Source organism: Heloderma suspectum, chromosome 1 (genome assembly GCF_057233095.1).
Source record: "Heloderma suspectum isolate Gila_16-S chromosome 1, 16-S_ref, whole genome shotgun sequence".
Classification (NCBI taxonomy): domain Eukaryota; kingdom Metazoa; phylum Chordata; class Lepidosauria; order Squamata; family Helodermatidae; genus Heloderma; species Heloderma suspectum.
This window is the reverse complement of record NC_139458.1, coordinates 335,468,198-335,711,990: the sequence shown is the minus strand read 5'-3', so window position 1 is coordinate 335,711,990 and position 243,793 is coordinate 335,468,198. Positions and strand designations below refer to the sequence as shown.

Here is a 243,793-nt window from a genome sequence, read left to right as displayed (position 1 = left end):
TGGTCATATTAATTGACTTCTTTATACCTGCCTTTCATGGCTTCTAACAGCAGGGTTTGATACTGGGTGAGGCGCTCTAGCCCAACTTGTGTTTTGGGATTCCAGCGAGGGGGGGATTTATTTACAAGGAGACTTTATTGGGTAACTTACAGCACACAGGCGTACTTAATGGCTGGATCAGACAGCTTCTCTGAACCACGAGCTATTGGGCTAAATGGGTTTTTATACCATACATGTTACCCATGAGGCAGCACAACACTAGCAAGCATTTTTAGCATAGGCTAGAAGTGTTTGGTTCTCAGGCACAGCTTCCTGTAAACAACTTCGCTTCCCAAAGTGCTTGATAACACTTTTATTTATTAGTATGGGAAGACAAATTTTTTCTTTCTTTTGCTTTCTTTTTCTTTGCTGATCTGCCTGTATTGCAGATCATGTTTCAAACTTTTTATATAAAACTTTCTGCTCTATGCACCAGCCTTGTCTCTTTATTTGTCTTTTTCAAGTTAAACTCACTCACTTAAACCTTTCTGCCTTACACTAGTCCCAATGACACACATTTGGGATAGGCTCTTCTTCTCCTTCTAGTTACATTTTCTTTATTTTAAAGAACTATTACATTATTGTGGCTACTTTACCCCAGGTAATAAGCTCCAGGCACAATCAGCTGCTTTTAATTTATCATGGGGGCAACTATGGCCACGCTTCTTTTTTATAAATGTTTTTTCTTTGCCTCTTGCCTTTTCTTTCTTTTTTTTTTTCCTCTCTTCTCTATCTGTCTGCTACTTTCTCTATTCCTTCTTTTCTACTTGCTTTTGTCTTTCTTTCCTTGTCATCCATTGGGAACCACACTCAGTTTTATTTGGAGTTGCAACTAACACTAATCTGCAAATATCACATATATTTTATGATATTTAAGAAATCATAAAATATATACAACAAACTTTTTCTGCAATTTAACACAATGAATGGAAAACACTTCTTGCATGGTAAGGCATGATGGAGCAGATCCAGCAATTATACTGCTCTTCTGGCTGAAAGCTCAGGGCTCATTAAAATCAAGGGACGGGCATACCCACACACACAGAGTTCTAGGTCACCATTTTTGCATCGGCAACTCTATGCTGCATGAGTTCTGGCAGAAGGAAATCTAAAAGTCACAGATCAAACTCAGCCTGCTGTACACTGAGCTGACTACAAACATAGACACACGGTCCACAGCGATGAGAGTTCAAGTTTATCAAAAGCTTCATAGCACTGTCCATGGCAAGTCTTTGACAATTTAAAATTTTAGTTCATGTGCAGAGTGTCTCTAAAAAGCCTACATGATGATGGAGGCAAACAGTGAAGGCTCTGGGCAATGAAGATGCGATGTTTCCAGCAAAGGCTCTCTACTTTTGCATGAGTTTAAAAAGGGAAAGTGTGGCCCTACACCCCTTCTGACAGACAAGGGCCTTTAACTTTTTAGCAAGGCCTCTGTCTAAACAGAGCGGCACAGCTCAGCTCTCTAGCCGTGACACTTTAACCTGGGCAACTCCTCTGTAAATTTTATTTTACTTCTGTCAGGTTTTCTCACAGACATTTTAAAAACTTACTCTTTTTTTTTTCTTTTCTCCTGGTACACGAAAGCACTGAAACACTGAGTGCCGAAACTCAGGACGCTGGGGGGTGATGGGCATCGCCTTATACTTGCATTTTTCAAGCAGCCATTAATCTTCGGGGAGGCGGTGGGGTGATTTGCAGGACTTCAAAGGCAAGCTTCTCAGTTTGTTTGTATTTGTAAATCTCAAGCTCAAAACAGGACACGATGAGGTACAGGGCCACCAAATTCTTGCTTTGGCACGGGCAACAAATAACTCGGGTTAGCTTTCTTCGCTGGGGTCTCAAACAGGAAAACAGTCTTAATTTAAAGTTGTAACATCACTGACAGCGTCAGCCAGCCAGCTACACAGATCTCATTGTTTTTTAAGACAGTTGCTCCAATATCTTCTTTTCTTCTCAATCAGGTTGGGTCTCCCAGCTTACACAGTTTATTGCAGCTTTCAGGAGCATGGCAGTAGCATGATTTTGGCTTGGCCAGGAACATGCTGTCTGGTTTCTCGGTCTCTTTAGCACACACACTTAGGCAGTGTAACACTGGACACTCAAATTAGTGAGATTTCTTCATTGCAGGGAATCCCACGGCAAAAGCTTAATGGTTACGCTCTTCAGAAATCATATAGCTGATGGTCAGTAGCTACAGGCTCTATGCAATTTTAACACAGTTCAAAGCTAAACACGGTTACCTTGACAGAGATCTTCAACGTGGTCTTTCCGCTTTATTCTGCTTTGGAACAGTCTTATGGCACACTTTTCACTCGAAGAGGGGTCTAGCCTGTGCTCTGGGGGCTGATTCTTCACCTTTATTTTCTATTTTGCCTTCATCTTCTGGGTCTTCATTTTCAGTTTCCATTTCTTAGGGATTTCATCTCAATTAGGCGAGGTGATGATGTTGCACAACTCAGAACGTTGTGGGCAATTTTCCTGCCCCCCCCCCCCTCTCGGCGCGCTAGGCTAACAGCTACGTCTTCGGCCTTACACTCCCACGCTCCCACGCTTTGTTAAAAGCCAGACTGTCCTGCAACATTTTTCTAATTAACAGCCTCAGATCTTGTTTTTTTTCCTCTCAGCTCGACCTTGAGCTTTTTGCTGTTTTCTCTCTCTATTCTGAATCTTTTTAAAAAAACCTTTTTCCTTCTTTGTTTGACATACATCTCAAAGGGGTGCAAGGTTTGCTTCCCCCACCACCCATAGCCTCCCTCCTAAATTGAAGACAGACACAATTAGGGAATGGGAATTGGTCAGTGAGTAAGGGGTCTCACTGGCCGACACAAGAGGATTTTTCACACCACGCACTTTGCTACTGGCCTGGGCACCCGGACGGTCAACGGTATGCGTCAGAAACCGCAGTAGCCACTCACACAATCATCAATCTCTCCACTACATCCATATGTCCCTGCCACCCACTTTTCCCACTTTTTACCAGAGCGGAAAACGGCTTCCCCAGCTTCCTCAGCTTCCTACTGAGTACTGGCGTGCTAGGTACTGGCGCCCACTCGGGGGTGTGATCAGGCCCCCCTTCTACCCGCAAGGAGTAGGTTCTTTTGTATACGTATACCACCAACACTGACCTTCTTCATAAGGCGGGGCCCTCTTTTTTTCTGCCCAGTGGCCTTTCTCCCTAAAGGCGGGGCCCTCTTTTTCCCATATACTTGCCTTTCTCCTGAAGGCTTCTAATGTGGGTTTCAACTCAATTGCAGCTGCGATACAGGCAGGGCTCAAGTTCCTTCCTCCGCTTCTCAAGGTTCTCTTGCCGCTCGCTGCCGTTTGGGCGATCCCGGTGCAGGCTTTCTCCCATTCACTCGACAAAAAGGTCGGTGGCGCCAAGAAAGGGAGGCATGCGCCGAGCTCGTCCTCCCGGTGCGGCGATCAAGAGCAGGCAACTGCCACCTGTCTGGCTCAGAGCCTGCCACATCCGAGTCACGGCACCATTTATGTTGCAGAACCCAGAGTCAGAGAGACCACGGAGTGAAGGAAAAAGAGATTCTTTATTTAACGCGCGGGCTTAAGGCTGGAATCATTTCCAAAGAGCCAGAAGCCCCGATTTACATTAGCACATTGGTTTTATAGACATTGTGACATATATGAAATGGCTCCTCCTCTCCCTCCCGCATGGGGTTGCAATCCTCAACATTTTTCCTCCTAGCACCATTGTTTATAATACAAGAACTGGGTTATAGGGTAGCCATGATAAGGAGAGAACAGCAGAGAACAAGATATACAATTGTATGACCTTTGACAAGATAAGGAATTCCTGTGTCTCGTCAGCTTACAACAATATATTCAAGGGAGAAAGAGCTCAGCAAGAACATGAAGCATGAGACTGCATGAGGCTACTTAGTCTGACCCCCGATATGGCTGCTACAATACCACATGATGAATGTATTTATATTTTAATTTGTACCCTCACTAATGTTTAGGGCTGCTAGTGTTATTGAAAAGCAAACTAGAATATTAAATATTAAACATCCCTGTTCAGCCACAGTCACCACTGAAAGTTTGTCCAGATAAAAGGAACTTGCATAACTTTCAGAATATTCTCAGATTTGGGCTTTCAAGGACCTCTGGGGGAAAAGAAAAACAAAGGTAGCTGTACTGGTCCATAAAAAAAAATAATAATCCAAAATCCACAGCGGGGCAATACATTTATTAGGTACAAGTACAACTAATGTTCCACAGAAATGTGCAGGAGTTCTCTAGAACTCTTCATCAGGCTAGGTGGTACGAAAAACAGGGGCTGGGGAAAAGAAAGAGCAAAGTTCAAAAATTTGGCCAGACGTTGCAGCCGTGAAGCCTGCAGTTTAAATAGACCCAGTCCCAAAATGGAGATTTGCAGACTGAAGGAATTTTATACCTTTAGGTGTGCAGGTATCGGATTATACCTAGCAATGCATTCTGGTATAGAGGCGCAGTGGCTGATCTCCATTTCTCAAAACCCGCAGGCCATCTGTAACTCAGGTTGATGAATTCTGGAGAACTCGAAAGCTTTCATTTTTTTGTGAAATTTCAGCTGGTCCTATTAAAGCCTTTGCCCAACTGTGGATTTTAGAGGAAAAGTGTATCGCTGCTACGGAGCCACCACAAAGGGCATGTATCTTTATAACCTTTATTTTATAATTTTCATTATTTATTATATATTTTATTATTTATTACACAGTTTGTATTGTTTTCCATAAAGAATTCCTTGCCCAAACCAGCGTACATGTAAGCCAATTAGTGCCCCGTTGTTGTCTCTTGTTTCTCCAGCGTCTCTGGTTAACACGAGCGACACCGTGCGCCGAGGTAAGCGGGGCCGCCTGGGCGCGAAGGCGCGGTACTTCGGAACACCAGCCAGCAGCTTAGAGGCCGCGGCTAGACTGAGCGAGAGGGGGGGAGCCTGGCGAGCGGCCGCGGCTGCGATTGATGGGCGGAGAGCAAACCCAAGAGGGAATAGGTGGGGCCGAGAGCTGTCGGCAGCCCGTGATTGGCTGAGAGGAGCGGCTAGGCCACGACTGGGGCGGGGTCCCAGGCGGAGGCCGCTTCGGGCTGGGGTTGCGCTGACGGCTCCGGCCAGGGAATTTCAATTTCGAATGAGACTGAGGGAGACGGTGGCGCGGCGGCGGCGAGACGGGGAGGTTGTGGGGAGGAGGAGAGGACGAAGGAGAGCCGGAGGAGGAAAAAAGCCACCCGCGCGGTAGGGAGCCCTGCGGGCGAAGTCCGCGTAGGACTTCTGTTTTGGCGGGCTTCGCTGTCTTGAGGGAAGTGCGAGGCGGCGGCTGCGGGGTGCGTCGACAACGGCGTCGGGAGCGGAGCCTCTTCTCTTCCCTTCCGCCGTGTGGGGCGGGGAGCGACGGACGGGGCACCGAGGGAGTGTGGGGAGGAGCGGGGGGACTCGAGGCTCATACTGCGGAGCGGCGCTGGGCTTCCCCTTCTCCTCCCCCTCCCCCCGGCGCCCGAAGCGGGTGGGTGTCCGGTTGCTCGATCCTCCCGGGCGGCGGCGAATGTCTCCTCCCGGCCGCGCGCTCCTGTTTGTTTCTCAGTCCCGGGGGAGAAAGGAGGAGCGGCGAAGACAGACCCCTCCTCGGCCTCCCCTCCCGCTTGCCCGCCCCCTCCGGGCCTGACTGGTGATGTGCTTCGAGCTGGATGCGTCGCCGCCGCCGCCTCGCAGGGCGGAAAGGGCGGCGGGGGTGGGGGGAGAGTGTCAAGCCATCGACCGCGGCAGGGTAGGGAGGAGAGGCGTGGGCAGGACCAGTTTCTGAGGAAGATGCACGTCCGCTCGGGCTGCTGCCGGCCTCGGGAAACCGGCTTCCCTCCTGCGGTGTGGGTGGAAGGGACCGTGGCCGAGGGAGGGAGGGAGGGAGGGAGACGACGCAGCACGCATCCTGCCCTGGCGTGTTGCACCCCGTCCAGTGTGGGGGTGGGATTGGGGTATGTGCGGTGGCGAGAACGGCTTTCCCCTTCGCACTGAGGCTGGGACAGGCGGTTTTAAACCTCCCTCCCTCTGCGAAAATTCGCCTCTGCTGTCGGCAAGCCTCTTCTGTCGTCGGCTCATTTGAGCCGCTCCACCTTTTGTTCAAATTTCCCTCGTTTACGCCCTCCCACGCGCCCACGGCGTCGAATGTGTGCCGTGGGGGCGAGTGCGGGAATGAGCGGCCGCAGCCTCCAGAGGTTGATCCGCAGCGTGTCTCAAGATGACTCGTTATTGTGAGAAGCTCCTGCAGGTTGCCAGAGGCTATGAACTGCATCATTAGATATGAGTCTATAGCCTCGGCCGTGTTTGTTGTAATGGGACGTAGCCGTGGTGGTGTTTAGAAAAATTACCTATTTCAATCCAAATGCACAGTAGAGCATGGCTTTATTAGGGTCAACTGCCGTCACAAAGTAGTGAACGGGCTTTCGAGTTCTTCAGAACTCTTCTTCAGGCTGGATGTTAAGTGGAGGGACAGAAAAGGGGAGGGGGAGATGGTCCTGATGGAAAAGCTTAAGATGGAGTGAAGGCGGTATTATGCACACTTAACTAGATTAGAATGTACTAGGTGCCAAACGGGTTGTATCAAAGCTACTGGGCCAAAAAAACAACCATGCCTGCCGCCCTTTGAATTTTTTTTTTTTTAAGCTATCAGTTATTCAGCTCTGCCTTCAGTAAACATACAGGCTTATACACTTTATATTAGGAAAATTGACCACTACCTTCCGGTGATGCACTGGGTAAAGAATCAACTGAAGACAAATAGGATGGGTTTGGAGGGCACATAATCCCCCAAAGCTAAGTCCCATCTTCAGCTGATGCAAGTTAACCTTCCTCCCTGTCCTTGGAGACTAAATTTAGTATTCTCCAAAATACAAAAAATGTAGGTAGCCATGTTACTTTATTAGAAAAAATCCCCAAACCACAAATTCACTCCAGAAGTAACATTTACAACTGTAGCAAGTTTTTTTTATTTGAATAGAATTATTAAGACATTTGGATTCTTTGCTGTAACATCAGATTTCTGTTGCAGGGGTAGGTAACTTGTGGCCCTCAAGATGTTGTGGACCACAACTCCTATCATCCCTTACCATTGGCGCTCCTGGATAGGGCTGATGGGAATTATATGCCAAACATCTGGAGGGCCACAGGTTGCCCAACCCAGAACTAGAGGGGGTGGGGGTTCTTGAAGCCTTCTTTGTTGCACATTTGAGTAAGGGGCAAAAGAATACTAATCTTCTCCAAGACAGTGGTGTTTGGGAAATGATAAAAGGCAGTGAAGAAAATACTTCAGCTTATCATAACCTGAGTATTGTTTCCATCCTCTTTGGGACTATAACTTAGCTACTATAGAAAGGGATCATTGGCAGTTCTACTCTGATGTGTCTGTCTGGTTCTGTGCAATGTCTAGGATAGTGTGATCCTGTTCCTGCTGTTGCTAGGGTAATACATAGCACAGGTGAGATGGGGAGGATGCCTCCCTGTATATGAGAAATGAGGGATATGATTAGCTTTATTCCCCCCACTCCTATTTCTTTTTTAATTTTAGTCATTACAAGCTAAGTAAATGTAGGCTTGTTTTTAATATGTTTCAGTGATGAGGGATCTTGGGATGCCTCATGGCATGAGGGGTTATAAGGAACAGAGGAGGTTATGGAGGCAGGGGCTTAGTTTGTTTTGCTCACCTTGTAACTTTGGTGTGCTGGAATGGTGTGGTTTGTAAGCAAGAGGGTTTGTTTGGGTTTGGCTGGGCAATGAAAGTGGGGAACAGTTGTAGAAAAGCTAGTGCTACCAACTTGAGGGTGATGGAAAGTTGGATGGTATATTTCTGTTACTTTGGCAAAGCTCCGCTGGGCTGCGGAAGGGGACTGTAGTTGGGATTGCTATTGCAAGGATTTATATGGGTGAAGTGCCCTTCTGTTAAGAGGTGAGGCTTTTTACACAGGGATGAATGGCCTTTCTTTTCAAGGAGTGGGGCTTCTGAGAATTGTGGACAGAGCAAGTTTCTCCACCGCCCCTTCCCCTCACAGTGTTTCACCCCTCATTAGCCGGTGCTCCTGTGCCATGTGTAATAGAATAATTGTTGAATGGATGGATATCTCTCTCTATGATTTATGCTTAAAGGTAGATATTTATTATTTATTATTGTTTAAAATACCAAAAATATCATAAATGAAGTGTGTGTTTATTTTCTGAACTTGAAAATAACTTATTTATACACAGTCCATTAAGTTCTGTTGCAAAAATATTAGAACTGAATTCACAAGACAGCCAAGGTTGGGTAGAGAATTAGCCATGTTTCTCTAGCTACTTAGTGTCAGTAGTATTACCATATTCTTGTGGGTGCGACATACAATTTAGCCATACTAATCACTTGATATTTCATTCATTTATTACATCTCTATACCACACAATAGCTAAAGCCCTCTGGGTGGTTCACAGCATGATAAAACACCATACAAAACCTTTAGTATTCAGAGATTTAAAACAGTTGTATTAAAAAAGCTAACATTTCTGAATTATATGCATTTCTAGATAACAGTAAATATGTTGTGTCCATGGTCTCATTGTTAACAAATTTTCCGAAGTAGTAGGCAAGTTATCTCTACCCATACTTGATCTTTATTTTTTATTTATTACATTTTTATACCGCCCAATATCCGAAGCTCTCTGGGTGGTCATCATTGTGTGTGTGCACTTTGGCAGTTTGGAAATTTGATCAAGGTTGTTGATCAATAGCTTCTGGACTGAACCGGGAACTCACTGGAAAGAGTACTGTAATCTTAACACAAATTGTTGCAAAATTGTTTGGGATGGGGACTAGAAAAGTGTTTTACTTGTCATGGTCACTACTCAGTGGTGGCCATGACAGCAATGCATACATACATACCTTTTGCAGCAGTGCTCTTTGTTTTGCTGGGATTTGTTTTTTCTTCAGGTATTGCTTAGTGCATCGCAGATACCGGCAAAACCAGTGTAACCAGAAATCATAGTGAAACAGAAAAAAATTGTCATGTGTACTTTAGATAATGACAGCTTTGCAACAACACTTCTACCAAGTTTCTGAAACATTATTGTCTGTATACAGTACAAGTGTGTGTCTATGTGTGCACATCCACTGTTGATGCATAGGGTCTTAATATATATTGTAGGAAGGGAAGATTTTCTAGAATTGACTTCAAACTAGATTTTTCTGGTGTTAGAGTTTCTTTCAAGATGTCCAACATAAAAATGTCTGCCAAGTGATATTTCCACGAAGGTCAACAAATGGCGTTGCTAGGTCACAGAGGAATCGCTGTAAATATTTCTAGTGACTGCCTGTTCCTGGATGCTCAGTAGAGAGTGAGACTTTTCCACTCCCCCAAGTTTTCAATGCACTGAACAGAACTCAAAGGAGAGAGGGAGTGTGCCAGGTGGGAGAAACAGATCTTCTCCTGCCACTGAGGCCTTTGATAAATGACCATAAATAAAGTCAGCCAAGGCCAGCCAAAAGTTGTGGACTTCTGCGCATCCACGAAGAATGGTTTTCTTGTATTGTGCCTTGAAAAGCTCAGCAGGTGTTAGCAAATTTTAAGGTGTGTGAGGAACCTTTCCTTTCCTCTGCGTGTGGTATGCGTGTATGCATGCAGTGTTTATGTTCCTGGAGGTAATTTCCTTTTTTCCTTCCCTGTCTGGCAGGGTAGTTGAAAGAGAATGACAGATATTATGTGCCTAGGGAGGACAAGGGAATGAATTTGTTTCTGGAGTTGAATTTCTGAAATGTTGGGACAAATGTGGTTTTTAAAAACTTTTAGTTTATTTTTATTGAAACACAATTTTTCTCCTACCATCTGAAGAAGGCTTGGTTCTTCCCATCCTGATGGAAACTACCTAAAAGAGCTTGTAGCCCTGACTTTCTATTACTTTTCAGTAGTATCTTTGTCAGACATGAGAGAAGTAAGTTATATCACTTGGTATTACATTTTTCATATTTAACCACAATACAATTTTAGAGCAATTTATGATTCCAGAAAAGGCTCATTTCGGAATTGCTCCTGCCTCATTCACAGAAATTTACAGAAGGTCCAGACATCATTGTCTTCCATATGTAGCCCTTCCATGTTTCCCCACTGCTGGTTCCATCTTTTTTTTGTTACCAGAGAAGATCCATTAAGGAGGAAGAGATGGAATAGCTGTTCAATGTGTTTTGATTAATAGTAAGATAAAAAGAAGAGAGAAAGAGATTAGCAGTGGTAGGAGGTGTCTGTTTGGAACATCTCCTGTCTTTGCTGTCAATAGTTCTGTTACACAATGCATATGTATAATAGGAACATCTGCAAATTTATAACTTTCTCACAGGCTTCTTTTAAAAATCTTGACCGGTTAGTTCTGTTAATGCCATTCTTCTGTTAGCAAAACCATGAGCAGAAACTAATGATTTAAAGTCAGCATGTTCCAGGCCAAAGCTCACTCTAATGGAGAATAAATTTGTCAATTTCTGGATAAAATAGCATTGGCTTAAAAAAATAAAGAAAAAGTTTTATATCACAGAACTCTTTCTTGCAGTTCATCATGTGTTTTTTTGTGAATTAAAATGAGAATATCACTACATTAAGTAGTATATGTGAGACAGATTCATCAGGTTTGTAGGACCGTAGGTTACTGATTTTTTAAAAAGCTGTTTCTTCATCTCTCTAACTTTCACATACATGGTTTCCATGCATAGTAAAAAATCTATTTACAGTCTCTAAATTCAAGCACATTCCCTAGGCAACATGTACCATGAAGAGGCTAATTTACCGTAAAATTCCCCAGCTGTTGTCTCTGTTTACAATAAGGCTTAGGTTAAGCATAAGACATGTGGTATATGCGGCAGTGTAGTGCTTCTGGAATGTGACCAAATGAATGTGACCTAGTGGCTCAACTTGAGGCACTGTCACTAGGCCCTACATTTCTGGCTGTGACTTCTCTGAAGCAAAAAACATTAACCTCTTATATGCTCTAAATGCTCTGCAGACCCCTGGAACACAGAACCATAAAAACTACAGTGTTTTAAGTTTTAAGTTTTAAGATGTGATGTAGCTCCCCCACAAATAATATAAGGTATCTCCTCCTTGTTGAAGTATGGATCCTTTTCCGCTTGAGGCCCTCATGATATAAATTCCTCAAGTGGTAATTTACAAGGCATTTAATCTTTCTAAAAGAAAGCAGTTAAGAATATCATTATTCAGATTCTCTGCTTGGTTGGAGTGGCTTTCTAGCATGGTAAACATGATGAAATTTATTAAAATTTCTACAGGGTTTCTGTTGCTAGTAGACAGAGTGCTTTTGAATGACCTCAGCAACTTTTTATTGGCTTAGTAAAATTTGTCTTTATAGGAAATAACTTAATTCAACCTGTGTCCTCTTGAGAATATAAAGCGTACTGTGCTGTAAGCATGCTTGATAAGACTGCAGTTGTGTGCACGCTTACCTGGGAGGAAGTTCTATTGAACTCAGAGGGAGTTATTATTTATTTTTTATTTGGAATACTTATATGCCACTTCTCAACAAAAAATTCTCAAAGCAGTGTATGTAGTGAAAAGGTGGCTTTCCAACATGTTTCAATAAAATTCTTTACAGTCTCAGCAGGCTGGGCTTTCACATGCAGATCATTCACTCTCAAGAAAGGAAAAGACTCCCTTGCCTTAAGCCTGAATTGATGGTATATGCAGATGCTGGGTGTCTGTAATCCCTCCCCTCCCCCAAGACCAAATTTGGGAATGGATCTGATAATGACCAGCCCAGGATGATAGGGCTGCTATCAATAGCGTTGCCCTTATTTTTGCCGTAGTCTACGTAATCTTTACGTAGACTACAGCGACCAGGAACACGAATGGCGGCTCCCTATGGGGGCCGCCATTAGCCGTACGTGCTTTTTTTTTTTTTTTTAAGTCACCCGTGATAGGCTACGTGACGATTTACGTAGCCTATCACGGCTGACTTTGCAAATCTAGCCGTGATAGGCTACGTTAATCGTCACGTAGCCTATCACGGGGGCGTTTTTTTTTTTTTTTTTTTACTTTTCTTGGAATGGCGGCGGCGGCAGCCGGTCAAAAGACCGGCTGCCGCCCCCGCCCCTGTTGAAGCCCTGCCGAACTGCCGCTGCGACCCGCCACTGGGAGCGACATTCGGGAAAGGTCCCATCCCGGGGGGGGGTGCGGAGAATTTCTCCCCGAAACTACTTCGGGGGGCCGAATACGTTGGCACTCGGCCCCCCGAAGTTTCGGCGAGAAATTCTCTGACACCCCTACTCTCTTCTCCTACTGCCGATGGAGGTTGCCAGGGACCCGGTGGTGCAAGCTGTGGCGCAAGAGAACCAGGCTCTTCGTGATCAAGTGGCTCAACTGACGACTGCAGTACAGAATCTGCAAGCTGTCAGGAGCCTATGCTCCAGGTTAGGCAGTTGGTCCCTGTTTGAAGGAGAATCACGGGAAGACCTTGAACTTATGGGCTAGGGAGAGTTCCTCCCTCTTTCCCTTGGGTCCTCAGGACGCGACCGTTGCTTGCGTGCCAAATGAGCGCTACGCCTCCTTTCCGCGCCCTCCAGCTGTCGTCTCTCCTGGCGTCGAGTGTCCAGCAAGCCCCCCTCCCGCGCACTCTTGCTGCCAGGGTCACTATCTCAGGAATGCTGGCAGGAGAAATTTGCCAGCTGCTGTGCCTGTGAGAGATAAGCGCGCTCCTCTCCCATGGATTGCTGTTCCTCCTCAGAATCAGAACTGCTCTGGGGTTCTATCGGCTCAGTTTCCACCCTGGCAGTCAGTTCAGGCTGTCTTGGCCTCAGAAAAGAGCAACCTTTTCCAGATGTACCTGTCACCCAGAACAGATATGGGAGCAGAGCAGGTAAGCATGTTTGGGGCAGCGCTGCTCCTGCCATACAGTTCTTCTCTCAGCTGACTTGATGGCTACTTCTGAGCAAAGGATTGAACTGTTTGTTCAACGTCACTTAAATTAGCTGCTTCGTGGTTGACTAAGCAATTTGAACCTAGGTCTTCTCAGTCCAAGTCCAATGTTATATCCTCTATTTACAACGTGTTTCATTGCCCTTTCCCTCTACACATTTATGATGCATGGAGATGTAATGTTGTTTTTTTTCATGGTTCTGAAGCCATTTGACCCTGAATGTGAGGCAGAAACATGTCACTTCAGGAAGCAAAGCGGTGGGTTTGCAGTTAAACCTTTGACTCTATATGCTATCCGAACTGCAGCATTGCAGTTGTCAGCATAGTGCTAAATGATCAGTAAGCTGTTCTTTTACTTCCTGTCAACAGTTTTGTTTCCTTTTACTTGCGTAAATAGCTTTTTTTCAAACACTTGAGAAATGTTGCTAATTGTGATTTTTCTTTCTTGTTCAGCAAGTGTTGAAAGTGATGGCAGTGTGTGTTTGTGGACAGTATGGATATGAGCTGCTGTGCATTTAAATACATTACTTAGTCCTTTCCCCTGCACCCTCAAGTGCCCTCTGAGACCTTCCAGAAAGTGTGGGAGGGGGTCCTGGGGGCTACAGGGGGAATCAGGCAAAATGTCCTCGCTTCTAGTAGGAGCCTTTCTGCGCAGAGAAGGAGTCCTTCCATTCACAGAAGAGACATTAGATAGCTCAGTTAACTATGAACCCGGAAATTTGGTATCCTCTCAAAACCTATGCCAACATTTTGTGCTTTTTATGTCACAAACCCTGAGTTTTGCGATGCCACCTGCAAGTGTGTATTGACATATACAATCTTGTTCCTAGTTAACACCCCAAACAGCACATTGTCATAATCCTCTCAAAACCTATGCCCAAATTTTGTGCTAGGTACCCCTTGAAACCTATGCCAGCGTTTTATGCTAGTTTTGTACTGTTTTGTGCCACAAGCCATAAGTTTTGAACTGTCACTATTGCCATAGGTTCACGGCCTGTGCTCATTGGATCTAAAACTATTTTAAAGGGTGTATCTACACTGTCATTTACTCACTACATAATTTGCCATTAGAACAGGATGGGCAGTCTTTTTGCCCCCAAGAGTATGTCAGTTGCGGGCTGAGGGCGGTATGTCAGTTACCCTAATGTTCAGTATGCATACTTAAATTCTGTAGTATTTAATCATTTATAACTGTACTCCATGTCTTAAGTCAATATAAAATATTTCCAAAGTGTATTATATGAAGTAGAATAATTGTGTAGGTTGTACTCAATTTGCACGTGTTTTTAGGCAATGAAGATAACCTCGTATTTGGGAGTAAAATATCACTGTATAACTGAGGATATCTTATGCATATTTTAAAATAGTTTCCTATGGCACTCGATCTTAGTTTCTGAGATGACATATAGCAAAAATTTATACAAGAAATAAAACAATAAAGATGAAACAGCAGTAAAAACAATACATAATAATATCATAAACAGAGATGATCATATTATGCAGCAGCATACATCAAAAGCTTAAAATGTGTCAGAGCCGGTAAGAAAACACCTAAAAGATTCTAGACTCCGTTAAAAGCTTGAATAAAGAGCCAAGCTTTTAACTGGAACCTAATTGCCATCAAGGAAGACTCTGAATGGACAAGGGAAGAAAACTGCATCGCAACCAACTACTGTCAGCTTTTTTTCCACTCATGTTGCTTCTAAAGGCCGAGGCACTCTGAGCTGGGCCTTTGAAAATCTTCAGGTAGGCTGATATGGGAATTGGCTATATAGCTCTACTGTTCTCACATATAAGTGAGAACCAGAGAAAACAGGCTGCAATCCTGTACCCTAACTTAACAGAGAGCAGGTTTTTATTTTATTTATTTATTTATTGAATTTATTAATCGCCCATCTGGCCGGTCACCCAGCCACTCTGGGCGATGTACAACAATAGAAATCGTTTATACAATAAAATTCAACATTAAAAACATCACATTTCTAAAATTACCCTAGCCTACCCCAAATGCCTGCCTGAACAACCATGTTTTTAATGCATGGTGGAAGCTCATTAAAGAGGGGGCATGGCGGCGTTCCCTAGGGAGGGAGTTCCACAGAGTGGGGGCCACCACAGAGAAGGCCCTCTCCCTCATTCTCATTCTCATCCTCATCCTCACCCGCCTAGCTGTCCTGGCTGATGGGACAGAGAGAAGGCCATCCAAGGCTGATCTTGTTGAGCGGCCTATCTGGTGTTGCTGGAGGTGCTCCTTGAGATAGGCTGGGCCGGAACCGTGTAGGGTTTTAAAGGTCAAAACCAAGACCTTGAATTTGGCCTGGAAAACAACTGGTAGCCAGTGCAGCTCCTTCAGCACTGGAGTGATGTGATCTCGCCGGCGGTTGCCTTTAATCAGGCGAGCCACCGCGTTCTGTACCAGCTGCAGCTTCCAAACCGTCTTCAAGGGTAACCCCATGTATAACGCATTACAGTAGTCTAATCGAGAGGAGACCAGGGCATGTAATACCAATGGGAGCAGATGGTCGGGAAGGTAGGGGCGCAGCCGCCGTATCAGATGGAGTTGGTACAGTGCTGTCCAGCTCACAGCTGACACTTGAGCCTCCACGGACAGCTGGGAGTCTAAGATGACCCCCAAGCTGCGGACCTGGTCTTTCAAGGGTAGCCATACCCCATTCAACACCAGGTCAACATCCCCCAACCTCCTCCTGTCTCCCACCAAAAGTACCTCGGTCTTGTCAGGGTTCAGCTTCAGCTTGTTCCTCCCCATCCAGCCACTCACCGTCTCCAGACATTTGGAAAGGGATTCTATGGCCAACCTTGGTGAAGATTTGAATGAGAGGTAGAGCTGCGTGTCATCCGCATAATGATGACACCGCACCCCAAACCTCCTGATGACAGCCCTCAGCGGCTTCACATAGATGTTAAATAGCATTGGGGAGAGGATGGAACCCTGTGGCACCCCACAAGTGAGCGGCCATGGGTCAGAAACCTTCTCTCCCAGTGCTACCCTCTGGTACCTGCCAGAGAGGAAGGACCGGAACCACCGTAATACGGTGTCTCCAATGCCCAACCCCTCCAGGCGGTCTAGGAGGATACCATGGTCAACGGTATCAAAAGCTGCTGAGAGGTCGAGGAGAACAAGGAAGGAGCATTCACCCCTATCCAGAGCCCTCCTCATATCATCCACCAAGGCCGTTTCCGTCCCATGCCGAGGCCTGAAGCCCGACTGAAATGGATCTAGATAATCGGCTTTTTCCAATTGTGCCTTCAACTGCATCTCCACCACCCGCTCAATCACTTTGCCCAAAAAAGGCAGATTCGAGACTGGGCGAAAGTTGTTCAGAACTTGGGGATCCAAGGAGGGCTTTTTTAAAAGCAGTCTTATCACTGCCTCCTTGAGGGCTGATGGCATCACTCTCTCCTCAAGGGAGGCACTTATCACCACCCTGATCCCCTCACCCAGTCTCTCTCTGCAGCTCATAATAAGCCAAGATGGGCAAGGATCAAGTAAGCAGGTGGTTGGCCTTACAGATGAAAGCACCTTGTCCACTTCATCAGAAGGAAGAAGCTGGAACCAATCCCACAAAAGTGGTATGCCACAGACTGCCTCCTGCTCACTAACTGTATCCACAGCGCACGGAATAACACTCCTAATCTGATCAATTTTATCTGCAAAGTGCCTTGCCAAGGCCTCACAGGAGGCCTTAGAATGCTCCAGCGGTTCCGGAGCAACTGGACCCACCAGGCTCCGGACCGCTTGGAACAGCCTCTTGGGACAGCACTGTGCAGACGCGATAGAAGCAGCATAATGTTCCTTTTTTGCTGCTTTCACCGCCACGTGATAGGCTGAAGATTCAGCTCTAGCCCGTGTCTGATTGCCTTTGGAGCGAGACTTCCATGCCGATGCTCTAGCTGTCTCACCTCCTGCTTCAGAGCTCGTAACCGCGGATTGAACCATGGTGCAGTCCGAGCCCTGTTAAGGGGGAGAGGGCATTTCAGAGCCACCCGATCTAATGGCCCAGTGATTGTGGCATTCCAGCCACCCACCAGGGTCTCGACAGAGTGGCCGTTGGCATGCTCCAGAGAATCCCCAAGCGCGTTCAAGAATCCATTTGGATCCATAAGATGCCTGAGGCAGACCATTTTAATGGGTTCTCCACCATTGCGGAGGGGTTGTGGAACCGAGAAGTCCAACGCCACCAGATAGTGATCTGACCATGACAAGGGGGTGGTGGATATACCCCTGACTTCCAGATCACTCCCCGCTTCTCCAGAAACAAACACAAGGTCTAGTGCATGACTGGCTACATGGGTGGGCCCAGTTGGAATATGGTGCAGCTCCCAGGAAGCCAATGGTCTCCATGATTCCTGGAATGGCTCCTTTTAAGTCTTCAGTTTAACCTTTCTTTTTCCCTGCCAGGCTCCCTTGGTGTCTGATGTGCTATTGCTGTGCTGCAACTCCACATGTTTTTTGCTTTAAACTGAGGCTGTTCCATGCTTCATGTTAGTGTCTACAATCTCAGCCAGGTTCCCACACATGGTTTTTCTGCTTTTACTAAGAGCAGCCGTGGTACACTGGGAGGCGTTGGCTGCTGGGTACTGTAATGCAAGGTAGAGGAAGGTCTTGTAAGAACAGTCTGTGGAATTTCAGTATGGCAGAATCACATTAGGTGTGGTGGTGGCCTGCTGGGAGAAGAGAGGTTAACCGGAAACTTTATGGGGGAGGTGCACTTCATCTTGCTCTTCAGTCTCACAAGGTGTGGGACTGTGGCAAAAAAAGGGAAAATGTCATGTTAATCCTAAAGAGAAGTAGGAGTTGGTCACTAGAAAGCAGATGAAAAAGTTAAAGGGGGAAGAGTAAGCGTATCCTTCATTTTTTCATGTCTGATAATCCTAAGAAGCATTTGTGTATCGAAAATAATCCATTGCAGAAATATAAACTGTGTTAATTGCAGAACTTCTTGCAATCTGTTGTCCTGATTTACCTTAAAAATGCTGGATTTTGAAAGAAACACACACCTAGCTATACTGACTTGGGCAGTTCATTGCTAATCTTGGGACCAACCTGATCCCAGTGTCTGGGTTTCAACCCCTGATGTGCCACAATAGCATAGAGAGCTGGGGATGGGAGGGTCTGATTTTTGGAATAAAAGGAGCATGCAGGTAAGTGCAGAACACGCTTGTCTTTCTTCCATGCAGTGCCCTATTACTCACCTTTCCCTCACCTGTGTTCCAAAACTGGAAGTGAGCCTAGCTGGGAGAAGATTGCTTGGGAGGACAAGCTGCAGGGAAGTTAGCCCATGCCTGAGTTCAAGCTTGGCACCTTTCATCTGCAGATCAATTTGCTCTTTAGATTGACCCCCAAGTTATTTAATACATGATTGTATTTAATCTGGGATTAAACTCATGAATCCATCCCATCATGGCTAATATGGTTCTTCAATTTGTTCAGCTACCTTCTACCCACTGATTTCTGTCACCTTTTTCCAGTTGGAGAGTCTTCATTTTTTAGACTGTTGTATTCTATAGTTGTTATATTTTTATTGGTTCCCAGATATGATGGGATTAATGTTTTGCTTCTTTGGGAAATCTAGATTGGTGAAAATCTAACTAGTTTTCCTAAGGAGCTAACTACATGTTATACATCTGTGTAATCAATCCCATTTTATAAAAATGAAAAAGGGGGGGGGAGGGGATGCTAAATACTTACCCTACAAGCAGTTTTTGTTGTTGCTCAAAGTTACTCTGCAGGTTTCAAGATGGATGCTTATCCTTGCAATGTTTAGCAAGGCCTGATGCAGCCTTCCCCAACCTGGAACCCTTCGGATGTTTTGGATTTGAACTCCCATCAGCCTCAACCAGCACAGTCAATGGGCAGGAATGTTGGGAACTGAAGCCCCCAAACATCTAGAGGGCAGTAGGCTGGGGAAGCCTGGCCTATTACAAAGTGTGCTGGTCGCATTGGGGCTATTGCCATCTGGAGAGATTTTCAGTCAACAGAATTGGAAAAGCAGTTGCCATACTTTTGTTAGAGTGATTCTATGAGAGGAATATATATGTATCTTTTAAAAGATGCTATTTTCATATTTGAACTGAGAAGGCTGGCAAACATGAAAGATTAAATGAAATATCAATTCCTGTGCTTTCATAACTTTAAGAGGCAGAACAAATGCTGTTCTTTCATATATTAACTACACTGTTGATTGCAAAAATGTTAGTGCTCTTGCATGAATTCTGCTCCCTTCACACAGAAGCAAAGCATTATTTTCCATCAGTGGTTATCTATCTGTCCTTCCTCAATATCTTGAAAGGAAAGCTTTGAGATCAAAGTAATCTTAAGCATCTTGACTCTTTAAGGGTAATTTCTATCTGTTCCTCATGTGACTGTTATTTTGTCATGGCTTGAAAGAATGTCAGCAGTTTCTAAACTTAAAACTGAAGCACATGTCTGTAAGTTGCTTTGATTCGTCAAGTCAGCTGTCGGAGAGAACTATTTCATCATTAGATTGCTAGTTGTCTTGCTTGCATACACTGTGGAAAGTCTACTCCGTAACCTTATATATAAATAAATTCCAGGCTGATATTAATTTCTAACCTTGCAGGTTCCATATTAATCACATGGTGTAGCAGCCTGCACCATCTTGCCATATTCATTTGTCTAGGAGAGGAGGTGAATAAACCCATGCAATAGCATGTTGTCTTTTGTGAACACTGAGTAACCTACTTTTAGACTGCAATTCTGTGCACACTTACCTGGGAATAAATTCTCTTGAACTCAGTAGGGCTTACTTCTGAGTAAATATACAAAGGATTGCACTGTTAAATTGTTGAATTAATAGTGCTTGTGAGTCAGTGTTTATGTACCCTGTTATCTATGCACTTGAGATAATAGCTTAATTTCTTCTAGTTTCTAGTTAAGTGCACCCTTAAGAGATAAACGGGCAGATGAAACAAACCGTGTGGTAAAATGCCTCTGTGTGATCATTTTCATTCTTTCTGCCTCATCTCTGGATAAATGACTATGCAAGCAATGGAATAGTAACTGTTAAAAGTTCTTGCTGACAAAGTGTGTCCCTGTCAATGGTGAGCCAGGGGACACATGTATGCTCATTTTACAGGTAGATAGTTGCTCTGGTAGTATATGCAGTCCCTCCCTCATATTTCTGGTTTTATAGTGAGATAGATGCATGAATAATTAGTATCTGTCTCTTCCTTGATTTCCAGGTGCAGGCAACTTCGTGACCTGGTTCATATATCACAACAACCCACCGATTAAGCAAACTCTGGGTTGTTGTGAAAGAGTGGGAGTGAACAAATGTGCTGGCTCCCGACCGCTTACCCACTGCTTACCTGCTGTGCTAAATAACCTGGGGATGCTCTGCTCCTGAGTTGTTTAATGTGATGTGTGAACTGTGCATTGTGGGTTGCTGGGGAAGGGATAACCCAGACTTGAAACTCAATGCCTGGTTTGCACATCTCGCTAAACAACTGAGGGATGACGTATCTCTGTGTTGTTTAATGCAGTGGAAGCAGGTGAGTAGTTGGGAGCCAGCAAGTTTGCTTGCTCCTGAAAAACTCATGGTTTGTTTAATTGTGGGGTGTTTTGTTGTCCAAACTGGGCCTGTGAAGGTTACTGTTGTTTTGAGATAGAAGAACAGAAGGATGACAATGTATTCATATCAAGAGCATGATGAGTATGGACCTGTACTAGTACAGTAGCAGTGCTTTTATCTTGCTTTGAAGGGATAGGCACAAAGTAAGATGGTTAGTGTATGACATGTGGAGATAATAAGGATCAGAAAGGATCAGCTTGCTGTAGAAAAATGGGTAAGGCAGTTGTAGGGCTAAAGGGGTCATTCAGCTTGTGGATAGCAAGGACATAGTGAATTCAGAAATCTGGCTTCATATAGCTGGAAGTGTGTGGTTAGTGGGGGATGGGATGAAGGGGAAAATAGAAAACTCTTTGAAGTAACCTGAGCATAATATTTTATGCAGTTGATATGATACAACACAAGGCTCAATTTTTCTATTTTCTTTACCTATGTTTGAACATTTCAGTATGTTTGAACATTCCAGTAACAGAGAGCCAGTGTGGTGTAGTGGCAAAAGTGTTGGACTGGGAGCCGGGAGATCCGGGTTCTAGTCCCCACTTGGCCATGGAAGCTCACTGGGTGACTTTGGGCCAGTCACAGACTCTCAGCCCAACCCACCTCACAGGGTTGTTGTTGTGAGGATAAAATGGAGAGGAGGATGATAATGTAAGCCGCCTTGGGTTCCGTGCAAGAGGAAAAATGGCGGGGTATAAATGCAATAAATAAATAAATATACTAAAGCATTGGGGAGCTGTCTGAGCATTGGTGAGCTGTCCAGAACTTGTCTAGCTTTTGCTTATGTTTCCATATGAACTGTAAATAACTGTGATTGTGGCCTATTGGAGCCCTGCAGATAGGTAATATGGGCATGCAAATTTATTGTAAACAGAGAGAGCAAAACTACATGTTACCTTGACAAATGGGAGTTCCAGCTCCATATTTGTGAAGATAACACAAATACAGGGGGAGGAGAGGTACTTGTAAGGGAGAATCAGGCAGGAGAAAGAGATCCTTAACTCTTCCTACACTAGACTATTCTAGTAAGAGTTTGATACACAGAAACCTGACAGGGCATTCCTGATATAGGCAAGCCACCTATGGAACTTCCTCCTGTCATATACTGCTTTGCATGCAGAAGGTCCCAAGTTCAATCCCCAGCATCTCCAGATAGGGCTGCAGTCAGTGTCGACAATACTGAGCAAGAAAGACCAATGGTCTGACTTGGTATCAGGCAGCATCCTATGTTCTCATTTGTTTCCCCAAGCTTTGGATTAAATTTTCCTCTTTTGCTACGTTGTGTTATTTATTAGTTACTGTTCTCCCCGTTTGATCATGTTTTTGTCAATGTTATATTGTTTTACTGTACTTTATTGCTGGTATCCTGCTTTGGGATTATTTTATAATGAAAAGCAGGTAAGGAATTTCTGAAATAATAATAAATATTCTTCCCTGCAAACACCTTCCAAGAAAATTTCCCCACCAGCTTGGATTGCTTTTAATCTCACTCAGCTGGGGAAAAATGAGCTAAAAGCAGCAGCATAGGGAAATATTCACAGGGGCATTGGTGGGTATAGAAATGGCTAAGCACCCCATCCTTCAGACTAGCTATTCTCTTCAAATCCTAATTTCTTAGCAAAGATGCATAGAACTGGGCCATCAGAGTATTTTATTGTAAGTTGATTTTTTTTTTTTTTTACATTCTGGGGTTATGCTGGTCATTGCTTAGAAGCAGATCAAAGAAACTGAAAGACCACCTTTAATTGCTCTCAGTTATTGCATTTTGCCCCCTTTTTCTATTTTTCTGCCCCCTTTTATAGACTGTTGCTCCTGCAATCTCTAGGCCTAAATTACACCCCTAGAGTTTCTCCCTGGTTTTTGGCTTAAGTATTCTGTACAAATTTAAGGATTGTGGACCAGTAACTTACTACCATTCTGATTAGCCAGGGTTTGTAATGAACCTAACGCCATCCTTCTTTGATTTAAACTAGCCTATCTCAAACTGACGCCCTTCAGATGTTTTGGACTTCAGCTTCCATGAGCCCCTGCCAACACAAACAATTATCAGGAATGCTGGAAGTTGTAGTTCAAAACATCTGGAGGGTGACAGGTTGGGGAAGGGTGATTTAAACTTTTTGTCTTGATTTTTGCAAATCAATTTTCTTTAATACAGAAAGTGCATATATATGCTGTTTGCCTGTCCAATCTGTCTTCCTATGAGTAACTATTTTGCTTCTATCCAATTATATCTTAGTGTTCCAAGCACATTTTGAGATGCTTAGCCTCTTCTGATTTACTCCAAATTACGTTGCAGTATTCGTGGAGTTTGTTATTTTTTCTTTTTTGGTGTCCCACTCTTGGGGGGGGGGGTGTCCCGAGTATTGGTGCAGTAACACTTGAAAAATCAGAAGCCCCCTCCCCCAAATACTTAGAGCTCATGGGAGGACATGTAAAGCAGTACTTTATTTGCGCAAATCTTTGTTGGGGTTCAAGGCTTCTGCACTCAAAGATGGTGTGTGCAGAGAGTCCTGAGAGAAGCAATTTCTTTATGATGAACAAAAACTTCTAGCAACTCCATAGTGGATTTTTCATGGCCATGGCACATGACTGTGCTGCTTGTAAATCAAACATGCTTGAGTGCGCTGATGCTAAATTAAATGAGAAAATTAACTTTTGACAATTGACAGAAATGACAATTAAATTGGAAATTGCAAAACACGTTGTTACAGAAGAAAATGCCCTTCTTAAAGTTCTGCAGAAAGATAGGCAGAAAAATACCTTCAAAGAGTTCTTAAGACATCACATCACACATTTTGGTTTGGTTCAGTTGCTAATGTAAACCATATATGTAAAAAACACTAAACCCAGAGTTTAAAAAATACCTCTGGGTCGCTGTGACATGCGAACCGTCCCACTGACCTAAGAATAAAGTAAGCATGGACTTGTTTGGCAGCAACCAATTTATACTTAATTTGAGTTATATATCTTTTAATACATATTTTAAAATATTTTAATGATATTGTTCTTGCTTTGCTTCTGAGAAGAATGAACTACTGCTCCAATGTTTGTCCTTTGTTTTCAGAATGGTTTATCCATTCAGATTCCATCACACTCTTTCTGAGGCCTGTAGCCATAGGGTTTAGCAATGGGACCAAAGGTAAAAGCCATCCTACAATTCATCTTCTGTTAATAACGTGACGTAATTCATGCTGCCTTAATATTGCACGTAACATAAGAGAATTGAGAATCTGGGGCTGTGTTGTCATGGCCAAGATCCTTATGTAAGCCTGAAGGTCTTTTGACAACAAAAGCAAGAAAATGTACTCTTCTTCTCCTTTTGCTTTTCTTAATATCACCCCCTTTGGTGTGCTTCTATGTATGCGCTGTGTATGTGTCCTGGCCTATATGCAGTGGTACTAGCTAAACCACAAATTGCAGTTGCCAGGTTCCTTTCCCTCCGTGTCTCCAGCCAAGCAAGTCTCAGCCACCCTTTCCTGTGGGAAAGACAGGTGAGGAGCATTTTGGCTTGCGTGGTGCTGAGCAGTTTGGCTGCTTAGAGGCAAGAAGTGCTAGGCATCTCCTTTCCAAGCAATAAAGGAAGTGCCCTGACCGCTACTCCTCTGAGGAAGGAGACGAGGTCACTTGGCAGTTTGGCTGTTCAGAGGAGAAACATGCTGTGCGTCTCCCCTCCAAAGCAACCAAAGAACCCCCAGACTTCCTCCCAATCTTGGAGCTGGGGAGAAGAAGGGAGTCACAGTGCTGTTGCTGCTATCCCATCCTCCTCTGTGGATGGTGGGAGGAAGGCTGTGGCAAGCAAAAATGTAGAAGCCTGACTAAATGCACAGATATTTCATGGAAAGGAAATATGAGGCTTTTATGATGCATTGGATCTGGAATGATTCCAAAATCAAGTTTTTAAATTGTTGGAAAGGGCATTCCTAGGGCTTTATGACAAGCTGGAGCCTTTCAGATGTTTTAAACTGCAAGTCCCATAAGCCCCAGCCAGCATGGTCAGTAGTTGGGGATTATGGGAGTTGTGGTCCAAAACATCTTGAAGGCCCCAGGTTGCCTATCGCTGTTTTATGAGGAACTGAAACTAGAATCTTGCTTAGTGTGATAGAAGTCCATATGAGTTTAATAGATCAAATGTTATCTTTTGTTTGAGGACAAGCTTCCTAAAACTTGCTTGGCAGAATAACTGAATAATTTCCCTCCCAGTCTACATGGGTAAATGTCAGAAGATACATGGTTATAGTTTTTGTAATGATTTCCATGTGTGGGAGCTAGATGTCCCTAAACATAACAAGATCAGGTGTGTGATAGTGTTATTGAATGTGATTTGTCACCTGTGTCTAATTCTATGATAGACATGATGAACGTGATTAAATTGTTATTCATTGGATCTTTCCAAATTCTTCTTTTGAGGAAAGTTTTAACCTACGTTAACATGGAACAGATCTCATGAGCTCTTCTAGTTGAGTGATACTGTAATATCTCATTCAACCACCACTATTGTAGTAGAAGAGTCTGATCTGTTTTGCATGTCATGACTACCCTGGTTTTTTGAGTGTTTTTTGAGCTCTGGGATATTGTGAACAAGCATTCTGGCTCCCAACTGCCCAATTGCTCCCACTGAGCTAAACAACCCAGGGATGCTCTGTCCCTGGGTTGTTTAGCATGAGGGCCAAACGTGGAACTCTGGGTTGTTGTGGGAGACAACCATGGCTTAATCATGGGTTCCAACTCTGGCTTGTCTCTCCCTCAACAACCCGGAGTCCTGGGTTTGGACATCATGATAAACATTGTTTAGCTCCTCCTGTTTGTAGCAGGAGCATTCACTTGTTCATGACTACACAGGGGTTTTAAAAAACCCTGGGTAGTCGTGATGTCTGAACCAGGCCACTCCTTTTTATGGCTAGCATCAAAAGGCAGCAGGTTTAGTTCTCCATGCCTAAGGGAAAGTAAGGCTTACGTGTGTTTTAAATAGAAGCCCACCATGTCATGAGTGATGTGTTTCCTCTTCCGCAAGGAAATAGGCTCATTTGCACATGACAAATTTCAGTTTGCATAGGAAAATGTTCCTATGAAAACTAAGTTACTTTGCATGTGGTCATTTGCACAGGAAAATGTTCTAATGCTCTAGTGAGATCTAATTTAGCATGTTTATTTTACTTGGATTTAGTAAACAACTAAGCTAAACACAAGTACCCCCTGTTAATTTTGGCTCAATACACTACAAGTATTTGATTTGAAATGTTTAAGGGGAAATACTAAAGTACACTTACTGTAATTTAAATGTTATATTATGCAGAGATTTTTATGGGATTACTTCTAAAACTTGGAAGACAGCATGTACTTCCCTTACATTGTTTAAATTTAAGAAAAAAAATAAAGGTACTGGAAACTGTTGACAGACTAATTAATTTTAGCAACCCAAAGAACTGTGCATTATATGCTGACAGCCCCTCATCTATTTTAACCGAGTTCAGCTCTGTTCAGCTAAGGTTGCTGGGGCACCTTCAGTTTCACTGTCACTATTAGTTGTATTTCGACTGAGACTTAAATGTATTTCAGAGACATATATGCATTCTCTCACATACTTGCTAGATATTTGAAAAACATTTAATTATAACTTACAATATTAGGCGACCTAGATAGTTTTTATCTGCAGTTAGCCTCCATTCATTGTTACTAATGAACTTATGAAATGGAAAATTTTCCGCAGAAAAATGAATCGTTGGACATTTTCCGTTTCGAAAAATTTTCTGCCCCACATCGCTGCATGCCATATGTCCAATTGCTTTTGAATTGAAGGACTGCCAGATTGTGATGTGATACTGGATTCTGCTGTTCAAAGAAAAAACATTAAAAAATCCTGCCAAGTATGCCCAAGCCCTTGGGCATGTCTGACATAGCTCTTTGGAACCTGGTGTGCATGTTTCAGCTGTTCCATCTCTTGTTAAGCTGAACATTTTATTTTCATTTATTGGCGGGTTGAGCTCATTAGTTTAACCTGGGAAAATTGGACTGACTACTTGTTAATAGTAACATGGTGTGTCACTGGTTTGGCTATGGTTATGATAAAATGCTGTATATGGTTTCATAATATTCTTATTTAGGGATCCACCATTATACTTGCCATGATGGGTGTTCACCACCCTCTGGTGACTGTGGTAAGTCCCAGCCTTCCTGACTATCTTGGAACTGCAGGGATGGGCAAGGTCCAATGGGCAAGGATTGTCCCCACAGATGTGTTGTTTTACATTGTTTCTGAAACACTTCACATGGTAACTGGGAGAATGATGCCTGTGCCAGCCCCTCCCCTCCCTAGGGAAGCAGATGATTGTCCCTTGCCACATACTGAATGTTGGAGGTTGGGGACAAGACTCAACTCCATGAAGAAAGAGCAGTGCCTTGTTGCCCACAATTTTTTTGGCCAGCCAAAATGGATTGGTAGTTATTAGTAGTTATTCCCACTTTTGGTTTGTGTTAAGTCTACTGGAGATCTGACTTAAAAGTTTTAATGAAGTTTTTATTACTGATTTTATTGTTAAAGTTGCAATCCGAAACACACTTACTAGAGAGGAAGTTCTATTGAACTCAGAAGGAATGAGTAGGCATGCTTAAGATTGTACTTCAAACAAACTTGTTACTTAAGGGTGTGATGTTGCTAAATCATCACGAGTCTTAATATATACTAAACTTTGTGCCAATATTGTTAGCTCAGCAATAGTGTTTCTCTCAAAAAGTAGGGTCACGTATAGAACTAGTATTAAGGAACCAGCATAGTTGAGAGTGAGGTATGAGCCAGGAAGTTCCCAGTTCAAAGATCACCAGACCAATGAACTAACTCAATGGCCTTAGATAAATCTTCTTTCTCAGCCTTGTCTGTAATATGGGATAATACTGATCTATCTTACAGGGCTGTTCAGAAGGATTACTGAGTAGTGTATGTGGAGCACTTTGAGAACGTCAGTAAAGTTCTTTATAAAAACGACGATTGTATCAAGAATGATGACATGCACCTTAATTTGAACAGTAATGTAGGATGGACTGTCCCTCCCTTCCCTGTGGGATGGATCCTTATGAGTTTTTTTAAAACATTGTTTCTATTTATTTTTTAAATGTTTACTGTTTTAACCTTTATATTACTTGTAAGCTGCTTTGGAAGGATTTCTGTCCTGGAAGGTGGGATATAAATACTTGTAATAAATAAATAAATCTGAAATAGCTCTGGTACTAATGCCAGCAAGACCTTAACACAGTTGTCAATGGCTATAGTGCATGCTGGCTGGGATGACTGGAGTTGTATTTCAAGACATTTGGAGGGTCTCAGGTTGGGGAAGGCTGCTTTAGTGCATGTTGAATAGTTAAATAAGAATCTGCAATTTTCAATGCAGAATCATTAATGTTCTCCCTGATCAATATGATGTGGTGGTTCTGAAGTTTTCCCCACAATTCGGGAACATTTGACTCTAGCATCTAAAGGTTTTCCAATAGCAAAATGTTTAGTTTGCATATGAAATCACTGTCTTTTTGTTCACAAGTGGGATCCTGAACTAATAAACCAAGGACATAAGCCAAGCTTTTGATACAGTGGTGTAACAGCTGTCTAGCAATGAATACAGCTTCAGGCATGAATGATGTGATACTTAACTAATGAGTTTCTGAGTTCTTAAACAAACAAGATGAGGTAAAGATAATGTAAGGGAGAAAAGATCCTGAAATAGTTTTGTACATCTGTTTAGAGGAGGGGATTAATCATATTGGCATTTCTAGGCATCTTAAGTGCTGTAAGGGAGAGGGAATATGGGAGGGGGAATTTCTACAGCTTACTGTAGGTATAGGTATGTATGCTAGCCAGGCTGTCAGTCTGCGTGGATGTGCTTGTGTCACTCCCATGCTGATGGCTACATCCCTAAAGTTATACCAAAGTTGAAGTGTGGTATTAGGCGATATGAAAGCATGCATCCCCCATGCTAGTCCAGCCATGTAACTGAATATTAGGTTGCCCAAAGGAATAATTGTTGGTGGTAAAATATCAGTGAAACTGTGATGTGTGTACATAGACATCACTTTGAAAAGCATGGATGTCTTTTTTGTTCTTCTTGTTTATGGCTTATTGTAAATATATGTCAATCAATACTTTGGAGTCATTGTAAGAGTGGCAAGGCAGATAGTGCTGCTCGTGATATGGTAACTATAACAGAGGGTTTCTTTTTGGCCTCTTTGGAAGAGGAGTTTAGTTCACCAATGCATGTTTCTAACAAACTTGGATTTGACTTTGCAGTAGTTGATGTAATGCAGATATTGACTGAATTTGGCTCCCTCCACAGGAAAATGTTAAATCACTTTTTCTCAAGAGAATAAACTGTAAAGCTGCATCATAACTGTTGGAGTTCTGTGAATTCTGTTTACTGGAATAACTATTTTTTATTTCAAAAGTAATTCATACATGGCTATTAATTTCTTTTTTTTGCCTGACTGAAGGTGTGATTTTTGTAGACATTCTACCTACTGAACAGTCCAGTACTAAATGCTTTGCATTTAGATAAAATAAATCAAATCCATACAAATATAAAGAAGGTGTCTTTCAGTACGAGTTGTGGGGTTGGCATCATTCTAAAGATCTTCTACTTCTGTGTGACTACATATAGAGAAGCCTGCCTAGAGCCCTTGTTACTTTAGGTGCCAGGCAAAAACGTTTGTTTTTCCAGGTTTTTAAGAACTGCTACTACTAGCATTTTTAAATGTAGAGCAGTTTTGATTTCTTACAGCTTTGTTAACCACTTTGGAAACATACATTTATGTTGAAGGTTGGGATATAAATTACATAAGTGCAGTGTCCATGATCATTGACTACGCTAAAGCCTTTGATTGTGTGGATCACAACAAACTGTGGCAAATTCTTAAAGGGATGGGAGTACCAGACCACCTTACCTGTCTCCTGAGAAACCTGTACAAGGGTCAAGAAGCAACAGTAAGAACCAGACATGGAACAACCGATTGGTTCAAAATTGGGAAAGGAGTACGACAAGGCTGCATATTGTCACCCTGCTTATTTAACTTATATGCAGAGTACATCATGAGAAATGCCGGGTTGGATGAATCAGAGGTCGGAATTAAGATTGCTGGGAGAATTATCAACAACCTCCGATATGCAGACGATACCACCCTAATGGCAGAAAGCGAAGAGGATCTCAAGAGCCTCTTGTTGAGGGTGAAAGAGGAGAGTGCAAAAGCTGGTTTGAAACTCAACATTAAAAAAACGAAGATCATGGCATCTGGCCCCATCACTTCCTGGCATATAGAAGGGGAAGAAATGGAAGCAGTGACAGATTTTACTTTCTTGGGTTCCAAGATCACCGCAGACGGTGACTGTAGCCATGAAATTAAAAGACGCTTGCTCCTTGGGAGGAAAGCTATGGCCAACCTAGACAGCATAGGAAGAAGCAGAGACATCACCTTGCCGACAAAGGTCCGTCTAATCAAAGCTATGGTTTTCCCAGTAGTAATGTATGGCTGTGAGAGCTGGACTATAAGGAAGGCTGAGCGCCGAAGAATGGATGCTTTCGAACTGTGGTGCTGGAGAAGACTCTTACGAGTCCCCTGGACTGCAAGGAGGTCAAATCAGTCCATCCTAAAGGAAATCAACCCTGAGTGCTCATTGGAAGGACAGATACTGAAGCTGAAGCTCCAATATTTTGGCCACCTAATGCGAAGAGAAAACTCCCTGGAAAAGACCCTGATGCTGGGAAAGACTGAAGGCAAAAGGAGAAGGGGACGGCAGAGGATGAGATGGCTAGATAGCATCACGGATGCAATGAATATGAACTTGAGCACGCTCCGGGAGAGAGCGCAGGACAGGAAGGCCTGGCGTGCTATGGTCCATGGGGTCACGAAGAGTCGGACACGACTGAACGACTGAACAACAACAACAACAAAGTGTCCATGATCTTGTCTAGATTAAGGTTGTCTTTGTAGCATAACCTTATATTTCAGCACAGTTATTCTTAAGAGGTGTCCCACAGCCCATGGACTGCATCTAACATGTGAAGCCCTCCCTACCCCTTCCTGGAAATGATTTTTCTCTGAATGACTGGTTGTAGGCAAGTGCATCATAGGGGTAATGCAGCACTGTGTAGGCTAGGGGGAAATGGTCTTGTAAGCCATGCAGCCTTGCTTAATTTCATTGTTTGTGAAAGCTATAAACCTGGGTCGCGTGTCACAGTGGCAAATTGTGGATTATTTAACCCACAATTTGCAGGGATGCACGCTGCATGCAAGCCACTTCTGCTTTTGGTAAAGAATCTCAGATTGGAGGTTGTGTAGGGTGACATGTGAATCCGGAGTGCTGGGTTGTTCAGAGGCTGTAAAGGGGAGATATTGGCTCCCCCTGCTTTTCGCGGCTGCTTTTCAGAACACTTACTGCTGTGATGGTTCCTTGACAGTTGTTTAAAAAAAAAAAAAATGCAGAGATGTGTGCAAATATAATGGCTGGGAAGTAAATGGAGGGGAATTATGTGCACCTGCATTAACTGCTCCGTTAATGTTCTCTCCATTTACTTCGCAGCCATTAAATTTTTGTATATTTCCCAGTCCAAAAAACTGCAAATATTCCTGACAATTAAAAAAACAAAACAAAACCCTTTCGGAGGTGGCAGTACAGGACAGAGCAAATGGGGGTGCCAGCACTAACAGTACTTACACCTTCCCTCCCCCGATGGGCCCCCATTCCTTCCCTCATGTTCAGATGCCTTCTCAGGGTTTTTTTCTAGAACTGTCAGGAAATTGCAGTAGCTGCAGCAGGAAGTGCTCCAAAAAGCTGTGAAAAGTGGGGGGAGCCAATATTTCCCCTTTCTGGAGTAGCTGGAGACTTGGGAAGCGTTGAAAAGATGGAGGGCACTGAGAAGTGTAGTTCAGCACTTAAAAGCGACAGGATCATATTGCCAAGGGGGAGATAAGTCTCCCGCCCCCTTTTGGTGCACCTTCTTTTGCCACTCTCCCCCCCCCCTTTTCTGTGCTTTTCAATTGACAACTCAGCAGTTGGACCCTGGCGACTGGGTGCAAATTAGCCTATATGCAGTCCTGCCTTGTCAATTTCCTTGTATATTGCCTCCTCCTCCTCCTCTGGCTCCCTTTGACAGCTGAAACATACAAGGAAATTGACCAGGCAAGAGTACACATATCTAACAGCGCATTTGTGAAAGACTGACAATAATAAGTATAATTATAATCACGAACAAACTTGCACAATGTTCTGCAGCCGAAAAAATATGATCCCCAGTTGCGCATTTTTGAGGTTTTGAAAAACTTTTTAAAACCAGTGGCAAACAAAAAGGGGTAGCGATCAGAGTGGGGAGGGGGAGACAAAATGGGTTGTGCCACAAAGCACACTGGGATACCAGCTGGAGGACTGAGGGGGAAGGAGGGAGAGAACAAGCCACGTCTGTTGGGTGCATCATGGGTTGTTCTGCAAACAACCCGCACTGCATAGCTTATTCACAGGGCTTAGCATGACATGCGAATGTGGCCAGTCAAGATTCAGTGTGTTTGCTTTGACATCATCTCAGTGAGTTGGCAGGATTTAACACAACTCTAGCTCTCTTAAAACTTAGTTACGTAGCCTGAAATTATCACCAAAATAGAGTTTAAAATATGCATACTCCATTAAAAACAATACTGCTTCTGTAGCCCAACATGAAATGTCCATAGAAGATTGCAATTTTTAACCCCCTCCTCACTTGTCATGATTTGCTACCCTAGTACAGACCTGCCGATAAATGAAGGCCATAATACATTTTTTTAGTGCTAATGTCTAACTCCATTTACTACATATAATGAATTATTTTATTGACAGAAAAAATATCTCCAGAACTGGGCAATGGAAAGATTAAGGACTGATTCATGACCTTCCAGAATGGCATGGCTACGACTTCATATGGTTGCATCCTGTATTGGTCTGGTCACATATCAATAATTGAATTAACCAGTATACCCACCCACCTTGTCACAGCCCTCCCTCTTGTTTTGTGTTCATAAATGGCACATAATTAAATTGATGCTGCAGCTGTTACCTATGTACAGTCTACTTGTTGCTGTAGAAACTTAATAGTAGTTCTGAAGTAACATTTAGGATTGAATAACTTTATGGTAGGCTGTACATTTTTAACATGCTAATCATTAAAAAAAAAAACTGGAAAAAAGAAAACCTAAACCTCTTACTCATCCTTCTTCCTTTCTCTTCCTTCCCACAGTGGAATTCTAGTTGTCTTCAAACTTACAACCAGGGGAACTCCCTTTACATAAAGTACCCCATAAAGCTTATAATCAACTACTTGACTAACCAACTGTGGTAAGTAAAAATTGCTTACAGGCAGCCAGGAAAGTCCAGCTTTGCTAAAGCGATAGAACTGTGCATGGTGTACTCATTCTCCTTTTTTAGACCTTAAGTTAGTACTAATTAAGCTTTAAAAGAGCACAGTGCACTTCAGTCTCACATGTAGAAGCATTTTTTCAGTCTAAAGCTGGATAAAGAGAGTACTTCACCCACCCCTTGCCTTCACCCCTGGTCTCTCCATGGTATGCTTCACAGCTCTCTGCTGTGGCCACAAAAACAACCCATATTGGAGGCTGGGGAATGGAGAGGAGCAGCAGTGGGTAGGTGGGTACCCACCCCCAGAACCAGTTGCAACAGAATAAGGCTGTTCAGACTTTGCTACTTGTTATTTGTATTGACAATGTCTTTCCATAATCTTTGGTGTTAAAACTCCTTGTCAAAGTTTTAATATTCAGGCTTAGGGTTGATTTGTTACGTTCAAATAACCATGGGAACTTGATATGCAGGTATATTCTATGTGGAGTGAAAATAGCAGGTGGGAGGTGTGATTCTTGATCTAAGTGTAGAGGTAGGGATGTGTAAAAGTTTGTAAATATGGAGACAAACAAATATTAGTGATTAAAGTTTTTTCAAGAGTAGTATCAGTGCCTTTTTTTTTTTTTTAGTAGTCTAACAAATGTAGTAAATTCTGGGAACCACATCTAGACATATTTTCTGAGAGAGTGCCTAAAAATTTAGTTTCATTCGACTGTCCTGAACAGCTGGAATGAAACATATTTGGAAGGTTGACATTGCCTCATGAAAGGAGCTTGTGGAATCTAGAATGAGGGAAATACCAAAAACCAAATTGATTCCTTAGTCATTTCCCACTTCTTTCTGACCTTGAACTCTCTCTCCAGTTTGTTCAGTGTTTTTAGTTTTCAGTATTGCTATCAGTCACTGTTTTTAAAGTGGTTTTTGTTCTTGTTCACGTCTGCCTTATTTTCAGGGCTAAACAGTGGCAGCTAGTGAATTTTGGAGTTGGGTCGGTTGTGGTGGAGGTGCACTGTGTGCACATGGTCTTTATTTGCATACATAACATATGCCATTTTCTTGTACCTGTGCATGCTTTGGACATGACCTTATTCCTCTGCCGCAGGAGTGGGCAACTTGTGGCCATCCAGATGTTTTGGCCTATAACTCAGCCCTAGCCAGCATAGCCAATGGCCAGAGCATCTGGAGGACCACAAACTGCCCACCCTTGCTCCACCCAGTGAACAAACACAGCCATAACCACCTCATTTCAGGGCTCATATCTTCCAAATGACTAGTTGAAAACGTCATATGGGACTTCACTTGAATTGTGCCCAGAAACAGACCTGGACCTCCCATGAGGCAGGGTGAATTCCCTGCTGAGGCAGTGGGTTGTGCCTCTCCCCGCCCCTGCTGGGAGGGCTCCTGTGAGCACTGCTGCTTCACTGGCTCCACAGCACCAAGCAGGGCTCCTTGGAGGAGCAGCCCCCCCCACCCCATCTCTTGTTCTGAGCCCTCTCACAAAACAAGAAATCAAGACAGGCAGGTTATCTAGAGCCCCCTCCTTGCTTTGGGTGGGGGTTCAGAGCAAGAAATTGGTTGGGTGTGCTCTCTGGAGAGCCCGCCTACCCACCCAGTGGATCTCTCGCTCTGGGAGAGTCCCCCAAAGGAGAGATTGGGTGGGCAAGCAGCCTCTCTGGATTCTCCCAGAGCAAGGGATCTCACAGGCAGGTGGCCTCCCAAGAGGCTGCCTGCCTGATCTTTTGCTCTGGGAGAGTCCCCTGGAAAAGAGATCAGGCAGGTGGCCTCCCTGGAGAGGCATCCAGGCCCAAATACCATGCTTTGAGTGCTCCTTCCTGCAGCCTTGTCCCTGATAACCTGCAGCCTTGTCCCTGATAACTGTACCTTTTGGAAGTCAGGCAGGTGGCTGCCAAGGGTAGAGTCTTTTGTGTTGCAATGTCCAATCTGTGGAATACCCTTTCCAAACATTTGGCTGCTGTTGCTGCAATTTCTGTTTAGGCACCACTGTACTGTCCTGTTCTAAGATTTTGAGAGCAAATAGGGACTTGCCTCTATTTTGATGGATACTTACTACGGCTTTATCTGTTTTAGGCTGTTCTTGTTTGTTTTTGCATTGTTTTAGAAACGCCTAAGACCTTGAAATAAGTTTTTTTTGGGGGGGCATGAACATTGAGAGGCTGAGCAGATTAACTGCCTTGCTTGTTTGTAAAGACAATTTCTCTTGAGAAAATTGAATTATGTGAGGGATATAATGGTCTCTTCCTATGCAATTTTTTGCTGTTTTCCCCTGTATATTGTTGCAGCTGTGTTGATCCTTTTTGTTCATTATAGTGAAACTGTTCTGTTAAAGCAGTAGCCTCTGAAAGGAGATTTATCTGTAACATTGTTAATGTTGAAAGATAACCTTCCTGGACCCACAGCTGTTAGACTGACACTAATTTTTTTAAGAGAACATAGGAAGTGAAATATTTCCTTATTCCTATAAGCTAGAATACACATAGAATATTAGCACTACTTAAATAATTACTTGCTTTGAGTTTCTCAGAACAAATTATTGTACCTTATCATAAGAGCTTAAATATAGACCCTGCCCCAAACAGGGGCAGGTTTCTCCTTTTACTAGCTTTCCCCCCACATACAGAGTATTCTCTTGCTTTGTATGAGAGATAACAGGAAAACAGAGTGACCCATGTGCATTCTCCTGCTGCTGGAATGAAGTGAATTGGAACTAAGTTCTTTTCCACTGGGCATGCCTTTCTCAGCAAAGTCGGGGCTTGGGTGGGGCCAGTCTTGTTCATTAAACTGTACAAAGAGACTGATTTTTCATCAGTTGGCTGCATTGCTTTTAATGACAAGGAATTGCACAGCACTGGTTTGATATGCAGAACAAAAATAACATGTATGTAATTTTGGAGTGATTTCTTTAATTGCTGTTATAGACCTTAAATTGCTTATCAGTATACAAAAATTAACGTGCAAAAGTAAATGAGGTTTGAGTTGCTTTAGTTGAGTGGGAAAGGGTGAGTTGATTTCAGCCTGTTATAAAATAGAAAATATATATGTATGTGTCGATATAGATATGGATACTTTGGCTTGTGATCAATGTCATTTACATGATGGCACCAAACACTAAATTATGAGTTAGCTATGCTGTGAGTGAATATTGAATCAAGTAGTTCAGAAATTGCAGCTTAAGGAAAGTAATGGCTTTTAACTCTGAAACTGGATGTTTTATAGTTTAATGTTGCAAAAAAGACTGTATTTATAATTAGAATCTGAGACTGGCTATACACATCTTCAGTAATATGTAATAAACCTCTAACAGATGATATGCTTCTACAATAAAATGTACAGAATTATTTAATTTAATTCAGTTTAGACATAGCTGGCTTTGGTAGTTGCGATTCTGAATATGCAATAGGTGGAATCAGTAGGAGTTGTTAGAAAGTGTTGGTAGTCACAAATGCTTAAACAGGGGACATTGACATGTTGTCGTTTTGATGTTAATACTTTTCAGGAAATGTCTTTTTAAAACACTTTTGTGCAATGAAGTTAGGTGGAAAATTTTCCAGGAAAATTATCCAGTCCATTATTTTACATTTCATAAGTTCCTTAGTAAAAATGAATGTATACCAGTTGCAAATACAGTATTAGGCAAATTTGGCAGTTAGTTTTAAACTTATAATTAATATTTTCCAGGTGATTATCCCAAGAATACATATATTTCATTGAAATACATATATGTCTTAGAGTGAAATAGTGACAGCCAAACTGAAGGTGCCTCAACAACTTCAGTGGAAGAGAGTTGAACTCTTGTTGAAATAGATGAGCAGTTGTCAGCATTTTATGCACAGTTCTAAAATGTATTAGCGTTTCAACAGTTTTCAGTACCTTTGGTTTTTCTTAAATTTAAATACTGTAAGGGAAGTACATGCTATTGACTTCCAAATTTTACAAGTATTCTAATACAAATTTCTTCATAATATAACATTTAAATCACATTAAGTGTGCTTTAATTTTTTTCCTCAGACATTTCAGATCAAATACTTGTGGTATATTGGGACAAAAAATTAACATGGGTTAGTTTTTTTAGCTTTGTTTACTTAAATACAAGTAAAATAAAAATGCTAAATTAGATCTCTCTAGGGCAGGGGTGGGCAACATGTGGATCTCCAGTTATTTTGGCCTACGGCTCTAGCCAGTGGTTAGGGATGGTGGGAGCCTGTAGGCCAAAATATTTGGATGACCACAAGTTGCCCACCACTGCTCTGGGGCTTCAGAACATTTTCTGATGCAAATGGAAAATTTTCTGATACAAATGACCCCATGCAACCTAACCTAATTTGCACTGGAAAATTTTCCAATACAAACTGACAATTTTCCTATGGAAATATTCAAAATGTTTTAAAAAATTCAAAATTTTCCAGAAAACTCACACCACTGCTTTTGTGGCATTATCTTTATTTTTATTGTACTAATAGTATCAAATTACTGTTTCAAATATTTACTGTTTGTACCTGCCAGGCATCTTATTTTTATGCTTTCATTCTGTAACTAACTGTATTTAAATTTTAAAATACTTGCAAAGAAATATGTTCTTCTAGTCCTCTTCTGTAGGGTAGCAAGATTTTAATTACTGATATATTCACCTGTGGAAGGTGGTGGAAAATGTTTATGTATATAAAAATGGAAAATAATTTGTAGTTAGAGATACTAATAGCATATACATGGAATTTTGGTGGTTGGCAAAATACTTTTCTGAAAGTATCCAGATTATTGATTAATCTATTCCATCAAATTATCATTTTATTATAGGAGATAACCAGGCTTACAAAATTGGGTCATATGCTGCTGTTTGTGGCTTTCCCCAAGCTAAGGCAGAAATTACTTACTCCTGTTCCATTGATTTCAGTGCGTTTAGGTGCATCTAACTCTGCATATGATTGAGCTGTAAAAATATCATGCCTTTAAAGAATCTAAGTTAATATAGAACTTTTTCTTTTGAATAGTAACAGTTTTTTTTAAATGACACTCTTCAAATGATTTGTAAACTATGATAACTAAGTTGCCTGTATTCTTGTCCTGAATATTTTGTATTGTTGGAAGGGAAATACTGACTGTTATTACAGATTTAATTGCTGAAGCAAACATTATGGGCGGTATCCAGTGCTGCCACACTGCTTATGCCATTGATGTTGTGCTAGCATAAGTGACCTCTAGTGCAATGCCAATAGCATATGCTGGTGCGACAAGTTTTCTGGAAACCTATTGCACCAGCATACACTACAGATGTTGCACTGTTGGCATTGCACTAAAAGTCACTTATGCTAGTGCTACATCAATGGCGTAAGTGGAGCAGCACAGTTGGATACTGCCCCAAATACCCTTTTAGCATAATTTATCTCATTAATCCAGAGTTTGATAATTTCAAGGTGACTTTAAACCTAAAATATTTAGCTATTAAAGTTTTAGTTACCCAGTAGTTATTATACAGTTATTTTGTATAGAACAGATATGGGATCCTTTTCAAAAGTCCAGTCTCATGCCCTCTGGTAGCAGAATGCATACAATTTAATCTATATGGTGATTCCCCTCTTTAAAGCAATGCAAGCTAATTTTTGAGGGCAGTATCCAGTGCAGGCAGTCCGCCACCACTAAACAACTTGTGCTAGCAGAAATGAATGCTAGCACAACAGGAAACTAACACTTGCTAGCACAACCCTGGAAACTACCCCAAATTAGTGTTTCCAGAATGGAACAAGTCAGTGGAATTTCACTGACTCCCCATTCTGGAAGTACTAATTTGGGGTAGTTTTCAGTTGCGCTAGCAAGTTCTACCCCATTGTGCTAGCGTTCGTTTCCACTAGAACTGTAGCTGTATTCGATTCTGTCCTAAGCCTTTACATATTACATTAAAAACCCGTGTGTGTGTGTGTGTGTGTGTGTGTGTGTTCCCTAGATTTGAATAGCAAAGTTATATGTCTTACATTAAATAATTTCTGATCAGGGCAGCAGCTCTCAGAATGCTGTTTCTAGGGAACATTGGACTCCTGGGTAGCTAGCACAGTCAGACAATAGTACCCCAAATCCTTTGAATGTGGGCTTCATAGTTGCAAACATAGAGGGTAAATGTAGTCTTCATGGTCCAGGTTCTTAACTACACAAGACAGTGGGCCTATTTGCATGATCGCAGAGGAGGAAATAAGCCGCAGTGGCTTATTTTGCTTGCTGTGCATGCTGGGGGGATTTGTATCATTGTCCTTGGTGGCATGGCCTACTGTGTTGTGCGAACCCAGTAAGGATGGCTTGGTGCCATGGTTAGGAACCCCCGCCCCCAATCCTACAAATTCTCCTGGTATGCAACTGGTAAGCATGGTGGGGGCAATAAGCCACCATGGCCTATTTCTTCCTCCATGATCGTGTGACCCTGGTCTCTGATTCCGAGGCATGCACTTGTAAATTAATTCAGCTGAAATCCTTGGGCATACCTCCAAGTACATTTGTTCAGGATTACAATGTAAATTTGATATCTCCCAGACACTGAGCTACTATTGACTTTTCCTTTTTTGTTTTTTGGGTCGATGACAACTGGACTCCCAGCTCTAATTCTTGCATTCATACTGGGTATGATCCATAGAAGTAATTTATGTGCAAATAAGGGCACTGTATACCTAGCTAGACCTTCCATCCAGGCTTTCTCTGTGCAGCTCCTATTTCTGGAGTGGCAACCCTGTTTTTTTAACTGAAGAGCAGATTGTCTCTTTGAGAGAGGAATTTAACTGCAGAGACAACATCAAAGGAAATTCTGGCTGCTTAAGCAATGCAAGACTCTAGAATTGCTATAATTTGAAGGCAAACTATTTGTTAGCACTACTTTTATATGTGCTTTTGAAAAAAAAGTAGCAAATTTGGCACTTAGCAATGGGTAACTATTTCAAAGTAGGAGTCATTAAAATATGTAATGGGACTAATAGCAACTAAATGCTGGCACAGCATATTTTAATAATTAAATCCCTGCTTTAAACCATCCGATTACCTGAAGATTAAGCAAGCGGTTTTTAGTGGCTTATGGAATTTGATGCATTCTTGAAGTTTGTCCTAACAAATGAAAAAAATATTGTGATATGCCATGCTAAAACATTATTCTGAACTCAAATATAATATTACATTCATTATTGTAATGTCTTTATTTCAATAAGAATCTGGTAACCTTGTTCAGAAAGCCTGAACATAATTTTACCAACTATATTGACCTGGTTCACATGATTATTTAAGCCACAATGGGCTGCAGCATATGAAGGTGCCTGTGGGTGCCATTTTGCATCACCAATCCCCATTTTGAATATGCAACTTACGTTTGGAGGTTGTCATGTCATGTGAACTCCATGAGTGTGGTTAAGTGAGGGCTAAACAACTCTCACATAACTCATGGGGTCAGTTTGCATGACACAACAGCCCATTGTGGGTTAATTTACCTGCGAGGAATTCCATTGCATGCCGGCTGCCATTATGACTATGCAAGCCCCAGCTGGGGATTGTCATGGCTTGCTGTGTTGGTTGTTTAACCCTCAAATAGCCCCTGCCACCTGTATTCGGACAACACAACAAGCCACGGCAATCCAGGCTTGCATATTCATAATGGTGGATGGTATGTTCCCCGGTGCCCCGAAGATTAATTAACCCATGGTGGGCTGTCATGTCATCTGAACCAGGTCATGGTCTGTTTTAGGGTTATGTGAGGGTTATTAAATTGGCATGACTTCTGAAGATTCAGCTTCCGCTGGCAAAACAATAAGTTTCTTTTAGAAGTCACCATTGTGGTATTACTGAGGGTGGGACTTTGAGATATTTTTATGGAACCAAATGTATTTTTGCACTTTGAAGATTTTCGGGTCCCATTAGCTAGATATTCAGAATAAAAGAACAGTGTGGTTACATATCAGCATTATGGTCAGACCTATGTTATCCAAAAGAATTTCACAAAGTATATCATAGGGCAACAAATTAGCATGTGAATTTTTTTAAACCTGATTTAGGTCTACTTACTCTGTGTAAATAGAAGAGGAGCACTGTTGCCTTCATATCCTGCTTGTGGACTACCTGAAAGCAACAGGCTGGCCACTGTGGGAAACTGAATGCTGGATTTGATGGATCTTTGACCTGATTTACTTAATGGGTAAAAAAAGGTAAAGGTGTCCCCAACCAGTCGTGTCCGACTCTAGGGTGTGGTGCTCATCTCCATTTCTAAGCCGAAGAGCCAGCGCTGTCCGAAGACGCTTCCGTGGTCATGTGGCCGGCATGACTGAACACCGAGGTGCACGGAACGCTGTTACCTTTCCCGCCGAAGCGGTACCTATTTATCTACTTGCAATTTCTTGCTTTCGAACTGCTAGGTTGGCAGAAGCTGGGACTGAAGACGGGAGCTCACTCCGTCACGCAGCACTCGGGTCTCGAACTGCTGTCCTGCCGACCTTCCAGTCTGCAGTTCAGCGTCTTAACCACTAAGCCACCGCGGCCCAAAGGAAAGGTTCCTCCTGTGCAAGCACCGGGTCATTACTGACCCCTAGAGGGACGCCGCTTGTGCTAGAGTTTTTGTGGCAGACTATAGCGGGGTAGTTTGCCATTGCCTTCCCCAGTTGTGACTACCTTTTCCCCCAGAAAACTGGGTACTCATTCTACCGACCTCGCAAGGATGGAAGGCTGAGTCGACCTGAGCCGGCTACCTGGGACCCAGCTTCCGCTGGGATCGAACTCAGGCCGTGGGGAGAGCTTCGGTTGCTATTCAGCCGCCTACCATTCTGCACCACACGAGGCTACTTAATGGGGGGTGCCACCAAAACCAGCAGCCCTGTGTAATTTCCTTCTCTCTTTGTTATACATCTAAAAATACAAAATGTGTTATGTATCACTCTGGTGCAGTGATGGGGTGCAGAAATTTTTCCAGTGCTTTATTTTTTTGTGGAAAATTTTCCATTTCATAAATACATTAGTAACAGTAAATGGATACCAACTGAAAATACTGTTTTAGGCAAGCTTGGCAGTTTCAAAGTTGTAGATGAGTGATTGTCAGCCTATCACACACAGTTCTTTGGGTTGCTAAAATGTATTCGTGGGTCAACAGTTTTCAGTATCTTTTTTTCGTTGATAAATTTAAACAGTGTAAGGTAAATGCTATGGTCTTTACATTTTTACAAGTATTCTAATAAAATATCTCCATTATATAACTTTTAAATCATATTAAGCGTGCTTTAATTTTCCCCTTCAAATATTTCAATTCAAATGCTTGTGGTGTATTGAGACAAAAAATGGACATGGGGTACTTCTTTGTTAGCTCCCCCCCCCCAAATGCAAGTAAAATAAACATACTAAATTAGATCACTCTCTAGGGTTGCCATCCCCAACCTGGTGCCCTCCAGATGCACCAGGCTGAGGAGGGCTGCTCTAGGGCAGCAGAATTTTCTGATGCAAATTATTGTATGCAAATTAACCTAATTTTCCAGTTCACATTTTTTGGAAGACCTAAATCACTGTTGCTGTGCCAGCCAAACAGAATGCAGGCAAGGAAACACAGAATGCAATGACATAACAGCTCATGTTTTGTCAGGGAGGAGGGGCAGAATGAGTTGCAGGTCTACTGTTTTCAGAGGCAGCCCCAAATCTATAGTAACATCTAGTTCCAGCCTCAGTTGTATGACTTTGTGTGAACCAGATGACTTGTTAAACTTTTTAAAGGGAAGAATATAAACTGTAAATACTATATTGGGAGGGAAAATGAGCAAAGTAAAACAAATCACTAGCTAAATGGGAACTTAGTGTACACAACACATTAACGAACACTCTTGTCACATATCATTTCAGTTTAGTGGTAGAACAGTAAGAGACCAGTCTTTGGATTTCTGACACGTACACTTTTGCTGGGATTGTGGGCTCAAGTTTTTATGTTTTCTTAATAAATGCTAAGTTTGTTTTGTCTTTCTGGAAAATTTTGAATTTGCAAATTAATCAGTGATGTGGGACAGAAAATGTTTCCAGCGCCTTATTTTTTTGTGGAAATTTTTCCATATTGTAAGTTCATTAGTAACAATGACTGGATGCCGATTGCAAATACAATATGAGGCACGCTTGGCAGTTTCAGAGTTGCAATTAATGTTTATCAGACAGTTATTCCTAGCAAGTATGCAAGTGAATACATATATGTCATTGAAATACATGTATCTTTCAGCGTGAAATGAAACAAATAAGTAGTGAGAGCAAACTTAAAGGTGCCCCAACAGTGGAAGAGAGTTGAACTCTTGTTGAAATAGATGATGTTGTCAACACATCATGCTTTAGGTTGCTAAAATTTATTAGTGTGTCAATAGTTTCCAGTACCTTTGGTTTGGTTTTTCTTAGATTTAAACAATGTAAGGAAAGTACATGCTGTTGCGTTTCGATGTTTACAAGTATTCTAATATAAATGTTATATTATGTAGAGGTTTGTTTTAAACAAAATCTAACATAACATTTAAATCAAAATGAGGCTGCAATCCTATATATCCTTACTAGGCAGTGAATTCTATTGGAGTTAATGGGCCATACTTCTGAATAGACATGGATAGGATCACGCTGTAAGTGTGCTTTAATTTCCCCCTTTAAATATTTCAGGACTAATACTTATGGAGAGTAATGGGACAAAAATGTTAACATGGAGCACTTTTTAAAGCTTTGTTTACTAAATACAAGTAAAACAAACACACTAAATTAGATTACTTTGGTGGGCATCAGAGAACTTTCTGATGCAAATAATTCTATGCAAATTAGCCTAATTTCCAATTCATTAGTTGTACCCCAGTCATGAGTTTCCATTGAGCTGAGCAGTAGCCCCGAAGCACCACCCTCTGGAAACAACTGTCCAGGTAGGAACGGAGCCACTGCAAAGCAGTGCCCCCAACTTGGACAGTCGCTTCAGAAGGATACCATGATTGATGGTATTGAACACTGCCAAGAGATCAAGGAGCATCAACAGGGACACACTCCCTGTCTCTCTCCCTACACAGGTTATCATACAGAGCAGCCAGAGCAGTCTCAATACTAAAACCAGGCCTGAACTGAAATGGATCCAAAAAAATCAGTCTCAACCAAATGTGCCTGGATCTGGTCAGCGACCACCCCCTCGAAGACCTTGGGCAGGAAAGGGATCTGTGGAAGTATTCAGATCTTCCGGATCCAGCCCCACACTCTCATATCCATGCATATAGTTCAGACATCTGCATAGAAGGGGTTGCCTTGTGTACAGCTGTACATATAGATTCCTGCATGTGAGCTGGAATCCCAATAGCACCAGGTTCCAGCTCTTGTGGAGACCACTGCATGTACAGCTAGCTATATATGTGGAAGGTCCCTTTATGCAGGCATCCATGCTGTATGCAGTGATGTCTGGGGATGGGACTACATTGCATGTGTGACGTTTGGGTAGGGTTACACAGCACAGTCCTGTTCCCAGATCACATGCTCAACTGTAAGGTAAAATAAATACCTGAATCGGGTTACTGCAAGACTACAATTGTGAGCAACAGTATTAAGCTTGGAGTAGATACATGCAAAGAGTGACATTCTGTCACTCTTGTCTTACAGCTTTTGGGGGAAATTCTCTTAGTTCATGGAATGTTACTTTCAGTTCCAATAATGATAGACTCGCTTAAAAGTCTAATCTTTAAATTATTCCACTAAGACTGGCCCAGAGTTTGACACAAGATGATGAACACAATAAGTGTTTATCTTTTGGACGTCACTAACATTGCAATCCTATACATGTCTACTCCGAAGTAAGCCCCATTGAGTTCAGTAGGGCTTACCCCCAGATATCTGGGTATAGGATTGCAGCCTAAGAGAAGTAATGATGGGACTGAGAGATCATTCTGGTGTGGTCCAGATGGAAGGATGGAGTATTTTTTGCTTAAGTGCTGGTATTTTGGAAATACTGACAAGCTGGGAAAGTTTGAAGCTCTTGGTCACACAGATATTAGACATTGGTGTTTAGAAAAGTGAAATATATTCTGTTTGTGTGGGGTTGGCTGCTTGAATTTGTAAATTGGATATAGGATTCTCCTAGAACCAGGTAGAATGGAGGAGCTGCATGCTTTCTCTAAGGATTTTTGTAGAAAGTATTCTAAATTCTTACTAAAAGGTGCAGTAGGTCAAACTGTTTCAAACTTTAGTGGTTGATACAGCATAAGATAGTCCTTGTTTGGGGAAGAGGGGTGTTAGGTAGTTTGGCTAGGATCTAAAAAAGCCAACAAGTCTAAATAATGTTCTAAAATCAAGAAAATGTATTATATTTCTAGTGTATCCTGTGATCATGACGACTGAAGTTGGTTCAGAAACGGAAGTGAAAGAATCAGAGAAGCTGGGAACAAACACAACAAAGGAAAATGCTGGGGATGCACCGGAGAATAAAAAAGAACAGACATCTGAAATAGAAGAAGGTCCTCCTACCCCCCAGACTCCAGCTAGCCAAAGTAGCCCTAGTAGCTCAGGAGGAAAGGGTATTTCTCGCTTCATCCCCCCATGGCTTAAGAAACAAAAATCGTACAGCTTGGCAGAACCCAAAGGTGAAACGAAAAAACAGCCTCCAGCATCAGAAGAAGAGAGAGTAGAGGAGGACAGTGAATGTTCTTTTCCAGAAGAGGCAGCTCAGACTAAGGGAAAACTGGAGGATGTTACTGAGAATCAGCAAGAAGCTGTGGATGACAAAGAAGAGAAACTTGCTGTTAGTGCTGAGATGCAGGTATATTCTGGAAATAAAAGCAAATGAATGAAGACTTAGTGGCCTCAGTGGTTGGTGGTGGACAGCTACTGCTAGCTTGCGTATTATGCTTGCACATTACCAACAATCTGCCATTGGTGGTGAGGCATATTCTGATTCTTGCATTGCTCATCATGTGTGTTGGAATGAACTTGAAGCTCTGATCCTACTACTTTCACGTGTTCAAAATCATAGTATTGCCCCTTTTAAAATGAGGGCCTTGAAATAAATGAGAGATTAAAATGAAAGGGGAAAGTGGGAAACTAATACAGCTTGTAAATAGCCACACTCACCTGGTCTCCTGTGCCAATAAATAATCATGTCCAGTATAGCTGGCAGGCAAGTTTTTGTAAAGAAGAGAGTTAATTTTCTTCTTAGGCTGTTGATTGTGGCACAAATAAGTAATATAGATGTGGGAGGTTGGGTAGGCTAGTAAAACAGTCTAACAGGCTTAGTTTTTCTGGAATTCTAAAGGCTATAATTTTATGTTTGTCTTCTGGATTTATTAGGCATCAAAATATTATAGTGTGGGGTGGTTTTTGCAAATTATTTCTCAACTACGAAAAATATTTAAAAGCCCTTCTTCCCCATCTGCCAAGCCCTGGCTTGCAGAGCTGGGTACTGCAACTAGGAAAATAGGAGTAGGGATTTAGAATGTTGACTCCTGTTCCAGTTGTTTTTGTTCCCCTGTCAAAATTTTCTTTGACTGTAGACATTTAACAGGATTCTACTCCATTTCCTCCCTGGCCCTCCATTCTAGCCCATGTTGTCCTCTGGTGTGAAGAGTTTCCCTCTCTCACACACATGCTCTTTCCCCAAGTTCTCCGGCTTCCTGATTAATAGATCATCTTGTTCAAAACAAGCGAATGAAGGCTGCTAGCTAGGTCATCATGGAGGACAAGTCTACCAGTAGCGGTTTATTTTGCTGTTATGGTTCACCATATTCAGAGGGAACATACTTCTGAATACCATTTACTGGGGACAAATTCATGCCCTGCCAGGGGCATCTGGCTGGCTGTTCCTAGAAGCAGAATGCTAAATGGGCTAGAGTATAGATTTTGGTCTGATCCAGCAAGGCAATTCTTTCTTAATGAAGTAAGTGTGTTTAGTTGTATGAAACAGCTAATGAAAGGATTTCAGATTCTGAAAAGACTTTAGGATTTCATGGAGGAAGAGAGAGAGAGGAGCTTCAGCAATTGCTGAAAGTAGCAGCTCTTTTTTTAAAAAGACAAGCAACAAACATGAGGGCTTTGTTGCCCCCTCAAGTTTTAGTTAGATTTCAGTGCTTTCAGTTGCAAGCTTGAAGCGTAAAACCATGGCGTTTTTCACTGTATTCTGGAAAGTTGGCTTTATTGAATTGATTGGCTACATAAAAGGAAATTGATATTATAATGCAGTATTGCTCTACTTCAGTTGTCATTGAGCTCTTGAGCATCACATTTTATAGCATGCTTTAAACTCCATGTTTAAAGTCCATGTGTGGTGATCACCTAACTGCTTAAAACTATACATAGATGAATAAAGTATTAAAGTATTAAACATGTTGTGCTATGTTTACAAAAAATACACTGTTAGAAACCAACCTAATACTATTTTCCACATTCAGATGTTTTATTCTGCTTCCACAAAATGCTTATTTTTTTTAAAGAACAGCCCCTGAGTATGCCTATAAACCAAACTCTTGGGAAATGGCTTGCCTTACTAGCCTTAACTCTTGCAATTTACTTACAGCCTTCCTTGCAAATAAGTCCTCAACTTACTGGACTGTGTGCCTACATATGGATTTAAAAATATTTCAAAATCCTGTAATCCCATCCTGGTTAAAATTTAAAAAAACAAAACTCCTTACAAACGTTCCTTGATTACAGAATTATTTTAAGAAAAAGAAGCAGGGGGGATGTAGCAACTACAAAGGAGCCAATCGCTAATTTGAGCAAGGGTGTTTCAGGAGTTAGGCCTACCATATGTGTCCACTGCCAGATCTCGAACCCAGAAAATGTTAATAAAAACTTCTGAGCACATACAGTCTGCCTTTTCTGTAGAGTAACCATGATCAGCTATCGAGATCTGGAACACAGAGGTTTGAGGGGGAGGGATTGAAAACACTTGTAACAAATGTATTCTAGTCTACAGACTTTGTAAACTATGCCTATACTTTAATATAATGATTGCATTTCTAACATTGCCCCACACCAAATTCTCCAAAATAAGTTTGTAAATGGCTACTAGTCATTAGTCAAGACAGATATACATATATATGACCTCCAGTATTGGTGGCAGTATGCCTCTGTATGCCAGTACCTGGGGAAGGGTGCTGTCACACTCATGTCCTGCTTGTGGGTTTCTTATGGGCATCTGGTTGGCCACTGCAAATAGTGTGCTAAACTATATAGACCTTTGATGTGATCCAGCATGGCTCCTCTTACGTTCCTATGGAAGTGTCTAAACAATGGCCACGTTAGGACAATCCAATCCTGGCTTATATGTCTAACAAGTCAGGAAGCTGCTGTTAACCATAGCTTCCCATTATGTCTGAAGCAGGAAACTATGGCTAATGGGTTCCAAGCAAGCAGGTTTGGGAAACCAACTTTAAACTGTGGCTTCAAATCCTGGCTCGTTTAGAAGCTATTGGTCATAGTTTCCCAGTTTGGACGTAACAGGAAGCTATGGTTAATTGCAGCTTCCTGACTTCTGTGAAGGGAGAAGTGAGGTAGGAGCAAAGGGGCTGCATATGGACACAGAAAACTTGTGCATATCCTGCATTAAGCCAGGATCTGATATTCTGGCTCAGGCCATTGAGAGAGACATTTTTGCACCCCAAACATAGTAGGGAGCGGCAACTGAAATTCCTCTTACTCCTATGCATTCCTCTTACTCTCTCCTTGGTCCCCACCTTCAACCAGAAATCATGGGCTTGACCTCAGCACTTGTTTTCATTGCCAGAGCTTAGCCCAGGGGTGGGCAACATGCAGCCTATGGGCCACATGCAGCCTCCCCACAGCCCCCAGTGCAGCCTCCAACCCCCTATAAAATTTTGCAAACAAAATGGCATCTGGAGCTGCTATGGAGTGCCCAAATGGTCCAACATAGCTTGTTTGCATGCTAATTTTGAAATTTTGGGGATTTGGTAGCAGCTATGGAACCCCAAACAGGTTAAAATTAGTTTGCAAACGAGCTAGTTTTGACCGTCATAGCAGTTCTGGACACGGTTTTGTTTTTTAAAACATTTTTATCCCCACCCCCATTTTTTGTACATGGGGGGCCTGTGGGGGGGTTTACAGGGGGGCAAAAAAGGCCCCCAGACCTCCCAAAGTTGCCCACCTCTGGTTTACCGAAGAACTTGAAATAACAGGTGGCAGAGCACTGTGTTCAGCATGTTTTCCCATCGCTGCTAACCATAAGCAGTAACTGTAAGCAGCCCCCACTCTCAAAAGTCTAGCAAGCGCTTCAAAGCCCTAGACCAACTCTGTACAAAATTCCAGTTTCTTCTCCTTAGCAGGTTACAAGGGAACCTTGTAACCTCCTTCTTTGCTTACAAGGGAAATTACTTTATGGCTTTCACAGTGATTGATGTAGCCTCAGGGCAAGCAGGAGATATTAAATAAAAGGAGATAAGAGCAGATCCACTCTTGTTTCCAGTTAGTTGTGGATGATAAACAAATAGAAAGGTTTCACTTGTAAAATAAAGCAGGAGACTTCTGGTTGGGAAAGTGCTCTGCAAGATAAGCTGACTTGTCCTTAGTGAGCCATGTGCAGTAGGTTTTGCAGTAGGTTTGTTTAAAGGCTATAATGGTAGAGGCCTGTTGCAAATTGGAGGCGCTAGGTTAGCTCTGCTATTTCCCTGTGGGCAATTTGTACTTCTCTCCAGGCAAGGTGAATATGGGTATGCATGCATAACTGAAAAGGATTCATACAAGCACCAAAGCCTCCTCCCGGCTTCTGTATTTATTCCATGAATTGATGTACAGGTCTGCTTATTGTTGTGTGCAACTACGTAATAATGTACATAATGAGGCAAAAAGCAGTTTAGATCAGTGATGACCTGCCAATCTACCAACAGAGGATCCTTTTATTTGTATAGAAATATTAATCAAACTTGATTCTCAAAAAATTAAGCTGGAACTTGAAATGCCAAAATTACAGTAGCAATCATATAAAGAGAATACTGACTTTTTCTTCTAAATGTATCAGATAAGTGATCATGAATAATAATTCTTTATTGAGTTATATCACATTGTATTTCATTTGAGTATACAATTCTGTAGGTAATGCCTTTCTGTGTGTTAATATTCATTTTCTCATGCAGCCTGCTAAAGAAGAGAGTAAAGAAATTGTTTCTGAAGTGAAGGAAGATAATCAAGATGCAGAGGAAGGCAAAAGGGAGACCAAAGAAGTACAGACAGGTGAAATCCAAATGGAGAGAGCTGTTCAAAAAACTCCTAAGAGGATCAGAACTGTCCAGTGTAAAGTGGTGCTCTTGGATGGCACAGAATACGACTGTGACCTTGAGGTAAGTTAGTGACCCTTCTCTGTAGGAAGAAACCAACGGGTACACTCTATTTTTATTAAAATGGGAGCTAGCAAATGCATACTTGATGAATCCTATGTTTTCATACCATTATGGTATTCACATCACTGGTTAATGGCTAGTGAAGGGCCCCATTTTAAAGCCATGTCTTCAGCATGTTACAACTTGGCCCTAAAATATACTGTGAACAGTAATATAGATACCAAAACTGCAAGTGCAACAGTCTCCTGCAAATATATTATCCACTATTTTAACCATTTGCTTTATGGATCATTGAATTCACAACTGAAGTTAATTAGTATAGCATTTACACACAATATACCTTTGCCTCTATGCCTGATGTAGTCCGTCTCAGTAGCAGCTGTGCAGACCCATGTCAAGAACAAAGAACAGGAACAGTTGTGATCTCTTCTATGTAGATCAGTGAGCGTATTTTGGTTGTTACAAGTCCCTGCTTTGTGATCTTGCACTACTCCCTATTCACAAAAGTGAGAAAAGTGTCTTTTTTATTAAACTTTCATTGCATTTGGTGTGCACCTATAAAGATGTGTGTGTTCCTAATCTTGTATATGGCCCCCATAAGCTGAAGGCAGTCTTCAAAAATCTAAAGGCATCTCTACACCAGCCTAAAATCCTACATTTAAAACGGGGCTTTCTGCTTCCATTTTAAATGCAGAATCACAAGGACTCCCTTTACACGCACCTCCTTTCCCCCTTCCCTTCCCCCCTCCTTCCCCCTGTACCTGAGTCTTCCATTATCTTTCATTGATCTCGCTCCTTTTCTTGCTACTTTAACCCTTTTCATGGAGAAAACAAGCAGAACACAACGGGGTAGTTTAGTAGCTCATTATCTGTGATCTATTTAAAAATGGAACAAAGGGCATTTAGTGCAGGAGACACCCTGCAGGGTCACAGCATCATGTAAAGAGCCTGCAAACTTCCTTGAAGGAGCAATCTCAGTTGCAGGATAAAAGCTCCGTGTGAAGGAGCCCTAAGAAAGCAACTGTAAGCTTTCAGGCCTTGTTTGACCTTGTACACTTTTAAACACTTTATTGGCTAAAATTAATGATATGGGTTCTCTTGCAAATTTTGAATTGGTATTTTTTCTGCTGCCCTAAATCTATTGAAATCTCATTTAGCATGTTTGTTTTATTTATACTTCTTTTACCTTTGTTTACTAAATATGCCATGTTAATTTTCTGTAGTGTATATATAAATATCTCGAGTTTTTCCAGTAGCTAAAAGTTGTTACTGAAAAAAAAAATCAAAGCGTCCTTCATGTGGTTAAATACTGAAGTAACTTGAAAAAAGTTAATTACAACTTCGATTAACTTACGTTATATTCATTCATTTAGGGTTGGATCCAGAAAAAAGCCTGTGGAAGGGGGCTGGCAGAAGTTGACTTTCTCGTCCTTTTCTCTCCCCCCCCCCAAGCCTCCAAGGGTCCAGGGACCCTACAGAATGGGGTGGGTGATGGCATGGGAGGGCAGAGGGGAAAGAGGGATCCCTAAAAGTCAGGTGGAGGCTGATTGAATTACTTAATAATATGACAATATATTTCTAAAAATGGATAAACCTCCACCTGATATGACTGGATAAAAATAAATGTTTTTATTCTAACTTATAAGTCAATGTATGATTACATACATTCTCTTAGCATCGCCTTAAAGGTCTGTAGTTTTTTACTTTAGCTTTTTCCTGGATGGGTGAAACTTGTAATAAACCTACCTACAGTTGTTCAACAGCTTTGATCCCTGCTGATGTAAAAATGCAGTATATTTAGGAAATAGCTGAGAAACTGGAAAAACAAAGGTAAATAGGCAAAAGTTCCTGGTAAGCCTTGTAAACTTCCTTGCATTATGGTGGCTATCACCTGGGATTCTGCGGTCCAGTAACCATGAAAGGGCCAAGTTGCTCTCCTGATTTGATTTGTTTTAGCTGGTGTTTAAAATACTGTGTGTATTGATATAAATCTCGGTGATTTTAAATCATGATTTAAATCACCGAAGAAAAAAGACTGATTTAAATTATTGATTTGTTAAATTTCCCATTTTGAGATTCATGTATGTCCCAAAGAAACATGCATTCTAGCCATTCTAACAATTGAAACATACTGGTTTTCAACTAAATTGAGAATTTACGTAATCTAATGGCATAATTCAAAATCAGGAGTCAACACATTTTAAGATCAATCAAAAATTTGCTGGTATCAGGACCCCCTTCCCCCAAGGGGAAGGAATTTGTCTCTGATCTTGTTATGTCTGATATGTTGGGGGGAAATCTCCTGTCCCTCTCTCCAGCTCCAAGCTCCAATTTGGAGCTGGGGAGAGGAGGTGGAAAATCTCTGCTTCCCAGAACGCAAGCACAGAGCCATAACAAACCTCTGCCTTTGGTGGTGAAGGGTGTAAGAGTCCAAAGGAAGAGAAGCGTTTTGAGATCTGGACCAGTGAGGTGTAAGATGTTGCAAGTGTTTCTTCACAAGTTCTGATTTTATAAAAGACTGAAGATAAGGAGGCTGGCAGGATAAGAGAAAAACTGGTTGTTTTGTAAAACTGGACTATGTTGGGTTGCCAAACTTACTAGAAACATGTGGACACCTACAGAAGAGTTGTATAAAAGCCAAAGCCTTGGATTTAAAACTAGCTATACTAGATGTTTGCATTAAATAGAATACTATATTTGGCTAAAGATGTAAACCGTCGTTAAAAGGGACCATGACTATTTCAGCCATCCTGCAATATTCAATAATATAACGGGGTGGGGGTGGAATAGGGAGAGAATGTGATAAATTGGATCCTGACATACCTTGAGATGGTCATCTATATATTGGACTCTTCATACCTAACTTGATTTGTCCCTTCAGAGATCTCAAAACTTCAAAAGGGAAATCTGGTGTAAAACGCATGACGGAGTACATTCTAGTGCTTTGAAACATATTCGGGTTGTTCACCCGCTGTGGATGATTTAATCCACAGTGAGGATGCAGTATCTGCAGGTGTGTGCAGCTGCCATTTTGAACCTACTCGGGGTTGTCATATTGTGCAAACTCGGCTCATGAGTTATGCGAGGGTTAAACAACTTTAAACAACTCATTAAAGTTTGTTGTTTAACCCTTGCATAACCCAAGCTTGCCAGGTTCACAACACAAGAATATGCAAATGCAAGTTGCATATGCAAATTGGCACCTGCGGGTGCTGCAGCTTGTCATGGGCTGAATAACCTGCAACAAGCCACAGCATGTCATCTGAACCCTATCACTGACTTAAGAACATAAGAAGATCCGTGCTGGATCAGACCAAGGGTCCATCTTGTCTAGCATTCTGTTCACATAGTGCCCAACCAGCTGTCAACTGGAAACTCACAAGCAGGACACAAGTGCTACAGCACCCCATCCCCCCGGCCGCCAATGTCCCCCAGCAACTGATGTACGTAGGTATGCTGCCTCTGGTATGGGAGGTAGCACTACATCTTGTGGTAGCGAATTGCATAGTTTAACTATCTGCGTGTGTGAAGAAATACTTATTTTTATCTGTCCTGAATCTCCCACCAATCAGCTTCATGGGATGACCCCGGGTTCTAGTATTAAGAGAGAGGGAGAAAAAAGTATCCCTACCCACATTCTCCACACCATGCATAATTTTGTACACCTCTGTCATGTCTCCTCTTACCTTCCTTTTTTCAAGCTAAACAATCCCAGCTGTTGTAACCTTTCCTCATAGGGGAGTTGCTTCAGCCTCTTGATCATTTTAGTTGCCCTGCTCTGCACTTTTTCCAGCTCTACAATAACCTTTTTTTAGGTGTGGTGACCAGAACTGTACACAGTATTCTAAGTGTGGTCGCACTATAGATTTGTGTAATGGTGGTATGATATTGGCAGTTCTATTCTCAGTTCCCTTCCTAATTATGCCTAACATGGAGTTTGCCTTTTTTTTTTTTTACAGCGGCTGCACGCTGGGTTGACATTTTAATTGAACTGTCCACCACAAACCCAAGATCTTTCTTGGTTGGTCACCACTAGCTCAGATCATATTATACTGGGAAGTTGGGATTTTTTGCCCCAACATGCATCACTTTACATTTGCTTACATTAAACCATATTTGTCATTTGGATGCCCATTCTCCCAGTTTGGAGAGATCCTTTTTGAGCTCCTCACAATCCCTTTTTGTTCTGACCACCCTAAAGTATTTGTCATTAGCAAACTTGGCCTACTAATCCCAGATAGTTTATAAACAAGTTGAAAAGCATTGGTCCCAATACAGATCCCTGTGGGATCTCACTATTTACATCCCTCCAATGAAGAATTTACCATTTATTCCTATTCTGTGCTCAGTGGTCCTTAAACAGTTACTGATCCATAAGAGGACCTGTCCTCTTTTTCCATGACTGCTAAATTTGCTCATTTGGTGAGGGATGTTGTCAAAAGCCTTTTAGAAGTCCAAATAAATGTCTACTGGATCACCCCTGTCGACATATTTATTGACACTTTCAAGGAACTCTAAAAGGTTAGTGAGACAGGACTTACCTTTATGGAAGCCGTGTTGATTCTTTTTCAGCAGGGCTTGGCCTTCTATGTGCTTACTAATTTTATCTTTAATAACGCTTTCAACCAGTTTACCTGGAACAGATGTTAAGCTAACCGGCCTGTGATTTCCCAGCTCCCCCCTGGTTCCCTTTTAAAAATTGGTGTTACATTGTCCATCTTCCAGTTCTCTGGTGCAGAGGCTGATCTTAGGGACATGTTGCATATTTTGGTTAGAAGATCAGCAATTTAATATTTGAGTTCTTTGAGAACTCCAGGATGGAAACCATCGGGGCCCGGCGATTTGTTTTCAATTTATCAATAAGGTTGAGAACTTCCTCTTTTGTCACCAGTATTCGCCTCAGTTCCTCAGACTCTCTTCCTGAAAACATCAGTTCAGGAACAGGTATCTGTCCTATATCTTCTGCAATGAAGACCGATGAGAAGAATTCATTCAGCTTCTCTGCAATCTCTTTGTCCTCCTTTAGTACTCCTTTAACTCCATTGTCATCCAAGAGTCCAACTGCCTCCCTAACTGGTTTCCTGCTTCTGATATATTCTGTTCTTCATTGTTGGCCTTGATGTTGTTAGCGATATGGTCTTCAAAATGCTGCTGCTTTTTTTGCATCTCTTATTGTCTGCTTGTATTTCCTTTGTGCAAGCTTGTGTTCCCTTTTGTTTTCCTCATTAGCACAAGTCTTCCATTTTCTGAAGGAAGCCTTCTTTTCTCTAATATCTTCCTTGACACTGCTCATTAACTATGCTGGTAACCTCTTGGGCTTGGTGCTACCTTTCCTAACTTGTGGAATATATATTTAACTGAGCTTCAATTATTGAATAACCTCCAAGCATTTGGAAGGGATTTAACTCTCTTGATTTCCCCTTTCAGCCTCCTTTTTACCAGTTCCCTCATTTTAGAGATGATTCCCCTTTTGAAGTCAAATATGACTGTATTGGACTTCCTGGGCAATTTTCCACTTAAATAAGTATATATTAAATCTGATAACACTGTGGTCACTGATTCTAGTTGGTTCAACAACATTTACATCTTGTACTAGGTCCTGGGCAACACCACTTAGGATTAAATCTAGGGTAGCCTCCCCTCTGGTCAATTCCGTGACCAGCTGTTCTAGGGCACAGTTGTTTAGGGCATCAAGAAATTTGTCCTCTTTCTCATGACTGGAACTTGCATTTATCCAGTCAATGTGGGGGTAATTGAAGTCACCCATTATTACAACACTGTCTCGTTTGGAGACCTCCCTGCTTTCATTTTCCATCTCAAGGTCACCCTGAGCATTCTGGTCTGGGGGATGATAGCACATTCCTAGCACTAAATTAGTTTTGGATCCTGGTATTGTCACCCACAGCGCTTCTGTGGAAGAGCCTATCCCTTTTAGGTGTTCTGGTCTGCTTGACACTATGCTGTTTTTGACATACAGAGCAACACCTCCAGCGGTACGCCCTTCCCTGTCCTTCCTGTAGAGATGACCATATCACACTGGTTCTCTCTGTTCCACCCAGTTTCAGTAATGCCTACTATATCCAGGTTCTCCCTTAAAACCAAGTACTCCAACTCCTAGTGGTTCCACATGGACCTATGGCCTGATTGGAGTCCACCAGAAGAGCCTTCAGTGTGGTGGCCCTCTTTGGAACTCCCTGCCCCTGGAAGTCAGGCAGGTGCCAACTCTGCCACCTTTTTTATGTTTAGTGCCAGCAGTTCAGTTCCATTTTGGATCAAGTGGAGCCTGTCCCTCTTGTACAGGCCTGGCTTGTCCCAAAAAGTTCCCCACTGCCTAACAAATATGAACAACAACTCTCTGCACCACCATCTCATCCATACTTTGAGACTCCTCAGCTTCGCCTCTCTAGCTAGCCCTGTGCATGGAGCAGATAGCATTTCAGAGAAAGCCACCTTGGTGGTCCTAAATTTCAGCCTCCTACCTAGCAATCTAAATTTGGCTTCCAGGACCTCATGACTACATTTTCCCGCATCATTGGTACCAACATGGACCATGACAACTGACTCCACCCCGGCACTATCTACTGGGCTATCTAGACAGCACATGGTATCTGCAACCTTCGTACCAAGCAGGCAGATTTATCATGCGATTTACACACCCATCACAAACCCAGCTGTCTATGTGTCTAATGATCAAATCTCCCACTACTGTAAGCCTTCTTCCCCCCAGAGACACATCCTCGATGCAAGAGGATATTTACTCATTTTCCAAAGAATGGGTTCCTTCTACGGGATCATTTCCCTCTTCCCTGGAATGACACCCTCCTTGCCTGAGACCCCCATTCTCCATGACAGCAGAGGAGCTGTCACCTTGGGAGTGGGACACCACTAATAGGTCCCTGAAGGTCTCATCCACCAATCTCTCTGCCTCTCTTAGCTTCTCCAGGTCAGCAACCTTAGCTTCAAGGGAACAAACTTGTTCCCTAGGAGCCAGGTGGCACTCAGTGCAATACACTGGATAGCCCCCACAACCCTGCTGGCTTTCTACCTTCATAACTGGTTGTTGTTGTTATTGCTATTATTGGGTTTGTTTACCTGGAAAACTAAGTTGTTACTAGTAGAAGGTGGGGAGTTTATTTAAAATCCTAAAAGATGATGCTGTTAAAGTGCTGCACTCAATATGCCAACAAATCTGGAACACTCAACAGTGGCCACAAGACTGGAAAAGGTCAGTTTACATTCCAGTTCTAAAGAAGGGCAACGCCAAAGAGTGTTCAAACAACCATACAATTGCGCTCATTTCACATGCCAGCAAGGTGATGCTCAAAATCCTACAAGCTAGGCTTCAGCAGTATGCGAACCAAGAACTACCGGAAGTGCAAGCTGGGTTTAGAAGAGGCAGAGGAACTAGAGATCAAATCGCCAACATTCGCTGGATCATGGAGAAAGCAAGAGAATTCCAGAAAAACGTCTATTTCTGCTTCATTGACTACGCTAAAGCCTTTGATTGTGTGGATCACAACAAACTGTGGCAAATTCTTAAAGTGATGGGAGTACCAGACCACCTTACCTATCTTCTGAGAAACCTGTACGAGGGTCAAGAAGCAACAGTAAGAACCAGACATGGAACACCCGATTGGTTCAAAATTGGGAAAGGAGTACGACAAGGCTGCATATTGTTGCCCAGGTTATTTAACTTATATGCAGAGTACATCATGAGAAACGCCTTGGATGACTCACAGGTCGGAATTAAGGTTGCCGGGAGAATTATCAACAACCTCAGATACGCAGATGATACCACCCTAATGGCAGAAAGCGAAGAGGATTTAAAGAGCCTCTTGTTGAGGGTGAAAGTGGAGAGTGCAAAAGCTGGTTTGAAACTCAACATTAAAACAACTAAGATCATGGCATCTGGCCCCATCACTTCCTGGCATATAGAAGGGGAAGAAATGGAAGCAGTGCCAGATTTTATTTTCTTGGGCTCCAAGATCACCACAGACGGTGACTGTAGCCATGAAATTAAAAGACACTTGCTCCTTGGGAGGAAAGCTATGGCCAACCTAGACAGCATAGTAAGAAGCAGAGACATCACCTTGCCGACAAAGGTCCGTCTAATCAAAGCTATGGTTTTCCCAGTAGCAACGTATGGCTGTGAGAGCTGGACTATAAGGAAGGCTGAGCGCCGAAGAATTGATGCTTTCGAACTGTAGTGCTGGAGAAGACTCTTACGAGTCTGCTGTTGTCCCCAGGGGCACACTTTCTTATATGCATGCATTCAGATTGAATGTCTTCCTTTAGTATTGCTTCTCTACTGTGGCAGCAGGCCCATTCCTTGTCCTCTTTCCTCCAAAACAAAATCGATATTATGATTAATTCAACTTCTTGATGATCATGAACTGAAGAGCATATATGATCACAAGCCTGCCTTCTGCATCCTACCTAATACAGGAAATTGTCAAGGTTGCTCTTACTTCTTAGAAAATGACAGTTTTACAGCTAGTCTTTTCATTGAGTGGGCGGTATATCTTCCATTTTTGCTTAACTTTTTTCTCATAAAGTCCTTGAAGCCTTTCGCATTGTTGGTCATATAGATTGCCTGTATTGTACCTACTAGAGTAAGGGAGATGATCAGGTGTCTGCAAAACTGACAGGAGAGCAGTCTTAATAATATGAAGTAAACTGCTGCTTTGTCCCCTTGCAGCTGTGCCTCTTTGAAATTATCCTCCAGGACCATTGTTCTTGAAGAAAAACAATGCAGAAAACCAATTCACACTAGATATTGATGAAATGTAACCATTCACATTGGCAAAAGTTCTGCTTATGGGCTAGCTACTTAACACTTAACCATGCTTCATTGTTAAGTGTTAAACTGCCTTGGAGCAGGTTTAAAAATCATGGTTAAGAGCAAGTTCTAGTTGGCACTAACTGTAGTTAACAATGGTTCTGATGTAACCCTGAAATCATGGCTAAGACCCGTGGGTGGATGGTGGGGTGGGGGGAGATTCACATAGGTGATAGAGAGGCTGGGGGAAGGATAGTGTAGCTCTGATACGCTCTCAGTCACTTAACTATGGTTAAGAGAATAGGAGTGGTGTACTCTGAAATGGTGCAATTGTAAACCCCCTCTCTCTTTCTCAAATTAATTCTAACAGGATTTTATTTAATTTGTATAGAGTTTATTACTGCCAAAGACTCAATTTGGAAAAAGTGGTCTAAGTGTGGCTAAAATTGGAATTTGTGCTGGTTGAATATTAGCTTAACCAGCACTATTCTCTTCTAAGCTAGATGCTAAAAGCACAGGGACATTATTGTCAATCTATAACCCTTTTGTAGTTAGAAAAGCTTTTAATGTTCCCAGCTTGAGCCAGTGCTAATCAGTGAATGGTTGGCGGATTCTGTATGAGAAAAGCCTGAGGATGTGGATTTAGGAATGGATGAAAGAAAAATAAGAATATTGTGCACTACACAGTAACATCTTTTTTCTGTGCAGCTCTGCAGGTTAATAGTTGTTCCTGTTGTTATAAGGTACGCTATCTTAATCATAGTATAGTTCTGTAAACTAGCTTCTCATCTAAGTGATACAGGAAGAATCCTTGGTACTAACATGTATGCTTTATAACCTTGAGGAGAAATCTGAAGCTGAGAAGAACTGAAATAAAGCTGCATAAGGGGATAGGAGTAAATCAATTCACTCAAGTTGCCTTTGTCTCATGGCTCCAAGCAATATATCATGTTGGCTGAAGGAATTTCATGGGTTCAGGGATCCATTAGTTAATTACTCTTGGTGTAAGTTGCCAACACTGTTTGCTGCATACCTGCTATGACAGAGCTATATTAGATTTATAAAAAGAAAAAACTGAGCAAGTAAGTGAGGGTGTCACTAATCTTTTCAAATGCTTGTTTTTTGAATTTTTATTTTTTCAGCTAGGTTTAAAGTTCAGTAAGTTTCATATTAAGGAAGAACCCAGGTCTTCCAAATTCTGTCAGCTGCATCAAACAGGCTCTGTTGTGCAACTTTGTTTAAATTCCTTTATATTATAGTTGGTAGGTTCAACCAGATTTTTTTTAGCTGGATTTAGGGCTGGGATGATCTGGGGGGTTTCAGACCTATTTTTAACATTTAGTTGAAATTGCCCAATGTCCAAAAGGATTAATGTCTTTCTAGAGGCCTCTAGGCCTCGATGGACACCCAGTGATATCATGCAGGCAAAGGGGCCTCCATTCTTGTTCCTTTCCCAGTATGGATTGGAGCCTCTCTCCCCTGAGGGGTGGCAACGATCACAGGAAGAGCTTAATTCATGCTTGCAAGGATGCAGATGGGTCTGAAGCATGCCCATTGAGCCATTCCAGACGAACCTGATCTGGATGTATACTAAAGCGGACTGAGGAGAATTAATTTCTAACTAAAGTTTAATGCTGTTTCTATGCAGGAATCTGCCATTTTAGAAAAATTCAAAAAATATTCTCACTACATTTGATTTTAGCACACTAGTTTTTAATGAAGATACAGGATATTTTATAGAGTTCTTGAACTTATAGATGTTTATCACTGGTATTGCTACAATTTCTTACAGAAAGTAAGGTCCCTGTTCTTCCTGTGACATGGCATGGTGGGTATGATACAGCTGCATCACTGACTAAAACCTAGAAGGAAGCATCCTAACATTTGATTTTTCCGATTTTTGTAGTTTTATAACTGATGCCTCTACATCGGACAGTATGGATAGATACAGCAATGAATCGGGGAATACTGTCTTTAATCTAGCCCATATGCATGATATGGAGCAAGAGAATGTGTTCCCTTCCCATTCTGAAAACTCCAGAAGTCCATGTGGGGGTACAATGTTTGAATCATGTCTAGGTGAATAAAATACAGAATGCATAGGTCCAGATTGTGCAGTTGATATCCCTGCCTTTATTTGATAAAAACTTGAGAACAGGGCCTATGTGTGTTGGATTTTATGCATATAGATCCCATTTGAACATTATATTACCATGGGAGCTTTGTCCTTTCTTAGTTGTCAGGCAGGGAAGGACACAGAGGGAAGGTGTATTCTTGCTTCCTGGTAAGCAGAAAAGAGAAGCAAACTTTATACCAAGAACAGTCATTCCAAAGACATATGCCTTTTTGAACTATTCTAAGAATTATTTGTTTGCACCTGAAGAAGGCATTGGCTCAAATGTGTTAGGCTTATTATATCCTACAAAAAATTAAGCTTATTATATCCTACATCCAGCAGTGTTTGAGGCATTGCCTCTTTTTTTCCTGATTGCATTTATCTGGTGCCATACTTTTCCCCACTTCCTGCTCTTGCTTCCCACCACAATGGGCTGGATTGGGGACAAGGATGAACTAATCCAGATCTGGTTTGCTGGACATGTACTAGATGAGCTACTAGATGTGCTATCAAATACCCTGGAATGCATTGAAAAATACATTAGAGTCCTAAACTATCTTACCTTGAATTAGTCAAATGCTGCAGTTATATAAAGTAGTTGCTATGAGAACATAATTTGATCCCTTGCATAATAGTCAAGGACTTTGCTTGGAAAAATTGCCATTCCTTTCTCGTGAAAATTAACTAGAGAAATAGCAGTAGTGGAGACTAGTTAAACCCAATAATTAAACATTTTTGACCATGTTAATGTAGGTTGCTTGCATTATGTATATGATCTTATTTTAGAATTCACTTTTAAGACTGTAAATACTCTACTTAAAATACTGATGTGCTCCTGAAAGCTGGCTTCCTAAATCCTTTCCTATAAAGGATTTCTGTTTTTGTATAAAACAGAAATTGTTCTGTTTTATAGAATGGTCATTCATTTATTTATTTATTACATTTCTATACTGCCCAACAGCTGAAACTCTCTGGGTGGTTCACAACAATTGAAACCACAAAGTAAAAGACAATAAAATACATTATAAAACTTTAAAACTACAGTATAAAAATAACAATAACAAAATAGAATCTACTTTATCTCCCTATCAAAAGAAGCATTTTCACTTGCTATCAGTGATACCTGTTTGAAGACAATAGTCATGCATCTAACCGTTGTAACAGCATTTTAAAGGCTCCTGCTTTGGTCTTATCTGATGTCTGTCCCTTAGGTATAGCTTTAAGGTTGTTGTTTTTTTAAAAAAATGAGGTTGCTTCTATACAAACTTCAAATGAAATTGGTCATTTAAATAAGAAAAAATACACTGGACTTAAAATTATATTTTCTGTGTAGTTTGGGTTGGTCATTAATAATCAGTTGTGTATGTGGTTTTTTTACATGCAGGAAGTTGTGCTTCAAATGGTGAAGGGTTTCCAGTTGTTGTGTAGAATCTATTACCTAGATCTATTAATATAGACATGTTGCTATTCCACAAGCCACTTTAAAACGTTTGAAAATAAGAACTCGGGAAAAAGTACTATGGTTTAGGAGTGGCAATTTATGGTCACTGAACATCATTCTACCAACTCAGATCTTTGTCTTAATATAATCCTGTAGCTAAAAGAGAAGAAATAATTCATGTTGCTAGCTTGATTGCTCATATTGTAATATACATTCTTTGTGGTCTCTGTGCAGTCCTGCATACAGTTTCTGCACCTGCACAGAGCTCCATTTAGGAGATGTCTGTAGCGAGGTTAGAGGTTTTGGATGGAGCTCCACCCCCACCCTCTGATTACACTCCCGTCTTCCCATGCAGTTCACTTTTGACCACCAAAGTGGCAGCTAGAGAAAAAAGACACAACGAATGAGTTCTTTTTTTCCTATTCTTTTCTTTTATTTGTTCTTTCTACCTTCTCATGTTTTCTACACTGTTTACATTTTTATTTATTAGTGCTTGGACTTCGTTTTTTCTGGTGGTAGTCTTGGGCTTGTGGCTCAGAGACCATCCTTTCCCTGCGAGGGTTCTTCTTCAGCAGCAAATTATTGCCTCCGGTAATTGGAAGGGAATAACTTGGTCAGGTTCTGACATCATTGCCTCACCTTTACCGGATGAGTCAGAAGAAACAAAGCCTTGTAGTGTCATGCCCTTCTGTGGGAGAAGCGCTCCAAGCAGTGGACTATAGTTAAGCTGCCCATCATCGCTTCTCAATGCTCTTGTCCATGCTGGCTCCATTGAACAGCTTCCTAATGGAGCAGCAGGCTGTCATGCCTTTGGGCTCAGGCAATCCTTCAACTTCTTGGGGCATGTGCAGTAGCTCCTTGTAGGCAGCTAAGTCTTCGGCTTCTTTAGTAACAGGATCATCTGGGTTGGTATCAGGCTTCAGAGGTAGTTCTGAAGTGTTGTAGCCAGCCTGTTTCATCTTAGATTGCTACCAGTTTTGAGGTGGGCCAAATCTCTCCAAAGCAGGGATGTTCACTTTGGACTTAAGGCTCATCTGAGGTAAACATGCAACCTTTGTGACTGTATTCCATTCTTTTCTGTTTTCACTTCTCCCTGGGAAATACTGTAGATGCATTCATTCAAATGATTTGTACAAATCAAGGATGAGAAAAAGTGTGTAAAGCAAATTACTCTTCTGTTCATTGTGTTTTTGAAAACTTCATCATGGCCACTTTTAAATTTGGACACCTGCCAACAAATCTCCCTTTCCAACCTGGGGGAGTCATGTTGAAATTAGTGTATTGTTTAAACCAAGAAATAGTACTTCAGCTTGAACATTTACAATGGACAGTATTGTATGTACAGTTTCCTGTGTGCTTTCAGGGCAGATGAAACACAGGAGATTCAGAGGGTGTATGTGTAAGAGTATCAGGAATGTTGTGGGGCACTGGACACCCACAGAGGTACAGGAGCCATGCATGCACTTCCTCTATTGAGTAGATCAAAGGAGTTGCTGTGCCATCACCACCCAGCTGACAAACTATGAGAGTACCTTTTGAATTGGCTAATCCAGAGCTTTGGTGGGGAATATGGCCCAATCCTGAAGTGTCCCCACCTCCTAGAAAGGTCAGCAGATACCAACTGGATGACAAGTTTTGTTTTCAATGTTGTGCTCTGCTGTGCTGTATAGTTAGCTAGATTTGAATCTATCAAGAGGCAAGTAACCTCTATGAGCTTTTCTTTTAGCCAGACTAAAAGTGTGTGTGCCCCCCCACACTTTATTTTAACCCATCTGAGCCATGGAATCCTTTATATTTTTTGTATTGAGCCCTATAACTATCCTGGAGTTCAGACAGTAGTAATTTATTCTTTCTGCTGGGGCATCCCTCACACTGGTGGGTCTCACCTTTAGGAAGAACCCAGGGTCTGATTGGCTTTTGATATCATTCCTCCTGACTCTTTCCTAGTACAATTCTCCACTCTACTCTGGCACCTGCCCCACTTTTCTAGGTCCAGAGTCCCCTGCTTTCCTGTTGAACCACCTTGTTGCTACATTTGCTCATAGGTGTCTACTTGCCTTGCATACCCAGAAGAAAGTTTTACTCCATGGCAAAGAACCCCATTGTGTTCAGGTTCCACACATAACACAACACAACCTTCCAGCTCCATCCAACTATTCTGGTGCCTTGCAGGGGACTCTGACCTATGCAGGAGCTGTTGGTTCCAAGTCTAAGGGAGGGAGGTAGTCAAAAAGATAGCCCAGATCATGGGGAAGTGGCTGCTAAAGGTCTCAGACCATTGGGAACTCCATGGAGAAGCCCTAATTTGAAGGCTTTCCTTCCACATTATATTTTTAACCAAATTGTGGTGGCTCTGGGATCTCTAAAAACAAAGCCATTATCAGTCTCCTCATCATTCTTCATCTTTCTCTATCTCCCTAGGTAGGCCTACTAGAACTAGTATACTAACCTATGTGCTAGAGTATACCATGTGGGTGTACCAAGCCATTTTTCTCTTCTTTAATAAGTGTGCATGTGTGTTTTAAGAATGAAAAACTGTGAAAAAAAATTTTGTACTTCAGTGGGTGCGAGAGCTAATTTTCCCATTTTGGAAGTACCTAGATGCCATTTTAAGAGTCTAGTAGATAAATCTTATGTGTGCACCACAACTCCAGTTAAAGGCCCCCATAGACACGCATTTGTCATGCCACGTGTACTCACACCAGTTGCGTGTCCGTGTGATTGAGGACACGTGGCAGCACTTGAACCATGATAAAAAAACTAACATAGACTTGTTCAAATCTTCCCATCGCTTAGGGTTTAAGCAGCAGGTATTCTTGCCTCTGAGCAGTATTAGTAAGGGTCTGGTAATGTTAAAAGAAAAAGTTTCTTTGAGCTGCTGTTTTCTGCCAAGCCAATAGGTAAATAATTTGTTTTCTCATATATATCTATTAACTTTCAGTCTCCTACCTGGTTCCTTTCGACACACGTAGATACACACACACACACACACACACACCAAAGGCTGCATTTCCATCATTCTTGTAGAAGTAAATGATCATGTTATGGGAATTAATATGTTTTATGGTCAAATATTCTTAGAGCCATTTATATTTCAGTGTAATACAGGAATAATCTCTATAAATAAGTAGAAAATTCTTTCTTGAACTGCACCCTGAACTACACCCTGAAAAACTGCAAATTCTTCTAATTGAATTAAGATGTCTATAATTGAAATGATGTAGTTCTTGTGTAAAAAATGAGAGAAGCTTACTGTAAATCATTTTCAGGGCTTTAATCAATTGTGTGAATAATTAGCTAGCCTAAGAATGCCATATGATATAAAGAGCTGACTTAATACTAGCTCTGCGTCTAAAGGAAATGGTAATTATATTGGAGCCTTTCTACACAGGGCGCTGTTCTGATTAAACTTTTATGACAAAAAGCATTTAAAAGATGACTGCATGGCCATATTTTATGCACGTCTGAACAACTGAAGTGTATTGAAGTTGACATAAGTGTTTTAATGATTTCATACAGTTTGCTTAGATGAAGTAGATGAGTGCAGTTCCTACCCTAGGAAGAATTCAACATTCAACATTCAAACCATATGATCTGTGGTTTACTAAATTCCTGACCTTAAAATGTAGAAAAGTGCGTTTTGAACTATGAACAATGTTTTCCTAATCTTACTCAGTTTTAATAAAATGCTAGGACATGATCACAGCATTTGTGCATTGTATTTACACTTGTCAAAAACAAAGTCTAAATTCTGTTCAAAACAAGATTAATCCTTTGTTTGAAACCATTAAAGCAGTATGTAAGTTCTTTATAGTGATACTTGGTTAGAAAATCAAGCATCTAATGCTTACATTTTGAAGCAAAACTGATTATATTAGCTTTACCTCTCAGTCCAAACTCAAGACAGATTGCTGGTAGGTTTCTCCACCTATTATTTTTACAAAATGCAGTCTGAGTGGAAGACTGGCATATGTTGGAAAGGCTGGTACATCCTTTTCCATCCTGCAATTTCTCTGCTAAAATCACTCCCCTGCATATCTAGTCCAGCATGCTGGATTAGATAGCCTGATCTAGCAGGATTGCTGTTACTTAAGAATTGGATTACAAATTATGATCTAAATTGATCAAACTTCCTAAGCAGGCATGCATGCTATTGGGTTTCTGTAACAAGTTATATCAGTTGGTAAGTAAATAGAGCCTTTATACAACGTTGCACAACGGTCATGATGCCCATGTGCACTGGAGAATTATTGCTGAGAAAAAAGAAACAGATTTCTGAACACAAGGACACTAATCAGAATTATTTACTTGAACACTAAGCGCATAAAGTCCTGTGTGCTTGTTTTAAAATAAACCTGAACAGATGGGACTTACTTCTGAGTAAATATTAATAGGATTAGCTTGTAATTATCCAAAAAAATTCATAAGCAAGGGCTGATAGTTACTGGGCAAAATCGTATTTCTCAGTGAGCTGTGTAACGTAAATGTGTAGGCTGTTTGATGAGTAGAGTCTTCCCTATTCGTAATTGGAGAACTGCCAATGTAGCACAACTCAGGTAGTTGAAGGGCATAAAGCAAAGTGACAAGATCCTGTGTATGGACTCCATGGATGACTACCTGGTGGTTAAACAAAGGCCTCATATGAAACGTTGCTCCTCTGAGAACTTGTTAGACCTTGAGTTCTGTAGAAACTCCCAATAACAAATACAATACATGACATATCATTTTATAATGCCTGACCTCAGTCAGAAGACAGATCTTTTCCCCTCATGAGTCTGTTTTTACATTAAAATCCTCCTTCAGCTTAAATCTGTTTGCTAGATGAATATGATTTATTTAATAGAGATTGTAAGTATAGACTTATTTGTATTTAATTCAGATTTCTTTTTAAACTAGGTTATTTTAAAACTTGCTATAGTTGGAATTTATTTTTAAAAATCCAATTTAAATGGGAAATTATCATTACCCTCTGTGAAGAAAATTGCTCAGTAAAATCTCTCAGTAGTATCAAGCACAAATTAAGGAAGGGGTGTTTTTTTTGGTATTGTACCTGAATATAATTGCTGCAATTAATTTTGTTGATCCTCTTCTGTATCTGTCAGTATGTGTTAAATTCATTACTCCTTGTGTTTCAGCTGATGAAGTATAACATTGAAAGATCTAGCTAAAAATGTAATGCTGGAATATAAATTGAGCAGTTCAGTCCTGTATGAATGTGCTTTATTCCTTTTGAAAGAAATAAACAATGCATTTATTGTGCTTGGTAGTTACATTGCATACCTTTTTTCGCTCTTGTCCTTTGTATTTGTACAGTGTAGCTCACAACTACTGTGTAGTACATAGCTCACAGAGCATAGCAGCCTTGTTCAGTTGTGAGCTTTCTATCTCTGGCTGCTAGGCACAATAACTTTAGTGTCGCAAGAGCCTACACATAGGCAAGTTGATGGCATTTGGAATTGCAGTGGCGTCTACTGAAATCTGCAGGATAAGCAATTGCAAAAATGCCTTTCAGCTGCCAGGTTTCAAAAATGTCATGCTATGACTGCTTTGCTAAATGCCATAAATAGCAGAACAGGGATGTAGAACCTGCTTGATAGTGTAAGGCAGTGTGCTGCTGCTCTTAAATTGTGCCAATAAGAGACAGATGTAGGGCTCGCTTGAAAGTGCAAGGCAGCAGACCTCTTTAATTGCACCAGTAGCAGAGGCTATTCCAAAGTCAGAAAGGATACTCTGCCTTCTTATATGCTAAAAGTAACCTATTCTGAATGTCCATATTTTCTCTCTTGTCAGCTGCCACCCAGTGCAGCAAGTACAACATTTGAGTGCTTTTAATTATTGTCAGTAAAATTATATGGAAACTCCCAGTCTATGATTGCAGAAGAAAGAACAAACTACTGAAATGTTAGCTGTTTGCCTACTGTATAATTTTTGTTGCCACAAAACCATTTCAAGCTTGGTTTGAACATGTATACAGTCTACATGTAAAAACCAATAAACTCACAGATTGCAGTATGTGTTGACTCTGGAAATAGTGAAAATGAGAAATTAGATGGCTTTAGCGAAACAGATATTGTCACTAGATTGCTCCCATCAGTCTTAACTGTTATCTTCAGAACATTGGTAGTATGAGGCTGTTTTATTTTAATTGTTTGTTGGTAGGTGTTGGGGTATCTTCATACTGGTTGTTTTAATATTCTTTATTAAACTGAAAGTGTTCTTCTAATGCTTCTTGTAATCACTGTCTTCCTTTCATGGGTGCAAGACCTGTAGGAATACTCAGATGAGAGGAGAAATAGGAAATTCTTAAATGCAGAATTAACATGTTTCGTTGTAGGTTTTAAAAAAGGTTTCCTGTGAGCTCAAACGAAAATTTTACGCAACTAAAACAAACAAATCATAGGTATAACAAGGAAAAGAGTGAGCTTCTAAAATAAGCAGATTAGTACAAAATCTATCCATAGATGAAAATTTCAACCTAATACAATCTAAAATTTAGAATAGTATGGTACAAAACTGTGTTAACGGATGGATGAGTCAGCTCTTTTGAGTAGATATCTGTAATACCATATGGCAAACAGTGTTTTATGTCTACTACTGTACAGTTTCCAGCTCCTTTATATTCACAACAACCCTGTGATATGCCCTAGGCCATCCACATCTTTTGGATCAGATGGGTATTTGAACCTGGGTCTTCTGTATCCAAACCCCAAACTCTGTCTATGGAATCCACAACTGAAAGCAATTATATCGATTAGGTGTCTGTCTGTGTTTAAGTAGTATGGTTAATGATCTTTTATTCCTAGGTCAGTGCCTTGGGGCAAAGTTCAGTTTTGTCGCTCACCTGTATGATAAATAAACATTAAATGTATATGTTGAAGGTTAAAGAAGAAACCTACATTGCTCTGTTCTAACCATTAGGATTCCTTTCAGGTGACTCAGTGCTTGTAGAATAAGCAATATACACCCTGGCAACCTGGCCCACAGAAATGAATCAGGGCAACCAACATTAACCAAAACCAACAGGAACAAGTTAGGTACTTAGGTTAGTGCTGAGAAATCCATCTCATGGTAGTACCAGGTCATGGCGTACACATTTTTTGTGTCAGAAGACAGTCTGTTTGTCTTTATGCTCAAAATCAAGATTATCGAAACCTTTTGGTTCTTGTCTCAAAGTGTCACTTGAGTGGTTGCCAACTCATCCAAAACTGGAAGGACATTTGGGTCATAAGTGTTGTAGGAGCTTGAGGAAATAGTGGGAGAAGAGCAGATAAGAGTGAAATATGAATCCTCACAGTCATGTTCAAGATGAAAAACAAGGTGAAAACCCTTGACTTGAAGAAAAGATGGCAGTAGGGGTCCAAGTCCCATGGTCCTGATGTTGCCTTGACAAGATGCAGCCTTTTATATTAGCATTTATAGGAGCTTGGAATGACATGAATGCTGTGTTTATGTATACTGGTAATTCAGTGTATTGAAGCTTCTAACTTCAAATGACAGCGTCAGCCATGAATGAGTTAAAGATATGTGCTGACCCTTAGCAGTTTAACTGTGAGTTCCTGAGATTGATTAAACTTTTGGCTACCTTAAATACAAAACCTTGAACTGGAATAATTTGTCAATTAGATAAGAGACTTCAAACTCAAAGCTAGAAGTATTATTTTCTAGAAATTCTGTATGAATTGGGAATAATGGCCACTAGAGTCAGTTCAGATTTCCTCCTATCTTCAAAGTCCTCCTGTCTGCAATCCAGTTGGTGTGCTCATTTCTCCTTATTGTATTCCTCACACTGGGAGATGTCTGTTTCAATGCCTCTATTAATTACTTCCCATTCCTTCATTTGTGCCTTTTTATGCTCACTATTTCTGTACAAGAAATGTTTTTTATACAAGCCAGCACCATCTCCCTGTTCAAATCTTTTCCACAGTGGTATAGAACAGAGGAATTTAAAACAAAATACAATCAATGAAAATTTACACTCTTATATAGTTTTGGTTTCCCAGTCTATCTGGTTCTTCTGTTTTTTTAAAAAGATAAATTTTGAATTGTTTGGTCAGTCTGCCTTCATTTACAGTGCCTTGCATAAGTATTCACCACCACCACCACCCTTTGACTTTTCCACATTTGGTTGTGTTACAACCTAGAATTAAAATAGATTTAATTAGGTTTTCTTGTCACTGATTAACACAAAATAGTCCATAATATTGAAGTGGGGGGAAAATCTACGTATCTTACAAGATGATTTACAAATAAAAAACTGAAGTCTCAATTGCCTAAGTATTCACTCCCTTGGCTGTGATAACCTTAAATAAGCTCTGGTGCAACCAATTGCCTTCAGAAGTCATATAATTAGTTGAATGGAGTCCACCTGTGTACAATTCAAGTGTTGCCATGATCTCAGATTAAATGCACCTGTTTCTGGAAGGCCCCAGAGTTTGTTGAAGAGCATATCTAAATGAACAGCGTCACGAAGACCAGGGAGCTATCAAAACAAGTCCTGGGTAAAGTTCTGGAGAAGCACTAATCAGGGTGGGGTTATATATATAAAAAAATTATCCCAAGCTATCAACATGCCCTGGAACACCATTAAATCCATTATTACAAAATGTAAAGAATATGGCACAACCATGACTTTGCCTAGGGAAGGCTGTCCACCAAAACTAAGTGACTGGGTAAGGAGGGCATTAGTCAGAGAAGCAACCAAGAAGCCAGTGGTAACTCTAAAGGAACTGGAGAGATCCACAGCTGAGTTGGGAGAAACTGTCCATGGGACAACTATCACCTTGATGCTCCACAAAGCTGGGCTTTATGGAAGAGTGGTGAGAAGAAAGCCATTCCTAAAAAAAACAGACATATCAAATCCCTTTTGGATTTTGCCAGAAGGCATGTGGGAAACACAGCAAACATGTGGGAAGAGGTTTTCTGGTCTGATGAGACCAAAATTGAACTTTTTGGCCCTACTGTAAAAATCCTATGTATGGTGCAAAGTCAGCAGTGCTCATTGGCCTGAGAACACCATCCCTATGGTGAAGCATGGTGGTGGCAGCATCATGTTGTGGGCGTGCTTTTCATTATCAGGGACTGGGAAACTGGTCATGATTGAGGGAAAGATGGATGGAGCCAGATACAGGGCAATTGTAGAGAAAACCCTGTTTCATCTGCAAGGGACCTGGGACTAGGGCAGAGGTTTACCTTCCAGTGGGATAATGACCCTAAGCACACAACCAAAGTTACATTGGAGTGTTTTAAAAACAAGAACCTAAATGTCTTAGAATGGCCCAGTCAAAGCCCAGGCATCAATCCAATTGAAAATCTGTGGCAAGACTTGAAAATTTTTGTACAGCAGTGGTTCCCATCCAACCTGACAGAGAATGGGCTTCGAGATCCATATGTGCCAAGCTGATAGAGACTTACCCCCAAAGACTGTATTTGCTGTATTTGTTGCCAAAGGTGCTTCTACCAAGTATTGACTCAGGGGGGTATGATAAATATTTATGTAACCAACAAATGCCAGTTTGTTTTTGTTTAACTTTTGTGCTACAATAAAAATATTTTGTGCCTTCAAAGTGTTAAGGAAGTGTTAAGTATGTTGAGTAAATCAAATGGTAAAAATGCCGATTAAATCCATTTTAATTCCACACAACCAAATGTGGAAGAGTCAAAGCGGGGAGAATACTTATGCAAGTCACTGTAGTAGCAGAATATGTATTAAGCATTCTCTGTGTGCAACAAGAAAATATAAGGAACTGATAAAGAAGATGAGTGTTCTTTTCTTAGTTTGCGTATGTATGCTTCCTAACTCTACTATGTTTTATGGGCCAGGAGGTGAACCACCCCAAAATCTATTATAGGAATCTGTTACTTCTTCCCACTACTTGGTTTACTTTATGACATTTGTTTTGCTTCTTGGGGAAACTCTTCTTTTGAGGCTTCAAAGCACCAAATTTACTCACGAGGCTCTGTTCCTTTGTTTTCTTTTTAATCTGCTTGTCTTTAGCTCCATGCAGGCATTTGTCTGCGACACAAGTGCAGCTGAAATGGAGCCGGGGCCTGGGCATACATGCAAGCCCTGTCCCAGTGTCCCTTTGCATGCTGCTGTTTTTAGAGATCTTCAGATGTTTAGCCTGAAGGTCTGAAACAGACCTCCAAGAGCAGCCAGGTGAGCGGGGACATTGGGGGTGGGAGTCGTGTGTAGTTCATGTCCTGGTTTAGCCTTACTCATTTTGTAGGCAAGCACCTGCATAGGGCTTTTGTGTTGGGAAACAAGATCATCACAAACATCATGGTTCTTCACTTGAGGCAGCTCACTGCTATAATTTAGAGGCCCTTAGATTTGGTCACAATCCTAAAATGTCATGGTGACAATCAGTTAACTGTTTTTTAAAGCATTAATGTTGAACATTTGGGATACAATAGACCTGGTTCATACATCATGCTAAACCATGGTTTGGCATGACTTGCACGAGCTGGAACGAGCCCAAGTGAGCCTCAGACCACATGGTCTGCCTCTCCTCCCATATGGCCAGGAGGAGGATTTGGTAGCGTTTATTTTCAAATAAGCCAATTTCAAACTTTGGGTTACGAAGCTGATTTGTTAAACTAACCAGTGTTTTTTATAAACCATGATAACTTGTTTGCATGGTATCTTTTTAGCAGATTAAGTGAAAACAAAAGTGTATGCTGCCAAAATCCTCCTAGCTACACAGTAGGAAGAGTATGCAAGCTTGAGGCTTGCTTGAGCTTATTTCAGCTTGTGCATGTCACACTAAATCAGAGGTAGGCAACCTGGTGCCCTCCAGATGTTTTAGCATTGTGTGTAAGTGCCAATTGGTGTTCAGGACTTGAGCTAAAAACAGATACCACTTTAAAAGTATGTTCTGAGCATATGTGGAAAGATGGCCCCAAAGTGCTTTTAATTTAATAAATGATATATTAAAATTGTGAACTGAACAACATTTGAGGCTGTAGTGTTCACTTTGTATTTGAGGAAAGCGTCATGAGTTGCCAAGATTCATATTTCTAAGCCACAAAATGGAAAATTCAGCCATGTATCTAATACAATAGGGATTTTTCATGGGTATCTCATCTAGTCTTGAGTATTTTGCACAGTAATTTTTGACTTAGTTTTGTACTGGTTAAGCCATAGGACTGGCTTAACAAGTACACTCTGTCTTGACCCTGACAACCCATCAGTTTTTAAAACAATGGGTTGTCATTACATGTAAACAGCCCCATTATCTCTTTTACTGTTGTATTTTTAATTGTGTTTTTTAATGTATTTGTTTTTATGATTTTTGACTAGATTTACTTTAATCTTGGTTTCTTCTTATTGTTAGCCACCTTGAGCACCATTTTTGTGTGTGGGGGTGTGTGTGTGAAAAGGCGGGGTAGAAATGCTTGACTGCTTACTAACAGGATGGGTATAATAGTTCTTGTACTTGTTTTAAAGGTTTCATTATGGCATAGAATGCTGCTTACAAGGCACTATCCACTTAAGGGCGCAATCCTAACTAGATAGGTGGCTGTGTCCGAACCTAGAGACGACCACCTATCCAAAGCAAGGCAGGAGAAGCACAGGGGGGATCGTTCCCTCAGCGCCTCTCCTGCCCTGCTTTTTCTGCTAAACACCTGTTTTCAGCAGTCTAGCCACAGGGGGGGCCAAGCAGGAGAAGAGGCTGCTGTACGACACATAGGATGTGTTGTACATACAGATCTGCTCTCCCTGCCTTGGAACGCCCCCAGCCCTGCCCCTTTTCAGCTGCTCTGCACTCTTCTTCAGAGCGCGGAAGATGGAGCTTCTCCATGCTGCCTCCAAGGCAGTGCGGATGTTGGGGGAGGTCGGTTTTCTGGGAACTGACCTCGGAGCGTGGGCTCTGAGGTTGGTTCCCGGAAAACTGCATATCCTATGGCTGTCTAGCCACTGTCCAGCGGCCATAGGATTGCTCCGTCTAAGTAGCTGTTTATCAAATAAATACAAAGTATATGGTCTGACAATTGCCAAGTCTTTGTTTTAGTTTTGTTCTCATTCATAAAGAGATCACACTGGTGATCCGGCCACAACATAGTATTGGATTACATGTAATTGTATTAAATCATACCATTACTTCCCCACATTGTAAACATTCACTAGTTCCTACTCTTATTCAAATAACAAGCCATCTGTGAAGCAATCACTAAATCGACATTCCTGGTTCTTATATATTTACAACAGTAGTGCACGTTTTAAGGAATTGTGTTTAGTTTTTCATTTGTCCTGTTTAGGAGCATGTTTCAATGATCTGAAAACATCAAAACAAAAGTACAATTCTTTATCAGGGCTTTCCTATGTGATAGTTTTAGCTTTTGAGGCATCCAGGTGACAAAGTGGTGTGGTTTTTTAAAAAAAAAAACAGCAAATGGAAAATAAGGAATAACAAACATTAAGCAATTTTTGTTTGTGTTAGCATGTTTAATTCACAGAACTTTGTAAGAATATTTTATCATTCTTATTGTTTGAAATAAAAGTTCTAATCTTCCTTGGTTTTGTGTTTTTTTTTAATTCTAGAAAAAAGCTAAAGGCCAGGTGCTATTTGACAAGGTGTGTGAACATCTTAACTTACTGGAAAAGGACTATTTTGGTTTACTGTTTCAGGACCACTTAGACCAGAAGGTAAGTTTTCCTTTGTAGTTGAGATGGTTAAAAGAATGGTTGGTAACTTCTTTAATCAAATGGGAATTGCACTTGTTTCTTGTATTAAACCTTATATTTATTTTTTTGTCCTAGTTCAGAGCCCCAAACTCCTGCACAAAAAAAGAGATCTTGTGACTGTAAAGTTTGGCCCTAGTTGGTAATGCAGTTTTAATGGGTGTCATATTTTGAACTGAGCAAGGGCTAATGACATTGGCTTCATGGTCTACTTTTAGATGATCCTCACAGTGGCAAACCTCAGAATTGTGTGATCCCTTCTCCCCTTCTGCCTTTATCTCCACAGGTGTGAGGAGAAGATTAGAAGCTTCTATTTCTAGTTTGCAGCAAACCCTAACCCTTTTCTACTTGCATTTAAAGGGAGAAGAGGATGAGGGAGTATTCACACCCGAGGCTTTCTGCTTCTCTTTGGTGATCTGCCAAACCATGGTTTGGAAGATTGACCTGGTTCACATGAAATGAGAAGCCATTGTTGGTGATTTCCCCCGTGGGGCTTCTCGTTGTGGTGGCAGCTGCCATTTTGAATATTCAAGCTGCGGTGGGGGTGCATTGTAGTTTGTCATTATGTGAGAACCTGGCAAGGGTAGGTTGTTGGGGTGATTAACATTCCACCCAGAGCCCGTGGCCTGTTTTAGGGTTGTGGGTGGCTTATTAACCACCCCAACAACCTGCCCTCTCTGGGTTCACACATTATGACAAACTATTTACACCGCCACCACGGCTTGAATATTCAAAATGGCGGCTGCTGCAAGAAGAAGCTCCATGGAGGAGTTCACCCATGGTAGGTTCTCATTACTTGAAGAGTAATATCTCAGTGTGGCTACTGCCTCACTCCCATGGGAGCCATAATATAGGCAAAGACTCTTTAATCCAGGTTTCCCTAATACAAAATGCAACAGAAACTTCAGCAATGCCTCCCCTTATGCATGTCAGCTGCTTCTTTCTGTTTGCCTGTGTCTTGGCTCATGCATAGGACTGAACAGCTGAAGGTGAAAATGCTGATTGAAAAGCAGTTTGTGCTCTAGTTTTCATCTGCCTGTAAATCATATTTTAATAGCAGCTGTGGAAATGACATCTTCACAGTTAGGAACAACTAATTAGCGTGTGTTGCTCACACTTAGTACTTTGCTTGCTGTGTGAGGTTGTCCTATGCAGAGGTTGGGTTGTAGAGTCTAGTCCCAGAACCTTGAATAGATGAGTAAAAGCAGGGCAAGAGTTTTAATATTGGGGACAGATAGTGTAAGGACCAAATGTTGATAAGGTGTGGGTATGTGTGTGTAAACACATTTGTATATATTCACATATGCACACGTGTGCACACACACACACACACACACACACACTATGTAGAGGGTCAAAGCATCGACTGGTTAAACTGTGTGTGTGTGTGTGTGTGTGTGTGTGTGTGAGAGAGAGAGAGAGGGGGGGGGAGAGAGAGAGAGAGACAGAGACAGAGGAGCAGGGTGGAACTGCACTGCTTCAGCCCTGTAGTTTGTCAACAGCTAGGTTTTGAGGTAAGAGCTTCAGTTAAAAATTCAGTACAGGTCACGCTAAACCATTGCTAAGCTTTCTTAACCATGTTTTGTCATTATGTTTCAGTTAATCCAACATGGTTGTTAAGAATACCACAAAGCTGACTTTGAAGTTTGGGAAGGAGTTTACTAAAATGGATGTAATAAGCCTATTTGTATGCACACGGTCACTGCCTGTACATAAATGGGTGACTGGGTCATGGCCAGTGTATTTAGATGCCTGGCAGATCCAATTATTGTTTGCAATGAAATTAAACCTAAGAGACACCCACCACTGCCTTAAACAGCTGTTATTTTCTTAATTTTTGTTGTTGTTGAAAACATGGGATCTGTCAACAATGAAAACCTGGTGATTTGCACCAATGGAAGTGATAATTATATGAAATGGCACCATTCAGTAATGACACTTGTGGATGTATACATTCTATAGCTAGCTATCTTTTACCATAGCTTTCAAAAGGTAGCAACTTTGAACTTCACTAAATGTGTATTGTGGGTCAATTTCAGATCTTCTGAATACACTTGGGTTTTAGGAAACAAACCCCTCAAATTATATCTTCTTCTTCGTGGTCTCCATGCATCACACATATGGGCCCTGTGCCTGCATTGAGCCTCTTTCGGGAAACTTCTAAAGGATGAAATTATATCTTGTTATATTTCTTCTCCTTCCTGGTAGCAATGATTGTATTGCTTTTTGAGCATTATGCTGAAGAACTTACATGTCTGCTCAAAAACAGTGCCTTTTAACTTCACAGATTTTATGGAATAAGTTTTGTTGGTATTACCTCCTCTCTCCCCTCCCTTTCTTTAAAAAGCTTAAGATGGAATTGTGTTTTCTCATCTTGGCACCCGCGCAGTCTGATTCATTTTTTCCTGCTGCGTCCATTGCCTCCTCAGATTAAAATGCCACAAAGCTCTGACCTACAGCCCAGTAAGTGCTAAATGCTGAATGATGTGTGTTTTCTCATTCTTGTACACTCATCACAGCCGCCCATTTATGAGCCAGCTGTTGTGCTAGACTGCAGCTGCAGGGCGTAGAAACTGAATGCCATGCTCTCTCTCAGCAGAGAATTACAACTGCTCCCTGAAGCAACACCAGGATGCTATGGGAAGCAGAGCTAATTGACCTTTCCATGTAAAGAAGCTGGGTGGTAGATTGTAGCTTAAACTCCCTTGATTTCTTATGTTTTTTAAAAACATAAGTAAAAGCAAATATAAAATTTGAATTTAGTTATTTATTGAGAAGTTTGCATTTTTGAAGTGTCATGAATACTCAACTAAAGTTTTATCTGCTTCAGTCTATTTAGTTCATTTTGAATTGTGGCAAGCAGTTTTCTGAATTCCTACAGTATAACATCTGGATATTTGTGAACAAAGCACCTATCATGTCTTGTGGACTTGTTTATTATAACTTTATTATTTACTAACTTAATGGGAGCCTACTGAATAATGTCACTTCTGACTGAAAACAAAATGGTCTGTTCATGTGCACTTAACTCTTTGGGGGAGGAGGAAGTCTTGCAAAGAGGTGTGTTCATATTGTAGTTTGAGTTGCACTAGTCAGTAGGATATCTATTACCTAACAAAAGTATTATCTTCTCAAACCTGTCTAGTGTGCTTGTGATGGATTTAGAAATGGCATAATTATCTCTTTAAGCACTCCCTCGCAGCTAATCGATTTTAGTTAAATGTCTATTAATCTCCCTAATTTAGATGAAGAGTTGAACACATTCCCCATTCATGAGCTGCCTAAAAAGCACCCATAAGAAGTATTTCATCCTTGTAATTGGCTTTGCCTGTCCCCAGTGCAAGATATATTTTGCATTTGGGCCTTCTCAGGGGAAGAGGCTTCTGCTGTTTTCCACACTTTTGCTTTTCATGACCTTAAATACACTTTATGCTACCTTTGATAAAGCTCAGGTGGATAGGGTTGCTTTACCATCTTCTAATGGTCCTTGTTTTCCACCCAACCAATATACCTGGCCCATGTTTGGTTTGCAAATATGGGTCTAGATCCTTAGCTCAGGAAAAGCAGCAGACCAGGAAAGGATAAAGCATACTATCTGCATGCATACCTTCTGATTCTTCCCTGCAAATCCCCCACTCCCAATTTCACTTTGCAGTGAATAAGTAGGTCCAAGTGCTTGGAACCATGACTTACCTGCACAATGTGAAGTTATTGCCTAGGATCACACATCTAGCATGGCATTTTGTGAACAAAATCACAGTGAGGGGAATGTGCATAATCAGCTTCCTGATTAGATTCTATTTTATTAGCTTTGGTAACATTTTACCATTGTTGTACATCAAAGAGGCAACCTTTCCTTTGTGTGGAATGAGAGAAAAGTATATTGTATATCCAGTTGTCTCCCATTGATTTGTAGGACAATACATAGAGCTGGATATTGCATAGCCATGGCTATCTGTGCCATATTTTAATGGAGCTGACTGAGTGGAAATTAAATGCTGGTTTGCCAGGGATAATTCCTTTGAAACCATTTTCACAAAGCTATTTTAAGAAAATAGGGCATCCTTCTAGTGAATGAAAAAATGTATGCAAAGGGAAGGGAGGTAATTAATAGTTTGATGTAGCCTGATTTAAATCATGATCTCAATGACATCACAGGCTGATCTTGAAAAAACAGCAAATAACTATAGTTGCACTATCAAATGCATGTTAAGTGTACTGCACTCTTCTCCCTCCCACTCCCACTTCATGTAATTTCTTTTTCTTTTTCTAGAATTGGCTTGATCCTTCAAAGGAAATCAAGAGGCAAATTCGCAGTAAGTACTTCTGTCTCTGAATGTGCCTTTCAATTAATCCTCAAGGACAATTGAATATGGAAGAAAAACTGGTCATGATGACTTCTGAGAAGTACATTTCTGTTGACTCATAAGGCTAGTTGCCTGTTCAGAAACTTAATTCATTGTCTTTATCTGCAGTGGATTAAACCTCTAGCATAAGGTATTGGCTGTCAATATATGAAAGGGTTCACATTTGTAAACAATGTAAGTCAGGAGGTGCCAACCTGTAATACCACATCATATCAGAAGTGCATGATGAGCTGAGGAAAATGTTTTAGAAGCATATGATCAACATGATGTGCATATCATATCTTTAGACACAGCCACATGTATAATGCATTACATCAGTGGTGGGTGGTGATGAGTTTTGCTAGGTGAAACTGCCAGTAGCCACTTCATAGCAATAAAGAAGGACTGGAATTCCCGGCCTTAACTTGAGGTTACAATAGTGTGCTACAGCTAGTGCTGTGTAAGTGCATAGTTACTGAGTGGGTATTTGCCCTGCACCAGCACAGACTACTAGAGTCAGCAAGAGCAACTGTCCACACAGTGGTCTGATTCACACATAATGCTAACCCATGGTACGGGTTGTTGAATTCTCGGTTGCCATGATGTGTGAATGAGGCCATGCTAGCGAACCAAGGTTTGCTAACCACGAACAACCCAGAAAGAGGAACCCATGGTTTGTTGCTGGTTTGTGAAGTCTGACTTGTTTACTACACAATACATTGTCACTATGTGCAAACCCAGAATCATGAGTTAAATGCAGGGGTAGGTAAACTGGTGCCTTCCAGATGTTTTGGACTACACCTCCCATAATCCCTGACCATTGACCAGCCTGGCTGGGGCTTATGGGCACAAGGTTGTCTGGAGGTTGCTTACCCCTGTTTAAATGGAAGCTGGAAAAAGATGCCACCCCCTACTTTATGAGAGGTGTCACCATTTCCTTTGCATAGATAAATGCAGCACCCTGTTGAGTATGGGAGAGGATCAGTATGTAGTAGATCTATGAATCTATAATTAGTAGTAAATTTATAATGTTATGGATGTGGAAAGACAATGCACCCCTTCCAGTGAGCTGTGTAAACAAAAAGTGGGATGTAGCTCCCTCCCGTCTTGGCCATGTGATCTTCAGTGGACTTCTCAGGCTGCATACTCACTTTTGCAACGTCCTCTTATTTTAATATACTATTATTAACAGTAGAAGTTGGTAGTAAAGCTAGAGGTGTGCACCAGGGATAGGGAACATGTAGCCCTCCAGATCTTGGATTGCAGCTCCCATAAGGCCTAGGCAACAGAGCTAATGATGAAGAATGTTGGAACATGCAGTCCAGCAGCATCTGGAGGGCCACACATTCCCCATCCCTGATCTACACAATCAAAACATTATAAGTGTGTTGGCTTATCATCACTGACTGTATTTGGTGACATCATAAATGGGCTTTCATTCCAGACTTGGATATTTTTAAGGTGCCATGATCTATGAATCTATAATTAGTAGTAAATTATAATTTTATGGATGTGGAGAGGCAATGCACCCCTTCCTAAATCTATGTCAGTAGTGTTAAAATCTTAAATGATCTAGGTATTTCAATCTCTATAGACTAGGATGATCAGCCATTAAAAGGTACATTAATCCCTTATTAGTAAACAGCCTCTTAACTTTTGCTGAAGTTGTAGAGCCATCTAGTTAGTACAAGTGGTCCTAGGAAAACTTCAGGCTTTTTAAAAGTAACAGATACGAGCATTAAGTATTTTATCAGTCTTGTAGGATATTCAGGAAGTTGATATGATGGGAATGATGTATAGTCTTATCTGCTGATTATTAGCAGTTAGCATTCTTTTGACATACTAATAACTCAAGCGGCTCTTTGAATTTTAATGGAGTAAAGTCTAATTTATGAAGGTTTTCAGAGCCCATTATTGTATATGTGGCAAATAAATCCCTTACAGTCTTTGGTTCTAATATTTAACATTAGTGTCTGTGCATCGGCCAGCTGTTACTCAGAAATCCATTACCGATATGTGCTGTGGAGTTTCAAAAAAAGGCTGGTGTTGGGGAGGGAAGTGAAAGGAGATAGGTGGCTTTTATCCTCCTTTTCTATTTTTACAATGTGTATTTACTCTTAGAAGAAGAGCCCTGGGCTCCATAAATCTTGTTGAGTTGTAGTTCTGGTCCTGAACAAATAGGCATACCTTCCATCTTGACCTGCTTTTCTTCAGAGCAGTAGCTTAAATTAGAGATTATCAGCATGGGTTCTTGCTGGACATTGGCCGAGTAAGATGGAAATAGTAGTATGACTTGCAGAACCTGTCCCTGCCCACCCCTGCCATCTCTCTTGAGCTCTAAAGTTGGGGTCTCTTCAGGGTGCTGGCTAAGCTTCTGTTCCATAGAAGCACTTCTAAAGAGAGTAGAGGAATCAGTGAGTTTGAAGTTCTAGTATATACCAGAAACATTGCTCATCCACAAGGAGTTCTATCTTAGCTCACCTGTATGCATACCGAAATAGGAAACTGTAAGTCTCAGAAAACATAAATGGTTTAAATAGGGGTTGGCTTTCCTTAACATAGTTTTGACCACAATTTTCCTGGATTGTAACTTATCGCTGTTGGTTTTTGAAGTTAAGCCAAAAATCTAGAGGCAGACTGCCCAAACTCTGAGGAAGTTCGGGAGCTGAGGCTTGGGTACTATGCACCCTGAATTGGTGGGGGACATGCCATTTGCTGCTTCACCTCAGGTAGTAAAATGTCTTGGGCCAGTCCTGGATATAGTCCAAATCCTTCAAGTGCAGAGGGCTTCTTGTTGTCTTCTATGAAATGTGTGGCTATGCATTTAGTAAGGAAAAACTGATCACCTTTCAGAAAGTGGGTAGGGTTAGGGATGCAATGATTCCAGCCTGGTATACCACGGACTGCCCCTTTGTATACCATGAACAGGCAACACTTATCTCCTTTTGCACTTGTTTTGGTGCTTCAGTCCTGTCCTGTTTAAATCAGAGTTCCTTGTTCTGGATGTAACAGGGAACTCTGGGTTAAACAGACCAGGATTGAAACGCCAAAGCCAATACACAGCCAGATTACCAGCTTCCTAAACCATAGCTTCTTTTTTGTGGTCTCTATTCATCACACATATGGGCTCTGCGCCTGTGCAGAGCTGTGTACAGGAACTTTCTATAGGCCAGGGTCATTAGTCCAAAATGGCCCAATATATGCTAAACCATCTATAAACAGTCTTGATACAAAGTAAATTCCATAACCAACTTTAGATTGTGACTTTTAGAAGGGAAATTACATTACCATTGGAAAATCAGGCTTCCTTAATGTGTTGGTAGCTCATGTACCATGATAGCCAGAATAATTCCTTCAAAATGTTAGCTAACAGAAGTGCAACATTGCAGAGTTTGGCACTCAGCACTAAACAATGATTCATTTGACACACAATCAACCATTTTAAAAGGTCAGACTGGCAGCCTATACTACACAGATTCATGAAAAGAATGAAGAATACATGTAAAGTTTGCTGCACAGCCCACAGTGTCGGATTCCAGATCACAACCTAATCTAAAGTTATTTTTGCAGCCCTGTAAGAATCTAACCGAGTTTCTCACTATAGTATTATTTGCAGTAGGTCAACAAGTTTCAACCATTTAAATGTTTAAGGCTGAGATCCTAAACTCTTACAGGGTTTTAATTAAATAATGCAAAGATTTTTTTTTTAAAAAATAGTAGTTTCCATTTTAAAATGAAGGAAATATGTTTAGCAATTTCATACAATTGATTGTAAAGGTAAATTCTGTAGACTGAATCAATCTTGTGTTCCTGATATGGAGAACTCACGAAACTGCTGTGCAGTTTCATCTGTCCCACAGCCAAATTTCTAAAGCATAAGAACATAAGAAGAGCCATGCTGGATCAGACCAAGGGTCCATCTAGTCCAGCATTCTTTTCACACAGTGGCCAACCAGCTGTCGCCCAAGAACCCACAAGCAGGGCATGAGCACAACAGCACCCTCCAACCCATGCTCCCCAGCGACTGGTGTACATAAGCTCACTGCCTCTGGAGCTAGCACATAGCCATCAAGAGTAGTAGCCATTGACAGCTTTTTCCTCCAGGAATTTTCCACCCCCCTTTTAAAGCCATCCAAATTGGTGGCCATCACTACATCTTGTGGTAGTGATATATATATTTTTTCCGTTGGAGGCATGTTCCATTGGAGGTATTGTGAGACTTGGGGCCATGCAGGTCACCTTCTCGCCTCCCTGATGCTACTAGTAGGCTCTGGCAGCTGTGTTTGACACTAGTGGCAAGTATTAGAAACCCACCAGTCATCCCAGAACTGGTGAGTTGTTCCAGGATGCTGAGAGGAGAAGGGGATGTAGCCAGCTCTAGGAAGAGTTGGAGACTATGGGGACAGTGGAGATGGGAAAAGAAGGAGGAAGGGAAGGCTAGTTAGAACTATTTAGTATCCCCCCTCAGAATTCTTAGTTGAGTATGGACTTGTTCTAAGGCTGTAATCCTACACACAGATTATTCATATTTTTTGTTATCTTAAACTGGTTTAATCTCAGTTACCATCCTACAAATGAGTTAACAGTCCAGTTCTGAGATTTGTCACATCGATGCACATTGCACAGGTGCTTTGGTGGCATATGCTAACCAGCTATTAGAGAGCCATATTCTAAAACACATAATGAAGGTGTTGGACAGTAGGCTATTTGTGATACTGGCCATGTTGGTACCTTTGCAGTATCTGCACCAATTTTACTTGCCTCATCAGTATGTTGTAGTGCTGCCTCATGTCATATGCATTTTCTGTTCTAAAATCAATATGGACATAGCATCAAAATAGCCTGAAAAATACTTTTCATTAGCAAATCTCAGGCAGTGCTGACAGAATAACTTTAAAATCTAGTGCTACACTTTTACAGAGTCATAGTCCAGTTCTTCATGTTCAGTATCTTCCACATTTGCATATAGTAGACTTAGGTGTGTGTGTTTTCATTTTTGTCATTCTCCCCACCCTCAATGTTTTTCCTTTGGTACTTACCAATTGTAGGTTTGCCGTGGCTATTCACCTTTAATGTGAAGTTTTATCCGCCTGATCCTTCACAGTTAACAGAAGACATCACCAGGTACATTATTAAAGCTTTGCTATCTGACTTTGAATCATATTTTATATAATCATGGAGGAATCTGTAGAATGTTATGTATAATAGAGCCTAGAAAAAATGGTCAAGATACAAATAAGCACAAATAGTTTCTCCCCTATTTCTCTGTAATATCTGGAGACATGTGTTAGCTGCTAGTGCCATCTCCCGGGTATGGTTCCAAAGTGTTTCCCATGGGTCTAGGATAGTATGAAAGTTAAAATAGCAGTAGCAAGTGGAAATGTATACATCAGAAGATTACTTCAGATGAATTTCAGAAAAGAGGCAACATGTAACTTGATGATGCTTTTTATTGTTGAGGGAGGGCTGTAAGAACACCAAATCAATAGCAAATGTTCAAACAGCTTAGGTCATAGGAAGGGTAAGTGAGGGGAATAACTTTTTTGCTTTTGAAAGAATACTTCAATAAGGATATTTTGATTTGATATGTTGTGTCCTCAAAAGATACAAATCTGTTATGGATATCTGGAAGCTCTTGAGCTGGAACCAGTATAACATCCACTCCCGGTTCAAGAAAATACTTCTCCTAACTTTTGACTTTGAACCAGCTGCCTGCATTCTTACAGCTAAACTCTTCGGTCTTATCTGCCAGCAACACCCTTCCCAAGCAATTTATTATACTTGTGTTCCAGTTTGCTAGAATCTAGTAAGATTAGATTCCCAACACTGTTATGCCTACTTGGGGGGGGGGGGGGTGTTCATGGGAAACACAATGTGGTGACTTGCCATTGAATCACTTTCTTAACTGTTTCCCAAATGTATTGCCTGCATAATTAACCACTCAAAATATGAAGGCTTTCTTTCCTCATTGTGAATGTCATAGTTTAAATTAGCATACAATAACAGGCTGTTCTACAACCTAGTTTAAATAGTACACAAAGTCATATGGAAGATGAAAATGACTAATGACTAATCTCCATGTACATTTTAACTGTAATCCTCTTGTACCAGAAGTCAGGATATTTGTACTAGGGCTTCACTTGTAATATAATATACACTTTTTTTGCACTTGGTAGCTAAATAATATATTTACCATTCTTTAAAATTGTGCAGATTGCCTTAAATTGATTAAAACTAAATATTCTTTTTAGCTTTCCTGATACGTCAAAATAAGTAAGAAATACTTGTCATATCTGTGCCATTTTCCTCCTTTCAGGTACTTCCTGTGCTTGCAGCTTCGTCACGATATCGCTTCTGGACGTCTACCATGTTCTTTTGTGACTCATGCTCTCCTTGGTTCATATACTCTGCAAGCTGAACTAGGTGACTATGATCCAGAGGAGCACCACAGTGATTACATAGGGGAATTCCAGTTTTCACCAAACCAGACAAAAGAGATGGAGGAAAAAGTAGTAGAGTTACATAAAACACACAGGTGTGTCACCTTCCAAACATTTGAGTTACATTCCTTTTCTCTTTGCTAGTAGTACATAGCAATGGATTCTTGGTGGAATCCTAATACCTAGAATGTCTTTGTACTGCTTTATACCCATCATTTGGGGAAACATTTGGGAAAGCTCAAGCATGAAGTGTTTTTTGTTCTCAGTTAAAGATATTCAGTAGATCTTCCATGAAAAGTCAGCCAAAGGTGGGTCATTTGACTTAGCCAGCAAAAATAATAGTAAACACTTCTGACAGAAAAGTTCAGATAGAGCTTACTCTTGTAAATTGAAAACCTACTCAGTGATATTTATCCTCACAATAAACTTTAGTAGTTTTGGCTACAGGGTTTCCCTATTACCTGCATGATTCCCCTTGCATGATTCTTCTAAATAAGGCGCGGTCCTGGAAGTAATAGCCAAATGTATTTGGTGTGATAACACATTTTGAACCAACAAATCCTTAACCTGTCCCAGAAACTTTTAAATGATGGTTATTAGGGGAGAACCACATTGATTTAAATGTATATGGTTTAAGTCATCTAGAAAATAAGGTGTAGAGACAATCTTGAACAAAGCAACTTCTTATGCTTGAGAATATATAGTTTTACATCTTTGCAACTTTCTCAGTAGGGGAGATGGATATGAGATAAGGATTTTCATGGTAGTATTTGGCTGCTTCCCCAAACATGAGATAATACAGTTTGGAGCCCTTAAGATCTAGGTTTTGTTGTTTCCTTGGCTTACTAGTTGACTTCTCAAAAATGCCAGGGCTGTGGCCTGCATTACTTGAGCTCCTCCCATTTTTTAAACTGATATGTTTGTGAACAACTTGGAATTCTATCAGGGTTTAGGTATAGCAGTATTTAGCAACTCTATTGTCAAGTATACTATCAGCTTTTGGAGATGCAGAAAAGCTGATAGTATACTAGGGTAGTATTCTGGGTCAGTCGCTGTTAGTCTTGAAGGCTCCATTTAGCTGAGATAGTATGCCACTGAGGGCCAGATACTGTTACACCTTGCGAAGGCATCTGCCTGGCTACAGCTACAAACAAAATGCTACTCTAGATTGGCTTTGGTCTGATGGTACAAGGCTTTTGTTGCTAAACATACTAATTTTGCTTTTGACTTTTTCCTTTCTAAATACTTCCAGGGGTTTGACTCCAGCACAGGCAGATTCCCAATTCCTAGAAAATGCCAAGAGGCTTTCCATGTATGGAGTGGATTTACACCATGCTAAGGTATTGGTCAGCATTTCTGTAGAATGCCTACCTTCATTTAGAAAATAATAGGCTCAAGTACCCCAAAATGCCTTTTGCAAAATGCATAGTATTGTGCTGTTGTGAGGAATGCCAGGGCAGTGGGGCTGTTGGCCCCAAATCAAGCTGACAGGAGGGGCGCATTGCCTCCTTTTGTTTTTTTGGACAGCATGTCTTGAGGGGACATGGGCTAGAAAAGCCCAGCCACATTGGATCAGGTCACAGAAAAGAGCTCTCTCGTGTGCCTGTAACTGAAGCTGAAGGGTGCCTGTGTGAGGGCTTTGCACACATACCTGGGCGTAAGCACCATTGAACACACTGTAAGCTTCCCCAGACTTGCACTGTACATCTCTGTGATTTATCTCGCCCCACTTTACGTCTCACAATTTCCCTTCTATGTTTAACACTGTTGATCCTTCCCTTCTTGCCTCCCTTTGTTTTTTGGATTTTTTTGTCACTGTTTTTTCTTGATTTCAGTCTATTTTCCTGTTAAAAGGTAGTTATGTTTTTTTCCCTATCAGTCCAGTGATCCTCAAGGCTCTGTCCTGGGCTTCTCCTATTCACTCTTTATAGCCTTATTTAGTATTTTGGTCTCTTACTACTTTTATGCTCATGCTCTCTTACTTTTCCTGTTCTGCATTTGATCTCTCCTGCCAATATTTCTGTTGCTTTTTCCGTTATTTTTTTACTAGTATGCCTCTCACTGAAAGGCTAATTCTTTCAAAGCTTGAGTTTTTTCTTTCCTCTTGTCCTTGATAAACATGCTTTGATTCCTCTATCATAGAATCCTGCCATTTAATTTAGTATTTCTAAAATATGTAATTTTCTCACTGTATACAAGAATGCACTAGCGTTTGTGATATCATTTCATGCATTATTTCATTTTTTTTGGACTGCTTCTACATCTAAAGCCCTTTTTTCTGTTCTAAGATCTGCTGCTCAGCTAATTTTTCATGTCTGTCATTTTGATCACCTTAGTGTACGCTCTTGCTGTTTTCATTGTCTTTTTTCTTATTCCCACAATAGTCAAATTGAAATTGTTTTCACAATTGTCTTGATAGGATTCTGAAGGTGTAGATATCATGCTGGGTGTGTGCGCCAATGGTTTACTCATTTACAAGGACAGACTCCGAATCAACCGCTTTGCTTGGCCCAAAATTTTGAAGATTTCCTATAAACGCAGTAACTTCTATATTAAAGTCAGACCGACTGAGGTAAGCATTTGGCTTTCATAATCCACATCTCAGGAGTTGTATGAAAATATGTTTCAATCTTTCAACAGTTCATATTGTGGATAATTTAGGGAAATGTCTGCACAGTATAGTTTTTTTGACAGCTTTCACTTTATCTCTGATAATGTAGATGAGTAGAGTTCTGATTATGCTGACAGTGTTCCTCCTGATGACTGGGCAGACCACTATCCTGAACATTTTCTGCTTTAAATTATAGGCTGTCATATTCTTAAAGCAGCTGTCATGCAGCTCCGTGTTTATCTCAATTCTCACTGGAGTGGTCTAGATTTTTTAAAATACTTAGACAAATGATGGAGATTGGTTCCTATTCATGTACATAATAGGTTTCTCCCATAAACAGTGCTTCAGCTTCTGATGGTCAAAAGCACTTTGCTTTCTTGTTGCTTCTGATTTCAAAAGTAAATGTCAGATCCATTTAGAATGAACAGTGAGAGATGAATGTTTATTTTTGAAAGCAGCACAGCAGTTTGAACCCTGCTGAAAATATGTATGAAATTGAGGAGGTTCCAAATGATACTTAAAGGAAATTGATATCCTAACTAGATAGTCTGAAATGTAATGCACTTGCTCTTTTTAAACAAATTATGTTCTAGTGCCATGCATTACATTAACGCCCAAATAAAACATTTACATGTTCTTGAAGAAACACTTAATATAATAAGTCATGATCCAAAGATGTTACACGTACTGGTTGCAAGTCCTACACATAAAACCAAGATACTTTTAATTTTTGCTGTACCAGTTTCTGCTGTCACAGCAAGCCACAGTTTAGTTTATAAATCGCTTGCCTCTTTGACTGTTGGAATGTTGTAGAAAAGACTTCAAAGAAAGCACTTACTGCACACGTGGCTGCCACCTGTATGCACATTATATCATCTTTGGATAGTGGCCCTGGACCAGGGATGAGCAGATTCTGTTATTCTTAACAGTGCAGTCCTGTGTATGAGTTTAATGGAACTTACTCCCTAGTAAGTATGTAAGATTGCGGCTGTAATCTTACTTTATTTCCAATAGCTTAGCTATAACAAGTAAAAAGGTTTTCGTACAATATTTAGACTGCTTCCTGAAAGGTCTTGAAGCAGTTTGAAAGCTTTTTCAGCAGAATTCCATTTTTCTATCAACAAGTTAAAATGATTATTTGCTGGCTAGTCATAAAAGCTTCCATAATACTGAACTGTTACTCATTCATGTGTATGAGTGCTCTTTCTTTTTCTTTTCCCAAAAAGAGTGGTTAATGGCACGTGCAATTCAGACAGTACAGTTAGGTTAGAAATATGACATTCCTTGAATGTTTCTAATCTTAAGAAGTGAGAAATGCTGAATTTGAAATGACTGCACTCCTAGATTGTTAGCCTAAGCAACAGTGAGCTTTCAGAAATTGTATTAATTTTGATGTGTGGAATCTTTCCAGCTGGAACAGTTCGAGAGTACTATTGGTTTTAAGCTGCCAAACCATCGGGCTGCAAAGAGGTTATGGAAGGTTTGTGTGGAGCATCATACTTTTTATAGGTAAAATTTTATATTCCATAATTGTTGGATATGGGGTTCCCATGTCTTTTCCCCTCTGGGGAGAAAAGCAGTTTTGGGAGGGCAATTTTGATAGGAAATGGCCCATAGAGAAAACGGTTAAGCACCTCCCCTCAACTGCTCCAACAAAATTTGCAGCCTCTCATGCCTGCATTTCAGTCCTTTAAAAAAAAAAAAGCAATTCCTTAGGAGACAGCTATTCATGTCTCACATTTTCTTTATCTAATAATAATATTAGGGTGCAATCCTATGGCCACTAGACAGTGTCTAGATGACCAGAGGATTTTTTGATTTCTGGGAACTGTGATCCCTGCTGACTCCCCCGCCACCTTGTAGGTAGCACAGTTTGGCCCCAGCTCTTTGCTCATAAGAGCAGCACGTAGCAGGCAAAAAGGGGCATTCCCAGGGGCAGGGGGACTGCGGAAGCGCCATTACGACATTTCCTATGTGCCATCCAGCCTCTGCCATCCAGCCTCCCCCCCCCCCAAATATGCCCTGGCTAGACAGCTGAAATTGGCTGTCTAGCCACAAATGCAGGTCAGCCAGAGCGCAGAGGAGAGGATCCCCTCCGTCCTCCGCCTGCCCTGCATTGGATAGTCAGCCACCTCAGAGTTCAGAGGCAGCCAACTATCCTCATAGTATCGCACCCTTAGATAATACATATAATATATTATCTAATAATGTCTGCATATTGAAACAAATGTTCTATCACATTTCTAACCACCTCTGTAGGTTAAAATCCCCTGTCTTCTTAAAATGATCTCAGTCTCCCAATATTACAAAACAAACAAAACACATTATCTTATTTTTTCTGGGTTCTATGTTAGAATAGTTGCTCTCCATAAAATGTTGTTAAGTGATCTCATGGTTTCTTCAGTCATGAGGAATGTTGGGCTATAGTGAGTCCAGTCCAGTCCTTCTCATTATTTGGGTGGCGGGGGTGGAATGGGGGAAATGAGAAGAGGAAAAATGTATCAGAGTGACTGGGAAGTTATTATATGAGTGGGCAGTAGTGGGGTGGAGGAATATGTCCAGAAGTGACATTTCAGAAATTACAGTGTATACATTAATTATTATGGATTCCCATTTATTAAAGAGAGTATGAAAGTATTGAGGTAACTGAACTTTAAAGTCTCAGGACACATACAGACATACCTATAACTAGGAATTTGTGGGAATTTTTTTTTCTTGTTGAGTGAGTTCAGGTTGCTGTTGCATTTTTCTCAAACACATACTTGCTTCCAAACCGAAAACCAATGTCCCCTTCTCCTCTATCCCAGCCTCACCCCTCCATGCTTCAGGTGGGCTATCCATTTTAAAAATTGTTTGTTGTATAAAAAAGCAAGAAAAACAGAAAACCAATCTCCTCCTTTTTTTAATGCTCTGGGGAGGGTTTGGGGAGGTGGCTTCATGATCATTACAAGGGCCGGCCAGCCAGTGCCATGCAAATCCTCTTCAGCTGTAAATAGGAATAATAGGTTTTCCCTGAGCTCAATGCTTAAGAGAAAGTTGTATGTCTGAACAAAAAATGGCCAAGAATGATTCTACAGGGGGTTCACTATTCAAATGATGTATGTGTGGATGCAGTCATAATGAATGCAAGTACATTCAATGTAAGTACATTCATTAATAGCCAAAAGTAATTATTTCATACACTGTAGACATGGGAAGTTAAGTGGGGCAGGAGCAAGTTCTGTATGGTAAAGATAAGTTCTACTGATACATGGCAATTCATCTGTTTTCATTTTATTTGTTCATTCAAGATTTCTGTGTCCTACTCCCAGTTTTCATTTAAACGTGATAGCTTACATTAAAATAAAAATCCATAAAACTGCATGGTATAACACAATTTTTAAAAACCTGTACAGCGGAAACAAAACTAGCAGCAGTAAAACTCAACTCTAGTAGAAAAGGCATATAAAAGAAAATTGGTTTTACCTGGCTTCTGAAAGAAGTGGCATAGGTGCCAAACACATTTCTTTGAAGAGGGTGTCCTGCTATCAGGATGCCACAACGAAAACCTTATCAGTAGCCATCTTCCTCACCACCAGTGATGGGGAAGGGGGGGCACCTGGAGGATGGGCTCTGATCTCTATAGACTGCCAGGACCATCTTTTAGATACCCTGGTCAGAGGCCATTTAGGATTTTATAGTTGGTATGACTTCAGCCCCAGAAGCACAGTGAATGCCAGTGTACTTCTTTTAACATGCAGCAAGTCCCAGTCAGTAATTTTACTGCAGTATTTTGGACTGACATTGCTGGGTGCTTTTTAAAGGCAACCCAACATATTATGAATTACAGAAATCTAACATGAATGTGACCAGAGCATAAGTCCTCCTTTTACAGGTAGGGTATCGAATGTTGCTAGGACTTCATTCTCTGATGAAAAATACTGAGAGCTGGGAGCAGACTAGTTTCTCACAAAATAAATGATCTGAAGAGCATCTTCACATTTTGCCTCATATCTCAGGTTCTGCAAGGGCCTGACACTGGCTTTTTTTTTTTTATGAAAGGTTGGAGTCTGGGGATTGTGGCTCAGGGAGCAATTGCCCTGCTCTTCCACCAGTGAGAGCTGTGAGATTGGCAGGGACCAAGGGATAAGGCTTTTTCTATGGTGGCCGTACTTCTTTAGAATGTCATCCCTTGGAAAGTATATATGGCCCCCTCTTTTGGCCTTTAGGGGGATTTTAAAGGCTCATTTTTTCAAGTCTGCATTTGGTTAACTTTAGTGTTTGGTGCTTTTAACTGAGGTTTTATCTGCTGCTATGATCTTATTTATTTTAATGAGATACATGTATTGAACATTAATTTTTTTCATTGTGTGATCATTTTTTGTATTTTAAAGTATGTTGTAATCCACTTTGTGTGGGTTTTTACCCTGAAAAGCAGGCTAGTCATCTATATAATAATAATTTTCAAGATACAGATTTTGTAACATCTTCATAGTGAAAATCTTCTATAGTCAAAAGACCAATAGAATACAATTTAAGTGGATTTCATTCCAATCTAAAATAGCTCTTTGGGTAGGGAGGAAGGATGTTTCTTGAAGTATCAAACATACAGTGTTCTTGCTGTTCCACAAATCCTATTCCCGCTGATGTCACCGTGCAGAAAATCCGCAGAACTACTCATCCTGATTTAAAAATAATAAATCTTAATCTCCATGTGTACCTTGGATGCCAAAGATAAACACCAGGAATCCAGTTGTTACAGCAGGCATAATCCTAGTGTTTAAATTAACTGTATTTTTAAAGGCAGAATTTATTATGTACATACACACATGGACACACAAAATAATACTGCTGTTTCATCGCTGCCATTCATTTTAGTGGAGTTTGTGCAAGGATCTCATGCAGGTCCCTTTGAAATAAATGAAGGTTCTGTAGTGCCATCACCACGAAATGCTCCGTCCCATTTCTTGTCTTGCTAGCTGCCTCCAATATTAATAATAATAATATGATGACGATGCTATCCTGTAGCTGAAGCTTTCAAGACAACGTGCATTAGAAAACCAAATGCAATAAAAACAGTGTTAAAACAAATTACATTTAAAAGAATTGCCTGGAGCTGACTGGCAAAAGAATGTAGAGGTTCCATTTGCTATTGTGGAAGGCTACTCAGAGCAGGAGGATCTCACGGTTGAGTAGCTGTCCCCTTCCCCTATGGATATTACCTGTCTGGGTAATAAGGAGTTAGAGCTGCCTCATGCCATTAGCAGCCCCCTGTGTTTTCCGTCTTTACCTGGAAAAGGTAGACAAACTGTCTAAGGAGACTAGAGCAGAGCATCTAGTAGAGGTACTCTCTCCCCCGCCTCCCCCCAAGCATACCATACTGTACCCTTCCAAAGGCAGGCCTGTTTATGTCTGAAATGCTTAGTATTTTGTGCTATTTTGAGAACCTTTTAAAAGTTTGTTGCCATAGTTTTCAGTTCCTTGTTTAACAAAGGTTATTACATGAGAACATGCTTGAAAATCGAATAAGAGATTCCTTATTATTTCTTTTTCTCTTATTAAGAAATTTAAAGTTTATTTCAGCCAGGTCAAGAATAAAAATAGGAATTCATGCTTTAGGAATTGAAAAAAAGTATGACAGTACGACACTTGTATAAAACACACACACGCACAAAGATACTGAAAAGTCCATGCACCATCCAACTATGGAATTAAAATTGTGGCATGTGATTATGCAATATTGAGCAAAGCATGAAAAAATCATAATGCGTGACAAACCTGCATATGTAAAAATATTGGTCCTTCATCGAACTTTGATTTTATTTTTATGATGGGATCAGCTACCTTGCTTAGCCACTTTCCCTATAGTAATGAGGTGTACTCAGACTAGGTCTAGTGGTTTGTGTAGAGCAGCCTTGTATTTAAGCTCTACTTTAGTAGTCATAGGCAACAAGGAATTGCATGCAGGTGACTTCATGGAATTCCATGTAGGTAGGTGAGGGGGCTGGTTTCCATGTGCCCAGCATGGAAACAAAACTGACAGTGGAGAGACAGAATTCTACATCTCTCTGTCATCCCTAGGAGGCTAGTACATTTTTTGGTAAGCTAGTAATTTTTATGAGATAATTACAAGTGTACTGTAGCGATTAAAGTACAAGATCAGCCTGCAAGAGGTCATACCTCAGAGGTGGGCCTGGCTGTGGGAGCAACCTTTTGAAGGCCACCGCTATAGACACTGCTAGACAAGAAGTTACATTCAGGAACTTCTGGAGTACGAGTTATAATTCTTACAAGGCAGTTTGGTATGTTGTCCACTTCTAGGTACAAATCAAGAGGTACAAAAATGTAGCATGTTTTCTTCTGTTCTGAAAATAAGTCAGATGCTTTCATGTAATATGTTGGGTACCTTTTTATAGCTGGTTCTGTTTTGTTTTGTGGTTGTAGACTTGTATCACCAGAACAACCTCCAAAGGCCAAATTCCTGACGTTGGGTTCTAAGTTCCGCTACAGTGGGCGTACTCAAGCACAGACACGGCAAGCTAGCAATCTCATAGACAGACCTGCTCCATACTTTGAACGGACTTCAAGCAAACGTGTTTCCAGAAGTCTTGATGGTGGTAAGAGTCTGACAAAATGTCGTAACCCTCACACAATAATTCTGGCTCTTAGTTCAGGTGACTGGCAGAACAGAAGTATCTGGTGGTCTCATATATGGATTTCTTCCTCTGTTTTCCTGGTTACCCCTAACCATAGTTTGCTGTAATGTTTGAATTAGGCAATTATGATCTGTATTAGGTTTTCAAACCATGGTTTTTGGTACCATGGTTTGGAGGTTAATTGTCCAGCTGGTGGCATAGCAAACTATAGTTGGAGGAAACCAAGAAATGGAAGAATTTGTATTTGGAGTATCAGAATGTTGTGTCTGAAGTGGGCCTCTCGTCTCCTGAAACTGCAGTGCTTTGGATCAGAAAATGCCTGGCACTTCCAGAAGCATGTTGACCTAGCAAGTGGTAGAGAAGATGCCAGAAACCTCTGTAGGTCATTCATTCTTTTTGGTTTTCCAGACTTTTCCAACATACCCCTCATTCCTTCATCTCTGATCCCTCCGTGGAGCTTTCTTCCAAACTCATAGCTGCCTCCTCACACAGGGACCTAGTGTTCAGCAGATCTTTCCTAATCCCTGAAATTCCAAATTCCATAACAGTGAGACCCCTACCTAGCAACTTCCAATGAATCTGTCCCTCCCTGGCCATCCCTGAAGCAAACAGGTTTTATTTAGTCCATAGGAAGGTGTGGGATGGTCTGTCCTAACTTGAGATGTTCAGCCACTTAGAACACAATCCTGTGCAGACATAAATCTCATTGTATTCAATGGGACTTACTTCCAAGTAAGTATGTCTAGGATGTTGCTTTAATGCTGGTTTGGTTTCTGCAGAGATAGTGAAAAGAGATCTGCTGCTGTGGAATTCATGGGCTAGCATCCATCTGCGCCTTCTGGGACCTACCTGCCAAGAACATGTCCCAAAGTAAACCAAAACTGTAATAGAGGTTTTAGCTTATGCCCTTTATGTATACATAAAATTGAGTCATGTCTATATAAAAAGGTAATATGCATTGAAATTTCATTTCTATTTCATTTATTATATTGCTTTTTTAATTTTATTTTTTCAAAAGAAATTCCAAAAATCCCCACATTAATATTAATTCAAAATACCTCCCCAATCCCTCCCCCAGCTCAAACATTTCAAGATTCTTCTTCTCTCTTTATTTTCTATTTCTGTTCCAGGATAATATATTAGTTCATTCTGTTTCATTCCTTTATTGTCATTGTCTTCTTTTCATGAGTCCCACAGATTTCTATTGGCTTCCACCAAGGTTGTTCCATTTGACTGATTTTTTTTACATGCAGTCTTTTTTTCATACCGTCATTTATTATATTTCTATACTACCCAATAGCCGAACCTCTCTGGGCGGTTCACCAAAATTAAAAACCATTAAAATGTATTACACAAAGTACAAAAAGCATTTACGTAAAAACATATAAACAGATAGCGCGCACGCGCGCACACACACACACACAACATATATCTAAAAACAATTTTTAAACAATTGATTTAATGGTTTTAAATCAAATTTAATTTGTCATAGGCTGTTTAGAGAGTAGAATGTTCAGAGAAACCATGTTTTTAACTATTTTAAATAGTAGAGGATATGAATGTATAGTGATTAGTCATATATTTAAGATGAGCACTTGCAGTGGGTACAAAACCGTTAAGCATGGCATGGCAGTATTTAATGACTCAAAAGAGTTCTATGTGAAATACGTTTTAAAGCCTAAATCATCAGTCTGTATCCCACTTATTCAAACCCTCTGATTACTTGATCTTACCAGCTTAGAGCCCCTCCTCCTGGTGAGCTTTATATAAATATTGTCAGTGTAACTTTAACTTTATGCATAATATTTTGTGCCTCTCATCCATGAATGTACAAATGTACCTAGTAATATTAATGACATGCCAGCATGCATTCATTATTGAGCTTTTGCACTTTGCAAACTGGGTTAGGTTAGCAACAAATATGTATATTTCCTTCAGACATTTTGTTTCAAAATGTAATTTTGCTTTGCTTAATGTATTTTTCCTTTTAACATTCTTGGCATATTATGTATCCAGTCTCCTTTCTGTTGCTGTCTTGGCTGAATATTATCATTTTTTAAATAAAGTAATTAAAACAAAATGAGAATACTTTTAACATTCAACCAGCTTTACCTCATAAAAATTAAGGGTCTGTCAAATATTTCTTTCTCACACAGCTGAATTAATTAAACCTATTTTTGTAGCTCCGGTAGGTATTACAGACCAGAGCCTGCTTAAGGACTTCTCTGCTACAGCAGTGGTACCCGCTGGTGATAGGATCTTTGAAGCAGCAGAACAGTCCAAATTAAAAGATGGGGAAGGTAGAGATGTGGATGGAGGCATAGCTAAAATGCCACAGTTAGAAGATGGAAAGGTATGATTACTAAAGAGTGTCAGGTTTGTGGAAATAATACATTTTGGAAATCTATTTAACCAGAGTGTCTCATAGAATAGTAGGGTTGGAAGGGGCCTGTAAGACCATTGAGTCCAACCCCCTACGTGAACTATAGTAGAACTGCACTACAACTTAAAATGTTGTGGCTGTTTTATGCACCAGATGACCTGCCTATATAGGGGCAGGGCTTAGAACGAACCAATGCAGACGGACAAATTAGGGAGAGATCATGCACTAATCTGCCGCTTTGCTAGAGGGCAGATTACTTGAAAATAATCTCCCATAGGGCAAAATCCAACATTTTGGAAGGAGTCCCAGGAAGCTAACTGCCCTGCCCCTCCTTCCCCCAGAAGGCCTGAGTCCCCTGAAAATGGGTACACAGAGCATTGCAGGATCCTTCTGAATTGGGTGGTCTGTGGTGTGAGGGGGAAGGGGGGAATCCCTAAAAATCAGGAAAAGTCACCTTCTGTTGGCAGAGCTCCGCTCATGAAAGGCGCCTCCACCCTGTTTTTGTGGGAATTCCCTCCATCCCCATCAGCGGGGGAAGGAGAGGGCAGGGAAGTTAGCTTCCTGGAACCCTCTTCAGCCAGGCAATGTTGAATGTCACCTTTAGAGTGTAATTGGCACCAGAAAGAGATTGTACATCCTGTTCTAGTTGAGGGAAGAGAATGTGCTGCCCTGCAATCTCACTCTAGGGCAATTTACTTGGTAATCTGCTGTAGGGCAGAGTCTTTACAAATTTGCTTTAGAAGTTTCTGTATCTTGTTCCATGCAATTCTGAGAGAGTAAAATCAATTTGCATATTTTATTCATTGTTATGACTTATTTGTAGTCTTGCTACCTATATTTTATATTAGATAACTGATCCCACATTCTTCTGTGCAAAGGAAAGCATAACTAGGTGTCAAGCTCACATTTTGTATTAGCTTTTAGAGTTAATTTGCTTTACGCACAAGAATAGGGAATTCATTTTAGAATGGATGTTGAGCTGAAACAACTTAGAGATAAGAGCATTTAAGTCTATTTTCATTTCCATATTGTGTCAAGTTATAAAACACATTAATTTTATTATTTTCTGGAACATAGCGCACCTGGAATCACTTATAAGAAGCATTAGAAGTCTGATATAATCTTTCTGTTTGGTTGTAATCCTAACTGAATAATCTGCTGTAGACCGGGTATTTGTATTTTGATGGTTAGACATTTGAACTTCTTAATGTCTAACTGTCCTGCAACGCTGATTGTTAAATAGTAGGCACTTCTTATGTTCTTTATTGCTTCCAAGGGAGAAATAGTAGTGAAATATATAATTGACACTGTCTGTCATTGTTTGCTGTCTCTCCTGCCCACCTTCTGCTAAAGCTTTGAATGTCTGTCTGCTTCCATCCATTGTGCCTGCATTACTACAACACCAAACTGCAGAGCTTTTCACAGCCTTATAAGGAGGCAACAAAACACTTTTTGAGTTGCTGTAATCCAGATATTTGGATTATATGTTGTTCTTCATGGTCTTTGTGCATCACATGTATGGGCTCTGCGCCTGCACGGAGCCTCAATTTGGGAAACTTCTATACCTGAGGCATTTTAGGCAGGAACCTTTCCCACGTCTACTGCGCCTGTTCCTGTGGATTCCTGCCTGTCCCCTCAGTTCTGTTTCAACCACTGTTGCAGCAGCCTCATTAGGGAAGCTTCCCGCTGATCAGCTTGTCTGGTTGTTATGTAGGCATTTTATTCTATCTTTTCTCTAACTATTGTATTTCTATCTTTTTCCTTCTGTTATTTGTTTTGTTTCTTTCTGTTATTTTCGCAAACTTGCGATTGCCCGTAAAGGTGTATGGCCCTCAGGGCTCCCTTCAGGAAGTGCGTGCTGTACGGCCACTGTCTGCCTCTTTTGCCTGGGCAAAGGGCATGTAGTGGAGTCCTGCCTACAATGCCAAGCCCTTTCTAAACAAGCCCAGCATAACCGTTCAGACAGGCTATAGGCTGTACTTTGGCGCAAGGCACTCGAAGTGGTCGAGGATTGCTGCAGAGTACCTCCCAGCCAGTTGTGCTATCTTCTGCCTCGTTGCCTGTTCAAATGGGAGATAAATCTCCTCAGTGTCCCGCTCTGGGCATTTCAAGCAGACAGGATTTACCTCCTGCACCGGGTCAGTCCTTGGCACTGACAGTAGCAAAAAAGCTAACTAAGAGGGCTAGAACGTCTAAACAGGCTGGGTTAGTGACTAATGAACCTGAAAAAGAAAAAATATTCTAAAAATGTTCAGGGGAGAGTTGGGACCGACTGTTGGATCCCACTATTGCGGAGTCATCACCTCCACCCCATAGTCAGCATCAATCTACAGATCAGGTCCCTACTCCTTGGGACCAACTGGCTTTGGTGTCAACAGTGATACCATCTATTTCACCAGTGCTATCATCTCCCGTTGCCCAGCTTATGATGGCACTGGAGTCTGACACCTGTGAGGTCACCTCAGCTTTAAAAGGCGAAATAAGGGATGTCTCACCAGCACCTCCTTCCAGACGTTATGGTTTACCATGGAGGACAGCAGTACGGGACTGACGACATGGGTCACCAGACTCAATGTTCTCGGGATCATCGAGCACTAGGCACCTTCTTACTACCACACCTGAGACCAATCCCACTCTCCACCTGGTTGGGACTGATGCTCAGATTGGGGCTTTCCCTGTGGTTCAGTGCATTATTAGAATGTGGAGCATGGTGACTCTTTCCAGGGCAGACACTGCTGCCAGTGGGGATACCCAGATGACAAGCGTTATTATCGGTAACCTTGGCCATGGTATCGAGTCCACCTGATACTGAAGGCACTTTCCTAGCTCCTCTCCCAATTCCTCGTAGTCAGGCTGTACCTTCCATACTTACCAGGGAAGAACATTATTACCGCCAACGACACCTTTCTGAATCCGCCTCCAGTTCCCATGAATCCTGCTGTGCCTTCTATGCTGTGGACACCATGGGTTGAGATCTTCTCACAACCGTCCCTACAGCCGGTTGCTCCCCCTCATGGCCCACCTGGGTTCGCTCTTCTGCAAGATGCTATTGCCTGTCCAACAGTGACTGCACCATACTGAGAATCTCGTCAGAAAATTGGCCCAACAGTGACTGAAGCTGCAACTGAGGACCTGCCCAGTGTTCAAGCTCAGACAGTCAAGTCTCCTATCTCAGAGAGGTATCTCTCAGACTTTGCCTTCTTCATGTCAGCCTTCCATCTCATCCCTAGATGCAGCGGTTGGTTCACAGGATGCTATTTCACCTTTGGAAGACTTGGGCCAATTTGCTGATGAGACTCTCAGTATGGTGCAGTCCTTAGGATTGACAATCCAGCAAGCAGGGCCTGCAGTCCAAGATCCTGTCTTTGGCACCATCAGTACAGACTCAGTAGGCCCAGTGGCTATTCCATTGCTGCTGGCTTTGTTGATGATGATCAAGCAGTCCTGGAAAAGTCCATCAACCATGTCACCCATGGCAAAATGCCTTGAAGGGATGTATAAGGTCCAAGAGGCAGAAGCTGAGTTTTTATTTCAGTACCCAGCACCTAATTCCATAGTGGAGGCAGTTCTGGGGAAGTCTTGTCGACAGCATTCTTCCCCAGTTGATAAAGAGGAACTTTGGCTTGATCTGTTGGGCAGGCATGTATATATTGTTCAGCAGCAATGGGGCTCAAGGTCACAAACTGTCAGTTAGTGATGTCAAGGTATCAACTTCTTTTGTGGGACAGGGTCAGCAGACTTTTTGAGCATCTATCAGATGATAAAAAAGATCTGGCTCGCATGTTTCAGAATGAGGCCCTGAAACTCTCCAGGCAACAGATTCATACAGCAAGGCCCCAGGTAGACTGTGATTCCAAGGGGCTTGCTGGGGTGATCACGTTGCACTTAACATGCTTGGCTGAGGTCAGCACCGTCAAGAATTGAGGACCTGCCCTTTGACGGTCAAGGCCTTTTCAATACTGATATGGATGAGGCATTGGATTTGATACAAAAAGCTCGGACCACAGCAGGGCAGATGGGTTTTTCGCAACAGCAGCTGTGGCAGAGACGTCAGTACCATACCCCATCTGGCCAATATCAGCCTCAGCAATCCACTGCTTTTTAACACACATGTCAAAGGCAAACTTCTCACAGACAATCTCTATCATCCAAGTTTAGAGGCTCCCAATGAAAAACTGATGGCAGTAACAAGCGATGGCTTTGACTCTGGTCCCATTCTGCCTCATCCATCTGCTTGTCTCCCCCTCTTTCACACTCTTCTGTCCTCTTTCCTCCCTGCCTGGAAGGAAATCACGTCAGATTCCTGGGTCCTCTCAGCTGTCCATGAGGGATACAGGATCAAATTCAATGCTCCCTCTCCCATCGGTACTGTGAGATTTACTGCTTCATCTCCAGCACTATACTAGGAGGTCAAGATGCTTCAGGGAAAAGGGGCGATTGAATCCATCCCAAGCAGCCACCTACTCAGTGGGTTTTATTCGACATACTTCTCAGTACTGGAGAGGGATGGTGGAGCTATGACGGATCCTGGATCTGAGAGAACTGAACACCTACATCACTCCCAGGAAATTCTACATGGTCTCCCTGGTGTCTGTCCTTCCCCTCCTTTTTCAAGGAGTTTTGTTCGCTTCCATCGACCTTAAGGACACCTATTTCCACATTGTCATGGAGTGTTCTCACCGCCGTTTCCTCCAGTTCATGATTGGTTCGGAGACCTACCAGTTTCGTGTGCTACCCTTCAGACTCACCACCACCCCGAGGGTCTTTGCCAAGTGCATGGCAGTTGTCTGTGCCCACCTGCCTGTGAACGGAGTAGAAATCTACCCATACATCAACAACTGGCTGCTGGTAGCACCTACTGAGGATCAGTTGTGGAAGTTGATAGAGTTGATTTGCACCCTTCTGATGAGCTTAGGACTATACATCAACTGGGAGAAGTCCAACTTGCAACCAACATGAGGCTCTTGTTCATCGGGGTGGTTCTGGATTCCCGCAGAGCTCAAGCCTATTAAGAGAATAACTTGGGGGGGGGATGCCCCCCCTTACAGTTGTGCCCTCCTATGTAGGCTATCACGCATAGCCAACTGGGTAGAACGTCTGCGCTCTGCGTCTAACTTTTCCCACTGCTCTCTGCACTGGACTCTAGCATCCTTCAGGTTACACCCCGTACTCTCCTCCTCCTCTGAGACCTGAGTTCTCATGGGGGAGGAAGGAGGGGGCCTTCAAGTTGAGCCATCTGTGTGCCAAGTTCCTGAAAAGAATGTCTATGCATATCTGAGCTCACTAGGGAGGAAACCTCCCCTGGTTCCGGCTGTTCCCATTCTGAGTCTGAGCTGTTAACTATCTCCACACTCTCAGAATCATTCCTGACATCGCCTTCCTTCCCAATGACCGATGTCATCTTGATTGCCTTCACTACCAAACTTTGTGCTCAACAGACTGTTTCAGCCTTTCAGATTCAGTGCCTTCTTGGGCTTATGGCAGCGATGACTGCGGTGGTGTATCAAGCCTGCTTCTGGATGAGGCCTCTGCAGGCTTGGTTCCTGAACAACTTTGACACCGATCAGGATGCTCGTTGCACCTGTCTGTATTTACCACATGATGTGACACAATTCCTTCAGTGGTGGACTGCACCCGACAATCTGATGAGGGATATGTTGTTTCTCCAGCCCTCCCCATCCAGAGTAGTGACCACAAATGCTTTGCTCTTGGGATGAGGAGCCCATTGCGCAGGTCTAATGGTACATGGACGTTAAAGACACAGCAAGACTACAGATCACATCAGTCTGTTGGAGGTGTGGGCAATAGAGAAGGTGCTAAGAGCATTTGAAGTGGATCTTATGGGCAGGTTGGTCCTGGTAACATCAGAGAGCACAACAGTGATCTCTTACCTGAACAAACAAAGAGGGACGAAGTCAGCTCCCCGCCTTGTCCTAACATTGCAAATTCTTTATTGATGCGTGAAATGTCAGATTGGACTGGTGGCTGTTCATGTTTCTAGGACCGACAGTGTCCTTGCCGATGGTGTCAGTCGCATGTCCCTGACCTCTGACAAGTGGGAGATGGACAGGGAAGTTCTGGCGGATCTGTTCGACCACTGGGGCACACCGACTGTGGACTTACTTGCTACCAAGGTCAATGCTGTTTGTGCCGCATTCTGGAGTCGAGCTGGCTGTGGTCAGGGTTTGATGAGTGATGCCTTCACTCTTCATTGGACAGGAGGTTTGTTTTACTTGTTCCCCCCATATCCCTTAATAACACCAGTATTGGGAAAGATCGGGTCCGACAACATGTGATGCATATTAGTTGTGGCAATTACAGCAGCCAGTCAGACTGGGAAACTATATGTGCTTGGAGTGGATACTCCTTACCTTGTCTTTCACAGAGATGGTGGTTCTGCTCCCTGAAGCCTCACTTGTGCCAAAGGTGCACAAGTGTCTATCTTAATCAATACATTGCTCTGCCAGTGTTCTTTCAATCTCCCTCCAATCCCTTGGAGTTGACTTTGCAACTCCAGTGATGTCAGGAGGGCTTTGGCTTTTTACAAGGCTAGAACTAAGTTCTGTAAGTCACCCCATTTATTCATTTGTTATGCTGGACAGCATAAAGGACTGCCTCTTTCCTCTCAGCATTTTGCTTCATGGGTTGTTAAAGCTATAAAGTTAACATATGAACTGGCTGGGATCGAGCTGTCGGTACCGATTCGTGGACATTCCGCTCAAGCAGTTGCAACGTCGCTTACTTCCAACAGGGGAATGGCTATCCCAGATCTGTGCCAGGCAGCGACTTGGTGCAGACCGTTGACCTTCATCTGACATTACTGCTTGGACATCAGGTCTAGGGCTGACACATCATTTGGGCACTGAGTCCTGTCATCAGTACTTACCTAGGACACCGATCCACCTCCGGTAAGTCAGCTTGTTAGTCGCCCATATGTGTGATGCACAGAGACCATGAAGAAGAAAGACAGGTTGCTTACCTGTAACTGTAGTTCTTTGAGTAGTCATCTGTGCATTCACACAACCCACCCACCGTCCCCACTTCAGTGTCGATGACACTTTCAGTGGTTGGTACCGAAGTTGTGGTTCCTCTTGGTTCCGAGGCTGCAGTGTTGGTCTCAGGAACTGAGGGAATAGGTGGGAACCCATGGGGACATGTGCAGTAGACAGTGGGGGAAGCATTCCTGCCTAAAATACCTCAGCTGTAGACGTGTCCCAAATTGAGTCTCCACACAGGCGCAGAGCCCATAGGTGTGAATGCACAGATGACCACTCGAAGAAATACAGTTACAGGTAAGCAACCTATCTTTTGCTGATGAGAAAAGAAATGGGGCTTATGAATGTTAGTGTCTTCCATGTTGTAATGGTAGTGCTATCCCTACTTTTGAGTAAATGTTCTCACTAACAAGTTTCTTCCCCCCCCCCCCCTTGTGCATTCCTTCTGCCTGGAAATGTACATTTATATCATGGTCTCATCTGCATCTGTGGTTGGACTTTTTTTTCTCCTTCCAGCCTGTGTACATGCATCATTTTTCACTTCCCATTCACTCTGTTTTATCCTGTCCCCCAAACCTACCTGCTATTCCTGAAAGGGACATGCTTTCAGATGTTTCAGAGCATGATAGCTTTGGTAAACCTGTGTATACACCCTCAGAGAGCATGAACTGGAGTCCTGTGAAAGAAACACCAGTCCATGGCAGAAATGAAGAGAAGACCTCAACTAATAGCCTGGAACATATGAATCTCTTGGTGACTGGCCATTGTCTTCCTCTCTCAGTAGAGAGAGGAGCTCATAAAATTACTGATTATGAAAATACTGTGTCTAGCTTTCCATTTGATTTCAGCAAATGCTTTCCTTTTAGTTTCCCTTCTCTGCTTGATGAGGATGGGTACATTAGCTTTCCTAGCCTTCCAGAGGTTTGCATCTCCTTCCTCCCACCTGGCATTCAGCACTATGTCCCCATTACATCTCCCTCATTTATTCTCTCTTTCCTCCTCACCTTTGTGGTGCTTCTCTCCGCTTTCCAGTCTATTCCTTTCTCACTCACGTTGTCCCTTCCTGTTGCTCTGTCCCTCTGCTACCTGGAGCCTAAGACAATTTCTCTGATCACCTCTAATGACACTGCCCTAAAAGACAAAGCTGAGGAAGAAGAGGTGTGTAATTTTGTTGCCTAAATGCCATTTGCATGTAGACTTTCTGTGATGTACTAAGAGGTACAATCAACTTCCCATACTTCTGGCATGAGGCCATAAATTCCTGGGTTTAAAAAAATAAATCCTTCCATTGATGCTTACATATCTCTATCTGCATAAATTCCACAGTGTTTTTAAAAGACATGTTGTATCAACTTGATGTTGTACTTAAAGAGGTTTTAATGAGAGGTTTTAAGAGGACATATGAATACAAACCATGTTAGGGCCTTTTCCAAAGCCAAGGCAGCCAAGTCCCCTTCCCTCCTCCGAAGCATCCTCCCAATGAGCAAAAGAAGTGGGTGGGGGAAGATGAGCCAGAACCAGCTGAATCCCTGTCCTTCCTCCATCGGTTCAGTTTTGCTGCATGCAGAGCAGCGCAGAGGAATTCCTACTGTTATCTCCAATCTGGGATTCCTCTCCCTGTCTCCTCTCTAACCCTGGTGGTGGTGGGGCTTATGGAGAGGGCAGTGATGAGAGGATGGGGTCCGCAGAGGTAGCACAAGCCTCCATGGGCCAGATATGTAGCCTCTGCAGGCTGGATTAGGCCCACAGGCCAGGCATTCTGCACCCCTGCTTTAACCCATATTCTTCCCACCTCCCCCCCCACACACCATTTTCTTTCTTCCTTTCTCCTAACACATATCCAACAGCTGTTTTGGGACATATGATAACCAATGGTTTATCTTTACATGAATATGCCTCAGGCTTGTGCATTCACCCTTTCCCTCCAGTGCTGCTGCAAGGAGGAGATTAGAAGCTTTTATTCCATTTTTAACAGACCACAATTAAGTGTTGCATCTATACCTGGAGTCTTAACTATGGATTACAGAAACAAGCCTACTTCAACCTCTGGTTTATGAACCTGGCTTGTCTCTATAAATCATAATTAAGATTAACCACAGTTTTGGGATTCAAACATAACCCTAACTATAGGTTAACTAAAAGCGGAAGTGAAAACTTCTTATCTCGTTACAGCCATGTCAAAGAAGGGTGGGGGGAACACAGAAGCCCAAGTCTCATTCGTGAAATGATAAACAATTGTTTATCGTTACATTTGGACCTGGCTATATGTTCTGAAATTCTGTTTAACTCATGAAGTGAAATTGTGAACACTTGAGGTGTTTGGCAGGATAGGGTAAAGGGAGACGTAACTAATTAAAAAAAAATTAAAGAGGGCATGGAATTTTGGCCAGTTCCCTTCTTACCTTGTCATGTACAAAGTTGTGTTACTCTAGCATACTCAACATTTCCTAAACTAGTCAGTGATGTTGAAGGCAATTTGTCTTTATCTGAGGGGCATGCTTTAACATTCTGTAGGGTTTTTTTTTAAGTTATGTTAATCCTTCTGATTTTTCTGTGTCTTTTCACTATCTGCTTTGACTTGTGATTATGTTTGTTTTCCATATGGTGGCAAACACAATACAGTATAAAAGAAGACCCACTATGAACTGTAATGGCAATTTTAAATCTGGAAACTGGATTCAAATCTTCACTCTGAGGAAACTGGCCATAACTATAACTATAGCCATAATGTATAACTATGTCTTAGATAAAAATGGCTGTATAATAATTCCTGAACAAAGACATACAACAAGACAACATTTATAGTGGAGAAATTCTAAAGCAATATGAACAAACGCTGGCTACATTCAGATGCCATGCTAACCTATGGTTTAGTAAGACATGAATAAATGTAGCCTTTCTCCTGGTCACGCACTCCCCCTCTCATGTTGTATGAACAAACAGTGGTTTATGAAGCTGGTTTATTTAAACTAAACATAGTTAAGATTAACCACAGTTCTGGGTTCATATGACATGACAAGCTGTAGCTAACCAAAAGCTTCCAATCTCCACCTCCTGGCCTTACAAGAGGAGGAGGAGAGGGCTACTTAACCCATAACCCCTTGTGCACTCCCAGTCCCTCTTCTCACATGCTCCAGTTCAATGAGTTATTCCTCTGTAATGCAAACCATAGCTTGCCATTGAATCCAGACCATTGAACTATGATTTGCACTTGCCCTCCATACCAGGATTGCTAATCAGCTTCAAACTGGTTTGTAATCTTGGTTTGGAGGGCAAGCGCAAACCATTGTTCATTGGTTTCTATGTAACAGCGAACTATAGCTTGTGCTAAAGAGGAATTAATTAATTGAACTGGAGTGTGTGAGGGGAGGAGAGAGTGCAAGAGCATAAGGCTCATTCACAAAGCCCCAAATCATGGTTTGGTGTTATATTGGAACCAAGCCTGTAAGATTTATTTATTTTTTTAGCAGTACTTTGAGGAACATAACAGTGTTATTTGAATGCTTTATGTTATTGTTAAGTATTACAAATGTATTTTCCCAAAAGAATTTGTAGCGTTAAGCTTGTATTGCAAACTTTATTCTAACTGCATTGATATCACAATGGCTCATTTTGCATATTCAGGAGTGAGGCTGCTGTCCTCACCTTTTGTTTTTAAAAGTTCTTCCAAAATATATGGGAAAATAAATGAACACTACGGTTGTAGAGAGACAGACAAATACTCCATTTTCCATTTCATCTATACCAAAAATTACCTCAGTCATTTCTACAGTGCTATATAGGTGGAAGACTGCGGTGGTTTAATAACTTGAGCAGCATCTGAGGCCAAAACAATAAAGGTTTGTAAATAGAGCACATTGTTTGCAATATTTCCAAACAAAGCCTCTCTGCTGCTTCAGTAGCTTCTGCTAATGAGTGGTGTCTTTTTTTTGCTGACCTTTGGGTGGTTCCATCACATAGGCGGAGACAGAAGAGGAGGAAATTCACAAGAAGGTGGATATTTTCAATTAAATCTAGTAGTTAGTTGCCTGCTGTTATCAGTGCTTGAGGCTTCTGTAGCTTATGTTTGCATAGTGGCCACCCTTGTTTAATTTTAAAGCCTTACTTACTGAACTTTTAAGCGCTTTTTGGTTGTCTTGATGATCATGGGTTTTCTTCCTTTCTCTTTTTTTGTGTGTGTTTCAATTTCACAGACCTATTCCTTGAGAGTAAATGGGGAAAATATTTATGTCAGACATAGCAATTTAATGTTGGAGGTTTGTATAATCTGAGGAGTACTTTCTGTTCTCATGGGCTGCCAGGCTGCACGGAATGGGAGGTCACTTGCAGGCTGTTCTAGGCACGGTGCATGAAATGCATGGGAATGTTCAACTTGGATATGCATGTTGAAAATCTTAGTCACTCTGTAAATGAATGGATTTTAAGTATGGAGCTGTTAAAACATTTTGCAGTGGCAAGTGGGACTTATAGCCCTGTTTAGATGTCAGGAAATACAACTTGTTAGACCTACGTATAACTTTATGGAAGTATATTATACCACATGTTTCCTTTTCTCATTTCCTACACCTGACTGGAAATGTGAGGCGGAGCAGTCTACAGAAAATGATGCAGTGAAGTTATAACCAGGAAGTTACTCCCTAAAACTGATTTTTGAACAATACTTTTAAACACTGTCTGCCTTCCTAGAGGGTAGAAACTAATTCCATTTTAAAATAATTGTTTCAGTCTGGAGTAGTCTTTGTGACACCATGAAACACTACTTGATAAGTGCTTCTGAAATGCAGTTGTGAATATGAGATTCTTTTGCCAACTTAATCTGTCAGTAAATATAGTTTAACGATTGCAACATAACTATAAGCAAACTAACAAGACTTGTTTGTGACCCAAGAGAACAAGCTTTGTCATCCAAATGGGGCTATTCCCACTGTTAGATTTAGATAATCTTGGAATAATTTGGAAACCTACAGATTTACGGTAACCTTACTAACATGTTCTGTTGCTTTTTGGCAGCTTCTGATAACCGGGTATATACTTGGCATAATTTTACTAAAACATTGTAAAGTATACTGCATAACGTTGCATTGAACAAATCCAAGAAATGTGCCTGGTCTCAACCCAACATTATTTTTTAAAATACTTTATTGACTCAAGTTGTGATAAATCTTCGCCAGTTGATTACATTTCTGTTACTTAGATTGCCACTAAAAGCACAATTGCCCCTTGAAGTTGTTTGTTTGTATTTACACATGTACAACTTCTGTTGCCATACATTGCTGTGCTTCTAAGTCTACAGGCAAGGTTTTGACTGATTAAATGGCAACACACAACACCCAGCCTCCCTTCATGGAAAAATGTCCTCCTGCCATGCTGTTGTTCACTGGTCTTTTTCCCCGCTGCATAATTTTACCCTCCCAATACTTTCCTTTCTCCCAAGCCTTGTTTCTCTCTTTCCTGACACATGTGCTGTTGGTGGCAAGGCATCATGGCCACAAGCTTACTTGATTGAATTACCCTAGAAATTGGGTACAAAACATAGTATTTAGTATTACATTAGGTCTACAAGTTAGGCTTGCAGTGCCTTCAGATGTGGCCTCCTAATTAGTTGCAGAGTAGATTCTTGCTCCATCAGATACACAGGTGGACATCTGTCATTAAGAGTTACCTGCGACTTATACGGAGGTACAGAAGTCAGTCTCACGCATAGAAAAAACTGTAGTGAGAGATTTGGTAGGTGAATGGCCACATTAATCCTCTCTGTTTTCACTGTTTCTCAAATTATAAAAGCAAATTACCTAGAATCACTGTGGTCCTGCAGCATTTCCTGTGTGCTGCATTGACCTGTCCTGTAGAAAACATATGCACATGATTGCTGTACTTTCCCCCATAGAAACAATGGCAGTTACAATTTGCTGCTGTGTGCTCACAGTAGTAATTGGTGTCCAGGGGTGGGACAGGGAGCAGGTTTCTGTAGCAAATTGCTACCTTATAACTTTGTGGGCAAATGATGCAGGTGCATTTATCAGAGATATTGTTGGTGTGAAAGCAAACCCTTCCTCTCCTCCTGACACTGAGTAGCCTGGCCTGGCTTTCACTAGCAAGGGCCCTGTAATCCACAGTTCCTTCCCCCAGTGTGACATAATGATGGATATTTTGTTAGTACAGTGATAAAAATGAAGAAGTGCTCTGTCTAATTTTAATACCTGGCTTCCACTTTCCGTAAGGCTCTGTATATGTGGCATCATTTTCTCCGTCATACAGCAGTGTGTTAATTTACAATAGGGCAAGTGCCGGGTTCCTATAGCTTCAAGAGAAGCCACGCAATAGGATTCCTTGGTAGATTAGATAGATTATAACAAATAAACCTATGTGAACCTGTGTCAACTGAATTGATTTCTCCTGTAGCAGATAATATAAGGGCACTGAAGGAGACATAAAAGAGTTTAACACACAGCTGTGCTGCTCATAAACTGTATAGTCTCTGCATTGTAGCTAAGTAAGCTTTTTAGAAATATGTACATACATAATATGACTACTACTGTGAAAACACTAAATGTTTACTTAATTTCAACTTGAAGGTAAGAGTCAGCAACAGCTAAAATAAATAATTAATTTGTTCTGCCATGCAAACATTACAAATATTTCCATTGCATCAGTTTGATCAACATGATAGGGATAAGCGCAGGGTATTTCTCTTCCTGAGAAATAAGTCCAGCCTAATACTTCTAAGTAGTAAACCCCTATTTGAAGCTTCGAATGCCAGGCACTTTTCGTGGTTTTTTAATGGTCTATGTTTGTCATATGTTGTCTACTCTTTTTACATTACACATTGCTAGGACCTGGATAAGACCCAGGATGAATTACTGAAGCATCAGGCTAGCATTAGTGAACTCAAGCGCAATTTTATGGAATCTACTCCTGAGCCACGCCCCAATGAATGGGAAAAGCGGCGTATCACACCTCTGTCTCTGCAGACACAAGGGGTATGTCACTGAAGACCCTTGTCAGCATGCATAGCCATAGAGTTAAGAAAATAGTTAAAATATGCATTGTATTCCAGTATTAACAAGGAAATATGGGATGTTTCTTTGCTGCTAATATGACACTTATTTGCAGCTAATACTCATTAACATTGTGTGCATGTGTTGCTTTCTGTTCACAAATACTGAGGAAGCAAGAGTGAAGAAGTTACTAAGAATACCATTTTAGAGTTTTTATCTTGTATAAAGTATATAGAATAGCAATTAACAGTGCAATCTTAAGTATTTTCTCTCATAGTCCCTAAGTGGCTTCATTGCAGTTTACAGTAAGTGGGGAAGTAATGTAGCAGGAAAAACGGTGGGAGGGCAGCAGCACTTAACGACCCTCCCTACTCAAAAGGCAGAAGCCTCAAAAAGTGGTGAAGAAAAAGTGTGGTTTATTCCTGAAAGAAATCCAGTTTGTGATTGTTATGCCTAATGCATTTCAAGGGAACTACTCTTCCATCCAAAAACTAAAAAGCAAGATAGAATAATACAATTTAGCCATTATATGATGAGATTTATAACATCAAAATGTCATTCAAAAACATGTGTTAAGAGTGTCCATGGGATCTTAATACAAACATCTCTAAACTCCACTATTCTATGAGTTTACAGTTATCAGATGTTAAAAAAAACAAGCATACTTGTGCCAATTTCCAGGAGGTTTTCAGGAATAAAATATACTGTTTTGTTGGGTGCCTTTAGAGGCTTGCCTCTTAGGGGTTTTTTTTGGTGGAAATAGTTCACAAATTGATTATGGATATTCAGAAGAGAAATTGTGCCACATATTCTCTACAGTATTTTTCAAATACAGTTTTATCTGCATTAATGCAGTAATCCGGAAATCACTACTCCCAATTTACCCTGTTGACTTGACCAAGACTTCTCCATTACAAAATGCTTATGCATTAGGAGAGCTGAGGTTTTTCAGTACTTATTGACCAACCATATTGGTAGCATGTTGTAGAGATGCAATGTGTGTTTATAATATCTGTAAAATCTAAATAATGCCCACTATGTAGATTGGTCTGGTTCTGAATAATCAAACCATTATTAGTTCTCTTTATATGTATTCTGAGAAAATAACTACTCAGTATTTAATACATGGTAGTGTATACATTTTCCCTAGTGTATACATTTTTCCCTAGTATACAAGATAGCTATGTAAAAATTTTTTAAATGTCCTTGGGTGAGTTAGGTAAAGCAGGCATTTTACTGGCACAGTTTTCGTAGAGTAAAATTCACTGCAGGATATGTTAGTCTCTTAACACGTACATGCGTAGTGGTAATGTGGGATTTCAGTACAAAAAGTCCACACTTCCATGCCTGTGTTATTAGAGGTATTCCATATTCTGCTCTCAGGGTGGTTTGCATTCATGCTTTTGTGAAGCTGTTTGCCTGTCATCTTGCCCGTTCACATCTTTTGGTTTGAAAATTTTAAAAATTCCCACAACAAATACAAAAAGAGAGGGATCTGTCTTCAACTGAGTAAGTGGACTTCAAAGATTACAAGTTGCCACTGGAACACAAAGGAATTGCAAATGTGGCTACCTGAAACCTCACCCTTTGGGTTATGTCTTTCCAAAAGCTTTTTGGCTCTGTGGTTGTTTTGCAATTATTTTACTTTTTTTAATTAAATTTGTATATCCTTTCTATCAGATGGTGCTCAGCATGGCTAAGTACAAAATGAATTAGGTAGTTTCTGATGTAAAAGGTTAATGTCAGCGTAGTTTATATGTCACAGTCAAACTATTTGAATATATGGAAGAATCATAAAACTAAGACTCAATTGATCTTCCTGAACACAAAGCTTGACATTGCCCTGAATATATACTGACATCAGTTGCAACCATTCTGCAGATCAGTAATGTTGTGACGGGAACCTCTTAAATGTTCTCCAATTCAAGCTCTCCATCTCGAAATGAGGATTTAAAGAACACTGGCTGATACACAATATATAGGTATATGTTGCCTGTATTGCCAAATAAGATATAGCAATTCAGTTTGTATGTAGCCTATATCCAATGCAGTGACAAGTTTTGTGCTGGTTGAAGAATGCTTGGTTCTTCTAAACTCTAAACCCTAAACTCTTTCTTTGAGATTATCTTCAATAATGCTTTCATCCACTGTTGCCTAACACAGCATATGTGACAGAATAGTTATGAAATATTGTGTATATAGACCTTGAAATTCAGGATTTCCTTTTCACTAATGCACTGCACGTCCAAGGACCTCTTGTCAATAATAAGTAGCTATATAGGATAAGTAGTATGTTACAGTAAGTTTCCAATAATCGGTATAAAAGAGATGCCAAATTACGGAGCAGCAAATGTATAATCCCCTTCAACTAGTGAGAATAGTCGTGCTGTTATCATAGAAGTTGTGCACATTTAAGGATATGACCTTGGTGGTGGTAGCCTATTGTATACATTGAACTTTAACCTAGAATGTTAATTGTCTTCTTTAACATTTTGAAGTGTATTAACACAGTGTAGACTGGACTCACTCCTTTCTTTATGTAATCTCTGTATCCTAGAGCTTATATTTTAGAACATATATCCTGGGACATTGATTTAGTTCATCCCAAATATATAAAATTGTGCTATATTAAGTGCCCTTCTCTCACACTTTCCCCCCCTTCTTTCCCTCCCACTTCTCCACCACACACAATTTAAAGCCCAGTTAAACATAACTCAGTGTTGTGGCATAATGGTAGCATTAATAAATTCTGTTCCTGAGTATCACTGCTAAAAGCAGAGTCGTAGGATACATGTGACATGTTTTTAAGCTGCAGAAACATTATGAATAACTACTGTACACTATACTTTTTTTTTAAAAAAAGTGCACAGATCCTTTTAACAGTCAAAAAAGAGGATTGCAGTGGCTTATTGGAGCAACAGCTTATTAGTTGTATAGAATTCTTCTGGTAGAGGCATATCTAATTTTAAATGTATTGGCAGCTAGTTAGTTCTGGAACTTGTGCTCCATGAAGAAGAAAATTGATAGCTTGACTTCACAGCCATGCATTTTGAACTCAATGGGAAGCCATTGGGGTGGACATTAATATACACATTTGCATGTAATGTGTAGTTTGCCTGAAGCCCCCAAAGTTAAGCAGAACAAAATCAGTTCACATATTATAGTTCAGCTTAAATGTGCTTTTTGGCCTATTTTTCCTTTCATAATTAATATCCTGAGGAAAGCAGAATACTCATTGCAAAAATATGGCCAATATGCAAGTCTGAAAATAAATGTTTGAAAATCTAATCTAGCTTTAATGGCTATTGTACCGAATATATTTTCAGATGTGGTTTCATGTAGGTTTCAATTTAAAATCTGAAGTTTTAAACGTGGTTAATTTTTAAGTCTTTTTGTCATAAAACTATAATGTACTATTCTTTTGTGTGCTTTCCCCCATTATATGTCCTTTGTTTCTTTTCTTGCCTGATGTTTCCTTTCTTTTGTAGGTCACTGCTGTTTTGTCTTCTGCTGTTAATTTGTTGCTTTCCATTTTCTAACTTGTCTAGAGCCTAGAAGAGGAGATAGCATCAATTTTATTTAGTAAAGAGGGTTTTTCCACTAGCATGAAATCTGGCTTCACTTCAGCTACCTTGTGGACAGCAGAGGGCACTGTTGTGAAAGATAATGTACCTTCTGAAAAGCTTTCTGCCTCACCCTTCTCTCAGCTGCCTGAGGTGCTTTTCCACATTTACTTTTTCCAACATAAAGCCATATATGAAGACAGGGAGGAGGGGTGGTTTAACTTGTCAGATAAAATTTGCTTTTTGATGTTCAATAAGAATATAAGCTGAAATTAAGGAAGAGAAAGATACCAAGCCTAAAAGCCTTATGGGAGTTTGGCATGCTAAGGTCCTGCATGAAGGGGTTTTCCCCATTCTAGCAATAGGGATTGTGCTATCGGTAAACACTGATATTTTATTGCACTGTTTAAACAAGATCTTCATGATCTCACTAGCCAATGGAAAAGTTAGATGTATTTTTTTTTACTTTTACCTTTCTGTGTTTTTCACTGTCTCACCATCACTCTTAATGCTTCTTAGAGACAGACTTTCAAAACAGTAGTTGTTCTATTGTGTGTATATATTGGTTTTATATTCCACTTGTACCTGACATTCTGCCAACTCTGGCTAAATTGAACTTATGCTTTTAATTGGTGAAACCAAAATACCCCAACATGTCACAGATGCTGTGCTAGGTTTAATTAAAGATATGATTACTTTTTCCTTTCACTTTTTTCATATTATAACTTCTCATGTGTGCGTCATTTCTTAGCTTTTAAAATCTACATCAATCAGTATGTCTTGACCATACGTCATAACAAATGTTATGTCTAGGATCAGTTCCTTTAAGGTAGTATGACACTACAGGAAATCTGCATTTGGGCTTTCTATATGATGGTATCACTTCTATGTTTACATGCCAGTTGTAATTGCCCATTTGAGATACTACGTTAGTATAGGCAAATTTCATATTTCCTCAGAAATGGCCAGTGAACGTATGTGAGATATTACTTATGTTGCAACTCTGAAGGAAATATCAATTGAGAGGTTTGGTATCAGTGAAATAGGAACAGAACTTCAGAAATGCCAGTATTTACTTAGATACAGTAGGTTTTTTAGAAAAATTACTGCATGTACATAGGTGTAGTTGCTGTGGAATGGTTGGTTTGATCTGTTGAGGCTCTTGCCAGTTTATATTATCCTGGATTGGCACTTGATAATATTTTATTCAATTTTTTTACTAAACAAATAATTGCTTTAAAAAGGTATAGAGTATTTCAGTGTTTAACTTGTCCCATGGTAAGGGAGTGAAGGTTTCAAGTGGAAACATATATAGATAATCAAACTAAAGAGGTTAAATGCTAAAAACTTCAAGGTTAATCCCTGTCACCAAATGCCACTTTTAAAAAAATGGCTAAAAAAACCTACTCTGTGACCCCTCAGAAATAGGATGCTTTTCACTGCACTCTGGACTTAAACATATTAGGTTGGATCCAGGCTTAATCAGAAGACCTAATGGAATCAGTGGGATTTAACTTAATAATGGCTACTTTAAGTCCCATTGATTTAAATGGGTCCATTCTAAGTATGATTTCAGTCAGAATCCAAGACATGGTATATTTTCAATATGCATATTTCTGTCACTTCTTTATGTGCTGATTTAACAAAACCGTCCCATACATTTGTGAGTGCTTCTGTGCTATTTGTGTAGTGATAGAATTAGATGTTTGTGTCAACAAGTGCAGAAATTTCTATTTATATGTGTCTTCTGGTTGCTTTCGTTTCACAGAAATTAAATCCTCAAACAGAAGAGCCTTCCAAAGGAACCAGCAGGACTATTAAGGTTCTAGTCTTTTGCCATTGACCATTGAGCTTTGACATTTCAGAACCTCCATTCTTTTTTCCTTTATTTTTTTTCCTTTAACCATTACAGTCATCTTCGTTCTTCATGTGACATGAACCACACATCACTTAGTTTTATGTTCATTGTTATATTTATTCATATGTTCTACTTTTTGTTTTTCCTCATCCATTTGTTTTGTGCAGAGTTCACATGAGACTCTAAACGTAGTGGAGAAGAAGCAGGCAGAGGTTGGGATAGAAGAGGCAGTAGTCACAGACGATACCAACAGAGGCAAAATACAAGTTGTCTCTGGTGAGGAAAATCTGAAGATGGAGCATCTGTCAAAAAAAGACTCTTCATCATTGTCATCAGATAGCAGCAGTAGTGAGAGTGAAGATGAAGTAGGAGAATATCGGCCACACCAGCGGATGACTCAGGATGCCATAAAAGAAGTAGAAGAAAATGAAGATATCAAAGAGGAGGAGCATAAGGCACAGGCAGTAGCGTGTACGGAAATTTCCCAAGAAGTCAGTCCAGTTCAAGTAACAGTTGAGCATGCACAAGTGACAGAAACTCTGCTTGAGACAAATGAAGTATCCACAAAAACAACTGGAGAGACAAAACTGGATAAACAAGGCCCAAAAGAAGAGAGGGAGGAAGAGCAGTTCAAAGTAAATGGAGAGGCATCGCACATTGACATTGATGTCTCACCACAAATAATTTGTTGCTCTGAGGTAAATGGTAGAAGAGGAAAGGACCCTAGATTAGAGACCTCGTCATAGGGTTAAATATCTCTGCCTTTCTTCTTCTCTGTCCTCTTCAAGATTTCACACAGATTCAGATCTGGAAGGGGGGAAGTTGATATGCAGTCAAATTCTGCCTTCAGTCATGGCTTCTGAATTTTTTCTCCACCTAGTTTGTTTTCCCAGAAGAGCAAACTTTCCTGGGGTTATACCATCTTTTTTTACTTTTTCATGTTCTGCTTTTTGTTTGCATGTGTTAATTTGTTTGAGTCTTGTCCTGTCTTGTTTGTTAGTCTTTTATGACCCAACAATAACTTTTAATCGGAATCATGAAGTGTTGTCTTGTGCATGGGGTGAAAACAGCCAAAATACATATATGTAGTATTCTTCTTAAATCCCATGGATGTCCTTTTTTACTGTCTTCCCCCAGATATTTTATGAAATTGTTGCTCAGATCTTGATACAGGAACACATATCCAGGGTTTGTAAGAATGTACAATCAATGTAGTCTTCCATAAGGCATCATAGGATACAGTCAGCATTATCATATTTATTGCTTTCAGTGAAAGGGTGTTCCATATACAAGCATTATGATTATTTTATGCTAGCTACCTGTAGTCTACTAGAGGTATGAACATTGCAATAGTTGCTAAATCAAATTAATTTGAGCCAAGATCATACAGCATAATGACTAGTCTATTATGATCATGTAAAATATGTTGATGTTTTATAGGCAGGATGCTGAAGTTTGTGTCATGATTTTCATTTTAAGGTTTGGATTTAGAAGTTCCTTTAAGAAATATTTTAACAATATATTCAATACCTTGAAGCTTCTTCATAGACTGCTACATGCTGTAGGCTTTACTTTTATGACTTTTTAATTAATAGTCTTCTGTGTCTTTCTGAATACTAGCCTCCAGTGGTTAAAACTGAGATGGTGACCATTTCAGATGCTTCACAGAGAACTGAAATATCCACCAAGGAAGTACCAATTGTTCAGACAGAGACTAAAACGATCACATATGAATCTCCCCAGGTACAGCTGTTGCATAATTTACAATATCTTTTTAGGCTATATCAACAATACTCTAGCCTTAATATAAGAGGTCATGTTGCCATATCTACTTGAAAAATAATATCCCTATATTGGATATATTTATTAAAATAGGGTTTTAGATACTAAGCAGTAACAATCACATAGGTTCTCCTAAATACGCAATATGTAATATAATACATAAATATACATACATGTGTATATGTGCCTTTCTGGATTAGACCAAAGCCTTATTTAATCCAGCATCCTGTTTCTCATAGTGGCCAACCAGATGTCTATAGGATGCCCGCAAGCAGGACATGAGTGCAAAGCCCTCTTCCTCTGTTTCCCGGTAACTGGTACATGGAGGCATGCTGCCTCTGATCCTGGAGGTAGTATATAGCCATCATGACTAGTAGGCATTGATAACCCTATCCTCCATGCATTTGTCTAAGCTCCCTATAAAGCTATGCAACTTGTTCGCCATCACCATATCTTGTGGCAGTGAATTCTATTGTTTATGAAGGAAGTACTTCATAAACACAGAAGGAAATACACTCTATGAAGAAGTACTTCCTTTTGTTTGTCCTTAATCCCACCATTCAGCTTCATTGAATGGTCCTGAGTTCTAGCATTATGAGAGAGGAAGAAAGATGCCTCCCTATCCACTCTCTCTACACCACTCATAATTTTATACACCTCTGTTGGGTGTGCCCCCCCCTTTTCCTACACTAAAAAGCCCCAAATGTTGTAACTTTTCTTCTACCTCTGCAATACATTTTTGAGATGTGATGTCCAGAACTCTACACAGTATTCCAGGTATGGTCTATACCTTATTTGATGTACAGAGGGCCACTGCCCCCTCTATACCCTTCCCTGCTCTTCCTGTAGTTTCTATCCAGAGATAACTGTATCCTACTGGTTGTCTCCATTCCACCATGTTTCCATTATGCCTATATCTATATATCTGTGAGATATATACGTACGTGTGTGTGTGTGTGTGCGCGCACACACACACACATGCCTGTTCCCCTTTAAAATCAAGCACTCAAACTTAGAGGCTTCTAGCTTATTAGCATATAAACACCTATACATGTTGTCCCTCCTCAAATGTCACTGGGATGTGCATTTTCCTCTGGTTCTCTTTGGCTGTCATACCCCACTGCAAGATCATTGTCTAGTTCTACCCTGTCCACATTTAGATGATCAGAAATCTTTTCACCCTTAGGGACAATTTATTCTGAATTGGACACTACCCAGTTCCAGTTATATTTCCCTCTCAGGGGTCAGCTTAAAAACTGCTCTAGCTCCTTTTTGCTTTTTAAGCCAGCACTATGGTTCCATTTCAATTCAAGTGGAGCTCATCCCTTTTATACAGTCCTGCTGTGTCCCAACATGTCCTCCAGTGCCTAACAAATCCAAACCCCTCCTTCTGACACCACTGTCCCATCCATGCAAGGGGATCCCTCAGCTCTTCCCCATCTAGCTGGCTCTGTGCTTGGAACAAGTAGCATTTTAGAGAAAGCTACTTTGGAAGGCCTGGATTTCACCCTCCTACCTAGGAACCTAATTTTTGCTTCCAGGACTTCACAACTACATTTCCCCACATCATTGGTTCTGATGTGCACCAGATCACTGACTCCTCCGGCACTATATACCAGCCAGTCTAGATGAAGCATGACATCTGCTGCCTTTGCACTAGGCAGGCAAGTCACCATGCAGTCTACATGCCTGTCACAAACCGATCTCTATTTCTAATGCTCACATTGCCTGTTACTAAGAGCCTCCCTCTTCCCAAGTCCTCAGCATGAGAGGATATCAGTTTTTCTCTCAAGGGAAGGGATCATTTCACGTGCAGTGACAACCTCCTTCCACGAGTCCCTCACTCTCCAAGACAGCAGAGGAGCTATCACCCTTGGAGTGGGCCCTAAAGGCATCATCAACAAACCTGTCCGTCTCTGTTTCTTCCAGTCAGCTATCTTGCCCTCAAACTTGCTCCCCGAGAGCCAGGAACTCATTGCACTGACCACACACCCACAACTGCTCTCAAAGGGCAAATAGTCATAAATGTGACACTGTGCAATATATTGGATGGTCCCCACACCCTTCCTGGCTTTCTACCTTTATGTTTATCAAGCTTGTTCACTTTGAAAGTTGGAGTTTGAAAGATCACTAAAGGGGAAGTTTGACTACCCTGGCCTCTTCACCCTTCACTGCTAAACTCGCACAGGTGGTTAGCTTGCTTATTTACTTGTTTCCCTTGGTGGTTTGTCACTGGACTGAGATGCTTTGTCAGCTGGGGCTCTCCTTCATGTTTGTAGAGCAAGCCTCTCTTACTTTTATGGTGCTGGCACCTGACTAGCTTTCTTCAACATCTGCTGCAGTTTATTATTAGATTAGGAACTTGAGGGAATGATATTAAAGGCAAAACTGAAGTACTTTGGCCACATAATGAGAAGACAGGACACACTGGGGAAGATGCTGATGCTAGGGAAAGTGGAAGGCAAAAGGAAGCGGGGCCAACCAAGGGCAAGATGGATGGATGATATTCTGGAGGTGACGGACTCGACCTTGGGGGAGCTGGGCGTGGCGATGGCCGACAGGAAGCTCTGGCATGGGCTGGTCCATGAAATCACGAAGAGTCGGAAGCAACTGACTGAATAAACAACAAAAGGAACACGTCATTTATAAACAGCATTGGATCAACTACGGGGCTGCCCCAGATCCCAGTTAGTGGAAATTTTAAAGAGGGATTTAGGTTAGTTGAGCCCCTTGGGAAGGGAATCAAAAAAATCCCCTGATTTTTGTCAGGGGAGTGGGCAATGAGTGCGGATTGAGGAGATGATAATATAGGCAGTTTGAGCCTCTCTAGGAATACAAGAGTCTGAATCACTATACACCTGCCTCAGTATGCAATTTTCTAGACTTGCACTCCGGTTTTTAAAATGAAACTAAAACCTGAATTTTGAACTGAGGTCTGTGCCTGCACTCTGGCTCAGGGGTGCACAGCCTTTTTGGCCCTGATGGCCGCTTCCAGTGTCTGCTGGGGGTGGGGGCTGCACATTTGTGTGCAAGCACACACACACTGCCATTATTGGGGTGTGCAATTTCTCTGCTGCCACTAGCAAAGTGGGGAATCTTTCTACTCATAAGTAAGGACTGAACCATTCAGGAACACTTTCAAATAGCGTCCCAAATAGTAGTAAGTCAGGAGCACTCTCAAATAGCATTTCAAATACTATTTAGCTTCTCTCATGCCAGGTGCCTAACTTACTTGTCTACTTAAACATTTCCCCGGCACTTTGTCACGGGGGCTGGGATGCTTTGTCAGGTGGGACACCCCCAATTGGGCTCATTGCTTATTGGAGCTTATTAAAATGTTTAAAATACATACATATATTTACACTTTATTATACTAGGACTACAAAATTATGACTTTACCTTTATCTTTGGGATTTAGTTTTTGCCATTTTGATCTCAGCTGTCTGAGAAAGGAGTTGATGATGACTGAATAATGTTAGCTGGTTATTTATTTATTACAATTTATATTTATAGGGTGCCTTCTGTGGATACAAATAGTACAAAGGCAGCTTATATGTAACATACAAATAATAAAATCACAAGAAAAATAGCCATCAATTAAACAAACACACAAAAAACCATCAGGAGTAAAAGATGGCCGTGAGTTAGGGAGAGTCCTGATGGAACAGGAGCAGGTGTCTGGCGTCATCCTCATCTACCTCCTTCTTTCCTGGAATGCTTCCCACAGGGCAGTTGGTGGAGGATGCTCTGTTGGGTGGGGAGTGCGGGAGTACATCCTGGGGAAGGCTCTGAGATCGGCCTCTCTCTGATTTGTTTAGTGTACTGTGCATTTCAGAATTATCTTTTCCAGTAACAAGCAACATCGCTAGTATGAGAAACAATATGGATGTCTTTATTTCTAAAGCAGGCAACTTCCATTTAAAGAAGAACTTATGGACTGATGCTTTCGTTTCACTGTTAGACAAAACTGACTGTTCTTTATTCTTGATCATGCAGTTTGATGGCAGTGGTGATGCGGGTGTGCTGTTGAGTGCACAGACGATCACTTCAGAATCTCTTTCTACAACCACAACCACACATATCACTAAGGTAAAACAAAGTCAGTCTTGCAATTCTCCCCTCTTCTAACGTAAATGGTTTTCTCTAATTGAAATGGACAATAAAAGGTTATATTATATCGGATATAAGTTGCTGGACAATTAGCTATTGAAACATTAGGAGGAAATTGATTTGATAGTGATTTTTTTTCTTATGCCTCTCCTTGTTTCAGGGCTTTTGGGAGTTAACCCCCTAAAACATTAATTCTCAGACACTTAATAGAAGACAGCAAACCTGTTAGAAAGACTCTCTTCATAGTCTGTCTACCCCTCCTGCCAGTAGTGAAAGAAAACATGCAGAGGTGGAAAATATCTCCCCTCTCAAATGTTTCTAAAAATCTGGGGTAGGAAACAAGAGACCAAACAAGTAGCAGTTCCAGATTCCAAGGATGGAGGGTGGATGAGAAGGCTAACTCCACCCTTTAACCAATGATATAGATTTTTCTACACAACTGAGATCATTTGTAGGCAGAGAAGATTTCAGGTGTTGGACATGCTAATTTCAGCACACCTGACACTTGCAAGGCATTCAGGGACTGTATCTGCATGCTCATTTCCAATATTCTAAGTGGCAGGCTGACAGAACAGCAAGACTGTTCAAAATTCTCTTGGGCTGTGCATTTTTTAGGGGTGGGTGGAATGCTGCTTCTGGCATTTTTCTTGTGGCTTCCATGTTTCATTAAATAAATGCCTCAAACTTGGTCTGTGCTTCCTGGGCCTCTCATCATCTTTTTTCCTGATGTGACACACTCAGTGAAAACCCTGTTGAGAAGAAGTTATGAATGAGTGCAGTAAATGATGGAATGCACCTGTAGCAGTAGCGGTTCCAGCAGCTGCATTCAGAGAGGGGTTGGGAGAATTCGGACATTTGATGTATTAATCTGGAAAGAGAAACAGGATATAACTTTTTCTTCACTTGACCAGACACCATACTGGGTGAGCATTCTAGCTCTGCTTAATCTTGCACTGATGGATTTTTTTCAACATTCTACCATGTCCACTGCATTGTTGCTTGCTTTGCCAACAACGATGGAGGCTAGACATGAAACACCTGTACCACTGCATTCTTTCCTCAGCAAATTCACTGCATTGGAGGAATAACTAACACTTTTTTCTTGTAAATCCTATAGACAGTAAAAGGTGGTGTCTCAGAAACCAGAATTGAAAAGCGGATTGTTATCACTGGAGATGCAGACCTTGACCATGACCAGGTGAGAGATAGAATGCATGCTGTTCTCCTTTTCAATATTTTGCCCATTGTGAGGCAGTTAATGGGGTTTTTCCCTGTCAAAAAAATTCTAACTGCTAAGAAAGTGATCAGTGTTAGGATAATGGTGATGTTTTTGATTAATTTGCGTAACATTTCATTTACAAATGGATTAGCTTAGAAAGGGTAAAAAGCAAAACAAATAGCTAAAAATCACCAAATTGTTTTAATTATAGCCTGCCCTTTCATTGTCTGGTGCTGCACTGATGCTTAATTGATGGTTGATCAGAAATCAACAAAACAGGGATTCAGTTTTCATTTCTTAATTGTAATGTAGCAAGGCGTCTGTGTAAATTTAATTTCAGTTTTTGATTTGCCTGTGACAAGTTCAATCTCTCCTTGAAGCCTGAAATTAAATGGTAGAGCTGTCTAGCATTAAACATGAGGAAAGTCTGTTCCAGCACATATGTAGTTTGGGAATCTGAAAAGGTCAGACAGCGTCTTCACTTTAATAAAATGGAATTTATCATACCTCAAGAGCTCAGTACCCTCCGTTCAGGATGGTATAAATATTATGATGCCCTAAAGTAAACTTTTTAGGAATGGATTAAGTTTGTCTGTTTGTAATATATGATCCTTGTTTAGCTTAGTGAATCCTTGAGGTTTTTATTTATGTAAAATATATGCTCATATTCAGTAGTAAATCTAGCATTATTTCAGTAAATTGAGGATCTAGCAACTTGGAATGGCAGTGAATTCTTTCTTGAATTTTTTCTATTTTTTCTTGTCTATCCAGTCTCATTCTCTATTCTCTCTATTTCCCTATATTCTGAAGAATTATTCTGTTCTTGTCTTCTGTGCCCAGCTACTACAGAAATTAGGCAAAGGAAAATCTATGTTCTTGTTTTTTAAACCATGAAGGTTAGCATTAAAACTATATATAAGAACTGATTGCTATTTATTTGGAGTATGTCCTATTCAGAATTTCCAGTGTGGTCTTCAAAGCAAAATCAGTACACATTTTGTTTACCTCTGAACTGTGTTTTCAAAAGATCTTTAGGGAAAAGTTACTAATTGGCCATTGCTTACACTTTCCGCATCAACAAGTAAAGCTGTAGAAGGAAGATTACCGACCGCTGCCTTGAGGCAGAACTGCCTATTACCTTGGCAAACACATATTCCCAAACCTGCAATTGCTCTGGCAACGTGAATGGGGGCTGGGGGCAGGGAATTTGTGGAAGAGAATTGATGGAGGCGGGGGGGGTAACTCTTCCCATGACCACTGATACTTTCCTCTCCCCCCAGGGCATTTTCCATCAATTTGTATTTCTAGATGTATTTCTGTGGGGGTATTTCTATGGGGGGCATTTGCACAGGAGAATCAGTGGTAGACAGAGGGATTAAGCACCCCCTTCATGCCTACTGATCCCCCCACCGCAATTCCACGCTGACCCCCAGTCCCCACATTAACATTGCTAAATAAATATATTTAACACTAAGTAAACTATTGTACATGGCTACAAGGATAATCCCTGTGGTCAGCTTATTTTAAAGAAATTGGTATCTTACATTTAATGTACAGCATACACTGCAAATTGCAAAGGACGGGTGCACACCAACATGTGCACCACCATATACCTCGACTTCAGCAAAGCTTTCGACAGAGTGCCCCATGACATCCTGATGAGCAAACTAGCTCAAAGTGGGCTAGATGAAACAACGATCCGGTGGATCCACAGGTGGCTACAGAATCGGACTCAAACAGTGCTTATCAATGGGACCTTCTCAAACTGGGGAGAGGTAACAAGTGGGGTACCGCAGGGCTCAGTCCTGGGCCCAGTGCTCTTCAACATTTTTATTACTGACTTGGAGGAGGAGGAGGTGCAGGGAATGCTGATCAAATTTGCAGATGACACAAAATTGGGCGGGATAGCTAATACTTTGGAAGACAGAAACACAATTCAAAGTGATCTGGATAGACTGGAGCGCTGGGCAGAAAACAACAGAATGACATTTAATTAGGATAAATGCCAAGTTCTGCACCTAGGAAAAAGAAACCAAATGCACAGTTGCAAGATGGGGGATACGTGGCTCAACAACACTACAAGTGAGAAGGATCTTGGAATTGTTTTCAAGCACAAGCTGAATATGAACCAACAATGTGATGTGGCTGCAAAAAAGGCAAATGCTCTTTTGGGCTGCATTAATAGAAGCATAGCTTCCAAATCCCGGGAAGTACTAGTTCCCCTCTACTCAGCACTCGTTAGGCCTCATCTGGAGTACTGTGTCCAGTTCTGGGTGCCACACTTTAAAAACGATGCAGACAAGCTGGAGAGGGTTCAGAGGAGGACAACAAAGATGATCAGGGGTCTGGAAACAAAGCCCTATGAAGAGAAACTGAAAGAACTGGGCACGTTTAGCCTTGAGAAGAGAAGACTGAAGGGAGATATGATAGCACTCTTGAAGTACTTGAAAGGTTGTCACAGAGAGGAAGGCCAGGATCTCTTCTCGATCATGCCAGAGTGCAGGGCACGGAATAATGGGCTCAAGTTACAGGAAGCCGGATTCTGGCTGAACATCAGGAAAAACGTCCTGACTGTTAGAGCAATACGACAATGGAACCAATTACCTAGGGAGGTGGTGGGCTCTCCCACACTGGAGGCATTCAAGATGAGGCTGGACAGCCGTCTGTCAGGGATGCTCTGACATCCTTGGCAGAAGGATGCATTGGATTCCTGCATTGAGCAGGGGGTTGGACTCAATGGTCTTATAGGCCCCTTCCAACCCTACTATACTATGCTTCTATGATCTATGACTTCTTAGCCACACATCGCCTCTAGTCATTGCATCACTGAAATTTAATGGGTTCATAGTGGTAGGAGCTCTGTGCGCCATTTTGACCCAGTTGGCTCATGATGTGAAACAATCTAAAGAGGCATCCATTGAATGAGTGAGTGAGCGCATAGACATGGCGATGGAGGTTGTCTAGAGCAGCGGTCCCCAACCTTTTTGGGACCAGGGACTGGTCCGTGGAAGACAATTTTTCCATGGACTGGGGGAGGGATGGGACTGGGCCACAGTTGGGTTGTGGGAACCCCCCTTACCTTGGGTCCATGGGGGGCGATCCGTACCCCCCCCCAATCCTCACCGGCCCTGGACTCGCTGCGGAGTTGCTGGCTGGCTCTGGCCGGGGGAGGACTTCCGGCCACTGGGATGCAAATGGCGTCCGCATAGCAGACGCCATTTGTGTCCCTGTTCTTTGCAGTAATAGGCTATAACTGCAAAGAACAGGGCCAGAGCCAGCCGGCAGCTCCGCGGACTCACCACGGAGCGGAGCCGGCCAGGGCTGGCGAGGATTCTGGAGCGGGGGGGAGGGACAGATTGCCTCCCCCCCCCCGTGGACCCAAGCTAAGGTGGGGTTCCCACACCCCCACTGCGGCCCGGTCCCTAACAGGCCACGGACCAGTACCGGTCCACGGCCTGGGGGTTGGGGACCCCTGGTCTAGAGGAAATAGGGGTAGAACGTCCTGAAAAAGTCTGAAAAAGAAAAAGTCTGAAAAAGAAAAAGTCTCAGAGTTTCATGATGCCCTTAAGACTGAAGGCATTTCCTACAGCTTTTACGTTTTGTTACTTCAGCTGGAGCTATCTAGTCATAATAATGGATGAAAGATTATCCATTTGCAACAACATAGAAATTTTTGTGCCTGGAATGGAATGGAAAATCCTTTGCAGATGCTTCATTAGGAGGGATGTTCCAGAGTAGCAGAATTGACACCTCGGATGAGCTGAAAATATTCTCACAGATGTCAGTTTTTTTGCATACACATGTAGAAAAGCAATCATCCTGTGTCTTATAAAATGGAACATGAAAAGAGTTCCTTACCTACAAAGATTTTAATAAAACTTCCACATGTGATCCTGTTTAGCAGATACGTAAACCTAGTAATAGCTTGTAATATAGTAGTCTACATTTTATTTCTATTGCTTATCTTTGCTGTCTTGTATATATTTTTACTGATGCTTATTTTAATATTTTTACATAAACCACTTTATGAGGTTTGACTGGAAAGCAAAGTATAAATGTTTTAAATAAATAATACATAAGAAAATATTCAAAGCTTAGTTCACAGCTCAGACCTTACAAAGTAGAAGTGCTATTGAATATTTGTCTGTTTCAGTTATTATGCAGCAATGTTCTCCATCTGTCCAGTTTTCTCTCTGAAGAAAATTGGTTTAGGAAGTATAGTGCTGGTAGCCTTGCTAGCCATTACCCACTAAACTAACTTTTAATTTTAATACCTGTGGTTTTTCAACTAGTTCATTTTAATATTTATGTAGGCATTGGCACAAGCCATTAAAGAAGCCAAAGAGCAGCATCCTGACATGTCTGTAACAAGAGTAGTGGTGCATAAGGAAACAGAACTTGAAGAAGAAGGAGAATAAGGTAACAGCCTCCAACCCTCAACATACAGAACACAGCCTGGGTGATAGTTTAATAGGAAGTTTTTATCTTTCTATGTTATGTACTTGGAAATGCTGTTTATTGTTATTACGTGTAGGAAACCCCATCTGTGCATCCTCGACCACAGGTAAAGTTATCTTCCATGATTCTGCATGGAATCAGATCTATGTTCTAAATTTTGGATTCTTCCAGTTTGGAGTCTTGGCTTAAAAGCAAATTAAAGAAAGGAGCACAGAAACAAGGACATGGAGAAAGCAGAAAGTGAAAATATAGCTCAACAGAGGAACTGCAAGGAATGAATGGGAGGCAGGTTGTAGTTGGTGCTGTTGGTCAGTAGAGTTCAGCTCAGAGATTAGGGTTCAGCGTAATCTGGAAGGGGTTGTGGTCCTCCTGAAAGATCATGTTTGTAGATCTCACACTGTCACTGAATTTTCAGATGGCAAAGGTGGCAAGAAGTGTGTTCACATAGCTATACTTACTGCACCAGCTGCAGCCTCTCCTGAATTGCTCTAATTTGGCTACAGTTATCCATGCCTTGGTTACATCACAGTTAGATTATTGCAGTGTGCTCTGCATAAGGCTACCCTTGAAGATTGTCTGGAAGTTTCAATTGGTGCAAAATGCAGCAGCTAGACTGCTAATCGGTGCATCGTATAGAGTTCACATGCACCAATATAGGAAAAGCCTGCCCTGCTTGCTGGACTCAATTCAAGGTGTTGTTTTTAACCTTTAAAGCCCTATAATGGCTTAGGGCAGGAATGGGGGACGTGTGGCCCTCCAGATGTTATTGGACTGCAATTCCAATAAGCCCTAGACAGCATAGCCAATGGTGAGGTATGATGGGAGTTGCAGTTCAACGTTCTGGAGGGCCACATGTTCCCCAAGCCTGGCTTAGGGCCTGATTGTCTAAGGGACCACGTATCTCACTGTAAGTCTGCCTAGTTATTAAGATCTGCAGGAGACGCCCTTTTGAGGATACCCCAGCTTACAGAAGCCCATTTGTTGGGCACACAGGAAAGGGCCTTCTCCAGTGTCTGTGGAATGCCCTCCCTTAGAGTTACGATTGGCCCCCACTCTCTGTTTTTAAAAAAGGTGTCAAGACACATTTCTTTAAACTGGCCTTTGAAACTACTTTCAGTGTTTTATTGTGGTTTTAATATTTTAAAATGGTTGTATTGACTTTATGGTTTTATTGATTGGTGGTTTTTTTTTGAAGAAAATTGTTTGCACTGTCTTGAAGTTTTTTAGCAGAAAGGCAGTATGGAAATAAATAGATAAATACATGAACTGCTATGGATCAGATAATGTTCAGAAAGTACAGCTGGAAAAGGAAATACATGGGGGAATGGCGAAAGGGATGCTGTCTCTTAACTGAGAGCACTAATAAAATATATGGTGGTAATGTGTTAAATATGCTGGAGAAAAGAGGCACACAAATGCGATCAATCAATCAATAAACAAACATTTTCCTACTCCACACTTCAAATTGTGGATTTTTTCAAGCCATTTACGATTCATCAAATAGGGGAACTGTTCTAAGCGAAATGAAATGTCTTGCTTGGAATGCATAACCTTATGACTGCCCCTAATTGAACTTATTAGAATATAACCCTTGAGTAATATAGAGATAACACTGAAACCCATTATTCCCAAATTTCAGTGTTTAATTTTGGGTTGTGGGAGTCCTCTGTATCCGTTTTTGATTGGATATGAACTTATTGGAGTCCATGTGATTCCTAAATAGAGCTGGCAAGGAATCTGGGACTGCTTATGAATTTCCAGATTCTGGTGCACACCAGTGACACCGGCATGAGTACCAGGGCTATAAACTCCTGAGAAGGCCCAGGCCTGATGGGTGGAGATCGAGTGTTCCCCATTAGCCCCCGTTTACCTTGAATGAAGACCAGTAGCAGCGTGGACAGCAAGGAGGCCCTAATTCCTATCTCTAGGTCACAGCTAACTCTAAATTTTAGGGTAGTATTGGGCATGCCCCAACCCTTAGGATCATGGGGCAATATAATCACCATTTCCAGAGAGATCGCCAGACCTCAGAGCAGGTTGTGGCCTAAATGGCAGCAATGGGAGTCTCTCTGCTGACACTGCTCCTGCAAAGTTATACAGGATATGGAAGGGGCAATGGGGAGAAGCTGATACCCAACCCTACCAGTGACTACATCCTTTTCCAAGGCCTAGGGCACTGCTAAGCATGCCTGCCTCCCCGCTCCTTGAGAAATATAGTTCCCATATGCCAAAAATGCTCTCTAAAACTTTGGAGCAGGTTATAGCCGTAAAAACGGGGATTGGGCCCTTTTTGCTATTCACTCCCCTCCTGGGGTTGAGTAGCAAGAGTAGCAGCAAGAAGCAAGTCACCACCCTTTAGGCTACAACCTGCTCCAATACTTGGAGTATGTCTCTGCAAAGGGGAGTGATATTTCCCATAATCCCAGTAGGCCTTCAAGCATGGCTGGGCCTATATACCCTGGCATGCTGCTACAGATGGTGGTGGTGCTATTTGTAATTACAGTGCAGTGAGCAGATTCTGCCTGTTCCCTATTTAAAAGTGGTTGTGTGTGTATGTCTGGCTCCTTGAAAATTGGGGAAAGCTGGAGTGGGAGTCCTGGTGCTTCTTGAGGTCAGGAAAATGTAACATGTGGCTGTTACCTGAAAAAAACAAAGAAGTTCTTGAAGGGGAAGATGGCAACTGCAATCTGACTGAGAGGATGTTTAATAGCCTTCAACACGTATGATAAATGTAAAGAATTACAGTAACTTGCTTGCCTTCTTTAGAATTACGAAGAATGATTTGTGATTATGAAGAACTTCAATCATTCCAAGTTGGTGTCCCCACCACTATTTCACTGAGTTCACCGAGCCTAGCACCAGTGACCAGACATCTCCAGAATGAATCGCCAACACCAAACCTTATCTTCTCTCATCCTTTACCATGTATGTCTTTATTTTTATAACCACTTCTTAACATTCTTGACTTTTTATGAGGTTTAGAGATTTATTATTTTTTTGCACAATTCCCTGCCATTTTTATATAACTGATTTCCTGATTGCATGAAAGTGAACAAAATATTTAGTATGCACTGTTCACTTGAGTAATTATAATATGCAGGAAGGAGAGAATCTTTGACTAATTTAGATACAGCTTTTTCAGAATATTTCAGATAAAGCCTCTTACTGGAATAATTTAGTTTTTTTCAGATTATTCAGGTAAATAAAACGTCAAATAATATAAGAGAGACATTCTTTGTATTAAAAAAAATACAACGCTTTCCTGTAACTTGGTGGGAAACATAAATTAAAATTTGTATGGATTTTATACGGACTCCTTGTAACATCCTCTATTCGGAGGGTATCCCACTCTGAGGAGAACTGGTGCTGATATAATATAGAAGAGGGAGAGTTATAAAGCTGTTTTTACTGACTGAGCACTGTCCTAGTAACCTTTTTGCACTTCACTGCCATTGTTCAATCCCTTTGTAGACACTTTGTGGTCTGCAACATTCCAGACAAGGTTGGAAGGACTTTGCTCTCTTCTCTTCCAACAAAGATAATCTAGGCAGCTTAAAACCTTAGTGCTTTTCTCTTAATGTGTTAAATGTTAAACACTTTGATTATGTGCAGAATGCTGGCATTGCATAACAACTCATGGTCTCCCTGTTATAACTGACACGTTTGTTGAGCAGTTACCTGTTTTGAAGTAGTTTGCCTCATGGAGTGTCCAGGTTTTAAAGACATTGAGGAACCAGAATGCAGCCTAGGGCCCACTGTAAGTAGTATGGGAACCAAGTTTATAGTGTGAGGCTGCCCCTCACCAAGGAAGTCTGTATGAAAACCTGCTAACCATGTCTGTTTTTCCCCCACTGTTCACCTTATGTATAGGTAAGATGCCATATTAAATTTATAGCAGCTTGAAGTTGTATTAAGTGATATTTTGCTTTCTGTAATACTATTATAAATAAAGTTTGTTTATTCTCTAAATGTGTCACCACTTTGAAATTTGTCATTTAAAACAAAACAAATTTTGAGCCTGTCAACATGGCTGGAAGATATGTTGTAAGCACATCGTGTGGGAATTAAACACATTGTTAGGAAAAATATTTGGTTGCATTGTTTAAATGTATGTTATCAAAATTCATTGCTCTTGTCTATCCTAATGGCATAGCAAGAGGCATCCTGTTTTAGTTCTTTCCAGCAAAGGAATACACACACATTCACATAAAAGGCAAAGTGCTGTAAGGGAATTAAAATCTACTACTTTGTTTGTAATTCTGATTCTTTATCTAGCCTAATAGGAAAGTGTCTGCTGTATTCTTAGTGTGTCTTAAGAACATTAGGTTGGGTACCGATTACGTTATTTGCACTTAGCTCCCATCTAAAAAATCAATAGACCTAAAGGTGTAACTAACTTTTATTTATTTATTTATTTATTTATTTAATTTCATTTCTATACCGCCCAATAGCCGAAGCTCTCTGGGCGGTTCACAAAAACTAAAACCAAACAACACACAATAAAACAATTTAAAATATATAGAACATTAAAACCACAATATAACAATATTATATAACAATATAACCACAATAAAACCTAGCAGCAGTACAGGAGTTTAAAATACAGATTTAAAACAGCAAAGATAAAAATTTAGAAAGCTAAAATGCCTGGGAAAATAAAAAGGTGTTCACCTGGCGCCGAAAAGAGTACAATGTAGGCGCCAGGCGAACCTCACTAGGGAGCTCATTCCAGAGCCGGGGTGCCACAACAGAAAAAGCCCTCCTCCTAGTAGCCACCCACCTCACTTCCTTTGGCAGGGGCTCACGGAGAAGGGCCTCTGATGATGACCTTAAGGTCCGGGCAGGCACATATGGGAGGAGGCGATCCTTCAGGTAACCTGGCCCCAAGCCGTTAAGGGCTTTGAATGTTAACACCAGCACTTTGAATTGGGCCCGGAAATGGACTGGCAGCCAGTGCAGCTGGAAAAGTACTGGCGTAATATGAGCTCGCAGGCCAGTCCCTGTTAAAATCTTGCTGCCCTATTTTGGACCAGCTGAAGTTTCTGGACCGTTTTCAAAGGCAGCCCCACGTATAACGCATTGCAGTAATCCAGACGAGAAGTTATCAGAGCATGGATAACTGTAGCTAGGCTATCTGGGCCCGGAAATGGACTGGCAGCCAGTGCAGCTGGAAAAGTACTGGCGTAATATGAGCTCGCAGGCCAGTCCCTGTTAACAATCTTGCTGCCCTATTTTGGACCAGCTGAAGTTTCCGGACCGTTAAAATAGAGCCCTGTGGAACCCCATGGCACAATTGCCATGGCACAGAGCAATAATCCCCCAGCACCACCTTCTGGAATCGGCCATCCAAGTAGGAGCGGAACCACTGTAGTGCCTCCAACTCCCAACCCAGACAACCTATCCAGAAGGATACCATGGTCGATGGTATCGAAAGCCGCTGAGAGGTCCAGGAGAATCAACAGGGTCGCACTCCCCCTGTCCCTCTCCCGGCAGAGGTCATCCCACAGGGCGACCAAGGCAGTTTCCATTCCAAAACCAGGCCTGAAGCCCGATTGAAATGGATCTAGATAATCCGTTTCATTCAAGAGTGCCTGGAGCTGTCCTACAACCACCCGCTCAAGCACCTTGCCCAGGAAGGGGATGTTGGCCACTGGCCTAATTGTTAACATCCTCTGGGTCCAGGTTAGGCTTTTTCAGGAATGGTCTAATTACTGCCTCTTTTAAAGCAGCAGGCACCACTCCCTCTCTCAAGGAGGAATTTACAACCTCCTGGACCCAGCTGGACAACCCCTCCTTGTTTGATTTAATAAGCCATGAAGAGCAAGGGTCAAGCACACAAGTGGTCGATCGGACTTGGCCAAGCACCTTGTCCGCATCCTCAGGCCTAAGTAACTGAAACTCATCCAATAAAACTGGACCAGACGGTGCTCTGAACGCCTCTACCAATGGAACTGCATTAATGGTGGTGTCCAATTCATGACGAATCTGAGCGACTTTATCCTCAAAGTGCCACGCAAACTTGTCACAGCGTGCTACCGAGGGTTCCACCGTCTCTCTCCCTGGCCCAGAATGTAACAGGCCGCGAACCACTCGGAAAAGCTCCGCTGGACAACACTGAGAAGATGCAATGCTTCACATTGCAACTTTTCACATTGATTTCATTGGGATCTAAGTGCAGTTAACTTAGTCTGGACCCAACCCATTGTCTTTGATTTAAAACAAATCCCTTAACTGTTCCCATCCATGTTTTTTGTTCCACAATATCTCTGACACTTCTGGCTGAAGCTATTTACCTCCATAATAAACATTCCAGCATTTCTATTGCTTGATGTAGTTTCAGGAGTTCTCAGTTTACATTAAGAGCTTGTATAAATACTATTTTTTAGTAGCAATTACATCTGGATAGTAGTACCATCATATTAATCACAGTCACAGTGACTGAGTTCACACAACACACTAACCCATCGTGGGTGACTACTTATGATGGGCTAGTGTTTTGTGTGAACCTGAACAGCTTCCTGCAGGGTGGGTTAATTTCTTTAGCAACCCAGGATAACAGCCAATGGGTTGTTCTAGGGGTGGTTTTACCCACGATGGGTTGACGTGTTGTCTGAACCAGGGACACCCAATCCATCATGGGTAGAAAGCATTGGGCAGCAAGCTGCTTGGCAAGAGCGGCAGAAAACCCTGTTGCTGTGCTCAGCCATGATCGCTCTTCACAATAACAGCCAAGCCACTTCCAGTGCCCCTGTTCCCTTACTAGCAACAGCCCCTCCAACTGTGCTGAAACAGCAGTTCCGTGGGGCTGTCACTGGTCTCCCCTGTCCCTGCTCTGACCGTGATTCTGGTTATGGTCGCAGCCCCTCTTTTTTCTTTTTTTTAAAATCAAGTAGCCACTGTTGAGTTAAAGTACTATTGTGGCTGTCCAAAGTAGAGAGGCTTGACTTAGCAAGATTATCCACAGGTTTCAAGGGCTTCCCCTGAACCTTAGGGGTGCCCTGCTTTGAATCACCACTGGCCCGAGTCCCCAGCAACTGTTCTTCAGGGTGCCCCACGCACTTCTCTGGTTTTTTTATCCTTTGTGCTTTAACTGCTCTTAAAGCAATAGGGAGCGAAAAATGGCAAGGTGTATGGGGCACCCTGAAAAACAGTTGCTGGGGACCTGGGCAAGTGGGGATTTGAAGCGGAGCACCGGTTTTTCATAGGAAAGTAACTGCGCCCTTCACCAATTTATCTTTTCTTTGTTTTTTTATTCATGTTATTGTATTGCAGTTCCACTGGAGCAACTGATAGCAGCCAAGGACATCATGTTCCTGCTAAATTCCCTCAATAACAACAACAGTAATAATAATGTAGTAGATAGAAAAGAAGGCTAGTAATGCCTGTTATGCAGGATGACTATATACTAGTGTTCAGTGTCAGAGGCAGTGTCAGGGTGGAAACTGAGCCCATAGAGCCCCAGAGCAGTTCTGATTCTGAGGAAGAGCAACAACCCATGGGAGAGGAGCTCGCTCATCTCTCACAGGCACAGCGGCAGGGGGAGATTCCTCCTGCCTGCAATCCTGAGAGATAGTGACCCTGGCAGTGAGAGAGCGGGGGAGGGGGTCTTGCTTGATGCTCGGTGCAGATGCAGGGAGCGGCGCCAGATGGAGGATGCCTAGAGGAGGTGCTCTGCCCGCTTGGCGCTAAAACAACAGTCGCGTCCCGAGGACCTACGGGTAAGAGGGAGGACCTCTCCCTAGCCCATAAGTTCAGGTTCTTCCCATGATTCTCCTTCAATCGGGGACCAACTGCCTTACCTGGAGCTTAGGCTACTCTGCTAACTACCCCAGTGCAGTTCCTTGCTTAGTCGCTGGTGATTAGCATCTGAAAGAGTCATTAAGTTGTAAAAGGAATAAAGCCTTGGAAAGAATCCTCTTCGCCTGTGTCTTGAGTTGGCTGTTGGAGGGGACTGTAAGAGGCAGCTAGGGTGCTCCTGACAGGCAGTTTGCCTCTCTACACCAGTTGCTGGGGAAATAACTGCTTAGTACTGAGAGTGGTGGTGGTTGTGGTGGTGGTGGTGGTGGTGGTGGTGATGATGATGATGATGATTATAATAGTCGTGGATGGGTGAGAAGGCTATTAATAGGGTGGTGGGATTTAAAGTGTCCAAACCTTGAGCAAATGACTTGAAACTTCGCATGTATGTCAAAAGTTAGGAGGAACATCTGTTGGGTGCACCAACCGTGCACCGGGGATTGTTCACGAAAGAGCCCCCAGTGCGTGGCTAGTCACCCACCATAGCTTAGCATGTTGTGGGAACGAGCCCATTGGAATGACTGTTCAGGCATAAGGACTGGATAAGAAGCTTGATGCCAGGAAAAAAGAACAGTTTAGAAATTAACAAATGAACAGAAGATTTATATTCTGGGGAAATGGGGATCATACATACTTCAGGAGGGAATGTGATGGGAAAGGTAGGGCATCGCTACCAGAGAAGGTGAATGTTTTTCCCTTCAAAAGTGAATATTCACACAGTATAGAGTGACCATAGCAGTGCTAAAACCACATTACATGCAAGAATTCAGTAGCAAGGAGAAGAAATGCATTTTGTGAACAACCTCCAATATGGCATGAGTACTAACTAGGTCATGCAAGCTGTAGTCCTTTGTAACTATAGTATTACAAATCTACTGTTTCTTAAAAAAACAAACCCCAACCAAAACAAACCCACAAGCCAGAAGACATGCATTAGGCTTTAAAAAGACATTGCTTTCAGATGTGGGTAAGCAGCAGTTGGTATATTTCCATTTGTCATCTTTTTCTCTTTTGTATAAGAGCATTTCACTGTTTGAATTTCCAACACTCATGATTGCAGAGATTTCAGAAAGTGGTAAGAAAATAGTTAAAACAGAAGAAAGGTCCATATTTTTGTCTTGTGTGCGATTTATTTCAACTAGTCAGGTAGCACCTGAAGCCATTTTTGAATGAGGTCTGGAAAGCTGTTACCTCGTATGAGGAAGAAAAATCATTAAAACTCAATTTTTAAATAATAGTTCATTTATACCTCTTTTAACCACATCTTCATAACTCCCCCTCCTAACACACACACACAATTTTTAAATAACAGCAAGCTGTTCTTAAACTAGTAGAATAAATAGCTGGTGTTGAACCTGTATCTTGAAGTGAAATTTCCTAAAAAGTTACCAGTTTCTTACTGATCTTGGTTTCCTTTTGGAGCTCCTCAATTTGTTGCATTTGGCATAGTACCAGAGAACTGCATTTGTAGGATTATTGGCCAGGGACAGCTCCTTGTTCACTGAAAAGGGTAAAAGCAGTTAATTTGCAGCAGCAGGTTTGAAAGGAGACCAGCAAGATGACATCAGCTTGAGAAGCTTCCTAATAAGCCAATATGTTCACTTAAACGTTTCATTTTTTTAATACAGAAAATAAAAAAGTCCATTTGTACTGGGGTGCAGCCATATAAAATAAATGTCCACTATGCACATGGATGGAACAATACTACATCTCATTAAACATCTTGAGGAGTGAGGCAGGTTGTAGTTAGGAGTAAATGAGTGAGGATGAATCACTTCCTACTCCAAGGCTTGGCCAGAAAACAGTTTTGAATAGTAAGATGGGTCCATCTTCCTTTTGAAGAACTTGCGACAGAAACAGACCAAGGGGCAAGGGAAAGAAGATATGGAGAACATTTTTTTCTAATTATGAAGGGGCAAAAGGGGTTATTTCAGGAGTGGGGAACATACGGTCCTCCAAATGCGAACAACCTCCAATGTGGCGTGAGTACTAGGTCATGCAACCAGTAGTCCTTTGCAACTATAATGCTACAAATCTACTGTTTCTAAAAAACAAACAAACCCACACAGGTCTGTACAAGCCTTAAGACATATGACAGGCTTAAAGATGACAGTGCTTTCAGATGCAGGTAAACTCCCAACTCCCATCAGTCTCAACCATTACGGCCAATGATCAGGGACGATAAGAGTTGTAATCCAACAGCATCTGGAAGACTGTGTATTTTCCACACCTGTGTTATTTCATGCTGAAATAGCATCTGTAATCATGCCATGTTTGTCTGTCCTCCTTTTTGGTCCTTCTGTCACTGGACGGGAGGTTGCTTGGGTGGGGGAGGAGAATTGAAGCCGGCTAAACCAACCGCAGTCGTAACTAAGTACAAGAGTAAAATTTAGAAAGAGTTTATGTGCTAATGTAGGCAGGAAATTTTCCAAAGAAAAATCAGTAACATAAAGTTGATTCCAAAACTTGGGATCAAATTGGACAAATAAATGGAGCTGGGTGGGAGAGTTAGGACATATAGCCTGGTATAAAAACAAAGCTGTTCTTGATTTTTTTCTTTTTACTGCCTGAAAATCAAATCTGTACACCTCTATTTTGGTCTTCAAAATTTAACAAAACTACTCCTGTAGCAACACCGCATCCCACCCACCAGTACCCTTTTATATTATTGAATTGGCAGTACATGGTATACATTACCAGCAGGAATGCTAGATGTCTTTACTGGGCTCTGCTAGGGGAAATGTATTTAGGATAATCTCAATTACTAGCAAGGTAGTGGGGAATTTAGTGTTTCAAAGGAACTGAAGGAAGCTTGAATCATCACCCTAGTCTTAATTACTGTATAGGTTCAATCCAGACTATTCTGTTATATTGTTAGTTCTGCCTACCTGCCCACCTTTCAATGCCTCTTATTGTGGTTGACTCACCCTCTTTCAGTTTGATCCTGAAGTAAGCAATGAGTAGCAGCAGAAGCAAAGTCACTGGCAGGAAAATTCCAATGAAGAGGAACCATCCAGGCAGCTCCCTCACAAATATTGTCAGAGTGTACCCCATGGCCTAGCACGTCGGAAATAGTCCTTGTGTAGGCTTCTAAGACTGTGGTGACTTTGTACTGTTGTTTTCCTTTAAACTTCCTTGCTCCTGCTTAATGGCCTTTGCTCAGCTCATAGGAACTTCTTTTCCTTCTGGACTTTGATTTGTTTGTACAAGTCTGTGATTTCTAAAAAGAGGGCCAATGTGTTACAGAGTTACTCAGCTGCAAAGTTTAAAAGGGCATGTTGGAATTACCCAGAGTGGTCTTGGCTGTAGCTGTTTACATACTGCCTTCTATCATAATCACGGTAGTTAACGTAAGAAAGAAAACACATGGTGCATTTTTGTGTTCTTGTCTCACACTTGTGTTAAATCAACTTTAGCTGAGATCTGCTTTTCTGGCCTAAGATGGCATAATGCAGAGAAAAAGGGAAGAGATTCCTGCTGCCTCCCCCTCCCATGGTTCTCAAAAATGTGATGCGATATATGGAGATTTGGTGCTGGTAGATGTACTGAGAAAGGAGGTGGGGTTGACTCCAGAACTGTAGTGTATGGTGTTCTGAAAATGCAAGTAGAGAGACAAAGCCAATGGATGTGTTGCTAAACTAATACTGGATACACTCACAATGTACACTTTGGGAACGAACAAACCCTTTTTGAGCACTGAAACTCTCCTTGGGGTCTCCCGTTCCTCTGTTCTGCCATTGATGCCATGTCTTTTCATGATCATATACGATATCAGCTCAAAGTCTGGTTTTGTTCAGAGGCCATATTCTAACTTGCTTTTGGTTTTTTCCTGAAATCTGGTTAAAGTACTCTTGCCAGGATCCTGCTACCTTTTCCTTCTGCGCTAACACAGATAATACAATACAATAACACAGATAATAAAAATACAATAACACTGGCATTGTATTTTTCACTGGAGCCATATCAAGTGTATCAGTAATGTATGTCCAGATACAGAATGGATTCAGACATCTGTAGCGTCCATATGATTATAATTGTTGCACATCAGCTTAGTTACTCTGAAGGCTACCTCACATGGTAACTCACCACAAAATAGATGCTTCATCTCCTCAAAAGCATTAACCTTCAAGGAAAAGAAAACATCATCTTAACATGATTTGTGTGGATTGCTATCAAGCTGCCTGAAACAGCTCATAGTCTGTAAATAGGGAAAACAGTGGAGAACTGCAGTTTTTTGGACAAGAACTGGGATGACAAAGCCAAAGATAGCTGGTTGCTTATGCAACACTCGATTTGTTTATCTGATGGTTGCTACATGGACACTGAATGTTAGAAATAGAATCTATGTGCAGACACTAAGCTTGCAAAACTGGCAAGAGAAGGATCTCTACTGGCAAGCATGCATGAGGTGAGGGCTGTATATGAAAAAGGCGGGTGGTTATGATGAAATCTCCCATATCCACTCCTTAAATATTATGTAGACCCTTGCTTGTGTTCTCTCCATAAAGCTGTTGACAAATGATGTGTTAACAAGTGTCCTCTGTAAACGCGTGCATGTGCGTTCACCCCCCCCCCCCCAGTAACCATCTAAGTAACCTTTTAATGCTGGTTGTACTACATCTAAGTAAATTTGTCCCAATGGCGCACACATGGGTATATTCAAAAAAGGGAAATTGGTTTTATTGAACAGGAATTGAAGTATACAAATGATTAATCATGGGGAAATAACTTGTTGCAATAATAATAAGGCAATTATACAAATCCTAATATAGAATCAACCAGTTCATATAAGATTAACAGTCCTAGGCATATTAAATAAAGCATAAAGCAGAATAGATATGGTACCCATCCCTGCACCAGATTTGATATGTGGGGGAAATAGCTCCAAGAATACACTCAGAGTCTCAACTGAGGGCTGGACTAGGCAAATCAGGTCCCTAAAGCTATCTGAGAGAGAAAATGAAGAAAGAGTTCTAGGAAGGAGAGCTTGCAGGGGTGGGGGGGGACAAAGAGTTCACGGAAGTTTGCTAAGGCTAAATTCTTGCACACAGTTGCCATTGCAAGAGAGAATGGGTAATTATATTAAACACACATCAATTTACAGCATCGTATGTGCAATTCGCCGCTTCTTGCTGACTCTTCCAGATACCTGTTCTTCACAACTGGAGCCTTTGGGTCTTCAGCTTACACTAGGCCAATTTCCACAATTAAAATAAGCCACCATGGCTTATCTAATTAACCTTAAAATGACCCATAGGCTGTTGCAGATTATTGGAGGCTCTCCCCCCCCCCCAACAAGCCATGCTGTCTGTGTTTGGATGGCACAACAAGCTGCACCTGGGTGATGATTATGGAAATTGTACGGTGCACACACATCATGATTTAGATAAGCCACATTGGCTTAAATAAGCCACTGTGGCTTATTTTGATTGTGCAAGCCAGGTCATTGTGTATCAACCAACTCTTCCAGAAGAATTGGCTGCCTACAATGGGCATAAAGAGGGGATGCGGAGAAAGATAGCCTGGGCACGATCCTTCCCACTGGATGACCAGGGCAAGGCTGCACTAAAGTGGCCGGGCTTCCAATCAAAGCCAGGTTAAAAAGTCAGACCAAATTTCTATGTGCTTTCACACAAGAACATGATAGAAAAGTAGGTACGGGGTGAAGGATATGATTTGTAGGGAAATGACCTTCAGAAAACAGCAACACCAACAGAAAGCTATTTCACAGTGATCCCAACTGCCAGTAAAAAATGTGTTAATTGTCGGGAGGGGGAGGATACCAAGAAACTTGTCCAGGGGTGCACTGGTGTTCATGGACACCATGTCGCTTACCCCTGTCTCTGCCTGGGTGTATTCAAATCTATTTCCTGATTACTATGCCTTAAGCTAATCATGGGGCATTTAATTTGGTGCTGTTCAATGCATTCATTTTTTAATCTCTTCCTGCCAGATGCACAGGATCCCATGACAAGATTGCTTGCTAAATGCACTCCATTCATTCTATGTCAAGCACCAAGCTGAACTTCTTAAAGTGACAGTATCAAGTCATGCCAAACACTGGGGTGAAATGCCATCTCTGCTCTGCCAAGCAGATTGACAAGAGGCTCGTTTCTGTTGATATTTCACGGAAGTGAAATATGTCAGTTGCATTTGCTTCTCTGAGCAACTTTTTTTTAAAAAAATGATGAAATTGATAATCCTACTCTTCTAATGAACTTGGATGAATTCTTTGCCATCTTTTATTGCTAGCAGACTGAAAAAGGCAACACTAGCTGGCCATGTCTTTTCTGCTCACAAAAGCACATGTCTAGCAGGAAATAGATTTGCTATATCGGGCCTGAATTCCTGTGTGCGTGAATTTTGGTGACAAGCTGCTCCTTGTGCTTAGAATTCCTTTCCAGAATAACCATGTAGTGCTGCCTCTGTCTTTACTCAAATCCCTTTTCAAAACCCGTGTTTTCTGTGAAGCTGGCGGTGCAACTACTCAGCAGCCCTCACCTGCAACTTTAGTGAAGCCCAAGGACTGTAACCGTATTTGCTTCATGTTCAGTCTCCCCCCCTCCTCTCTGCTGCTTTGCCTCTCTCATTTTCTCTCAACTCCCTTCAACTACAGCATGCAAGGACTTCTATATATTGAGCACAAGCAGACACCTTCATACCAGTCAGTCAATTCTAGCACAACTTCTGAAGGACAGCCTTCTCCTGTATGAACCTGCCTACCTGCTGAGATCTTCAACACAGGCTCTTTTGTGTTCTCAACGTCCCCCCAAGTTTAGATGGGACCGGGGAGAGGACTTTTTCAGTGGTTGCGCCTAGCCCTGGAACTCTCTCCTGGAGGAGGATTGCCTTGCCTCTAAGTAATGGATTTCTGCCATGCAGTGAAACCTTTCCTTTTTAGGAAAGCTTTTGGGCCATAAGCCGTGGTGTAGTGGTAAATTTTGAAGTGCAGGTGCTCATCATGACTGTCCTCATAGCCACACCCCCACGGAGAGGCCAAAAATGGTAAGCAACTCTGTCGATCCTCATCAACAAACCACTTCTAGCACTTTTCATCTCCACCAGGAGCAGGTGTTTAGTAAATCTAATGGGTCTGCATTGCCCATTCAAGACCAAGCCACCCCAAAATACTTTGCATTACAACAGGGAAAAATATATTGTTGCTGGGAAAATTCATTTCCTCCCAGCTACTTTGAGGACTGCAGCTAAGTTAAGGGGGAACAGGGAATTCAGAGGGGATGGCAGACAACATCAGTGTCCCTGCTAATCAAAACGTTTCAGCACTGTGTCCCTGAGAGCCCTGGTTCTGCTACACACTGGGCATACGCATGTTAAGGTCTGCAAATGGTTTTAATTCAATGGGAAACTCATAATGGAATTGATTTTAAGTAGCTGCTTATGTTTTTATCCTGCAGTTCTTCATTTGACTTCGTTGTTATATTGATTGTGTTCCTCCATTTTTGTTATTAGCTGCCTTGAACTCTGTGGAAGAGAGGTGAGTTATAAATGTTTTGAATTAATGAATGATACTGTCTTCTCGACTTGGCAGTGACTCTCCAGGGTCTTTCTCAGCCCCGCTACCTGTGGTTCTGTTATTATCAGCTGGAGATGGCAGGGCTTGAACATGGGATCTTCTGCATTCAACGCTTGTGCTCTATGAAGGAGCTACAATTCCCCTTTCTCTTACTTACGTTACTCTGTCAAGGGCTTCATAGACAATAGTCTATTTCTGTTCTCTTTCGATTGCATCCTAGATAGGGTTTTCTGGCTGTGTGTCTTCTGCCACCAACATTTTAATCCTCCTACGTCTTTGCAAACTACTGCCAAGCGATTATCTAACGAAAATTAGAAAGTTGGTGGCAGAAGAAACTAGGCCAGAAAATTAATGTTAGCAACAACGGGGACACAGGGAACTATACTGATAATGAACAGAAAGGGCTAACCTTGGGGTGCTTTGGGGCCAATCTAAATGGAAAAGCTTTGTGAAGGGATTTGGGCAAAATCCGCATTTTCACAGAATCAAATTAGCTCTTTTCACAGTACATGCGGTGCTGTATTCCTCCACTTTTGTGGTGCATACGGGAACTGAAGCCGCATAAGTTGGGGTGGGGTGGGCGAGTCCCGCCGCAAGTAGAAATGAACGTCAGCAATTGGGTAGGTGCGGGGCAGCCAATGAGCGGAGGCTTGTTCCCCCTCCCTTGCATGTTCAACCAAGTGCAAATGGAGGACTTGCGTACAAGTAGAAGGTCATGACAAACCCCACGTGCCCCACATACACTCACACATTTGTGAGGTGGGCTGGCAAGCAGGTGGCTGCCGCCCAGAGACTGAGCAGAATGAGCAGGAGCGCAAGAGGCGCTGAGAGCAGAGAGCGCGGAGCCAGCGAGGAGGGAGAGCGACTAGTATGGTCCCTTTGATGTATATTAACTGCTTAATAACAGGCTCCCCCGCCCACAAACACGGGCTCAATGAAGTGCTTCTGAGTACATGTTCATGAAAATCATCCGCCCTGGCAATCAATCACCCTTTCTGAGCTGCGCAGCTTCCAATCAACAGGCACCCACCATTTCAAAACCACAGGGCTGGCTCCTGTCTCCATTCCCAAGCTGAATGACTCTTTAAAGTGAGAGGCAGCAATGTGGAACTAAGGGCAATCAGTTGCTTCCGGGTGGACATATTTACCCCTCTGCTCTCCCCACCTCCCTGCCCCATGCTACTTTCCCTTCCGCCAATCAGCGCCACTTCCACCACCAGCCTGCACTGAAGCCAGCTGAGATCACACAGTCTCCTGAACAGCACTGAAACTGCCGTAGCAGGAAAATCGGACACAAAATGAGTTTGAAAACCCCCCAGATTTGGGGCAAGAAATGCCAGGCTAGCTAGGGACAGCAGTGTGTGTCATCTGACACTATCGATTTAGGGGTGGAGTAGAACCGGAGTAAAATTCCCATGTAGATGGGGCCTTGGACAAGCAAAAATGTGTCTGTGACATTTAAGAAGGATTTTTTGGTTACCTCTGTCAGTTGTGTGTGCAAAAGTTCAGCCAGGGTTCAGCACTAGAAACTCTTCTAAAAGCCAGGGTCCAACCATGGGAATCTGACACGGGGAACATAGGGAGCACTTTTGAACATGCTCATTGCTTCACCCTCATGAGTATTTGCAGGCCCGAGCACTGATCCTTCTTCTCCTTTTTTGTTTTTGTTTTTTAGGAATGAAATACTGGGTATCCCAAGATTTTCTCAATGTTCTATTGAACCAGTGCGTGTTTAATATCTGAGAAAATAAGTTGAGGTCTCAAGCTTTTGGTGAGCTGCCTAACGTCAAGAAAGCAAAAGCAGATGTCTGACCAGTGATATTGCAGGGCAAAATCCAGAAGCCCTCTCTTCATCTCTGTTGAAGATGTAATTGTGCCCCTTGGCCTTGCATCTTTCCTGAAGTCCAAAATTTTGAATCCTTACTGTGTCCCAGATTGAAAAAAATGCTTCAGCAAGGGAGCTTGCATTCTGCCAGCTTTTGTATTCACAGATTCTTGTCATTATAGTCCTTGTGGTCATTCCAATATAAATCAGTTTGCAGGGGCATTGAACAGCACAGACTGCCCCCTTAGTACTGCAATTAATACGTATCTCCTTCACACTGATTTTAGATTTTATGCAGAGGTTGGACAAAGAAAAAAATGCATTTTAATCCACAAGTGTGTGACGCTATCTGTTATTGGCCTCATGAGGTTGAGGCAGAATAAACAAGAGAGAGTGATTCCAGGTGTTCAGGAAGGAATTTGGATAACAATCAAAATATAGCACCCCATTAGTGTGACAAGCCAGTATGTGAGTCAGCCAAAGGACAGATGAGCTGACATTTTGCACTGCTTGCGGCCGAGAGAGTTGATCTGCACCACAAAACAGATTTCCCCTTTTTAACTTGGCTTTTGCCTTGATCAAAAAAATATTGGCTTCAATGAGATGGGGAGAGGACTTTGTTGGGTAACCTAATGACTTGGAAACTAGTCAGTTCTATCCCTCCTGATCTGATAAGAGAGTTTGTAGTGGTGGAAAGAAATTACTGCCCTTCATCTTTCAGGGAGGCATTAAGAAAGCCTGGCTGGATTTTAGGACAAGTATACTATGGAATTGGGCTCTTGCTGCTGTTATGTAGGGGTCTATTCATGCAGGAGCTTCCCTGCTGCCAGTTCGGTATCTTAGCATACAGTGGTAAATGCACAAAGTAGTATCAGAATAGTTATAAAATACCAATAAGCAATTAACAATATAAAACACAATATATTTCAACACAGTAAAAATCACTATCAGTAAAATCAGGCAGTAGCAAGATCTGAAATTATACCATAAAAGCCTGCTGAAATAAAAATGCCTTCAGGGTCTGGTGAAAAACACTTGCGGTGGGTGATGGATCTTGGTCAGGAGAGTATTCTAGAGCCACAAGAAAGGTCCTATCTCTTGTTCACCCAGCAAGTACCTTGGGATGGCACCCAGAACACAGATTCCAACGCTGATCTTAATGCCCAGTCAGGCTTATATGGAAGTAGGTTGCCTTTAAGGTAATATAATCCTAGACCAGAGGTGTTGTACCTCAAGCCTGTGGGCCAAATCCAGCCTTCTGGGACTCACAGATGACCATGGCCCCTTCCATAGCTCCACATCTTTCCCCTGGTTGCCTCCCAATTGGTGGTTTCCCAGCTCCTGCACATTTTTCCTCCATTCAGAGGTTGAAATACTTCTCCCAAGGCTTAGTTACTGGCAGTGAGAGCTTTAAACTAGAATAACCTGGTATTTTTCACTTCACCCCTTTTGCCTTCAGTCCCACTCACCAGTGGAATGCAGCCCCCAAGAGCTTCACCAAAATTGAGTTGGGCCCTTAGCTGAAAGAGGCCCAACACTCCTGTCCTAGGCCATTTAGAGCTTTAAAGACCAATCAAGCACTTTGAATTAGTCCAAAATGCAGCAGCCAGCTCTGTGTCCAACAGAAGCTTCCAGGTAGTCTTCAAAGGCAGCCCCATGTAGAGTGTGTTGCAGTAGTCTACCCTGCAGGTAACAAAAGTATGTCTAACTCAGGCCAAGTCCAACTTCTCCAGGAAAAGCCACGGAAGCTGATAAGAGAAGATGTGTAGTGTGGTATGTATGTTGTCCTGTTGTGTGGACTACCTCACCCATGCTGGCCCTGAAATTCCTGGCAATCCATATGGCCTCCTTGTGTGCCATGTAGATTACCAGGAGATCAGTGTAGATACAGAGTATGTGTTGTGTGGTCTGCTGAGATTTGGTACATTGGAGAAGGTTGGCTGAGGGTCTTTCTATCCATTTCCTTTATCTGCATGGGAGGCTATTTCCACATAAGACCATAGCATCTAGCATGTCTTGCTAAGTGGGTCCTTTGAGGGCAGTTTGCACTTAGTTGTTTGTGGTCCTGTGTTCCAGGAAGGAAGCAGAGTGCATAGAGAACCTGATACTTAAGCATATAACTCTGTGACATGCTTCAGAAATTGTGAGTTCCTGTGCTTCAGGAAAACAGGATTGTGTTTGGGGCTGGCCCTATCATTAGGCAGGTGAATTGTGATTTGGCCCATCTCAGGTGGAAAATTTTGACCTTTAAAGATTTGCAACTTTGCCTTTTTTATATTTAACGCCATATAAAAGGGCAGCATTTGGGCTTTCTGCCTCGGGTACCAAAACATGAGGCAGAAAATCTTGGGGATGAGTCTTCGGATAGGATCTCCAAATATAGATAGTATATTAATACACAGGGGTCTGTGTTTTTTGCTGCTCAAGCTGTAACCAATCACTCTCAAATCCTTCCTGTCTCTGCAAAGCAACAAGAGACTTGGGTCATCCTGTTAGCTGCAGTGAGTTAAATGCTTTCTGTCACTTATCCGGTGCAGGTATAATGTGACATGAAATAAAATGGCACTTGGCGTTCGTCATGGCCTGCTATCCATTCTTTGTGAATGCTAATTTAATTTACCACTCTTTCACCCCTCAGTACTATAGTTCTGCATCCTAATGAGGTTCAGCCATCTGTCTGCTCAGTGGAATTCTTACCCTGACAGGAAAGTTGTACTTTGAGCTTCATCCTATTCTTGCTTAGGGGACCATATCCATAGTTCTCCACAGTCACTTTGACATTAATGAATGCCAAATTACAGTCTGGTTTTCCTCTCTGATTGCAGTCCAGGTTTGTGGTTTTACACTGAGTAGAAACTCTTAATTCCACTAAAAGAATATTGCAGATGTACAAAAGTTGTCCTAAACATGGGGTTGGATCCAAATATAGGTATGTGAAACAGTGGCCGGAGGAAGATTTCCCCACTCCCTCCTCCCCACAGCTGCCTCTCCAGCTCCCTGAAAATGATGGAGGGTCAGGGGATCCTGCCAGATGTGGGGCTGTGATGTGGGGGGCTGAGGGGATCCCTGAAAATCACATAGAGCCATGTTCTGTGAGAGGAACCCCTTGTCTTCTGCTCCAAGTAGGTCTAGCTCTTTGTTAGGCAAACACAGAGTTGATTATAATAGAGGTCAAGCAAGCAGAATTCAAGTACAGTTTTACCAGGCAAACACAGATTTTCCAGAGAGAAGTCAGAGGAGTAGCCAAGGTCAAACCCACAGGGTATAAGTTAAGTAGAATCATAGTCCAATAGGCGGTATCAGGCAGATGATCTAAACACAAGTCAGGGTACAAGATGCTAAAGAAACAGCATTGCTTCCAACAAAGGCTGGACTCATAGTGCGGGTTTATATTACCAGAGCCTCCTGAGCAGCACCTAAGGCTCAGCTGCAGTGCATTACAAACCTTGTTCCCAAGGAGTTCCCTCCTCTTGATGAGTCCTTTTTTGGAGTCAGGTGCTTCTTCTTAAAGGAGCCCTACTGATCTGCCTCTTAAGGTGACAATGCTGTCTGGGACTGGGTGGTGACAAGGGCTCCTTGGGGGCCTCTCTCAATCTAATCCAGTAGCCAAGTCCAGACACAGACAAAGGGATTCCTTTCAAAGCTTTATTCTTCTTTTACAACTTAACAACTCTACCGTTTGCAACTAGATCTGAGCAGCACAGTACCTATGCCCTAAGTTGGAACAACTGGTCCCCGTTTGAAAGGGAATTACTGGCAGACCCCTGAACTTAAGGACTAGGGAGAGTCCCTCCCCTTTTCCCTTGGATTCTCTGGGCGCAGCCGTTGTTTGCGCGCCAACCGGGCACTACGCCTCCTTTCTGCGCCCTCCATTTGGCGCCACTCTCTGCGTCGGCATCGTGCATCCACCAAGTCCGCGCTCTGTCACTCCCTGGACTGCTATCTAAACTAGGAATGCTGGTGGGAAGAATCTCCGTCAGCTGTGGGCCCTGGGAAAAAGGAGCACGCTCCTCTCCCAGGAGCGACTGCTCTTCCTCAGCATCAGAACTACTCTAGAATTCTATGGGCTCAGTGTCCACCCTGACAGGTGGTTTCTCAGCCTCTGTCTATGAAGCAGAACTCTTCCTGTGGGGATGGACCCATGGTCCTCTCCCCTGAGAGCCCAGGCTCCCCATGTCTCCTGGCAGGAGTAAAACCCTCTCTCCTGAGGGCCCAAGACTCCCCTGGACAGTTGCAGGACACCCTGAAGTGATGTGTTCCTTGAGGACATCCAATTCAGGATGCATCAGATCATCCTCTAAAGAGGATTCCTCCAAGGAGTGGGGGGCATGACACCTTCCATGAGCACAGCTCATGAGAAGTAAATGTACCAGCAAGTACCTCCAAACTAAAAACAAGCAAGAAATCAGGTGTATATCTGATGTCTGCACCAGCCCAATTTGTCTAGGTTTCTTAATGAAGTGGATGCTATTCATATTGCTCTGTTAGAACTCCATAGGACTTCTCTCCTGGTGCAGTGGTAGGTTGTGAATGTGTCTTGTGTGTGACCCCCCCCCCGATCTGTCTTGCCAGAGCAAGAAAAGGTGGGGGTGGGAGAGACAGAGATGGGGTAGACTGTCAATTAACCACAGAACAATGCACACAGTGTGAAAACCTTTAAGTAGTCAGGCAAACGTAATCACAATTTAATTAAAACTGGACACGCTACTAAGCATCTTCAAAGCGAGATGCATTATAATAAGGCTGGCAGAGTGGAATATATTCATGCACATGTTCGTTTTGAATGGAAGTACAAATGCCAACAGATCATGCAACGAGGGTTCAGAATGGAAGCTGCTAGTCTGGTGCTGCTGTGTAGGTCAGTCATGGCATCTCATTTTGTCCTTCCCTCGCAGCCTCTGGAGCTTCAGGCTCTTCTAAGCTGATTGACTTTGGATGACTCATACCCTTCTCATTCCCCAAAAATACCCCCTTGACTTGTTCTGGTACTAATAGACTTCTGTTGACACACACGGCAAGAGCAGGTGTCTGCCTAAGCTGTAAGGCATCTGTTTAGTTTTCAGTTTTTGGCCCACCAATCTGGTATCAAATCGCCTTGTAGTATTTCAGTGGGCAGACTTTGGAGAATCCTGTTTTTTATTGTTGCTCATTTTCTTCAGAAGAACAAAGGTAGCCTTTTGCTTCGACTTGTCTTCCCTTTCCTGTAAGAAAACTTGCCTCAGATGTTTTTCTGCATTGCTTTTTCTCTTCTGTATATAAGTGCCTGAAATAATGTTATCTTCATCTCGGTGGAGGGTTCCTGCTTTCCTGGTTTGTTTTTGCATGCAAGTGTATGCAGCTCGTGCTGGGTTTTGTAGTTTCAGAATTCTAGTGCTTGTTAAGGGTATCTTGAGGGAGCTGTTTACCCGCAGTAACTGCGACCAAGTGCAAAGCTGGTTGACGAAAGTGGGGATTCTGCCCTGCCCTGCCCTGGCTTAATTGGGTTAAAAGTCCAGTAGAATCAAAAAGTTGAGCTGAAGTGTGAACCTTTAAAACTTAGTAAAAAAAACCACACAGGTTCAGAAGATGACTCATTTGATCATGGAACAGGTTGGAATTACAGCTGCTTCTTCCTGCTGCCAATGCTTCAGTCTTATGCCCATTCAAATGTCTGACACTGGATGATAGAGACCAAACTAAATGATAAATTAAGGGCACAGTCCTATGCACGTTTAGACAAAAAAAAAGTCTTACCACTCCCAGCATTCCCCAGCTAGCCATGCTGGGTGGGGAATGCTGGGAGTTGTAGGACTTTTTTCTCTCTAAACCTGCATGGGATTGCACCTTAAATGTGTGACTGCATTTAATATGACTGTGGCTGTTGTTGTTTTTAAAAGATAGCCATGGGGGTGGAGACAATGGCCCATAGAGAGGGGGCTTAACCCCCCCCCCCACACACACACACATACACCACAGCTCCAATCCTGGCCAGGCTGTCCCCATGGCTGCTACTCCTGCCAGGAGAGAAGCTGCCTTTGGTGCCCATAAACCACGTGTCTGACATGTTAAACACAATTGGGATTTCTTAACTCAGGTGAATCATATGAGCAATTGGCAGGCAGCGGGTAGCAGCAGGGCAGTGAATCTGCACATTCCTAGTTTATTTCTAACTTTCCCTGCTAGTCTACTAATGTTTCTGTCTGTCAGAAGAGGGACAAATCTTCAGAGCCGTCCCAAAACATTTTGCTGCCTGAGGTGGCGCAGGAAATGTTCCACCTGCACAAGTCAAGGTAGGGGTGTGTGTGTGTGTGTGTGTGGGGGGGGTACATAAAGTCACCTGTTATTGTGGCATCTGATGCAAAAAATCCCACAAGCATCTCTCCCCATTCCCGGCAGTGTTTCAAGTGGTGTTTGCAACCACTGAAAAATCAGGCAAGAGTTATGTAAAATAACATTCGTTATTTAACCAAGCATGTTGCTAACTCTTCACTCTCTGTGACCCTCCTGCTCTGTTTCTGTACTGTTAATACTGATTCGCTTCCTGGTAACTGTTCCCTCAAGCCTTCCCTCAGTTATTCTTCCTGTCTGCTACCCAACACTCCTACCTAATTCCAAATACATTGATATTGGCAGTAACAATACAATCATGATAACTTGAATAACTAACAATTTGCAGCCATTTTCATGATGCTGAAAATCAACTGCCTGATGTGGCTGCCTCATTCTGCCTAATGTTAGGGCTGGCTTACTATGTTTGACCGTTGGCTTTGCCAATGACAGGGCTTAATCTGCATCATGCCTCAGTTGTAGGATTTGTTTTCCAAGTTAGGATTCCTTCCTAGAACATGCAACGTTGTAATAAAATGCCTCTGAGCATAGTCCACTGAGGAACCAATCACAGTACTATACGTTTGGGCAGGGCTTTATGAGAAAATGGAGCTGTTTGCATGTAACAGCAGCAAATTGTGGGTTAATTAACCCACAATTTGCTGCCGTTATGTGCAAGCTAGGTCCATGAGTGTGGCTTCTGGGCAGGATTGGTCCTCTGTTTATACACTAACTACTGGTAAGTGATAGAGTGATTCACAGAAGTGAGCTATTAGAAGTTTGTTAAAGTCTTTCCTCACACAGCTTCCCTTTTGTTTGTCATCATTCTTTCTTGAATTCCTTTTTAAGAGGATTATATGTTACAGCAGCTTACTGGGGTCTTTTACCCAGTGATTTTCAGAAACATTGGAGATTCTGTCAGTGGATCATTAGTGGGAAGCTATACTCAGGGTATCCCAGGTAATAGGCTACAATCACACAAGAATAGTTGCATCGGGCAACATTCTCATGGTGCTAGTTGTACTTTCAAAAGCAAAGTGCTATGTAATAGTTGCAAAATGTATTTGTGTGCCGGCTCTGTGCACTTTACAAAGCCTTTCTAAATTAAGCCTCACAGCATAGCCCTTTCTAATTAAGTTGCAACACTCCTGAGAGGTGTGTTCTCCTTTTTGTTCTTACTAATGAGGAGTTCAAGATGCTCTAAGGTTGCTGTGCCAAAGGCCACACAGCGTTCTTCCCTCTCCATCCCAACCGTATCCTGACATTAAAAACAAGTTCAAACTGTGCTTGGTTCATAGCCATCGTATCTATATAATTTTCCAGCATGGGGCAATAATGCAGATGGCTTGTAAGCAGGTGAGAGGATCGTCAACACTTCTCTAATACGTAAAAGGCTCCAAAGATTCAGAGTGCCCTAAAGCAAATACTGGAAATTTCCATGTGCTCTTTTTTGGTACTATTGTCCTGACTGCAACAAAGTGTGCTCTGAAACTATGTAATTCATAGACTGCAAGCCTGTGGCATGCAAGTTTCAAGTGACATAGACAGTGTGGCAGGAAGAAGGTCTTGAGATGATTCCTTAAAAGGTTGCTGTGGAGAACCTCGGTCTTGGGGTGGGGGCCTGTACACTAGAGCAAAACCACCTCAATCCCCAAATGTGGAGGATTCACCCCTCATCATTTGGTAATCCCTCCCTTCCCTTCCACTGCCACCATTAAATGACACCCCTTTATCTAACATATGCCTTTTCACTTAAAGTAACTGGCCGTTATGTGTGAGACAAAACATATCAGAGGTGCCAACAAAGTAAACAAAGATATGTAGTATTTTATTTAAAAGAAAACAAGAAAGTGTATTATTTTAAGGATGTTGTTACTACTTTTAAAACAGGGTTTCTACATAGTTACTCCTACCACCAGTCAGGTGCTAGGAGCCCCAGTTCCTATCCCTTAAGCCAATTCCCCTATCAAACTCCTCCAGTTAATTCACAGGCCTAACAGGAGGGCTTGAAAGGCAGTCTTCTTTCTGGTCAGGTTGGACTTCCACCTAGAACTTCTGACTCTGTTCCCCAGGCTTCTCCTGAAGACTTCCATCTAGTCCAGCAGCTGCTCAGTCTCCAGACCTCCACCACTAACTGTCACTCAGGCTTCAACTCTTTCCTCCAAAGGCTGCTCCAGGACTCTTTCTCTCCCCTCTTGGAGACCTTTTTCAGCTTCTGCCTCAAGTGCTCTCAGCTCGGTCTAGTAGCTGCTCTTCCCCCTGGCTGATGTCTTCAGGCTTCCCAGCCTCTTCTGAAGACCCCTCCTCAGGCAACTCTCTAGCCAGACTCCTCCTGACAGACTCCCCTGTCAGACTCCAACTCCCTGCTATCAAACTCTCCTCAGCTCCTTATATTCATTCACTCCAGTCAGAACCCTCAAGCCAATGCACTTTGGGGTGGCCAACGTTCCATCACCCCATCTCTGGGTAAACGTCTGACCAATTTGGAATGTTCAGTTATACCCCAATCAGATGGTACCAATTTCAATCCTACCTTCTTATAAAAATAAAGAGAAGCTGGCTTCATTTTCACCTCCTGTCAGGATGCCCCTGTTGCCCACTGATTTCTCCAATAGCCAAAATCAACACTCAGACAAAAGGGCTGCTTTCCAAGGCTTTAATTCCATATATCCTAATGAGGCATACAGATGCTAATTGCTTGAGACTCAGAGGAACTACAAAGGAACAGCCATCTAGGGGTTTCTAAGGGTTAGGACGTCAGTTGATCTCCATTTGGGAAAAACGCAGCAACTCTCTGAACTTAAGGGGTGGGAGGGGAATATCTCCCCTTCTCCCATGGGGCCTCAGGGTGCAGCTGTTGACATCGAGCCAATCGGGCTGAGCGCCGAAGCTCGGCCCCTGGAATCTCTCACTTGCGCCTGCGCTGTGCCTTGCGTCTAAAAGCTCAGGTTGTCCCTCCCTTTCCACGCCTGGTTCACTGTCGCTCCCAGGGATGTTAGTGGGGGGGGGGGCTCCCCCTCCAGCTGTGCCCCTGAAGTCTGAGAGAGTTTCTCCCCCATGAATTGTATCTCCTCCTCAGAATCAGAGCTGCTTTGGGACTATATGGGCTCAGGTACAACCCTGACAACTTCTAGTGGTAACAGTTAACTGCCAATTTGCCAGCACACCATATTTACAATGTAACTCCCCTCATGCACAAGCTTTGAGTAAAAACCATACATCTTTCTTTTACTGTTAACCCCTTTGGACTTTCAGTGGTTGAAATAAAACCCAATAGTTAAACTTTTACTTCAGTTTTACCCCAGTTCCTTCACAGTGGCCTAGGAATAATCCTAGATAGATAGGATTAGCAGGGCCTAGCGATAGGATAGAGCAGGGGTAGGCAACCTCGTGCCTTCAAGATGTTTTGGACTCCAATTCCCATCAGCCCCAGCCAGCATGGCCAATGGTCAGGGTTATGGGAGTTGTAGTCCAAAACATCTGGGGTTGCCTACCCCTGGTAGTGAGTTAGGCCTACATTCTTGCTTGTCTCTCCAGGCTGCTAACTGCTCCATGTCTCAAAGCCACACTAAGGCACAGGGAGGCATCAGGACCAGCCCTACCATTAGTAGATGTAGATACTGTGTGCCCACAGGGGCAGCCCCTTGGTCATTCCCCTCTGTTGGAAGATAAAATTGTGTGTGCCACACAGTCTGCACTAGAATGCCTATGGCCTCTCAAAATCCTCCAGCCCATTTGTGGACAGAGAAATTAAGGGGACAATTTCACCTAATTTCTCCTAGGGGAGAAATTCTCCAACAATTTCTCACAGATAGGGCTGACAGGGGTTGTAGCACAGGTTTTTTCTTTTTCCTAAGGGTTTTTGGTTTACTGCACTGCTTTTGTAGGTGGCAACAACATCAACTGTGTTGAGGCTTCCACTTTTTTGAGGCAGAATTTTGAATTTCTTTTGGTGGTATTTTTGAGCTTACTTAATCATTGTGAGGTGGCCGAGGGTGCTGTGTGTGTTTTCTGTCTCTATTACACATCTTTCCATTGCTTTCCAGCCTCTCAGGCCACCTTCATTTTCTGAACTGAAAAAGCCCCATGGGAGGAATTGCCTCAGGATGTCTTCCTCAGGATGGCTTTAACTGAAGTGTGGGAAGCTGAGGAGGCTACAGGCTGCCACAGAGATTACTGTACAATGACATACAGGACACTCATGCACATTCCTCAGCCACCTCACAAAGCAAGGTAAGCACAAGAACCCCAAACTCAACCCATGAGAATTTCTCCTCCTTGGAATTTCTTTTTGAAAACAATTTCTTTTCTATCAAATTGAATGAGAATGGTAGAAAAAAATGTGGGACAAATTTTTGGCGCAGCACTACCTAAAATGGCCTATTGCCCTGTTGCCCTCAGGTGCAATGGAGGATACTGTCCGTCACCAGTGTTGAAGTAAAATTCAACTGCCAGTCCAGGGGGTGTTTCCATGACAACAGAAGAAGAAGTGAATGGAGGAGTACCAGATTCTTAAAAAGGAATCAGCTTTGCTGCGCTTTGGTCCATGCAGGGCTCCATGAGCGAGTGCTCCATACCAGTAAAAATTGCTTCACAGAACATACTTCCAGGTGGGGGTGGGGGTTGGAGTGGACGTCATCTGACTGGCAGGGGCTGCTCAACCAGTAAGAGAGGCTTCCCCCCTCCCCCTTTCTCCTTTCCCCTGAAATAGGAAAGGCATCACCAAAAAAAGCACCAAAGAGAACACTGATTTGCTTAACATTTTCATGTGCTAATTTATACGTACAGCTGCAAATTTAGAAATAATTATTATAATTTAATAATACATTAAATAATATATTATAATATCTCACCATAGCCAGGGAGACTGTGACCATACTGCCTGCTCAGTCTGCTGACCAGGGGTTAAGTGCTGCTAACTCTTGATGGGCAGCTTCAAGGCCCCCTCCTCACCCTGCTGATCTTTATCTTTAAGTCAAATCTGGACTGGACAGCCTGTCAAATAGGGGATGCTTACAAACAGAGGACTATGCTCTGTAAAATAGGATACATAGTCACCCTGCACCACAGGTGCAGTTTAATTACAGGTGCAGACCTTGAGCTTTCCTGATGCTCTGTGTTTGAAAGTTAGCTAGTCTTCTCTGGAGGCTAGTTGGGGGCTGGATTTTAATGCCATAGTCTGCTCTCAGTTTTGCTTTGTTTATGTATGTATTTATTTCATACATTTCTATACTGCCCAATTGCTAAAAATCTCTGGGTGGTTCACAACAATTAAAACCATAAAATACAAGATGATAAAATACATTACAACAGTTTAAAAGTTTAAAACTACAGTATAAACATAAAAATAACCAAATAGAACCTAGCAGCAGTGCCAAGATTTAAAATACAATATCAGATTTTAAAACAGAAACTGAACAACTAAAATGCCTGGGAAAATAAAAAGGTCTTCACCTGGTGCTGGTAAAGAGTACAATGCTGGTGCCAGGCGAGCCTCTCTGGGAAGCTCATTCCACAACTGGTCTGCCACAGCAGAAATTGCCCTCTTTTTCTTAGTAGCCACCCACCTAATTTCCTTTGGCAGGGGCTCCCAGAGAAGAATGGCTGAGGACAATCTTAGGGTCCAGGCAGTTATATATGGGAGGAGACGATCCTTCAGGTAACCTGGCCCCAAACCATTTAGGTTTGTTAATGTTAATATCAGCACTTTGAATTGGGCTCAGAAATGGACTGGCAGCCAGTGCAGATGGAAAAGTACTGCCATAATATGGGCACATTCTATGATTCTATTACATCTGCTTATGGATTTTAATATATTAAGTGGTAAGTGGTACATTGGCCACTCCCCATTAACAATCTCACTGCCCTCTTTTGGACCAGCTGAAGTTTCCAGACTGTTTTCAGAGACAGCCCCATGTATTACAGATTGCAGTAATCCACATGAGAGGTTATCTACCAAACCCACCCTGGGTGTTTAGTGACCCATCCAAGAATTGCAAGAGCCTTCTTGCTGTATCATGAGGACCCACCAATTTCTTATAATCACAGGTCACTTCAGGAAGAAGGGTTTGGGGCCATGACCCATAGAACAACCTTTGCCACCCTGATGCCCACCAGATGTGTTGGACTGCAATTCCTATAATTCCCAGCCACTATGGCCACTGAGAATTATGGGAGTTGCAGTCTATCACATCTGGAGGGCGCCAGACTTGGGGAGGCTGCCATTGAATGTATCATCTGAACAGGATGATTCTTGAGAGCATGTGCATAAGCAAATGGTCTCTTCTCCACTCAACTGGGTGACAGGGAATTTCCATATATGATACTAAAGCTCTTTGATCCTCCTTGTGTTTAGTTTCACATCTGAACATACTGTAGATCAGCCTCCCGCCATTTGGTGCCCTCCAGATGGTTTGGACTACAGTTCCCCTCCCATCATTCCAAACCAGCATGGGTAATAGCCAGGCTGGCTGGGAACAATTGGAACCATAGGCCAACACATCTGGCAGGCATCTGGTTGGGGAAGGCAGCAACAGACTATGCCAGGAAGAACTTATAGCTCAGTAGTATAGCACATGCTTGCATGTAGAAGATCCCTAGTACAATCCTTGACATCTCCAGTTAATAGGATCAGGCAACTGGTGATATGGAAGACCTACCCTGCTAGTCAGTACTTGGCTAGATGGTTAAACAGTCAACCCTGGTATAAGGCAGCTCCCTGTGTCCTTACGATTATTAATTCAGCTCATGGGACCACCTTAAAGGATCTTGCATGGATTCTTGTGGATGTTAAGTGCTCTGCAAGTAGACTCAGTGGTTTTGGAAGACTATTTCTCCCATTCCCTTGTCCACTCACCCTAGGTTCTGCACTTAGCTGTGGCCTGAGAACTGTATGCCTGTGGTTAAGTTCAACACTGATATTTAGGGCGCAATCCTGCGCATGTTTAGACAGAGAAAAGGCCTACAACTCCCAGGATTCCCCAGCTGGGGAATGCTAGGAATTGCAGGCCTTTTCTCTGTCTAAACATGCATAGGATTGCGCCCTAAAATGCCCATTTCCATGCACACAAGATTCTTTTCAGCTGCTTAGTACACACTGGGGGAGTCTTTGGCTCTTGGAAGTGTTGTCAAGAGTAACTCTTGACAGCACTTTTGGCTCTTGGAAGTGTTGTCAAGAGTAACTCTACAGGTGCCATGTAACCAGTTGCTCACAGTTATATTTGTTTTTCTGGGCACTTGTTCCCAAAACACAGCTACTGGTTTTAGTAGCCACATGCGCTATGGATTGGAGCACTGAGCACACCATGCCTCACTGATGTCAATGGGAAGTCTTCTGCTGTTTGTAACTGGAACATGAGTGTTTCTTGGATTCAGCTTGCTGAAATCAGTTCAGAGGAATGTTGCCATGCCAGCACAGAACAGCTAATTCAGTCGGGGGGGGGGGGGAATCCTTTCTTCCTTCCAAAACCCTCTCTACAATTGCTCGAGCCTATTTTTAATCTCCTATTTGCTCTGTTAATTAGGAATTGTAACTGAAGTGAACGTGCAGCTGTGTCATCCTTAATGTATTTTGAAAGCAGTTGGTTAAAGAGCTGAATGAGAGGAAAGATAGTGCTTTGAAACTTCCTTTTAGTTGCTGCTTTACTCTTTATTCTGAGAAGTGCCACAGTACTTTCCTGCGTGGTGCATGTGGTGAAGCTTAATGAGAGCGTAAGGGGAATGTCTTGCTCCTTACTGTCATTCTTCTGCATTTGCTGTTTCATTGATCTTTTTGTGTGTGTGTGTGTGCTTTTTTTAAAGCAATTGTTACATTTCTATAGCCCAGGTCCTCAACTAGGTGATGGAGAAACAACCTGGGAAGAATTTCAGAAGAACAGCCACATTACAAATACTTTACAGGTGCTTTGGGCATATGCATGGGTAGAGGAGATGTATGCCCCTGGACATGTGTGGACATCTGCCAGGAAGCTGTGATTGGACGCTACTCCGCAGCATGGATCCATTATATCTTTGGTGATGCATCTCCTTTTCACACTTTCCTGCAGCGAAACCTAGTACTTGAGCTTCCATAAAAAGTGTGCAAGTGTTACACAAATTGTGTCTTGACGTGGTGCAATGGGACATTACAGAAATAGAATTGGAACAATGAAGAGATAACACTAGTAAAATGAGCCCAGAATACACCTATAAATATTGGTTTAGTTCTGCCATAATCTCACTACCCGTTCTCTCTCTCTCTCCCCCCCCCCTTAATCTCTGACACTAGTTTGATAAAATATTTAATTCTGGAACAAAAATGGACCTCCCGTTGTTTGTCCTTCTGTGCATCTCATCTCTGTGTTCTCATTTTTTTTCTGTTAAAAGTGCCTTCTTGAAATTATTCAGTCCTAGGAAGGGCTTCAAAGATTTATGACTCATTTAGATTTTGAAGATTAAATATTTCCACTATAGTATATTTGGCATAGATCTGTGTGTCCCCTCCCTCCACTTGAAATCTTCATTCCTTCAAGCAGCTCATCTACAGGCCGCACAAGCTGAAAAGTATCCATAATAACACTGCCAGACGATGTCCTGGCTGCATCCGTTGCTGACTCCATAATAACTATTTCAGCCAAGTTGGCACAGATGCAAGCAATTTTATCTGCAAAATATAATGCAAATTGGTCACAGCAAGTCTCTGAGAATTCCACCAATCCCCCCGCCCCTGGCCTATATGAAGAAAGCTCCTCACCACTCAGAACAGGTCTGTTGGTCAGCATTGTACAGATGCAATGGTGTCTGAGAAGACAGAGTACACCTTAAAAAGGGCTCTTGCTTGTGTTTGTTCATATTCACCATGATACTTTTGTCATTTGTGCTCTAGTTGTCCCAGTTGTTTAATTTCCATCAGCTCCTTGGAATACTAAAAAGGTTCCCCTGAGCATAACACCCTCGTTTGGCTCCATTTCAGTCGGCTCTTGCCATCAGATTTCACTATTAGGGAGAGTGATGCATGCCCTGATACAATTCTCTTGTGCTTCATAAAGGTAGTTATTGTCCAGAATGTGGAAGTATCAAGGTATATTATTTTTAAGATTCCTAGTACATAGGGGACATAGCATGGACTAACTGATCACCACATTATGTATTTGGAAATGAGATATCCCCTTCCATGTTTCTTTAATGTTTCCCTTTAGCATATGCAACATTTTGCGTATGCCATCTGGGTAAACAACCTAACCCCCCTGACAATTCCATGTACATAGAAAGCAGTTTAGAGAGGGGGTGGTGCTAGTTTTCTACATGCAGGGACATTTTCCTATGGCAGAGCTTTCAACCATACAATCTTTCCCCAGTGTTTTTGGGATAACACAGACACAGTAATTATGTGAAGAGTCACAATGACTCTGCAGCCCATTTATGGAAAGAAAAAAATAATAGTATGAGAGAGACTTACTAGCAGCAGCTATTAGTGTTTTGTTCCTACTGCATGCTTGCTAAACCAAGCTCTGGGCTTTTAGGGTGCCTTCTAGTATGCAGAATCAGACTACCTGAGCATTGTCGGTTGACCCTAAGGGCCAGTCCTGATTCACCAAGCCATATAGAGCCCTGGCCTCAGAGCTTGCTCTCAATCTGACCAACTGATCCCTAATGCAAGGATTCCACCTAGCCCCTGCTCCCTTTTCCTGATGATTGTTTGGATCTTGACCTCTGCCTGCCTTTGATAAGGTGCCTGCCTCTGGGCCCTCTGATCTTCATTTGCCATGCTGGACCTGAACTTCTACCTGATTTTGACATACCTCTGGTCTTGTTTGTTGTGGTGGGACTCACACCTGGGGCCGATCTACATTGCAGTCACCATTGCAATGACTTCGGTGTCCCATCGGGTTAAGCGCTCTCGCATTAAAACATGATTATTCACACTCACCCATTTTCCCCGTTGCAGTGCTTCATCGAATGCGCAAGCTTGGTTCACACTTGAGCACTGTGCTGTTTCCCTGCGTGTGAAGCTTCACAACTTTGAATCTTTGAAGATCATGCCTCAATTAAAAAAAAAAACATCGCGGAGAAGCCCCGATTCTGTGAGGATAACGCCTTAATTTAAAAACACACACATCCAGAGCAGGGGATAGGAGGGGGTAAAACTTAGTCTCATTTAAAGGGATACAACAACCCCCTGCTCAGTGCAGGAAGCCTAATTCCCAGGCAGTTGCCCATCCAACTACTGACCAGGGCCGACCCTGCTTAGCTTCCGAGATCAGACAGGCACACGCACATCCAGCCCTTTGCTTGCTGCTGAGGAAATGGGCTGTTCAGGAAGCTATGTGATTGGTAGCCGGAAGAAGACATGGGGCCGTCAAGAGCTGTGATTGGACAGGAGGGAAATACAAACACCGCTGCATATGGACAGGTGGGGGAGGGGACTACAACTGGATATGGTAGCAAAGGTGGAAAATCAGAGCACATTAAGGGGAAATACCGGGATATTAGGGTATTGAAAGCGGGAGCACAGAAGTGGGAAATTCCGGTTCCAATTCGAGGCAGCTACTGCGTACTGTGAAAGGTGGGCGGTGAAACCTCATTGGAAGCGAAAAAAAGCGGTAAGTGTAGATCCAGCCCTGGTCTATTTTGGACCACTCATCTGCTTCTGGCCTGCTTGGATGGCCTGCCAGATCTGAAAGTCCAGCGCTTGCTGACCTGAAGCCTGACCCCACTGAGGCCTGACACAAGACAGCCTGTGATGTATCTCCTTTACCTAAGCTGTGACTGGAGGCAATACCATCCATTTCTAGGGAGCTGCAATTATACCTTGTCTTGGTCTCCTTTGTGTTGTTTCCGGCATGCAAAGATAGAACCCTTTTTCCTCGCTAATAAGGAATGACAGGATCAGGACATCTTCCAAGAAAACACTCTACAGTTCTCACTGTGTATGTTTGTATACATCTGTCATATAGCTCACTGAAGTGTAACAGATGAATACCATGGTGTTCTTTTTGGATATAACAGGTAAACATGCCCTCAGGCCCTTTCCTGCAAAATGTGAACATATGTTTTTGACCATTCCATCCCGGGCAAAGATCAACCAACAACAGTAGCTTAATCCCACTGAACTGGTGCAGCCCTTACAGAAGTGAAGTACTTTACTGCTGAAGATAATGTGAAAATACTGCTGTTTACTTTCTCACACTGTTCCCCCCCCCTCCATTCTTAATGGCTGTGCAGTCATTATGACTCTCATAATATTTATTTTGTCTCTGTATTCCCATCTGCTGAGAAAATCATTGCCTCATAGACAATGCGTCTGGTAGCGCATATGGCGGGCTTTGATTAAATGCAAATATTCATGAAAGCATAGAGTACTCTAAAGTTTAACTCAGGCCTCCCTCCCACCCCACCCCCAGCCTTTACGTTCCTCCAAAATAGCATTCTGCAAACATGACAGAAATTCTAAACATGCCATGAGTCTATATTTTCTGCATGGCGCATTTTTAAAACTTGCTCATTATTGTAACTGCTTGCGAGAGAGCTGTGGGCTAATCAATGGGATATAAATTAATCAACTAATCAATATAAATATTAGTAATTAAATACCGTAATAAAGCTCTTGTTGTTGTTCAGTCGTGTCCGACTCTTCATGACCCCATGGACCATAGCACGCCAGGCCTTCCTGTCCTGCGCTCTCTCCCAGAGTGTGCTCAAGTTCATATTCATTGCATCGGTGATGCTATCTAGCCATCTCATCCTCTGTCGTCCCCTTCTCCTTTTGCCTTCAGTCTTTCCCAGCATCAGGGTCTTTTCCAGAGAGTTTTCTCTTCGCATTAGGTGGCCAAAATATTTCAGCTTCAGCTTCAGGATCTGTCCTTCCAATGAGCACTCCGGGTTGATTTCCTTTAGGATGGACTGATTTGACCTCCTTGCAGTCCAGGGGACTCGTAAGAGTCTTCTCCAGCACCACAGTTCGAAAGCATCAATTCTTCGGCGCTCAGCCTTCCTTATAGTCCAGCTCTCACAGCCATACATTACTACTGGGAAAACCATAGCTTTGATTAGACGGACCTTTGTTGGCAAGGTGATGTCTCTGCTTCTTACTATGCTGTCTAGGTTTGCCATAGCTTTCCTCCCAAGGAGCAAGCGTCTTTGAATTTCATGGCTACAGTCACTGTCTGCGGTGATCTTGGAGCCCAAGAAAGTAAAATCTGTCACTGCTTCCATTTCTTCCCCTTCTATATGCCAGGAAGTGATGGGGCCAGATGCCATGATCTTTGTTTTTTGAATGTTGAGTTTCAAACCAGCTTTTGCACTTTCCTCTTTCACCCTCAACAAGAGGCTCTTTAGATCCTCTTCGCTTTCTGCCATTAGGGTGGTATCGTCTGCATATCGGAGGTTGTTGATAATTCTCCCAGCAATCTTAATTCCGACCTCTGATTCATCCAACCCGGCGTTTCTCATGATGTACTCTGCATATAAGTTAAATAAGCAGGGTGACAATATGCAGCCTTGTCGTACTCCTTTCCCAATTTTGAACCAATCGGTTGCTTTCAAATCTCCTGTCCATAGTTAGCAGATGGGGAGTGTGCTGTAAGCTCACAGGTTCCTGGCCTATTATGTTAAATAAATAAATGATCCCATCCTTTCTCTTTTCAGAGTCAACCATGGAACTTTATGATGCATGCAATCATGTCAATGCTGACTATGGTTAGCTTTAATGAGGACTTGCAAGTCTATTTCAAATTCTGATGGCAAGCTGGTCTGAAGTTAACCACAGTTTAACATTAACATTGGTACTGATGCAATGCTTCACCATTGTTGTTGTTGTTCAGTCGTTAAGTCGTGTCTGACTCTTTGTGACCCCATGGACCATAGCACGCCAGGCCTTCCTGTCCTCTGCTCTCTCCCGGAGTGTGCTCAAGTTCATATTTAGCCTTGTGATATGTTCCATGGGGTTTTCTTGGCAAGAATACTGGAGTGGGTTGCCATTTCCTTCTCCAGTGGACCACATTTTGTCAGAACTCTCCACCATGACCTGTCTGTCTTGGGTGGCCCTGCATGGCATAGCTTATGGCTTCACTGAGTTACGCTAGCCCCTTTGCCCCAACAAGGCAGTGATCCATGAAGGGGAATGCTTCACCATAGTGCCAAAAAGGCCAGTGAGAAGGTTATTCACATGGAAAGGGAAGAGGGACAGAGAAAGAGAGTGCAGAAGTAAACAGCCTTCCACTGGCAGGAGATCAAGAATGTTACATCTGCATCTGTCCAAGAAATCTGCAAGGCTAACTATAGTGGCCTGTGGTCTGGAATGTGTGTGTCAATCTGTGCTGGGCTTGTGGCTAAATGTTCTCTGTTGTGGCAGAAAGTCGCCTTTTTGTCCCTTCCAGCTTTGTCCTTGATCCAACACTGTAGATTGCTTCTTGTCAAGTCTAAACATGGCAGAGGTCTGTGTGTGATCTTAGATCCATGTACCTGTACATAGATTAGATTTTACACACATGGGGTGTAAGGGGTGTGTTAGTGATAATGTGAGTTGAATGATTAATGTGGATAACAACCAGCCTTTCATAACCACCACTCCTCATGGAGAATGTGCATATGATCTGTTCATTCTCTAGCCATTATGCACATTTATCAGTGTGTGTGTGTGTGTTTGTGAGTACACACACATGCGCGTGCGCACACACGGAATATAATGTGACAACATCATAATATTCACACAGGTGCTGATTTGGGATGCCAGGACATCTGTCTATCCTACTAAATATCCCTGGCCCATTTAGAGGGCCACCACTTACACCAAGAAATGAGGAACTAGCATTAAGTCAGGCCAATTGTAACGTCAGTCATCTGGTGCAGCAGAGGCCTTGGGACTGTGTTGTCCATGATAAGTTTGGTTCTCTTCACTTCTAGTTGCTTTATTTCCTCAGTGTGCAGGGCAGGCACAAGTTTCTGCCAAAATGAAATGTCAGTAGTAATCCCTGTGGTAAACAGAGATGGATTGTGGAGCTTCTCAGATATTATGAAGAGATATGCAACTTAAAAATAGAAATGTATCTCATTTTTTAGGATGCTGTGTGAAATTAGCAACATAATTTTCTGTTACTGCCCATTGAGATACACTGCACATATTATTTTTGAGAGCCTTTAGCCTTTCTGGTGTGCACAGATAGTTCCCTTTTAGCTTTCCCTGCTCAAAGTGTTGACTATAAATGGTATTTTTTCTTTTTTCTTTTAGTAACCTCTTCTATGGTTCAAATTATTTTACTGCAGAAGCCATTAATGGCCAGATGAACTCATGGGTTATCCTTCTCTCCCCACCGCCATTTAAAAATAAATCCATACTTCAGACTATTTAGAATGCTTTTTATGCTCCATCTTTTAGTTTGAACCTCCTTAACTGCACACGTATAGTCGAATCCAATGGTGACATTCCGCTGGTTAATGTGCATAACACACACTGTTATGCACATTAACAGTGCCACATGGTGCCACATGGTGGCATTCCGCTGATGGAACTGCTTCCATCAGCAGAACCAGGAGTGGAAGTGAGTCCCCCACACATGCACCCTCAAAATCTGCTCCTGAGGGCTGGGAAATTCTCCGGAGCAGATTTTCAGGAGGGATGGAGGGCTGCAGAAGGGAGGAGAGTGGGAGAAAGTCCCATTGTGCTAGCAAACATTTGGTAGTGTGATGTTGGATTTAACCCATGCTTCATAACCCTGAATCTGGATATTGCTTGCAAGATCATTAAAGGCAATTCTTAGTTCATAAATGAGCCAGTGGTGCATTATCATGTACACCAGCCTTCCTGAACCTGGTGCCCTCCAGATGTGTTGGACTACAATAACGATGCTGGCTGGGGGATAATGGGAGTTGTAGTCCAACACATCTGGAGGGCACCAGTTTAGAGAAGGCTGGTCTACACTGTCAGGCAACAGCTCCTCTGGGGTCTTTCCCAGCCCTGTCAGAGCTCCCTTCAGGCATTCTCCATCTGAATATAATTGTGTGGTGGAAGAGAGCAGGGCTGCAACTGCAAGCCTCAGTCCCTGTGCATAGGGCGTGGGAGAAGTCTGAAAACAGAAGCCTGCTTTACATGTCTAGGATTGATCCCATGGATTTTCAGGGGCTGGAGTTGGTCACAAAGCTACATAACAATACTATATAGCAGTGGTAGGCAACCTTTTTGGGCCTGTGGGCACATTCAGCAATTTGAGAACCTGTCCTGGGCACCACAACAAAATGGCTGCCATGGCTGCCTCCCATCTTCATTTCCTAAGAATGTCTCTGAGCCTCGCCATGTAACCCAGAGCTGTTCATGAGAAATGAAGATGGCAGCGGCTGGAGCCCCTCACTTTGCTTTGCAGCGATCCCGACTGCAGGTAAGAAAATGCATTAATTTAAAACAACATCAAGGGTAGAGTACCTTGGAGGGCACCAAGGGAGATGTCCAGGGGTGCACTGGTGCCTATACAGTTTATTTATTTATTTATTTATTTATTTATTTATTATATTTATTTATCGCCCATCTGGCTGGTCACCCAGCCACTCTGGGCGATGTATAGAGTACATAATAAAACAGTTTAAAACAATAAAATTTTACAGTAAAAACATTTTCTAAAATACCCTAACCCACCCCAAATGCCTGCATGAACAACCACGTTTTTAATGCATGGCGGAAGCTCATTAAAGAGGGGGCATGGCGGAGTTCCCTAGGGAGGGAGTTCCACAGAGTGGGGGCCACCACAGAAAAGGCCTTCTCCCTCGTCCCCACCAGTCTAGCTGTCCTGGCTGATGGGACAGAGAGAAGGCCATCCAAGGCTGATCTTGTTAAGTGGCCTGTCTGGTGTTGCTGGAGGCACTCCTTAAGATAGTCAGGAAATCTGAAATGTTTAGACGGAAAATCACACGTTTCTGAAAAGCTGTAGTTTTGGTTACAGAATTTGGCATTATTTTGTCATGGACAAAGAGGCAAGTTGGCTGGAAGTCCATCAAACAGTTGGGGGCCGATAGGTATGTATGGGGTTGGGTGTTGGTCATAGGAGCCAAGTATAAGGGTGTGAGGGATGGTATAGCAAGAAAATAGGTGTCACACTCTGATTAGTGAAACTACCCAAATTCCAGTAATTTCATTTTCACTTTCTATTTACACAAGAAGTAAGATTTTGGGATTTAGCTGCATCTCTAGGGCTCAAGGAGCCTCGTGTGGCGCAGAGTGGTAGGCGGCAGTATTGCAACCGAAACTCTCCCCATGACCTGAGTTTGATCCCAGCGGAAGCTGGGTCCCAGGTAGGGATGTCCGAAACCCCCCTTACCTGGCTCCGCCGGGTTCCGCTAGGGGGGGGAGGTGCTCCATCCCTCCCCCTGGAATCCTGGCTGGCCGGCTCCGCTCCATGGGGATTCCATGGAGCCGCCGGCCAGCTCCGCCAGCAGTCGGACATCCGGCCACTGGCTAGCAGGGACGCAAACGTTTGCGTCCCTGTATTCAGCCGTGATAGGCTATGTAAAGACTTACGTAGCCTATCACGTCTGGGTTTAAAAAAAAAAACACGTACGCAAATGGCGGTGGCTACGGCCGCCACCATTTGCGTTCCCTATTTTTGGTTGTCTTAGTCTATGTAAATATTTACGTAGACTGAGACGGCAAAACTAAGGGGGAACGCAAATAGCGTAGCGGACCCTATTTGTGTTCCCCTTTATTTTTACCATCTTAGTCTACGTAAATATTTATGTAGACTAAGATAACCAAAAATAGGGAACGCAAATGGCGGTAGCCATAGCTGCCGCCATTTGCGTACATGTGTTGTTGTTTTTTTTAACCCAGACGTGATAGGCTATGTAAGTCTTTATGTAGCCTATCATGAATGGGGGGGGGGGAAGACTGCAAATGGTGGCGGTGGCGGCCGGTCGGAAGACCAGCCGCCGCCACAGCTGCTGCTGGAGCCGCTGCTGTCCGGAACATCTGCCCCAGGTAAGTCTCATTCCGGGGGGGATCCGCGGGGGGGTGGGGGGGGCAGGCTGTTCCGCCATGGAGTTCGGGGGGCCGAATGCACTGGCATTTGGCCTCACCGAGATCCGTGGCGGAATTCTCTGACATCCCTAGTCCCAAGTAGCTGGCTCAGGTCGACTCAGCCTTCCATCCTTCCGAGGTCGGTAAAATGAGTACCCAGCTTGCTGGGGGAAAGGTAGCCATGACTAGGGAAGGCAATGGCAAACCACCCCGCTATAGTCGGCCAGGAAAATGCCAGCACAAGTGGCATCCCTCTAGGAGTCAGCAATGACTCGGTGCTTGTACAGGAGGAACCTTTCCTTCCTTTCCTTTCTAGGGCTCTGTGCTGTAAACTCCACAATTGTGGCCATGCAGATTTTCAGACCACATGAGCATTTAATAACTTGGTGGATTTACGTGGATAGTGATCACTGCCATTTATTATTCTGAGATAAGCTACAGCTATATAACCCTTTACAACAATGGAGAGAGTAGAGAAAATGAAATGCCTGCGGGATGTGATTGTCCAAGGCTTTGCAGGCAATTTGTCTTATGTTATAATGCATACTCTGTACTCCTGCAGAGTTAGACATGGCAAACAGCTCAGAGAAAGTGGTAAACATCAGGAGAGGACAATGAAATATGTATCTAGCCGTGAGTGAGCGCCTATAATATCAATTCAGTTTCTGTTTAAAAAACAAAAAACCCTTGGCTGTATCTTCACAATTTCCCATTTTTTCATCTAATCAAAAACTGTGGGGCTCAGCTACCTACCAGAATGTAAGGAAAAATTGCTTTTTTACCTGGCTTCCTGATATAAGAAGAACCTACACATATTAGCATTGCTCATGGCTTCACTTCGATAGATCATATCTTATCCTCTTTAGGTCCATACAGTTTCTCCATTAGACTGCAGAACAACATGCCCTGATGCACTGTAGGCCAAACAAGATGTTGAACTATAAGCACCAGGTCATGACTTTAAGAGTGCATACAGGCAAACAATGTAAACAGGAGCCACACCGTTGTGGAAAGCACCCTCAGTCTTAAGAACTGGGTCCAGAGGAAACAAGTTCTGCCAGTTTGAAACAGAAAGGGATGTGCAAACCATTGATTGGCTAAGCATCACAAAACAGTGCCCCATCTCTCTTAGGAGCAGTTTTTCAGCTGAAAAGCAGACTTTTTAAAATAATCAATTAGACACTGTATGATTGTATCCACTCTGTGTGAGTGTGTGTGTTTATCTTGTATGCTGCTTTGAGAGGGTTCCACCCTTTATGGTGGCCTAGAAATAATTTTAGATACAAAAAATTAAATCCACTAAAGTTTTTGCATTTGTTGTACCTGTTATTCAAATGTTAGAGCAATACGACAATGGAACCAATTCCCGAGGGAGGTGGTCGGCTCTCCCACACTGGAGGCGTTCATTACGAGGCTGGACAGCCACCTGTCAGGGATGCTCTGACTTGGATTCCTGCACTGAGTAGGGGGTTGGACTCGATGGCCTTGTAGGCCCCTTCCAACCCTACTATTCTATGATTCTATGTAAACCCTATATTAAGGAGAATGTACATTTGGTTTTTTAAAAAAGCTTTCATGATTTCTATCCTATATTAATCACATTCACCTGTGCACAGAGTACACCAGATGCCCAGGGGCACCTTTGACAATACCCATTGAATTAGACTGGCCGTCAGCCCAGACGAGTGAAGTCTTTAACAAGCCAGGCTAGTTAAGTGTTCTTGTTATATCACTGCATGTGCGTGTCTGGAAGCCTGTGTCTTGGTAGCTTCTATTACGCACAATATTACTGCAGGAGGATTAATTCTGTAAGTATTCAGGGATTACAGGCACAATAGCTAAACGTACCTCTCTTTGGGTGAAATAAAGTATTTTCATTTAAGTGAGATGCAAGGGGTACATGACAGGTTCAAAATCCATTAAATGCAACGATCGGTGAAAGGCAGAAGAGAATGAAACTCCACTGACAACAAAATGCCTGGATACTTTTCAAAATTTTAGGAAGAAGGGTGTAGGTCTCCTCCTTCTCTTAATCCATTTCAGCTATTTCTTCTGAAGAGGTATTACTGGAGTTACAGCAGAGTCGTAGTGAGAGGCATCATTGTGAAACAGCTTTAAAAATGTTTAAGTAATCTAAGGGGGTGGATTTAGCTTTAGATAAGAGCCAGTATATTGGTATGAAGATTTCTGATTTTTCTGTGTGGGTACTAAGAGGTTTTCTACACAATGCATTTATTGTGCGCTCATCATTCCTTACTTACAGTTGTTTGCTGGTTCTTTAGTAAGAGCTTTTCTACAAGAGGCTGTTAATCCACTGTATCCACTTTTGGTGTCATCACAGAATTGCTATCTGAGCTCTATACAAAGAGTGTTTCCTTTCCTGCTTTTCTACTACATAATCTCTAAGTGGCACTGTGATATAGTAGCATAGCGCAATTACACAAATGGGAAAGAGGTTTTCTTTTGCTTCCACAAATAATGCTGCATTTTCCCTACTTGGAGGGAGCAATCCTATGACCACTAGACAGACGGCCATAGGATATGCAGTTTTCCGGGAACCAACCTCAGAGCCCATGCTCCAAGGTCGGTTCCCAGAAAACTGACCTCCTCCCACATCCACGCTGCCTCGGAGGCAGCGCAGAGAAGCCCCATCCTCCGCACTCGGAAGAGGAGCGCAGAGCAGCTGAAAAGGGGCAGGGCTGGGGGCGTTCTAGGGTGGGGAGAGCGGATCTGCCCGTATGACACATCCTATGTTTTGTACAGCAGCCTCCTTTCCTGCTCACCCCCCCCCCATGGCTAGACAGCCAAAAACAGCTGAGTAGCAGAAAAAGCAGGGGCAGGAGAGGCACAGAGGGAATGATTCCCCCCCCCCTGTGCTTTTCCTGCCTTGCTTTGGATAGGCAGTCGCCTCCGGGTTCAGAGGAGGCCGCCTATCCAGACTGGATTGCGCCCTAAAAGAACCTACCAAAAGCACTCTTTAGACACAGAAGCAAAACTGGAGGGTCACGCCATCATCTGTTGTCGTTGTTGTTGTTCAGTCGTTCAGTCGTGTCCGACTCTTCGTGACCCCATGGACCATAGCACGCCAGGCCTTCCTGTCCTGCGCCCTCTCCCGGAGCGTGCTCAAGTCCATATTCATTGCATCGGTGATGCTATCTAGCCATCTCATCCTCTGCCGTCCCCTTCTCCTTCTGCCTTCAGTCTTTCCCAGCATCAGGGTCTTTTCCAGGGAGTTTTCTCTTCGCATTAGGTGGCCAAAATATTTCAGCTTCAGCTTCAGGATCTGTCCTTCCAATGAGCACTCAGGGTTGATTTCCTTTAGGATGGACAGATTTGACCTCCTTGCAGTCCAGGGGACTCGTAAGGGTCTTCTCCAGCACCACAGCTCGAAAGCATCGATTCTTCGGCGCTCAGCCTTCCTTATAGTCCAGCTCTCACAGCCATACATTACTACTGGGAAAACCATAGCTTTGATTAGACGGACCTTTGTCGGCAAGGTGATGTCTCTGCTTCTTACTATGCTGTCTAGGTTTGCCATAGCTTTCCTCCCAAGGAGCAAGCGTCTTTGAATTTCATGGCTACAGTCACTGTCTGCAGTGATCTTGGAGCCCAAGAAAGTAAAATCTGCCACTGCTTCCATTTCTTCCCCTTCTATATGAAAGGAAGTGATGGGGCCAGATGCCATGATCTTAGTTTTTTTAATGTTGAGTTTCAAACCAGCTTTTGCACTTTCCTCTTTCACCCTCAACAAGAGGCTCTTGAGATCCTCTTCGCTTTCTGCCATTAGGGTGGTATCGTCTGCATATCGGAGGTTGTTGATAATTCTCCCAGCAATCTTAATTCCGACCTCTGATTCATCCAACCCGGCATTTCTCATGATGTACTCTGCATATAAGTTAAATAAGCAGGGTGACAATATGCAGCCTTGTCGTACTCCTTTCCCAATTTTGAACCAATCGGTTGTTCCATGTCTGGTTCTTACTGTTGCTTCTTGACCCTCGTACAGGTTTCTCAGGAGACAGGTAAGGTGGTCTGGTACTCCCATCACTTTAAGAATTTGCCACAGTTTGTTGTGATCCACACAATCAAAGGCTTTAGCGTAGTCAATGAAGCAGAAATAGACGTTTTTCTGGAATTCTCTTGCTTTCTCCATGATGCAGCGAATGTTGGCGATTTGATCTCTAGTTCCTCTGCCTCTTCGAAACCCAGCTTGTACTTCCGGTAGTTCTCGGTTCGCATACTGCTGAAGCCTAGCTTGTAGGATTTTGAGCATCACCTTGCTGGCATGTGAAATGAGCGCAATTGTGCGGTAGTTTGAACACTCTTTGGCGTTGCCCTTCTTTGGAATTGGAATGTAAACTGACCTTTTCCAGTCTTGTGGCCACTGTTGAGTGTTCCAGATTTGTTGGCATATTGAATGCAGCACTTTAACAGCATCATCTTTTAGGATTTTAAATAGCTCGGCTGGAATACTGTCATCTCCGCTAGCTTTGTTGTTACTAATGCTTCCTAAGGCCCACTTGACTTCACTCTCTAGGATGTCCGGCTCAAGTTCAGTGACCGCACTATCATGGCTATCAGGGACATTCAGATCTTTCCTGTATAGTTCTTCTGTGTATTCTTGCCACCTCTTCTTAATCTCATCTGCTTCTGTTAGGTCCCTGCCTTCTCTGTCCTTTATCATGCCCGTCTTTGCACAAAACGTTCCCTTGAGATCTCCAATTTTCTTGAAGAGATCTCTAGTCTTTCCCATTCTGTTGTTTTCCTCCATTTCCTTGCATTGTTCATTTAAGAAGGCCTTCTTGTCTCTCCTTGCTATTCTCTGGAACTCTGCGTTCAGTTGGGTATATCTTCCCCTTTCTCCCTTGCTTTTCGCTTCCCTTCTTTCGTGAGCTACTTGTAAAGCCTCATCAGACAGCCACTTTGCTTTCTTGCATTTCTTTTTCTTGGGGATGGATTTCGTTGCTGCCTCCTGAACAATGTTATGGACCTCCGTCCATAGTTCCTCAGGCACTCTGTCTACCAGGTCTAATCCCTGAAATCTATTCCTCACCTCCACTGTATATTCATCAGGGATATGATTTAGGCCATACCTGAACGGTTTAGTGGTTTTCCCGACGTTCTTCAATTTAAGACGAAATTTTGCAAGAAGCAGCTCATGATCTGAGCCACAGTCACCTCCAGGTCTTGTTTTTACTGACTGTATGGAGCTTCTCCATCTTTGGCTGCAAAGGACATAATCAATCTGATTTCGATATTGACCATCTGGTGATGTCCATGTGTAGAGTCGCCTCTTGTGCTGTTGGAAAAGAGTGTTTGCTTTGATCAGCATGTTCTCTTGGCAAAACTCTATTAGCTTTTGTCCTGCTTCATTTTGTACACCAAGACCATGCCTGCGTGTTATCCCGGTGATTTCTTGATTTCCTACTTTAGCATTCCAATCCCCTATGATGAAGAGGACATCTTTTTTTGGTGTTAGTTCTAGAAGGTGTTGTAGGTCTTCATAGAACCGATCAACCTCAGCTTCTTCGGCCTCAGTGGTTGGGGCATAGACTTGAATTACTGTGATGTTGAATGGTTTGCCTTGGATTCGTACTGAGATCATTCTATCATTTTTAAGATTGTACCCCAGTACTGCTTTTCCCACCCTTTTGTTGACTACGAGTGCTACTCCATTTCTTCTAAGGGATTCTTGCCCACAGTAGTAGATATGATGGTCACCTGAATTAAATTCGCCCATGCCTGTCCATTTTAGTTCGCTGATTCCCAAGATGTCGATGTTCAATCTTGCCATCTCATGTTTGACCACCTCCAGCTTACCTTGATTCATTGATCTGACATTCCAGGTTCCTAAACAATATTGTTCTTTACAGCATCGGATTTTCTTTTCACCACCAGACACATCCACAGCTGAGTGTCCTTTCGGGTTTGGCATCATCTGACGAACCTGTAATAAACAGCCATGAGCAGGCAATGACAAGCACACAATAAATGCCACATGTAGCAAAACTCATGTTCTCAATTTTGTGATGAAACTGAAAGTAGATACAGTAGATTCATGTAGGAAAACTCTAAGAGAAGAAAGACAGAGAGAGGGGAGGGATTCTTCTCATATTTGAAAGACATAAATGCACTCTTTGGAGTAAAACTTGTATCTACAGACCTATGCTAGAAATTCACAAGGATGACAAAGGATGACAAAACAAAGAATGACAAAGCTTGGTGACATGTGTAGCTGTATTCCTAAATCCAGTTACAAGGGAATAAGTCCTATTGAACAGAGCAGGACATATGCCCGAATAAGCACACTTTGAATTGTGCTGCACATGCCCCTTGTTACCAAAGCAGAGTCAAGAACCACTCTTAGGGCGCAATTTTATTTATTTATTTATATCCTTCCTTTTTTCCTCTTTCAAGGAACCCAAGGCGGCTTACATTATCCTCCTCCTCTCCATTTTATCCTCACAACAACAACCCTGTGAGGTGGGTTGGGCTGAGAGTCTGTGACTGGCCGAAAGACACCCACTGAGCTTCCATGGCCGAGTGGGGACTAGAACCCGGATCTCTCAGCTCCTAGTCCAACCCTCTTGCCACTACACCACATTGGGGATAGGTGGCCACCTCCGATCTCGGAGGCGACCGCCTATCCAATGCAGGCCAGGAGGAGCACGGAGGGGATCGTCCCCTCCATGCTTCAGCCGCCCTGCATTTGCAGCTAGACAGCCAGTTTCAGCTGTCTAGCCACAGGAAGGCAGAGGGGGGGAAGAGGCTGCCAGACGACACAGAGGATGTGTTGTACCAGCATCTCCACCTTCCCTGCCCCAGAACACACACTGGAACACCCCATTTTCGCTGCTCTGCACTGCTCTCCCAAGCGCAGAGTGCGGGGCCATTCTGAGCTGCCTACAAGGCAGCGTGGGGTGAGGGGAGCTTGGTTATCTTCAGTTCTCAGAAACCAACATATCCTATGGTTGTCTAGCCGCTGAGTAGTGGGCATAGGATTGCTCCCTCCAAGTCTTTTACAATGCAGTGCAATGCATATTTACTCAGAAGTAAGTCCCAATCTGCAATGAATATGGATTGAGCACACTCCGGGAGAGAGCGCAGGACAGGAAGGCCTGGCGTGCTGTGGTCCGTGGGGTCACGAAGAGTCGGGCGCGACTAAACAACAACAAGTCCCAATCTGTTAAATGGGGCTTACTCCCAGGTAAGTGTGCAGGAGTAAGCCTTAGTGTAACCTTAGGCTGCTAGATCAAAGTCTTCTATGTTCCATCTTAACATGGTTTCAGAAATGAGATTAATTTGAAACTTTTGAAATGGGACTGGATAGGCAAAAGGCTTAGACAGTTGCAGGAATTATTAGAACTTGCAGTACTGTGAGCTTTGGAGCTACGTTCAGAGAGACTAGGGAAGCCTTAAGATAGGCTGAGCCGGAACCCTATATGGTTTTTGTTGCAGAACCCAGAGTCAGAGAGACCACGGAGTGAAGGAAAAAGAGATTCTTTATTTAACGCGCGGGCTTAAGGCTGGAATCGTTTCCAAAGAGCCAGAAGCCCCGATTTATATTAGTACATTGGTTTTATAGACTTTGTGACACATATGAAACGGCTCCTCCTCCCCCTCCCGCATGGGGTTGCAATCCTCAACATTTCTTCTCTTAGCACTATTGTTTATAATACAAGAACTGGGTTATAGGGTAGCCATGATAAGGAGAGAACAGAAGAGAACAGCAGAGAACAAGATATACAACTGTATGACCTTTGACAAGATAAGGAATTCCTGTGTCTCGTCAGCTTACAACAATATATTCAAGGGAGAAAGAGCTCAGCAAGAACATGAAGCATGAGACTGCATGAGGCTACTTAGTCTGACCCCTGATATGGCTGCTACATTCCCCCCTTAAATGCATAATTTCATTACAATTATAGCATTACTGATAACTATACAAAGCTTTTTGTGACATACATATTACTTAGCCTCTTGTTGGGCTATTAGAGCGTAGAGGGCAGCAGTTTTATTAGCTGAGACATAAAACAGATTGGTTAAACAGCGCATAAGACAAGGAACGCAGAGACATAACAGAACTTTTATGAACAATACTGGTAGAATTAGGATGAACAATGCTTTTAAGCTAGCTAAGATCTGGAAGCCAAGGGGTTAACTAATTGAGCTAATTGTTTTGTCTTATTGTTTTGTTAGCTACTATATTGTGCAGCTTGTTGATCTGTTCATCTACAGCATTGCCATTATCAGTTAAGTTAAAACAACAGAGCTTTTGGTGTGTCTCACAACTTAAATGATGAAGAAGGAAGAGGTAATCTATACCAGCTCTGTTTTCTAGAACTGCACCTTTTAGATCACGCAGCTTTTTATTTAACAATGACAATGCTCGTGAGGTGGCATTTATGCTTTTGGCTAAGCTGCAAGCTAACTGGTTGATTTCCAGACCATCAGCCAAGGCTAAACCTGGAACCTTAACTAGTGACATTGCTAAGGCCAATTTTTCTGAGTCAGAATATAACTGCACATGACTATTACAATTTTTAGTTAGTTGGAGTGCTCGAGGCTGCCGTTGACGGATTTTCTCGGGCTACAGGGGAAGAATTGGCACCAGTTCAATTGGCGGCTGAGGCAACATGGGTGGTTATCAGACAAGTTGGCAGGAATGAATGACCAAGTGTGGGAATTACATGTCTAAAACCATCCATGAGGCAAAAGTATGTGGGCATCATTAAAAGATATGTTTTGAATTTTATTACAGTGGAAGGGGGCCAGGGATAGCTTTGTATTTTCTGGAAAAATTTTTGACAATTTAGCATTTGTGCACACGTAGCATTTGTTTCAGCAATGATGGGGGTGCGTAGAGTGAACTCTGTAGGGGGTAGGATCTTTGCAACCACGCCCCAATTAGCATTTTGGGAATAAGTTAAACTTACACCATAAACTCTTAACATGGTATCTTTTTGAATTTTCCCAGGATGTCTACAGACAGGTATTAAGCAAGAGCTAATAAGCCTGTTTGCAGGTATACCTCTTGGCAAACAAAAATGTTTTACTCTCGTGATGTTAGCCAGGTGAAGCCAGTAATTATCAGCAAATCACTGGGACAAACTTCTTTTTCCAGGGGCAGACCCCCCTTTTTGCACCTTATTAAGGAAACACAATGCAACACTACTAACACTACAACACGCATGTTTGATCTTCTTTGGGATCTGACCGTACGCTGGGCAGCTATTCACCTGGCAAGCTGCAGTAGGGTCTAGTCCCCTTCTTCAATTCTCCAGTTGCAGGTCTGACCGTACGCAGGGGGACAGTTTCCCGGTGTGTCCACAGTAAGGTCTAGCCTGAGTCTTCTTACTGCTTTTTCAGAATGATTTTTAAAGGATTTTCAGGATTTCTGTTTATAGTCTACTCTCCCCCTCTCGCTCTCTTGACTCGTGTCCAATTTATCTAGGGTTTAACTCTAGCTGCTTTCATAGCTGCGGGGGTGGAAAGTATGACAGTTCTGAGTTCTTTCCATCTGGGAGTCAAAGGGTTATTTTTCCCTCTTTAACTCATACTTTAACTCTTGGTTGGAACGGATGAGCTTCTGTGATGGGAATGGCTTATTTTTTTTAAGACAAAGCGATGCTGGGCTTGAAGAACTTTGCTCAGTGTTTGGACTTCTTGTTTAAGGCTAACGTTTGCTTGCTTTTGATGCTGCTCCAGTGTCAATTATGAAGTCAATGTCACGGCCCCTCACAGTCAATGTCACGGCCCTTCTCAAGCTGTCTCCCTCTTCGCCCATTCTGGCCCCTTTGGTTTTCTCCTTTGTGTATTTGATTTATTTTATTTGGGCATTCATGCCACTAATGTCTATCTTGTCCACACTGGGCACACTGGTTCTTTTTTTAAGAATCTTCTGCCTCTGCCGGGTCTTCTTTTCTTTTTTCGTTTACGTCTTCTTGGGCCTCTGGGTCGAGGGGGGTGTACTGGCGATAGGCATTTGAAAGATGCTCTAAGTACGCTCTGGGGCCTCGGTGGCACCTTGCAGCACTTTAGACACTTTGGTCATATTAATTGACTTCTTTATACCTGCCTTTCATGGCTTCTAACAGCAGGGTTTGATACTGGGTGAGGCGCTCTAGCCCAACTTGTGTTTTGGGATTCCAGCAGGGGGGGGTTACTTACAAGGAGACTTTATTGGGTAACTTACAGCACACAGGCGTACTTAATTTTTGGATCAGACAGCTTCTCTGAACCACGAGCTATTGCACTAAATGGGTTTTTATACTATACATGTTACCCATAACACTAGCAAGCATTTTCAGCATAGGCTAGAAGTGTTTGGTTCTCAGGCACAGCTTCCTGTAAACAACTTCGCTTCCCAAAGTGCTTGATAACACTTTTTATTTATTAGTATGGGAAGACAAATTTTTTCTCTTTCTTTTGCTTTCTTTTTCTTTGCTGATCTGCCTGTATTGCAGATCATGTTTCAAACTTTTTATATAAAACTTTCTGCTCCATGCACCAGCCTTGTCTCTTTATTTGTCTTTTTCAAGTTAAACTTACTTAAACTTTTCTGCCTTACACTAGTCCCACTGACACACATTTGGGATAGGCTCTTCTTCTCCTTCTAGTTACATTTTCTTCATTTTAAAGAACTATTACATTATTGTGGCTACTTTATCCCAGGTAATAAGCTCCAGGCACAATCAGCTGCTTTTAATTTACCATGGGGGCAACTATGGCCACGCTTCTTTTTTACAAATGTTTTTTCTTTGCCTTTTGCCTTTTCTTTTTCTCTCTTCTCTATCTGTCTTCTACTTTCTCTATTCCTTCTTTTCTACTTGCTTTTGTCTTTTCTCTTCGTTATCCATTGGGAACCACACTTAGTATCATTTGGAGTTGCAACTAACACTAATCTGCAAATATCACATATACTTTATGATATCTAAGCAATCATAAAATATATACAACAAACTTTTTCTGCAATTTAACACAATGAATGGAAAACACTTCTTGCATGGTAAGGCATGATGGAGCAGATCCAGCAATTATACTGGTCTTCTGGCTGAAAGCTCAGGGCTCATCAAAATCAAGGGACGGGCATACCCACACACGCAGAGTTCTAGGTCACCATTTTTGCATCGGCAACTCTATGCTGCATGAATTCTGGCAAAAGGAAATCTAAAAGTCACAGATCAAACTTAGCCTGCTGTACACTGAGCTGACTACAAACACAGACACATGGTCCACAGCGATGAGAGTTCAAGTTTATCAAAAGCTTCACAGCACTGTCTATGGCAAGTCTTTGACAATTTAAAATTTTAGTTCATGTGCAGAGTGTCTCTAAAAAGCCCAGATGATGATGGAGGCAAACAGTGAAGGCTCTGAGCAATGAAGATGCGATGTTTCCAGCAAAGGCTCTCTACTTTTGCATCAGTTTAAAAAGGGGAAGTGTGGCCCTACACCCCTTCTGACAGACAAGGGCCTTTAACTTTTTAGCAAGACTTCTGTTTAAACAGAGCGGCACAGCTCAGCTCTCTAGCCATGATGCTTTAACCTGGGCAACTCCTCTGTAAATTTTATTTTACTTCTGTCAGGTTCTCTCACAGACATTTTAAAAACTTACTCTTTTTTTTTCTTTTCTAACCTGGTACACAAAAGCACTGAAACACTGAGTGCCGAAACTCAGGACGCTGGGGGTGATGGGCATCGCCTTATACTTGCATTTTTCAAGCAGCCATTAATCTTCGGGGAGGCGGTGGGGTGATTTGCAGGACTTCAAAGGCAAGCTTCTCAGTTTGTTTGTATTTGTAAATTCCAAGCTTAAAACAGGACACGATGAGGTACAGGGCAGCCAAATTCTTGCTTTGGCACGGGCAACAAATAACTCGGTTCAGCTTTCTTCGCTGGGGTCTCAAACAGGAAAACAGTCTTAATTTAAAGTTGTAACATCACTGACAGCGTCAGCCAGCCAGCTACACAGTTCTCATTGTTTTTTAAGACAGTTGCTCCAGTATCCTCTTTTCTTCTCAATCAGGTTGGGTCTTTCAGCTTACACAGTTTATTGCAGCTTTCAGGAGCATGGCAGTAGCGTGATTTTGGCTTGGCCAGGAACATGCTGTCTGGTTTCTCGGTCTCTTTAGCACACACACTTAGGCAGTGTAACACTGGATACTCAAATCAGTGAGATTTCTTCATTGCAGGGAATCCCACGGCAAAAGCTTAATGGTTACACTCTTTAGAAATTATATAGCTGATGGTCAGTAGCTACAGGCTCTATGCAATTTTAACACAGTTCAAAGCTAAACACGGTTACCTTGACAGAGATCTTCAACATGGTCTTTCCGCTTCATTCTGCTTTGGGACAGTCTTATGGCACACTTTTCACTCGAAGAGGGGTCTAGCCTGTGCTCTGGGGGCTGATTCTTCACCTTTATTTTCTATTTTGCCTTCATCTTCTGGGTCTTCATTTTCAGTTTCCATTTCTTAGGGATTTCATCTCAATTAGGCGAGGTGATGATGTTGCACAACTCAGAACGTTGTGGGCAATTTTCCTGCCCCCCCTCTCTCGGCGCGCTAGGCTAACAGCTACTTCTTCGGCCTTACACTCTCACGCTCCCACGCTTTGTTAAAAGCCAGACTGTCCTGCAACATTTTTCTAATTAACAGCCTCAGATCTTGTTTTTTTTCCTCTCAGCTCGACCTTGAGCTTTTTGCTGTTTTCTCTTTCTATTCTGAATCTTTTTAAAAAAACCTTTTTCCTTCTTTGTTTGACATACATCTCAAGGGGGTGCAAGGTTTGCTTCCCCCACCACCCATAGCCTCCCTCCTAAATTGAAGACAGACACAATTAGGGAATGGGAATTGGTCAGTGAGTAAGGGGTCTCACTGGCCGACACAAGAGGATTTTTCACACCACGCACTTTGCTACTGGCCTGGGCACCCGGACGGTCAACGGTATGCTTCAGAAACCGCAGTAGCCACTCACACAATCATCAATCTCTCCACTACATCCATATGTCCCTGCCACCCACTTTTCCCACTTTTTACCAGAGCGGAAAACGGCTTCCCCAGCTTCCTCAGCTTCCTACTGAGTACTGGCGTGCTAGGTACTGGCGCCCACTCGGGGGTGTGATCAGGCCCCCCTTCTACCCGCAAGGAGTAGGTTCTTTTGTATACGTATACCACCAACACTGACCTTCTTCATAAGGCGGGGCCCTCTTTTTTCTGCCCAGTGGCCTTTCTCCCTAAAGGCGGGGCCCTCTTTTTCCCATATACTTGCCTTTCTCCTGAAGGCTTCCAATGTGGGTTTCAACTCAATTGCAGCTGCGATACAGGCAGGGCTCAAGTTCCTTCCTCCGCTTCCCAAGGTTCTCTTGCTGCTCGCTGCCGTTTGGGCGATCCCGGTGCAGGCTTTCTTCCATTCACTCGACAAAAAGGTCGGTGGCGCCAAGAAAGGGAGGCATGCGCCGAGCTCGTCTTCCCGGTGCGGCGATCAAGAGCAGGCAACTGCCACCTGTCTGGCTCAGAGCCTGCCACATCCGAGTCACGGCACCATTTATGTTGCAGAACCCAGAGTCAGAGAGACCACGGAGTGAAGGAAAAAGAGATTCTTTATTTAACGCGCGGGCTTAAGGCTGGAATCGTTTCCAAAGAGCCAGAAGCCCCGATTTATATTAGTACATTGGTTTTATAGACTTTGTGACACATATGAAACGGCTCCTCCTCCCCCTCCCGCATGGGGTTGCAATCCTCAACATTTCTTCTCTTAGCACTATTGTTTATAATACAAGAACTGGGTTATAGGGTAGCCATGATAAGGAGAGAACAGAAGAGAACAGCAGAGAACAAGATATACAACTGTATGACCTTTGACAAGATAAGGAATTCCTGTGTCTCGTCAGCTTACAACAATATATTCAAGGGAGAAAGAGCTCAGCAAGAACATGAAGCATGAGACTGCATGAGGCTACTTAGTCTGACCCCTGATATGGCTGCTACATTTTGACCTTTAAAACCCTATATGGTTCCGGCCCAGCCTATCTCAAGGAGTGCCTCCAGCAGCACCAGACAGGTCACTCAACAAGATCAGCCTCAGATGGCCTTCTCTCTGTCCCATCAGCCAGGACAGCTAGACTGGTGGGGACGAGGGAGAGGGCTTTTTCTGTGGTGGCCCCCACTCTGTGGAACTCCCTCCCTAGGGAACTCTGTCATGCCCCCTCTTTAATGAGCTTCCGTCGTGCATTAAAAATGTGGTTGTTCAGGCAGGCATTTGGGGTGGGTTAGGGTATTTTAGAAAATGTTTTTATTGTAGAATTTTATTGTTTTAAACTGTTTTTATAGTATGTTGTACATCGCCCAGAGTGGCTGGGTGACCAGCCAGATGGGCGATTAATAAATTTAATAATAAATAAATAAATAAATAAGCCAGTGGGACAGTGGCAGATGATGTCCGCATCCCTGCTAAGAAAAATATCTCAGTGCTACATCCCTGTGATGCTAGGGAAAGTGGAAGGCCAAAGGAAGAGGGGCCGACCAAGGGCAAGGTGGATGGATGATATTCTGGAGGTGATGGGCTCGACCTTGGGGGAGCTGGGGGTGGCGACGGCCGACAGGAAGCTCTGGCGTGGGCTGGTCCATGAAGTCACGAAGAGTCGGAAGCGACTGACCAAATAAACAACACATCCCTGTGAGCCCCAGCTCTACTACACCACTGACCAGTGGAGGCTGGTGGCTGAACCTAGTTGGGGATGAACCCCATCCCCAATTAGGTTCAGCACCTTCAATAGCTCCTTTAGAGTTCTGGCTGGTTCTGACTGAAACCCAGAATGGACCCACAGCCCCACCAAAATTGGAGCCATCAGCCTCCACTGCCATAGATTAGCACTTGCTCAGCCCCAGCCCCATATACAATGTTATATATAGTAGAGATCGCTATCCAAAGATGTGGCTGGCTGTTATGAACCCACATATGAAGTTCAGCTTTCCTTATCTCTATACTCACATTCTTAACAACAATACAAAGCCCTCCTGTGGCAGGTTCCCTTCTTCTCGTGTCCTTCCTACCTCCTTGGATCTTCTGCTCTTCAGCCCCCTTTTCTCTCTGTCTGCCATGCAGCACACAATCCTCCCTGCACCAAAGCCCTGTCTGAGGTTCTTGTGCAACCCAAACTAGCCTTCCACGTCCCTCACAGCTGCTCACAGGACAGAAAATAGACAACAGTGGCCCAATCTCTCAGTTGCAGGACCCAGTTTATGTCTCTCTTCTTAGCTTTAGGAGACCTGCTAAGATATTTCCTGCCACTTTTCCACCATTTGACTGAGCATTAGGCCTGTCTCCCAAAGGCTCCTTTAGAATTTGTCATGCTGGGAAGATTTCCTGATCAGGTTGTTTTTAAAATGGAGAGCTATCTTTTTAAAAATCACATAATTAAACTTCTTTAAATCAGGCTGTTGGGATTTGTGTTCATAGCATAGCGTATCTTAGTTTCTGGTACATATTTCGGAACAAGCAAGGTTGTTCACACACAAGTAGACAAGGGCTAAAGTTAGCTTTACAAAGGGATTTCAGGTGGTTAATACATTTTGATAAGACAAGCAGCTTTATGCTAAATATTCCCTTTGTTTTTTTTTTGATGGCAATTAACGCTAAAGCCTATCAGCCTTAATCTGCAGAGATCTGTTCTACTAAAAAGAGAGAAATTAGTGTGTTGTTCCTCCAGGGACGTCTACCTGTCCATTAGTTGCTTTATCCAAAAGACAAATTCCTCTGTTCTTTGATCAGAGGTGGTTGTTTTTAAGTGGGCCTCCAGGTCTGAAATCTGAAGGAACAGCACACAGAGAAACTTTAAAAAATTAACATTGCACGGAGGTTTTGCTGCACAGCAGGCATCAAACAATGCATACTTTCCCCATGGGGTGTGTGTGCGTGTGTGCATGCGTGAATGTGTGTTATGTTTCCCACAGTAGCTGCAATCTGAATGGCAAGTTTTCATATGGGGTGGATGGGTAGGAATGCTTATGTCTTTCCCTGTGGACTGTTTGTCTCAAAATCAAAATCAGCCCCTCCAGGTTGCTTTTCACCATATGGGGAAAAGGATAAAGGTATTTGCATCTTTTCCCCTCATGGGGAAAAAACAAAAACACAGCTAGGAAAGGGTAATATACATAAGAAAAATGCCCCTTTGTGAAAGAGATAACACCTCCTCCCCCCACGACACCTCTTCCCCCTAGATTGCAGAGTCATGCAGCTTTTTGGGGGTAAAAACCCCCAAACGAACAACAACAAAACCTGAAAGAAAACATGTGACTGAGCACCATGTGTTGTTTTGGCCCTAATTATTTTTGATCCCTGTGTACATTAGTCCTGCTCTTAAGATGTTAATTTCCCATATACTGGCTATAAGAAAGCAGCCGCTATGAATCATATTGCCTATATGACTTAATAGGCTGATTTTGTAAAAGTTTCCAGGTGCTCATATACAGCTACAGTGCCCAGACAAATCGTGTCGTTTCCACGTTCAGAACCTTGCTCCTTCAGAGTCAAATTCTTCAGCGGTGTCAGCATGAACTCTCCAATCCATTAGCAGTAGTGCTGGAGCGAAGAGATGAATCCTATGAAGAGTGCTCTGTGGGGAGGGGGCGGTCAAGAAAGGAGAGCTTGCTTGATTATTGCCTCTTGTTCTGAAAATGGCAACTTGATTTGATGAGGGCAGCAGTAGCCCTCTCCTTCTTTCAAAGAATATCTTTAAAAACAAACAAATATGTTTTTGGCCTATTTGGACACACCAGTCAGAACTCATGGGTCAGACTTTTTAACTAATGAAGGTTTTTGCTTGATGAAGGATTGGGAGACCAGAATACCTTTTCACATCAATAACGATTCCAGTACTTAGGAGATTTATACTGCAAGGACACAGCTACATTACCAATTTAAATGGGGTTAACAATTCTTCCCTACACCTGGGAGTCTGGAGAACCGTAGTTATGGGTCCGAGAGATCTCAGCAGACCCTCAGGATTCCTTGTTGATGCCATGACAATTGGGTGGCAGTCTTATGTACAAGAGCTGCAGGAAACTATTCAAGTGGGGGGCTCAACAGTGCGCCCCCCGACCCTCTGCAGGCTAGATGATGCCAGTGGGATGTTATCTCCCCGCCCATTTCGCCTTTTCCATGTTCGGAGAAGCACTGAGTTCCATGCCTCTCTCAGCAAGGAGAAAGGGATCTGAGCGGTGCTGGGAGGAGGAGTTGCTCCTCTCAGCACCATCCAAGTCTTGAGTGGCTTTGCATGGCATGCCCCATCCCACGCAGCCTGGATTTGCATGATTTGTGCGGTCCCCATGGGGGCTCCACACACTGCAAAACCACTTGGCCAGCATGCGCTGTGAGCTCCAGTCTGAAATCAGAGGTAGGCGTGGGGATCCCCCTGTGCAGCACTCCAGCTCCCAGCAGAGAGGGGGTGCAGCATGGAAGGGAATCTCCTGCTGTTACCTCTGATCTCGGATTGGAGGTTCTGCATCCAGCAGGCGGAGCCTCCTTGGGGTTCTTCTAGGGAGTGAAGCCCTGGCCCCTGAAGGATCCCAAGCAGGCTTCTTGGACCAGATGCAGAATCTCCACAGGCCAAAGGTTCTGCACCCCTGCTATGTATACTTTACCTGTGAGTAAGTGCCAGTCAATACAGTGGGGCTTACTTCTGAGTAGGCATGCTTAGGACTGCACCATTAAACTTGCATAAAGCCAACATGAATTGGTAGTGTAGATCTGCCTCAGTAATCTCCGAATATCTGGTAGTCCCATCCTCAGGCTAAAATGAGGTGAGAATCACAACACAAAAGGCAGCTATGATGGAGAAAAGTTTGGCTGTTTCTATAGCAACCAATTCGTGTGTGTGTGTGTAGCAGTTTTTATAAATGCAAGAATTGGGAGCCTCTGACAGAGATGTTGTTTATAAGGAATGACCATGTCTGTTTTGATTAAGTGTGGTGAAATAGGAACTGTTGCTTTGAAACAAAACCTTTCTTCCTCTAAACAAAAAAAAAACCAAATCCCTGGGGAAATGGTGTTTTCTCTTTGCCTCTCAGCCATGATTAACTGGTAATCTCTCAGGGGTCTCTCAAATGCTAGTTGCTCAGGTTTGTCACAATGCTTGTACATTGTTTAGACAATAAACAGATAGTAAATTTGCTAGTTGGGGGAGAGCACTTCAGCAGCAGGAAAAGGGTTAAAAGCAGGATCAAGGTTATTTTCGCCAAAATTTTTACTAAATATGCATGCAGAATATCATTCATGCTATCCTTTCAAAAAAGCATTAAACATTTTCTTTTTCATACCCAGGAATACAATAAGGCATGCTGTAACTTCATTATATGAATAATCTTTGCAAAGTCAATTCTTACTAGTTATTTATACCAAAATCCATATAGTGTAATACCTTCATTAGGTCAACGCAAAGAGCACAAAAACTGTGCAAGCTTTCAAGATCTCCAGATCTCTTCATCAAGCAAAACGTTACAAGAATATTTTGTAGCATCTGCCTAATGAAGATCTCAAAGGCTTGCACAGTTTTTGTGATCTTTTAGTTGCCCCAATAAAGGTAAAATCCACTATATGGATTTGAGAATTTTTCTAATGGCCTTTGTTTTTTTGTAGAAGTGGCAACCAACATGTCTGGATTTGGGCCACACACCTCCAGTTATTGCTGCTGTGAAGAGCAATAGACACGAGCTGATTATTAGTTGAAGGAGAAGCAAAGTCTCCTCTCTGGGGATTTGTTGGGAATGGCTGACTTGTGAAACAAAGCCTTTTCGTGGGGTTGGTGTTAAGATAAAAGTGGAAAGGTGAAGAGTGGGGTGAAGCCATGATAGGCCTTGAAAATATGAGTATGAAGTGTGTGTACCCAGGAGAAAGTGAATCAACTTCAAGGCATAGTGGTATGAAAAGTTCAGCTGGATCAGGGATGGATAATATGACTGGACATAACTTTGCTATAGGCATCAGTAGTTTATATGAGTCATTTCCAAACACTGTAATGGGAAATTCTAGGATTCATAGGAAACTTATCCAGAGGTTTCTCAATGAGAAGATTGGTAATGGCCAAGATCTATAAAAGACAGCTTGGCCATCACCACACTGAACTTCTGCTTCAATATGTGACTACCAAGGAATGCTGGCAGAAAGGGCATGTTTTCCATTCACAGACGTAATGGTAAGGCTCAGGATTCCTGGGGCCAGTCTACACCGCTGATTTAATGTGGTGGGGAAGTAGTTTGGGGTTGTTTGCGACACATGATGCTGTCACCAATCTGCAGCAACCCCACAGATTCCCTCAAGAAAGGGTGCATTTTTGCAGAGTACTTTTAGTCCAGTTTTTTCCTTAATGCAGCTCCCATGCGGTTCAGCTGTTGTGTGCCTCATTCCTCCAGATTAAATCCGGCATGCTGCCCAGGGGTGTGTCTTTTGCCTGGCTGGGGCCATTCCAGGTTTCCCTCATTGTTGTAGTTTTCCACCATTTTGTGGTAGCCTGTGCAGATACAGGTCAGGTTTCTGTACTTTGCCACTCACTGTAATTCATTCTTCTATCCTTCTCCGCCCCTCTGAAGTAAACGATCTGGGTTTAGCTGCCTAATTTTCTAAAATCAGAAAATCTCTAAGTCTCTAATTCTCTCCAAAATCCCAAAATAATTAAATCAGTAAATCACTAATTTGCTATAGTGCAAAACCACTATACCTCTAAGTTGCCATACAGCTAAATTGCTGTAGCACTAAATCTCTATATCATGGCTCCATATGCACGATATTTCTGTATGGTTCCATCTTGCAGTAGGGACTTGGGAGTCTCATTTCTGGGGAGACTGGCAGGCAAGCAGTCTATGGAGACTGGTAAGCACACTTGTTGGTGGGATACAGGGAAACTTCCAGAGAAAAGGCTCTGCTCCTTTTCTCTGGTTGCCTGATATCCCTGACAATACATTTCCTTTCCCTGAGCAGGGGAAAGGGGGGCAGGGACCAAGCCTCTCATATGTGGCTGATGACATTCATTTTGACTGGTGGAACTCCACCCAACTCCACCCAAAGTAAGGCAGATTAGAGTGCAGTGTGACCTGTGAAAGCAGTTGGTTTGGGAGGGATATAGTCTACTTTTTTTAGCTTGGTGTGCTGCTGGTGGACCAAAGCCAATTTCAGGAAAAAGCAGAGAAAAGCCGAAAGTGATTCTCAGTGTGTTTCCGTGAAGATGGACACCTGGCCAATGCCTTGCAGGAACTGAACATGTGGCCTAGAACACAGGTAAGGAAATCTTTATCAGCAAGAGGCTTGGTTCCCGCATGGCTAACTTTCCAACAGGGGCGAGGGGAAGATAACCATTACTCCTGTGACCCACACAAATTGCTGCCTCCCCCACCACATACACAAAAACACACTTCAACTAGGCTTTAAAAAATAAACCTAACTGCTGTACCATCACTAACAAGGGAAACTCTGGGCGGGCTTCCCACATCTCTGCAGGCCACACTGGAAGTGCTGAGGGGACAATGGGTTGTGCACCCCTGTTTTCCAGCTTTTTTCAGTATCAGCAGCAAAATGCTTCATATCAGTACTACTGAGTTCAGACACTTTTACAGCACATTGCTGCAGTAATGTGCACATCACTTTCAAACACTTTTAAGCTCCTTCATCATAACAAGAACTTAGGAGCGAAGTAAGCTGAAAAACAAAGTCAGTGTGAATGTTTGTTATTTTTATAGGGTGGTCAATGTGCCCTACTTTACAGAGGGTACTCCTCTATTTGCAGAGCTGTCCAGTTTAAAGGAAAAGAACCATAAGAAAGGAGAGCAGGGCTGGATCTACACTTACTGCCTTTTTTCGCTTCCAATGAGGTTTCACCGCCCGCCTTTCACACTACGCAGTAGCCGCCTCGAATTGGAACCGGAATTTCCCACTTCTGTGCTCCCGCTTTCAATACCCTAATATCCCGGTATTTCCCCTTAATGTGCTCTGATTTCCCCCCTTCACTACCATATCCAGTTGTAGTCCCCTCCCCTGCCTGTCCATATGCGGCGGTGTTTGTATTTCCCTCCTGTCCAATCACAGCTCTTGACAGCCCCTTGTCTTCTTCTGGCTTCTGATCACATAGCTTCCTCAGAAGCCCCCATTTTCTCAGCAATGAGCAAAGGGCTGGATGTGTGTGTGCTTGTCTGATCTTGGAAGCTAAGCGGGGTCAATCCTGGACAGTGCTTGGATGGGAGACTGCCTGGGAATCAGGCTTCCTGCACTGAGCAGGGGTTATCCTTGCAGAATCGGGGCTTCTCCGTGATGTTTTTTTTTCTAATTCAGGCAGTTTGAAGATCATGCCTGAATTAGAAAAAAAAATTGCAGAGAAGCCCCAATTCTGCGAGGATAACACCATAATTAAAAAAAAAACCATCCTGAGAGGGGGATAGGAGGGGGTAAAACTTAGTCTCCTTTGAAGGGATAGAACAACCCACTGCTCAGTGCAGGAAGCCTAATTCCCAGGCAGTTGCCCATCCAACTACTGACCGGGGCTGACCCCGCTTAGCTTCCAAGATCAGACAAGTGCTCACAGGAAAACAGCACGGCGCTCTAGTATGAACCAAGCTCACACATTCGATGAAGCACTGCAACGGGGAAAATGGTGAGTGTGAATAATCATGTTTTAATGCAAGAGCATTTAACCCGATGGGACACTGAATTCATTGCGATGGCAGGCGCAATGTAGATCGGCCCCAGGTGTCTTGAAGCTGTCTATCAAGATTTTGCAACTGGACCACAAACTGAGCAGGTACACAGGTCACCTGGTCAGTTTTCCCCACTATAACGAGTTGTATTGTATTTCTAAACTTGCATCTATATATGTAAATTTGCACATGCAAATCTTTGTTCTCTTGTTCTCTTTTTAGTGATGCATTTCCTCTTTTGTAAATGATACATAAGTGGCAATCATATTTCGATTGCACCACTCTATAAGTTTCTTGCCCTGGATCTCCCAGACAGTTTTTGAAGCAATCAGCTAGTTCCTAATTAAACACAAGTGTATTGGATTGTCTCTGCTGTTTGAACACAGTGACAGGCATAATCTTTAAAAGGTGAAGTCAGTGTCTGCTAAAAGCACAGATGCCAAAGTGAGCCTGGGAGAGATTTGATCCTTTACTAGTGAGACCTCTGCAGCCTATCCATAATAATGTATAAGATTTTTAATGAAAGAAATAACATGTTTACAGTCTTAAAGGAGTTTTAGCAAAAAGGTAATTGTTAGTAGGGTGTAGCTTTTGAAATGTTCTCTGCTGGAATCCTCTTGGTCTCAGAAACCTATTTTTGAACTTGTAAATGCACGGCCATCGAGAGTGGCAGTTACATAGCAGCTATTTTATAAAGTATCTGTTTAGAAAAATGTTAATGCTGTTCTGTGGCACTAGGTGGTTGATTCTGACTACACTTCAGATTGATTTTAAACTACAGCCTTTCTAACTTTCTCGTAGCAGAAGTCAACGTTAAAAAGAAGAGGGCTAGAATTTTTGCAAATGGAAATTGTGAGAATGGCACTGAACAAACCTCTTCAATTTTATTATCTCTTTGATCCTTGCAATGGTTCATGGTGTTCCCGTGTGCAGGCTATGTACATTGTGATCTCGATTTTCTATAACAGGAAGAACAGGGCATTGACACAAGGCTAATTGTCCTAAAACCAAAAGCTCACCACAACTTCTGTCTGCGGAGGGCAAGGACTTATAGTTATTATATATATTAGTGCAATTTTCTCATGTTCTGTCACAATAAATGAACATGTCTGCTGGAGCTCACAGAAAATGTTCTTAACAAAGAAGAAATAATGTGTAAAAGTTGCTGGGCGTATAAAGATTTGGCTTTGCATACATACCAGTTCAGGGGGAGGGGGATATCTTCCAGGGAGATGAATTAAGGTAACGCTTGTTAAAATCATCTATAGATGACTGGATCTACTTTCTCTTATTTTAGCTTTACCTTAATTATTCCACATGCCAGAGCACAATCCCTTTACCTATTGAATAGCTTTCTCTCCAAACTGCTCCTTCCACCCCACTCCAGACTCCCCACCCCAATCCTTTGCCATTCTCCTCTTCCTGCTCCCATGAGCATTAGGGACTCCTGTTTACCCAATCCCCTCCTCTTTGCTCTATCACCCCAACACACTCCTCTACTGGAAAACCAAGCAGTTCATACATGTCCGAGCCTCAGTTTTAGGCCTAAATCCCAGCTTCACCAAGAACACGGCTAATTTCCCCATCGAAGCACAATTCTTGGTGAAGGCTGGAGTGTTCACTGTTGGTGTGATGTTTAAGTTTTCATCTTCATTGCAATTGCTTTACTCAGTTAATTTTCCCCAAATCAGCACGTGTATTTTAAATTCATGTACTCAGTAAATGTGCCTAAGTGGCATTATCCCCTTTAATCTTCTCTGAGTGTGGATCCTTTTGGGTGGAAATTGCCTTCTTAGCCATAGATGCTCTATTGCCAATGTCAAAAGGTTAATTGCAAGTGGACAGGGGAGAAATGACGAGACGACACCAATCAATTTGGGATAAACAGGGCCACATTTATTGATAGATTACAATCTGCGAAGAAAGCACCGGCGGGCACACCACAACAAGACCAACATAACAGGTGTAGAGTGAGGCATTCGTTGTCTGTGGCGAGGTGTCCGTTCTGGGCTGGGAGACCTTCCCCTGTCACCCCCCCTCGAGCCACAGAACCCGAGTGGGTGAGGAGGGTTGGCCTCAAAGGTAAGCCGTATCTCCCAACTGGGGCCACAAAACCCTGAGCCGGAAGCCTCGGGCCTTACCAGTCACCTGAAACAGTGCCTACGAATGCTCACCTGGCCACTCCCCCAGTGGAGAGCCCGCCCGGAGCCACCACAGGAGGGCGACAAGCCTCTGCTTATTCGCTCTCCCCCCACCTGCGCAGTAAACACTCCCAAATGCCCCTTCGCAGATCAGCCAAAAAGACATCATTGCCTAGTTCGGTGAGATGAACGCCGTCTGCCCTGTAGAGTATCCCCCGAGCAGGAGAAATGTCGGGGTGGATAATGGTCTGGTCGCCCTGTTTGATCAGGAAGTTCCCGATCTCTCTGTTGACCTTTTTACGGGCCTTATCCATGGCTCGAGGATCCAAGCCATCCCTCCAGACCACTCTAGGCAACACGTTGGACCAGATAATGGTGATTCCCGGCCAGCGACGCCGAATCACCCGCAAGTCCTCCCAAGCTTGAAGAATCAGGGCCTTGCCTTTCAGCAGGCCTAAATCGTTCCCCCCTAAGTGCAACACTAGCATCTGTGGGGGAACCTTCACCAGCCCTTGCTGGAATAATGTGGGCAGGAGGCGCTCCCAACGCATCCCGCGTCTGCCCAACCACTGATTGGTGGCATAGCGGCTGAGCCCTAGCTGGGATCCGCAGCTGGAGGAGGCCCTCCGACCAGCCCAAAAAACCATACTGTGCCCGCAGATGAGCATCTTCATTGGATCACTCGCACTCCGGTGATCTAGAAGAACAAGAGAAGTAATGAATGGAAATGTCCACACAAGCTAAGGGCCCGACAGTGGCCTCACGTATGCCAGATATGCCTTGGAGCGCCACCTACCGACCAACTGCACCTTATCTGATGTGAACCCCAGAGACACAGCAGTGGAGGCGGCCCCAATCCGGAAGGAATGTGTGCCGAAACAAAGAGCACCCAAACCCAGCGCCTTTAATGCTCGCTGTGTGACTGCCCAAAATTGATATTTGGTTAAAGGAGAAGAGTCTGTATGGCAAAAAAGGGGGCCGGGCAGGCTTCCCCGAACCTTCAGAAAGTCCCTCAATGCCGTGACCGGGCAGAGGTCTGGCATGGGGGCTGGAAACAGGGACATGCTGATGCCCCTTCCCCCCTGGTCAGTCTTGGACCTCCTAAGCTCAATAAGGGCTCCCTGCTGAGAAAACTGTAAGTCATTAAACTGCAAGGCTCGTCCCAAGAGGTCGCCCTTAGCGGACACCACCAACTCCGATATCCGGAATGCCCCAAAGAATGTTGTAAGAGCTGCAGCATGAAATAACAAGGCTTCTTGAGGGGATTTGCACAAGGAAGGCCATAGATCCCGCAAGCCCAGCAATATGTCTGGTGACAGAGGGCGTCTAGGGTCAGGAGGCACTGGGGACCCCCTGGACCAGCCCTGAAGCATCCGCTGGACCCGGAAGTCCATGGTGTTATCTCCTACACCCTTCATTTTAGACCAGAAGGCAAGTGCAGCAAGCCTACCCCCGATGGTCCAGGCTGCTAGGCCCTGCCTGTGGGCATGCACGCAAAACTGCAGTAGGTGATTGACCGGTATTGGCCAGCACTGTGGAAGATGTGCAGCCACCCGGAATGAAAAGAACTCCCTACCTGACCTGGCGTAAGCCGCTCTCGTGCTGGGGGCTAAAGACTGCAGGATGGCCTGTTCCGCCTCTTCCAGCCAACTTCCCACAGAGCGGCTGGCATGGTGTCCGGAATAGCCCACGCCCAGGGGGCCAGTTCTCGGAAACGTTGCACCTGGTTTCATGACAATGCATCAGCCAAGGCATTATCCATGCCAGGAATGTGTTGTGCACGGAATAAAATATTAAAATGCAGGCACTGCAGAGTGAAAGCCCGAAGCAAGGACATGACCCTACTGTTGCGCAATGACAAAGAATTAATGACCTGGACAGTGGCTTGGTCGTCGCACCAAAAATGCACGACAGAATTAGCAAGCTGGGCTGCCCACAGGTGCGCGGCAACATATAATGGAAAGAGATCTAGGAAAGTAAGGTCTCTTCCGACGCCTAGGGTAACCACTCAGCTGGCCAACGTGCGTGGCACCATCGATCGCGAAACACAACCCCAAAGCCTAGGGCCCCAGATGAATCTGAATGTATCTGAAGTTCTGCTTCCAATAGCAACTCCTTCCTCCAGAAGGAAACGCCATTGAATGCAGCCACACAAAAAGATCATCTTTCATGGCTGATGATACCCGAATGCAATGGTGCGGCAAGCGCAGGCCCCGCATGGCGTTACAAAGGTGTCTAAGGAAGGCCCTGCCAGGGGCAACTACCCAACAGGCAAAATTAAGATGCCCAACAACTTCCTGCAATGCCAACAGTGTGACTTTCTTAGAATGAAGCATGTGCTGTATCCTTTAGGGCCTGTAATTTGTCCGCCGGGAGCCTGCACAACTGATTCACGGAGTCCAGTTCTATGCCCAAAAATTTAATAGTGGGGGAAGGGCCCTCGGTTTTTTCCCCCGCCAAAGGTACACCCAGCTCATTTGTGAGGGCGGAAAATTCCTGCATTAGCCGTGCGCACTGGGGGGTGCCACATGGACCTGCAAATATAAAATCGTCAAGGTAGTGCACGATGCTATGGGACCCGGTTTTATCAATCAGAGCCCATTCCAAAAAGGAACTGAACTTCTCAAACATAGCGCAGGACACGGAACATCCCATGGGTAGGGCCCTGTCGACATAGAACTGACTGGAAAAACTGAATCCTAAAAGGTCGAAATCATCGGGGGAAATTGGCAAGAAGCGGAATGCGGATTTAATGTTGCATTTTCCCATGAGGGCCCCAGGGCCCAGTGCCTTCACCATAGATACTGACGCCTCAAATGGTGTGTAGTGAACAGAGCACAGGTGCTCAGGAATGGCGTCATTCACAGACTTCCCCCTGGGGAAGGACAAGTTATGGATCAGCTGGTATTTACCTGCGGCCTTTTTAGGCACAGTGCCCAAAGGGGAGACCCTGAGGTTGGGGAAAGGAGGGGAATCAAATGGACCAATGACCCGCTCCATGACCACTTCATTATTGATCTTATCCAAGACTAGGTGTTCGAAACCTGCAATAGATTTCTGATTCCGGCAAATTTGGGCCTGGCATTGGCCCTGAAATGGAATCCTAAAACCCAGGGAAAATCCCTCTTCCAAGTAGCAGGCGTCCTCCCGAAGCAGGTAGCGCTTCAAAAGGCGCTGTAGGGGCTGCAACTTAATTGGATTGGGCCCCTTTTGGCGGAGGTTGTGTGCTGCCCCCGGGCTTCCTACCACCCTGCCATTCCCGATTTGGGCCCCGCTGACCTTTGGCCTTTGGGCAGCCAATGAAGGCGTGTTGTCCCCCACAAATGGAGCACGCGTGGCAAAATCTGCATGGGTTTTTAAAGCAGACACCCTTGGAACCAAACTCCCAACAGAGAGCGCGGTGTTGAACCAGCTGTCCCGCCCCAGCCTTAGGGGCTGAGGCGGGCGTCAGCTTAGCTAATATGTGCCCACTATCAGATCGCTCGCCAAAACCCGGCCTGGCAGGGGTCATAAACTGCAGCCAAAGATCCTGATCTTTGGCGTCCCAGCGCAACGTGGGGTCAAATGCCGCCCGCATACAGAAGGATTCGTCATAGGCCAGCCAGGCTCCGCCCTTGTATTCGGTGTAGGCCCTATATATAATATCCAAATACTTAGTGAGGACCCAACCACGTTCTGGGTGCTTTTGCTGAATGACACCCATATATATTAAAAAGCTGGGCAGCCAATTTGCCCAAGTGCGTGACACCTTCTTACGCCTGACCCTCTCCTGATCCCTATCGCCAGATTTCTCCCCTTCCTTTGTTTCAGACTCATGGAATAACAGGGAGAAGATGTCAACAAATTCTCCCCGGAGTATTTTCTCTTTTGTTGCTGGCAATAGGTGATATCCCAGGGGAGTGGATGTACCCCCGGTCGGGATTGCCCTATTCTCTACCTGGGCATAAGGGTCATTGCTGCCTGCCCCAAGCTCCTCGGAGCTCTCGCCTACAGGGCCTTGCCACACAGCTGCGCAGGCAGCCATGGTGGATGGGGCGTGCTGAGGAGCCACTCTGTCACCGACCGAAGGAGGCTCAGTGGCTGGAGGGGCCGCAGGTGCTCCCCCCCCTGTAAACCCCACCTGAGAGGTTTGGAGCAGGGACGGGGGCCCCCTGGGATTGGGCAGATGCAGGGATGCCCATCGTAATGGCGGCCCCACCCGGTATGGCATGGCTTAGTGCCGGGAGTGTGTAACCTGAGCTGAAGCGGTGGGGTGGTACACCAGGGTGAGGGAACCCTGGGATGCCCCCTACTGGGGAGTGAAAAGGCCAACTCATCCCCCGCTGAAAAGGGGAACCACCCGTATGGCGGGAACTGGTTACGGCCAGTCGTTGGCACGGACCCCCCAGGGACTGAAACCTCACCTGAACCAAGGTTGTTTGCCATGTCAGGGATCTGGCTGCGGTCTAAAACTGCAGGAGCCAGAGAGATGGGTGCCGGCGACCCTTGCACCGGAGGGGGCTGCTCCGAAGATGAGCATGCGAGCGCTGGGGCTGGTGCAGATGCTGTTTGCCCAGTGACGGTGACGACCTCCTTGGAAGCCTCGATTGCTGCCAGCCTCTCTGAAACAGATATTAATAGATCCTTGCGAGCTTGCCCTCTAGTAACCCTTGAAGTCCGGGGAACTCGCCTGGCAGGGGTGATTAATGCAGGGATCCCTAAGTCCCGTTCAGCAGCCTCCAGTCTGGCCAGAATGAGGGCCATGTCTTGATCCTCATCGTCGGATGAGGAAGAGTCGGCCCAACGGAAGTGGCGCTTAGCTGGGGGGCAGGGGGCTTTAGCCGGGGGGCAAGCAGCTTTGCCCTTGCCTTTCCCCCTCCCAAACCCTTCTTGGGGGGCATCACTGTGTGTTGGGAGATCTGCCAACTGGCTTTAAATGGAACCCTGAATGAAATGCGCTTACCTATGGATATATTTGGTATGTTTCCAATTTCTCTTTCTATAATTCTTATTTATTTAATTATTGGTAATAATATTATACTATTAATTGCGTGTAAATTAATTTGTTTATTTGTTTGCTTTGTCTTTCATTACTGTTATTATTCTTTATATTAAATCGCACCCTATACTTTCCAGGCGAAGCCTTGAGCCTTACTTGTGCGCCCCTTAAACAACTGCTCCCCCCTTTATTTATTTATTTATTTATTTATAATTTATTTTCTCCTCCCTCCCCCTTTCTACTTTTATGAAGCAAAGGGGGGGGGGTTGAAGGTGCAACAGGCCACTAGGGGGCAGCAGAGTGCTAAAGGAAGCCAGGGAAAATCTCAGTACTCTGGGGACGCAAGGAAAGAGGCTGCTGCTAGCTAGGGATGTACGAAAGTCGCTTACCTTTTCGCAGGGGTGTTTCGCGGTGGGGGGGAGGCACTTCGCTTCTCCCCCCGAAGTTCAGGCGAGGGGGGGGAGGCGTCCCGCCTCGCCCAGCCGAAATTCAGGCTGGGGGGGGAGGCGCCCCACCTCGCCCAGCCGAAATTCAGGCCGGGGAGAAGCGCCCCATCTCCCCGGCCGCGAAAGAAAAAGTAAAAAAACAAAACAAAACACCCCGTGATAGGCTACGTGACAATTAACGTAGCCTATCACGGCTAGATTTCCAAAGTCAGCCATGATAGGCTACGTTAATCGTCACATAGCCTATCACGGGTGACTTTGGAAAAAAGAAAAGCACGTACGCAAATGGTGGCGGCCCATGGGCGCCGCCATTTGCGTTCCTTATTTTGGCACGTCCAGTCTACATAAAGATTTACATAGACTACGGCGAAAATAAGGGCAACGCAAATAGCGTTCCCTTATTTTCGCCGTGGTCTACGTAAATCTTTACGTAGACTACCTGGGCCCAAATAAGGAACGCAAATGGCGGCGCCCATGGGCCGCTGCCATTTGCGTACGCGCGTGTTTTTTTCCCCCAAAGTCACCCATGATAGGCTACATGACGATTTACGTAGCCTATCACAGCTGACTTTGGAAATCTAGCCGTGATAGGCTACGTAAATCGTCACGTAGCCTATCATGGGTGTGTGTTGTTTTTTTACTTACTTTTTTATTTTGTAATGGCAGCGGCGGCAGCCGGTCAGGAGACCGGCCGCCGCCCCCGCCCCCTACGAAACGTCGCTGAACCGCCGCCGGGACCCGCCACCGAGAGGGACATTCGCTGAAGGTAAGTCCCATCCCGGGGGGGGGGGTGGGGGGCCGGCGGAGAATTTCCCCAACACTTTCGGGGGGCCGAATGCCTTGGCGCTCGGCCTCCCAAAGATTCGGGGAGAAATTCTCCGCCATCCCTACTGCTAGCACGCTGAAGGCAGCCGCAGATAAACGGCCTATGGAGGTGAAAAGGAGGAGGTAAGCCCAGGCACCAGAACCCTTTCCCTTCCCTCACCTTAATAACAGCTTCCCGAAAGCGCTGGGAAGCCAATGGAGACCCCCCCAAGCCCACACAAACACGCAAGTGGAAGGTGTTATGGAGCGAGAAAGGGGCGAAAACAGGAGACCTTCCCCTCCTGAAATCAGCTGGGGGGGGCAGAAACGCTGCGGAAACCAGAGCGGGGACCACCAAAGAAAGGGGGAGGGAAGGGTGAAAAGCCTCTCGCTAGTGCCGGGGAAGGGATGCAAACCATGCAGCTCAATAGCTGCCTTGACCTGGGAATGCTGCCGCCGCTGCCGAGCCACCGCTGCGCCGCCAAGCAGCCGCCTCGTCCCGAAGTTACCGCTGTGCCACCTCCTCGTCCCTGGGGTTGCCGCCGCCGCACTGTCGAGCTGCCGCCTCGTCCCTGGGGTTGCTGCCGCTGCGCCGCTGCCGAGATCGAGGACGAGGGAGGACATGATGTGCTGCCACTTGAAAAGGGCGCGAAAATTCCAGCTGGAATAGCCGGAATGAGGAGGCTGTGGGGCAGCGCGGCCTAAATAGTGGCCGGGTAGACCCGCCCCTAGGAGACCCCAGGGGCGAAGGCCAATGGCCTTCGCCCTTGTCCCGTCCTCCCCCCGCGGCCAGGCAAGCCTGGCGCAGGGTGAGGGCACTTTTAGCAAGTGCATGTCTTGTGAGAATGTGCACAATCTTGCAGTCAGAGCCAATGTTGCCCTGGCAGTGTTCTGCGGAGGCTCCACGGGACGCTATCTCAAACAGGGTTGAAAACCCTTTTTATCTTCCCCTGGAACTAAAAGGGGAAGCAAGAGTAACATCTGGATGAAATCTTGGAAGAGTAGCTCATGTTGCGGAGCAGCAGAAGGGCTGGGCTCCAAGGTTAGTTTTCCAGAGCAAAGACATTGACTCAAAGCTGTTTTGAAACTCCTATCCAATTAGCAGAACACAGGGCTGATGAGTTCCAAATGTAGATTTTTAGTGTTTATGGATTAGAGAATACCAACAATACTTGAGGACCTGCAAAATTTGTTTAAGGAGAAGGATGGCAACATCAAAGGGAAGGAAAACGGAACAGGACCACCACCGGCTACCCCCACACACCTCCCTTAGCAAAGTCTTCTAGGAAATATAGAGGAGCTGCTTGCTTTGATAAAAAACTTTGTCTCTTCAACTGTCAGAACAGGCTAAGAGATTGGATACAATCCAAGATTCCATTACCATCCTTCAGGGGGCTGTGGACCTAATTAATACTTCTCTGCAAAAAACAGAGGTGAAAGTTAATGACCTGCAAGATCGCGTATCAGCTCAAGAGATTACAATGAAAGCTTAATATCCTGTCTACTAGGATCTCACAACTGGAAGCATTTACACGAAGAGTGAACCTACATATTATTGGCATCAAAGAATTACCCACTGATGTAAGCCTGTCTAAATTCTTGGATAAATTCCTGCATGAACTACTTGCTTTGCCATCTGATTATTTACTTGACATTGAGCATGCATTCTGTGTTCCAAGTCCGGTGCGTGGCGTTAAAGAGACTGCTGTTACTGTTATAGTTCAGTTTGCAAGAGTTTCTACAAAAAAAGTACATCCTACGCATGGCAAGAAGGAGGGGAAATCTTCTTTGGGGGCAAAAACAAGTTAAAATTATGCTATTTCCGGATTACACTAAAGAAATCACTGATAAAAGAAGGCAATTCACTAAGGTGAGAAATCAGGCAAGACAAATGAATTTACAATACCACATAAAATACCCTGCCACATTTTGCATCCTCTTTGAAGGACAGATGAAAAAGTTTTTAAATCATGAAATGGCAGAAGCTTGGCTTGTTGGTAAAGCATGGGAGACATCTTCTTCAGTCCCATGAGCTGGGAATGTATAAACAATTATCACTTGTCGGTTTGTTTGGGTTATAAGATCCGGGCAGTATGCCAGAGATGATTGTTTACATATATCCATTTCTTCCCCCCTTCCATTTTCTCTTAACTCCTTTTTGTTATATATGAATATGACATGATATACTGTATATAAAATTCTGGTTTGTGGGTGTATAGAAATGTACACACACACATATATATATTTAGAAATGATAGTATCTAAAATATAGATAGTATAAAATATACTAGTGATTGTTGTTGATTTTGTTTTTTCTTTTATCCTTAATAATTTTTTAAGTGATGATGATGATGATTTTGAGACTATGATTAATAATATTCCTAGTTGGTTGATTTTAGCTTTATCATTATATGTTAGCTGAAGAGCATTTTATGGCTAGGGGTAAATTTATAGCATGTTTCTTTGCTATAAATCTGAGGATGTGTTACGAAATAAGATGGATTACCTAGGCTGTACTGAATTGTAATATTGGCAATGGTATAATCTTTTAAGTAGAGTGATACTTGAAGTTTATCTGTAATACGTAACTTTTTCTTTTCTTTTCTCTTAATACTTTTTCTTGTTCCCTTTATTTTCTTGTTCTTTCATCTTTTGCCTTCTCTTTCCTTTTTATATTTTCTTTTTTGCTTTTCTGGTAGTTGCTGTGTCCTCAAGAATATTGTAATGTTGGAAACTGCAGATGGTGATTATGTTGTTGGTATTCTTTATTTCATTTATAAAGATAAAAAGTAGAATAAAAATTAAGTAAAAAAAGAAAGGAAAAAAGAATGTGCACACTTCTGTGCACATGTCTAGATGGGAGCATGTTTGGTAACAGTAGCCTTAGGAAAGCCCTTGTTCTGTTTGTTCATATTGTAGATTTGGAAGAGGGGGCTAATACTGGTCTTCAGGTGGTCGTAAAAATTACAGCTATCATCTGTTGACACTCTTTCAGCATCCAAAGATACTGTATAAATGCTGTGTCTGTGTGACCTGTGAGCATCAATGTTCATGACACATTACTGTCCCTACCCCGAAGGCTTACAATCTATAATTTAACACAGGGAGGACAACAGAGCAAGGGTTGGTAGTGGTAAACTGGGATAGGGTATGTTGTTGTTTCATTACATGCACTTAATTGTAGTTATAGTAGTGCATAATTAAACTGTTGTTAGAGAGCATAGGAAGTCACTGCAGTGGACGTGTTTAGAGGGAGGAGAGATGATAATAAGGAAAGCAAAGAAGTCTATTCTTTGGAGAATTGATCGTCTGCTAACCCTCCTTCCAGCCTCATGCTCCGCTAGCTTAATTCACTGTTGAATAGTGAGAGGTGTATTGAGAAAGAAACGTTAGAGCTGCCTTCCCCAAACTGGTGCCTTTCAGATGTTTTGGACTCCAACTCTCATCTGCCCCAGCCAGCATGGCCAGTGGGCAGGGATAATGGAAGCTGGAGTTCAACAGATCCAGAGAGCACTAGATTGGGGAAAGCTACACCAAAGCTACACGCAGTCTCCCTCATACATTCAACCAATGCAGTAAGGGACTGTGGGGCCAAGCCAGCCAGTCATGCCCCCTTCCCAACCATGTGATTTGCTGGGGTAAGAATGGTCACTATAGTCCAGTGGAAAGTCCTTATGATATGGAAGTGTGGCCTATAGTTTTTTTTAGTTTTGTCTGCATTTTGTTTTATGTAATCCAAAATTACCAGGTGACATGTGCTCACCCTTAAGCATTTTTTCCTACTTTTAAAAAATTAATTATTTTTTTGGTTTATTCTCATATGAAATAAAAGTACATACATTTTAAAAAATACATGGTATGTATAATTAAAAAATGTTTCAGGTTTAACCAACCATGGAAGACAAGTGCTCATTCAGTTGGAAGTTCAGTTGTGTTGTGACGAGAAAGGTGAAAGGCCGATTGAAAGTGGATCGAACTGACTTCCAACAATTATTAAGTGCAGTAAAGTATACAGTGATGACTTGCATAATCAACTTGAAGAAAACTTATCAAGAAACAATGAACTAACTGTGAAGTGCCATAAGAGTTGGGTTTCTACATACACATCATCAACCCAACTATTGAGACAATGAAAAAGGCAGTGTCAAGAGTTAGCAAGTGCAACTGCTCCAAAAAAGACAAGATGCACAGAAAACAAAAAATTCTCATTCCAACAACACTGTATGTTTTGTGGGGAGGAATGCAATATTGTTTGGGATCCAAAAAATCCATCACGTTGGTGGCCTGCTTATGTCTGTAGGGAAGCTGATGTAGGAGATTAAAAAAAAGAGTCAAGGACTCCTTTCTTAAAGTAAGCGATGCAAGAAAAGACGAATGAGCTGGTGCTGTAAGATTTCATGTTATGGGTGCTATAAGTGATCTACGTGCTGCAAATACAAGGTATCATGTAGACTGCAAAACAAATTTCATGTCACTTATGAACATAGTTCATAGACTTCGGAATTCTGTAGATTTTGTATCAAGACCTAAAATGACTGAAAGCGAGTGTGATTTTGCATTTGAATTTTTTATCAATGAAATGCAAAGCAATCCAAGTATTTGGAATGCAGTAGAACCGCACCAATTATATCAGCAAAATGGAAGCAGAAAACAGTCATGGAAACATCTAATTAAGACTCTATCTGTGAAATTTGGTGCAGTCCTTATTGTTCTTAACTCATCAGGCATTGCCAGTATTGTGCTTTTTTGGTGTACAGTGTGAAATATGGATTTCAGTTTACCCAGGACCACTCAGTTGATCAGGCTGAGAGGTTTGGGATCTTATGAGGTGGAGAAGAACATGCACACAACCAATGTAGATGAAAGAAAAGGAGGTTCGTTGAGATAAAAGAAATAAGCAAAAGTAGAAACTCCCCAGAGAGTTTCATGCTCTCTGAGGCTTAAGAGGTTGCATGCCTCTCAGGTACAAACTTAGTTACAAAGAAATCTCAAAGAGTTTCAGGCTCTCTGAAGCTCAAGAGGTTGCACGCCTCTTAGATAAGAGCCCCAAACTAACAATCCTCAAGAAGTTGCACCCTTCTCTGAGGCTTAAGAGGTTGAACGCCTCTTAGGTAGGAACTTAGTTACCCAAATGTGGTGCATTAAATGACTAAATATACAGTTAGTCGCTGTTTGTTGCTCAGCTCCAGATCGGTCCACGCCGCCAATGGCCCACTGAGACAACGGTGATACAGTGTCAGCCAGGTCCAAGCCTAAGCCTGCTGTCTTATATCCTAAACCCAAACAGTAAAGTATGACAGAACAAAGATAACTGTGCCTTATCTAAGCCCTGGACAGTAAAATCCTTTCCCTGAATTTTACCCAACACATACTCACCACAATGCTATCGAGTACTTGGCCAGAGCACTTAATATGTGTCCTGTGGATTGAGGGTACTGTTGGTATGTGCACATACAAACAATCCAGATGCAACCATGCCCCTCCTGAACAATGGGAGATTCAGGGGTTTTACACCCTTTCCCCTCGCTGGGGCTCATGAGATCGATCAAAGAGGGGTTCAGTATATTCTTTGTTGATAATACATCATGTTCCCAATTCCAGGACTGACGTTGTTACTGGCGGACTGACATCTCCTTCCGACTCCCCAACGTTTCTCAAGGTTGTTTCTGTGGTCATAACGTGCCATCCTCTTCTTTTATTGGCCCATTTCTGTCTTCTTTCCATACTTTGGCAATCTTCAGCACATACCAGAGAACCCTCATCTGGCCCTCCTGCAATAAAACCATTCATTCTCCATTCACACCTCCCCTTCCTGATCTGGGCTATTCACATGACATGAACTGGTTTAGAATGTTGGCCTTTTTACATTTCATAGTGTTCTCAATGGACACAATTGGGTTACAAAATACATTTCAGGCTTGTATTCAGGGTCAAAATCTGCATTCTATTTCTTTTCACACCACATTTGTTACATTGCAAAGAAAGCAAGAGGACATTGTGGCGCCTGAAGTCTACAAGGTTATCTACTAGGAGCAGGGGGGGAAGTTATAGAGGGAAGCAATCTTCATTGACAAAAATCAAGTAAGAGTGGATTTAAGGAATGAGAGACATTAATAAAAGTGATAAGATATTAGAAGTAAATATTTAAGGGAAATATAAGTGGATATGAGGAGACATTAAAAAGACAACTTGAAGAAAAATAGGAAAAATAAAATCACACTTGTCAACAGCAGCCAACACACTTAAAGTTGTAAATAATGAAAAAGATGATCTTGATATTGCCATCTTTAAAGTAAGTAGGAAAATTGTGAGTGATGTGAAAGTGCTCTTACACAAACCATCTGAATACAAAACTAATATTAGTACAGATATTGCTTTAGCCGATGTAAGTGATACTCTATTGGAACTGTTATCAAAAGTGTCTGAAAAGCTGAACCAGTCACTGCCAGCAATTCTGATAGCATCTGTTGTAACAAGCATAATAAAAAACCTACCCTACAATGTACAAGTTTCTCTTGGAGTGCTTCTTCATGATTCAAAGTCAGTAACTGATGCACAACTTTGGAATCACATGTTCTTATGGTGAAGTACTTTGATTCAAGAAATCGGCAGTAAATGCAGCTGCGAATGACATGAACAACTGTGGCATGTTTAGTTCATCATCTGGCTTGGTACGGTTGCTGTAGCCAATGTTGATGCAAACATATAATCTCAAAATGGAAGACTTACCATCCATTTGCTGGCAGTGCTCTTGACTCAAACTGAGGACACAAAAAATAATACTGATACACTTCAAACTATCAGGCACATAAAAAAAGATGTCAGATAACTGTACGGTGTTCCAGCTCTCAGATGTGATGGTACAAATACCTCAAACATGCCTCCAAAGGAAGAACTGAAATCTGTAATTCCCTTAAAAGTGCTTTGTCACAGGGCAATAATCAGCAAAAAAGCAAGTGAACTTGATTTTGAATTCATTAAAAATGTCACAAGTAACCCAGAATGTCCTGAATACAATGGATACAACACTACCTTCTGCTACCAACAAAACCATACCATTAAAAGCAGAACAAAGCCTGTATATCTACCCCAATAGACATGACACCTCCTGATCCAGATACCATCTTTACAGCACTATCTTGCAGCCAAGAGCTCATTGTACACTGGTGGTGAAATTACATATCGAGACAACTTGAGTACAAGCCATGAAGAAGCAGATAGAATCATTGTTCAGCAGATGCTTGTAGCTGCAAAAGAAGGGCCTCATGTCATCTCTGTTCTATCTGATGACCTGGATGTGTTCATTCTACTTTCATATTACTACCAGAAGAAGAATATCTCTACCTGTGTAGTAATAGGGTCTCCAGTAAAAGGAAGGGTCACCGTGGATATAGGGAAGACAGTATAGAGACATGCATCCATTATTCCAGAACTTATACCAGCACATGTACTTTCTGGGTGGGATGCTGTAGCTTGTTGCTATGGTCTAGGTAAAGGCACAATTTTGAAAGTAGTTCAATCAGGACTGTCATCTTCTGTGCTTGGGATGAGAATGCTCTGCTGGATAAAGTTATACAACAAGCAACAAAGTTTATGTCTGCATGCTTTGGCAACATGCCAGTAATACAATGTCAGATGTTCAGATGAAAGTTTGGGCCAGCAAAGCTAGACAAGGTTGCGCCATTGCTACAAATCGATGCTCATTTCCACCAACAAATTACTCATTTGCAAAAAACGTTAAAAGAGCACATTACTAAGCTTGCCTCTGGCAATCTGTGACCAAAAGAAATCCACCAAGTCTAGATCCTGTGGATCACAGATGGACAAAGGATGAGCTGAACAAATCCCTTGTACCAGTTACAGTGCCATACAGTTTTCCATATGCTCCTGAATTTATTCTGAAATTGGTCAGGTGTGGCTGTGCCAAAGTGAATTCATGTAAATCATCAAAGTGTCACTGCTATGCCATAGGACTGCCTTGCACTTTGTTCTGTGCTTGTAACAATTTAGAAAGTTTGAATTCTCAATAGCATTTGACTTTATAGTGCTAAACTCTGGTTATTTTTCATGCACGTATTGAGTAACGTTTTAGAAGTTATGTGAAAAAAGTAAGATAAAAATGGTTAAGATCACAATATAAAAAACAAATGTCACTGTTAACTACTTTCCTCCCTACAAAATACATTTTATATGAATATGTAATGAACCTATTACTTTAAAGGTAATAAAGTATATTTAGTAATTATCAAGTTAAAAAGCTAATTTTTGAAATGTAATATTTATAGTCTACTTCAAACAATGCTCAACAGTGAAATGATGTCACCACGCATTCCCTGTTGTTTTACATCTATACCTTCCAAAGTAAAGAGGGGGGAAAATTAAAGAACACAAAATCCACTTCAGGGGAAAAAATGAAAATTATCTGCCAGACTACTGTGTACATACAGATATATGTGCATAGGGCTCATCCATGTGACAGGGAATCCTACCTCCTCATGTGGAGAAGCCCTACACATATACATCTGTATGCACATAGGGCCCATTCTCACTGTGGCTGAACACATGGCCAGTGCAGGAACATAACCACCAAGCATGATCTAGATAAGTGCAGTCCCACATCCCCCTCATACTTTGAGTGAATGTGTGGGTGGAGTTGTGGGTACCCACTTAGTGTGGATAATGTTTAAAATCTGTAGAAACAACATTTTCATTTATTAATATATGGCCACCTTGCAAGACTCCCTTTTATTGGTCTTTAACCAAGGACCAATAGAAGTTCCTTTAGAGTGACTTTCAGAACACCAGTCAGCAAAATCCTTTCTAATGCCCCTAATCCGTATACATATCGGGGATATTCATACTCGGTATTGCAAACTACCAAAGGCGCCAGTTTCCTTAGCAACTATAACCAAAGCTTCTGTTAGCAGTCAAGCCCCCATACATTGTGACCTTTGTAGAGGTTTGAGGCCTAATCAGGTACCTGTTTACTTTTTGTTTCAGTTCAAGCTGAGGTATTTAGTCATAGTATAAAACTTATAACCATTCATAACTCTAAACACCTGTTATTTTACATTAAAAATAATAAATAATATATTTACAACACTCAATTCCAGAAACAATAAGGGAGGTCCCATCTTGTTTTATAGCCTGAGCGTAATACTCAGACCTATTTTGTTCTATGATGCTTACTACCAGGTAACTGTGTACAGGAGTGCAGCCTTAATTAATAAAATCTCAGGTATACACTGAATCCATGTGTTGAGTAGCTGCATGTTATGCGTGTATTATTTATTGTCATTCAAGCTAATAGATTATGTAAAATAGCACTGCTTGTGTTTGCCACTTGGTGGCACTTAGGGTAACACAAAATACTTTGAGACAAGCAGTGTAAACCGCAGTAAAACCAGTGTTGATTAATATAATCTACTTAGTTGTCCCTCTAGATCTGAGAAAAGAAATTGTAGCATAACTAGGCAATCTACAGTGGTATACTTTCCTTTACCTGTATATTTTCAGCTGCTGCAACTGCTGCTGTAAAGCCAACGTTTCAACAACTGAGAGTGTCTGTTAGGATATTGTACTTTCCTTGGACAATTTTTAGGCTGCATTCCTACACCCAATTCATGGGGAGTAAACCCCAATGAACTCAACAGGATTTACTTCTGTGTAGACATTTATTATTATCATTATCATTATCATTATTATTATACCCCGCCTTTTTCCCAGTACTGGGACACAAGGCAGCTTACAAAAATTAAAACATATACAATTAAAAAAGGTGTTGCAATTAAAGCTCAGCATTCAACTGACAATGGGGAGAAGAAAAAATCAAAGACAAGTCTGTCTGAGAGCTTTCTGAACAGTGCTTCTCCAAACGTGCTCTACTTTCACATGCCTTCCTGCAGGTAACAGTTTGGACTTGCAGTTTAAGCATGAGATGGCTTTAAGTTCAAATTCAGGCCATTTGCTGCCAAGACGGCCTTCCAGAATGGTGCTAAACTCAATTACACTTCCTTGCCTCAAGTTCAGCAACACTTTCTTAAACTCATTGCTTGCCTTCAGCACAATATCTTTGGTTACATCCTCCTCCTCTATAGGTCTACTTCCATTGAAAGGCATGCCCACCATTATTTCAAATTTATAGCAGTCAAACCTTTTCATGTGGCAGTCATGTTTTGTCAGATACTTTTGATGACAGAGTTCCTCCTGTTCCATGGTAACGCTTTTTGGATCACATACTGGATAGATTTCACCATACAAGCATCTCAGCCAGTCACCAATAAAAAAAAGAAGCATGTTTACTGTTGACTCTGCACTATTGTCAATGTCAGTTACTCTAACATACTTGAACCTTCCAGTCCATGTCACTCTATGGCCCTCCAGATGACTACATAAAATCTGAGTGCATGCCATGTTGGTCTCCTTCCAAGCCCATGGCCCACACAAAAATCCATACTGATTCCATGTCAAAGTAGAGTTGTACACTTTCATCCCCTCTGAGCGGTACACATAAAACCAACAGAACAACACTATGGCAGTGAGCCACACCAGAATAAGTTTAACAATTGAACTCCTTGTTAGGGATTTCACCATTTCAGCTACAGAGATGCTGGCTCTCATCCACCACTGGAAAAGTAGAGGAATCGTACATAATACAAGAGTTACCATAATCTTCACAAGCTCTAATGTTATTAACCATTTTATGAAGTGGACGAGACACATCAGTACAATGCCTATCATTAGAATAGGAAGTGCAAATAGGAACAAAAAGTAACCAACGGAGGCACGAATTAGACCAATGCCAGAAGACTCTTGTAGAATAGCCACTGAGAGTTCACACCACATGAAACATACTAAATAAGGAACCACGTAGCAATATGTGCCTTTGAAGTTCCGATCTGTGACATTCTAAAGAAAAGATAAAACAAATACAGAAACAAAAGGCAAGGCACACTGGGGTTCAGCACAAAGAAGTGGCCAACAGGGATGCTGTAAAATGTTTTCCCCAGTAGCTTTAAGTGGCCCATGTTAATAGGTGCAACCTGCAACAAGGAGAGGGACCCAGCAGCAACCTCTGTCAATAACGCTCTTCGTGTGTAGGGTTTGGCACTTGTGCCCAAACTCATGTAGCTTGTCACCATGAAGAAAACTGAGATTGTAGCCAACTCTGAGCATGGCTGCAGTCCTTGCTTGCTATAGGGAAGGAAAAAATTACAAAGAACATGGAGAGCAGGAAGTAAAGGTATGGCTCTAGATGGTTCCAGCCAAAGTTAACTTCTGGTTCCGCAACATCTAGGTTTGGTTCAAGACAAAGCAGCAAGTCAGTGAGGGTACGGAAGTTTTCCCAAGCTTTACTATATTGGAATACTTTCAGGGTGCAAATCACCATAGAAATGAAGGACAGATAGAAAATAACTAACGGGATAAAAAATGCAAAGAAGTCAATCGTCAGATTACCGATGATGAATAAGAATATGAGAGCATTTATATGGTGTATTGGAATAATAGTTGACAGCCAATGCATTCTTGTTTTCGATGCATTATCTGTGAGGTGTTCTTTGATTTCCATAATAGCATAGTGGATACTTTATGACCTTGAGTTGGAGTGGAAGCTCCTCTGGACTCTTCCCTGCCAGTGCATCATCCTCATCCTCATCCTGCACAAGTAGTTTAGTTAGGATGATGCCCTTTGCATACTTTTTGGTTATTTCAACAACATCATCCAAGGCAATATAATTCGTAGATTTACTGCTCACCAGTCGTTCCAGCATTCTTCTTTGCTTCCGTACAGACTTTGGAACTGGGCCAGGCGATTTCTCACCACCTTCACTGTCAACTTGGCCAACATTTTCTACTAGTTCTGAAACAGCCATTTGCTTTTTATTCTTTGGGTTTAGTTTCCAGTACATGACTAAGGCAGCTTTTCTCACAGCTGTTTCCAAATCAGTTTCTGACAATAATTTCTTCACTTCTTTCTCATTCTCTGAAGTGATGCCTCTTCTTTCTGCTAAACATCTCCACAGCAGTTTAACAGCTTCCTTTTGCCCTTGCTTGGCAGCAAAGATCAACCACTCAACCCCACTGCAATTGTTGAGCTCCTTATCCCGGTCTTCTGCTAGCTTCAAGTAGTGTTTTCCCACCTCTGTGCTTTAGGTTCCCCAGCTTTTGCTCTTTCCATTAGTTCTTCAAAGAGAACCACTGGTTCCTCCATCATGGCCTCTGAATCATCCACTGCCAGCTCGGACAGGCCTCCCCAACCATCTCAGCAGAGTTCAGCTATAGGATTCTGCTGTAAAACACACATATGCTAAAACCACTTTTTACAATAAAAGTGAATAAAATGATTGTTAGGGTATATGGCCTGTAGTTTACTGATCTTGCTGTCTTTCAAAGCATGAAGAACTCCTAGAATACTTCATTGCAAATTGTTTCCAATTCAGCCAAAGGCAGAAAACTAAGAGCTTGTACATCTGTTATAGCATCTGTTCAAGGCACCACATTCAACTGTAGATTTTTTTAAATCCAAAGAAATGTATATTAATGTGTTTTTTTGGTGACTGTAATGATATCCGTAAGGAATTGTCTTCTTGGAAATTGAGCCATATTGTTAGTATCTGCTGCTTTGTTTAAACAGCAGCAAATAGGAACATAGATAGATGCGATGGTGAATTTCCATCTCAAACACCAGTCAAAGGCCTTTGCAGTGCATAGAAGTATTATGACGTTGCCGCTCCATGTAGCCCTTACTCTACCTTTTTTTATTGTATCAGTAAGTATAACTGATTTTCATCTTTATCATACCCAAGAATACTGGCTCTTGAATCCTTCTTTTGTGTTTATGTAGTTTTTTTTTTCATAGAACACGTTAAGAAAACTAATGTGTAAAGCCCTCAGCATTAAAAGAAGAAGAGGGTATTAGCTTCCCCCCACCCCCAGTGCCCCATTAGAACTTTTTACAAGGGAGTTGTACTTCACAAAACTGCCCAGACTCTGTGAATATCTCCAGGCCGCCTGCCACCATCCAGACAAAGCTGTAAATTCTGTCAAATGCTAAGGGATATGTGAATGTGCAAGTGACACAGGCTTCCACTATAGCATCCAGAGGGAAACTTACACAGTTGTGCCCTAAGTGTCTTAAAAGGGGTAAATGCAACATTATGACTACCCCACTGAGGCATACATAGTTGTTGCATAAACTGGGTCTGAATTTGCCCCAGTTGAATGATCAAATGGGATTAGTTCAAGTCTGGGACGATATGGAATGAGTGTTAACTTTGTACTCAGCAACATTTTAATTCTTGACTCTCTTTAACCCTGTGATTTGGAAAGTCATGCATTTATGAAAGTACTAATTAGTGAGTATTAAAACTGTCATATGAAATGTCATGCTCTAGAAAATAAATGTTCAGCAAAGTAAAGGATGATGCTGATATGAAAGCACCACAGATGGACAATAAGCACCAACTTTTGACTTGGCATCAGTGTGTCTAGTGTCAGCAAATGTTTAAGGGAATCAGATTTTGAAGTACTGTCACTTTAAATTACAGTCAGCAATGAACAATGAGTTAAACAAGCCAAATGTTTAAAGACAAAAGCATTTCACATTTTGGCATGTCCAACATATGCCACTGAAACTAACCAGTGAGCAATCAAAATCCATTCCTCCCCCACAGTTTTTGTTTTTTCTAATGAGTTGGAATATAATACATCAGCCAAAGTGAGAGCAATTAACAGACAGCTGCAAATCTCTGTCATACTGTTAAAAACTGAAAGTATATCTCCAGAGAATGGGTTGGATCCAACTTTTTTTGCCTCTGGCAGGAGCATCCCCTGAGTGGAGTTCCACTGAAATGCTCCCGCTCGACCCGCTGGCAGAAACAGGGTGGAGGTGATCTTTGCTGATTCCCCCTCCTTTGCAGCCCCCAGCATTACCTTCCTCACTGTTCTAGAAGGCCCCCAACCCAGAACTTCTGGGACATAAGGACAGGGTGGGGGGCATTGATAAAGATCATCACCACCTCCATTCAGCCAATGGGATTTCTCCCCTGTGTTAGTAGCTTTCCGCGGATGGAAGGAACCCTTCCGTCCATGGGAGGCAGATTCTGGATCCAACCCATTGCATTCTTCACACAAACTGTGCACAATAATCAAAACTAGCAGGGACACTTTACATTGGGATGGGCAACTGGCAAGGCTCCAGGCCCTATCATCCCTGGCCATTGGCCATGCCAATGGGGCTGATGGGAGTTGGAGTCCAAAAACATTTGGAGGGCTGTATGTTGTCCACCCCCCATTTTAGGGGCATTGCTAAGCCTGGTTCCATGGGTCCCTGAGTGTCCATTGGTCCCAACAGAAGGTTTGTTTCTCAGCTTAATTGCAGTTTTCAAAGGGGGTTGCACTTGGGGAGAGAAGGATTAACTCTCTCCTCCCCACATGCTGCAACACCACCCCTGACCCCCACCCAGCAAATCTTCCCCTAAATGGCAATTAAGCTTAGAAAACATTTTCCATTGGCTTGAGACAATCTGGGGAAGCACATAGATTAAATGAAGAATTTATTTTATTTGAGATTATTTGGATGAGAACTAATTGTCTGGCTTTGCCTCCTGTGAAATTTAAATCCTCATAACTATTTCTGTATTTGCATATATAGATATAAAGTAGCATATGCAGATTTGTGTCCTATGGACCTAGGCCCCAAATCTTTTTAAATGCCTAGCAGCATCCCTAGATTTAAACAGAGGCATCTATTTATTTAAACAAATGTCTCATGGCATCCTGCATATCAATGTGTTTTCCACTGGAAACCCTTTTTAACATTTGGTGTTCACTTGAAAAAATAAACTTCAGCTCACTTAGAGACACAAACTACAATCCTATGCACACTTGCATGGGAGTAAACCCCATTGAGAATGGAATTTACTTCTGATTAGACATATACAGTATTGCACTGACAGATGTCTTCAAGGGCATGTTGCTTTATGATTAAGGATTTCCTACATAATATGAGACCTGCTGCTTGAAAATGAGCCCCATTGATTTTAACACAGGATGGCTTACAAGCATAAAAAGTTAATTGATCAAGCATCTTAATAAAAGTTTATAAAAGCATTTAGGCATCACTAGGGGTGTATGCATACATATTTGAGTGAAGCAATTAGATTCAGGCTCAGCAGGGAGTTCCACAATATCATGACTGCTACTGCAAAATATCTTATACTTCCATTCTGTCGACTGTCATTTAATTCAACCAGGTTGGCTGCTGAATTTGACCAGACTATATGTGAAATGCACGATTGTACTGTGTGTCTTTTTCTTTTTTTTTTTAAGTAGCAAGCATGGAAGTGAGGCTGACCTGCCTCCCTGCCATGGTCCTGACAAAAAATGCCTGACCTGGAGCTGCTGTTCTTGGGAGGGAAGCTGCCAGTGATGACAAAGGCAACTTCATTCTAAGGGGAGAATAGTATCTCTCTCTCTCTCTCTCTCTCTCTCTCTTTCTCAATCTAAGAGAGAGAGACAGAGACAGAGACAGAGAGAGAGAAACACAGGAGTACAGTGCCTGGGGAGTGTCAGGAGTGCCCTAGCTGCCTCTTGCAGTCCCCGCCAATAGCCAACTCAGGACACAGACAACAAGGATTCTTTCCAAGGCTTTATTCCGTTATTACTTTATGACTCTTTCAGAATACTAATCACTAGCGACAAAGCAAGGAACAGCACTGGGGAAAGATAGCAGAGTAGCCTAAGCTCCAGGTAAGGCAGTTGGTCCCCCTTTGAAGGAGAATCACGGGAAGACCCTGAACTTATGGGCTATGGAGAGATCCTCCCTCTTTCCCTTGGGTCCTCGGGACACAACCGTTGTTTGCGCTCCAAACGAGTGCTACGCCTCCTTTCGGCGCCCTCCACCTGTCATCTCTCCCTGCGTCTGCACTGAGCATCCAGAAAGCCCCCTCCCGCACTCTCTCACTGCCAGGGTCACTATCTCTCCCAGGAATGGTGGCAGGAGGAATCTCTGCCAGCTGCTGTGCCTGTGAGGGATGAGCAGGCTCCTCTCCCACGGATTGCTGTTCCTCCTCAGAATCAGAACTGCTCTGGGGTTCTATCAGCTCAGTTTCCACCCTGACATCATCCCCGCTCCCATGAGGCCCCCCCTCCTGCTCCTCCCCTGGGGCCACCGGTCTGTGGGGGTACAGCTGGTGGAAGCGCCTCAGCAGCAATGGAGCATGCACATTTCCACAGGTTCCCAGGACCGCTCATCCGGCCCATACCCCTTCCAGTCCACCAGATATTGCAGGCGGCCGTGAGAAAGGCGGGAGTCCAGAATCTCCACGACCTCAAACTCCTCCTCCCCCTCCACCAGCATTGTTGCCAGGGGGGGAGCCAGCCGAGCAATGAGGGTTGCCAGAAACCAGGGGGAGCAGCAAGGACCGATGAAAAACAGGATGGATCTTCATGGAGAGGGGGAGAGCCAGGTGAAAAGCAACACGGTTAATCTGGACCATAATCTGGAATGGCCCCCTTGCGGCGAGGCGCGAGCTTCTTTGTGGGCGAGTGAGAGGGGAGGTATTGGGTGGACAACCAAACCCAGTCCCCCAGTTGCAGAGATGGACCTGGCTGGTGCCGCCGGTCCTCAGAGGCCTTGTAGGCTGTCTTGGCTTGCTCGAGGGAGTCCCGTAAGAGGTGGTATATCGCTCGCAACTCCTCTAAAAACTCATGGGCCGCCGGCACCAAAGAGGGAGCTAGGGTGGACGGGAAAGCCTTGGGGTGGTAACCAAAATTGGCAAAAATGGAGTTTGGCAGGTGGAAACATGGGAGGCATTGTTATAAGCAAATTCTGTGAGAAGCAGCAAGGAAAACCAGTCATCTTGCTGGTAATTGACATAACAGGGCAAATATTGCTCCAGAGTTGCATTGGTGTGCTCGGTCTGACCATCTGTCTGTGGATGGTGGGTGGAGGAAAGACGGAGCGTCACATGGAGAAGCCGAAGTAGCTCCTTCCAGAAATGGGCAGTGAATTGGGGGCCCCTATCTGAAATGAGGCCCTCAGGCCATCCATGGAGTCAGAAAACATACGCCAAAAAAAGCTCCGCTGTCTCCCTGGCTGTGGGCAACCCAGAGCAGGGGATGACATGGGCCATCTTAGAAAACAAATCCACCACAACCAGAATAGTGGTCTTACCGTGTGAGCGAGGCAAATCAGTGATGAAGTCAAGGGAGAGCAGTTTCCAAGGTCCTGAGGGGGTAGGCAGGGGGTGAAGCAAGCCTGTGGGCTTGCCTGAGGGGGCCTTCGCCCGCTGGCAGGTTGGGCAGGAGGTGACATAGATCTTGACGTCCCGACACAGACGAGGCCACCAAAAATCCCGCGTCACTCCGTGCAGGGTCTTGGCGAAGCCAAAATGCCCAGCTGTGGGGGAGTCGTGACACTGATGGAGGACCTTCTTGCGGAGGGGTCTAGAAGGCAAATAGACCCGGCCAGAATGGTAAAGCAGGCCACCTCACAAAGAGAAGGGGGTAGAATGGGGGGGGCAGAGGCTAGCCCCAATTCCTCCACTTTTGTGTGCACAAAAGCATCCTGAGCCTGTTCAGAGTGAATAAGCTCCTCCCAAGAGTGAGGTACCGCAGCTGCTGCCAGGCTCTGGGGGGAAGAATCAGAGGGGGGGCGGGATTTCCCTCTCTCCCTGGCTGGAGGTCTAGGGATGTACGAAAGTCACTTACCTTTTATGAAATTTGATTCGCAGTGGGGGTGAGGCGCTCTGTTCCTCCCCCCGAAATTCTGGCCGGGGGGGAGGCGCCCCATCCCTCCCGCCACGAATCCTGGCCGGCCAGGTCTGCAAATGGCGGCAGCCATAGCCGCCACCATTTGCATCCCTGCAGTCAGCCGTGATAGGCTACGTAAATGTTTATGTAGCCTATCACGGCTGAGTTAAAAAACAACAACAACCACGTGTACGCAAACGGCGGCGCCCATGGGCGCCACCATTTGCGTTCCTTATTTTGGCACGTCTAGTCTACATAAACATTTACGTAGACTACGGCGAAAATAAGGGGAACGCAAATAGCGTAGATGCTACGCTTTTTGCGTTCCCCTTATTTTCACCGTAGTCTACGTAAATGTTTACGTAGACTAGACGTGCCAAAATAAGGAACGCAAATGGCGGCGCCCGTGGGCGCCGCCATTTGTTGTTGTTTTTAACTCAGCCGTGATAGGCTACGTAAACATTTACGTAGCCTATCACGGTATTTTTTAAAAATCTAGCCGTGATAGGCTACATAAATCTTTATGTAGCCTATCACTTTTAAAAAAAACAACAACTTGGAAATGGCGGTGGTGGCAGCTGGTCGGAAGACCGGCCGCCACAGCCACCACTGCCGAACCGCTGCCGAACCGCCGCCAGAGCCGCTGCCGCCAGGGAGATTCGCCCAAGGTAAATCCCGTCCTGGGGGGGCAGACCGTTTCGCCACCGATTTCGGGGGGCTGAATGCGCTGGCATTCGGCCTCCCCGAGATTCGTGGTGAAATTCTCTGACATCCCTATGGAGGTCCGGCTTACGAGAAAGAGCATCTGCTTGTAGGTTGTTGGAGGCCTTCACATGGCAAATCTTAAGGTGGAACCAGGGGGGGGAGGAAAGTGACCACCTAATCTGCCGCTGGTTTAAGGCACCGGCTGTCTGAAGATGTTCCAGGTTGCGATGGTTGGTTCTAACTTTGACTGGGTCCTGTGCCCCCTCCAGAAGATGATGCCAGGTCTCCAGAGCAGACTTGATGGCCAACAGTTCCTTCTCCCAGATGGTATAATTCCTCTCAGACATGTTCAGCTTCCTGGAGTGGTAGGTGCAGGGTTGCAACCCGCCGCCCGCCCGATCTGGCTGAAAAAGCACCGCCCCCACCGTAAAGTCAGAGGCATCAGTTTGCACTACAAAAGGCTTCCTCGGGTTGGGATGTAACCTTCTTGAGGAACTTCTTAAGATGGTGCTTGTGGAGGCGCTGGAGGACGGCGGAGACATGGTGCTTATGGGCATGGGGGTCCTCAGAAAATATAAGTAAATCATCGAGATACACAATGAGGAAAGTTTCCAAATAGTCCCGGAAGATGGCATTCATAAAACGCGAAAACGTGGGGGGGGGGGAGGCGCAGGCGAGCCCAAATGGCATCACTAGGTATTCATACGCTCCATAACAGGTGCCGAAACAGGTCTTCCACTCATCCCCCTCCCGGATGCGAATCAGATTGTAGGTGCCACACAGGTCCAACTTTGTGAAACTCTTGGCTCGCCCCAGGCACTCCAGCATCTCCGGTATGAGGGGGAGGGGATACTTGTCGGGGATCAAGACCGAATTCAATGCTCGGAAGTCATGCACCGGGTGGAGTTCTCCCGATTTTTTGTGCACAAACATGGTAGGGCTGCAGGCAGGGGAGGAGGAGGGGCGAATGAAGCCATGTTTGAGGTTTGTGTCCAAAAACTCCCTCAGAGCTCGAAGTTCCGGCTCCGACATCAAATACAGTCAGCCAGTGGGGATGGTCACCCCCAGTATGAGGTTAATGGCACAGTCAAATGGGCCATGGGGGGGGGAGCTGGTCGGCTTCCTTCTTGTCGAAAACATCCTGAAAAGCTGCATACTTCTCTGGGAGGATCACGGTAGCTGAAGAACTGCCAGAAGCAGACGTGGAGGGGGGGGAAAGGGTTAAGGCCTGGGCTGGGGCTGGTGCCTCGGTCAGGAGGCAATGCTCCCGGCAGTAGGGAGATGCAAACTCCACTTGCTGAAGCCCCCAAGAAATCTGAAGATTATGCTTAGAGAGCCAGGAAACACCCAGCACGATTGGGTATTGGGGAACCTTGGCCAAGTGAAACTGAATCTGCTCAATGTGGGACTGGGCATGCAGAGTAAGCAGAGCTGTAATCCAGGTCACTGAAACACTGAAAGTACCCCCACCCCCCAAAAACAACAATTCTTAAAATGCCTGGGAGAATAAAAAGGTCTTCACCTTGCACCGAAAAAACCATAATGTAAGTGCCAGGAAAGCCTCTTTGGGGAGGGCATTCCACAAACCACTGCTTTTCGGTGCCAGCACTGAAAAGGCCCTCTCTCTTGAAGTCAACCACCTGCCCCAATTTTGGGTGTCCCAGGTGATCTGGGAAACCCCTCCCATGCCTGGCTCTGAGGAAAGACCCCCTCAAAGCCAGGCACTTCAGCCTGGTGTGCTGTTTGAAGAGCTGCGCCAGCTGCTCCTTCCAGCTGCAGGGCTCTGCAGTAAGGGGAAAGGAGTGTGTGGAGTGCAATGTGGTAAAGTGATAGGGAGGGGGAAGGCGAAGGGGGGCGTGATGCAGCAGGGAAAGGGCAAAGGGGTGGGGGGCACAAGATGGTAAAGGGAAGGGGAAGGGGGGCACAACACAGGAAGGGAAGTGACACGATAAAGGGAATGGGAAGGGGGACACAAGGTGGCAGTAGGCAGGGGGGGACGTGATGTGGTAAAGGGAAGGGGGTTAGGAGAGGGTGATCTGGTGGTGCATGTGCTCTCTCACTTCAGGTTCACCTTTCACGGTTTACGTTTCCTTGGTATGACCAATTAATCTTGCCCTGCCCCCTCTCTTAGGATACCCACACTGTATTTCTAACACCTGAGCTTTTCAGTTACTGAAATGTTAGGAGTTTGAGGATTGAAAGAAATTTTCCTATGTGGAGGCAGAATTATCGTTTAGGCAGACACTGCTCCTATTTGCCTCCTTGTTGCCACTCCTCTGCTACTGCGGTGTACATACACAAAGGGCTGTGAACTCAAGTCAGACTTACGCGGTGGGTGAAGAACCTACTGGCGGTATTGTTTTTTTCCCCCATATCATTACGTCTTTCCATATCATCATTAAATCTGGATAGATTTGTCTCAAAATGTGATGGTTTTAACTTTGCAACAATTATGCTGCTTCACCTATAATTAATTTCAATTATTTTGCAGCTCAAACAAGGCTGATAGCAACACTGAGTCTTTAGCGTAGCAAAAGAGACTGCTTAGTGTAGCTGAGGAATTTTAACTGCAAGGCACATTAAAAAGACATTGGCATGAAAAGCACAGCTACCTTGGGAGAAAGATGTTAATTAAAAAACAGAATAATTTCCTTTTCTGAAAACCCTCTGAGCAAAGCAATTCATTTTCACAACTTGCTTACCAACAAATAATATAGCTTCCCTACGATCTTGAAGACAATGTGTTAAATCTTTTCTAACAGTGAAATCCTATACATATCAGCTCAGAAGTAAGTCCCATTGAGTTCAATAGGGCTTACTCTCTGGTAAGTGAGTATAGGATTACAGGCTAAGGATATATAAAAAATATATATATTTTTCTAAAAGGGTGCCTTCTGAAGATACCCCTAACATTTTGACCTCCCAAATCTTCAACTTAATGTAGCTACACTCTTCATTGTGTTTTCTGTTGAACCTTGATTGCTCATTCAGGCTGCACACAGATCTTGGTAACTAACAGATTTATTAAGCAGGGTTATATAACCTCCCTGGTAGGGCTCTACTACACAGCCCTGCAGGAGGGATTTCTTTAGTGAAGGGTGTGGGGAGAGCAGACAGCTGCATTGAAATGATATTTCAGTGATGGGGCCCTTATAATTGGCCTTTAACCTGTTTAATCTTGGAAAATGATTATGTTGCAACAGAAGTCACAGCTAGTGTGGACTGACATTTTAAGTCTACACTAATTGTGACTTCTGTTGCCACATAAGTTACCTTTATGCATGTCTGAACACTTCTTTTTCCTTATCTAAGGACATTATGCTTTCTGTGCCATTTCCTCTATTAAATTATTCATGACTGGGTAGGGCATTGGGGAGAAAATGGCTGAAGACATGAGGCTTTGTAATACTAGAGCTGTCAGACACACCCTTGACACAACACATAGGCCTGGCTCACACATAACAGCAAGCCATGGGTTGTTGGGGTCAAGTGCACTGCCTCCCACCTGCTCACTGCTTCCGCTTTCCAGCTGCTTTCCAAGGCTCTCTTCACATCTGAGTTTTTTTTAGCAGGATCGTTCCTCTTTAATCTGGTTTTCACGGGAACTTTAGATGAGGCCGCTGCTCTCCTGCTGCTATCTCACAACTTCCACTCCCTCTTCTGAGAATGGGGAAAGCTAAGGATGTCAGAGAATTTCTCCATGAATCTCCAGGAGGCCGAATGCCAACACATTCAGCCCCCCAAAATTGGTGGGGAAATTCTCCGCCCCCCTGGCCCCTCCCGGATGGGACTTACCTCTGTTGAATGTCCCTCTCGGCGGCGGGTCCTGGCGGCGTTTCGGCGGCGGCGGCTGGTCTTCCGACCGGCTGCCACCGCCGCCATTTCCCAGTAAAGTTAAAAAAAAAAGTGATAGGTTACGTAACGATTTACGTAGCCTATCACGGCTAGATTTTCAAAGTCAGCCGTGATAGGCTACGTAAATCTTTACGTAGCCTATCACGGCTGACTTTGGGGGAAAAAAAAAGCACGTACGCAAATGGTGGCGCCCATGGGCGCCGCCATTTGCGTTCCTTATTTGGGCACGTCCAGTCTACATAAAGATTTACATAGACTATGGTGAAAATAAGGGCAACGCTATTTGCGTTGCCCTTATTTTCACCATAGTCTACGTAAATCTTTACGTAGACTACCCGTGCCCAAATAAGGAACGCAAATGGCGGCGCCCATGGGCGCCACCATTTGCGTACGTGCTTTTTTTTTTTTTTTAAAGTCAGCCGTGATAGGCTACGTAAATCGTTATGTAGCCTATCACTTTTTTTTTTTTTTTTTTTTACAATTTACTTTTTTATTTCGCAGCCGGGGAGACAGGGCGCTCCCCCCCGGCCAGAATTTTGGCTGGGAGGGGTGGGGCACCTCCCCCCCCACCAAGAATTTCAGGGGGAGAAACAGAACGCCTCCCCCCCCACCGAAAACAGCTGCGGGACCAGGTAAGGGACTTTCATCCATCCTTAGGGAAAGCCTTGCATTTTCTGTGCTTGTGACTGAAATCGCCATTTCCTCCCTGCTATGTATTTCCCCTTTAGCATTTTGTCCCGCTTTGTGTGGGCGTGTGCTATGAGGTGTTGCTGGGTGGTGTTGAATAACATTGTCATGACAACAAATTGGTGGGAAGGGGGGCAGGTCACTGATCGGGCTTCCAGTGACCATTTCTGCCTCTTTCCCATTCCGCTATGGGCTCCGAGATCCCCTTGAACACAGCAATGCTTACTTCTGAGTAAACTCATTAGCTGTAAGGCTTTCCTTTCCTGGGAATAAGTGCCATTGAAATCTGTGTGGCTTGCTTCTGAGTAGGCATGCACAGCAGTGCATCCCCTTCAATGTATTTATTTGGAACTTCCCTCTCCCATTGACTCCACTGACTGCTTCTTCCCCCTTTTGCTCACCAGATTGATGGGCTTTTTTCCTCCCAGGGTCTCCCTTCTCAGCCACGCAGGAGAAAGGCTTGACAGACAGGATTTCATTGGGTATCAAAAGTGCCTTTTCTCCTCTCCTGAATGAATTCATCATACAGAGCTTGGAATGGTCATTTTTAATATTTTCCTTTTGGGGTGTGGAGTTGTTTTAGATAAGGCAGTAATGCTGATTTGGTATTCCATAGTATTCCCTTCCACCTAGCCAGCCCCTATCTCTTCTGCTAGCCCACCTCGCAGGGTCACTGGGAAGCCCGAATAAGGGGGAAGACCAACAACAGTGCAGGTGGGGGGAAGCAAACCAGGTCTAATGAAGGTGTCCCCCATGAAGCAGTCGGGGGCTGCTAGGAATGGCTTTTTGCACTGCCTGTATACAAGTCTGTTTGTGGATTTCTTACTTCTGTAGTTGGGAACCCAGAAATCAGTATACCCTTCAAACTCAGTAGTGCAAGCAATATACTGAATTTAATTCCACCACACACTGACATATTCAGCAGAGAAGGACTAGCAGCGCCAGCAGCCTCGGGGTAAGTCACCAAGAAGACTCTCTCCCTTGAAGGAAGGAGGGGATCAGCTCCCATAGCCTGCTATCCTGATCACCTCCGACTTCCCTCCTGCTGTAGAGGAGTGGAGGGATGGGTTGGAGCCATCAATCATGCTACAGGAACCAATGATCAGGGGAGAGGAGGGGGTATGGAACCGGCAGCCCCCTTCTGTCCTGATCATTCTGTGCAGCTCAGCCCAGCCATGAAAAGATATAATGCAGAGGGACACGCTATGAGAGATGCCTGTGTACAGGGCCAGTCTAAATCCCAGAAAGGATCAGGAATCAAAAGGAACGGTTTGTAGTGGAATAAAATGCCAGGTGTGAAGAGAGCCCAAGGCAACCCAGGAATGCCCCTTTCTTGGGTTGTTAGTTCTGATGTCCAAATCCAGCACTCTGGGTTGCTGAGAATTAAACAACCCAAAGTTTGAACCCATGGTTTGTTGCTGAGTTAAACCTTTGGGTTGTTTTACCCTCAACAACCCAGACCACCAGGTTTGGACATCACGACTAACAACCCAGGAACAGGACTCCTGGGTTGTTTCGGAAAATGAATGCAAAGCAGAAGTGGTGAGCATGTGTGAGGCAGTGCACTTGCTTGCTTCCGTATGCCCGCCCCAGGTCATGAGTTATTTAACCCATGAATTGGTGTTACATGAGAACCAGGTCATACAGTACTTCTCAGAGTCTTTAGGGCTGGGTCAGTGTTACTGTGATGTGAAGATTCTAGAATGGGCTTACTTTCCCAGGTGTTAGCCTCCATTTCTGTGAGTTGAAGGAGGAGGAGGAAGAAGATGACATACTTGCTGGCAACACCCTCTTTTTCACATCCCTGTCACCCAGCCCCATTGCCTTTCACTTGGTGGAGGGTGAAGCTCTGAAGTGGGGAGTGTTCTACACACTTAGGCTCCCTGTATAATTCAGGGTTCTAAATCAGCTGGGGAGCCTATACACATAGAGCAGGCTCTCTGCTTCAGATCCCCCCCACACACACACAACACACAACACGGAGGAGGTGACAGTGATGCAACAGGGTAGGGTGGGGCCAGCAAGTGTGGCCCTGTTCTCCCCCACCCTCCACCGACTCACACCATGGGGGTGAATGTCTGAATAGGGCTCTTGTGTTCTACACAAATTACAGTGACATTTGCAATGCTTTATGCTTCAAGAAACCAAGGGATTACTTTAATGGAAAGAAATTGAAATCTCTCACTTGCTCAGAATTTTAATTTGCTCGTTTCTGCAATGGACATGTTGCAAGTGCCTGAGTCAAATAGAATAAATTGGTCTCAGTTCAAAGAGTATGGAGGAAACTGAGGAGAAAAAACAACCATCTGACCTATCTAGTAGAATAAATAAGAATCGAACCAAGTGTTAATAAGGCAACAAAACATGCCCTGTAGTGAGAGATAGTTTTTCTTGTATATAGACTTCCAGGTCACATGGTCCTTGGTATTCTTCCCCCATGCTCTGCTCCTGGGCCAGATACTACAAGATTTTCCTTGAAAACAATTTAATGCATTATTCTTTCAGGAATCCAAAATATAGTTTGAATTTAACAACACTATTTTTTTTAAAGAAAAACATATACCCTCCCCAGAAAATATTATTTTATTTTTTAATTATGCTTGTTTTCCTTCAAGTAAGCCTGTCAAGTTTTTTATTCCATTGTTGGCAGAAGCCTTAAACATGTTTCCTTCCTTCCTTCCCTCCCTCCCTCTCCCCACCCCCTCTCTCTGTTATCGCCTCTTGAACATATTCACTTAATGCAGATTGCATTGCTGTGGCAGGTGCTATGCTTGTCAATTTAGAGGAAAAAATGGGACCTATACTAATGAACACAAGAAATATAAATATTTTCACATGTGTGTGTTTAGGAGGGGAGACTGTTGCCTTATTTTAATTCTAAGTTGCACTTCAAAATAAGTGGAAACGTGTCCATGCTTTGCATTTGGTGACTATTAGCAGGTGGAGTCTAGAGTGGCTCTGGGTAGAACGAAATGTACTAGAACAGTGGGGTGAACATCTAAAGTCTATAGCAGAGAGTGATGCTTGATTTATTATTGGTCACTAGATATGGGGGGCCGTTTCTACACCAGCCTAAAATCCTGCATTTAAAATGGGGCTTTCTGCTTCTGTTTTAAATGCAGGTCACAACTGCCTCCCTTTACACGCACTCCCTTTCCCCCGTATCTGAGTCTTCCATTGTCTTTCATTGATCTCATGCCTCTTCTTCCCGCTTTAACTTTTTTGACAGAGGAAACTGAAGCGGAACACAACGGGGTAATTTGTTAGCTCATTATCTGCAATCTATTTAAAAATGGAACAAAGGGTATTTAGTGCAGGAGGGTCACGGCAGGGTCACGGCATCATGTTAAGAGCCCGCAAACTTCCATGAAGGAGCAATCTCAATTGCAGGATAAAAGCCCAGTGTGAAGGAGCCCAGGGTTACATCCAATGTTGCATGTGCAGATGTCTGCTTATTTAATGGAATATGCCCCCCTCCAACTCTCCTCTGATGGATCCCTCAATCCTCTGGAGTAGATTTGCACAGGGGAGGGGGAAGTGGCGCGGGGGACTGAAGGGAGGCACGGAAATCATAAGAACATAAGAGACATGCTGCATCAGACCAAAAGTCCATCTAGTCCAGTATTCTTTTCACACTGGATGTCCAAATGCCCATAGGAAGCCCACAAGCAGGACATGAATGCAACAGCACCCTCCTGTTCATGTTCCCCAGCAATGAATATACAAAGGCATAGTGCCTCTGACACTGGAGGTAATAGACAGTAATCATGACTAGTAGCCACTGATACCCTTATCCTCATTCCCACCACTGCCTTGTTCCAATGAAGGAAATTGTGCATCAGTAGAAGGACACTTGTTGGGTTTCAGCCTTGGCATTAGTATTTTCATGTTTTAGGAAGGATGGACTGAATTAATACTATGCAGAAAGCAATTTCACTGTTCTTTTTCAAATGGAATGTCTATAACTGATAATACTCTGATATAAAATGTACATTTAGAGTGAAGTATTTTATCTGAAGGGTCATATTATTAATTTCTTCGAAGATATGAATGTACACTGTGACTTGCCAACAGGATAGAAAGGCAATTTTAGAAGTTGAGATGAAAGAAGAGTTATGGAAATTTTGAAGCCAAAATGTCACCAAATCAACATTAATATAAATCCACTGCATTTTGAGAAACTCTTTTATTTGTACCTAGATTAAGCATTTCGACATTTCAGTAGTGGGAAAATGCAACGATACTTTTATGAGTCTTGACTAGGAGAAACAGAACAGTGATTCTGTTGCCTTAGAACTACCAGTTTCCAATCTGAGGTTTGTTGTATAGTCTACTTGATCCAAAACTTGACTCTAGAATAAACATATCTGGATTCAATATCAGAGATGTCACAAGAAAGTATGTCAAATAAATTAAATAAATGGATAATATCCAATGGCATCATTCTGCTTGCTCAACACTTTTACTGCTTGTGGAAACCCCATTTTCATCCTTGTCAAATCCAGTAAGTTGTATCTAGATTTAGATCTAGAGTTAGTCGTAACTAGTTTGCTCCACTGATTTAAATTGGTCTACTGTAAACATGACTAAGTTTGGATACAACCCAGTACTTTGATTCGACTTGTACAAGCTGTAGCAGAAGTGTTTTCACAACTTATTATGGCTTTCTTACACTAAAGGCGCAATCCTAACTGGATAGGCGGCCACCTCCGACCTCAGAGGCGACCGCCTATCCTAAGCAAGGCAGGAGAGGCACGGGGTGATCTTTCCCTCTGCGCCATTCCTGCCTTGCTATTTTTCGCTAGACAGTTTTTGGCTCTCTAGCAGTGGGGGGGCCAACTGGGAGAGGAAGCTGCCGTACGACACATAGGATGTGTCTTGCACTCAGCTCCGCTATCCCTGCCCCGGAATGCCCCCCAGCCCTGCCCCTTTTCAGTCACTCCGTGCTCCTCTTCCGAGTGTGGAGGACGGGGCTTCTCCGCACTGCCTCCAGGGCAGCGTGGATGAGGGGGGCAGTCAGCTTTCCAGGAACCGACCTTGGAGCGCAGGCTCTGAGGTCGGTTCCCGGAAATGAGCATATCCTATGGCCCTCTAGACAGTGTCTAGCGGCCGTAGGATTGCTCTCTAAATGTTGCATGTGCTGGTTGTGCTAGTTATTCTGCTACTGCTTCCACAATGCCACCTCGTGTCCTTTTCCTGCTAGTGTTAGATTGGATACAACCCTAGGTTTTTAACTCCAGCTATATTAAAAAATTAGTTGTATTCCTTCAAATCATTTTGAAACAAAGATGTGGGCTAGGCATTAAGAATCTACTTAATCTACTAGATATTAAGTACTAGATATTAAGAATCTACTAGATATTAAGAATCTAGGCACTACAGAATCTAGTGAATGGTGTCCATCTACAAGGGTGCAGTCCTATGCATGTTTAGACAGTTTGTCCATTTCACCATAGCTGCAAGATCCCATGTTTGTACAATCTATTACTTTAAATGTGATATTTTAAGGGTGCAACCCTATTGTCCATGAGAAAGTGTCCTAGGCACATCGGATTTTTTTGATTCCTCCTTCTGCTGCAGACACTGCTACGAATCCAGGAGGGGGACTTCAACATCCTATCCCCCTCCCCGCCCCCTTGCAATCATTGCAGAAAGAACCATGATACCTTCTTTCTGAGGTCGGAAAAATGAACTCAGATGAGCTCATAGAGGTAGAAAATATGGCATTCTGGTAAGCAGGGAGAAGAGGGGAGAGGCTGGGATCTGCAGAACCCTATTACCCCTCCAGCCCTGACTCAGAGGTGTGTCTAGAGGAAAAAGTAAAAAAAATTCACGTTCCTTATTTGGTCGCTGTAGTCTACGTAAAGATTACGTAGACTACGGCGAAAATAAGGGCAACGCTATTTGCGTTGCCCTTATTTTCGCCGTAGTCTACGTAAATCTTTACGTAGACTACAGCGACCAAATAAGGAACGCGAATGGCGGCTCCCTATGGGGGCCACCATTTGCGTACGCGCTTTTTTTTTTTTTTTTAAAGTCACCCGTGATAGGCTACGTGACGATTTACGTAGCCTATCACGGCTGACTTTGCAGATCTAGCCGTGACAGGCTACGTTAATCGTCACGTAGCCTATCACGGGGGCGTTTTTTTTTTTTTAACGTTTTATTTTGCGGCCGGGCGAGGCGAGGCGCCTCCTCCCTGGCCTGAATTTCGGCCCGGTGAGGCGGGAAGCCTCCCCCCCCCCGGCCTGAACTTCGGGGGGAGAACAGCGAAGCGCCTCCTCCCCACCGCGAAAAGCTGCAAGACCAGGTAAGTGACTTTCGTGCACCCCTAGGCATTATACAGCAGAAATACCCAGAGCAGGGTTGGGTCCTGACCAAATATTTGAATATTATTTACAGGGCCTAAACAGAGTATGAGGGCAGGCATGGTTGGCATATGATGAATCATTTTGTGTGTGGGCCGCGCTGGACCCCACCCTGTGCTGGGATGGGAAGGACCACAACCTGTGGCTCCAGTTCATGACCCCAGCGAGGCCAGGCTTTGGGGACAGGTCGGACAGTGGCCACATTATCCAAACAGCAGCCCGCTTCAGCCTTTAAGGTCGCTGTGGGGCAGATGGTTCAACACCGCTTGCTCTGTTAGGAATTTAGTGCCCGCGGCGCCTGCTCTAAAACCTTTTGCAAGTTCCATCATGAGTGCTCTATGTGTGTGGGACAACATGGTTGTCTTAGTTGCCCCAGGACTAGAGGATGGCAGGGTGCAGGCCAGGAGGGGGCGGGCAACAGGAAACAAGGTGGGGGCAACAGCCCCCTCCAAAAGGGTCCCAGTCCCATTACATTGCAATCTCTTTCATGCCTCCTGAGGTGGTGCCCACTGCGGGAAGATGCTGTTTATTAGCGAAATGGTTTTCTGAGGGATACCGGATTCCTTGTCAGGGCCAGCGTCGTGCTCACTTTGCACAGAACCAGAAATCCATTGTATTTGGACATCTGGTCAGGGAAAAAATCCAGAAAGACGTGGCCGCTGGCAGGGTCATTAGTCCATTTACTGCACCTCCTATTCCCAATGTGAGAGTGTCTGCCCTAGGTATAGTACCTAAAAAGACACCTGGGGAATACAGGCTGATCCATAACCTGTCTTTTCCTAAAGGCGGATTTGTGAATGATGCTATTCCGGAGCACCTTTGTTCCGTACAGGACGCGTCCTTCGATTCTGCAATTTCTATGGTAAGGGCCTGTGGTCATGGGGCCCTCATGGGCAAATGTGATATTAAATCCACATTTCACCATTTGCCTATCTGCCCTGATGATTTTGATCCTTTAGGGTTCTGTTTTCAAGGCCAATTTTATGTTGATAGAGCTCTCCCTATGGGGTGCTCTATTTCCTGTGCTATGTTTGAGAAATGCAGTTCATTTTTGGAGTGGGCCCTTAGAGATAGGACAGGATTGCAGAATATGATACAATACCTGGATGAATTTTTATTTGCCAGCCCCTTGGATTCTACCCAGTGTGCCTATTTAATGCAGGAGTTTTCTGCCTTGGCATTCTGTAATCCTAGAATAATGGTTTTGGTTAGGGCATTCACTTTGCAACGCCTCTGGTTTAATATCTTGTTCAGGGCTGACATATCCCTTGCTTGGATAACGCCATTGCTGATGCTTTGTTGCGTAACCAGGTACAGAGGTTTTGGAACCTTGCTCCCTGGGTGCAGGAACTGTTTGAGACATTGCCAGCTGAGCTTTGAGAGATTGGTGGGATGAGGCTGAGCTGGCCATGCTGCAGTCTGCAGCACCTAGCATGAGGGCTTCTTACTTCAAGGCAGGTAGGGAGTTCTTTGTGTTCAGGGATTCCTTGCAGCTGCTGCAGGTTTGGCCCATTCCGGTAAAGCAGCTGTTGCAATTCTGCATTCATGCTGGGCAGAGAGTCCTTTTGGCTCAGACCGTTGGCGGAAAACTTTCTGCTCTAGCCTTTTGGTCCAAGCTGAAGGGGGTGCCCAATACCACTGTTGACTTTCGGGTGAGGTGAGCTTTTCAGGGTTGGGCATGGATGTCTCCTGCAATACCTGACTCTCGGCTTCCTTTGACGCTGGATATTTTGCTGGGACTGAAGGGACAGTGGACATCTTTATGACACTCTCAATATGAGGCTAACCTTTTCGATGCTGCAGCTTTGACAGCATTTTTTGGAGCATTTCGGATTTCAGAATGGGTTGTGGCTGCCAAGGGCAATCTGTCTGAGCAAGCGTTACAATATAGGGATATTCAGGGCCGATCTACATCGCAATGAATTCGGTGTCCTGTTGGGTTAAATGCTCTCGCATTAAAACGTGATTATTCAGACTCACCCATTTTCCCCGTTGCAGTGCTTAATCAAATGTGCGAGCTCGGGTCACACTCGAGTGCTGTGCTGTTTTCCTGCTGTTTTCCTGTGCGCGCTTGTCTGATCTCGGATGCTTAGCAGGGTCGGCCCCGGTCAGTAGTTGGATGGGCGACCACCTGGGAATCACGCTTCCTGCACTGAGCAGGGGGCTGTTGTATCCCTTCAAATGAGACTAAGTTTTACCCCCTCCTATCCCCCGCTCAAGATGTTTTTTTAAAAATTAAGGTGTTATCCTTGCAGAATCGGGGCTTCTCCGTGATGTTTTTTTTTTTTTCTAATTCAGGCATGATCTTCGAAGCTTCGAAGTTGTGAAGCTGTGGCCCAGATTTTATTCCAAATACTTGTGTCTCATCGCTTTATTTCCCCCTCCTTATACCCGCAAGCAGTTTCAGGGAGGGGCTAACATCCAGAAAACAACAGGGCAGAAAGATTGAACATCCCTCCCTGAACATCACCACCCTAATCACCCTAATGAGCCCCCTGCATGCTTTCATGATAGAGTAGAAATACCAGAATATCTGCTCATGGATATCCCGTGTAATGTGCAGTTTGGCATTTACATTTACTACCACAAGTTTCTAAAATTTCAGACACTTCCAAATGTCCAGCTGCATAAATGTTTGTGCCTCAACTGTGTGCTGTGATAGACGCATACAAATAGCATTTCACCATTCGTTTCTTAATTGAAAGATTGTACTTTAGTTCAGGGATTAAATACATCTCTTGGTTGTTGTGCTTGCTTGGGGCTGCAAAAATATTCAGTTGTCAAGCACCTAGCAGGTCACAATACATGGGTAGTGGGCTGTGTTCAGCTTGGTGAGTCACAAGTTACGCGTAGGCCTGATTTTACTTATGCCTTTCTTTAGTGCTCATGCTAGTTAATCTTCTCCTCCTGCCCTCCTCCCATTTACAGAATAACAACAGTGCACCATTTCTTTCCAGCCTTTATCAGCCTCCCCTTAACTTGACACCCTCCAGATGTGTTAGACTGCTAAGAAAGAGCCACACCATCAGATCCTCCATGTGGCTGCAGGCCTTTAAATGTTGCACTAGCACCGTAGGATGAACCCATGAGAGAATGCCTCCCACTGAGCTGGGTATAACATTTAAAGAGCATTTTTATTTGGTTTTTTAAAAAAAACAACTGTGAAATCTCCAGCTGCAAATGAATCTGACAAACAGATCTTCATTAAATTAACAGGAAAGTTTCTTCTAAGAATTTCAGTACAATCAAAGGAATAGAATTAAAGTTGTTTGAGACTACAGTTCAAAGGGGTAGAGATCTATATTGGTGTGACATCAGTAGAAACATGTGCAAAAGTTTGCAGAGCCATTTTCAGCAGCAAAGCTACATTCATTAGGTCAGCTTTCATTCTGAGATTACATTGCTGAAATCAGGTAGGATTTACAAAGTATACCATACTTCCTAATAACATGACATCAGCTCATTAAGGGTACAATCCTATGCATGTTTAGGCAGAAAAAAAGTCCTATAACTCCCAGCAGGCCCCATCCAACCATGTTGGCTGTGGAATGGTGGGAGTTTAAACATGCATAGGATTGCATCCTAAATTGATTTGAAAAAGGATTCGGAAATAAGGAAGTTCTTCTCAAAATTAACTCATGGAATGATATATTGGCCATTAGCTTAGATGCTTTTAAAAGATGAATGTGGTAGTTCAAGTCAAACCTTCTTGTACTGAAGCAATAAACTACCAGAGACTGTAGAAAAATGATGGGAGTACCTACATATACTGTGGCATTTAGTAGCTGCTCTGGGAAACTGAATATTAGACTTGGTAGAGTGAGAATATTGGACTAGATTAGCCTTCCCCAAGCTGGCACCCTCCAGATGTGTTGGTCTATAACTCTCATCATTGACTGTGGTGCGTGGAGGTGATGAGAGTTGTAGTCCAAGACATCTGGAGAGCACCAGCTTGGGGAAGGGCTGTTCTAGACAGATGGCCTGGTGCAACAAGGCAGTTTTTAAAATGAAACTTAAGCTTCAATACAAAGCCCAAACTGAAGTGGTGGATTCTCATGTCCTGAGCATCATATTCAAAATACATTCTGTATATTCTGACCCAGGACAGTTAAAATGTTCTGTTTTGGAAGAATTAAATAATTATTTCCTGATTCTTAAATAATCAGTAAATAATCAGTCCCTAAATAATTACCAGAGCAACAGTGCTGTGATAGAACTGGATCCTGAAATTTATTTACTGAGAAGTTCCATTTCATAGACTCATAGAATCGTAGGGTTAGGGATGGTGAAGAATTCCGCCACGGACTCCAGTGAGGCCCCCGGAGTCCGTGGTGGAATGGAGCAATCCCCCCCGCCACCCTGCGAAACCTCCCCGGGACGGACCCTACCTTTTGTCGGCCATTCACTGCCCTCGTCTGCGGGTGCGAATGGCGGCCCTGGTCTGCAGCTGCCATTTCCCTTGCTATGTTAGCCGTGATAGGCTACATAAATATTTACATAGCCTATCATGGCTACGCCATTTGCGTCCCTGCTCTTTTCATGATAGGCTATGTAAATATATACGTAGCCTATCACGGCTAACGCAGGGACGCAAATGGCGACTGCTACGCCATTTGCGTCCCTGTGTTGCTGTGATAGGTTACATTTATATTTACATAGCCAATCACGAAAAGAGCAGGGACGCAAATGGTGTAGTGGCCGCCATTTGCGTCCCTGCTCTTTGCCGTGATAGGCTACATAAATATATACATAACCTATCATGGCAACGCAGGGACACAAATGGCGGCTGCTATGGCAGCCGCCATTTGCGGCTGCAGCCCAGCAGCAGACGGAGGTCCGGCTGCGGGCGGCCCCAGCCAGCGGCTCTGTGGACTCACCACGGAGCAGAGCCAGCCAGGGAGGATTCCAGGGGGAGGGATGGATCGCCTCCTTCCCACCGCGGATCCCCGGAATGGAGCCAGGTAAGGGATTCGTACATCCCTACATAGGGTTGGAAGGGGCCTACAAGACCATCGAGTCCAACCCCCTGATCAATGCCAGAAGCCTGATTCCCAGGCAGTCTCCCATCCAAATACTAACCAGGGCTGACCTTCTGCTGAGAAATGTCACCGATAAACTTTTTCCATTCCTTTGTCATCACAGAAAATTAAAGCAGAGGCATTTCATTGCTTTAATTTTTTTGTATCTGTTAATCATGCATATTTTGTTGTATTAGTTAACTTCTAGACTTTCTTTCACTTGCTGGATTTAATAACACTGAAGGATCATAAAGGAGCCCAGCTGCTACAATAATTATGGTTTCCATGATAATTCTTCACTCACAGTTCTGATTCTGAATAATAAATTATTTTTGCCTATAAATGTAATTTACATAAATATGAAGTGCCCTGTTTCCCTCCTAGTAAGAAATACAAGTTAAGATCTCATAAGTTAAAAAAGAAGCCTTTCATCTCATTGAATGGGTTGAGGTTAATTAGTTTTGACTGAGCATTCATTCCATTAATGTTTCACCAAATTAAAGAATGGGGCTTGACCTTTTCATTCAATAAGGTATGTACTTGTAATAGCTGAACTCATGGTCCACAACCCAGCACAAAGTTAGGCATATTTAAGCTCACTGATTTCAATGGGATTGTATTCCTAACAGCACAATCCTATACACATGTACTTGGGAGTAAGTCCCATTGAAGTCAGTGGGATTTACTTCTGAGGAGACAGAAAGGGAAGGGCTGTAGCTCAGTGGTAGAGCACATATTTTGCTTGGAAACAGCCCCAGGTTCAATCCTCAGCATCTCCAGGTACAGCTGGGAAAGACCCCTGTTTGAAAACCTGGCCAGTCAGTGTTGAAAATACTGAGCTAGGTGGACCAATGGGCTGGCTTGTGGAGGCTGGTGGCTCCAATGTCAGTGGGGTGGTGGACCCGCTCTGGGTTTCAGTCAGAACTAGTCAGAACTCTAAAGGAGGTATCCAAGGTGCTTCTGCATGTAGGATAGCTTGGACTGGTTCTGACTGAAACCCCGGGCGGATTTACCACTCCACTGACATCAGAGCCACCAGCCTCCACTGGTATAAGGCAGCATCCTGTGTTCCTAGAAATGCATAGGATTGTGCTGTGTGAATATGTCAAATTATGGCCGTGGGTTGGCAGTTTTCAGGCTTCCAGGATCTACATTGTATTTTACTATTTATTTATTTGATTTGTACCCTGCCATTATCCCAAGAAAAGTGACACTCAAGGCAGCTTACAATCATAGATGAGACATGATTAAAACGATAATAAAACCAGAACCTCAAGGTCCATCAACCGGAGTCAGATGCGAAATAGTGGCTCAGGGCTGAGATCTATCAAGTAGAATTAAAGAAAAGGGTACCTTTGTACACACAGCTAAGAACAAGCATTTGTTTTCAGTATTAGAACTGAGATCACGGCCCTTTCACACAAAAAATCCACTCCTGGTCCCCATCCACCCCAAGCCTCCTTCATTTCAGCAGCCTAATTTAGATTGGAGGAAGGAGTTGTTTTTGTTGTTGCTGTTGTTAAACAATTGGGAATTAAAAGCCCTTGCAGAGGGAGAGGGACAGGGGGAGTGCGACCCTGTGGATTCTCCTGGACCTCTCAGCGGCTTTCGATACCATCGACCATGGTATCCTTCTGGATAGGTTGTCTGGGTTGGGAGTTGGAGGCACTGCACTACAGTGGTTCCGCTCCTACTTGGATGGCCGATTCCAGAAGGTGGTGCTGGGGGATTATTGCTCTGTGCCACGGCAATTGTGCCATGGGGTTCCACAGGGCTCTATTTATCCCCCATGCTGTTTAACATCTACATGAAACCGCTGGGGGAGGTTATCCGGAGGTGTGGGCTGAGGTGCCATCAATATGCGGATGACACCCAGCTCTACCTCTCTTTCTCATCAAAACCAGGTGAGGCAGTGGCTGTTCTGAATCAGGGCCTGGGCACGGTAATGGACTGGATGAGGGCCAATAAACTGAAACTCAATCCAGACAAGACAGAGAGGCTGGGCTTGCGCCAGCAGGACAAAAGAAAGCGATGAGTGGCATTTTCCTCTGTTACTTCCTGGTCCAGTTTTTTCCCTTTTTTGAATGATTTCCCTACCATTGAAACCAACTAGTGTCAGGGGCATGCCTGGGGACCTGTGGATCCAAAGCATCTCCTGAGCCATTCATGACATGCCTCTCAATCCACCACCTTCTTCCCTCGACAAAGGCAAAGGCCTTGGAGGTCTCCATGGGGGCTGGGGGGGCATCCCAGGTTGCATCACCCCCCTTCAAAGGGCAGACCTCTCTGTCCACCCTCAGAGGGGCAGATCTGATCTATCCTATGGCCACTGGCACATCCCCCCCCCAGACCAAAGAATTGCAACCTTGCAGAGCAATTCTATACATGTTCACTCAAAAGTATGTCCCACTGAGTTCAATGGAGCTTACTCCCAGGAAACTGGTTACAGGATTGCAGCCTTAATTTTAGATTAAAACTGAAGGTTCAATACATAAATACTGTACTAAAATGTTAGCATTCACTAGCCCATACTTTATTAACTTCTGTATAAACTGTAGAAGGATTCCATGTTAGAAGGAAATCTTCACGATTAGCAAGGCCCATTATTTCTCCATAATGAGGAGCTCCGATACTTAATGCAACCAATTCTTCACTGACGGGATTTTATCAGACTTTTTTTTGTAGTAAGTTTTATTTTATCTGTAGTGAAAGTGACAATGAATTCCTACATCTGGTGAAAAGATTATATCCATGTACCAAATTGAGCAAGCTTTTTTTTTTTTTTTTTTAAGCATTTGGGATCTGATGACTATTTACTTATTAATTTTGGACAGCTCCATGAGGCATGCATAAAAGACCCTTTTTGGCTACAGCCATTCAGCATAGGCTTTCTCCTAACTTACACATTTTTCTAACCTTGCAGGTAGGAACGGTAAGAATTTTGTTCAGTTAATTTTTTGATGAGAACTGATCACCATTTGCAAATTTCTTCATAAAAGAAATTGTCTGAGTTGGGAGTGGGAGGCACTGCATTGCAGTAGTTTCACTCCTACTTGGATGGTTGGCGCCAGAAGGTGGTAGCTGGGGAATTTTGCTCAGCCCCATGGACTCTCCGGTATGGAGCACCACAGGGGTCAGTTCTGTCCCCCATGCTATTTTACATCTACATGAAACTGTTGGGTGTGGCTATCTGGAGTTTTGGGGCACATTGTCATCAGTATGCTGATGACACGCAGCTCTATTTCTCCTTTTCATCTTCTTCAGGTGAGGCTGTGGATGTGATAAATCGGTGCCTGGCTGCGACAGTGGACTAGACGAGAGCTAATAAACTGAAACTTAATCCAGACAAGACTGAGATGCTGTTAGTGGGTGGTTCTGCTGACTGGATGGAGGGTGCTCAACCTGTCCTGGATGGGGTTGCACTCCCCCTGAAGCAGCAGGTTTGTAGCTTGGGGGTCCTCCTGGAGCCATCTTTGTCAACTAGCCTCAGTGGCACGGAGTGCCTTCTACCAACTTCGGTTGGTGGCCCAGCTACGTCCCTATCTGGACAGGGATAGCCTGGCTTCAGTTGTCCAGGCTCTGGTAACCTCCAAGTTAGATTACTGCAATGTACTCTATGGTTGCTCTACGTGGGGCTGCCTTTGAAGACAGTTTGGAAGCTGCAGTTTGTGCAAAATGTAGCAGCCAGTCTGATAACAGGGACCAGAAGGTCTGAATGTATAAGACCGATTCTGGCCTGCTTGCACTGGCTGCCTATATGCTTCCGAGCCCAATTCAAAGTGCTGGTTTTGACCTATAAAGCCCTACATGGCTTGGGACTACAGTACCTGACAGAACACCTCTCCTGGCATGAACCGACTGGAACACTACACTCTGTATCTAAGACCCTTCTCTGGAAGCCTCCTCCAAGGGAGGCTCGGTAGGCGGCTCCAAAGGAGAGGGCCTTTTCGGTGGTGGCTCCCCATTTATGGAATAGTCTCCCTGACAAGGGCCACCTGGTGCCAACATTGTCATCTTTTCAGCACCAGGTTAAAACTGCCCTCTTCTCTCAAGCATTTGGCAGCATATAATGAGTCTCTTGATTGTCTCTGGCTGATCGTTTAAATTGTTTTGAATATATGGTGTTGTGTGTGTTATTTGTTTCATGTCATAATGTGAATGGTTTTTATATTTTATATAATGTATTTTAATGGTTTTCAATTTTTTTAAACTGCCCAGAGAGCTTCAGCTATGGGGCGGTATAGAAATATAATAAATGAAGTGAAATATAATAAATGAAATATAATAAATGAAAAGCTCTTTGTAGGAGGTCCTTCTCTCATTCCCACTGCTATCTGAGCCACATTTGGTGGGAATGCAATAGGAGGAGTTTTTAATGGAACTGGAGGGGGCTGGAAGGGGAAAAAAACCACCTCTCTGCATGAGCTGACCAGGCTTAGTGGCAGTTCTCCACCACATATTCTCCCTTCCCATAGGAGTGATCTGTAAATCTATGCATTCTGTGGGGAACCACTATTTGAAACGTACATATTGCTTCACGGTCATATTTGTTTAGCACAGAATACAAATGAAACCATACTGTCTCATGAATGGCACATTTACTCTGAATGTATTCAAAGTGGCATTGTAGAAGGATTTTCCTGAAAATAGTCAGCCCCATGTAGAGCCAGTGTGGTGTAGTGGTGAGAATGTTGGACTGGGAGCCGGGAGATCCGGGTTCTAGTCCCCACTTGGCCATGGCAGCTCACTGGGGGACTTTGGGCCAGTCACAGACTCTCAGCCCAACCTACCTCATGGGGTTGTTGTTGTGAGGATAAAATGGAGAGGAGGAGAATAATGTAAGCTGCCTTGGGTTCCTTGAAAGAGGAAAAAAGGCAGGATATAAATGCAATAAATAAATAATAAATAAATAAAATGTATTGGTGTGTTGGTCAGTGAAACAGTCATTGCTATATCTCTAGGAGATGGTTCCTGAATTTTCCAGTCCCACCACCTGTTTTCTGCTCCTCCTTTCAGTATAGAAGTGAACAAAATTCCTCAGCTGAACAACAGCTTGACAGATCAATTTCATACGCCTAACTTCCTCCCACTGAAATATTTAACAGAGGTTAGGTCTCTTTCCACCCCATAAAAACTCACTGACAGGCCTGGCATCAGCATCTGGCATGGTGGGGCAGACTCTGGGATCCATGGGACCCAGAGGGCCCACCAGTACTGATGTCAGTCTCCTTTTATTTTTCTTTAAATCATAGTTTTTTAAATGGTCCAGTGCTCTGAAGAGAAGTGCTGTGTGAGGTACCTGCAGCTACCACCATCTTAATTTCCCCAGAATGCCTCTGGACTCCGAGTGGCAGGTAGGATGGCCACCTATGAATCACCAAAAAGGAGGAAATGCATCACCAAAAAGAAAAGATGAGAGCAATTTGCATAAATTTGCATATGCTAATATATATGTCTAGATGCAATTTTAGAAATAATTACTATAATTTAAATAGACATCTCACCATGGTGTGGAAGGCTGTAACCAGGTGACCTGTGTGCCCACCTGTCCAGCTGCTAACTGTTGATGGACAACAGTTATTGCAGTTCTTTATCTTTAAACCAGAATTGGACGGGACAGCACTTCAAATAGAGGACACCTTTAAACAGAGGAGAGCCCTCTGCAAAGGAGGACACATGGCCACCCTGGCAGGTCAGAGCATGGAAAATGTGCATGCAGTTCATTGCTGCACGTATCTCTGTATCAGAGCCATTCAGGTGAAAAGCGGGAGAGGTTTTCCAGGACATAGCTGAACAGCAGAAATTCCCTTTATAGCTCCTATTATAAAATATGGACCCAGTCTCATGGGAGACAGACTGAAGGTGTTAAAGCAGGAGAAAGTGACCCACTCATGTCACTAGCAATTCTTCTTTTGCATCAGCCAAATTCCTTGTACCACCGCCTTTGAAGCAGAAGGCTCATTTTCACATAGTGCCTTGCAAGATACAGATTTAATACAAATGAGAGAGTGAAGAGAGACACATCCCAAACCAGGCTTGTCAGTTTCTATCTTCTTTGAATTTTTAATTATGCTGTCTATCACCCTTGACAGGTTATAACCTGGAGAATCAGATAATATGCATAATGGCACAGAAAGCTCTGCAAATGTCAACACATGGCACAGTTATAAAGACACACTGGACGTTTGTGTAATAGCTGGGGGGTGGGGAGGGAAAGAATGTCTCAGTAACAAACAGTCTGATGTGTAAATATATATTTTATAAAAACCCAGCAAATGTGGAGGAGAATGAAAGGAGGAGAAGAGGAAAAGCAAGGGGATGTTGAAATCAAAGGCTGCAATTGGAAGCAACACATACCAAGGAGCAAATCCCACTGAATGCAAAGTGGCACTTCTGAGTAAAACGTTATTAGGGCCAGACTGCATCTCCAGGAATGGACTGTAGAAATGTTAAAATTCTATGTCTCAGACATTCAAGCACCATCAATGCAAGGGATTTATTTCAATGAAAGGTGTGTTTTTCCACCTCTTCAGAAGATACAAGCACACATCGTATCGCCCTGTAAGAAATACCTCTTAAACAGCCCAGCAGCTCTGAAGCATGAACTCGTGTTGCTTGTTCCCATAATATATATCAGTTGAAAGGTGGCCACGTCCCCAGTTCAGGGGAAATTTCAAGCCGCATACCCGGCGGTCCTTAGGGATAAGAGTGGGAATGCACTCTGGGCTTCAGACTCCAGTAACAGACTTGGAACTTTCTAAACTTCCTATGTGCTGGCGGAGGAGGCACCAGCCTCTTGCTCACACAGAGCAGGATTCTCTGGAAATCAAGTCGAAACGCTAACCTTTCCAGAACTAGGGTCTATCCGTATTAGTGGTTTGTTTTGTTTCTTTGTGGTATCTGCTACTGATGATAGTTCTATGAGGGGGTGAATACTTTCAAAATAAATGTGCCATTCATTTACCATCTCTTCTTCCACTTCCTCATGTGAAAAAAAACTGAATTAAAAAGAAAATACAAATATTCTCGCATTCCGGCTGGGTAGAAGTCTTGCACTGTTCTTCGCCACTCTGTCTTCCTTCCTTCCTTCCTTTATTATAAGAACTTCTAAAAATGGTTTAGAGTGAATTTGCACCATTGTATCCATTCGCAAAAACAACTTGCGACATGCTGCTGCTAATGTCTTCAGCACACATTAAAACCAGCTGTTGGTTGATTCTGGAACTCATCGCTATCTGTTTATTTGTATGTTGCTTTTCCATGTTAAAACCATCCTCAAAGCAGTTTACAGCAACATCAGGAAACATTCCCAAATAATTAACAATTACAGGTCATAACAAAATTTCAATAATCATACAAATAGGTTGAAGATAGGTTGAAGTAACAAACATACACCAAAGTTAAACTGTCCACTAATGATTCATACTAAGGTCTAACAAAAGTGAAATACAAAACAATTAAAATGGGAACAAACATTTCATCTGAAGCTAAAGGTTACCCCAAGCACAAAGCCCAAACAAGACCGTACCCTGATGTTCTCTAGGCACCTTCAGCAACAGGAGCAGCCTTTGTAGCTGGGGTCAGTTGGAGCTTGGCCCTCCTAGGCCAGGTGGAAGAGAACCAGGCAGAGGAACAGCAACCAGGTCTTTCAGGACTCACAGTTAGATGGTCTCACAGCTAGTTCATGTTCCTGGGTGCTTCCAGATACAACTTTTATTATGCAATCACCATGCCTTAAATACAGCGTGGCGGCAGCAGCAGCGGTGGAAGTGGGGCAGGGGTGGGTGTCCAGAAGTTGTTGTCCTCCATTTGTAACCTACCCTTGCTCACCCTACCCTTGCTTAGCCTTCTGCTTCTTTCGTCTCTCTTTTTTCCACAAAATATCCTTCAAGGAGGAAGAGACAGAATAGCTGTGCAATGTCTTCTGAATCAGTGGCACTAGGAGTTTGTCTGAATGCACAAATGTACACACACAGAGACACACATCTCAAAGTGCCCTTTACTTTGTACCATTTTTGGTGTTGCATGGGTGCAACTTTGCAAATTCGGTATTATTTTAGAAAAAAAATAAATACTGAAGTCTGCAATTTTGGGAGATAGAAGCACATAGGAACAGGAAACACACAAAGATAATACCATGACAGTGATGAATAAAAGATAAATAAAATAATTCACAACAAGAGCTGTGGCCTGAGCATAACCTTAGTTTGGACAAAATACTTGAGATTTCCCTCTTCCTGGTTATTGGCCTGCTTCTTTCTTTCTTTCTTTCTTTCTTTCTCTTTGTTTCTTTCTTTCTTTCAACATATTTGCATAAGCCCATCCATTCTGGTATTCTTCTATTTCTTTGGCAACATTTTGAACGGAGGTGGTTTAGACTTTGCACAACCCAGCCAGTTCATAATCTCACAACAGTGTTTCAGGATTTCCCTCCTCACTTTTTGCAGACTTGGCCTCTTGGGACCTTACTCTGTAATTGTGTCTGTAAAATTGGATGGTTCACACAAAAAAGCGTGAATGGTCTGTTTAATTTCAATAAGCTAGCTCACATAAACATATGGGCTTCCATCCAATGATACATGTTCATAGCTGTGTACAATCATTTGCACTCCTGCCAACCAGCTCATTGTTGGGGAGAGGGTTGGGGGGTGAGGGAGGTACTAAATCCAGCTCTTTGCTTCCCTTTCCATACATCTATTGGTGTAGTTGCAGGAAGCTTATATTACTAGGCGGTATACACAAACTCGAAGGCTCAGCTTCTGGTTAGGCTGGGAAACTCTTCTCATAGCATCTGTTGATGTGCGCCATTTCCTACTGGGATAGAGATACATGCGTAGAACCAGTTTCCTTGCGTATGTGATCCTTAGAAGCTGACTTTCGTTAGCTTGTGGCGATCCCTCTGAAAACAAACCCATCTCTACATGATCTATATGTAAAGGACGTTTGTCACACACAAGTGAATGTGACATGCACGCATTGATTTCAATGGGTCATATTAGTTCTAACTAAGTTGTCCATTAATATCAATGTGACTTAAATGCAATTCATTTTCTCTAGATTGGGGGCAAATGGCATTTACTAATCTGTTTTCTAGATTAATTTCTTTACATTTGTGTTTTCTAACCTGGATCATTGAACACCCTGCTATCCCCAAGAGTTAAACTACATGGAAATGGGTTTTGAAATGGTTCTGTTTAAATATGGATTTTCATGAAATCAGGTTAGCTCCTCTCAGGGCAAATGGTAGCCAGTAATGTGGTGTATACATTTAAAAAATCCATTTGCATGGGGCAGATGAGTAGAACTGAACGTCATCAAATGGGTAGGTGCGGGGAAGTGAGAAGGCTTGCTTTCCCCCCACCCCTCACACCATCACTGAAGCTTTTAAAATTTTTAAAATTGCACTTCCATACATAACAGCCTTGTTATGCTCCCCTCCCCACTCAGAGAATATTTAAAGGGACAGGCAGCGATTGAGCGCAGGGCGGAAACAGTGCTCCCCACTCCTGTGCTCAGTAAATATTTAAAGGGACAGGCAAAGATTGAACGCAGGGTCAAAACAGCGTCTTTTCAAAGCAGCAGGGCTGACTCCCATCCCCAAGAAAATGAGTAACTTCTGAGTAGACATAAGCCCCCGGCCCATGCAACTCTTCCCTTCCTCAAATCAGCACTAGGGATGTACGAAAGTTCCGCTACGGATCTCGGGGAGGCCGAATGCCAGTGCATTCGGCCCCCCGAAATCGGTGGCAGAACAGCCCGCCACCCCCCCGGGACGGGACTTACCTGGGGCGGATCTTCCTGGCGGCGGCAGCTCCGGCGGCAGCTTGGCGGCGGCTTGGCGGCGGCGGCTGCGGTGGCCGGTCTTCCGACCAGCTGCCACCGCTGCCATTTCCAAGTTTTTTTTTTAAAAAAATACGCAATAGGATACGTAAAGATTTACGTAGCCTATCACGGCTAAATTTTTAAAAAACACCATGATAGGCTACGTAAATGTTTACGTAGCCTATCACGGCTGATTAAAAAAAAAAAAACTGCGCGTACGCAAATGGCGGCGCCCATGGGCGCCGCCATTTGCATTCCTTATTTTGGCACGTCTTAGTCTACATAAACATTTACGTAGACTAAGACGGCGAAAATAAGGGGAACGCAAATAGCGTAGACGCTATGCTATTTGCATTCCCCTTATTTTCGCCATCTTAGTCTACATAAATGTTTACGTAGACTAAGACGTGCCAAAATAAGAAACACAAATGGCAGCGCCCATGGGCACCGCCATTTGCATAC

At 43.0% G+C, this 243,793-nt stretch overlaps 3 protein-coding genes and 1 pseudogene across 25 annotated transcripts; 1 reads left to right on the top strand and 3 right to left on the bottom strand.

The window, feature by feature from the left end:
- Window positions 1-5,094: 5,094 nt before the first annotated feature.
- EPB41L2 (erythrocyte membrane protein band 4.1 like 2) lies at window positions 5,095-132,713 on the top strand. 21 transcript variants are annotated; one of them, XM_084827522.1, is made up of 24 exons: window positions 5,095-5,269; window positions 45,246-45,688; window positions 50,013-50,216; window positions 75,094-75,198; window positions 79,508-79,550; window positions 84,629-84,704; window positions 85,897-86,115; window positions 87,273-87,360; window positions 88,440-88,592; window positions 90,043-90,140; window positions 95,055-95,227; window positions 97,450-97,619; window positions 105,161-105,802; window positions 108,605-108,637; window positions 108,838-108,900; window positions 111,478-111,624; window positions 115,191-115,358; window positions 116,974-117,027; window positions 117,231-117,761; window positions 118,684-118,806; window positions 122,842-122,934; window positions 124,073-124,153; window positions 128,488-128,593; window positions 131,399-132,607. In XM_084827522.1, exons 2-23 carry the CDS (start codon window positions 45,260-45,262, stop codon window positions 128,590-128,592), a joined length of 3,798 nt encoding a protein of 1,265 aa, XP_084683648.1. In that variant the 5' UTR covers window positions 5,095-5,269; window positions 45,246-45,259; the 3' UTR covers window position 128,593; window positions 131,399-132,607. The 21 variants fall into 21 exon arrangements, with proteins under 21 accessions (XP_084683648.1, XP_084683627.1, XP_084683628.1 ...); XM_084827501.1 differs by lacking the exons at window positions 105,161-105,802; window positions 108,605-108,637; window positions 108,838-108,900; XM_084827502.1 differs by lacking the exons at window positions 105,161-105,802; window positions 108,605-108,637; window positions 115,191-115,358.
- A 59,917-nt stretch (window positions 132,714-192,630) lies between these two features.
- On the bottom strand, window positions 192,631-204,921 carry LOC146359529 (uncharacterized). 3 transcript variants are annotated; one of them, XM_084831738.1, is made up of 5 exons: window positions 204,499-204,921; window positions 199,564-199,783; window positions 197,298-197,495; window positions 194,471-194,617; window positions 192,631-193,591 (listed from the first exon to the last, which is right to left on the bottom strand). In XM_084831738.1, exons 3-5 carry the CDS (start codon window positions 197,317-197,319, stop codon window positions 192,990-192,992), a joined length of 771 nt encoding a protein of 256 aa, XP_084687864.1. In that variant the 5' UTR covers window positions 197,320-197,495; window positions 199,564-199,783; window positions 204,499-204,921; the 3' UTR covers window positions 192,631-192,989. The 3 variants fall into 3 exon arrangements, with proteins under 3 accessions (XP_084687864.1, XP_084687874.1, XP_084687876.1); XM_084831748.1 differs by having other exon boundaries at window positions 199,564-199,717; window positions 204,499-204,709; XM_084831750.1 differs by lacking the exon at window positions 194,471-194,617 and having other exon boundaries at window positions 199,564-199,717; window positions 204,499-204,906.
- On the bottom strand, window positions 193,635-194,417 carry LOC146359530 (uncharacterized; the record flags this gene model as incomplete). Its single annotated transcript, XM_084829616.1, has 1 exon — window positions 193,635-194,417. A coding segment is annotated over one exon (783 nt), but the record flags the coding sequence as incomplete, so codon positions are not given.
- Window positions 204,922-208,916: 3,995 nt separating the features above from the next.
- Window positions 208,917-211,336, bottom strand: LOC146359528 (wolframin pseudogene; annotated as a pseudogene).
- Between the last annotated feature and the right edge of the window lie 32,457 nt (window positions 211,337-243,793).

Excerpts from the sequence above, each read along its gene's own strand:
- EPB41L2 (XM_084827522.1), top strand. The coding sequence starts at position 45,260 with ATGACGACTGAAGTTGGTTCAGAAACGGAAGTGAAAGAATCAGAGAAG. Across the intron at positions 45,689-50,012 it reads CTGTTAGTGCTGAGATGCAG|CCTGCTAAAGAAGAGAGTAA; the intron begins GTATATTCTGGA and ends TTTCTCATGCAG. Across the intron at positions 122,935-124,072 it reads CAACCACACATATCACTAAG|ACAGTAAAAGGTGGTGTCTC; the intron begins GTAAAACAAAGT and ends TAAATCCTATAG.
- LOC146359529 (XM_084831738.1), bottom strand. The coding sequence starts at position 197,319 with ATGGCAAACAACCTTGGTTCAG. Across the intron at positions 194,618-197,297 it reads GGCAAACAACCTTGGTTCAG|GTGCAACGTTTCCGAGAACT; the intron begins GTGAGGTTTCAG and ends TCATGAAACCAG. Across the intron at positions 193,592-194,470 it reads AGCGGCTTACGCCAGGTCAG|ATCACCGGAGTGCGAGTGAT; the intron begins GTAGGGAGTTCT and ends TTGTTCTTCTAG.